The sequence below is a fragment of the Mobula birostris genome, chromosome 14, assembly GCF_030028105.1.
Source record: "Mobula birostris isolate sMobBir1 chromosome 14, sMobBir1.hap1, whole genome shotgun sequence".
NCBI lineage: Eukaryota > Metazoa > Chordata > Chondrichthyes > Myliobatiformes > Myliobatidae > Mobula > Mobula birostris.
In genome coordinates, this window is record NC_092383.1 from 54,594,798 (window position 1) to 54,883,155 (window position 288,358).

General features: G+C 42.5%; 1 protein-coding gene and 1 long non-coding RNA gene across 7 annotated transcripts; one reads left to right on the forward strand and one right to left on the reverse strand.

Annotated features, from left to right (window-relative positions):
• Window positions 1-5,535: 5,535 nt before the first annotated feature.
• LOC140209915 (alpha-1,3-mannosyl-glycoprotein 4-beta-N-acetylglucosaminyltransferase C-like) lies at window positions 5,536-169,091 on the reverse strand. 5 transcript variants are annotated; one of them, XM_072278581.1, is made up of 5 exons: window positions 81,237-81,458; window positions 48,004-48,109; window positions 24,953-25,108; window positions 22,403-22,553; window positions 5,536-12,478 (listed from the first exon to the last, which is right to left on the reverse strand). In XM_072278581.1, exons 3-5 carry the CDS (start codon window positions 25,052-25,054, stop codon window positions 11,322-11,324), a joined length of 1,410 nt encoding a protein of 469 aa, XP_072134682.1. In that variant the 5' UTR covers window positions 25,055-25,108; window positions 48,004-48,109; window positions 81,237-81,458; the 3' UTR covers window positions 5,536-11,321. The 5 variants fall into 5 exon arrangements, with proteins under 5 accessions (XP_072134682.1, XP_072134683.1, XP_072134684.1 ...); XM_072278582.1 differs by lacking the exon at window positions 48,004-48,109 and adding an exon at window positions 79,182-79,347; XM_072278583.1 differs by lacking the exons at window positions 48,004-48,109; window positions 81,237-81,458 and adding an exon at window positions 169,038-169,091.
• LOC140209917 (uncharacterized) lies at window positions 81,504-112,371 on the forward strand. 2 transcript variants are annotated; one of them, XR_011889100.1, is made up of 3 exons: window positions 81,504-81,810; window positions 90,732-90,887; window positions 108,306-112,371. It is a non-coding gene; the product is annotated as an uncharacterized lncRNA (long non-coding RNA). The 2 variants fall into 2 exon arrangements; XR_011889101.1 differs by lacking the exon at window positions 81,504-81,810 and adding an exon at window positions 81,856-82,241.
• Window positions 169,092-288,358: the final 119,267 nt, after the last annotated feature.

The window sequence follows — 288,358 nt, forward strand, 5'->3', positions numbered from 1 at the left end:
CTAGAAGATTATAAGTCTAGCATGAAGGAGCTCAAGAAAGAAATTAGAAGAGCCGGAAGGGGCCATGAGAAGACCTTGGCGGACAGTATTAAGGAAAACCCCAAAGCATTTTATAAGTATGTTAACAGCAAGAGGATAAGACGTGAGCGAATAGGACCAATCAAGTGTGACAGTGGAAAAGTGTGCATTCAACTGAAGGAGATAGCAGATGTACTTAATGACTACTTTGCTTCAGTATTCACTACGGAAAAGGATCTTGGCGATTGTAGGGATGACATACAGTGGACTGAAAAGCTTGAGCATGTAGATATTAAGAAAGAGGATGTGCAGGAGCTTTTGGAAAGCATCAAGTTTGATAAGTCACCGGGACCGGACGAGATGTACCAGTGGCTACTGTGGAAGGTGAGGGAGGAGATTGCTGAGTCTCTGGTGATGATCTTTGCATCATCAATGGGGACGGGAGAGGTTCTGGAGGATTGGAGGGTTGCAGTTGTTGTTCCATTATTCAAGAAAGGGAGTAGAGATAGCCCATAAAATTATAGACCAATGAGTCTTAATTCAATCGTTGATAAGTTGATGGAGAAGATCCTGAGAGGCAGGATTTATGAACATTTGGAGAGGCATAATATGATTAGGAATAGTTAGCATGGCTTTGTCAAAGGCAGGTCGTGCCTTATGAGCCTGACTGAATTTTTTGAGGATGTGACTAAACACATTGATGAAGGTACAGCAGTAGATGTAGTGTAGATGGATTTCAGCAAGGCACTTGATAAGGTACTCCATGCAAGGCTAATTGAGAAAGTTAAGAGACATGGGATCCAAGGGGACATTGCTTTGTGGATCCAGAACTGGCTTGCCCACAGAAGGCAAATAATGATTGTAGACGGGTCATATTCTGCATGGAGGTCAGTCACCAGTGGTGGCTAGCACGAGAGGACGCAGTTTTAAGGTGCTTGTTAGTAGGTATAGAGGAGATATCAGGGTTAAGTTTTTTACGCAGAGAGTGCATGGAATGGGCTGCCAGTGATGGTGGTGGAGGTAGGTACAATAGGGTCTTTTAGGAGACTCCTGGACAGGTATATGGAATTCAGAAAAATAGAGAGCTACGGGTAACCCTAGGTAATTTCTCAGCTAAGGACATGTTCGGCACAGCTTTGCGGGCCAAAGGGCATGTATTGTGCTGTAGCTTTTCTATGTTTCTATCTAAATGTGTGGTTAATGTCAGTGTGGAATCGATGCGCTGAAGTGCCTGTTTTCAATAAACTCTGTAATTATTTGACATTTGCACTTCAAGCAACTTTGGTCTACTAGAAGTTCAAAACTTTGATTATAGGACAGCCACAAATCTTAACTTGTTCAGGCTGATTCATGGTCTTGCCTCAAATAATCATCTGTAGTTACCATCTGCATTTATCATCTGCATCGAGCAATTCATATAGCAACCAGAGAGAATGACAGCAATTATGCTTCTTGAGTCATTAAACAATTGTGTATTCATACCGTTGCAGCAAAACCACTGATTTTTTTCAATCTAGGAATTGTCATTGTCGGAATTGCTACCTTGGGACTCAGGAGTACTGGCGGTTGTTTGAGATCTGCACCAAAGCACAGGGCTTACCCAACAAGAATAGTTGGAAGTTCTTCATATTGAATATAATTGCTAATGCTCATTGTACTTCTCAAGTGGCATGTGGTTACATTACATGGCTGATGTAAATTTAACAGATTGTTGTAAACTGTCATCGCAAATAATGAAGTGGTGAGTGAAGGTGAGGCGAATTAGAGGAATGAACTGTACTGCTTCCTTGCAAAATTGACGCAGATGGAGTTGGAGTGAGCGGTTCAGAGAGGAGTCATCGAGGCAGAGGAATTTCAATGTCCGTCCAACTAATACGGGTGCGAGGTTGGATCGCGCTAAGTGCCAAGCCGATTTGGATAGGTCAAGAATGGCTTTGGGCTGGGGGCCGTGATCTCGGGCCAGAGCATTTTGCTGTGGCACAATCCACTGTTTGGACAATGCAAAGCCTGGATAGACTGGAAAGGCAGTATGTCAGGGTTAGAGGCATGAGTCGGGCCAATTTTGCTCACTCTCCCGTGATGTTCACTCCACTCTCTGTGACGCTGAGGCTGAGACTGCCCCGGCTGCTGTGCTTCATGTCTCCAAGCTTCACGGTGATTCACCCTGCTAATATGATGAACTGAGATCGAGGCTTTGGGCCTACTCCACGGATTTGGATCTAAGGACTCATTTTAGTTCTTTGATAATAAATGTACTTGAATCTTAATGATGTCTCCACTCCAACCAGAAATATTGCTCGTGAGCTTAGGGTTCTCAATGCATTGTAGCAAATCATTGGAATTTATTTGATTTGTATTGGTTAGATGCTTTCTGTCGCACCTCAGTCTAATTCCATGAGTCAGAGCTATCGCTTGGCCAGTCCAGAACCACTCACTGTGAGGGGTGTAGCTCTGAAATATTCTTTAGATTCTAGAGTTTCAATAAGCTATCAGCTTTAACTTTACCATCTATCAATTGATGATCATTTTTATTCGGGCTGAATAGACAACTCCCACTGTTGAAGACTGGGTGTGTGGAATGCATTGCCAGGGTAGTGACAGAGGCTGATACATTAGGAACATTTAATGGATGATAGGAAAATGGAGGGCTGGGGGGATGGAACGGTCGGAGTGATTCTGAGTGGGTTAAAAGGTGGGCACAATATCACAGACCTGTAGTGTTCCGTGTAAACTCAGTGGATCAGGCAGTACCTACAGAGGCAAATGGAGAGTCGGCATTGAGATGAACATCACATGGACATTGAAATCTCCAATTTATGGTAGACTGCTGTCCTTCTGCCCCTTTTCACTCTCATCCTGACCTACTCCGTACTTTCTACACCCACTCCAGCTTCCAACGCCCTGCTTCTTTCCTTTGCTTCCCTTCTCCCGCACCAACTGCCCATCACCCATTCACTTCTCCTGCTGGTTCCTCTCCCCCACTGCTCCCATCTGCATTCCTCACCTCCTCCACATGATTTTATGTTCCTCTCTCATCAGATCCTATCACCTCCAGCCCTTTGTCACCTTCCAGCTTCTGACACTATTTCCACTCTCCCTTCTCCCACCTTCCCATCACCCCTCGTCACCTGTGTTAGTCTATCGCTCGTGAAATCTTGCTCCACCCCTTCTCTTCACTTCTTTATGCTGGCTGTCTCCCTTCTATCATTCAGTCCAGATGAAGGGATTTGACCCAAAATATCCATTGTCCATTGATGCTGTCTGACCCACCGAGGTCCTCTAACATAGTGTGTGCTGCTGCAGTGGAAAATAGTTAGTCAAATTAGCAAAAGCTTAGTGTCAGGTGGTGTATTAGGGACTCTGCATTCTTATGACAGGAAATTTTATTTCTCACGTGTAGTAGGAACACATTCTGTATACAGAGCACCACTGCCAAACTATGGTGTCTGAGAAGCTTCTACACAGGGCTTAACTCCTCAATGTCAAATGGCAGGACATTTGACTGCAGTCCTTCCCCACAAAGCCTTTATCTTACCTGCACCAAACTTCCAGTACATCCTTCAGCATGGGCTCCGGTAGCCTGGAATGTGCCGGTCTGTAACATTCCTCCACAGACATCGCATGGAACTGGAAGATCAACAAATTTTGGACATACAAAAGCACACCTTTCATTAACTTGATGATCTACCAGCTGCACTTTATCTCAGTGCTTTGCATGGGAACAACTAATGCCTTTTTAATCCTAAAAGTGAACTTGATTCAAACAGTGCAAAATATTATACATTCATGGCCAATACATTCAAGGGGCCTTAACATATTTTTAAACCATAGAACCACTGTCACTCATGAGGTCCCCAGGGGTGATATACTCCCTCACTGTTCAAGGGGCTTGCTCACCTGACTCAACCTCACCATGTGTAGGAGGAAGGAGCCTAGGCTGTTGTCCTTCCCCATTTTTTGTAAGCCACTTTATTCAGAGATTTTCAGTCAGCTTCCTTTTGACTCGAGCATCAACCCAACCTATTCCAGTGCATATGTACTTGTATTTGGTTTTGAAACCACTATTGCATTTGATACACATTTTCCATTATTTCTCTTTTAATGAAAAACAACAAAAATGAAAGCTAAGCAGCCAAATAATGTCCAGTCTTAAAGTTTTGTGCGTTGTATTTTCTTGACTGGGTAGATGGTCATTCCCAGTTTGGTTTTAATTGGTTGTACTTGTCCTGGGGCCTGTTACTTGTTCTGCAAGGTTAGGTTAGTGGTCATCCTTCATTACTGCTTCTGTCAAGCGGTCCTCTTCAGCGGTGGCCCTGGAATAACACCATTTGCCCAATTGTGGGATGTCCTCCTCTGAATGAACTAACATAATATGTACCAAATCACCAGTTACTTCTGTCCCATCTTGTGACATTCTGATGTGGGCTTCATCCTCACTGCACATCCAACTCTCGTAGGTTGCGTCCATTAATGGTCTTTATTTCAAAGCTCTTCCCATCCTTGATGCAAGTTTGTCTCTCAGGGGTCACTAGTCTTTAGAGCTCTCATTCTCAATGTTTGGTGGATTCAGTGGGTCTCAGCCTGAAATTTCAAATGTTTATTCCCCTCCATAGATGCTGCTGCCTTGCCGAGTTTCTCCAGCAAATTACAGAGAAAGGGATTGAGATACAGACTTAATTTGAAACCTACCCAATTGATGGATATAGAGGACATTGTATCTTGAAGTCCCAGATGTTACAAGTATCCCAGACAAAATTAGAAAGACATAATGCTTAAATATTGGGAAACCCTTGGTAAAAGCAGAAATTGTGACAAACACCCAGCAAGGCAGGTATCATATTTTGAGAGTATGTTTCAGTTTTGGATGTTAGATTCTTACTTAGCACTGACCACATTCATTCCTTATCACAAAAGAAACCAATGCAAATCCTTCTAAGTTATAGCAGGGTCACGTTCCTGTGAAATATTCGCAACCCCAAACTGTTCATAAGTTGGAAAGGTGGGCATGAATCAAGTTTACACACAGTAAAAGATGCCTGCAGTCACGTAACAGCTGGCAAACCCATCCCACCAGTTCCCCATGTGTTCTTCTGTATTTAACAGTTGTACATAATTCAGGTATTCATAATTTGGGAGGACTTGTAAATGAAACTAAGAGAATGAGAGTATGGACATAAAAATGGGTCAAAGTACAATAGGCTGCCAGTTCTACACCATTCTAGAAAAATATTTTGTTTGGCAAGTAAAATTAAAGATATTTTTCCTCCTTTTATGAAGCCCTGTCTTAGTGAAGGACAGTTATGGTGAAACCTACGACTCAGCTCACATATTCAACCGTACAATGTGATGTAATTGTTGTCAACAACAGAAAGAATCCAATGTAACATCTCAAACTGAGACTGAAGACAACTATTCAAGAATGTGTTTAACTTGTCTAACAATTTAGGAAAGGATTACATACGCAATACTAAGCAAATAAATTTATTCAAATACATTACTGACAATACAAATTTGCAGTCTTCTACATAAAAAGAAATTCTTTACAGGATAACTGAAATGAAAGCCCTAGTCCTAAAGTGCATTTGTAAAAATCTATTCAGAATAATGGAGACAATAAAATCAAAGTAAAACATGAACAAAAATTGATGAACAATCTTAGAGGATTTGAACAATTACATTTACTAATTGTGCTCATCTATGGAAGAACATAGCAACAGTGGCAGAATACATCTCCCAAGAACAGTGCATAATAACCTCAATAGAATAATTTCCCAATATCTCACAATAAAGGGTTTAGAATGAATCCAATGAAACAATACACTCTGTGCTTCAGTTGTATATCCTGTTTACAAAAGCCTAATTTGTATCATTCCGTTTTTATTTTACGGTGCAAACTGTGATGGCCACTTGAGGGTTAATGAAGAGCTGGAGTTGTGTTAGGAGTGACATATCAAACCATAGTTTAAAGAACACCTCCACTGTTGAAAATATACAGTGACTCTGCCAGGACGGTAAAATTCAAAAACTGGCAAACTTAGGAGGATTTTGAAAGGAGAAATCTGAAAATCATCTTTTCCCTGCTGATCCTGATAGATATTCTGGCTCCCTGTTTTCAAATTCAAAACCAGGTTTGCTGTATTAAACCCAACATACATTATTGGCCCTGTGAAAAGAAAATGTTCTATAAGAAAGTGAAATGATAATAATTTACATCAATTATGATTGTCACCACTGCATTTTAAAACAGTATTGAACACACGTAGGAAGCTAGTGTCATATTTTGTGTGACTTTCAGGAAGGTATCAACTGATTCACTAAACAAGGCAGTCCAGAGCTACATGGAACTTAACTCCATGCAGGTCCATTGAAGTAGATTTATTGTCATGAATTAGATTGTAATGCAGCAGTCACTGCTACCTGTTTACAGAAAGAAAAGCTCTGATAAGTCAACAGTTTATTTTGATATGAACGATGTGATTCTATGGTGCAGATTTGCCAGAATTAACCTGACCATAGCTGCTCAATCATGTTTGAAGAAATATTAACACAATGGTACTACAGAACGTGCATCAAGATTGATTTCTCAAAGCAACTTAATTTAAAATTCACTGTGCTCTTCACTATTAAACTTGAGAGATGTGTGACCAAACCAAAAAAAAAATCAATGTTCCTCTGGAGCTTATATTTATCTTGAGAACATGCAGGGCAAGCTACAAGAAACAACTTTCATGCTTAGTATCTCCACTGAGTATGATAAATGACAGAGCTTCAAAGCCCTAGACACCTGCCAACATGTTATCCAGTTCTTCAACTTAATTCTTACAAAATAACTCTAACCCTGTGGTTCGCGACCTTGTTATGACATGGAATTTTACCATTAACCGAGGGGCCTCTGGACGCCAGTAGGGAATCCTCATATACAATTTAATTTTGCATTTATTCTGACCACCCTGATTTTAACCATCTCCTAGCTGCCTGAAGTGGAAACCTTGGATTCCACATACTATAATCTGTTTTGTAGGTATTGTCATAGTAAGAGTTCACTTTGCTTTTCAAAAAATGTGAAATAATTGTTGATGACAACATTGAGTCTACTGCTGCTGGGTTCTAGCAGTGATTAAGGCTGTTGTGGTTTTTGGATTAAGGCTAGGCTTCATAAGACATCTGTAATGAACTTCACAGGATAAGACACAAACAATGGAATCAAATGGCAGTGTTAGTATGAAATTGCCACTCTAAAGCTACTTGACATAGGAAGTGATCATCTCCAAACATTAAAGGCTTAAGGCATTATTTTAACAAAAGCCATTTGTACACTTTCTTGATCTTTTGTCAATATTTATCTTTTATATGACTGGAAAGTGTCAAAAGCTGAGATGAAAAAGACTAATGGAACAATGTTCGAAGTGATTCCAAATGACCAGACCCATTATTAGCCAAAATAGAGAGGTGCAAGTCTTCCTGGTGGAGATGAACGATTAACCACAGGTGGTGACTAGTCTGTTGGTTGAAATACTGCAAACATACAGTACTTTGTGATGCATGTATATAGCTAGGGTGCCTAAAACTTATGCATAGCACTGTGGTAATTTTATGTATTGCACCGTATTGTTGTCAGAGGAAAAAATCATGGCATACGTGAGTGGTGATAAATCTGATTCTGATATGGTTCTTTTTTGCGGACCGAGAGTGGGAAGGATGCAGGGAGAGGCAAATCATGGTTGGGGAAAGCAGAAAGGAGAGGGAAGCATCAGAGAAACATTCTGTGATGAAATAAACCAATCGTTTGGAATCAAAAGACCTTGCCTGGTGCCTCAGGGCTGGGCATGTCCACCCCTGGCAATCCTTCTCTGCACCTCTCCACCCTCGCCATTCCCAACATTCTTCACTCCTGCCAGATTTACAAACTTGCTCTCCTCTCCACATTGAGGAATACAGTACTGTACAAAAGTCTTAGGCACCCCAGCTCTATTTTATTTATATATATGCTCACCAGTGAATGGAAAGAATCTGGGGCAGACTATAACAGTATTTACGACATTTAACACCACAAGTATTACTGAGGAAGGATGGATTCCTAGGCCAATCAATCCAATCTATAAATTTTATAAAGCATTTATTTTCTTCTCATCCTTCACCCACCTTCAAATATCAAAGCAGTATTTTCCAGCCAATTTTGTTTAAATAACTACCTGCCAATTACAGACCTTTAACAATGTGCCTGTCATTTGGGAATCAAGAATATGAGTTTATAAAGCAAATGAAGTGCAAACTTCAGGAGAGCAAAAATAACTCAGGGCCAAGGCCAAGGATTTACATGGAACTACTCATATGAATCAATTGAAAAATAAGATTGTCAAAATGGATGTAAAAGTCCCAAAATTTAAAATATGAATTTGCACTTAGTGATGTAAATCAACAGATCTTTTCATGACCTTTGAAAACACTATTGTCTAAGGTCAGTTAAGACTTCAACAATTCACAATCTATTGGAACACCAAATAAAGCAAAATTCACCCTGCAGGGGACCACATGAACCCTAGGAATTAGATTTCTTTACAAAATGGGTTTGAAACCTGGAGTGTAAACACCATCAATCCTCTGAGCATAATCCCTTTGTAAATCACTTGAGATCTTCACTAGCTCCCTATACATGGCTCCCTGGCAGTTTTTTCTAGAGCAGATAGACATCACTATTGGCATGGATGAAATGGGCTGAAAGGGGACCCCATTCCTGTGCTGGATGATCCTTTAAAAGTAACTTTGAAGATATTTGAAATCTGATATCATCACAGAACGGCTAAACAAGCTAATTTTTCTTCTTCTTTAGCCCTTAACTCCGTGTGGACTCATCGGGACGCCATCATGACGGCGTTTTTTTTCAGCAGGCTTTCTTATTTTTACGAGGCTGAGTTGCTAGCTCAACGCTCAACCCAGCAATGATGGAAAACGTGCAAGGGAGCCGGCTGGATTTGAACTCGGGAGCCTTTGCTCTAAAGTCCAGCGCTGATGCCATTACGCCACCAGCCTGCCAACACAAACTAATATCAGCCTAATTTGCCTTCAGTCTCTTAAGCCATTGAAAAGTATGGCGATCATGAAGGGTCAACTAATCATAGCAATGAGTTAGCTTATTTAGACTATAACATATATAATATATATATGATATGTGGAAATCCCATTCCCTGCAGTGGAGAGTTTAGAAAAGTGAGATAAAAGTGATCTAATTTAGTTTGGTAACATAGATCAATTGTTAAATAATCATTTGCATGGTTATAGTCTACTGCTGGATAATCTGATCTGAGAAATTGAACACCTGATAATGTTTGCATGAGCAGATGTAATCAAGTTTTTAATGGAATTAAATAACCATCACTTTGGTTACCACGATAATGAGCTAATCTTGGTACCTTCTTGTCGGGGTACAAACAAACAGGCCTCAACACTTCATACACAAAATGTTGAAGGAACTCAGCAGGCCAGGCAGCATTTTGTGTGTGTTGCTCAGGTTTCCAGCATCTGCATCTGCAGACGTTCTCTTGTGATATGATCGACACTTCCTAGTCACTTTCACTTACAGGATACTTCACATGTCTGAAGCACCTTTTGTATTTCTGACTAGCAGCAAAAATGAAAGCAAAATCTACTGTATATTTGATTGACAGATACAATGGTCTGAATGCATCCAATCTGAATCCATCTCCATGGAATAGTAAAAAATTAAACTAAGGAGATTCATCTTGAAAAAGTTAACTGTCATACAATGCAGCAATATCTAACATTCATGAACCATAGCTGCATTTAATATCCAAATATTTGAACCACACTTCTAACTAAAAAAGCACAAGTAAACAATTCCTTATTTACAGGATATCATGAATAAAGACCTTATTCATAAAGATAAAGATCAAAGTTATCTTGAAAACAGCAATGATCACATAATTTATGGAATATAACATCAAGGCATTCTTTGAATCATGGTGCAAATACTTATACAAGTATATATAATTTTTTCAGATATTTACACCTATTGTAAAGGCCATTTTTCCTCCTCTTCCTAAGGTAAGGCAAAGCACACCCACAACCATTTGAAGAGGAATTGTAAAATCATTCATAAAGAACAAAATAATTTCATTCTCCCTCAAATAGCCTCTAGCAATCATTTATACCTTAAGACTCAGATACTGAGTTGGGGACATTCCTAGCCATGGCTAGTCATATTAGGATAACATAAGTGACAAGACACTCAAACAGCCACTTTATTGTCCTTCCTTATATTGTGAACCTGTAGGAATGCCAATCTTGAGGCCATGCTACTCAGAGACTTGTGCTAATTTTGTTTTGTGAGTGTATGTGCTGTGTTTACCTTATACCCTGGCTCCAGGAAGAACAATGTTTAATTCAGCTACCAGGTTGAATAACAATAAACTTGAACTTGACTTGTTCAAACCTTCCCTTTTGGGGATGATTACAGAGAGTTTAACTCTTGATGGCTTATATCTGAAAAGATAGGCACAGTGATCTAACATTCATTTGATCAGAACATGGCAGTTACTGCTTTTGTTCAAAAACGATGTTTTGAATTTATTTATATGTCAGATTATCATTGTGCTTATTAATATTTGATTCAGAAGTGATCAGATGCTCACAGTATTTTGGGGAGAGCTTTGTAAAATTTTCACGTGAGCTTTGAAGTTGAATTGACATGCTTCCTGGCATTATCTACTTGACCCAGTCACTTCCCCTCACAACCCATCACATTATTCAGAGTAAAAGATGGAGAGCAGGAGGTATCCGTCCAATGAATACCATGACATTCTGATGTCCTGATTAACCTGATTTCATAAATCTGGGCTGATACATTAGCACAGAACACAAAATTTCACACTTTCTCAAACTAGCAATTGTGCTGCATAATAAACTGTGAAATGAGCAAACGGCCTGTTATAATGGTGAGCTTGCAGGTAGCCTGCCATTTGCAAGTGATTTTTGATGGTACATTGAAAGATCATATACAGCTGGAAAGTGCTTAATTACTTATTATATAGCTCTTTTCAGAACTACAGAACTGATGCTGTCTAACACGATATTCCCTGGACAAAGATGAGAGGAAGGTCTTCTGAATCTTCATGAGGTTTTCCCCTAATCACCAACTACTGAACACCTGGGGTTGGTTTAAGAGATCGCTGAGGATGGCTGTTGGACTACCCAGCCGGACAAACTCTGCAAATTCACTGATGAGATACTTGCAAAGAAAGACAACTCGATACAGGTCACTGAGGAGAGAATGATAGTGTACTTTGTCATAGAGAGGTGGCTTGCTTTGCCCAGATACCAATGCTGCGAATAATTAGCCAGTCTTTTTGGCTGTCTGTAATATATATTCGCACACATTCCACACTAAAGTTCACAATGGCACCTATGTCTTTTTGATCAAACAGTCCATTTTGAAATTCTTTTAACTTAACATATTCTGAACAATCCTTCCCCTTTTGTGTCTTTTTTGGATGCTTTCCAACTTCAACAATCCCAGAATGAAGAATATCGCCATGCCTTTCTTCCGAGCCAGTGGCTACATGGATTCTACTGATGTTCATTGGCTTTACAAACACAATAGTGAAGAAATCTCCAGTAGAGGGCGATTTTCCCCAGAAGTACTCTTCACTATTACTGTAGGCTTTGCTGGGGTCATAGTTTTCAAAAACTTTGAGGCTTGTGTAGATTGCCGCTGGTGGGTTGTCAGGGACATCAAAGAAATCTTCTTCAAAGTCATCATCCTTTAATCTATTCTCTGTCCCCCTAAAAGAAGAATAATAGCCAATGTGTTGAAACAGGGAAGGCTTAAAACGAATGACATCTTTTTGTGTGAGAAGGCCTCTGAAATGAGTTAATAACCAGTCACATGGCATCTCTTGGTAGAACATCAGTAGAAATTGGGCCAGTCTTGGAAGATCAGATGAGTGGTAAAGTTTTCCAATGTAACCCAGCTTAGAAAATTCCAGTGTTACCCAGTAGGAGCCCGCTTTTGAAGCGAGAACCTTCTTAATTGCAGTTAAGAAAGAGTGGGAACATTGAACATCATCTTCTAGCATTATGTAATAATCTGATAAATTTGCACAAAAGTTGAGCAAGAAAGCATAGTCTACATTTTGTTTCGACCTGAAAGTCACGCGATCAGCTGGATCATTATAATTCCTTTTCAAGCCTTTTAGGGGTGGGTAGTATACCTCTGGGGCATGAATAATGATCAAGTGGCCTGAGATTATATGGTGGGCAAATTTTGTGGCGATGTCCTGAACCACCTGCGCATTCCACTCCAGGTCAAAGTCTGCCAAATGGACGACCACCACCATCTCAGTGAGCTCTTCATTAGTCGATTGTTTGAATATGGACTTCAATGTCTCAAGAAGGTAATTTCCTCTCTTTCGCTTGACAGAAGACAATCCCACTGTAATGTATTCTGTAAATGAAACAGAAGCAAGGTTGTACGATTGTAGAAATATTCTGAGCAACATTCAAATACTTTTGAAGGAAATTATTCCAACTGTTTCTATTCTATATGGAAGCAAATTGATTTTATGTAATTAATAACTGGATTGCACAGCTTCCAAATTCTGATCTTGAATATTTTGTTTTGCTTGCTGCATGGCACACAATTTCAATTTGAACCATTTGCTTCCTTTGTTCATTGGATTTTTCTCTGACCATTTGTCTTAACATCAGCAACATACACATTCTGTTTTGGAATTACATGAAAAGTGGTCATGATAACATGATCTAAATCCCCAATTTTTTCTGGGCTTACTATCCATATGCTAAACATGTTAAAATATACACAAGGTCTCCCCAATTTCTGAATGACCTGACTTACAGAAGTCTGACTTGATGCAAATACTGCCATGCATTTTTAAAATGTTTTTCAAGCTATTAAATGCATTTCACTGTATTCAATAACTGAATACAGTACATATTCAATTAGTTTAATTATAGGTACTGTTAAGAGTGATTATTGAAATGAAAGAATTATAGCAATTGTATACAGAGTGATACAATATGGACTATAGGAAATAGACATTTGATCTGAGGTGAAATTGGCTATGGATAGTTCCCAGGACTTGAACCCTTAGGTAATCCAGGGACTGTCGTTATTCTGGAGCAAAGATTGATGATGCAGTCAACAGAAGTTTATTTTCCTTCTTTATTTGGGTCAAAATAACAACACTTGTTCTAATTGCAAAGGTTTGAAGTAAAAAAAGAGTTCAGACAACCCAGCTGTAATAAATGTCTCACTGGCTTGCACAATCAATGTGTCACACTTATATGGGGTAAAGGGAAAAATGTTCTCTTTCTGTCATTTAGTGTACAGCAAAAGGTACTTGATACTACCCTGGACCAATGTCATTGCTATCATCTGAATGATGATTATAATAATAATAATAATAACAGTAATAACAACCTTTACTTATAGAGTACTTTTCATGCAGATGACGTAAACTTAGAAAACCTACAGCACAATACAGACCCTTCGGCCCACAAAGCTGTGCTGTACATGTCCTTACCCTAGAACTACCTAGGCTTACCCATAGCCCTCTATTTTTCTAAACTCCATATACCTATTCAGGAGTCTCTTAAAAGACCTTATCGTATCTGCCTCCACCACTGCTGCCGGCAGCCCATTCCACGCACTCACCACTCTCTGCGTAAAAAACTTACCCCTGACATCTCCTCTGTACAAAGTGATCAAAGTACAAACATGAAAATAAAATAAAAAAATAAAAAGAAAGATGAAAATAAAATACAAAAAGATATTTTCAAAAATAAGGTTAAATAGATAGGCGTTGATCTGGTGCTTAAAAATGTCTACTGAGTATGTATCCTTATGGTTTTAGATACTGAGTTCCACAGTTTGGGAGGGTAGTTCAAAAAAAAAAGTTGACCAGCCAGTCATCTTTTGAAGGAGATTGTTTAAACTTAAGAGACTAATGGAAGGAGACCTGAGATCTCGAGGAGGATTATCAAACAAATACCATTTTGTCCCAGAACATTAAAAATTGTAAAAGCTAGTAGGAAAACATTTAAATCAATTCTAAAAATTCTACAGAAAGCCAACACAGATTAACTTGTATGGGAGTGATATGTTCCTTCAGCCTGGTTTTGTTTAAAAGCCTAGCAGCAGTGTTCTGAATGAGTTAATGATTGTCAATAGAATATTTGGGAAGGCCAGTAAAAAGTGCATTACAGTAGTTTAGTCTATTCGAAATAAAGGCGTGAACTAGGTTTTCAGCATCATCACATGACTGAAAAGGATGGAACTTTCCAATATTTCTTAAGTGTAGAAATGCTGCTCCAGTCACTTTCTTTCTGCACGATTTAAAATTCAAATCGGAACCAAGGATACCTCCCAGGCTTGCTACTTCTGATTTTTACAAGGGGAGCAAAGTTCAAAGGTTCATTGATTATTAAAGCGTACAATTCTGAAATTCTTCTCCTCCAGACAGCCATGAAATCAAGAAAGAAAAGAATGGCAACACGATTATCAAGCGCCAAATCTCTCCTCCCCACACAAAAATGGAACAGGCACGTCAACCCCCAAATCACCCTCCCCCATACACACAAAAAAATGCGACAGATCGGGCGAAAAAGACAGAACGTAAAAAGACTACAAGACAGAAACAAAGCCTATAGTCCAAGTCCATATCCAAAATGTAGAAAAGCCTGGGTAACATTATGCAGGCACACAGGCAGGCCTTTCCCTCTCCGGTAGCAGAGCGATCCCACCAGCGATCAAAAGGCAGTCTCTATTCTCCATAGCAGAGTGATCATCAGCGATCAAAAGGCAGTGTTTTCTGTCTGTAGCTGAGTGATCTCACCAGTGATCAAAAGGCAGTCTCCCCTCTCCAGTAGCAGCGCGATCCCACCAGCGATCAAAAGGCAGTCTCCACTCTCCATAGCAAAGTGATCATCAGCGATCAAAAGGCAGTGTTTTCTCTCTGTAGCTGAGCGATTCCACCATTGATCAAAAGGCAGTCTTCCCTCTCCAGAGTAGAGTGATCCCACCAGTGATCAAAAGGCAGTCTCTCCTCTCTAACAGCAGAGTGATCCCACCAGCGATCAAAAGGCAGTCGCCCCTCTCTGTAGCTGAGCGATCCCACCAGCGATCAAAAGGCAGTCTCCCCTTTCTAGCAGCAGAGTGATCCCACCAGCGATCAAAAGGCAGTCTCCTCTCTCTGTAGCTGAGTGATCTCACCAGTGATCAAAAGGCAGTCGCCCCTCTCTGTAGCCGAGTGATCCCACCAGTGATCAAAAGGCAGTCGCCCCTCTCTGTAGCTGAGTGATCCCACCAGTGATCAAAAGGCAGTTGCCCCTCTCTGTAGCTGAGTGATCTCACCAGTGATCAAAAGACAGTTGCCCCTCTCTGTAGCTGAGTGATCTCACCAGTGATCAAAAGGCAGTCTCCCCTCTCTGTAGCTGAGTGATCTCACCAGTGATCAAAAGGCAGTCGCCCCTCTCTGTAGCTGAGTGATCTCACCATTGATCAAAAGGCAGTCGCCCCTCTCTGTAGCTGAGTGATCCCACCAGTGATCAAAAGGCAGTCGCCCCTCTCTGTAGCTGAGTGATCCCACCAGTGATCAAAAGGCAGTCGCCTCTCTCTGTAGCTGAGTGATCCCACCAGTGATCAAAAGGCAGTCTCCTCTCTCTGTAGCTGAGTGATCTCACCAGTGATCAAAAGACAGTTGCCCCTCTCTGTAGCTGAGTGATCTCACCAGTGATCAAAAGGCAGTCGCCCCTCTCTGTAGCTGAGTGATCTCACCAGTGATCAAAAGGCAGTCGCCCCTCTCTGTAGCTGAGTGATCCCACCAGTGATCAAAAGACAGTCGCCCCTCTCTGTAGCTGAGTGATCCCACCAGCGATCAAAAGGCAGTCGCCCCTCTCTGTAGCTGAGTGATCCCACCAGTGATCAAAAGGCAGTCGCCTCTCTCTGTAGCTGAGTGATCCCACCAGTGATCAAAAGGCAGTCTCCTCTCTCTGTAGCTGAGTGATCTCACCAGTGATCAAAAGACAGTCGCCCCTCTCTGTAGCTGAGTGATCTCACCAGTGATCAAAAGGCAGTCTCCTCTCTCTGTAGCTGAGTGATCTCACCAGCGATCAAAAGGCAGGCAGCTGGCGCTCACCTTCCACATTCACCTCAAAGTTTCAATGTCCCTTGTTGCTTTAATCGATGAACAATGGAAGCTTTAACTAGCGAAATGGAGTCGAACATTGGCTTGTGGTAAATTGTGTCAAAGGAAGAACTTAGATCTAGAAGAATTAGAACCAAGACTATGTTGTAATTGTTGCTGAGCGTCAAGTCACTGACAATTTTGATAAAGGTCGCCTTTCCATTCAGGTTTTGGTGCTTTGCTCCAAAACCTGAATGGAAATTTCTAGAATATTGTTCTCATTCAGAAAGTTGTTGAGTTGGTTGAAAATAACTTTCTCAAAAACCCTGCCCAGGAAGAGAAGGTTTTGTTAAACCTAATGCCTCACTAGCAAGGTTTGGCTTTTTAAAGCAGGGGTTTGACAGCCGCATTTTTGACAGCATCTGCGAAAACATCAGTTTCAAGGGATGTGTTAATAATTTTCATAACAGATTTGAAAACAGTATTAAAGAGCCCTTAAAAAGTGCGGTAGGGATAGCAAATAGACAGTTCACTCCTTGTTATAATGTTATAGAGTTTTGAATTAGAAATTATTGTAAATTTTGGCATGGTTGCGTCTTTTTACAAAGTTGGCTGTAGATGTTACCAGTATACCTAGCCATACACTCCCTAATGGAAGTAAATTTGTTAATAAATTATTTTGCAAATTCCTCACATTTTGTAGCAGATGCTTCACTGAGGACACTATAGGTTGGGGAAATGTTCAACAGTTGCTTGATGGTTGAGAATATATTCTTGACTCGCTGATATTCTCGGTAGTAATCTTGGAAAAATGGACTCTCCTTGCAGGGCATATAGAGCATTAAAGGAGGCTAGTTTTTCTTTGAAAATATTACGATGGACGTCTAGCCCAGTCTTCCTCCATTTTTTCTCAACTATCCTGCATTACCTCTCGAGTTCATGGATAGAATTATTTAACCATTGTGATAATTAACTAAGTGATTTCTTGTTAACCCTAAGTGAAGCCACCATGTTTAATACATTAGTCAAGTTATTGTTCAAAGAATCAACTATCTCATTTACTGAGCAGTTTAGATCACATGGGTCAGATAAACCAGCCAGCTCAAAGAATTTAAGTTGTGTTGCAGATTCAAGAAACTATTATTTTAACTCTGATTTCTTTTGTGGTCTTGGTTCCAGGCAGGAAGGCATCAAAGTACACAAAAATGATCAGAGATACTGGTATTAGTCAAAGAGATATTAATAATATTTAACCACTTTGTCATTACTAAATCAAATGTATTTCCAAGTGGGCTCAGTGACATGCTGGGTATAATCTAGGCTGTCTAGTAAGAACATGAATTTAGCTGCCATAGAGTTTACATTTGAGAGATCATTAATATGATTATTGAAATCACCATCTCGTCATAGTTCAATATACAAGGGGTGATTGTTAAGTTTGTGGCCTAAGGTAGAAGAAGTCAATTTTAGAAAACCTAGCATATTTAATTTTCAACATAGTTCCCTCCTACATTTACACACTTAGTCCAGTGGTCATGGAGCATACAGATCCCTTCTTTGTAGAAGTGGTCCACAGTGGAGGTGATTGATAAGTTCGTGGCCTAAGGTTCAAGGAGATGAGTTATTAACTTCAAACTTTCTGCATTATCACTCAAAGGGTTGAATTGCATGTGCATCTAACGAGAGCTTCTTGGACCTCCAGGTGGTCCAAAGCAGAGGCGATTGATAAGTTTGTGGCCTAAGGTAGAAGGAGATAAGTTACACTGCTCTCGTTATGTGCACGTGCAGTTCAACTCTAAGTGAAAATGCAGTAAGTTTGAAGTTAATAACTCATCAATCACCCCTGCTGTGGACCACTTTCTGGAGGTCCAAGACACCGACTTCTACAAAGAAGGGATCTGTATGCTCCATGACCGCTAGACTAAGTGCGTAAATGTAGGAAAGATAAATGTGCTAGGTTTTCTGAAATTGACTCCTTCTACCTTAGGCCATGAACTTGTCAATCACACCTCGTAATAGAGGACAAGAAACTGAAAGGGAAAACAGGCATTGGTCTTAGGAGAACAGTAACTGGTAACACAGAGGACAGGATCTGTACCACAAATTTTAAACACGTGTACCTCAAAACTTGAAAAATTGTTGACTGTCAGTTGCACCCAAAATGTTCACAGTGGGGTAGTCAGTTAGCAGGCAATGAAGCTTGTACGTTACGTCAGAGACTTCAGCGCCAGGAAAACATACCGTCACACTTAGCTTTCACTTGATGTTCCTGATGATGGAGTCACCGATTGTCAGCATTGTTGGAGACTGGGGAGAAGATAGTGGAATCTGTGGTGGCGTGGCAGACCGGGAGGTAGCCTGAAAGCTACCCAACTTAACGTGCAGTGGAGGCAGAGAGGTATCTACTGGGAGTCTGGAGAAGCGTGTAGCTGCCGGCGGTAAGCATCTCACCACTTGCGACTAAGTCCCTGATGGCCCAGGACATGGAGGATGAGCCAAGTGGTCAGCAAGCGAAACTGTTGCTCATCCAGGGCATTGAATCTATTCAGTATTTGGATTTCTTGGTGGAGGACTGGAGCGGTTGGGCCTTCCTACAACCAAAGCACTGCTAAGCAGGCAGTTAGATTAGATTAGATTATGAGAACACTCAGTCCTCTTTTATTGTCATTTAGAAATGCATACATGCATTAAGAAATGATACAATGTTTCTCCGGTGTGATATCACAGAAAACAAGACAGACCAAAGACTAACACTGACAAAACCACATAACTATAACATATAGTTACAGCAGTGCAAAGCAACACCATAATTTGATGAAGAAAAGTCCATAGGCACAGTAAAAAAAATATTCTCAAAGTCCCGAGTCGATCGACTCCCGAGGCCCCGATAGCGGCGGCAAAAGGGAGAAACTCCCTGCCATAAACCTCCAGGCACCATCAACTTGCTGATACCTTGGATGCAGCCGACCACAGCCGACACTGAGTCCATCTGTCCGAAAACTCCGAGCTTCCGAGCAGCCTCTCCGATACAGCCTCCCAAGCGCCATCCTCTGCCGAGCACCTTCGACCTCTTCCTGGCTGCTGAAACACGCAAAGCCGAGGATTTCGAGGCCTTCAGCTCCAGAGATTCCGGTTAACACACAGTAGCAACGATAGCAAAGCAGACATTTCAGAAGTTTTCCAGATGTTCCGCTGTGCTCTCACGTCTGTCTCCATCAAATCAGGATTGTGCACAGTCCCCTACTTGACAGATAACAGATATTCATCACCGGAGAGGCTGTGCGCGCTGTCGTCGCGCTGCCATCTTCTCTCCTCATGAGCTAGATGATGTTTTGACCCTAGCTCCAAGCTGAACCCAGAGCTTGTTTGGCTTGGCTAGAGTGGCCTCTGAACAAGGAGTTGTGGAAATGGGCCTAATCCAGGAGACAGTCAACTTCACCTCCGGTGGTGGCAGTGGCACCCAAAGCAACTACAGAGTCAAGGAATTGCTCGTCACCCTTAACTTGATGAAGCTGGGATATTCTCCTGTCTAGTTCAGTGATGATTCTTCCAGACACGGTGAAGACAGCCCTCACAGATAGGCGGGGTGGTGTGAGGTGGCATGGCCCCAGTCTCACAATGTATATTAGACCATAAACCATATGACCTAAGATTAGAATTAGGTCTTTGTCCCATTGAGTCTTCTTTGCCATTCCATCATGGCTGATTTATCATCCCTCTCAACCCTATTCTCTGGCCTTCTCACCGTTAGCTTTGGTGCCCTGACTGATCAAGAACATATCGACCTCTGCCTTAAGTATAATCACTGATTTGGCCTGCAGAGCTGTCTGTGTCAAGGAATTCCACCAGTTCACCACCCTCTGGGTAAAGAAATTTTTCCTCATCTCTGTTCCAAATGGATGTTCCTCTCTCCTGAGTCTGTGCCCCCTGGCCCTAGACTACCCCCACCATTGTCTCCACACCCACTCTATCCAGATCTTTCAATACTTGATCATTTTCAATGAAACCTCCCCTTGCTCTTCTAAATTCCAGCAAGTTCAGGCTCAGAGACGTCAAACACTCCTCACAATGCTCCCTTTCATTCCTGGGATCATTCTCCTGAACCTCCTATAGAATCTCTCCGTTGTCAGCACATCCTTCCTTAGATAAGTGGCCCAAAAGTGCTCACAATACCCCAAGTGAGGCCTTATCAGCGCCTTATAACACCTCCATATTACATCTTTAAATTCTAGTCCTCTCGAAATAAATGCTAACCTTGCATTTACCTTCCTCATCATCAACTCAACCTGCAAGTTACCCTTCAGGGAATCCTGAATAAATCCATTTGCACCTCTGATTTTGAATTTTCTCCCCATTTACAAAATAGTCCATGCCGTCATTCCTTCTGCTAAAGTGCATAACAGTCCATCTACCACTTCTTTGCCCATTCCCCCAATCTGTCCAAGCCCTTCTGCAGACACCAAGTTTCCTCAACACTACTCACCCCTCCACCTACCTTTGTATCATCTGCAAACTTGGCCACAAGGCCACTTATCCAAATCATTGACATACAATGAGAAAGGAAGCAGTTCCAACACTGACCCCTGTGGCACACCACTAGTCACCAGGAGTCAACCAGAAAAGGCCCCTTTTATTCCCATTCTTTGCCTCCTGCCAGTCAGCCAATTTTCTATCCATTTTGGCGCCTTTCCCATAACACCACAGGCTCTTATTTTGTTTGGCAGCCTCATGTGTGACATCTCGTCAAAGGCCTTCTGAAAATCCAAATATAGAACCTCTACTGATTCTCCATTGTCTATCCTGCTTGTTATTTCCTCAGAGAATTCCAACAGTCAGGCAAGATTTCCCCTTTAGAAAACCATGTTTTTATCATGTGCCTCCAAGTACTTTGAAAGCTCATCCTTAATAATAGCCTCCACCACCTTTCCAACCACTGAAGTCAGGCTAGATGGCCTATAATTTTCTTTCTTCTACCTCACTCCCTTTTTAAAGAGTGAAGTGACATTTGCAATTTTCCAGTTCTCAGAAACTATTCCAGAATCTAGTGATTCTTGGAAGTTCATTACTAATGCCTCCACAATCTCTTCACCTACGTACCTCTTTCTGGTACTTAGTCCATCTGATTCAGGTGACTTACTGTATCGGTCTTCAGAGTTTTCAGCTTCCTAAGCATCCTCTCCTTAGTCCTAGCAATGACACTCACTTCTGCCCCTGACACTCCAGCATTTCTGGCATTCTGCTAGTGTCTTTCACAGTGAAGACTTATTCAGTTTGACCATTTATTTGTCCCCCATTACAACCTCTCCAGTGTCATTTTCCAATGGTCTGATATCCACTCTCGTCTCTCTTTAACTCTTTATATATCTGAAAGAAGTATTGTATGTATCCTCTTTAATATTATTGGCTAGCTTCCCTTCATATTTAATCTTTTCTCTCTATATGGATTCTTAGTTGCCTTGTGTTGATTTCTAAAAGCTTCCCAATATTCTACCTTCCCACTAATTTTTGCTGTATTATATGTCCTCTCTTTAGGTTTTATGCTGTCTTTGACTTCCCTTGTCAGCCATGGTTCCCTCATTCTTTCTTTGGGATGAAAGATAGGTTCTGGACTTTGAAATTTACACATTAAGTATCTGATTTCTTCTAGCAACTGTGTTCCCTTTGAAACTTAATAGCATGGTACAAGTAACTGTGGTATCACACAGTCCAAAATTTAGCCCAAGGTGCTTAACTATTACTGGCTCGAGAATCATTTCTTCAGCTAATTCAACACACAGAAAATGGAAGAACTCAGCAAGTCGGGCCCCATCCATAGAGGGAAATTAAAAAAAAGATGACATTTCAGGCCAAGACCCTTCATCTGTCCTCTTAAGGGGTCCTAGCCTGGAAATGTTGACTATTTGTTTCCTCCTATAGATGCTATAGCTGAGTTCCTAAGCATTTTGTGCGGGTTGCTCAAGATTCCAGGATCTGGAGAATCTCGTTTACTTTCAGCTAGTTATTGTGTCTCAAATTGAAATAAAAATTGTCAGATCTTCAGCTGCTTTCTAGAAACAATTGAATCATTTGTTTGGATAAAAGCAACTTTTTCCAAAATTCATGTTCATGTGCACATTAGACAATGGTTCCTGCTTGAGACTAGATACACATACATATCAGTTCATTGCAATCTTATCTCTTTATAGTTAACTCATGAGAAACTTTAAGAATAATATTTCTCTTACTCTTTTTTAATAAAGGGTACCCTGCCAAAAATTGATAGGTGATGTTAATGGGCGAAGAAAAATTTATCAGCTCCCTGAAGTTCTGCACATTTCTCTCAGAATATAGCTGCTGCACAGCTATTTCTTTGGCCAATCGCTTTTCTTCTTCTTCCTGAAAGACAATAGGAAATTGGACAATTATCAAAGATGCATACTTCAGTAATGCTCATTTTACGGGCCATCAGTAATCTTGGCATAAAAAGGAGACATCACATATGAAAAATCTCAACATGGCTACGTGAGCCATTTATATTTTTCCCCACAGAGGTAGCTATGGCCGTGGGAAATGTCTGTTTCTGGAGTTAGCAACATATGCTGAAAGGATATTTTAAAACATTTTTGCTGAGTTCTAATTTCCTGTTCAACTAAATACTTGAAGAACTTGCATTTCTATTAAATCTAGTTGTAAATGAATTAACTTCAAAGCAAAATTGAGTGATTAAGTTTTGGATTTAAGGGATTTTCTGAAACAGGGACATTGGAAATTAGGATTTTTTTAAAACAATCGTCAACATACACTGAAATAGAGGAAAATATTGGAAATACTCAGCAAGTCAGTCAGCATCCACGAAGAGAGAAACAGGGTTAGTGTTACAGGTCATCATTTTCTATTGCCTTTTGGATTTTCTTTATCTGAAGTACTTTATTCTCAGACTACTCTAAATTAGTTTAGCTTGATTGATGCAAACTCAGCGCGGGCTGTACCCTGAGTATTCTGCTGAGGTTCATGAACATGCTCAATGCTAATGCAACATCCTCACTGTCTCCTGGGTATCTCTGGTCCACGTCCTTTCAAAGAGGAGAAGCATTTGAGATTGTATTGAGAACCTTTGATCCATGTATTGGGAGCTGTGCATAAACAGTGCAAGGAGCACACCACCTCATAGACTAATTGGCAACTGGCCCTTCAAGGCACCTCTGCCCTGTCTGTGAAAGAATCTATGGATCCCACACTGGCCTCGGTCACAAAACAGAAGGGGAAGAACGTTAGGTTTGATTCTGAGGGGCTGCCCGAGAAGAAAAGACAGTATTCTCCATCAGGAAAAGCAAGTAACATATCTGTGTTGAATTCTTCTTTAATTTAGAACATAGAGCAGTACAGAACAATACACGTGCTCTGGACCATGATGTTATGCTGACTTTTTAAAACCTACTCCAAGATCAATCTAACACTTCCCTCTTGCATAGCCCTCAGTTTTTCTTTCGTTTATGTGCCCACGTAAGAGTCTCTTAAATAGCCCCAGTGAGTCTTCCTCTACTATCACCCTGGCAACATGCTCTACATACACACCACTCTGTAAAAACACCCATCTCCAACATTCCCCCCTACTCTTTCCTTCAGTCATCTTAAAATTATGCCCTCTTATGTTATCCATTTCTGCCCTGGGGAAAAGGCTTTGACTGTCCATTGTATCTATACTTCTTACCTCATACACAAATTTAGTTCTGTGCTTCCACAATAACACTACAACATGGAACAAATTTCTGAGGGCAGGCTTGTTTTTGGTTCTGCTATTATCTTTGTAAGAGTGACAAAATGTCAGGCCACACAGAAGCAGCAAGTAGAGCTGCTGCCTCCCATCGCTGGCAATCAAGAGTTAATCCTGATCTCAAGTGCTATCTGTGTGCAATTGATGGCTTTGGATATGCCTGCAGTTGTAAATGTAACTATTATGACTAGTAGCTAATCTTTGGTCAATCTTTCTGAAACCTCTTCAGGATAATATCTTACAAAGGGCAAGATATCAGCTGGCCTTCTTGTTCAAATGTCAGCAAAATGTTCAGGACGACTGAGATATTCCTTCAAGAGAGAGGTTTGGAACTTGGGTAAATCAATATAACAGGAGGGAGATTTGAGCCAGACATCAGTTTGGGTTTGGGTGAAATAACTATCCCTCTTACTACTGGGATAGCAATCTGACTGGGCTCGTCGTAATATTATTACAAATAAAGACCTCTACTTTGGTGCAGAATCTGGCAGGAAAGGTTCGAAGGTTTTATGTCAATGGAAATTAAAAGTTGTCATTTAAAGTTAAAGTTAAATTGGATAGATATATGGACAGGAAAGGAATGCAGGGTTATGGACTGAGTGCAGGTCAGTGGGACTAGGTGAGGGTAAGAGTTCAGCATGGACTAGAAGGGCCGAGATGGCCTGTTTCCGTGCTGTAATTGTTAAATGGTTATATGGAAATGTGCAGCCATCTGACACATGGTGCATTATAAGGAAACCATGTCAGAAGGTATGAATTACTGAAGTTAATTAACTCTGAGCATTACCAAAATTGAAACAGAAAATGGTGAAAATACTCGGCAACAGTGGAGAGAGAAACAAAACTGACAATCCAGGTCAATGCCAACCTTGGTTGTGAAGCGTTCAACAAAACTCCCATTCCCATATTAATTTGTTGAAAAACAGCGTTAGCTCAATCTATCTAGGAACACAAGTGTCAAGCCTTTCAAAGACAGGTGCATAATGAGAAGTACTCACATAGTGCTCTCTAAAATACTCACCAGTGCACTTCCCTCTTCCTCCTTTATATAAAGATACACAAGGAGGCAAAGAAGCAGGGAGAGGCCAAGAGTAGTGACAGATCGCTTCCAGTAGCATCTCATTGCAGCAGGAGCTTTCCAAGTTGATTATGAGACAGGGCTGCTTTTAGTCTTGCTCTGAAAAACACACAGATGCTTGAGTTGAAATTGGAATCTCCAGGTACACATCCGCCTCCAATTTCACAGATTATGAGCAGAGAAACGGAGGGCATTTCAGATCGTCGCTGTAGTGAGCACAGTAAAAATAACAAGGGGATATTTAAGTGCTTGTATTAAGAGTTCATGTTTTCAAGCTCAAGTTTCGATGTTTTGCCATCTGGCTGTACATGTATACAACCAAACGAAACAACCTTCCTCCAGACTACGGTGCGTCCACAAAACATTTATCACACACAGCACATAAAACAAGATATTACCACACATACGTTAATAAAACACAAAACAGTGACTTGAGAAACCACGGCGTCAGCATCCATGGAGCCTTCCTCATACTGGGGTCACTGCTTTTGAGGGATCAATACCCTAAGACATAGGAGCAGATGTAAGCCATTCAGCCCATCGAGTCTACTATGCCTTTTCAACATGGCTGATATATTAGCCCTCAATCCCATTCTCCTGCTTTCTCCCCGTAATCAAGAATCTATCAACCTCTGCTCTAATTATACCCAATAACTTGGCCTCCACAGCTGCCTTTAGCAATGAATTCCACAGATTCACCACCATCTGGCTAAAGAAATTCCTCCTTGATGAACCTTTGTCATGATGGCAGGGCATGTGAGTGCGGATTTAAGCAGATCTCGCAACACAGTCATCACTTTCCTACATGGATAGCAGCCATCGATGGTCCTTCCTCAATATGTTCATGAGCCTCACCTGAGCAGTTTTGAACAATACAATGGATCTGAGAGCAGAAGACGCCCCACACTGATAATAGCAGAAGGAAACAAATTAGAAAAAGCAGAATAACTTCCCATAGCACTTCAACACTTGAGGCCCATTTCTTCCAAAATGCCTGGAGAGCCAAATACTAACCAGGCTAGATGGTGCCATATTGCAATGTTACATTCCTCTGTACTGTCTGTATCCTCAGCAAAGAGCCAACCCCCATTTTGATCCCTAGGTATGTGCCTTTATTAATACCGGTCTTAAAGCATCCTCTCTTTAACTTTCAAAGTGCATTACTCTAAAGGCAATTGCACAAATTGGCCTTGTTTGTGGGTAAGAATCCAATACTCTAATTTTACTACAACAATCACTAATGATTTGCAAAAGGATCTGTCAGATTGATCCATTTCTGACCACATTGTAGACTCTAAACCAAAAACCTAGTAGATTGGAAACCTGTTTAATGCAAGTGTGTTTGACATAATTTCTGTCCTATTCCAGGACAGGTAATTGATAGCATGGAAGGACAATCCATATTTTTCTGCTGTGTACCTCCAGAGACTGATATCTCTTAAGGCACTTGTCACCAAATGAAAAAGAATAGCCAAGCAGCTAAATCACTCTATCTTCTCCACTCAGGAGATTGATAACAGGAGCACTGCATACCTTACAGTCTTGAAACAAGTGAACTGTATAAACCCCCACCCTACCAAAGTCATAGCTTTCCATGCAAAATGGTGTCCACAGAATATTCTTTGCAACATAATCAGCTCATGATTTGATTCTAATCTTGTGCTAGTCATTTTTCTTGTCCCAATTAATATGTCAGTATATGACTGTGTAACGATAACTCAGATATCTCCAGGTTTAATTGCAACAGAAACTTCATCAGATTCAGGACACATTTTGTTCACTTCCAAATTTTTAAACTTAATTTTTTTAATATAGCAAAACTTTTATAATGGTGGAGTTTATTTTAAACACAATAGAAATTAGAACTGTACAATTATTTAATCGAGAATGGTGAAGGATTGAGGCCACTAACTGCATCAACTGGGATTAAGTTGCTTTCCATTCCAACAGCTACACTTCCAGCAACTAAGGCTTTGCTTTATTACATTACTGATGAAAACATTTTACATTCTCCTGCCTCAGTCAATAATACAAAAAAAAAGTTTTGCTCTTTTTGATTGGACCAAACCTTTGGATTAGGAATGATTTGCCTTCCAAATTTGTGTCACGTCCTGAACGTGGTTACTAGTCTATGACAGATAAAATAAAGTACAAATACATAACCCTCAAGTCATTAGGAGAAAATTAATTGCCAAAGTGATTTTAAGGGTATTATTGGTTCAGTGGTAATACTGTTGCCCAGGATGGTACTTAATCAAGTGAAGTCTCTAGATATTAAAGCAGAGAATTTAGTTGCAATGATCAAAGAATGTTATACCGAATTGTAATTTACACATGCAGATTTTTTGGCAGGGCAACATATAATTTTCCTTTCTACTTTATGATGTCCTGCCTTACTTCCATTCCTCTAAGCCATGCATTTAACTCTCTGTCAAATTCTGCACACTAGCCGCTGCACTGAAGCCCTGTCTCTGCATCAAAAGTACAGAATTGTCTGTGAAAGGTTCCATTGATTCAATCAGCATTACATTGATCACACAAATCAGGTACAAGGGCAAAGCTGGATCAATATTTCTACAGTGTTTTTAGCAATCAGTGGGAAATAGGAGAAATGCAGGAACACAAGAAACTGGGAATAGGAGTAAACCACCTTTATTTATTAGGCCTGCCCTGCCTTTCAATTCGTTCATGGCTGACTTACGCTGACCTTAACTCCTCTTCCATGCCAGTCCCCCATTTTCCTCAGTAGCCCTATCTTTCAAAGTTTTATTTACCTTGCCTTAAATATTTCTAATCATCTGATCTTCACAGCTGAGGCGCTCCACCTTCTGAAAATAAATTTCTTTGTACCTATTTTAAATGGAAAAAACCCACCTCCTAATCTTGTAACTATATCCTTTCATTCAAGACTCTCCCACTAGTCTCAAAATTCTACCCTGTCAAACACCGTCCCGATAACGTATGGCTCAACAGGTCACCCTTCTGCTAAACTCTGAAGAATACAGACCAAAGCTGCAATGTCTCTTGATTATATCACCTCCTTCACTCTGGTGAATCATCTTTGCAAAACCTCCAAAGTTGCAAAATCATCTTTTGCCATATTCCATACGTGGCTTCAGCAACACTCTGTATCATTTGTGATTCCTCCCATCAACTTCCCCACGTTAACTTCCAATTGCCAAGATTCTGCCCAATGACTCAATCAGCAAGTTTACACCTGCTAGAAAGTGTACCCACATGGCATGGAAACTTGATATGGCTTGGAAAAGAAAGAATGCAAAACTAGTTTAACTAGAACAAAGCAATACTGAAGCCAGAGTAAACTTAGGTTCAAATGACATTCATCTGTATTCCTCATCCTTATCAGTGCTGATCAAAACTTGTTAGTGGATTTTACATGATTTCATGGGAACTTTTGTAAAACTTATCAGAATAAGTTGAAGGAACTTGGCCTTTACTTGTTGAAGCGAAGGAGGATGAGATGTGACCTGATAGAGGTGTATAAGATGATGAGAGGCATTGATCGTGTCCATAGCCAGAGGCTTTTTCCCACAGCTGAAATGGCTAACACGAGGGGGCATAATTTTAATGTGCTTGGAAGTAGGTACAAGAGAGATGTCAGAGGCAAGTTTTTTCACACAGAGAGTGGTGGGTGCATGGAATGCACTGCTGGTGATGGTGGTGGAGGCCGATACAATAAGTACTTTAAGAGAGTCTTAAATCGGTACATGAAGCTTAAAAAAATAGAGGGCTATGCGGTAAGGCAGCGGTCCCCAACCACCGGGTGCGGACTGGTGCCGGACCGCAAGGCATGCGCTACCGGGCCCCGAGGAAACGATATGATTTGGCGATATGAGTCAGCTACACCTTTCCTTATTCACTGTCACGCCCTGTTGAGCTTGAACGCACGCGAGGTTGTTACCCGCGCGTCATCCACGGGAAGGAGATCAACTCCTCAAGCTTGCAAATGACGGCAGGCTGAAAAGTATGTTTGACGTAACATCTCTGCCGGCATTCTGGATCAAAGTCAAGGCTAAATATCCTGAGATAGCCACGAAAGCACTGAAAACGTTGCTTCCATTTCCAACATATCTCTGCGATGAATGTAATGAAAACTAAATTGTGGAATAGACTGGACATAAGGAAATCCCCTCAAGTATTGCTGTCTCCCATCACCCCTCGATAGGACCGTGTTGTTGCAGGGAACAAGTATTCAGCCCAGGGCTCGCAATGATTCAGCGATATTGGTATGTTGCAATGATTTTATATTTTCATATGAGGAAAATATGCGCAGTGTGTGTAATATCCAAACGTTACTTAAAATGTTATGATGCTAATATAAGTGACTTATATAACCATATAACAATTACGGCATGGAAACAGGCCATCTCTGCCCTTCTAGTCCGTACCGAACGCTACTCTCACCTCGTCCCACCGTGCTGCACTCAGCCCATAACCCTCCATTCCTTTCCTGTCCATATACCCATCCAATTTTTCTTTAAATGATAATATCGAACCTGCCTCTACCATTTCTACTGGAAGTTCGTTCAACACTCATTTCAAGCTCCCCTGATAATTGACTTATCGCTATTTTCATGCGAGGAAAATATGTGCTGTTTTAATATTAAATTCGTTAGATAAACCCTATTAGAAACGAAATTGAGTGTATTAGCCACTTATCGCCGATATTCCGGTCGTGATTAACACCCCCCCCCCACCCCCACCGCCAACAGAATCGGCAAAAACGATTTTTAAGAAATCGGGACTGTTACGTACCCCGTAACTGGGTTGCCAAACCAGCAGAAATGGATCACTCAGTTGGAGTCTGGATTACTAGAACTAAGGAAGTTTTATTAAAGAAACAAGCAACACAGTACTCTAATCAAAAGGATAATGAATGCAACAGTTCAGCAATGATAAACATACATGTACACAGAATCAAGATAACAGGATCAATCAAGCTCTATCGTTGTCTAGGGGTAAATGTCCAGTTTCAAAGTGACGCAAAGTTCAGTTCAGTTCGCAGTAATCGCTGCCGTGGGAGATAGACAGTGTGGGGGAAGGAGAGAGAGAGCAAAACGAATTAATATTCAAAACGACTTCCACACAGACCTCCGCAGTCAGCTTTCGGGCGAGTCCTTTGTGATGTCATCTGAGGTCACCAACCGTGACCCCTCCGTTTCCAGATACGATCGTTTCTCTGCAGTGAACCCAGCACCCAGGCAAGGGTGGACACACATCAGGTTCCCGCCGATCGTGCCTTTCCACCCTGAGCGTCTATGGCTTGATCCCGCGATCAGCCGTCCAAAAGCTTCCCACCGACTTGTGAGAGGAGCACCGCTTCCAGGGTCTCGTTACCTCGGGTGTCGTGTGTGTCCTGCCTTAGCGAACCTGTCCCTTTTTATCCCCCTGCTGGGGTATTGTCTGTCCATCACTTCAAACAGTTCAGGGTTCAAAGGGGGAGCCGCTCTTGACAGCTCTCCTTCCTTCATTAACTTCTCCAAATGCTGCTCCATTGTTTTCCTTATCTCTCTCTCTCTCCTGAAGACAAGTGGCAGACCAACTGCTGATCCCACTGGTGCCAGCACAGGGCAGCTAACATCTTAATCTATGTGTATTCTTGTCACAGGACGTACACGCATACACAAGTTACGCATGTGCACTGGTGCCCGCACAAGGCTTCATGGTCATTGTAGTCTTTCTCGGGGTAAACACTACGTATTTGACTGCTACCCTTGTATGTTGGCAACCCTAACCACAACCCCCCACCCCAATCGGCCGGTCCGCAAGAATATTGTCAATATGAAACCGGTCCGCAGTGCGAAAAAGGTTGGGGACCCCTGCGGTAAGGTAATTCAACGCAGGTTCTAGAGTAGGTTGGCACAACATTTTGGGCCGAAGGGCCTGTAATATGCTGTAGATTTCAATGTTCTATATTCTAAAATGAGCAATAACCTAGTTTGATTCCCAATTCCCATTATGTTGTTGGGCCCATGGCCAAGTGGTTAAGGCGTTTGTCTAGTGATCTGAAGGTCGCTAGTTCGAGCCTCAGCTGTGGCAGCGTGTTCGTGTCCTTGAGCAAGGCAGTTAACCACACATTGCTCTAGTGTCTTGTGTGAGGAGTGGCGCCCCACACAGACTTCCAATCTGCATCTTGTAAGGCACGAAAATGCCCGACGCAGGCCTCTCATGGTCTGAGATGGCGTTCCCTCCCTCCCTCCCACTATAATCTCTGGAGTGATCCCATCCCCCACAACAATACGCCAGTTTCTGCTCCTAATCCCATCTCATTTGTAAATTGGTTCTGATACTTCCTCCCGACCTCCCAAACAAACCAAGCTTCACAAGGAGGATCAGCAGAATCGTACAGTTCAAATGAGGCCTTTGGTGGCAATTGTTCGTTTTTTTTGTAATGGATTAGAATTTTTACATCTTCCTATGGGGAAAAACAAACATCAGCATCTACCCATGAAACAGACAAAATATATATAGACTATATACAATCCTTAATGATAATAAAAATCTCTCCATAAATGAAGGCTTCTAATCAAGGGCATAGAGCAACAAACGAGTAGCAAATTAATTTGCTCAGAGTTAGAAAATAACTAAAGATCTGCATCTGTGAAACAGGTGAAACCACACACCCCATATACACTGTAAGACACAACCCTTTTAAATAAATTTTGCAATATTTTGTGAAGTTAACTGACCTGGTTATAGAGACAACATCTGTATTCCTGCTCATCCACTGCAGCCTAGGCTGCTCAATAGGGACATTACTGCTTTGAATGAGCTGCCAAAGGGTTCGTTTTGAATAAAAAATGTACCTGGCGGTAAATCAACTGTTGGAATAACTCTCAAATAACTTCTGCGTGCTTCCTTTAATTAACTTTCAACTCACAAACCTGTTCACTATAAAAGATTAACAGCTAACACATTGCAGCAGTAATAGGGACACATATTTACCAATTAAAAAACAGCTTTAATTGGGAGAACTTTCAGTACCGAGGGCCAACAGCTTTTGTTAATACAAAGGATCTCCTGTTTAGTATACTTGTAAGGATAGATGCAAAATTGTATAGAAGGGGAAGCAAGATAGTAAATTCCAAATATGGCTTCTAGTGATGTACAGATTTTTATGATAAGCTTCAATGATGCATGTATTAAGGAAGGAAGTACAGAGCAAAGGAGGGGAGAGTTCTTGCAGGAAAGTGTTAATCTCATTTCCAAGCAATCTCTGTTTGTGAGCAGTGACATAAAATCAACGGAAGCTGCCTATTCTTATCCAACCAATAACTAGAACAAAAATGGAAGTACAGAATTCATGTTTCAGCTCAAGAATGCTGAGCTAACTCCAAACCTACAAGCTCACTTTCAAGGGCTCTATAGCTCATTTTCTCAGTATTTATTTTAATTATTTGCACAAATTGTCTTCTTTTCCACATTTGAAGTTGGTCAGCCTTTATGTACAGTTTTTCATAAATCCTACTGTATTTCTTTGTATTTACTGTAAATGCCAACTAGAAAATGAATCTCAAGGTAGTATATGGTGACATATATGTACCTTGATAAGAAAGGTACTTTGAACTTTGACCCTTTATCAGAACTGAGAAAGCAGGTTAGTTTTAAGTTGCAGAGAGAGTGATAATGATTGGCCATCGCAAAGGGAAACTCTGATAAGGTGAGTCCAGGTTTATCATAATGATAAAGTCAATTGAAGTTATCTGCACTATTATAACAAGATACCATGGAAACTTGAAAAACAGTACCTAATTTTTTATCTAGATGGGCCGCAGACTTTTAGGCTCAATATTGAATTCAACAACTACAGGCAACTTGCCTTCCATCATCCTGAACATGCTCTCTTCTTGCTGCTGCCATCAAGGAGGAGGTACAGGAAACCTCAAGAACCTCAGTACAGGCTCAGGAACCGGTATTACCCCTCAACCATCAGGCTCTTGAACCACAGGGCATAACTTTACTCACTCTATCATTGAAATATTCCCACAACCCAAGGACTCTTCATCTCCTGTTCCTGATATCCATTGCTTACTTATTATTAATACTATTTCATTTTTTGTATTTGCATAGTTTTGTTTTCCTTTGCACATTGGTTGTTTGTCCATCCTGTTGTGTGCAGTCTTTCGTTAATTCCATTGCGTTTCTTTGTATTTACTGTGAATGCCCGCAAGAAAATGGATCTCAGGATAGCAGATGGTGACATATAAGTACTTGAATAATAAATTAACTTTGAACTGGCCAGTTTTCCTGCCCTTTGCATATTACCTCAATTTTATCTCTCTCCAATACAAATGTCCTCACCCTATCAGGTATTTTCTTTCATCATCCGTTTCTCTGCCAGCCTCACCGTACCTGGTGTATTGTGTACAGTTTTGGTTGCCTGCTTACAGGAAATGCAGCATCAAGTTGGAAAGAGTGCAAAGTAGAGCACCACACTAGTGTAGCAGTTGGTGTGACGCTATTACAGCTTGGGGCATTCTGGAGTGGAACTCGGAGTTCAATTCTGGCGCCCTCTGTAAGGAGTTTGCATGTTCTTCCAGTAAACTGTGAGAGTTTCTTCCCTAGTCTGAACACGTGGCAGTCAGTGGAATAAGTGGTCATTGTAAATTGTGCTGTGATTAGGCCAGGGCTAAATAGGTGGGTTGCTGGGTGGTGCAACTCATTTGGCTGCAAGGGTCTGTTATGTGCTGCATCTCTAAATAAATAAGGTGCATGAGAAAGTTGCCAGAACTAGAGGTCCTGAGTTATAGGGAGAGGTTGAATTGGCTGGGACTTCACACATTCCAAAGGAGAATAAGGAGAGTAAAATCATGAGGGGAATAGACTCTCTTCCTGGGGAAGGGAATCAAAAACCAGAGGGCATTGGCCAAAGATAATTGTCGTATACACAAATACATGTAGAATGAAAAGCTTACTTGCAGCAGCAGCGTAGTTTAAGGTGAGAGGGGAAAGATTCAGAAGGATCTGAGCAACAACAGCTTCACACAGAGAGTGCTGCATATATAAATCAAGCTTCCAGAGGACATTTAACAACAACAGGCATAACAACAACATTTAAAAGGCCCTTGCACAGGTACATTGATAGGGATGGGGGCCAAATGCAGGCAAATGAGACTAGTTTAGATGGCATTAAAAAAGTTGGTTGAAGCGCCTGTTTCTATTATGTATAGCTCTATAACTCAAAATTAACTTTGGCCTTTTTCTCGGTCCTGAGCAGGCACCTTCAGTTTGAACCAATGACCATTTCTCTTCTCCTACCCAGTGATTCCAGTATTCTGTTACTTGGTTTCCACCATCTAGAGTTTGTTTTTCAGTTACTTGTTTTTAATAACTTGTAGAGATAACCAAGAATGAAAGGAAAATAAGCCACGTGTTTCTAATGCGGATGTAATCAGCAAACCAGATGCAAATCATACTAGATTTCAGTAGTAACGTTTTACACTCATTTCTGTGCTAGCTAGTTTGTATATCACCAGAAGTAAAATCTGCTACAAACCAATCAATCACTGATTTAGATTATTTTGTAGTTTTTTTTTGCCTGGGGAAACACACCTTGATTCATGTACAGTAAAAGCCATCCAGCATAATTATACTACGATGGGTTTAATCACAAAGCAAGCAATTTTGTGTGAGCAATCTGATTTTAAAACTGACTCCTGTTCCCTTGTGCTGTCAAGCAGATGATGTCAGGATAAATTGATTAACAGGTTAAGTATCAAGACTGCCAAAACACCGTCGAGGGAAACCTTATTTGTGCATTTATGTGACATGATGACATTAAGCTGGTTTTCATGTCGGGTCAGAGACTCTGAGGAAGCCCAGCAGCTACAGGGGCCATATCTTGATCATTCTGCATGTGATATCCAGAGGCTCCTATGTTGCTGTTCACCAAGTAACAAGATAGAGACACAATCAAAACGTCATTTATAGAATCAATGTATTGATTATAGAGTCAATATAGAATTATAGAATCAATGTATTGAGTACAGAAGATGGAATGTTATGTTGATAACATTATGTTAAGACGTTGATAAAGCCTAATTTGGAGTACTGTGTGCAGTTTTGGTCACCTCCTCATAGGAAAGATGTAAACAAGGTTGAAAGAGTACAGAGAAAATTTACAAGGATGTTGCCGAGTCTAGGACAGTATTTTTTTTCAGAACATAGAAGATTGAGAGGAGATTTGATAGAGGTATACAAAATTATGAGGAGTATAGAGAGAGTAAATGCAAGCAGGTTTTTTCCACAGAGGTTGGGTGGGACTACAATCACAGGTCATGACTCAAGGGTGAAAGATAAGAAATTTAGTGGGAACATGAAGGGAATCTTCTTCACTCAGGCTATGTCCACGTTAGACCGGATAAATTTGTAACCAAAGCTTTTTCTCTTCGCTTTGACCCTCTGTCCACACTGAAACGTCATTTTCCTCCCCCAAAAACGGAGCTTTTCTAAAACACCCTCCAGAGTGTTTAAATCTGAAAATGCTGGTTGGGCGTTGTAGTGTGTATGGGGTAACCGGCTATTTTTAAAACCGCTGTCATGACGTGCCGGAACAAATGGTGGTGGCAGTGTGACATTTCATTGTTTTCTTGAACACAACCTCCAACATCACCACAACAATATCTGACAATAGATGTGTAACAGCCTCATGTAACATTGTATGGAAATACAAGATAACACTGATGCAGACATATTTTATACATTTAACAAGGTGCTTTATTAATGTATTGCTTGTGCAAACATTCAATAGATGCAATTGTCACTTTTGCCCAGTAACTCGTTTTATTGCACATGTTAAATACAGCAAAATAATACACAAAAACATGGCAAAAGTAAAGGCAAACAAATGAGATAACACCAAATTTCACTTTTGCCCAGTAACAAGCCTTATTGCATTTAGTTGTAGCTGTCATCCCTTTCATTGGTGAAGAAACTATGGCTGTAGGAAATATTTCTGGATAAACCTGCACCAAGTCTTTCGTTTGGCAATTTCCTTTTAAGTTTTTCTAGTCTGTAACTGGACAAACACGCACCAAGTATACCGTTTCCTCTTCACTTGTTTTCTGTGTGTCCTGCGCATGCCCAGTAGGAGGAGATTCGCTCAAATATCAATTTTAATGTGGACGGAGGTATTTTCAAAAACGCCTGGTTTTTACGTGAACAACAGGAATTCTGCAGATGCTGGAGATTCAAGCAACACACATCAAAGTTGCTGGTGAATATAGCGGGCCAGGCAGCATCTCTAGGAAGAGGTACAGTCGACGTTTCAGGCCGAGACCCTTCGTCAGGACTAACTGAAGGAAGAGTGAGTAAGGGATTTGAAAGTTGGAGGGGGAGGGGGAGATCCAAAATGATAGGAGAAGACAGGAGGGGGAGGGATAAAGCCAAGAGCTGGACAGGTGATAGGCAAAAGGGATACAAGAGGATCACGGGACAGGATGTCCGGGAAGAAAGACGGGGGGGGGGACCCAGAGGATGGGCAAGAGGTATATTCAGAGGAACAGAGGGAGAAAAAGGAGAGTGAGAGAAAGAATGTGTGTAAGCAGGATCTCCCAGTGGCCACACATTTTAATTCCACGTCCCATTCCCATTCTGACATGTCCATCCACGGCCTCCTCTACTGTCAAGATGAAGCCACACTCAGGTTGGAGGAACAACACCTTATATTCCGTCTGGGTAGCCTCCAACCTGATGGCATGAACATTGACTTCTCTAACTTCCGCTAAGCCCCACCTCCCCCTCGTACCCCATCCGTTATTTATTTTTATGCACACATTCTTTCTCTCACTCTCCTTTTTCTCCCTCTGTCCCTGTGAATATACCTTTTGCCCATCCTCTGGGTCCCCCCCCCCCCGTCTTTCTTCCCGGACCTCCTGTCCCATGATCCTCTCGTATCCCCTTTGCCAATCAACTGTCCAGCTCTTGGCTCCATCCCTCCCCCTCCTGTCTTCTCCTATCATTTTGGATCTCCCCCTCCCCCTCCAACTTTCAAATCCCTTACTCACTCTTCCTTCAGTTAGTCCTGACGAAGGGTCTCGGCCTGAAACGTCGACTGCACCTCTTCCTAGAGATTCTGCCTGGCCTGCTGCGTTCACCAGCAACTTTGATGTGTGTTTGTTTTTACGTGAAACCGGCGTTTCCAAAATTACCTGGTCTAGTGTGGATGTAGCCACAGAGGGTGGTGAGAGTGTGGAATGAGCTGCCAGTACAAGTGGTCAATACAAACTCGATTTCAATGTTTTAAAGAAGTTTTGCATAGGTACGTGGATAGTAAGGATATAGAGGACTATAGTCGCGGTGCAGGTTGTTGGGAGTAGGCAGATTAAATGGTTTTGGTATGCAGTAGATGGGCCAAAGGGCTTGTTTCTGTGCTGTACTTCTCTGTGACTCTATAAGAGTGTAGTCACTTTACAGTTGAAGTGGTTGATGCAATGTACATTTCTCATAGATACAGCTGTAAGCCCCTTACCGGGGCTTGTATGCAAACTCAGCTCGTTAGCCAGCTCTGCTAACAACCGCGTGATTCAGCGGTGAGCAGGCCACCTTCCATGAACAATATACATCTGGGGTCAGTATGATTTGGGGTTCAACCAAACAGAAACATCGTAATGTTCCGATTACAGAAACCTTGATTAGACGAGTGCTGTGTAACTACTGCCCATGCTCAATTACCGGTCATCAAGAAATAACATTGGTTATGATCAAAATCATAACGAAAGTATATTTACAAATTTCAACTTTATCGAAGTTATTTAGAGAAAGAAAAGAAAGAAAAAAAAAACAAAAGGGCCCATTACAGTGAAACCAGTCTAAATGTGCACATAACATTGGAGCTCATATCTTCCAAAGCCAGTGTAACTGGTACTCATGGTCCCAAACACAAGGCCTGCATGGAAGAACTAGCCATCATTCAAACTTCTCTTTAAATCCATCTCAAACAAACTAGCTCCCTCTCGGGAGTATTGGCCCTTCTCCTTGGAGCCATTCATCCACACAAAGCAATTCTTGCAAAGGGAACTCTCCTTCCCATGGCATTCTGCAGCATCTTCCCTCCTGTCCTCTCTGCAGTTCCCGCCAAAAAGACCTCGAACCACACTGCTGTCCATCACAAATCTCTCTCCACCCCGCACTCTCTAGCGCTTTCTCCAGATCCCACCATCCTGACTGGCTGACGCAACATTCCTAAGTTGAGCAGTGGGGCTGCGTATCTTAGCCAAAACAAAAACATTCTACCAGCAGGACACACTGCTTTTGCAGACAGCTGCTGAAATTAAATACCTACAGCATAGTAGTATAAACCGTAACCAGGGCATTACATTGCTTTAAATCTAAAAATATGAACTTGTTCACTGCTTTATCTACCCTATAAGTAAACTCTATATCTCAGCATTGTAGATGCTGATAATTCATGTGGATCACTTCACCAGTATAATATAATAATTATAAGGAACATCTCCTGAACAACTACAACACTAAACTTTGCAAATAACTTTAGCCACTACAGTAGTTCTAATTTTCAGTCAATTGCCACACACTATTAACTCAATCATTTTTTACTCTATTTACTCCCTTTGCCATTTGGCTTTCATTCACTCTTACTAACTGACTTTCCCTCCAGACACTGAACCCTTCTCTTTCAAGTCATGGCTCTTGAAATTCGTAAGTCACCTTCTCTGACATTTCTCTGGAGTTTGTAGTCCAATTTGAATTTGGTTTACTTCATTTGCTAAGTCTGGAGACATGAAGTGGTTCCCCAGTATTCATGCCATCTCATTCACTGCAACAGCATCACCTGACAAAATGAAAATGACCTCACTACAGCACACTGCATTGTCCTTCTTGCCCCGATGTTATTTGCAATGGTGCAGATGTCAGATACTGACACACGTTCAGCCAATTCTCTTGTCCAAATGGATCACAGGCTTTTCTTCCATATTTGCTTTCAGGAATTGAAATATTCCAATTGCTCAGAAGTTGCTAATTAGCCATTCAAGTTATACATTGAAGATCACCTTTTAAAAATTGACTCTCAGCTCTAGGGACATCTCAGTCTAATTTTCAATCTCATCTCAGCTTTGCTTTACAGTGGTGATCTTCAAAGTATTTCAGTACGACTGTAAAGCTATATTTTCCGAAGATACAAAAATAGGGGGAGGAGCGGGTAGTGTCAAGGGAACAAGAGAGCCTGCAGAGAGATTTAATTTAGGGGAATGAGCAAAGAAGTGGCAAATGAAGTACAATGTTGGAAAGTGTATGGTCATGCACTTAAAGTAGAGCTGTCGCTACTGTGCAGCATATTTAGTGCTACTGACCAAGGATGAACAAGTTAAATGTTTTTGAGAGTCTGGCAACCCAATATAAACTTGCATTGGATTTACACGCATTGGGCCATGAGGAATCATTGAATTAAATTTAAAATGATCTGCTTTGCAATGAGCTGAATGACAGAGGGTGAAAATTGGGAGCCACCCTAAAGACCAAACTAGACTTTTGCAAGTTTGAACATGAAAGCACTCAGGAGAGTTTAAATGAGAATGCAAGCTTGCTGACTAAGGGGATAACGAAGTTGGAGTCCAAATGGGCAAGGACTACAATGGAAGGGCTGAGGACGTAGGATCTATGAAGACAACTTCAATATAATTTGGATGGCTAGCATTTTCACAGCAATGGGAATATTTGCAATTCTTGATATTTCTCTGATTCGGCTTGCCTTACACTACATTCTAACCACAAAATTACTTATCTCTGCAAGTACGTATTGAGTTTGGCTACTTGGTGCAGTGGCCACCAGATAAGATGACTGTTAATCACCAGGATAGCAAAAGGCAAGAAATTTTGTGGCCATGTACCCACAGGTAACAGCTATGAAGCAGCAGCTATGTTTTCTGACTGAAGGCAATTTTTCCACTATAGGCAGTAGAAAAAGGTGAAATTGAATTGGCTGATGATGAATTGACTTGGTGAAGATGATTACATATCATCTTCCATCAACCCATTTCTCTTCTACTGCCTTCAACAGGAAGGATATATTGGTTGTAATGGGTGTCTAATTAATATCAGTCTTTCAACACAATCACCCAAAATTTAAGTTATGTCACATGCCATTCTTCTACAATTTTAACCCATCCTTTGGGATCATTTTTTTAATGGAATGTCTAAAAAGAACATTAAGGTGGAATAAAGAACTGATTGTGGTCTTCAGAAAGCATAGGACCTAGGAACACAAACCAATCCTCATAGAGGGATCAGAATTAGAGTGAGTGAGCAATTTCATGTTGCTGGGTGTCAAAACCTGAGAGAATCTAACCTGATCCCAACATATCGATGCAGCTATAAAGAAGGCAAGGGAACAACTATGTTTCATTAGGAGATTTGGTTTGTCACCTAAAACACTTGAAAACTTCTACAGATGTACCGTGGGGAGCATTCTGAGAGACTGCATTACTGTCTGGTATGGGGTGAGGGGGGTGGGCACCTGCACAGGATCAAAAGAAGCTACAGAAAGATGTAAAATTGGTCAGCTCCATCTTGCATTCTAGCCTCCATAGTATCCAAGACTTTTTTAAAGAGCAGTGCCTCAGAAAGGTGGCATCCATTATTTAGGACCCCCATCACCCAGGACATGCCCTCTTCCTTACCATCAGGAAGGAGGTACAGAAGCCTGAAGGCACACACTCAACGATTCAGGGACAACTTCTTCCCCTCTGCCATCTGATTCCTAAGTGGACATTGAACCCATCAACATGACCTCACTTTTATTATTTCTGTTTTTTGCACTATTTTAAATTTAACTATTTGGTGTGTGTGTGTCTGTGTGCGTTCGTTCGTGTTCTATTCAAAAGGTTCAAAGGTACATCTAAACAAGCTGGATACATTTTGGAAACAAGTCCTGTGGGCTAATGAAGTTAAAATAGAACTTCTTGGCCACAATGAGCAAAGGTATGTTTGGAGAAAAAAGGGTGCAGAATTTCATGAAAAGAACACCTCTCCAACTGTTAAGCACGGGGGTGGATCGATCATGCTTTGGGCTTGTGTTGCAGCCAACGGCACGGGGAACACTTCACTGGTAGAGGGAAGAATGAATTCAATTAAATACCAGTCAATTCTGGAAGCAGACTTCATACTGTCTATAAGAAAGCCAAAGATGAAAAGAGCATGGCTTCTGCAACAAGATAATGATCTTAAACACACCTCAAAATCCACAATGGACTACCTCAAGAGGTGCAAGCTGAAGGTTTTGCCATGGCCCTCACAATCCCCCGACCTAAACATCATCGAGAATCTGTGGATAGACCTCAAAAGAGCAGTGCATGCAAGACAGCCCAAGAATCTCACAGAACTAGAAGTTTTTTCCAAGGAAGAATGGGTGAAAATCTCCCAAACAAGAATTGAAAGACTCTTAGCTAGCTACAGGAAGCGTTTACAAGCTGTGATATTTGCCAAAAGGGGTGTTACCAAGTACTGACCATGCAGGGTGCCCAAACTTTTGCTTTGGGCCCTTTTCCTTTTCTGTTATTTTGAAACTGTAAAAGATGGAAATAAAAAAAGTTTCTTGTTTAAAATATTAAAGAAATGTGTCATCTTTATCTTTATGCCTTTTGGAAATCAGTTCCATCTTTTACTCGCTTAGCTATACACAGTAACAGAAATTTTGACCGGGGTGTCCAAACTTTTGCATGCCACTGTATATATATTAGATATTTGACTTACTGTAATAGATTTACTTATTTTTTCTGTATATTATCATGTATTACATTGTACTACGTTACCAAGTTTCATGACATATGCCAGTAATATTAAACTTTATTCTGATTCCTGTTCTCATGCAAGAAAAAAATAGAAACGGTATTTCAAGGCTACAGAGTACAAGCCCAGCTGCTCAATTAACTTAATCAAATTAGAAATTGAAAAAAATCTATATTATATAATAGTAGATAAATAATTGTACAGTGAAGCCTGCAATCATGAGTGGTTTTGTTTAATTTGGCTGTCCTTTCATGCTAGGCTGTGTAATTAAGAACTCAAGGTGATTCTAAACAATTATTACGAGTACTAGATCACAATCTGTCTCTGAAAGGAAGCTTGGTTCTAAGCTGACAATCATTAATGCTATGGACTAGATAGATAATGAATCAAAACCAACTAATCAATAACCTCACGGCCATCTATGCACTATTTTAGCAAGAAAAATAACTGATGGCCTTTCGATTATTAGGATCCATAGGAACAAATTACAAATAATTTTAATGCAAAACAGTTCTTGGCATATTATTGGATTGACATAATTGCACCTTGTGAATGTTGTTTGCCAATGCAGGAAAATGTTAAAAATTGGTTGTCAAATGCAAAAGAAAACTAAAATGCTGAAGAGATGAGCTGAATATTAATGGCCTAGCAATCCTGAAAGGACAGCAGCTTCAACTGAAAGGACAGTCATTCAATAACTACCAGAGAATCCTCAGCTCGTGGGCAACTGCAGAAAACTGGTTTCATAGGTCAAGACAACTTAACAAGAAACTCGATAATCTTAAAAAATTAAATGGAAACATTTATACATTTTAAAATAAAGAGCCTTATTGAAAATGCCTCTGTGGGAATATTAGAGGATCGAGTTTGCTTCACTGGGGAACTTCAGCCTTTTTATAAAAATTAGAATTCATTGATAGTAAGTGGATGCTCCTATCAAGACCAGCAACTATTGCATTTCTGTAAACACTCTTCGGAAAGCAGATGCTATGAGCAACACCATTTCACAAGTAGGGAATTCAAGAGTTTAACCAAGCCAAGGTGAAATGAGAACTAAATATTTCTGTAAGATGTTGTATGTCTTGGAGAACAGCTGGATATTTAAATTGCCATATGCCTGCTGTGGATGGATGAAGGGTTGGACAGGACAAATGGAATATAACTTTACAGGGGAGCAGAGTTTCACAGAGCTGTCTGTTTGTGAGATTAATGAGGAAAGCTTGAGAGAAAGCAAACAGAGGACTCTGTGAAAGCTGTAAAATTCAGGTCAGAGGTGTGCTGGGATCGGAACCCAAAGTGAGAAGACTGGAATTACCCAAGATAGACAGTATTTGTGGAGAGGAAAAACAAACTGGGTTACAGCAGGACTAGCCAGTTCTGATGCAAACAGAAGAAATAAGTCTTTTTTAAATCTGTGGCTTCCCATTTACCACAGATGACACAGCCCTCAATCATGCCTCTTATTTCCAACATCTCTGGTCACATGCTCTCTCCATGCAGCTGCAGCAAGGATAGAGCTCCCCTCATTCTACCTCCCCAGCTCCCAGCCTCTGCACACAAAACCTTCACAATTTCCACCACCTTTAGAGGGATTTTGTCACTGGACCTGTTTTCACCTCTCTTCACAGTGTTTCAAAGCGACTCTTCCCTGTTGCAGCTCCCTGGACCACTCTTCCATGTCCATCAAGACACTTCGCCAGAAGATAGAACATCTTCTCTTGCACAAAGTAACTGAGTTGCAAATATATGGGAAACCACTAATATGTACAGCACAATATTCACAAGCTGTCTCAGCTATACTCTAAATCGAGGCGGTTTAATAGTGTACTGGTGTAGAAATAGGGCTGTAGGAATTACACTGTGTAGAAAATGATTATGAATTATTGTTCAGTCTATAAACAGCTCATGACTTTGAACAGAGAAGTATATGCTTTGGTCACTTTATTAGGTACCTCCTATATCTATTAAAGTGGTCAATGAGTGTATGTTCATGGTCTTCTTCAGCTACTTCAGGATTAAACATGTTGTGCAGTCAGAGATGCGCCTCTGCACACCATTGTTACAACACGTGGTTATCTGAGTTAATCTCACCTTCCTGTCAGCTTGATCCAGTCTGGCCATTCTTCTCTGACCTCTTTTACTAACAAGCCATTTTCACCCACAGAGCTGCCACTCCCTGGGTGTTTTTTGTTTCTAGCCCTATTCCCTGCAAACTCTAGAAACTGTAGTGCGTGAAAATCCCACAACATTTAGATTTAATCAAGTCTGAAATTTTCTAGAGGCAACACCCCTGAGGCAGTTACACTCCAGTGTCCACGTGATTAGGTACAACTGCTTATTAATGCAATTATCTCATCAGACAGTCTTGCAGCAGCGATAAAAATAGCATACAGACATGGTCAAGAGGTTCAGTTTTTGTTCAGACCAAACATCAGAAAAGGGAAGAAATGTGAACTAAGTGACTGATTGTAGAATGATTGCCAGATGGAGTGGTTTGAGTATCTCAAAAATTGACCTCCTGGGATTTGAACGCACAACAGTCTCTAGAGTTGACAGAGAATGGTGCAAAAATCAAAAAAAACAACATCCAGTGTGCAAAAATACCTTGTTAATGAGACCCAAGAGGAGAATGGCCAGACTGGTTCAAGCTGACAGGAATGCAATAACTCAAATAACCACACGTTACAACAGTGGTGCAGAAGAGCATCTCTGAATGCACAACACATTGAAGCTTGAACAGGATGGGCTACAGCTGCAAATGACTACAAACTTACACTCAGTGGCCACTTTATTAGGTACAGGAGGTACTACAGTCAGGTTTTTTTTTAAATTAGGAAATAAAATGCTAAGAGCAGAGATTATTAGTCAATGGAGACTGATACACACGTATCCAGTTTACAAGGCAACACTCAGCTGGTCAGGCAGTATTGGTGATGAGAAACCAATGGGGCCAGGTCCTGTTGCAAGTTAGTGGTAGGTCCATGGAGCAGCAGGGGCTCATACATCCCGCTGTTGGAGGGCCCTGCAGAATGGAGTGCAGTAACAGGAAAGGCTGTGCTGATCAGTTCTGCCCTGTTGCTGCACACTCTGCATCTGGTCACCCATCCTTACAGCAGCCATGGCTGACAGATCTCAAATGGCAGCACTCATTCGAATGAAGTCACAAAACTTCACTAACATGACCTGTCTCAATGGATGTCTGCTAAGGTTTCAGCGAAACGTGGCACATCTGTTGGGAAACCCGACCCACCTGTAGGACTTACGACACAGTGGAATGCTGTTGAAATCGGTCCCTTGACTAGAAAAGCAACCAGACTTTTCTGTTACAACTGTGGAGAAGATGGATATTTCAAGCAAGACTGTGAGGGGCCAGAAAATCTTCTAAAAGTAAGCAATTAATGAAAAGGAAAAAAGAAAATAAAAGGGCCCATTAAAGTTAAACCAGTCCAATGTGCACATGACCATTGAAGGTCATATTGGAGTATTCAGGGGTATATCTCTTACACACTGGACCCACAGTCTGTGAGAAAGCACCACCACATTCTGAACTTCCCTCGAAGTCCAACTCGAACAAACTGGCTCTCTCTCAGGAGTACTGGCCCTTCCTCCTTGGAGCCATCCACCTGAACAAAGCACTTCTTGCAACAGGGACTCTTCTTTGAACTGCATTCTGCGGGATCTTCCCTTGTGCCCCATTCTGCACCTCCTGCCAATAGACCCCAAAGCAGAAATCTCTCTCCACTCCGCTCTCTCTAGAAGAGCCCACCATCCTGATCCCACCATCCTGATTGGTTGACGCAACACCCCTAAGTTGATCTACATGGCTTCTTATCTTTAGCCGAAACCAAAACATTCTACAGCAGGCCACACTGCTTTTGCAGAAAACTGCTAAAATGAAATACCCAAGTATAGCAGTCAAAAACTTAACCAGGGCATTACACTTATATCTACTATCTATTTTACATTAGTTGTGCTTTAGATGAATTTAGCTTAACTATTTTTGTTTTATACAGTCGCTTAGCAGTTAACATAATGTTAAGATAGTGCGAGTGACCTGGATTCAATTCTCCTGCTATCTGTAAGGTGTTTGTATGTCCTCCCATGACTGGTGGCGTTCCTGCAGACGTGCAGGTTTGTAGTTACATGGGCTTAATTAGTCAGCAGGGACTCATCGAGATGCAAGGGCCTGTTACCGTACTGTATCTCTAAATAAGGGCCTGTTACTGTACTGATGTCTAAATAAGGGCCTGTTACTGTACTGTATCACTAAATAAGGTTAATAAAATATATTTTTTTTCCCGGCTGGTGGCGCAATGACATCAGCGCCGGACCTGGGAGCGGAGGTTCCTGAGTTCAAAACCAGTTGGGTCCGCTCCCGAGTACGCTTTCCATCCGTGCCGGGTTGAGTGTCGAGATCACAACTCGACCTTGTAAAATAAAAGGGAAAAATACTGCGAAAATGTCTGTGTGAGGAGTGGTGCGCCACACAGTCTCTCCCTCGCTCTGTGCCTTGTAAAAAGTCATGAAAAAGACATCATCACGCACGCACATGCAGACACACAGACTTGCACGCACGCAGGCACATGCCAAAAAAAAATATTATCTCAATGTTTCCATATGTCCCTAATTAATGGAAACATGTTTTCTCACAGCACAGCACAAGCTTCTGCTCCCTATCACAGCAAAAGGTTATCTGGAACCGCATAGCTGCCAAAGATTAGGGCAACTGTGGGCCAAGCCTGGGAGGGCAGGGGAGAGTGCAAGCTATTTCCAAGATAAAGGCCAGATCCAGTTCAATATTTCTGAAAGGCAACCATTTTCAAAACAAAGCAGAATGACAACTTTCTCTGTACATCTTCTGTGCTTGTTGCCAGCATTTTCAGTGCAAGATTTAGATATCCGTATTTTTAAAAATGTTGTTGAGTAGTTAATCTTTAGCTCTATGTATAGAGTAGATGGAACTGAAAGTGTGTGTCACAACATTCTTCAGCAGCACTACCCCACTTGAGCAGTGAGCCAGGTTCACCCAGTTCACGCTACTGGTGAAGCCATCTGGCTGAGACAGAGATGGTGAAAGATTTCATGGGGCAGTTTTAAAACAAGCAAAAGAGACCAGCATTCTGAACAACAGTTTTCTCATCACCACCACCAGTAAAATGTACCTTATCACAATGCTGATTATCTCCTTGCTGCCTACTAATCTGTAACTAATTTATAGCTATTAGCTGGATTTTAGCATTCTTTGGAACATTATGAGGTCATAAATGGTACTTAAAAATGCAAATATTATTCACTTACATTTCCGGACACTTGGGGACCTCTACAGTTCAAAATGTGCTTGGTTGGTTTAAATAGTCAACATCTCCAAATTATTTCCCCATCAGGTTAAACACCTTTAAACCTAATCTGCTCTTCCTGAATTTCTGCAATTTCACTCTGCCCAGGAAAGCCACTAGACCAGCTGTCTTTGTATCATGGGCTGGGAAGCCACTGATCGTAATCCTCCATGGCAGTCTTCCACTATTAGTTTCCTTTGCTGCTTCCTACCACCAATTCAAAGGCTAAAGTCCTTTACAATGCCTCACACCTGATTATGTAACCCAGCATAGACCAACAAGCATACCTCAGATCTTGCTGCTGTGCATGACCAGTATTGTATCAGTAAACTCACTTCCCAAGCCATGGAAGAGCTCCTTCATAAAATGTTCTCATGCTTTTATGATATACTGACCACGTCAAATCTCGATGTTCATGACTAGTGTGCCAGTCAGAACACTACAAGACACAATCGGGTCTTGTAAGAGACTCTTAGACAAGTACATGGAGCTCAGAAAAATAGAGGGCTATGCGGTAGGAAAATTCTAGGCAGTTTACATGGTTGGCACAACATTGTGAGCCAAAGGGGTTGTAATATGCTGTAGATTTCAATATTTTTATAATACACAAAACCAGTCTTTGAGTATTGTGTGCAATTCTGGTTCAGCCATACGAAAGATGGATAGGCTGGGACTTTCACTCTGGAGTGAAGGAGGCTGAGAGGTGACATTATCAATGCATGTGGAATAGATAACATAAGGTGGATGGTCACTATTTTACACAAGGTAGGTGAATCTAAAACTAGGGGCATAGGTCTAAGAGGGTGTTGTGCTTGTGTGACCAATTGCCGGAGGAAACTGTAGCTGTGGGTAAAATTACAACATTTAAAACACATTTAGACAAAAAAAAACCTTATAGGCTTGTGGGTCAAATGCAAGCAAGTGGAACTAGCCTTCATAGACATCTTGGTCAGCATGGACAAGTTGGGCTGAAGGTTCACTTCTGGGCTGTGTAGCTCTAAGAGAATACAAAATAAAATTTAGAGAATAGACCAGACATGCGATAAATCTGCTACCACCTTCAGTAAGATCATAGCTGATCTGAACTAAGCGTCAGTTTCACATCGCTTAAGTTTTCAGCTCTCTAAAGTGGAGCACAACGCGAGACAAACATTCACCTTCTCTTGCACGTTCCGCCATTCAATTAGCTTATACTTATAAGGGTGTGTTACTAATGAGGATGATTGAGGGAGGGAAAATGTGATTTTGCATAAGTATACAAATTTTGAGACATGTCCTGAGATAGAGGATCTCTTGGTGATTTTGTTTCCTTGCTGGAACATTGTAATTCATTGCTCTCTGATCTCACTCAGCTCAGGCTGGGCCCACCAATTGAAAATGAGGCTGTTCATGATGTTGCTACTTTTAATTGTAATAATTAAGAAAGTAATGGCTCTAGTAATACTTAGTAGTTAAAGAGGGTTATAATTATTCAACCCACAAATGTATGTAATTTTCAAAGCATTGCTATAATATTTAATGGGGCCTTAAAACTGACAGATCTTTACACCAATTCAAGCCAGCAGTTAAGAACTTTGCACGAGACTGGTCAACTCCAGACTGCATGTCAAAAATCTTCCAATAAGTTGGCATGCTCGGTCGCAGCGGCCTCTGAGCCCAAACAGAGGTGTAATTGTTTGTCTTTTACGTCTTTCTTTCCTAAACAATCGCAAGACACTGCTGATACCAAGAACATCAAGTAGTACAGGTCTACCCCGTCAGTGAGCTGCTAAATAGTGATGGAGCAGGGCTTCTTGCGTATTGTGTTGCTGCCCACTACAGCAACCCCAGGAGGAAGGTGGTAGAGGTAATGCATGGAGGCAGTGTGCCGTCCAACAAGCTGTGCAGTCATTTTGTGATCACAAGACCCTGTTGGACATTGGTAATGTAGAATACTACAAGTCTAGTTCTCTGGTTGACTGGCACATTTATTTTTCAACATAGTCCCCTCCTACATTTACACACTTAGTCCAGAGGTCATAGAGCATACAGATCTTGGACCCAAGGTAGAAGGAGATGAGTTATTAACTTCAAACTTCCTGCATAATCACTCAAAGAGTTGAGCTGCATGTGCATGTAACGAGAGCTGTATAACTCATCTCCTTCTACCTTAGGTTATGAACTTATCACTCACCCCCTGCTGTGGGCACTTTCTGGAGGTCCAAGATCTGTATGCTCCATGACCGCTGGACTAGGTGTGTAAATGTAGGAGGGGACTATGCTGAAAAATAAATGTGCTAGGTTTTCTAAAATTGACTCCTTCCACCTTAGGCCACGAACTTATCAATCTCCCCTCGTATATACGGTATTCTGTACTGGAAATTCAGATATTTTATACTGATTAGCTTTACAATGCTGAATGCTTAAATGGTTAACAGAAAGCTGATCTTTATGGAGAGACTACAAAATGCTATGCCAGAATCAGAAAACCACAAACTATCTTACACTGCCATTTTGATGGGTGACCTAAGCAAATTGGAGCCGACAGTCATTGTTTTAACACAACAGCCATTTGGTGGGACATTTGCCAGTATATTAAATTTATTATAACATCATGCTCAGAAATTGAAGCGAGGAGAAAGGAGATGGAAGTGAAACAGGAAAATATAAACAAAAATTCCTAGAGATAAATGCTGAAGGATTAAGACCCCAACTTCTGGAAGTTATTACACCAGTATTTACCCTTTCATGTGATTGAATGCTGTCCTTTGGGATCGTACCTGCCTTGTGTCTCGGATAAATTCAACAACTTTCTGACCTACTGGGTCACTTGGGCAAGTGTGAACATCAAAAATAACAGTGACCTGTGATAGCTTTACCGTTATTCTTACGGCTAATCGTCCCTCATGTGTGTCTTCCAGACTTGTTGAAGTCAGGAAAATGGAAGCATTATTGCTTTAATAAAAGGTTCTTAATTGCCAACACTGAACATAAATGCAAATTCCACCCTCTATTAGACTGGTGAAGAATTGTGTGGTTCAAGAGCAACTGTTTATAACAAAAAAATTCACTTAGATTGTCTAATTATACAAGTTTTATAGTACTCACAATGAAGAAAATTATCACTGAACAGACACTTGTACAAAAGAGCAAATTGCATTCCCTGGTAAAATGCCAGAATACATTTTTCACAGTTGAGAGCGAATGTACATCTTACACTGTATACAATGGCAAAACCAACTCCTCCATCAAGTAAACTGCAGCTTTTAAAGAACCTGTGCTTACCTTTACTAAAATCTTGATACCATCCAGGACAAAACAGCTAGCTTAACCAACACGCTATCCCTACCTATAGCGTTTACTCACTCAACATTTCAATCGTGCAACTCCATCATCGGGCAGGGGGCAGACATGTGGGAACAGCAGTATCCACAAGTTCCCCTTAAAGTCATGTGCCAAACTGACTTGGACCTAAAGGCAACACACATAAAAGTTGCTGGTGAACGCAGCAGGCCAGGCAGCATCTCTAGGAAGAGGTACAGTCCACGTTTCAGGCCGAGACCCTTCGTCAGGACCTGTTGTTTGGACCTAAAGGGTCAGGTTAGGTGATGAGAAGATGGTGGATCACTAGTGTTACGTACCCCATAACTGGGTTGCCAAACCAGCAGAAATGGACCACTTAGTTGGAGTCTGGATTACTGGAACTAAGAAAGTTTTATTAAAGAAACAAGTAACACAGTACTCTAATCGTAAGGATATAAATACAACAGGTTAGCAATGATAAAACACACATGTACACAGAACTAGGGTAATAGGAATCAAACAAGCTCTATTGCAGTCTAGGGGTAAAATGATCAGTCTCAAATGACGCAGAGTTCAGTTCAGCTTAGTACAGTTTGCAGTAATCGCTGTTGTGCCGTTGGAGAGAGAGAGAGAGAGAGAGAGAGAGAGAGAGAATGCAAATCTGATTCAGACAGACCTATGTTCTTCGCAGTTAGCTTTCGGGCGAACCCTTTTATGTCTTCTGTGGTCACCGACTGTGACCCCTCCATTCCGGATACGACCGTTCTTCCGCAGTGAACCTGGCACCCAGGCAAGGGCGGACACACATCACCAGGTTCCCGCCGATCGTACCTTTTCACCCTGTGTGTCCATGGTCGGTCCCGCAACCAGAACTCCAGACTCCCACCAACTTGTGGGGGCACACTGCTCTTCCAGGGTCTCGTTATCTCGTGATCTCATGGTGTGTGTCGTGCCTTAGCAAACCTGTTCTTTTTATCCCCCTGCTGGGGTATCGCCTGTCCATCAAACTTCAAACAGTTCAGGTTCAAAGCAATCGGTCTGTCAATACTTGGACTAGTGTCTCTTTCCGTTATCTCTCTCTCCTTTCTCATTAACATTTTGAATGTTTCTCCATTGTCTCACTTATCTCTCTCATTAGCATCAATCTTCTGATAACTTGGTTTTTCGTCACACCTCTGTCCTTCAAAGGATTTTTACCGGGTTAAAAATTATAGGCATGAATACATTATTAGATACACACTAATATACAGGGTCATCAGCTATTCGGCTAATACAGAGAACTTTAAGTTGTCAACACCTTGACAGACCGTCAGCAATCACCTTTCCGTTCCTTTTATATGTGTTATTTTAATAATCCTCTAAGACCAGGCTCCAACTTAGCAAACTTCATAGTGGCCAAAAACACTAATGAGTTGTGATCAGTGTAAATTCTCAGTGGTTTCCATCCCGGACAAAGATAACAAGGGTTGTCCCACACAAACTTAGCATTCTTTGGCAAGAGCTCTGTTCGGGGGTTAAGTGAGAGAACTCATCAGCAAAGTTGGCCAAAACAATAGAGTTCTCCCATCTGGTCGGCACCATACTTATCTTTTCAAAATGGATTTTCCCCGTATCAGGTGGCACCCTAGCCTCATTAATTTTTGTGATAACGCCAACTAGGTCTGTTCGCCTATCGTGGCAAGCTGTTAGCATATCAAAAGCCTGTAACTGTGTTAGATCACGTCTACAAAAGTCAATAGCATCCTTCCTCCTGTGCCACCAGTAAAATCTTTCGTGATACTATCGACTGTTTTCCTTACCCTAAAATGTCCACCGAGGAGTATCTTGTGGGCCAGGTTAAAAATCTCACCCCCATAAATTTTCGGCAATATCACTCCCCATTCCTCATCTGCGGGCACGGTACTTGGTCTCCATTTCCTCCTTAGTACTCCCTCCTTCACATAATAGCCTACTAGCTCCTTTTTAAATTCTGCTTCGGAGAGAGCTGTCTCCGTCAAAACCTCAGCTCCTCGTCTCGCTCCTGTGCCTGCATAAATTCCTTCCTTAATGATAAGTCTACCTTAACTTCCGTTTCACTACGCTGCTTCTCACTTTCTAACCCCTCCTGGTACAAGGCTGGTAAAAACGTCTCAGCTAAATCTATATTCACTTCGGCAGCCTTTCTGGACATGCGCCGAGTCACTGCGCAAACGGGATAAGCCTGTGAGTCTCAATGCTGGCAGGCTGGCTTGTCAGTTTTACTGCTGAGAACACATTTCCATCGGTAGTTCGGGCCTCACCCCAATCGTGACCGGTCTGGAGACCAAGTCGCTTTTTAGGTGTATCTGGTGCAAAGGTACTGCTTCAGTCCCTTTCCCAATGCCTTTTATCACCCTGACCTCCCCAGTCTGGGTCTCTGAACTAAAGTCTAACACACTCTTTAATATCAATGACTGACAAGCTCCAGTGTCTCTCCAGATCCGTACTGGAACTGGGTTTAACCCCTCCTTCACTGACACCAATCCGGCCGAAATAAACTTGTCGCGCCCTTCCTGAACTCTATCAGACCTCTTCTCCCCTAGCGGTTTGTTTACCAACTCAATACAGCCAGTCGGAACCGTCGTTTTTCCTTTCCCTGTCTCCTTCTTCGGGGCAAAGCACCTGGATGCAAAGTGTTCGGCTTTCCCACAATTATAGCATATGACCCCAGGAGACTTCCTACCAAACTGCTCCCGGTCTACCTTATCCCTCTCACTAGTCCCCGGCTTATTTTCTGACTTTTCTGGCAGACTCTACCCACCCTCTTGAATACCCTTCTGGTAGCCTTTACTCGGGGTAAACTTCGCTTTGTGCATTAACGCGTATTCATCCGCTAACTTAGCAGTTGCGGCTAAGGTGTCTGCCTCTTTCTCATCTAGGTAGGGTCTCATACCTTCAGGGACACAACCTTTAAACTGCTCAATCAGTATTAGCTGTAGCAGTCTGTCATAATCCCCATTGACCCCTTTCGAGGCACACCAACGCTCACAATACATCTGCATCTCACAGACAAACTCTAAATACGTGCGGCCCCACTGCTTCCTCGCATTCCGGAACTTCTGCCAGTATGCCTCCGGGACCAACTCATAAATCCTGAGTATGGACTCTTTCACCACATCATACCTCTGGGCATCTTCTGCGGACAAGGCCGAGTAAGCTTGCTGGGCTTTTCCTTTAAGTACGCTCTGAAGCAAAACAGCCCACTTATCCCTCAGCCAGTCCTGAGTTGTAGCGACTTTTTCAAAATGGAGAAAGTACCGATCAACATCAGCCTCCTCAAATGGGGGAACCAGCTTAACCTCCTGGGTCGCCCTGAACTCTCCACCTTGATTCGGCATGGGCCCCTGCGCTAGCGTCATCCTTAATTTCTCCAGCTCAAATTCCCTTTCCTTCTCTCTCTCTTCCCGTTCTAACTGCCTCTCCCTCTCTTCTCGCTCCAGTTGTTTTATTCTCTCTTCGCGTTCTAACTGCCTGTCCCTCCCTTCTCGCTCCAGCTGTTTTACCCAGAACTTGTGCTCGAGCCTCAATTTTTCCATCTGCAGCTGTACTGCTTCTCCACCAGGTTTGCCCATAGATACCACTTCCAGCTCCCCTTGGGGAAACACACCTTTAGATACATAGTGCTCTATGATAGCTCTGTGCATCTCCGCTCTCCTCATTGTCGACTTCTCCTTAAAAAGATTCAACCGTTTGGCCACAGTTGCCAATTCTGATTTCCTGGCATCCTCTAATGCCTCCAAGGTTGGTGCCTTTAGAAATTCCTCCATCTCCATTTCTGCTGTTTGCCCTTTCTTTCTTTTGGGAATTTTAACCCAATCAATTTACCCAGTCCCAAATTTGGCATTCAAAATCCCGGATGAGCCCCTCACTTATGTTACGTACCCCGTAACTGGGTTGCCAAACCAGCAGAAATGGACCACTTAGTTGGAGTCTGGATTACTGGAACTAAGAAAGTTTTATTAAAGAAACAAGTAACACAGTACTCTAATCGTAAGGCTATAAATGCAACAGGTTAGCAATGATAAAACACACATGTACACAGAACTAGGGTAATAGGAATCAAACAAGCTCTATTGCAGTCTAGGGGTAAAATGATCAGTCTCAAATGACGCAGAGTTCAGTTCAGCTTAGTACAGTTCGCAGTAATCGCTGTTGTGCCGTTGGAGAGAGAGAGAGAGAGAGAGAGAATGCAAATCTGATTCAGACAGACCTATGTTCTTCGCAGTTAGCTTTCGGGCGAACCCTTTTATGTCTTCTGTGGTCACCGACTGTGACCCCTCCATTCCGGATACGACCGTTCTTCCGCAGTGAACCTGGCACCCAGGCAAGGGCGGACACACATCACCAGGTTCCCGCCGATCGTACCTTTTCACCCTGTGTGTCCATGGTCGGTCCCGCAACCAGAACTCCAGACTCCCACCAACTTGTGGGGGCACACTGCTCTTCCAGGGTCTCGTTATCTCGTGATCTCATGGTGTGTGTCGTGCCTTAGCAAACCTGTTCTTTTTATCCCCCTGCTGGGGTATCGCCTGTCCATCAAACTTCAAACAGTTCAGGTTCAAAGCAATCGGTCTGTCAATACTTGGACTAGTGTCTCTTTCCGTTATCTCTCTCTCCTTTCTCATTAACATTTTGAATGTTTCTCCATTGTCTCACTTATCTCTCTCATTAGCATCAATCTTCTGATAACTTGATTTTTCGTCACACTAGCAACAAGTAGACTGAAGCTCAGTGAGGGTGGCTGGTGAGGAAGATGGGAGCTGGAGAATGGTGGGTGACGTGAAGGACAGTTTATGGTTGAAGTTGGTGGAGGAAGATAAAGAGGCTGCAGGTGAGAGTGGAGGGTTGGCTATTGTAACTGGACAGCAGAAGTGGGGATGAAAGGAACTGCCAAGTCGATGGGTAAGTATCTTCCTTAAAGACCAGTCAGTGGGAGATTTCTAATGAGTCAGGTCTCAAGGCCAGACACACACCAACAAGAATGGCATGGTACCGTAGTGGTTAGCCAACGCTTTGCAGTACAGGCAATCCGGGTTCACTTCTGCCATTGTCTGCAAGGAGTTTGTACGTTTTCTCCATGACCACATAGGTTTCTTCCAGATGCTCTGGTCTCCATCCACAGTCCGAAGACATTCTGGTTGGTAGGTTAATAGGTGATTATAAATTGTCCCGTGATTAGGCTGGGGTTAAATCGGGAGATTGCTGCAAATGCGGCTTGAAGTGCCGGAAGAGGGCCTATTCCACGCTGTATCAGAATAAAAAATATAAAAAGGGTAGCTACATGGCAACATCATCATCTTCAGGCTCCTTTGTACGTCAGCTGCCGTTCTTATTTCAAATAGATCTCCTTCCTTTCATTGCAGCATCTTGTTCAACAATACTATACCTCTGGAGACAAAAGCCCTGACGCAGGGACTCAACCCAAAACGCTGACCATCCCTTTGTCTCCACTGATGCTGTTGGACCCACTGAGTACCTCCAGCAGGCTGCTTGTTTTCGCTCACTATTGTCCCTTTACTAGAAGCACAGCTCCATTTGAACGTTAACCAAAGACGAACAATTTATACTGACCTTGCCATCAACATCTACCAGGTAAAATGAAAATTTAGAAAAACAAAGTACAGCATTGCAGGAAAAACTGCACTGCAGATGGCGTTGGATGAGTATAACCATCACCAATGGAAACATTTTCTCCTCACACTCAAAATACATCTGCAGTTCAGTAAATCGCACCTCTGATTAAAATTCATACCAGGCTGTATTACTTCCCTCAATCACAGGGCTGTGCAGAGAGTGGTGCGGACAGCCCAGCGCATCTGTAGGTGTGAACTTCCCATTATTCAGGACACTTACAGCAACAGGTGCGTAAAAAGGGCCCAAGGAATCATTAGGGACCTGAGTCACCCCAACCACAAACTGTTCCAGCTACTACCATCCGGGAAACGGTACTGCAGCATTAAAGCCAGAACCAACAGGCTCCGGGACAGCTCCTTCCACCAGGCCATCAGGCTGATTAATTCATGCTGACACAATTGTATTTCTAAGCTATATTGACTGTCCTGTTGTTTATCTTACTGTACATACTATTTATTACAAATTACTATAATTTACACATTGCACTTTCAAAGAGAAATGCAACGTAAAGATTTTTACTCCTCATGTATGTGAAGGATGTAAGAAATAAAGTCAATTAAAATCAATTCAATTTCAGCTTCACTTCTGCCCATGATCTGCCACATAGCCCATAATGAGGGGTTCACTGATAATGAGAAATAGCAGTCAATATGCAAATCATCCCAACTTCCCCTTGCCTCAACTTAACGTGACATTTACAATATGGATGTGAACGAGTCGGTCCAGTGCTTAATGTATTCTTTCTCAAATTTAACAAATTTGACTCTGGAAGAAGTAATGACACTTTGTATCTTTAAATGGCTATTTGGATCACAGAGGAAAAGTGAATCACCAGCAGCTCTGCCCCGTTGAAAGCTCCAGTCTCAGTGCTTTCTCTTTGGACAAGCTGTGCATTAATAAGTCTGCGTGGAGAGGAGAGAAGTAAAGGTTTGAAATCTGTGAGGTCTGATTATCTAATGCCAGAAGGAACAAAGTGAGTCCTGCTGTCAGTGGAAGATCGAGCTGATAATTAGGTGCTGTGGCACTGAACAAAATCTACACTTTTATTGTGGCTTTGACTTAAGGCATCCCTCCAAAGTGGTTTCATGATGCTTTCTATTGATTCCCCTGTGTGGAATAGTACACGGCAATTTGTATTGACCTCTTAACAATTAACCCCTCTCAAACTTTTCAAAGTTTAAAACAAATCTTATTTATTCCTTTACTTTTTCCAGCCCCAATAATTTAAAAGTTCAAGTTTAATTGTTATTCAACCCTACACGTGTACAGTTAAATGAAACAGTATTCTTCCAGTGCCAAGGTGCAAAACACCGTCCAGTCACACACAACACATAATACAGCCAAAAAAATACGACCTGCAATAACTAGCACAAAATAACATAAGGAGGCCATTTAGCCCATCAAGTCTATACCGGATCAGGCCCATTAACTGGCTTCTCCCAGTAACATTTTCCTTCACATATCCCAAGAACTCCTACCTTAATTGCCTCCCACTTACTGGGAAATTAACCTATCCACTCAGGAAGTCATTGACCAGAAGGAGGAGTTATGGTTTAACTTGGGGTCAGCAGCAGGAATTATGACTTAATGTGGGAACACTGGTCTGCTATAAACCTCATGTGTCATGTTGGGGACAACTGGTTCAATATGAATACATATCCAAATAGGGTATTTAGTTTATTAGCATAATTATGTCCACCCCCCCCCCCCGAGTGTAGACAAGCTGCGTGGTCATTGTAGTTATCTGCCCCTATTCACTTCCATTCCAATTGAGTACTCTCCCAGCTATTATTATACCAAGTTACTACAAAATTATGATAATAGAAAAGTGACTTTTCATACTGCAAAAAGATACGTTACAGAGGATGGCAAAATTGTGAAATGAAAATTGAGTTTTAGATCTTCAGTTTTAGATAGTTGCCAGGGTCAAATTTGGACTTGATATCTGGGGACCAGAGTTTGCTACTGAAGATAATGGCTTCAGTCTTCACAATATTTAACTGGCAGAAATTCTCTCTCATCCAGGAGGAGATATTAGACACTCATCCTGGAAGGTTAGAGAAATTGGATAGGGCAAGGCAGATAACAATATGGTAAATGTGGGTGTAATAAACATTCCTGTGGAGATTAGCTTTGCATTTTTGGTTGAAATTGTTGAGGGGCAGCATGCAAATGAGTAATTGGAAGGGGCCAGATTAGACTCCTGATGAACCTCTGCGTAAGTAATACAGGCCTGACTATGAAATAAGACTGAACACAGTCCCATGTAACAGGATATTGCAAAACTATCAACAATGGAAAAGCACAGGGAAAGAGAATGCTACATCCAGAATGAGGAAGAGGTTTTAAACTGGGAAAGAAAACCACTTTTTACACAAACAGCATCATTGGAGGTGTCTGCACCCAAAAAGCGCGAGGACTGAAAATTCTGAAATGTAAGCTGTTACGATACATGAACAAATACCAGACACAAATCTACAAAACAGGATATCATTTATCGAAAGGATAAAGTACTTGTTAGGTACAACAATATACCATGAGTCATGCCACATGATAAAAATCGATTTATTTTTACATACCTCGTATACAGAGCTGCCTTATAGCCTACCCTGGCAAGCTCTATTCAGTGAACTTGTATATAACTGCATTACATTCTTTCCAAAAACGTCTGAATACTTCACTTTCTTTCTCAATTAAAATGAAGGCCAACAACTGACTCCCAACTGTTGCTTCTTTGCATTCTCTCTAATAAACAGAGACATTTTATCATGTTCCAGGTGCCTTTAACAGGATTCAACTGAAATAAGTTAAAGATTGTTTGTTGCACAGGGAAATTTGCAAGACTTTTAAATCTAAGGTGGGCATTGAGGTTTTTGACTGAAACCACAAAATAATTCTAAGATGTGCAAATGGCATGCCCTTTTCTTACTGTTACCATCAGGCAGGAGGTACAGAAGCCTAAAGCCACACACTCAGTGATTCAGGAACAGATTCTTCCTCTCTGCCATCTGATTCCTAAATGGACACTGAACCCTTGGACACTACCTCACTTTAAAAAAAATACAGTATTTCTATATTTTGCATGATTTTTAATCTATTCAATATACATATACTGTAATTGATTTACTTATTTTTTTTCTATATTATGTATTGCATTGAACTGCTGCTGCTGCAAAGTTAACAAATTTCACGTCAGATGCCGGTGATAATAAACCTGACTCTGGATTTTGCAGTGAAAGGCAGTGGTGCAGTTGTGAGTGTTTTGTCTGAGGAGAGGTTTGTTATAGGGCCAGAATGATACTGCATAGAAAAAGGCCCATTGATACTAATCAACCATCAATTATTTTAAACAGGAAAAAACCTGCAGACACAGGAACTTCAAGCAACACACACAAAAAGCTGGAGGAACTCAGCAGGCCAGGCAGCATCTATGGAAATGAGTACAGTCAACGTTTTGGGACGAGACCCTTTGGCAGGACTGGAGAAGACTGGAGTAGATTTTAAAGGTGAGCGGAGGGGAGAGAGAAAAACACAGGCTGATAAGTGAAATGGGGAGGGGAGAATTAAAGAGCTAGGAATTTGGTGAAAGAGATACAGGGCTGGAGAGAGGGAGTCTGATACAAGAGGACAGAAGGGCATGGAAGAAAGAGAAGGGGGGGAGGAGCACCAGAGAGAGGTGATGGGTGTCAAGGAGATAAGGTGAGAGAGGGGAAATGGCTTGGGAAATGGTGAGGGTGGAGGGGGCATTACCGGAAGTTTGAGAAATGATGTTCATGCCAGCAGGTTGGAGGCTACCCCGACGAAATACAAGGTGTTGTTCTTCCAACCCAAATGTGGCCGGATCACAACAGTAGAGGTGGCCATGGATAGACATATCGGAACTATTTTACACTAACCCCATTTATCATTCACCTCCTAGACTGTATCCTCTCACCTAATCATTGATACATTTTACAGTGGCCTATTTACCCAACAGCCTGCACATCACCGTGATGCAGGAGGGAACTGGAGCACGTGATCACAAAGGGAACAGGCAACTTCCATGCAGACAGCAGCAGAGGTTGGGACTGAACCAAACAGTGGCTGACTGAGTCAGTGTCTCTACTAGCTGTGCCTCTGAGCTGCAGTGACGGGGTTAAATAAATATTCAAGATGTTTCTAATTTCCTCTGACGACGGAATACATTCTTCAGTCATTTTAAAACAAACAATATTTATCTTGGAGTTTTATTACACCCAAAAGGGCAGACTGTAGAAGGAAAATGGTAAATGTAATGGCAATGAAACCACTGAAATGCAAACAATATTCTGATTAATTTTAGACCATGTGTAAAAAAATTTTCATAGGAAATCTGTTTTCAGGGAAAATTTCAACTTGGCCACAAGCAGTTAGCCTTTCTAATTTTTGCCTCATTTTTGGACATCGTGTTTCAAGTGTGCAAATACACTTAACAGGGACAGCTGATGAGTTAGCTGCTTCTGGACTTGGGGATGCACCATTTTAATCAAACCACATGATGTAATCACATTGGCTGCACATGGTAACAGCACAATTAAATCATTTAGACACTTGAAACAAACAAATGCATTTCCTAATAACCATAGGAATAGATTTTGTCAGGGTAACTACAAGTCACAGCCTGAAGCCTGACCTGATCTGTTCACTCCCCCGCCCCCACCATTTCACTGAGCAAGCTGAGCTCAGATACAAACTTGGCATTTCTTTGTTTTTAAATGAGGAATTTACATTATTTTTCCCTGACACATTGCCAATTTAGCAGTAAATCCTGCAAGTATCTGGCTGACCTTTGGAGATTTCCACAGTGTGTATAAATGAGATACATTGGCACCTTTACAATAGCTGAAGTGGTGATTCTTAAGAGACTTGTGTGCAGACAGGACAGTTCTTACTTAGTTTCGTCAGCTATAAATATCTGCAAACAGAGTAGCACTTTAATGTGGGAGCAGCAGGAACACTAGGTATTTGGCTGATCAAGTGCCCTCAGTGTATTTCAAGCTTCCATTTCATAACACCACATTCCTCAGTGACAGCACACATTCCCACCATTCGTCTTTTACCAGTATAAATAGAAGTTCAGGCCGATTTATCAGTCAATTCACATTTCATTTTGATAATCCTTAAATCAAGAGTCAAATCATAAATTGTGCAGTGGTACAAGTTACATTTACATTTTTACAGTATCTTTTTCAGGTCAAAGGTACTTTAAGACAGTCATGTGCCCTGAACTAACATGGTTAACTTCACTCAGCTCAATTCTGAACTGATTGATTCCCTAACCCATGGACTCACTGTCAAGGACTCTACAAATCACATTCTCAGTATTATATATTTACTATTCATTATTATTGCAATTGTTGAATTTCTTTGTTCCACTGTGAATGCCCTCAAGAAAATTAATCTCATGATGACATATACATACTTCGATAATAAATTAACTTTGAACTTCATATGAAGCAGCCAAGTTTCACACAGCAAACTCCCATTAGCACCAAGGTACTAATGATCAGATTGTATTTCAATGGTGACTTATATTGAAGGATATATTGAGGGATAAAATTCACTGAGGACAACTTTAAAAATAGTGCCCCAGGTTATCTTTTTCACTTGCAGCAGTCACAACTGCCCAGTACTCCTACATTTTGTGTTCAAAATCTCTTTTGTGGCATTAACCCAGAAATGACTGACTCAAAGGCAGAAGGTCTGCCAGCCGAGCAATGCTGACACTTAAAATACCAGTGAAAATAACCTCTGTGAACCTAATTCTCTTTAGAAAAATCTTGGTTTTGAAAAGTTGTTGGGATTCAATGGGAACAGGCCCTTTGGCTCATCCATTCCAAGCTGGTCATAATTGCCCACCTTTGGCCCATGACCCTCGGATCCATAGCTTTTAAACCACTATTTCAAGTTCAATTCTCATTCAACCATACACGAATACCCATGAATACAGCCAAATGAAACAGCTCCGGGACCAAGGAACTGCCTCAATGTCGTTTTTAAAACTTGCCTTTGATCCTGAACTTATACCCCTTGTTTTTAAGCAGCCCCACCCTGGGAGAAAGACTGCGCGCTTTCACCCCACCTGTGCCCATCGTGACCTTGCATAGCTCTATTACATCTTCTCTCAATCTCCTACATTCCAGAGAATAAGACCATAAGACAAAGGAGCAGAAGTCGGCCATTCAGCCCATCGAGTGACTATGCTCTGGAAGGTTGCAAAAATACGTCAGGATTCTTAGCAGAGTGGAGGGACAGAAGGATGGGTCCGTCAAAAGTTGCTGCACAAGTTGGTAGCATGGTTAAGGTGCTGTATGCTGTGCAGGCCTTTATTAGTCTGGGGGATTACATTCAAGAGCCACGAGGTAATATTACAGCACTATACAACTCTGGTTAGACCACACCGGAGTACGGTGGTCAGTTCTGGTCGTCTCATTATAGGAAGGATGTGGAAGCTTAAGAGGGTGGAAAGGAGATTTACCAGGATACTGGTAAATGTCTTACGAGGAGAACTTGGGCAAGCTTGGGCTTTTATCTTTGTAGCAAAAGATACTGACAGCTAACTTGATAGAGGTGTATAAAATTATATGAGGCATAGACAGGGTGGTCAGTCAGAACCTTTACCTCAGGACACCAACGGCTAATACGAGAAGATGCATTTTTAAGGTGATTGGTGGAAAATAAAGGAAGGTTGTCACAGGCAACACACATCAAAGTTGCTGGTGAACGCAGCAGGCCAGGCAGAATCTCTAGGAAGAGGTACAGTCGATGTTTCAGGACGAGACCCTTCGTCAGGACTAACTGAAGGAGGAGTGAGTAAGAGATTTGAAAGTTGGAGGGGGAGGGGGAGATCCAAAATGATAGGAGAAGACAGGAGGGGGAGGGATGGAGCCAAGAGCTGGACAGGTGATTGGCAAAAGGGATACGAGAGGATCATGGGACAGGAGGTCTAGGAAGAAAGACAAGGAGGGTTGGGGGGGGGGGGAACCCAGAGGATGGGCAAGGGGTATATTCAGAGGGACAGAGGGAGAAAAAGGAGAGTGAGAGAAAGAACGTGTGCATAAAAATAAGTAACAGATGGGGTACGAGGGGGAGGTGGGGCATTAGCGGAAGTTAGAGAAGTCGACGTTCATGCCATCAGGTTGGAGGCTACCCAGACGGAATATAAGGTGTTGTTCCTCCAACCTGAGTGTGGCTTCATCTTTACAGTAGAGGAGGCCGTGGATAGACATGTCAGAATGGGAATGGGATGTGGAATTAAAATGTGTGGCCACTGGGAGATCCTGCTTTCTCTGGCGGACAGAGCGTAGGTGTTCAGCAAAGCGGTCTCCCAGTCTGCGTCGGTCTCGCCAATATATAAGAGGCCACATCGGGAGCACCGGACGCAGTATATCACCCCAGCCGACTCACAGGTGAAGTGTTGCCTCACCTGGAAGGACTGTCTGGGGCTTCTGAATGGTGGTAAGGGAGGAAGTGTAAGGGCATGTGTAGCACTTGTTCCGCTTACACAGATAAGTGCCAGGAGGGAGATCAATGGGGAGGGATGGGGGGGACAAATGGACAAGGGAGTCGCGTAGGGAGCGATCCCTGCGGAAAGCAGAGAGGGGGGGGAGGGAAAGATGTGCTTAGTGGTGGGATCCCGTTGGAGGTGGCGGAAGTTACGGAAAATAATATGTTGGACCCGGAGGCTGGTGGGGTGGTAGGTGAGGACCAAGGGAACCCTATTCCTAGTGGGGTGGCGGGAGGATGGAGTGAGAGCAGATGTACGTGAAATGGGGGAGATGCGTTTAAGAGCAGAGTTGATAGTGGAGGAAGGGAAGCCCCTTTCTTTAAAAAAGGAGGACATCTCCCTCGTCCTAGAATGAAAAGCCTCATCCTGAGAGCAGATGCGGCGGAGATGGAGGAATTGCAAGAAGGGGATGGCATTTTAGCAAGAGACAGGGTGAGAAGGGGAATAGTCCAGATAGCTGTGAGAGTCAGTAGGCTTATAGTATACATCAGTGGATAAGCTGTCTCCAGAGACAGAGACAGAAAGATCTAGAAAGGGGAAGGAGGTGTCAGAAATGGACCAGGTAAACTTGAAGGCAGGGTGAAAGTTGGAGGCAAAGTTAATAAAGTCAACGAGCTCTGCATGCGTGCAGGAAGCAGCGCCAATGCAGTCGTCGATGTAGCGAAGGAAAAGTGGGGGACAGATACCAGAATAGGCACGGAACACAGATTGTTCCACAAAGCCAACAAAAAGGCAGGCATAGCTAGGACCCATACGGGTGCCCATAGCTACACCTTTAGTTTGGAGGAAGTGGGAGGAGCCAAAGGAGAAATTATTAAGAGTAAGGACTAATTCCGCTAGACGGAGCAGAGTGGTGGTAGAGGGGAACTGATTAGGTCTGGAATCCAAAAAGAAGCGTAGAGCTTTGAGACCTTGCTGATGGGGGATGGAAGTATATAGGGACTGAACATCCATGGTGAAAATAAAGCAGTGGGGGCCAGGGAACTTAAAATCATCGAAAAGTTTAAGAGCGTGAGAAGTGTCATGAACATAGGTAGGAAGGGATTAAACAAGGGGGGTAAAACCGTGTCAGGGTATGCAGAAATGAGTTCAGTGGGGCAGGAGCAAGCTGAGACAATAGGTCTGCCAGGACAGGCAGGTTTGTGGATCTTGGGTAGGAGGTAGAAACCGGAAGTGCGAGGTGTGGGATCTATAAGGTTGGTAGCAGTGGATGGGAGATCCCCTGAGCGGATAAAGTTGGTGATTGTGTGGGAGACAATGGCCTGGTGCTCCTTAGTGGGGTCACGATCGAGGGGTAAATGAGAGGAGGTATCCGCGAGTTGTCGCTGTGCCTCGGTAAGGTAGAGGTCAGTACGCCAGACTACAACAGCACCCCCCTTATCGGCGGGTTTAATAATAAAGTTAGGATTAGTGCGGAGGGAGTGGAGAGCAGAGCGTTCCGAAGGAGTGAGGTTGGAATGGGGACAAGGTGCGGTGAGGTCGAGACGGTTGATGGCAGTTAGCGATAAAGAGATCCAGAGCAGGCAGAAGACCAGAGCCGGGTGTCCATGAAGAAGAGGAGGGTTGAAGACGGGAGAAGGGGTCATCGGTGGGGGTGGAAGAGTCCTTGCCGAAGAAGTAGGCTCGGAGACGGAGACGGTGGAAGAAGAGTTCCGCATCATGGCGAATGCGGAACTCGCTGAGGTGGAGGATATCACAGGCATTTTTTTTTAAAAACAGATTGGTAAGTGCATGGAATGCATTGCTGAGTGTGTGGTAGCGGCAGATACATTCGGGATATTTAACAGAGGCACAAGGATGAAAGAAAAATAGTGGGCTATGTGGGAGGAAAGAATTAGTTGATCTCGGAGTGGGTTGTAAGGTTGGCACAACAGCATGGGCTTAAAGATGTGTACTGTGCTTTACTGTTCCATGTTCACTTCAATCACTCAAGCCCAAGTTCTGGGTAAGTAGTTTCTGTGCTCTTTCTAGTTTAAGAACATATTTGCAATAGTAAGGTTACTAAAACTGTACATGATACTTCAAGTGCAGCCTCACCAACATCTTATACAATTGCAGTATAGATTTAACTCCTGCATTCAATGCCCTGACTGTTAAGGCCAATGTGCCACAAACACCTCCTTCTCCACCCTACCTGCCTGTGAGTCCACCTTCAGTGAAACATGCACTTGCATTGCGAGGTTTCACTGTTCCATAACACTCCCCAGGATGACCCTCTTCACGACATAAATCCTACGCTCGTATGATCTCCCAAAATACAATACCCCTCACGTATCTGGATCAAAAGCCATTTGCCGATCTTTAGTCCACATATTCAGCTGGTCAAGATTCCATTAATTTTTCACAACCTTCTATGCTACCCTACTATTTTGGTATCATCTATAAACTTACTAACCATGCCTTGTACATTAATATCTGAATGGTTTATATAAATTACAATCAATCAAAGGTCCCGGTGGCCCACTAGACACAGGGTGCAGAGGAATGGGTGATAACAGTACACTATTTCCAATAGGGGAAACGGTTTATCATGATGGTAAAGTCACTCTCTACTTAAGAACCCCCGTAGATAGAAAGCAAAACATTGTTTGAATTGAATGAAACTTTATACATACTAAAGAGTACCTGGATATGATGAGGTTTCCATATCCTGAAGATATTAATAAATTGACTCTATTTGAATGGGTACAGCTGACATTTATAAATATCAAAATTCAGAAAGAAGCAGGGGTTCCCAACCCGGAGTCCATGGTTATGGACTCTGTTATTGGTCACGGTCCATGGGATAAAAAAGGTTGGGAACTTTTGAGAAAGAGGAAATGCGAGCTATTCAGGGCCAAAGTCTGTTCGGTCTAACTACCCTTCATTAGTCAAGATAAGATATGAAGTGATTAAGTAAACAAAGTTAAAAATTCTAAAGCTCAAGGACAAACTAACTTTTGCTCATAGGAACGCAGCCATGTATACATGCGTGCACACATGTGCACACACACACACACTGTGGTAAACCATGTATATATGTTGTAACTCGGTTACCTGTCTGGACGCACCCCTCTGCTGACTGCCCCTGTGGCTCCTCCCACAGAGTCCTGTATAAAGGTGTTCGCCTTGCCCCTTCCCCTCAGTCCGGGGGCAGACACTCACTGTGGAGGTCGTATTGTACAGCGAATAAAAGCCTTTCAGTATTTTACCAAACCTCAGTCTTTTGGAGTAATTGAAGGTGCTACAATTGTATTCGTTGTACGTTTTAAAACATGGAACAGGCCCTGAGACCAGAAAAATTAGACCTCCATCCGCAAATGCCTGACGCTGGAAACGCTTTTGAACTCTGGCTGGCCTGCTTCGAAGCGTATCTAGAGGAGATTAAAGCGACCGACCCCGTAGCGAAGCGTAGAGTTCTACTCTCCAGGGTCAGTCCACGGGTTTATTCGCTAATCAGAGACCAGCCGAACTACGACGGCACGATGAACGCACTCAAAAGACAATACCTGCGGCCAATAAACAGCGTCTATGCTCGGTACCGTCTAGCGACACGGCAACAACGCCCCGGGGAATCAAGTGCTGAGTTCGTCCAGGCCCTACAGACACTCGTGCGGGTCTGCAATTGTCAGGAGCTGACGGCGGCGCAGCATGCAGAACTCCTAGTGAGAGACACCTTCGTCACGGGGACCAGGTCAGTGTACGTGCGCCAGCAGCTGCTGGAAAAAGCCGATCTTACCCTAAGTTCGGCGATGGAGCTGGTTGATACGTTGGAGGCCGCTCTGCATAACTCTGAGGCTCTCCAGGCACGCGATCCCTCGATGGCCTCGTGGGTGCCGCAGACCCCGCAACCTGCCGGCGAATCGACTTCGGCTGCCGCCAGTCGTGAGTCCGCGAAGTGCTACTTCTGCGGACTGGAGAAGCACCCCCGGAAACGCTGCCTGGCCCGACAAGCTACCTGCTCCAGCTGCGGAAAGAAGGGCCACTTCGCCAAGGTCTGTAAGTCAAAACCCCAAGCGGGATCGAGCAGCGCCGCGTGCGAGACGTGGGGGTCGCCATCTTGCCTGCTGCCATCTTCCCTGCACGCCACCACCACGTGCGAGACATGGGGGCGGCCATCTTGGTCGGCGCCACCTCCAAAAATTTCTCCAAGCGGCCAAATCTTTCAATCTCACCTATAACAAGGACAAGTGTGTATTTGGGACCACCCGACTTGCTATCCTTGGGTGTGTCGTGGAGAATGGAGTCATTGGCCCTGACCCCGACCGTATGCGCCCCTTGTTGGAACTCCCTCTTCCCAATATCCTCAGAGCCCTCAAAAGGTGCCTGGGCTTCTTTTCATATTACGCCCAATGGGTCTCTAACTATGCAGACAAGGCCCACCCCCTGGTCAAGTCCACCACATTCCCCCTCTCAGCCGAGGCCCACGCGGCCTTCAACTGCATAAAAGGGGACATTGCCAAAGCAGCAATGCATGCAGTGGATGAGGCCATTCCCTTCCAAGTAGAGAGTGACGCCTCCGACTTCGTACTGGTTGCTACCCTCAACCAGGCAGGAAGACCAGTGGCGTTCTTCTCCCGTACCCTTCAAGGCCCTGAAATTCGGCACTCTGTGGTAGAGAAAGAGGCCCAGGCCATAGTGGAAGCTATAGTGCCTCCAGTGCCTTATCTTGCCGGCAAAAGGTTCACCCTGCTAACTGACCAGCGCTCAGTCACATTCATGTTTAATAATCAGCAGCGGAGCAAAATCAAAAATGATAAAATTCTGAGGCGGAGAATCGAACTCTCCACCTACAACTATGACATCATGTACAGGCCTGGGAAGCTCAACGAGCCCTCCGATGCCCTATCCCGGGGAATATGCACCAGCACGCAGATCGACCGGCTATACGCCCTACATGTAGACCTTTGCCACCCGGGAGTCACCCGGCTTTTCCACTTCGTGAAAGCCCGGAACCTGCCTTATTCCCTTGAGGAAATCAGGATGATGACCAGGGACTGCCAAATCTGCGCAGAGTGCAAACCGCACTTCTACCGACCCGAAAAGGCACCACTCATCAAGGCCACCCACCCCTTTGAGCGACTGAGTGTTGACTTTAAGGGCCCCCTTCCCTCCACTGACCGCAATGTGTACTTTCTTAACGTAATTGACGAGTACTCGCTGTTCCCCTTCGTCATCCCCTGCCCCGACACCACTACCACGTCAGTTATAAAAGCCCTGCGCAAGCTCTTCACTCTGTTCGGATACCCATGCTATATCCACAGTGACATAGGGTCCTCGTTTATGAGTGATGAGCTGCGCCAGTATCTACTGGCTAGGGGACTTGCAACTAGTAGGACCACGAGCTATAAACCCCGGGGGAATGGACAGGTAGAGAAGGAGAATGGCACAGTGTGGAAAGCCACACTCTTAGCCCTCAGGTCAAAGGGACTGCCGGTCTCCCGCTGGCAGGAGGTCCTTCCCAAGGCACTCCACTCCATCCGCTCCCTGTTATGCACGTCCACCAATGCCACCCCTCATGAGCGGCTCTTTTCTTTTCCCAGAAAATCGACCACTGGAACCACCCTACCATCTTGGCTGACGTCCCCGGGGCCAGTGCTGCTCCGGAAACATGCGAGGAGCAATAAATACTCCCCGATAGTCGAGAGGGTTCACTTACTTCATGCGAACCCCCAGTATGCCTACGTGGTTTTACCTGATGGGTGGGAGGACACGGTCTCCATCCGCGACCTGGCGCCCGCAGGAGCTCCGGGCCCCTACCCTGAACACTCTGTGGTGACCATTGACCCCGTACTCACCAATGTATGTACCTACGAGACACCGTGCACCCCAAACCCTATACAGACACCACACGACACTCCCATACCGGGCGCGACGCACACGCACGAGGGATTACCGACGCCTAACGTGCTGGCACCTGAAGTCAGGCCGGAGCCAGCACAACCGCCATCGCCGGTGCAATCACCGCCGGTGCTACGTAGATCACAGCGACGGACTCGACCGCCTGATAGACTTGACCTGTAAATATACTTCTTGTAAATATTGTCAGTCACTTCACCCCGCGGGACTCTTTTTTAAAAAAAAGAGGGGTGAATGTGGTAAACCATGTATATATGTTGTAACTCGGTTACCTGTCTGGACACACACCTCTGCTGACTGCCCCTGTGGCTCCTCCCACAGAGTCCTGTATAAAGGTGTTCGCCTTGCCCCTCCCCCTCAGTCCAGGGGCAGACACTCACTGTGGAGGTCGTATTGTACAGCGAATAAAAGCCTTTCAGTATTTTACCAAACCTCAGTCTTTTGGAGTAATTGAAGGTGCTTCACACACAAACACAGACTACTGCAGGAATTCAGGTAAGGCAGCATCTACAACCAGAAACAACCGTTAACATTTCAGGGGAAAGGGTGTGTGCATGTGTGCTCTTATGAGCAAAAATTAGCTTTGTTCTTGAGCTTTAGAATTTTCAGCTTTGGTTAATTAATCACTTCATATTTTATCTTGACTAATGAAAGCCTAATTTTTATGAAGGTATTTAGATTAAACCAACTTCCCCCATCCCGTCCCTTTCCTCCCCCCACCCTTCCCGCTGAAGACCACACACTGAGAGACACAAATAAATTGATCTTTAGACACAAGAAGCAACCACAAAAATGACAGCCAGGAGGTACCAACTAACCACAAACAAGAGAAATACAAGGCATAAGGCATCTAGATGCATCACTGAGCTAAACTCAGTATGATGATGATGTCATCTTCTAGATGCCTCCTTGGATCTGAGAGGTTCTCATCACACCATCTAGGGTCTCCAGAATTATCTTCTCCTGCATTGGACAAAACATCAGCCCAGAAGTCGCAGCATACAGGAGGAAGGGACTTCTCAATCCTGGTTGAGAAGTTGCAGAACCTGGGCCTCTGTACCTCCCTCTGCAATTGGATCCTTGACTTCCTAAACGGAAAACCACAGTCTGTGTGGATTGGTGATAACATATACTCCTCATTGACGATCAACACTGGCGCACCTCAAGGGTATGTGCTTAACCCACTGCTCTACTCTCTATATACACATGACTATGTGGCTAGGCATAGCTCTAATACCATCCATAAATTTGCTAATGATACAGCCATTGTTGATAGAATCTCAGGTGGTGACGAGAAGGTGTATAGGAGTGAGACATACCAACTAGTGGAGTGGTTTCACAGCAACAACCTGGCACTCAACGTCAGTAAGACGAAAGAGCTGATTGTGGACTTCAGGAAGGGTAAGATGAAGGAACACATACCAATCCTCATAGAGGGATCAGAAGTGGAGACAGTGAGCAGCTTCAAGTTCCTGGGTGGCAAGATCTCCGAGGATCTAACCTGGTCCCAACATATCGATGTAATTATAAAGAAGGCAAGATAGCGGCTATACTCTATTAGGAGTGTGAAGAGATTTGGCACATCAATAAATACACTCAAAAACTTCTGTAGTTGTACCGTGGAGAGCATTTTAACAGGCTGCATCACTGTCTGATATGGAGGGGCTACTGCACAGGACCGAAAGAAGCTGTAGAAGGTTGTAAATCTGGTCAGCTCCATCTTGGGCACTAGCCTACAAAGTACCCAGGACATCTTTTGGGAGCGGTGTCTCAGAAAGGCAGCGTCCATTATTAAAGACCTCCAGCACCCAGGGCATGCCCTTTTCTCACCATTACCATCAGGTAGGAGATACAGAAGCCTGAAGGCACACACTCAGCGATTCAGGAACAGCTTCTTCCCCTCTGCCTAAATGGACATTGAAGCTTTGGAAACTACCTCACTTTTTTTTAATATACAGTATTTCTGTTTTTGCACATTCTTTTAAATCTATTCAATATACATAAATTAAATAAAACATAATAATAAACAAGTAAATCAATTATTCTCTCTCTCTCTCTCTCTCTCTCTCTCTGCTAGATTATCTATTGCATTGAACTGCCGCTGCTAAGATAAGAAATTTCACGTCACATGCCGGTGATAATAAATCTGATTCTGATTCAAAGCTTTCCAAGGAAGGTGATGAGCTAATGCACCTGGGGCTTGATATTTCTAGAGATGCCAAGGCACCCTCAGTTTTTAATCATTTTGCCCATTTGGCACCCAGGTCCATCTACTTCCCCTAACAAAGCAGCTCTTGCAACAACTTCACAATTCACGGTCTTTCACTTCTCAGAAACAATTCACATCTGTCCTTGCCTCACAAAGAGCCAAGCCACTTGTCAGGCCAGTCAAAATCAGCAAAGGTAGGATTAAGTATTAATATAGCAGATCAGACAGAAACTTTATCTCACAAATCCATGTACACTGCCTTGAGTAACAAATTATTTTGTCCTCTTAGCACTGTTACGCAAGAAAAGCCTAGCTCAAGTACAGGAAGATTCCTACTTCCGCGACTGACATGCTCAAGTTTGTGAAGGCCCAAACATCTGGATTTGCGCAAGCAAATAGGAGGGAGGGAAATGTTGGCTGTAAAAAGTAGCAGACGCAAACATTTTGAACAAATCCCTCACCTCCCTGACCCCTGTCATCATTATTTCCCTCATGGCCCATTTGCCCTTCCATAACTTAATGAGCTGATAAACAAAGGTCAAATTTTACAGTTGTTAGGATAGTAAAACTAAATTGCTGTTAATATCATAACCACCATTATTACTGCTTAAACTCATTGATCCTAAAAATAGTAATGTTATATAAGTGGATTATACGTCTCTCACCAACTTCTAAAATGTATTATTTCACTTCATACAACATTTAATTTTCCACTTGGTGATTTCATGGCTGTCAGGTATCCTTTTGAGCCGCCCACCCACCTTCCCTCTCACCTGCCAGCTTGTACTTCTTCCCTCCCCCACCTTAATCTGCTTTCTAACCCCTTCCTTTCCAGTCTTGATGAAGGGTCTCAGCCCGAAACTTCAACTGTTTATTCCTCTCCATAGATGCTGCCTGGCCTGCTGAGTTCCTCCAGCAACTTGTGTGTGTTGCTCTAGATTTCTGAAAAAAATCTCTTGTTTATCCATTTGAACTAATGCCTGGAACTATCTTAGAAATACTGTGAAGGGTGTTAAATCTTTGAGTTCCTATGTTTGTCAGTAGCAAACACTATTGCTTCTTGAAGATAACAAAAAAAAGGTCAAACACTTCACGTAGGATTTCTCCTGTCACTGTTTCACATTTCAGTGAACAAATATTTTCTGCAGCATAGGAACAATCAAAAATACAACTGCTCTATGACACCACTCAACAGGTACTAAGTTCCCTTGTATACATGGTAGGTAATTGGAGTATAATCACAAGGGAATTAAATAAAGTACTGTAGACAAAAATCAAGACACAAATACCCAGCTCAAATATTATGGTATTTCTTTCCAGCTCAGACTAATATCAGATTACCTCATCCTAAAACCACATGCCTAGCAGTTAAAGACAGGATCACAGTGAGGTGAAATACAAGCAATTGGGGTCTTGATCCAAATTGCTTCCACAGATACTACCTGATTGCTGAGATCTTCTGCCAGTTTGCTTTTTGCTCCAGATTCCAGCAACTGCAATTCCTTGTATCAATCAGGAACCCTTTTAGGTTTGCATCTGTGGTTGCTCTTCCTAAATGAGATCCAAATTGATTTAATAACCTTCTTTTGCTAATTCCAGGTGTCATTCCATCTGTTAGCTTAGTTACTGTTAGGGAGTGGCGATCATAAAACCATTAGGAGCAGAATTGGACCTTTCAACATATTGTGTTTGCTCTGCTATTCAATTATAACTCATTTTTTCCCTCAACTTCAGTCTCCTGCCTTCTCCCTATAACTCTTAACTCCCTCCAATCAAGAAACTATCAACTTCTGCTTTAAATACACCAAATGACTTCATCTCCGTATCCCTCCATGGCAATGAATTCCACAGATTCATGATTCTCTGGCTGAAGAAATTCATCCTCATCTCAGTTCTAAAGGGGCCTCCCTTTATATTGATGGGTTCCATCATGGCCTGGTATGGAAACAACAATACCCCTGTATGGAAAAGCCTACAACAAGTAGTGAATATGGCCCTCCCCACCACTGAGCACGCCTCTATGGAGTGATGTTGCAGGAAAGCAGCATTCATCAAGGATCCCCACCATCCAGGCCATGCTGACTTCTCACTACTGCCATCCGGAAGGTGGCACCCACACCACCAGGTTCAGGAAGAGTTATTACCCCTCAACCATCTGGGCTCTTGAACTGGGGGGGGGGCGGTCTTCACTCAACTTCACCCACTCATCTCTGAACTGTTCTCATAACCTATGGGCTCACCTTCAAGGACACTTCATCTTATGTTTTCGATAGTTATTTCTTACCTGTTTATTATTATTTTTTTCTTCTCTTTCTTTTGCATTTGCACAATTTGTTGGTTTTTTGCACATTGGTTTGTTGGGTGCGGTCTTTCATTGATTCTATTGTGTTTCTTGTAGTTGCTGTGATTGCCCGCATATATGGTGATATACTATATGTACTTTGCTAATAAATTTATGTAGAACTTTATTCTGAGGCTGTAGTCTCAGACCCTAGACCCCTCTACTCATGGGAACATTCTCTGTGCATCCACTCTATCCAGGCTTTAGTTATTTGGTAGTTGTTAATGAGATCCCAGTCATCCTTCTGAACTTCACCATGTACAGGCTCAAGGCCATCAAATGCTCCTCATCTGTTAAGCCCTTCTTTCCTGGTATCGTTCTTGTGAACCTCCTCTAGACCATCTCCACAGCCAACACATCTTTCCTTAGATACAAGGTCCAAAAGTACTCAGAGCATTCCAAATGTCATCTGACCAATGCCTTAGAGCCTCAGCAGTACATCCTTTGATATTCTAGTCCTCTGAAAAGAATACCAAGATATACAAATCAATGGGATAAGCAAGAATCAATTACCTTTGCTGTATCATAGAAGCTCAGTCCAGTATTGAAAAGGTCAGGCAGGTGACCAGCTTTGAAATTCAGGCGTAGCTGTTTAAACAAAGATAATTCCCTCGTAGAACCAATGCAGATGGATTTAATAGCATGCAGTTACGTGATACAAAACGTTTGATTTGTTCGCGAGACATACTGTATATCACTCCTCTTTGCATCTGAAGACTACATAGGCAGATCTCACATTATGTTAGGGTAATGGGGGTTACATTCCTACTTTATTGGCACTCTTTAAATGACTAAGGCGTAACAGAAAATTAATCACTTTCTTATTACTGTTCAACAAGAGAAAGGAATATGTTAAAGTTGACCAAATATAGAAACTGACTTCTCATTTCTATCTTTCCCTTCTTAAAAATAGAGAGCAATGAATTTTTTGTTAAAGACAAAGAGCATAGAAAACATTTTAAAAGATAAAAAGTGAAGGATTTTTTTCAGTAAACACTTAAAATGCTAACAGATTTCAGCAAGGACCGAAAAATTACCCATTTATATTTATTTGGCATGGGAGATATCCATCAATTTAAAGTGATTAAATACATGTCAACACAAGATTGGGGGAAGAAATTATGCTTTCCAGTAATTTTTCTGAAAAAATACAAATAGAAACTGGCTTCTTGCACAATTTTTTTGACAGTAGAAATCTTATTTACAAGCTCTGCAATCAATATCTTCTTGCTGTCGGACTATGGCAGCTTTAAAAATGGCAGAAAATAAATATAACTTTGAATTTAGGAGCAGTCAGCCAACTATAAAGGGTCAATATTCCTGGGTTATGCACTGTAGAATGCCAGCAGGAAAGCAGAGGACAGCTGCAGAGTTACAAGCACCATACTGTATTCATCATCATCTGCCCTTTGCTATATGCCTCGTCCAACTTACTGCAGCATGCCACTTCTCAAAGAACATTATGTTGAAAGCATAACTATTATTCTCTTCTATAACAACTGAAAGTACTGGGCATGCTCAGCTAGTGAGCCTGCATCAGTGGAGCGGGAAACAGAAAGACCACTTCAGGTCAATGACCTCTCATTTGGAACTGTAAAGAAAAAGTGAGAAAAGTAACACTTCTTAGATGCAGAGGGGAAGAGGAGGAAAGAACAAAGGCAACTTCTGTGATGGGACCTGGCTTGTTCGGGTAACAATTCCTTTGGAGTTGTCCATTTCTATGGTGGCAGCTGGGGAAAGAAAAAATGACAAAAGAATACTGTATATTGAACTGTGAAGGGTGCTGAAGAGAGCTGATACTAGAAGTCTGAACAAAAGGGAACACTGAAAATACTCAAAACATTGGGAAGCATCTAAAGAAAGAGAAAGAGAGAGAGATGAAGTAATGGCAGATGATCCTACATCAGAATTGTCCTGGTGCAGACAGACAGGAATAGGTGGCTCTCTGAAATTAACATACTCTGGAGTGCACATTAATCCAACATGCAGAGACGAAAGGCAAGGTATTTTGCTTGGAACTTACAACTGAGAGCAGAAGAGAAGGAAAGAATGCTGGACCTGTGAGATCTGATCACATTCGTTGCTGGAAATCTGAAGTAAACGAGCTGATTCGAAATACACAAACAAGTTGATTTATGGAAAATAATTTTCAGTTAAACATACTTAGGGCAGAACAGGTCTTCAGATATAATCAGGAAAGACAGGTTATCTAAAATTGTTGAGAATCCACTTGAGGTGGAATTAGAAATATTAAGAAAGGAGGTAGACATGGAAGTTAAGGCAGGATGGATGGTGACATTTGAGTTCTGTGCAAGGATAGGAAGCAGTCATTAACGCATATAAGGGCCACTGTCCATGACAAGGCTCACGTCCTGCTCGTTGTGTCCACATTCTCCTTTTCGGAAGTGAAACCAGAGCAGCAAATAGCAGAAGACTCAAGAGTACAGTAGAACAGAGATCTAGGGGCCCTGACACAGATGGACAGAGTGGTGAAGGTGACAACTTCACTGGTTGGGAACTGGAGCACGTAAAATGGAAAGTTATGCTATAGCTGTACAAGATGTTGGTCAAACCACACTTGGAATATTGTGTGCTGTTCTGGTCACCATGCAAATAACCTACAGAGTGCCGAAAAGACTCACAACAGGTGTTGCTGGCAGTGGAGGGCTTGAGTGAAAAGGAGAGGGTGGGCAGGCGGGCACTGTTTTACCTGGACAAAAGGCAGAAGGGGTGACTACAGGTCTATAAAATCATGAAGGTGGCAGGAGTTGTGGGGGGGGGGGGGGGAAGGGAGGTCATAAACACAAGGAAGTCCGCAGATGCTGCAAACCCAGAGTAACACACCAAATGTTAAAGGAAGGTCAGGCAGCATCTATGAAAATAAATAGCCAATGTTTCGGCTGAGAGCCTTCTTCAGGACTGGAAATAGAGAGGGAAAACACCAGAATATAATGGTGGGAGGAGTGGAAGGGTGGGTGATCACAGTCTTCTTTCAAGGGCAGGGAAATTTAAAACTATAGAGCACAAGTTTATGGTTGAGGGGGGAAAACTTAGGAGGGCCTGAAAGTACTTCCCCCTGCCCACAGAGAGTAGTACATTTACTGTATGCAGCAAGTTGCCAGAAAGTGTACAATTACAATGTTTAAAGGACATTTGGACAGGTACACATACAGGGAAGGCTTCGAGTAAAATGGGCCAAAAACAGGCAAATTTAATTGGATTTATTTCTTATATCTTTCACATACAGGAGTAAAAATTTTTACATTACATCTCCATCTAAATGTGCAATCATAGTAATTTATAATAAATAGAACAGTCAATGTAATATAGAGTACACTCAAATCAGTCTGCTGGCCTGTTGGTCCTGGCTTTTATGCTGCGGTACCGCTTCCCAGATGGTGGCAGCTGGAATAGATTGTGTTTGGGGTGACATGGGTCCCCAATGATCCTACGGACCCTTTTTACACACCTGTCCTTGTAAATGTCCTGAATCGTAGGAAGTTCACAACTACAGATGTGCTGGGCTGTCCATACCACTCTCTGCAGAGTCCTGCGATTGAGGGAAGTACAGTTCCCATACCAGGCAGTGATGCAGCCAGTCAGGATGCTCCCAATTATGCCCCTGTACAAAATTCTTAGAATCTGGGGGCCCATATCAAACTTCCTCAACCGTCCAAGGTGAAAGAGGCGCTGTTGTGCCTTTTTCACCACAGATGGTGCATACAGACCACATGAGATCCTCAGTGACGTGGATGCTGAGGAACTTAAAGCTGTTCACCTTCTCAACCCCAGATCCATTGATGTCAATAGGGGTTAGCCCATCTCCATTCCTCCTGTAATCCACAACCAGCTCCTTTGTTTTCGGGACATTGAGGGAGAGGTTGTTTTCTTGACACCACTGTGTCAGAGAGATGACTTCTTCCCTGTGGGCCACCTCATTATCGTTTGAGATAAGGCCAATTAATGTAGCATCCTTGGCAAATTTAATTAGCAAATGGGACTAGCTCAGGTAGGGAACAAAGGGCCTGTTTCTATGCAGTATAACTACTCAAATGCAGATGGAGCAGGTGTTGTGTTTCCTCCATGGACTGAGCACCAGGAGGTCATGGGTCAGCAGAGCTTCCCTCCACCAGTACTTGAAGCACAGATCTGACCTACAGATAATGAATAAATCTATTGCACAGTAAGCAGGTGAGAGTGTGGGGAAATAAAACAGAGTTACATAAGATGCAAGATTTCCCTTGCCTTGCTCGACTTCTGTTATTGATTCTCAGCTGGCTGGCTCAGTTGTTCATTGATAGGAACCACTATAGGACTGAACAATCTGTATAGAATGGATAGTTGGCATCAGGAGTTTTTATTTCAGTGGGTTTGGCAGGGGGAGGAGATATGGGATGTAACTGTAACTTTGATAACTCAATGAGCTTTATAACTACAGTAGTTATATTAGTTATTATCTAATAAGCTATAAGAAGATTCCAAGTAGCAATGTTCGGCTGACCTTCCAACTCTGATGCATCTACATATGATGTGTGCTTCACGTTGCCAGCATCTGTTTGTGAATGATGTTGTTGCTCTATGTTAGCTAAACACTGTTTAAGCAGAAGTCCTGTTGTTCATGAATACTTCTGGTTAGTCCGGTACTGCAGAGACCACTAAGAATGGGCAGATAATGTAACACTGTATCAGGAAAGCCAAAGAAGGGACACACACTCAATTTGTCTAGCATCTTGTTTTCTGTGATCAGTCCAGGTGAGCACGGTGTTCTCCACAGGGGCTGTCTATTGGTGGTTCCACGTGGCTGTAGAAGCTGACCCAGGATCCACGTATTCTGGACTAGTGGCTTTGAGGCCTCTCAATCCTGCCCCCTTCACCACTTGCTGATCATCACAAGGCTTTATCCAGGATGTTAGGGTGGATTCTCTGAATGGAGTGCACCTGTATGTGACTGTTTAACATGGGGAGGCTGATGCGTGGGCAGCCACCACATGGTCCTTGATAGATCAGGGTCAGAGTCCAGTGGGACTGGACTGGCAGACCCTCTGAATGCTGTAGCCTTCCTCCACCTTCACTACCTTTATGATATGTCATCATCTTCTTCCAGTTCCACTGCTGAGGATCGCCCTTTGTCTAGACATCCCCTTTGACTGCACCCTATTAGGAACCAAATGCCAGACGGCTAAAGTCCAGGTGGCATCACTGTTTGGTTCTCAAGAACTTACCAGCCTCTCCACCACAACAAGGCAGCAATCCTCAGAGAAGTTAGCATCATTACCATAACCATGACCTGTAGCAAACTTCTTTTAGATGCAGTTCTTCTGGATGACTTCCTGCACTCTGGTTCTGCTGGTAGCTGACAAGACTTGGAGACATGAGAGATTGCAGATGCTGGAAGAAGAGCAAAACAAAACTCAACTGCTGGAGGGACTCAGTGGTTAAGCTGAATGGTCTCAATCCAAAACGTGGACTATCCAGTTTGCCTCCTGCCGATCAGCCACTTAGCTTACTTACTTTTGTGCAGCCAGTTGAGAGACTGTGAATACATATCTGCAGTGGTCTGGACAAATCTGAGGGTAATGGCCATTTCCACAGGCACAGATAACGTGCAGCTATGAGACATTCTTGCAAGTGACTACAGATTTCTGTCACTGTGTGATGAGATAACCTCAGCCTCTGGCAACTATCTTCTGAGAAATCGAGGAACAGGAAAAAAAAAATTCACGAATATTCTTTACCACTCAAATGACACGAAGAGACCAATTCTAACCAACTACTCATGGGTCTTACTCTCCAGCCCAATGACCAGAAACTTAACCCAACAAAGTGCATTTTGTATCGACAGAAATTAAACTTTGGGTATCCTATGAGGAGTGTTTCATCCATTTTCTAACATTTACAAGGCACATCAGGAATATGTGGCCTGGTGAGCCCAACTCAAACAGCACTCAGGAAGTTCTACACCATTGGGGTCAGAGCAACCCACCTCACTGTCACTCTATTCACCATCTTAAACATTCACTGCCCTACTATCAACATCCTGGGGGTTACCATTGACAGGAAACTGAACTGGTCTAGCCATATAAACACCGTGGCTACCAGAACAGGTCAAAGGCTAGGAATCCTGCAGTGTGTAACTCACCTTCTGACTCCCCAAAGCCTGTCCACCATCTACAAGACTCAGGTCAGGAGTGTAATGGAATACTCACCACTCGCCTGGATGAGTGCAGCTCCATCAACACTCAAGAAGCTCGACACCATCCAGTACACGGCAGCCCACTTGATTGGTACCCCTTCCACAAGCGACCAATCCCTCCACCATCGATGGACAATTGCAGCAGTGTGTACTATCTACAAGATGCACTGGAACAACACACCGAAGTTCCAAAGGCAGCACCTTCCAGACTCAGGACAACCACCTTCTAGAAGGATGAGATCAGCAGATGTCTGGGAAGAGCACCACTTGGAAATCCCCATCCAAGTCGCTCACCATCCTGACTTGAAAACATGTCGCCGTTCCTTCATTGCCGCTGGGTCAAAATCATGGAATTCCCTCCCTAACGGCACTGTGGGTGTACCTACACCTCAGGGACTGCAGGGGTTCAAGAAGGCAGCTCATCTCCACCTTTTCAAATGTAACTAGGGATGGGCAATAAACGCTGGCTTTGCTGGCAACGCCCATATCCCGTAAAAGAAAAATGCAACATGGATTGTGTGTTCACTGTCGCAGTTCAACAAGGTTTAACACAGCCCATAAAACAAACACGCAAACTCTGCTATCTGGAAAAACAAGGGTTGCAGGCACATGGGAGCCAAACACACTTCATTAACTTTAATCCAAATCTGTTGACAGGATCCCTTCCATAATCTATTTTAATCAGATGCCCTTTCTTTGAAGTCTTTGGTAAAGCAGTATCGAATCGTCCCGGTTTTTCGAGGATGGATTTCAATGGTTATTTCTACTGTTTCAAGGACAACTATTTCTTATAATGTCTTTACTACGGCTCGAAAATTGGGCTTATAGGTAAGTGCCATTCTGACTGTATTTACTGTAAATAGATTAATCCCTCTCACCAGCACGAGAAAGCCACAGCGTCCACACACAACACTCATAACAACTGGTGTTATCTGCCATATTCAGATGCGAGGCAAACCAAACTTTTAGCCTACCTGAGACCCCAGTTGCTACTTCGGCTCCTTCCTTCAAAACCATGCTGGCGGAAGAGTACATTATAAAACTTTCAAGAGCTGCGGAATCGCCTATCGGCTTTGGAGTTTACCTGAGATTACATTACAACCGGGTAGTCTGCCGCACCGGAACGTTGAAACAACTCGATTCTATCCACATGCGCTGCCAATCGTTGTAAAACTCCACCGTGGAGCGGAATGGTGACTTGTATTTCCTTCCTGGTTGCAAATTCCTGGTTACTCTCTCTAACCAAGGAAGTTGCAGTGTTCATGTGGCTGGTTATAATATTATGAGGCGGAGTCTGATTTACATTTCCAATAGCACGGTTGGTTGGTGAATCATTCACCAGGCGTCGGAAACAGTGGTACGCGTTGCCTCTCCTGAAGGGTTTGTGTCCGTATCTACACTATCCTTTGCTGCAAGGCAAAGCCATCACTCGACACGCGAAGCTCGGTTTATGAGTGTTAAAAGGCTGCTTTGTTTCTCTAATGCGGGACAACTACTTACTTAAAGCGTTGGTTTGCTGTTTATCGCCCAGGCAGAGCAGGCGGCGAAGACTGGCGAGCAGTGGTAGAAGCGACGGAGCAGGAAGTACAATCGTAGCGGCTACTAAACGGGCGGCCGCGCTAAAATCCACTGGCTGTCTCGGATATTAATTTAGACCAGTTGAGTTCCCTGTTACACTCGTTTATTCCCAGTCTGTAGGAAAATGCACTTTTAAAAACATGCTGGCGGAATTGGGTCGGATTTTGCAATCCTCATTCACTGGGTCGGATCCGGGCAGCCCGGATCCTGTTACCCCGAAATGTTCAGGACTTGGGTAAAGCAACTACGTGTCCAGTCACACCCTATCTTTCCCCCACCCCACATAGCTTTAGATCCTGCCTTCTTGTATTAATCAATAGATTTTTTAATGTTTCAAACTTCCAGAGGTAAAGAGCAAACAATAAAAGCCCTTTTTAAAAATATTGACGTAAGATTTAAACATGCGACACACACACACGGAACTCAGCAGGCCAGGTAGCATCTATGGAAAACAGTAAACAGTCGATGATTCGGGCCGCGACCCTTCTTCAGGCCACATCCGACATGACCAGTGAGTAAAGGGGAAGTGGCGGATATATTAACGGTTCCAGAATGCTTGTACATTTGTAAAAAGGTACCACATTTCAATATGAAAGCTGATGGTGCAGGATGAAGCATTAAAAACTGGCTAGCTATCAAAGTACAGAGAACAGACTAAAAGAAAGGGAGGGAATAAAGGAAGAAGGGTGAAATCACAAGGGGTCTTTACTTTCTTAGAAGGTTGAGGAGTTTCAGCATGTGGCCAAACACACTAACAAACTTATACAGAAGTACTGTTAAAAGTATCCTGATGGCTCCATCATGGTCTGGTTCAAATATTTTTACCAGTAGAAACATAAGTGGAGTAGTGAACCCAGCCCAATACATCACGTGCAAATTCTTCCCCACCACCAAAAGTACCTACATAAGGTGTTATGTCGAGAAGGCAACATCAAGACAACTTTATTGTCATTTAACTATAGACAGTGCCTATAAAAAGTATTCATCCCCCTCCCACCACTGAATCACGTGGATTTAATTTGGCTTTTTTTTGACACTAACAGAAAACTCTTCCATGTCAAAGTGAAGACAGATCTCCACAAAGTGATGTAAATTAATTACAAATATAAAACACAAAATAATTGATTGCATAAGTATTCACATCAAATCATGACTGGTGCAGCCAATGGGTTTTAGAATTTGCAAATTAGTTAAATGTTGATCACCTGTGTGCAGTCAAGGTGTTTCAATTGATTGTAGTAAAAACACACCTCTATCTGACAGGTCTAGCTACTGAGTGGTGAGTTGGCTCGACTGGAAGCTGGCTGTGTTTTGCTTGATGTGTGAATGTGGTTTGGAACCTGTTGAGAGAAAGAGAGTGGGGAAGGAATGGAAATTGCTGGGAGGGGGTTGTGTGGGTCTGGTAATGGCAGACAAGATAAGAGGTGGGGTTGAGGCAAAGAAAGTGGAGAAGGAGAGGGATAGAGACTTGGGACTAGAGGTAGGCAGCTGGGGAGAGGTGGATTATTGTGAAGGGAGAAATAAAGGGAATAAGGAGGTAGTGAGGGGTTGGATGAATAAAAACCAAGACAAAGGGAATAAAAGAATAAGAAGTGATAGTGGAGAAAGCTCTGAAAGTGAGGAAGATGAACAAGCTCAGAGAGGAGGTGTTGTCATAGTTAGGTTTAATGAGAAGGCTCAGGGACATATGAAGAAAATTAACCTGTTTGTGCTAACAACAACTCTGACAAATAAGGTAGGGGAAATAGTATTTGCAAAAGTCCTTAATGATGGCAACTTATTGGTAAGATATGCAAATGAGGAACAACTTGAGAAAGCACTCAAGCTAAAAGAGATAGGAAAATGCAAGGTGGAATACACTGGGAGGGTGGGAGCACAAAACAATGGTTGTAAAGGAGTGATCACAGGGATATCAATGAGTATAAATATGGAGGAGATAAAGAGGAATATCAAAGGGGGGAAAGTAATGAATGTTCAAAGACTGAAAATAACAAAGGAGGGAGTGAAAAAGGAAAGTGAATCAGTATTGATTGAATTTGAAGAAGAAAGAGTGCCAAGGAAGGTGTTCCTGGGTTTCATGAGTTATGCAGTAAGGGTGTATGTGCCAAAGCCATTGAGGTGCTATAATTGTCAAAGGTTTGGAATCGTGGCTAAATACTGTAAAAGGCAGAGTAGATGTGGGGGTGATCATGAATATGGAAAGCGTGGAACAAGAGTTCAACCAAAATGCTGCAATTGTGGAGGAGCTCATAATGTTGCATATAGTGGGTGTGAGGTTGTCAGACGGGAGACTAAAATTCAAGAAATAAGAGTGAAGAGAAAGATCACTTATGCAGAAGCTGTAAGAATGTCAAGAGAACAGAATAATGCTCCTAATGAACAGGGAGCAATAGGGATACGAGAGATGCAACAAAGAACAAATGACAGGATTTATGTAGATAAAAAGGCTCTAGTAACATTCATTGCAGGAGTGATTAATAGTATGGCTGAGGTAAAGTCAAAAAGTGACAAAATTCAGCTGGTGGTAAAAGCAGCAGTAAACCATTTAGGGTTAGTAGGACTGACATGGGAGGAAGTGAGGGAGAACCTCCGTAATCAGTCAAGCCAGGAAGTGTCATGTGTTGGTTAATACTAATTATGGTGATTCTTTTACAATAGAATGCAAGGAGCTTACTGGCCAATAGCCAGGAATTCAAGCACTTTAATGGTTGTAAAACTGGATGTAATGTATATTCAGGAAACTTGGTTAAAACCAATTTTAGACTTTGTGGTATATGGGTATACAATGATAAGGAAAGATAGAAATCTAGGGGGAGGAGGGGGTTGTGCTATGTTAATCAAGCAGGATATATCATATAGGGTACTGGAAAAAGGAGATGATCAGGAATACATAGTGGTGGAAGTGTGGGAGAGAGGAGAGGGGGTGGTTATAATTAACTACTACAATCCATGTAAAAGGTTGGATTTGGACAGCCTATTAAAGATACAAGGACAAAACAGACATAAAGTAGTGTGGTGTGCAGATTTCAATGCTCATAGCACAATATGGGGGGATCAGATTACAGATCCAAATGGAAAGGTAATTGAAGATTTGATGGAAGAAAGGGATTTGGTGTGTATGAATGATGGTAGTGGCACAAGGATAGATATAACAACAGGAACTGAGTCAGTGTTAGATATTACATTAGTGTCTAATACCTTGGCTGGCATTAGTAACTGGGGAGTTTGGACTGCTTCAACAGTAGGCAGTGATCACTACCCGGTTTTGTGTTCAGTGGGTGAAAGAGTTGAAGTAAGACCAGGTGGCAGAACCCCAAAGTGGGTGTTTGAAAAAGCTGATTGGGGTAAGTTCCAGAAGTTGAGTGAAGAAGGGTTGACAAAGATTGATATTTCTGGAAATGTAGATGAATTAAACAGTCAGGTGACTTCAGCAATTATCATGGCAGCAGAAGGATCTATACCTAGGAGTAAAAATAGGATGAATAGAAAACTGGTACCATGGTGGACAGAGGAATGTTGTCAGGCTGTAAAAAAACAGAAATAGAGCATTCAGGCTAGTTAAAAAAACCCATAATATGCAGCATTTGGTTCAATATATGAAAGCACAGGCAGTGGTGAGAAGAACTATACGTCAAGCTAAAAGGGCAAGTTGGAGGAGTTTTTGCGGCAAGGTAGGAAGAACAACACCTGTGGGAGAGATTTGGGGAATGATTAAGAGGATGGGAGGAGATAGAAGGGAATGGGAATATCCAGTAATGATATCTGAGGAGGAAACTGCAGTCTCCAGTAGGGATAAGGCTGAGGTCATGGCCAAGTCATTTGTACTGATACACAGTTCAGAAAATTTGTCTGAAGAAGGGAAAGAATAATGAGCCAACACCCAGGTGTGTTAAGCAGGAGGGAAGGAACAGATGATATAATTGATGAACCATTTACATTAGCAGAAATGGTGAGAGCAATAAAGAGATCGAGACCAACCTCCCCAGGGAAAGATCTGATATGCTCTGTGATGCTAAAAAATCTAGGAGAAGGAGCGCTCTTGAAGTTGCTGCATTTTTATAACAGAGTGTGGGAGGAGGGAAGATTACCAAGTGAATGGGAAGAAGCAGTAGTAATTCCAATAAGGAAGCCTGGCAAGGATCTGTCAAAACCCACTAGCTACAGACCAATTGCATTAACATCAAGATAATGGAAAGGATGATAACAGAAAGGTTATCATATGAGCTTGAGAAAAGGGGAATGCTGGCAAGTTATCAGAGTGGTTTTAGAAAGGGAAGGAATTCCATGGACTCAGTGATTATGTTAGAGACTGAAATAAGGAAGGCCCAGGCAAATAGAGAGTCAGTAGTGGCAGTGTTCTTTGACATTGAAAAAGCCTATGATATGATGTGGAAGGAAGGATTATTAATTAAACTGCACAAGATGGGGTTTGGTGGGAGAATTTTTAATTGGATTAAAGATTTTTTGTTTGGTAGAAAAATTCAAGTTTGGATTGGATCAGAATTATCAAAACAGTACATAGTGGAAAATGGCACACCTCAAGGTAGTGTGATTAGCGATTACTTTTCATCATTATGATCAATGATGTCTTCACAAAGGTACCAGTGGATATAGGTAGGTCACTGTTTGCGGATGATGGGGCCTTGTGGAAAAGAGGCAGGAACATGGACCATATAATCAGGAAACTACAAGAAGCAATTGATGAAGTGGTGGAGTGGGGTTATGATTGGGGATGTAGATTTTCAGTAGACAAAACTCAAACTGTATTTTTTTACCAGGAAAAGGGTTGAGGTAGGGAAGAAGTTAAGGATGTATGGGGTTGAATTAGAAAGGGTTGCATCATTTAAATTTCTGGGAGTTATATTTGATTCATGATTAACATGGGCAGACCATATCAGGAAAGTTGAGGAGAAATGTAAAAAAGTAATAAATGTGATGAGATGTTTGACTGGTAGGGAATGGGGAGCAAGTTGTTCAGCTTTGAAGAGAATGTATGTGGCTTTAGTAAGATCTGTATTGGATTATGGAAATATAGTATATGGATCAGCAGCTAGGTCTCTTATAAAGAAACTGGATGTGACTCAGGCTCAGGCCTTGAGAGTGTGCAGTGGGGCTTTTAAAATGTCACCAGTGTCAGCCCTACAGGTAGAAATGGGACTAATGCCTTTGGAACTAAGAAGGATGCAACTGATGGCAAACTACTGGGCTAACTTGCAGGGGCACAATGATTCTCACCCTACTAAAGGAGTGTTGCAGGAGTGCTGGGAAAATGGGAGGTTTCAGAGGGATACCCTTAGTCGGGTAGGGAGTGATATCGCGAAAGAATGTGGAGTATTTGATCTGAGGATAAGTCCTTCAGTAGTTTATCCGGTTGTAGCTCCATGGAAGCTTGTATGGCCTGACATAGACTGGCATTTGTTAGAGGTAAAAAGGAAAGAAAGATATAAAACAGATTTGGTAAATGCATTTAACTGTCATGTGATGGAAAAGTATAGTGATTATACTCACATTTATATGGATGGTGCAAAGGAACCTGAAACAGGAGTGACAGGGTTTGGGGTGGTAGTACCAGCAAAAGAAATTGGAATTAGCAGAAGAACATCTAATAAGTTAGGGGTGTCTACAGTGGAGATGTGGCAGTGTTGGTTGCGTTGCAATGGGTGCAGAAAGCCAGACAAGCCAAAGCATTGATATGTTCAGATTCATCCTCAGTTCTAGCAAGTTTAAGGTCTTTTCACACAAACAGTCGGCAAGATGTACTTTATGAAGTCCTTCAATTAGTTACAAGAATTGCAAATCAGGGAGGTCAGGTAAAATTTCTATGGGTTCCAGCACATGTAGGGGTGAAGGGGAATGAGAGGGTGGATGAGTTGGCAAAGAGGGCGTTAAAGAAAGAAAATGTGGAAATGCACATTAGTATCAGTAAAGCAGAGGTTAAGTGTGTAATCTGGGAAAAAGTCAACCGAATGTGGCAAGAAAGATGGGACAGGGAGGGGAAAGGGAGGCATTTATATCAAATACAAAAGAGTGTTGCAGTTACTAGGGTAGGTAATGGAAACAGAAGAGAGAAAATTGTGTGGACTAGGTTAAGGCTGGGGCATTGTGCATTAAACAAAACATTGAAAATGATAGGGAAACACCAGACAGGATTGTGTGAGGAATGTCAGGAAGAGGAGTCAGTAGAACATGTAGTTCTGAGTTGCAGGAAGTATGGGATACAGAGAGTGATGATGAGAAATAAATTAAGGGAGTTGGGGATGCAGGAATTCACATTAAAAGGGTTGCTGGGCATGGGTGAGAGAGCACAAGTCCGGGTATTTTTAGCGTTTTTAAGGGGTACAGCGGTTTTTTTTTATAGAATATGACGAATAAACAGGAATAAGATACTAGGATGGTCAAAGATGGGAGGGTGAAGTGTGTGCGTGATTGGGTGAAGGGATTTAGAATGTATGTCTGGTGCACATTCTGGAGCAGAGGGTGGTGGTGATGCACCATTAAGCTGGATGCCAACTGCTGTAAAACAAGATACAGAGAGGGGTCCAGCTACTGGTGAGTCAGTATCCTGGCAAAAGCTACACCACGAAGACGGAAGTTATTAAGGAGCCCAAGTCAGGAGATGGATGCAAGAAAATTTCCAAGTCACTGCATATCCCTTGGAGTACAGTTAAGTCAATCATCAACAAATGGAAAGAAATGACACAGCTGTAAATCTGCCTAGAGCAGGTCATCCTCAAAAACTGAGTGACTGTGCAAGAAGGGGATCTAGTGAGGGAGGCCAGAAGAGACCCATGACTGCTCTGGAGAAGTTACAAGCATCAGTTGCTGAGATGGGAGAGACTGCACATACAACAACTGCTCCTGGGTGCTTCACCAGTCACAGCTTTATGGGAGAGTGGCAAAGAGAAAGCCATTGTTGAAAAAAATTAACAGGAAATCTTGGCTAGAGTTTGCCAGAAGGCATGTGGGAGACTGAAGTTGCCTGGAAGAAGGTTCCATGGTCTGATGAAACCAAAGTTGAGTGTTTTTGGCCATCAGACTAACCACTATGTTTGGTGTAAACCAAAATGCCACACATAATCAAGAACATGCCATCTCTACCGTGAAGCATGGTGGGGCTGCATCAGGCTGTGGAGATGCTTCAATACAGCAGGCCCTGGAAGGTTTGTGAAGATAGAGGGTAAAATGAATGCAGCAAAATACTGGGAAATCCTGGAGAAAAACCTGATGCAGTCTGCAAGAGAAGTTTTGTTTACCATCAAGACAATGACCCAAATCATAAAGCCAAAGCTACACAGGAATAGCTTAAACAACAAAGTTAATGTCCTGGAGTAGCCATGTCAGAGTCCAGACCTCAATCCAATTGAGAATTTGTGCCTGGATTTGTAAAGGATTGTTCACTCACAATCCCTATGCAATCTGAGAGAGCTTGAGCAGTTGTGTAAAGAAGAATGGGAGAAAATTGCAGCATCCAGATGTGCAAAGCTGTTAAAGACCAATCCACACAAACTATAATTGCTGCCAAAGGTGCATCTACTAAATACTGACTTGCAAGGGGTAAGTACTTATGAAATCAATTATTTGGTGTTTTTCAGTTTGACACAAGAGCCTTTTTTTTCTGTTGATCAGTGTAAAAACAACAAATTAAATGCATTGTGATTCAATGTTGTAAAACAATAAAACATGAAAACTTCCAAGGGGGTGAATACTTATAGGTACTGTATATGCGTATAACATATATACCGTATATAGAAATCAGATGACGTTTCTTCAAACCTGGGATAAAATGGATAACACATGATAACTTATGAAGTTAAGGATAAAATCTACATATGAACCACACAAATAACAAATTACAATGCATTAATATTAAATATTGTAAGGTACGGAACAGTTAACTAGTGGCACTTTGAATACAATGAGGCTGGGAGTTCAGAAGCTTCATGGGCTCGTGGAAGAAACTCTTTCTCATCCTGACTGTTCTTGTTTTTGTCTCGTGCCTGATGGTAGAAGGTCAAAGAGAATGCTGGATGGATGGGTGGGCTCCTTAATAATACAAAGGGCTCTGCGTATGCAAAGCTCTCCATTTTCTTGCAGTTACCATCAGTCAGGAAGAACAGAAATCTGAAATACCACATAATCAGGTTTGAGAACAGTGATATCTTTTCAAGCAATTGGTTCTTGAACCAATTTGCACAAGCCGAATTACTACCTCAGTATAGCAATGCTATTGCCACTTTTTTTGATCTTATTGTGTTTTCTTGTATAGTTTTGTGTAATTTCTGTACAATTCATGTTTTTTTGTGACCGTTGTGTTTCTAATACTAAGTGCCCGTGATGCTGTTGCAGATAAGTTTTTTTTTGTACCTAGGAGAACATGTAATTGTGCGCATGATAACAAACTCAATTTTGACTTTGAACCCTTGAAATCTTGACCTCCTAATCTCTGCCTCTTGTACTTTATTTGTTCAGCTACATTGTACTTTCTTGGGAAATGCAACATCATATTTTGCATTCAGTTTTAATCGCCTCAGTTTAATTATGTATGGCATGATCTCAATGTCATACAAAACAAAAATACTTCACTGTATCTACAAAATAGTATATTATCAAAATAGCATTGTATCTAAAGAATTTGAGAGCTCTAAGGGTCTGGGCATTCTAGTTAATTTACAAAAGGCTAGCTTATAGATAAAGCATATGATTAGGAAAGGTAAAATCATGTTTATTGCAAAGGGAATTATGATTTACTGCTAGGGAGGTCATGCTTCAGTTATATAGAGCATTGAATTGAACACAGCACTCTGAATCTTTAAAATGTTCATTCATGGAAATTCTGAATTTGTTTTCAATAGTTCTAAACTTATGAGACAGATCCAACCGCTTGCTATGATGAAATTATACTTGCTGCCTTAGAATTGTACTTGGAAATTGAATCAGCATTTTTTCTATCAGATGACCTGAATAATAGTTAATTGTATATTGTTCCACATTTTATTTTCAGATGACCAGTGAAGTTCTGGAAAAAAAATCCTACAGAAATTTGCACATTCAAACTTGCAGTGAAGGGTTAACTGCTACGTCTGTGAAACCTGCCCAGTCTGTCTACTACTGGTTCAACTGCTTTGGAGAGGCACTCTGACTCAATCTCCAAAACATAGTAAGCATAAAGCGAAAATTTGATTCATGTAGCTAAGGCAAAATGATGTTCAGAAAGAAATCTAGATTTTAAAGAGAAAAATATGCTTTAGAAGTAATAATTATAATTCCACTTAAAATCTCCAACGCTAAGCACTGAAGGAATATGGCTCGTGTCACAGGTCCAGAGATTAGTACAAATGGCATCACAGTTCACAAGATTACTTGTACTTGGGAGGAAGAGCAGAAGGATCAATTAATACTAAAGCCTAATCCTAGCTCTGGTGGGAGTGTTGTTTGCTTTTCAACACAGTAGCATACTGGTTAGCACAATGTTTAACAGTACAGGCGACCTGGGTTCAATTCCCACCACAGCCTGTAAGGAGTTTGTGTGTTCTCCCCGTGACCGTGTAAGTTTCCTCCGGGTGAATCAGAATCAGGTTTATTATCATGGGCATATATCATGAAGTTTGTTAACTTAGCAGCAGCAGTTCAATGCAATACATAATAGAGAAGAAAATAATAATAAATGAATTACAGTGTATGTATATTGAATAGATTAAAAATGTGTAAAAACAGAAATACTATATATTTAAAAAGTGAGGTAGTGTTCAAGGGTTCAATGACCATTTAGAAATCTGATAGCAGAGGGGAAGAAGCTCCTCCTGAATCGCTGAGTGTGTGCCTTCTGTACCTCTTACCTGATGTTAGCAGTGAGAAAAGAGCATACCCTAGGTGCTGGAGGTCCTTAATAATGGACGCCGCCTTTCTGAGACACCGCTCCTTGAAGATGTCCTGGGTACTTTGTAGTCTAGTACCCAAGATGGAGCTGACTGGATTTACAACCCTCTGCAGCTTCTTTCAGTCCTGTGTAGTAGCACCCCTCCCTCCCGCCCCCCACCACACAGTGATGCAGCCTGTCAGAATGCTCTCCACGGTACATCTATAGAAGGTTTTGAGTGTACTTGTTGACATAACAAATCTCTTCAAACACCTAATGAAGTATAGCCGCTGCCGCCTTTATAACTACATCGATATGTTGGGACCAGGTTAGATCCTCAGAGCTTGACACCCAGGAACTTGAAACTTCTCACTCTCTCCACTTCTGATCCCTCTGAGAATTGGTATTTGTTCCTTCATCCTGCCCTTCCTGAAGTCCGCAATCAGCTCTTTTTGTTTTACTGACATTGAGTGCCAGGTTGTTGCTGCAGCACCATTCCACTAGTTGGCATATCTCGCTCCTGTACGCCCTCTCGTCACCACCTGAGATTCTACCAACAATGGTTGTATCGTCAGCAAATTTATGGATGGTATTTGAGCTATGCCTGGCCACACAGTCATGTGTATAGAGAGAGTAGAGCAGTGGGCTAAGCACACACCCCTGAGCACCAGTGTTGATCGTCAATGAGGAGGATATGTTATCACCAATCCGCACAGATTGTGGTCTTCCAGTTAGGAAGTCAAGGATCCAATTGCAGAGGGAGGTACAGAGGCCCTGGTTCTGTAACTTTTCAATCAGGATGGTGGGAATGATGGTGTAAAATGCTGAGCTATAGTCGATGAACAGCATCCTGACATGGGTGTTTGTGTTGTCCAGGTGGTCTAAAGCTCTGTGAAGACCCATTGAGATTGTGTCTGCTGTTGACCTATTGTGATGATTGACAAATTGTAATGGCTTCAGGTTCTTGCTGAGGCAGAAGTTCAGTCTGATCACGACCAACCTCTCAAAGCATTTCATCACTGTAGATATGAGTGCTACTGGACAATAGTCATTAAGGCAGCTCACATTATTCTTCTTAAGCACTGGTATGGTGTCAGTACCAGGGTGCTCAGACCCTGTGCCCCTTAGCTATGTGGAGTACTTTGCCATGTATTCAACATGAGCCTGAGGCTCTGGAGGGTTCCTGTACTGTGGAAGACGTCCTGCCTTGTCCCTGCGCCGAAGAAGCTGCGCCCCGGTGGCCTCAATGATTACAGACCAGTGGCATTGACCTCCCACATCATGAAGACCCTGGAGAGACTTGTTCTGGAGCTGCTCCGGCCTATGGTCAGGCCACATTTGGATCCCATCCAGTTCGCCTACCAGCCCTGACTAGCAGTTGAGGATGACATCATCTACCTGCTGAACCGTGTCTACGCCCACCTGGACAAGCCAGCGAGTACTGTGAGGGTCAAGCTTTTTGACTTCTCCAGTGCGTTCAACACCATCAGCCCTGCTCTGCTGGAGGAGAAGCTGACGGCGATGCAGGTGGATGCTTCCCTGGTGTCATGGATTCTTGATTACCTGACCGGCAGACCACAGTACATGTGCTTGCAACACTGTGTGTCCGACAGAGTGATCAGCAGCACTGGGGCTCCACAGGGGACTGTCTTGTCTCCCTTTCTCTTCACCATTTACACCTCAGACTTCAACTACTGCACAGAGTCTTGTCATCTTCAGAAGTTTTCTGATGACTCTGCCATAGTTGGATGCATCAGCAAGGGAGATGAGGCTGAGTACAGGGCTACGGTAGGAAACTTTGTCACATGGTGTGAGCAGAATTATCTGCAGCTTAATGTGAAAAAGACTAAGGAGCTGGTGGTAGACCTGAGGAGAGTTAAGGTACCGGAGACCCCTGTTTCCATCCAGGGGGTCAGTGTGGACACGGTGGAGGATTACAAATACCTGGGGATACGAATTGACAATAAACTGGACTAGTCTAAGAACACTGAGGCTGTCTACAAGAAGGGTCAGAGCTGTCTCTATTTCATGAGAACACTGAGGTCCTTTAACATCTGCCAGACGATGCTGAGGATGTTCTACGAGTCTGTGGTGGCCAGTGCTATCATGTTTGCTGTTGTATGCTGGGGCAGCAGGCTGAGGGTAGCAGACACCAACAGAATCAACAACCTCATTCTTAAGGCCAGTGATGTTGTAGGGATGGAACTGGACTCTTTGACAGTGGTGTCTGAAAAGAGGATGCTCTCTAAGTTGCATGCCATCTTGGTCAATGTCTCCCATCCACTACATAATGTACTGGGTGGGCACAGGAGTACATTCAGCCAGAGACTCATTCCTCCGAGATGCAGCACAGAGCGTCATAGAAAGTCATTCCTGCCTGTGGCCATCAAACTTTACAACTCCTCCCTTGGAAGGTCAGACACCCTGAGCCAATAGGCTGGTCCTGGACTTATTTCATAATTTCCTGGCATAATTTACATATTACTATTTAACTATTGTTCTATTACTATTTATTATTTATGGTGCAACTGTAACAAAAACCAATTTCCCCTGGGATCAATAAAGTATGACTATGACCAATTGTTGCCTTTTTGAAGCAAGTGGGAACTTCTGCCTGCATCAGTGAGAGATTCAAATGTCCTTGAATACTTCCCCCAGTTGGTTGTCACAGGTTTTCAGAGCCTTCCCAGGTACTCCATCACGACCTTCCGCCTTGCAATGGTTCACTCTCTTTAAAGACAGCCTAACATCAGCCTCTGAGATAGAGATCACAAGGTCATCAGGTGCATCAGGAATCTTCACAGCTGTAGTCATATTCTGCCTTTCAAAGTGGGTACAGAAGGAGTTGACTTCATCTGGTGGTGTCGAAATTGTCTCTTCACCCTTGAAATAGCCCTCTGCAAATCATGCCTGGTTTTCTGGTACAGGCCTGGGTCACCAGACTTGAATGCCACAGATCTAGCCTTCAGCAGACGATGTACCTCCTGGCTCATCCATGGCTTTTGGTTTGGGAATGTACAGTAAAACTTTGCAGGCACACACTCATCCACACAGGTTTTAATGAAGTTGGTAACAACTGCAGCATACTCATCCAGGTTTGAAGATGAATCCCTGAATACAGTCCAATCCACTGATTCAAAACAGTCCTGTAGATGCTCCTGTGCTTCCCTTGTCCAAACCTTCTAGGTTCTCACTGCTGGTGCTGCAGTCTTCAGTCCCTGCCTATACTCGGGGAGTAGAAATACGGCCAGGTGATCAGACTTCCCGAAGTAAGGGCATGGAATAGCACAGTAGGCTTTCTTGAAAGTAGTGTAGCAATTGTCCTGTGTGTTGTTTCCTCTAGTACTGCAAGTGATCTGTTGATGGTAATTGTTGCAAGTTTTTTTTTTCAGACTGGCCTGGTTAAAATCTCCTAAAATGATGAAGGCATTAAGGTGCTCTGATTTCCTCCCACAGTCCAAAGATGTTCCAGTTCGCAGGTTAATTAGTCATTGTAAATTGTCCCATGATTAGGCTAGGATTAAGTTGGGGGATTGCTGTGCACCGTGGTTCAAAGGGCAAAACAGCCTATTCAATCAATTGATCAATCAATAAATAGTAAAGCAATCAATAAGTAAATAAACAAAGTAACTAACAAATGAACACATAAATGAGTGACCACAATGGAGTTTACAGTTCACACTGGCATATCCACCCTCCCAACCCCATCATTAAAGTCCTGAGCTCACCAATAGTTGTCAACATCAATTTCCCACCATTAATTAGTCTTGAGCTCGTTAAGTAAAAATAATCCCACAATGCTGCAGGTTCAGAAGTCCCAGGACTTAGTCACAGTGCTGATGAAAGAATAGTGGTATATTTCCAAGTCTAAACAGTGTACCATGATAGGTGTTGGTGTGCCTAATTACCTCATGCTGTTCTTCTTTGTGGTGGTAGAAGTTGGGGATTGGGAGGGTGCTGTTGGAATAGTCTAGACAAGGAAGTATAGTGCAGTATGCCATCAACACAAATGATTCTGCAGGTGCTGGAAATAAATAGTTACGCACACAAAATGCTGGAGGAACTCAGCAGATCAGGCAGCATCTATGGAAAGGAATAAAGAGTCAATGTTTCAGACCAAGACCCTTCCAGTCCTGATAAAGGGTCTTAGCAGAAAACATCAACTCTTTATTCCTTTCAATAGATGCCGCCTGGCCTGCTGAGCTCCTCCAGCATTTTGTGTGTGTTACAGTGTAGAATGTAAATGGTGCCAAGTTGCACCAATGGATATTTGGGGAGTGGATGCAGTACAAAATAAGCTAATGATGGAGAACGTGGCAACCTTCTTGAATTATAATAAGATACACTCATCCAGGCAAGTGAAGGACACTTCTTTATACTCCTTATGTGGCTAATCTATGGTGGAAAGTCTTTGAACCCAATTATAAGTCGCTCAATAGAATATTCAGCCTCTGATAAGACCATTTAGTAACAGTATTTATGTAGTTGATCTAATTGAGCTTTTGGTCACTGGTGATCTCCAGACTTTGGTGGGGGACTTGGTGATGTGATTGTCAAGGGTTGTTCGGATGGGAAACAGGTTCTTCACCCAGGCTGTGAGACGACTGAACTCCCTGCCGCCCAGGTCTCATTCCCAGGCTGTGAGATTACTAACTCCCTGCCGCCCAGGTCTCATTCCCAGGCTGTGAGATTACTAACTCCCTGCCGCCCAGGTCTCATTCCCAGGCTGTGAGATTACTAACTCCCTGCCGCCCAGGTCTCATTCCCAGGCTGTGAGATTACTAACTCCCTGCCGCCCAGGTCTCATTCCCAGGCTGTGAGATTACTAACTCCCTGCCGCCCAGGTCTCATTCCCAGGCTGTGAGATTACTAACTCCCTGCCGCCCAGGTCTCATTCCCAGGCTGTGAGATTACTAACTCCCTGCCACCCAGGTCTCATTCCCAGGCTGTGAGATTACTAACTCCCTGCCACCCAGGTCTCATTCCCAGGCTGTGAGATTACTAACTCCCTGCCACCCAGGTCTCATTCCCAGGCTGTGAGATTACTAACTCCCTGCCACCCAGGTCTCATTCCCAGGCTGTGAGATTACTAACTCCCTGCCACCCAGGTCTCATTCCCAGGCTGTGAGATTACTAACTCCCTGCCACCCAGGTCTCATTCCCAGGCTGTGAGATTACTAACTCCCTGCCACCCAGGTCTCATTCCCAGGCTGTGAGATTACTAACTCCCTGCCACCCAGGTCTCATTCCCAGGCTGTGAGATTACTAACTCCCTGCCACCCAGGTCTCATTCCCAGGCTGTGAGATTACTAACTCCCTGCCACCCAGGTCTCATTCCCAGGCTGTGAGATTACTAACTCCCTGCCACCCAGGTCTCATTCCCAGGCTGTGAGATTACTAACTCCCTGCCACCCAGGTCTCATTCCCAGGCTGTGAGATTACTAACTCCCTGCCACCCAGGTCTCATTCCCAGGCTGTGAGATTACTAACTCCCTGCCACCCAGGTCTCATTCCCAGGCTGTGAGATTACTAACTCCCTGCCACCCAGGTCTCATTCCCAGGCTGTGAGATTACTAACTCCCTGCCACCCAGGTCTCATTCCCAGGCTGTGAGATTACTAACTCCCTGCCACCCAGGTCTCATTCCCAGGCTGTGAGATTACTAACTCCCTGCCACCCAGGTCTCATTCCCAGGCTGTGAGATTACTAACTCCCTGCCACCCAGGTCTCATTCCCAGGCTGTGAGATTACTAACTCCCTGCCACCCAGGTCTCATTCCCAGGCTGTGAGATTACTAACTCCCTGCCACCCAGGTCTCATTCCCAGGCTGTGAGATTACTAACTCCCTGCCACCCAGGTCTCATTCCCAGGCTGTGAGATTACTAACTCCCTGCCACCCAGGTCTCATTCCCAGGCTGTGAGATTACTAACTCCCTGCCACCCAGGTCTCATTCCCAGGCTGTGAGATTACTAACTCCCTGCCACCCAGGTCTCATTCCCAGGCTGTGAGATTACTAACTCCCTGCCACCCAGGTCTCATTCCCAGGCTGTGAGATTACTAACTCCCTGCCACCCAGGTCTCATTCCCAGGCTGTGAGATTACTAACTCCCTGCCACCCAGGTCTCATTCCCAGGCTGTGAGATTACTAACTCCCTGCCACCCAGGTCTCATTCCCAGGCTGTGAGATTACTAACTCCCTGCCACCCAGGTCTCATTCCCAGGCTGTGAGATTACTAACTCCCTGCCACCCAGGTCTCATTCCCAGGCTGTGAGATTACTAACTCCCTGCCACCCAGGTCTCATTCCCAGGCTGTGAGATTACTAACTCCCTGCCACCCAGGTCTCATTCCCAGGCTGTGAGATTACTAACTCCCTGCCACCCAGGTCTCATTCCCAGGCTGTGAGATTACTAACTCCCTGCCACCCAGGTCTCATTCCCAGGCTGTGAGATTACTAACTCCCTGCCACCCAGGTCTCATTCCCAGGCTGTGAGATTACTAACTCCCTGCCACCCAGGTCTCATTCCCAGGCTGTGAGATTACTAACTCCCTGCCACCCAGGTCTCATTCCCAGGCTGTGAGATTACTAACTCCCTGCCACCCAGGTCTCATTCCCAGGCTGTGAGATTACTAACTCCCTGCCACCCAGGTCTCATTCCCAGGCTGTGAGATTACTAACTCCCTGCCACCCAGGTCTCATTCCCAGGCTGTGAGATTACTAACTCCCTGCCACCCAGGTCTCATTCCCAGGCTGTGAGATTACTAACTCCCTGCCACCCAGGTCTCATTCCCAGGCTGTGAGATTACTAACTCCCTGCCACCCAGGTCTCATTCCCAGGCTGTGAGATTACTAACTCCCTGCCACCCAGGTCTCATTCCCAGGCTGTGAGATTACTAACTCCCTGCCACCCAGGTCTCATTCCCAGGCTGTGAGATTACTAACTCCCTGCCACCCAGGTCTCATCACTTATGAAGCACCAGTGGCATTACACTCAAAGTTGCTGGTGAACGCAGCAGACCAGGCAGCATCTCTAGGAAGAGGTGCAGTCGACGTTTCAGGCCGAGACCCTTTGTCAGGACGAAGGGTCTTGGCCTGAAACGTCGACTGCACCTCTTCCTAGAGATGCTGCCTGGCCTGCTGCATTCACCAGCAACTTTGATGTGTGTTGCTTGAATTTCCAGCATCTGCAGAATTCCTGTTGTTTCTAGTGGCGTTATGCCGTTTACTTTTTAACTTGTATTGCAAAGGCACCGTATTATTCATTTATTTGTGGTAATATTACTTTGTGTTGTGCGTGAGTTGTATGTACCTTGGTCCAGAGGAGTGTTGTTTCATTTGGTGGTATACATGCGCGTGGCTGAAATGACAATAAACTTGAACTTGGCTGATTCTGTCTCCATGTACTGACATTACTATATTGTGATCAATGTTTGTTGCAAATGTAAGACTGCACTTCCACCAAAGCTGGTCTGGTGGAATAGTGTCTTGTCAGGGTGTCCAATCACAAATGAGAGAAAATCTGCTGATGCTGGAAATCCAAGCAACGCACACAAAATGCTGGAGGAACTCAGCAGGCCAAGCAGCATCTATGGAAAAAGAGTACAGTCAACATTTCGGGCTGAGACCCTTCAGCAGGACTGGAAAAAAGATGAAGTATTGGAGCAAGAAGGTGAGGGGGAGAGGAGGAAGATGTACAAGGTGGTAGGTGATAGGTGAAACCAGGAGAGTGGGGGGGGGGGAGTAAAGAGCTGGGAAGGTGATTAGTGAAAGAGTTGGAGGGCTAGGAGCAGGGGGAATCTGATAGGAGAGGACTGAAGGCCATAGAAGAAAGAAAAGGGGGAGGAGCACCAGAGGGAGGTGCTGGGCAGGCAAGGAGACAAAGTGAGAGGGGGAAATGGTAAAGGGGGTGCATTACTTGAAGTTTGAGAAATTGATGTTCATGTCATCAGGTTGGAGGTTACCCAGACAGAATATAAGGTGTTGCTCTTCCAACCTGAAAGTTGGCTCATCGCGACAGTAGAGGAAGCCATGGATTGACATATCAGAATAGGAATGAGAAGTGGAATTAAAATGGATAGCCACAGATATCCCACTTTTTCTGGTGGATGGAGCATAGATGCTCGGTGAAGTGGTCTCCCAATCTATGTTGGGTCTCACCGATATACAGGAGGCCTCACCAGGAGCACTGGATTCAGTAGATGACCCTACCAGACTCACTGGTGAAGTGTCGCCTCACCCGGAAGGACTGTTTAGGGCCCTGAATAGTAGTGAGGGAGGAGGTGTAGGGGCAGGTGTAGCACTTGTTCCACTTGCAGAGATAAGTGCCAGGAGGGAGATCAGTGGGGATAGGGAGGGACAAATGGACAAGGGAGTCACATAGGGAATGATCCTGGGGAAAGCATAAAGTGGGGGGGGGGTGGTGAGGGAGGGAAAGATTTGCCTGGTGGTGGGATCCTGTTGGAGATGGCAGAAATTTCAGAGTATTATGTGTTGGACATGAAGGCTTGTCAGCGTGTGTGTGTGCTATTTGTGAGATTTCGATCACTGATGTAAAGTAACATTCATTCATTGAAAAGCAGCTTCAAATTTGGCTGTCAGAAGTATTTGTCATCACAGAAAATAATTGTCAAGCTCTTGGTTTGCACTGTGCAAAGTTCATATCATTAATCACTCAGCTGCTGGAATAAAATAACAGCTTCCTGCATAACTCACAGCTCAGAATGTGTGTATATATGAGTGTGTGGGTGTACAGTAGCTGGATTGGAGCAACTACTAACATCATACATCCAAAGGTATTCAGATCGGAATGCAGTAAATAAGTGATATTTCAACAGATGACAGTCAGTTTCTGGTGTTCTTTCTAGGGAATGAATAATCCATAATTCCCAGGGGCTGCATGCACCGTGTCTTCTGGCAGCTCCAGCTCCATAAGCACACTGAAATATGCCAGTGGTGCTCTGAGTCTATGCGCTGCTTTCTAAATAGTTGTGTGTCAGATTGCATCATTTTGGTTGGAGGATTCTGCACAGGTTACCCAATGAGGAAAAACAGGTTCTTCTGCATGAACTTGAATGTACTTCCAATCAGTCTCTTTCTTGTCCTGACAAAACCTTACTACATTAGAGAAAAATGGACAGATTTGAGCTATTCTCTCCTCATTTCATCCTTGGTATGCAGGAGAAATTCCCAAGAATTTCATCATAAGCTCAGTGTCAATTTTATCAACCCACCCAGAGTGGCAGGGGAGAAAGTTGGTGAAATAACAATTTAGGATTGAGTAATTTGCCCTTATTTCTATTGTGTTACAAAGCCAGACAGACAGGATCCTCACGCACAGTTGAAAAAGCCTGTCACCACAGAAGCCACAACTTAATTGTAGACTGGAGGACACCTGTCTGATAATGAACCTACATGCCTCACATGGGTGAGAATGAAAGGTCGGTAACTTTTTAGCTCTTTTTGGAGGTTAGCTATTCTCCCCAAGTGTCAGAAGGAAGCAGTCACTCAAACCATATACTTGTCACAAATCCAAGCTTTGAATTAGCTCCTGGCTTCTGCTTCTGCTTCTGTTTCTCCATCTCTAGGTCTCTTATTTTCTATAAGTTTTCTGGAATACCAAGTTGTTGCAATTGTGTGATTAATCCAGGTGGGTGTCATCCACAGAGAACTTGTGGCTGGTGTAGCAAGAAAATCAACAATGGGATTCTTCATCCAGTCAGGTTATACTCACCGAACCCATCAGAGTGTAAATCATAAGCATGGAATAAAAATACAGAAATTTGAATCAAATATGCTGAGAAGGCAAAATAATATTCAGAAAAATAGCTGGAATTAAAGAGAAAATATATTTTTAAAGTAATTCTGTTTTAAATCATCAACACTAATTAAGTTTGGAGGGAATGAAACCTCATGCATTAAATCTCAGGGTCAGAGACTGACAAGCCAGTTCAAAAAATTACTTGTACCTGAATGCATTAATTGGAAACTAAGGATAACTGCCAAAATTTTGCGTCACGTTGTCTTGGGTCACAGTTATTATCAGAATAGGATTTGGCATCAGGTAGCTTTTCCTAGGTTGGCTTGCCTCATTGATGTGTTTTGAACACCTAGCTAACTTGCCTTAAACTCTTTCGACTTCCACCTCTCTTAGATGTCAAGGGATTTCCAGAATAATAAGTGTGTTGATATTTTAATTGCTAAGCCAAGAATGAGGAATTTTTACTTGGAAGGCCATGTCCATGAAAACAGGACAAATGCACATTAACTCATTGCTGTCCAATGACTGAGTCTGTTCTCAGTCATAAGAAAAAAAATGCAAGGTGCAAGCATTACCTTCCCAGAAATAACCTGCTCGTCAATGCCCACCTAGATCACCACATTCTGGCATTGAATGGCTTGTCCTATGAAGAGCGTGCAATGGCTCAGGGCCTATATTCATTAGAATTCAGAAGAATGAGAAATGACCTCATAGAAACCTATCGAATAATGAAAGGCCTTGATAGAAGGGATGTGGAGAGGATGTTTCCTATGGTGGGGATGTGGGGAGGATGTTTCCTATGGTGGGAGAGTCTAAGATCAGAGGACACAGCTTCAGAATAGAGGTGTGTCCTTTTAGAACAGGGATGGGGAGGAATTTCTTTAGCCAGAGAGTGGTGAACCTGTAAAATTCTTTGCCACAGACAGCTGTGGAGTCCAAGTCTTTATGTAAATTTAAGTCAGAGGTTAGATTCTCGATTGGTCAGGGCATAAAGGGATTCGGGGAGAAGGAAGGAGATTGGAACGGAGAGGAAAATTGGAAATGGCAGAGCAGACTCTGGGCCAAATGGCCTAATTCTGTCCTGTATCTGATGGTCTTATCACATTTACAGCCATGGTTCAAACATGAAGCAAAGAATCAAAATCAGATGTATTACTACTGACTTAAATGATATGAAATGTGTTGTTTTGTAGCAGCAGTACTGTGCAAAGGCATACAATTACTACAGTGTGACACATCAGCATAGCTATCACAGTGCCAGCAGCCCAGGTTCAACTCTGCCACTATCTCTAAGGAGTTTGTACGTTGTCCCCAAAACTGCGTGTGTTTCCTCTGGGCACTCTGCCTCCTTCCCATCTTCCAAAGACGTACGGGTTAGTACATTGTGGGCATGCTCAGTTGGTGCTGGCTGCATGGCAACACTAGCGGGCTGCCCCTGGCTCTGTCAGTTGTTGAGGCAAACAACACATTTCACTGTATGTTTTGATGATCATGTGACAAAGAAAGCGAATCTCTTAATGTTTAAATTACAGAAGTAAATAACACTGTGAAAAAACATCAAGAACAAGGTAGAGTTCATGGTTTAGAAATCTGACGGCGGAGAAAGAAGTGGTAACAGAGCTGAATTTTGAAGGAGAGTTGAGAATGACTCCTCTTGATACCAAGGCAGTGGCTTTCTAAATGAACTCTTTTAGAACTGAAGTCAATGGAAACCAATGAATAAACACACAGTCGGGGTCATACGTGTACAAAGGTTCATGGTTGTAATAGGAAGTCAATCTCTATCACCCAGAGCAATACGGCTGCAGTCCCCCTGGGCATTGTCCCCAGCCCAGCCATTTTTAGCTCACTTGCTTGACATCTCATCCGCACTCTAAGTATTCATTCTACCACATTGTACAATGGCTGCAGTGCATTTCATATTGCAGACACTCTGCAGGACTGCCCTGGCATTACTTCCTAATCTTGTAACCCCAAGTGCCAAGGGAGACGAGGATAGCTGATTCATCGTATGCAGGCATCCCTGCAAGCTGCACACCATCCTGATTGAAAACAATATCGGCACTTGGTCTCAATTCTGGAACTATCTACCCAGCAGCACCAAAATACCAGAGCGGTTCAAGTAGATGGTTTATCAGCACAGTTCCAAGAACAGGTAGGAATTGTGAAAAACCCAGTCATGTAGAGATCCCATAAAGTGAATTGTAAAGATTAGAAACAATGGGAAAAGCAAAACAAATGCTACATTATTAAGATTTTAGTAATCTATCGAGTGATAGATCAAGTTTGTATAAAGAATATATTGTATGACTATACTCTTCCTTAAAATATATTGAAAGGTTGCTTTTGTTCAAGAACATTGAGAGTGGCTAGAAGACAACTAGGACAATGTAACACACAAATGACTTTATTCATCTTTATAAATGAAATATAGCCTGTACTGAATAAACAGGAGCCCAAGATGTGATGTCAATATTAAAATATACAATCTTGTTTGTGAGATATCCCTTTTACCTTCAAAAGTCAGAGCATTTCACAATTTTTTCCTGCTTTTGAAGACATGATGTATACAGTTTTCTAGTTATATCCAGAGCAGCCCAGAGATCAGTAAATATTAATATTACTTTTCATCACATGCTGGGAACTGATAATTCAATGTTTTATCTCCATTGTGTCAGCTTCTTATTCATTGTCATAGGGAAAAAAGTAATTAAACTTAATGCCTTTTCTCAGCAGTATCCCTGTGAAATTGCTAGTCGCTAGCTTCAAGAGCAGCATGGGGAAAAGCTGAGATATACAATAGTTAGATATGATATATTATGTTTTCTTCAGTATTCCTTTAGAACCTATACATTATAGAAGCCCATCATAAAGTCGAGATAAATCAGTTAATTTATGTCAACGTAGAGAAGGGCTGATGCAGCCACCTCTACATTCGTGAGACCCATCGTAAATTGGGGACTGCTTCATCGATCACTTCGCCAAAAGTGGAACTTCCCAGTGGCCAAACACTTCAATTCCAGTACCCATTCCCATTCTGATATGTCAGTCCATGGCCTCCTCTTGTGCCATGATGAGGCCATCCGCGAGGTGGAGGAGCAACACCTCATATTCTGTCTGGGTAGTCTCCAACGATGGCATGAATATCGATTTCTCCTGGTTTAAAAAAAAAAAAAAAAAATCCCTCCCCCCTTCCCTGTTCTTCTATTCCCTACTATGGCCTCTTAACTCTTCTCAGCTGCCTATCACCTACCCGCCCCAGGTCCCCTCTTCCTTCCCTTTCTCCCATGGTCCATTGTCCTGTCAGATTTCGCCCTCTTCTGCCCTTTATCTTTCCCACTCACCTGGCTTCACCTATCACCTGCCAGCTGTCCTCCTTTCCCTCCCCCACCTTTTTATTCTGGCATCTTTCCCCCCCATCCTTTCCAGTCCCAAAAAAAGGTCTGGCCCCATATGTCGACTGTTTATTCATTTCCATAGATGTTGCCTGACCTGCTGAGTTCCTCCAGTATTTTGTGAGTGTTAATTAATAATTCATTCAGGGAGGTACTGTAACCACAAATCTCTCAATCAAAGTATCTTTAATATTAAACTCAAGTGTTATTGCCTGTAAATAAACAGATCTTTCCATCACAATTGGGGGTGAGGGGACAAGAGGCTTTAACATTGCATCTAATTGGGGGAATTAGACAGGATCAATTGGATGAGCCAGTTTAAAATAAAAGGATTGGAAAGGCAGATGGGAGGCTTTGAAAAGTGATAGCAGGTGTCCAGGGGCAGCAGGTTCCTGTTAGGATGGATGGGAAACCTGGTACGTTCAGGGAACCTTAGCTGGCATAAGATATTGAGGCCGTGGTCCAGATAAGGAAGGAAACAGATTGGGTTTAGGAGGATGGAGGTGAGTGAATCTCTTCATGACTATGTAAGATTAAGAATATACTTGAGGGAAATTAGGAGGGAAGAAATAGGTCTGGCATGAGGTGGGTAGAGGAATGAGATAGTTCAGGCAGGTTAGGTTAGATTATGAGGACACGCAGTCCTCTTTTATTGTCATTTAGTGATGCATGCATTAAGAAATGATACAATGTTCCTCCAGTGTGCTATCACAGAAACACAAGACAGACCAAGACTGAAAAACTGACAAAAACCACATAATTATAACATATAGTTACAACAGTGCAAGCAATACCGTAATTTGATAGAAGAACAGACCATGGGCACGGTTTAAAAAAAAGTCTTAAAGTCTTTCGAAAGTCCCAACATCTCACGCAGATGGACGAAGGAAGAAAACTCTCACTGCCATGAGCTTCCAGCGCCGCAAACTTGTTGATGCAGCATCCTGGAAGCACCCGACCTCAGTCCGACTCTCAGTCTATCCGAAAACTTCAAGCGTTCGACTAGCCCTCCGACACTGAGCACCACCTCGGCTGAGCACTTTAACCCCAGCCCCAGCTGCCAGCAATAGGCAAAGCCGAGGATTTGGGGCCTTCCCCTCTGGAGATTCTCAATTGCACAGTAGCAGCGGCAGCGAACTGGGCATTTCAGAAGTTTCTCCAGATGTTCCTCCGTGCTTCTCATGTCTGTCTTCAACAAATCAGAATTGTGCACGGCATCCTACTTACAAATACGATATCATTTCACCGGAGAGGCCGCGCGCGCTGTGTCGCGTTGCCATCTTCTCCTCCATCATTACCTACCCAAGAGATTCTATAGCTATATTAAGAGTAAGAGAATGGCCAGGGTGAGAAAATGCACCCTTAAATATTAGTCATCTATGTCTTGAGCCATCAGAGATGGATGGGATTTTTAACAAATATACAATATCTCATGGATGCTTACTAAGAAGAAAGTCATGGTGCTCAAGAGGTAAGGAATACAAGTGGGGATGTTTTGGAGTACATTCATAATGCCAGGGAGGAGATATTACAACCTTAAGGCCTCAGGGCATTAAAGTGAATAAATCCCCAGGGCCTGACTGACTGCGTCCTCAGACTTTGTGGGAGGCTAGAGAGGAAACTGCAGAAGCCCTTGCGGTAAGATTTTCTTCATTGTTAACCACTTGTGACGCTCCTGAAGACTGGAAGGAAGCTAATGTTGTTCTATTGCTTAACAAAGGTAGCAAGAATAAGCCACGGAACTATAGTCTGATATCAGTAGTGGAGAAATTACTGGAAGGAATTCTGAGGGGCAGAATCGATCAGTGTTTAAACAGAGTCTGATTAGCAGGAGTCAGCATGATCTTGTTCATGGAAAGTCATGCATGATGAACCTTTTAGAGCTTTATGAAGAAGTAACCAAAACGGCAGATGACGATAGGGTAATGGAAGTTGTCTATGTGGACTTTAGTAAGACCTTGGACGAGGTCCCGCATGGTAGTCTGGTCTGGAAGGATAGGTTCCATGGAATCCAGGGACAATTACCTAGGGGATTCAAAACTTCCTTAGCAGTAGGACGCAGGGGTAGTGGTTGAAAATTGTTTCTCAGAATAGAAGCCAGTGACTAGTGGTGTGCCACAAAAGTTGGCATTGGGACTGTTATTCATTATTTATGTAACTGATTTGGATGCAAATGCACAAGGCTTGATCAGTAAATTTGCAGGTGATCTGAAATTAGGAGGTGTTGTTGATTATGAAGAAGATTATCATAGATTATCAAGGGGATCTTGGTCATTGAGAATTTGGACCAAGGAGTGGCAAATATATTTCAATGCAAACAAGTGTGAGGTGATGAAGTTTAAAAAGACAAACCAGTGTAGGATTTATATTGTGAGTGGTAGAGTAGTAGGAAGTGTAATGGAACAGAGTGAATTAGGCATGTAAATGCATTGTTCATTGAATGCAGCATCATAGTTAGAGATGGTAGTGAAAAAGGCATATAACATGCTGGCCTTGGACCTGGACCACAATCTGTGTGGATTGGTGATAACATATTCTCCTCGCTGACGATCAACACTGGTGCACCTCAGGGGTGTGTCCTTATCCCACTGCTCTACTCTCTATATACACATGACTATGTGGCTAGGCATTCAAATACCATCTATAAATTTGCTGACGATACAACCATTGTTGGTAGAATCTCAGACGGTGACAAGAGAGCGTACAGGAGTGAGATGTGCCAACTAGTGGAGTGGTGCCGCAGCAACAACCTAGCACTCAATGTATTATTATGTTTTATTTTATTTATTGTTATTTTTTCTCTCTACTAGATTATATATTGCATTGAACTGCTGCTGCTAAGTTAACAAATTTCATATCACATACTGATGATAATAAACCAGATTCTGATTCTGATATAACATGCTGGCTTTCATTAATCAGGGCACTGAGTACAAGAGATAAGAAATTAAGTTGCAGATATACAAATTGTTTGTGAGGCCGCACTTGAAGTAATGTGCAGAGCTTTGGTCACCCTGTTATAAGAAAGATGTAGTTAAACTGGGCAGAATGCAGAAAACATTTCTGAGAATGTTACCGGGACTGGAGGACCTGATTTGCAGGGAGAGATTGGCCAGCCTAGGTTCTTATTCCTTGGCAAGTAGGAGAATGATAAGTGACCTGATAGATAAGTTTATAGTTATGAAAGGAATAGATAAGGTGGATGCTAACAGTCTTTTTCCCAGTGTAGGGGAGTCCAAAACTAGTGGCAATAGATTTAGGGTTAGAGAGGAAAGATTTAAAAGGGACCCACTTCTACTCAAAGGGTGGTGAGTATATGGAGTGAGCTATCAGAAGATGTGGTTAAGGCAGGTATGGGCTGAATGCAAGAAATTGAGACTAGCTGGGTGGGTGGTGTGCTTGTAATGGACTCCATTTAAGTTTATTGTCAGTCAGCTACACACATGTATACAGCTAAATGAAACATCAGCTGGAACCTGAAGGTGGTGGCACATTCGATCCTAATAACTGCTACAGGGTCAACCAGAGGTGTTATTGGCTATTTAAATGTATTTTTTATTATCACAGGATACTGCTAGACATGAAGAAATTAAAGTACTGTGGGTCTACCCCATCAGCAAGTTGCTTGTTGGTGGAGAAAGCGAAGAAGCTGGACTTGCTGTCCTCGTCAGAGAGGAGTCAGACGAGTTGGTGCGCAAAGGCGATGTGCAGTCCAACAGCAATTGTCTTAGTTTGCTTTTCCTGCGATCACAAGACCCTGTTGCACATTGTTAATGTGGAATGCTGCAAGTCTGATTCACTGATTTGTTGCCGGATGGCAGGCATGGACCGTGGGGGAGCTCTGTGGTCTCGATCGTGGTGAGGACCAGGCCTTGGGCTGTGGTGTCACCGTTTTCAGCTGCCCAGAAAGGAGGTGTTGGTGTGCTCCACCGGAGGCCGTGTGGCATGGCATCCAAGCTGGAGTTGGTGCTGTCCCCAGTGTTTGCTCAGTCAAAGACCAGCTGTATTGTGTTTGTTTACAGACTGCCGCCACATTCATGGACTCAGAGTCTTGAACTATATTTTTTGTGTGACTGTATTTTACTGATATCTGTTCTTGCTGTCCTATATGTGACTTATGCCATGTGTGACTGTTGGTACTGTGTTTTGTACCTTGGCCTTGAAGTAGCGCTGTTCCGTTTGGCTGTATTCATGGGTATTCCGCGTGGCTGAATGACAATTAACTTGAACTTGATTGTCCTCTGGGGCCAAGGTGCAAGACAAAAGGACGCTGTTTTGTTTAGCTGTGTACATGTGTATAGTTGAATGGCAGTAAACTTGAACCTGAACTCTTTTTTCCCTGCAGTCCAGTCCCTTCCCACCTACATCCGTGACACCTCACACACTCTTGATCTTTGAGGATTTCAGGTTCTCTGGCCCCTATCTTATTTTCACTATGGACGTCCAGTCCCTATACAGCTCCATCCCCCACCAGGAAGGCCTCAAAGCTCTCCATTTCTTTCTGGACACCAGACCCAACCAGTTCCTCTACACCACCACTCTCTCCTGCCTAGCAGAACATGTCCTCACTAAATAATTTCTCCTTTGGCTCCTCCCACTGCCTTCATACAAAAGGGGTAGCCATGGGTACTCGCATGGGTCCCAGCTATGCCTGCCTATTTGTCGGCAATGTGAAACAGTCCATGTTGCAAACCTACACTGTCCGGCACTTTTCCTATGCTACATCGATGACTGCATTAGTGCTGCTTTCTGCATCCATGCTGAACTCGTTGACTTTATCCACTTTGCCTCCAAACTTCCACCCTGTCCTCAATTCATAGAAACGTAGGAAACCTATAGCACAATACAGGCCCTTCAGCCCATAGTGCTGTGCCAAATATGTACCTGTTTTAGAAATTACCTAGGGTTACCCATAGCCCTCTATTTTTCTAAGCTCCAGTACCTATCCAGGAGTCTCTTAAAAGGCCTTATCGTATCTGCCCCCACCACCGTCACCAGCAGCCCATTCCATGTACTCACCACACTCTGCATAAAAAAAACTTACCCCTGACATCTCCTCTGTTCCTGCTTCCAAGCACCTTAAAACTGTGCACACTCGTGTTAGCCATTTCAGCCCTGGGAAAAAGCCTCTGGCTATCCACATGATCAATGCCTCACCTGGTCCATTTCGGACACTTCCCTCCCCTTTCTCGATCTCACTGTCTCTATCTCCAGAGACAACTTATCCACTGGTCCATTATAAACCAATGGACTCTCACAGCTAACTAGACTACACCTCGTCCCACCCTGCTACTTGTAAAATGCCATCCCCTTCTCTCAATTCCTCCGTCTCTGCCGTATCTACTCTCAGGATGAGGCTTTTCATTCTAGAATGAAGGAGATGTCCGTCTTTTTCGAAGAAAGGGGTTTCTCTTCCTCACCATCAACACTGCCTCAACTGCATCTCGTCTACTTCATGCACATCTGCTCTTACCTCATCCTCCACCACCCTACCAGGGATAGGATTCTTCTCATCCCCATCTACCACCCCACCAGTCTCCACATCCAGCACATAATTCTCTGCAACTTCCTCCACCTCCAACTGGATCCCACCACTAAACACATCTTTCCCTCCCATCTACTTTCTGCAGGGATCGCTCTCTATGCGATTCCCTTGTCCATTTGTCTCTCCCCTCTGATCTCCCTCTTGGCACTTACCCTTACAAGCAGAACAAGGTGCTACACCTCTTCCTTCACTACTATTCAGGGCCCCAAACAGTCCTTCCAGGTGAGGCATCACTTCATCTGTGAGTCTGTTGGGGTCTTATATTACGTTTAGTGCTCCCACTGTGGTCTCCTGTATATCGGTGAGACCTGACGTAGGTTGGGATACCGCTTCGCTGACTGTCTATGCTCCACCTGCCAGAACAAGCGGGATCTCCCAATGCCCACCCATTTTAATTCCACTTCCTATTCCCATTCTGATATGTCACATGGCTTCCTCCACTGTCGGGATAAGCCCACACTTAGGTTGGAGGAACAACACCTTATATTCCATTTGGGTAGCCTCCAATCTGATGGCATAAACATCTATTTTTTTCAACATCCAGCAATGCCTCCTCCCCATCACCATTACCCATCCCTTGTCCCTCTCTCATGTTATTTCCTTGCCAACCCATTGCTTCCCTCTGGTGCCCCGCCCCCCACTTCTCCTTTCTTCAATCAATTTCCTAGTTCTTTGCTTCATCCCTCCCCCTCCAAGTTTCACCTATCGCCTGGCGTTTCTCTCTCCCCTCCGCCACCTTTCAAATCTACTCCTCAGCTTTTGTTTTCCTCCAGTCCTGCCGACAGGTTTCGGCCTGAAACGTCGACTGTACTTTATTCCACAGATGCTTCCTGGCCTGCTGAGCTCTCCAGCATTTTGTGTGTGTTGCTCAGATTTGCAGCAGCTGCAGATTTTCTCTTGTTTGTGATTTGAACTTGAACTTGAACTCGACTTAGGGGGCCAAAGGGCCTGTATCCATGTTGTGTTGGTTCATAACTCAAATGTCTGATGCACCTGACACTCGCTTGGCAATGCACAAGAGCACCTGCTTTAACCCTGTGCTTAAGTCCCTCAGTTAGGTTATGAATCCTCCACTTTGTGGTTAAGCCACAAGACCATTACCCCCAAAGTCATGACCAACGCTGTACAGAAATCAGCTGACTTAATACTACAGCTGTTCAAGATGACATTCTGGAAAATGCAACAGTTATGTAAGCATGCTTGCATTGCAGGCTGGTTAAGTACATTTATAGTCAAAGTTACTTGGCTGAAAGCTGGTTAACTGTAGTACTTCTCAATATTTCTGCAGACCTCTCACAGTTGCACTTCATTCATTTGACCTCCTCAATATGGGCACTCAGAGTTGTCTTGAATACCAAGCTCATCACGATCTAGCTTTATTACGTATTTGACATAATCTGGTTTATCTTGTGGGTAACAACTGATGCAATGATATATGACTATTTGAATTTCCGTCAAGACACCAAGATCAAATCTCTTGGATCATTTTCAATAGTTTTGTCTTTCAGCTAATGTTCTTTTTTCTCTAGGAAATAATTTACTAAAATGTTAAATTAATTTATATGTCCTGAGCTTGTCAAATGAGGGACTTATGGAGGTGAACTTTGTCATGAGTGGAAAGATGGCCAAAAGCTAATAGATCTGCCTAATTAAATTGTATCAGTGACATATAAGGGCAGCGTTCAGAATGGACTGGCAATTCTACTTCACCTGTTCTGTGCTACTGACTGGAAGAATTGTGTCTCTTAGTTCTCCATAGGAAATCCTTTGTCTCATGGTATGTGAGAGAGTGTTCTCGATGTTACTGAAAAGCATTGTAATGTCTCACGTATTTTCGAGGCAGATAAACTTTGTTTCTTTCTCTGAAACATGCAGGTCATTTGTCAGCAAGCACTTTTTGTTTGAAATGCTGAACATCTGCACAGCACACGAAGCAATATAACCAACATGCTTGAATGTTGGAAAATCTCTCTCCCTGGGATACTGATGACAGAACAATTCCTAGGGCTTGTCACTGAGACTTCAAAAATTGGTTTCAAAATCACACAAGAGCTGTATGAGAATTTGTTCATGGATGGTGTAGCTTACAAGAGTATATTTAATTGTACCTGTTTTTCAATTTTCTGCAAGTACTATTCCCTGGGTAATAAAAACTGCCTCTAAGAATCCCTGGCAATATTTTATTACAGTATGGAATATTCAGAAACATCTGAGATACATTTCTCAATTCAAACCAAGCAATAATGTTTCATTAATAAGATGAAATAAGGGACTTAGGACCACCAGTGCACCATTCAACACTTAAGGCCTATTTTGCCATTCACTTTAATCACAGTTGATTTCTGTACTTGAACATGTTTAAACTTCTGTGGAACCAAATCTCTTGATACACTTGCCAAAACAAAAATCTGATTCTACACTTGAAAGATTAAATTGACCCGGTGTAAGGAGATCCTGGCAAACAAGGCTCAACACTTTTATCTTTAACCATTACCCTGTGCCCCTTTCTCCTGCAACGTCACATTAAAAGAGCTAGTTCATTTCTTTGCTGTAAAGATCACAATTACATACGTTACTCCTTCCATCCATAGGTTCATAGGTTAATTGGCCGCGGTAAATTATCCGTAGCGTGTAGGGAAGTGGTAGAATTTGGGGAATGGATAGGAATATGGGGCAATAAAATGAGAGCAGAGTAGCGGAAGTGTAAGCAGATGTTTGGTTACTAGTGTACACTCAGTAGACTACAGGGCCTGCTTTCCTACTGGATGACACTGAGCATCTCCACTTTGCTTCTACTTCCTAAAAACAGTCCATTCATCTCTTCCACAGTTGCCTCTCAAATCCCCTCAGTCTAAGATTTTGCCATGCCCACAACACCAAGTTTATCCTGGTTACTCGGGCAAAGGTACAATGGAAAGGATGAGGAGGAATTTATTTTTCCAAAGGGTGGAATTCTCTGCCACAGCTGGCTGTGAAGGCCAAATCATTTGGTATATTTAAAGTGGTGGTTGATAGGTTTTTGATGAGTAAGGGCGTCAGTAAGGGGATGGGAGGCAGGAGAATGAGTTTGATAAGGATCATAAATCAGCCATGATGGATTGACGGAGAATGCCCAATGGATCAAATGGCCTAATTCTGCTCTTATATCTTATGGTCTTATGGAAAAATCCACCGCGGGTTCAAAACATTGACCCAACCTTCTCTAAAGCCATTCCCTTGGTTTGTCTCTGCTGCACTGTTAAATTAGGTTTCATTTTTGCCTCTTCCAGCTAAGCTACCTCCTCCCTCAGGTAGGTCATCCCAATTATGTTCTGAAATATCACTCTTTCACCTTGTGCTTTCAGGTTTGGAGGGGGAAGACTGACAGATCCACTTGGGTATGCAAAGTTGATGAGGATCAGCATGGATTTATAATATGAACGTCTTGTAGAAATAAGATACAAAGTAGGCTGAATAATCCACAGGACATTTAACAATGTTTCAGATACAGTAAGTGGAAGCCTGAAAGGAAAATACAAAGAAATTAGACTTTGATAGTGAATTGCTTGGGAGGCAGGATATAAACAGCAAGGTAATTTATATGCAGTGAATTTAACAGGTTGTGATTAGTGACGCCCTTCAAAAATTTCTACTGGGTTATTTGCTTTTCAACACCTTTCTTACAAACTCAAGATGTGAAATTACAGTGGATTCTGGTTAATTGAGCCGTCAGTAATTGGCACATCTGCTTATTTGAGATAACTCTTAAAGTACAAAAACTATTTGAGTGAACAGTCAAGATTCCCTTTGTTTATTGGGGACACTATGCTGCTTAATTCTGGTATGGAAGGGCCACTGCCCAGGATCGGAAACTCAGACAGCTGCATCATGGGCACTAGTCAACCCAGCATCCAGCAGGTCTTCAGAAGGTGCTGTGTCAAAAAGGTGGTATCCATCATTATGTACCCCTATCACCCAGAACATGCCCTGTTCTCCTTGCTACCATCAAGGAGGAGGTACAGAAGCCTAAAGACAAAGACTCAATTTTTCAGGAGCAGCTTTTTCCTCTGCCATTAGATTTCTGAATGGACAGTGAACCCATAAACACCACGTCAGTATTTTCCCCTTTCATTTTGCATTACTTATTTAATTTTCTTTTCTATATATTTGCATCATATTGCAATTTATCATTTTTATTATTATGTATTGCATTGTACTGCTGCCGCAAAACAAACTTCATGTCATATGCCGGTGATATTAAACTGGATTCTGATCAATCGGGACAGGAGACTGTTGCTTAACAGTTTCTAATTAGCATCAGTAGTATGCAGTTGTGTGGCTATTAGACACTACACCATGCTTAGAGAGAACAGTTTTCATATAGAGTCACTTCCATGTGTTTGTGTTGAAATGGCAGCCAATGGTGGGGAATAAGCAATAAGACAATTCCAAACTCTTTTACTCACTGTGGTTTCAAGCATTCAGGCTTGGAGATGCCAAAAATGGCCCAGAGTGAAAATGAAACAGTCTCACTAAAAGTTAGCAACTACAATTAATTTGAGGGTATCGACAATCATCTTGAATGCTACAATGAAAATGAAGGTATGGAGGATACAATAGGTGAAAGCATTTTTTGAAGGCAGTCTACCTACACTAGATGTCTGTACTGATTTTGTTCATTTACAGAATGCAGCAGCATATGGGCTGCACTTGAATCCGAGGGGGACCAGTATCCTGGCAGGGAGGTTTGCTAAGGCTATCGGGGAGAGTTTAAACTAGAATTGCTGAGGGGTGGGAACCAAACTGAAGAGACAGAGGAAGAGGCGGTTGGCTCACAAATAGAGAAAACATGGAGACAGTGTGAGAGGGAGGATAGGCAGGTGAAAGAGAAGGGACATGCTCAGACCAATGGTTTGAGATGTGCCTATTTTAATGCAAGGAGTATTATGAACAAGTGTGGGCACGTGGCCAAGTGGTTAAGGCATTGGATTAGCTACCTGAAGGTTCTGAGTTCAAGCCCCAGCCGAGGGAATGTGTTGTGTCCTTGAGCAAGGCACTTAATCACACATTGCTCTGTGATGACACTGGTGCCAAGCTGTATGGGTCCTAATGCCCTTCTCTTAGACAACATTGGTGTCATGGAGAGGGGAGACTTGCAGCATAGGCAACTGCTGGTCTTGCCCAGGCCTGTGCCCTGGAGAGTGAAGACTTTCCAGGGGCAGATCCATGGTCTCGCAAGACTAACGGATGCCTTTAAATTATGAACAAAGCGGATGAGCTTAAAGCGTGGATCAGTACTTGGAGCTATGATGTTGTGTCCATAGAATCGGATGGCTCAAGGTCAGGAATGGTTACTTAAGAGTGCCAGGCTTTAGATGTTTCAGAAAGGATAGGGAGGGAGGCAAAAGAGGTGGGGGTGTGGCACTGCAGATCAGAGATAATGCCACGGCTGCAAAAAAGGAGGAAGTCATGGAGAGATTGTCTACTGAGTCTCTGTGGGTGGAAGTTAGGAACAGGAAGGGGTCAATCACTCTACTGGGTGTTTTTTATAGACCACCCAATAGTAACAGGGATATCGAGGAGCACAGAGGGAGACAGATTCTGGAAAGGTATAATAATCACAGGGTCATCGTGGTTGGGAAATTTTAATTTCCTCCAATATTGATTGGCATCTTCCTAGAGCAAGGAGTTTAGATGGGGTGACACAATATATAGATAAGCCTACAAGAGGAGAGGTTGTACTTGACCTGGTACAGTATTGGGAAATGAACCTGGTCAGGTGTCAGCATAAATTGGGAACAGATTATCTCAGGGAAATGTATGGCAGAAAAGTGGCAAATGTTCAGGGGATATTTGCATGGCATTCTGCATAGGTACGTTCCAATGAGACAGGAAAAGGATGGTAGGGTGCAGGAACCATGGTGTACAAAGGCTGTTGAAAATCTAGTCTAAATGAAAAGAAGAGCGTACAAAAGGTTCAAAAAACTAGGTAATGATAAAGATCTAGAAAATTGTAAGGCTAGCAGGAAGGAGCTTAAAGAATGAAATGAGTAGAGCCAGAAGGCGCCATGAGAAGGTCTTGGCGGACAGGATTAAGGAAAATCCCAAGGCATTCTACAAGTATGTGAAGAGCAAGAGGATAAGACATGGGAGAATAGGACTAATCAAGTGTGACAGTAGAAAAGTGTGTATGGAACTGGAGGAGATAGCAGAGTTACTTAATGAATACTTTGCTTCAGTATTCACTACGGAAAAGGACCTTGGCAATTGTAGGAATAACTTACAGCCGACTGAAAAGCTTGGGCATATAGATATTAAGAAAGAGGATGTGCTGGAGCTTTTGGAAAGCATCAAGTTGGATGAGTCTCTGGGACCAGATGAGATATGTACTCCAGGCTACTGTGGGAGGCGAGGGAGGAGATTGCTGATCCTCTGGCAATGATCTTTGCATCAATGAGGACGGGAGAGGTTCCAGAGGATTGGAGGGTTGCAGATATTATTCCCTTATTTGAGAAAAGGAGTAGAGATAGCCCAGGAAATTATAGACCAGTGAGTCTTACTTCAGTGGTTGGTAAGTTGATGGAGAAGATCCTGAGAGGCAGGATTTATGAACATTTGGAGAGGCATAATATGATCAGGAATAGTCAGCATAGCTTTGTCAAAGGCAGGTCATGCCTTACAAGCCTGATTGAATTTTTTTGAGGATGTGAATAAACACATTGATGAAGGTAGTGCAGTAGATGTAGTGTATAAGGATTTCAGCACGGCATTTGATAAGGTACCCCATGCAAGGCTTATTGAGAAAATAAGGAGGCATGGGATCCAAGAGGATCTTCCTTTGTTGATCAAGAACTAGCTTGCCCACAGAAAGCAAAGAGTGGTTGTAGATGGGTCATATTCTGCATTGAAATCAGCGATCAGTGGTGTGCCTCAGGGATTTGTTCTGGGACCCTTTCTCTTCGTGATTTTTTATAAATGACATAGATGAGGAAGTGGAGGGATGGGTTTGTAAATTTGCTGATGACACAAAGGTTGGGGGTGTTGTGGATAGTGTGGAGGGCTGTCAGAGGTTACAGCAGGACATTGATAGGATGCAAAACTGGGCTGAGAAGTGGCAGATGGAGTTCAACCCAAACAAGTGTGAGGTGGTTCATTTTGGTCAATCAAATATGATGGCAAAATATAGTATTAATGGTAAGACTCTTGGTAGTGTGAAGGATCAGAGGGATCTTGGGGTCCGAGTCCATAGGACACTCAAAGCTGCTGCACAAATTGACTGTGTGGTTAAGAAGGCATACGGTGCATTGGCCTTCACCAACTGTGGGATTGAGTTCAGCCGTAATGTTACAACTTTATAGGATCCTGGTCAGACCACACTTGGAGTACTGTGTTCATTTCTGGTCACCTCACTATAGGAAAGGTGCGGAAACTATAGAAAGGGTGGAGAGGAGATTTACAAAGATGTTGCCTGGATTGGGAGCATGCCTTATGAGAATAGGTTGAGTGAACTTGGCCTTTTCTCTTGGAGTGAAGGAGGATGAGAGCTAACCTGATAGAGGTGTATAAGATGGTGAGAGGCATTGATTGTGTGGATAGTCAGAGGCTTTTTTCCCGGGGCTGAAATGGCTAACACGAGAGGGGACAGTTTTAAGGTGCTTGGAAGTAGGTACAGAGGGGATGTCAGGGGTGAATTGTTTTTTCAAAAAACATGAAGAGTGAGTGCGTGGAATGGGCTGCCGGCGATGGTCATGGAGGTGGATACAATAGGGTCTTTTAAGAACCTCCTGGATAGGTACAAGGAGCTTAGAAAAATAGAGGGCTATGGGTAACCCTGGGTAATTTCTAAAGTAAGTACATGTTCGGTACAGCATCATGGGCCAAAGAGCCTGTATTGTGCTGTAGATTTTCTTTGTTTCTATGTTTCGTACACCAGATAAATTCCTCAGTCAATAACTATTAGGAACTAATACAGTTTTATACTGTAATAGTATTGGTAGTGTTCTAATTTGTTACGATTTTGATTTAAGTATATAATTTGATATTCAGTTAAACAATACTTTGTCTTTCTTATGCCTATTTAACTATTTCCATGAAACTTAAGTTAATTGGTGCAACTACTTAGTTGTCTCCCAATTAACCAGAAACCATGCTACCTATTTACATTTATATCAAGTTTACCAGCACAATAGTGGCGATGGGAAAAGAAAAATGGTAATTAAGTGAGGGGCAAAAACTGTGGCAGATGGAGCTGAATGTAATAACTGTTAAATCATCTACATTGGGGTCAAGAAAGCCAGGTCAGAGCATTTTCTCGATAATGAATGGTTTGGTATTGCAGATCAGCAGTGAGTCTGAGGGCTCCAAATATGGAATTTTAGAAAAAATTGTGAGTAGTGCAGAATATAATAGAAAGCATATTGGACTTTATCTGTAGAGTGCTGGATTAAAAAGAAATGAAGCAGATGAAACTGGAACCGGGAGATAATATGATGGTTAGGCTCCACTGAGAACACTGCAAACATTTTGGATGGTGTCCTTCAGGAAGGAGGGGATGCATTGTAAATTTGTCAGCTTGAAAGCAGGAGGACTAAAAAGTAAAACTGATCTATGCTGATGACGTAAATCTGTACGTGGGTCATACCTGTTCTGTCAGTTCTAGCAACGTCAATTCCTCGTCATTGAAAGTGTAGTAGCAAATGTCTGTAAGGAGTTTGTTTGTTATCCCTTGACCATGTGGATTTCCTCCAGGTGCTCTGGTTTCTTCCTACATTTCAATGACATACAGGGTTAGTTAATTTAATTGGCCAGATGGGTGTGATAGGACGGCAGGGGCTCATTGGGCCAGAAGGGCCTGTTTGCATGCGGTATCTCTAAGTAAATAAATAATGTCTTCTTATTCTTCAACCATGGTAGCCCAGAAGTCCCTTTTTAGACCCAGTGATGATAAAAGATACTTTCACACATTTCCAATGTGTGGTGGAAATCTGATATTCCTTCCAGTAAAAGTATGTTGAGGCGTTTTGCACTGAAAACTTAGAATATGGCAATCATAGATTTGTTAGTCCAGAGTACAAGATCATACAATCAAAATGGGTATTTGGAATTAAAATGCACATCACCAATAATATAACTGGGTCTTCAGGCGACTCTCCTGTTTTTGTCTCTTCCACCTAGTTTCTGATCACAAAATGTAATCTTGAAATATAAGGAGGCCTTCTCTGTGACTTCCCAAAAACAAAGTCTTAGCCCTCAGTGAATCAGTGGAATGGACAGTTCAGTTTGGTTGACCAGCACCATGTTCAATGAAGTACACTATAAATTCCCAGTCACTGAGGTCACGGTCCATAAACTGTGAGTACTATTATCAAATGATTTGTTTCCCATCCCTTACTTCTTCATGAACTCCCTCCTTGTATTTTCATGATTATATTTGCTTTACAAAATACCTGCATCACACACTTAGCTGCACCACCATAGTACTACAAGATAAAATCTGATTCACCCTGCAGGTTGGGTGAGCTTTCAACTGTTCAGTCATGTGAGGGCCTATAAGGGAGTAGGCATTTCCTGAAGCTTACTTTCCATTTTTCTATTTTCTATTTATGATCTATAATTTAAATTTTTAATATTTACTAATTTTTACTATTATTAATATTTAATATTTGTAATCCAGGGAGCAGGAAGCGCAGAATCAAATATCACTGTGATGATTGTACGTTCTAGTATCAATTGTTTGGCAACAATAAAGTATAAAGTATAAAGCTTATGAAACTGCAAGCCACTTTGAAATCTTTACACTTTTACCAAGAGTTTTTATGTATAGTCATCAGTCACTACAAGGTTTAGTTATTCCTTTACTAAAGGTTTCTGCCATTTCCTTCCCTCACTTTCTGCAACTTTGTGCCTAATTCTAAGTATTTGACAATACTTTCAGCAGTGGATTGAACAATGAGACAAGCCTTGTTTGATTTAACTGGTGTCTTTGTAGTTGGGTTATCCCCAGTAATGGTTTCTAGTCCCCAGCATTGCCATATCATATACATATGACCAACTTCTTCTCGTTACCACTTACATATTACCTCATGGTGACATTGTCCACAGTCAGCAGCTGCGTTACAAATAAATGGTGATGATGCTCACGCCTATTTCTCCAATACAGCATTCAAACCTTTGGCTCAGATTGGTTGATCAATGTTCAATGGTTATGGGAATTAAGAATTATTGCAGGAAACGGGCAGAAGCATGGCCTTATTGGAAGGTGGAGCAGGCATGAGAACAATGGCCTACTCCTGCTTCTACTTCTTATGTTCTCATATCATAACATTTTCCAATTTATTACTGAAAAGACTGTCATTCATGGTCCTCCTGATCTTTGTGAAGGATATATTTTACAAAATTGTAGCCGTCCCTCGGTATTGTACTAGGAGAGTCGACCTGGATTTGGGGTCAATTCGTTCAAGAGGGATTTGAACCACTAAATTGTGTTACATACCCTGTAACTGGGTTGCCAAACCAGCAGAAATGGACCACTAGTTGGAGTCTGGATTACTGGAAGCTAATAAAGTTTTATTAAAGAAATAAGTAACACAGTACTCTAATCGTAAGGATATAAATGCAACAGGTTAGCAATGATAAAACACACATGTACACAGAACTAGGGTGATAGAAATCAACCAAGCTCTATCGCAGTCTAGGGGTAAAATGATCAGTCTCAAGTGACGCAGAATTCAGTTCAGCTTAGTACAGTTCGCAGTAATCACTGTTGTGCAGTTGGAGAGAGAGAGAGATGCAAATTTTGATTCAAGCAGGCCTTTGATGTTCTTCGCAGTTGGCTTTCTGGCGGACCCTTTTATGTCTTCTATCCCGCTGTGGTCACCGACTGTGACCCCTCCGTTCTGGATACGACCGTTCTTCCACAGTGAACCCGGCACCCAGGCAAGGATGGACACACACACCAGGTTCCCGCTGATCGTACCTTTTCACCCTGTGAGTCTATGGTTGGTTCCCTCGAACCAGAACTCCAAACTCCAACCAACTTGTGGGGGCACACCGCTCTTCCAGGGTCTCGTTATCTCATGATCTTGTGGTGTGTCGTGCCTTAGCAAACCTGTTCTTTTTATCCCCCTGCTGGGGTATTGCCTGTCCATCAAACTTCAAACAGTTCAGGTTCAAAGCAACCAGTCTGTCAATATTCTGAACTGTGTTTCTTTTCCATTATCTCTCTCTTCTCTCTCATTAACATTTTGAACGTTCCTCCATTGTCTCCCTTATCTCTTTCACATTAGCATCAATCTTCTGATAACTTGCATTGTTGTCACAATTGTTTAACTCAGAAAAGGTTACTACATTGGGCTATGGCTGCAGGATTCTGCAATTATTTATTATGTGAATGAAAAGCCCAACAATGAGAGTTTCACTGATGGACAAAGACAGGTCATCATACAGCCAACGTAATTCCCAACAGACTAAAAACATAGAACAAAATGGAGTCTACAATTCCAGCCAATATCAGGCAGACTAATAATGAGGTTCAAGTTGTTTTAGAAACTTGCCAATAGATGAAAATTTGACATTGCCAGCATCAAGGTTTGTTTTGTATTAGGTTTTGGAAATAACATTTGAGATCAGCTAACCTCCTATTATCATATTGAAAGCAGCCATACGGCCCATTGCGTGTATGCTATTAATTTCAATACTACCATTTCTCTCTTTACTATTTTTCCTCACCAGTGATCCACCTGCTATCCACTTACAGTAGGGCATTTTACAATGAGCTAATTAACCTCTCAATTAGACCACCTTGGGAATTGGGAAGGAGCAATAGGAGAAAGCCATGGAGTCATAGAGAACGAGGTAAGTCCACACAGACAGAGTATCAAAGTGAAATGTCACATTTATTGTCAGATGCTAAGTTCATGTATACAGTTATAATGAAAAACTTACTTACAGCAGTTTCAGGGGTATATAGCATCATATAAGCAGCAAGCTTCATAACACTCAGAGAAGAAATTCCCCTTTATCTCAATCACAAGAAGTTGACTCCATATCTGACTATGTCCCCCTAACTCAAAACACTCCTACCAATGAGAACATCCTAAGATCTATCCTTGCTCATTGCAGCATAGTGGTGATCTTCCATTAGGGAGTCATTGGTTTGACTGTGATGCGTGGTATGGACATTATGCAATATCCCAAAACTGGCCAGCAATGTGAATTATCAGAGGCAGCCAACGCAAAACTCAGTACTTCCCAGAATGGAAAACATTGCCATTAAAAAAAACACAAGAAGCATTGCATAAAAAGTGTAATGGAAAGTAAAAATTATGTTTACACAGACTTGAAAACCTCTGACAAAGTGGATATATTCAACAACAGCTGTTGTTACATAAAGGCGAGAACTCAAATGATTCAGTAGCTATTTATAAAATGAATTAATGATACAAACACAACCCCATCTATCAGTGATAAAGTGCTTTCAGCTGCAGGGCTCAATACTATACATTACCATTAAATCCTGGAGTAATAACAGCACTTTTATGCACTGATTAAGAGATAATGAACACAAGAGTGTTGCATGATCATCTGCTTTAGCATCAGTGGTTTATTCGCATGTGTGATGCAAGCTAATGAATAAATAACGATATTCACAAAATTAATTTTCTTTTGAATTCATGCTCTTTCTCACCACAGTGCCATGACTGTATGGAATGGGCAGTGATTATCTAGATAACTGTTGGTTCTATTTGATTTCTTTCCTGTGAAAAATGACATTGATCTCAGGTACTAAACCTAGCTGGCATCTCTAATTCCTTAACATTTTATAATCATTCCAACAATTCAAAGGTTGTACATGCCTTTTCTATAGGATGCCCTACATTGGCACAGTTTAATTGGTGACAGCAACATAAAAGCACAAGTGAAAGGAACAAGCCTTAAAAGAACTTGAGTCACTTCTATTGTTTAAAAAGACCATGGATTTCCACCACAATTTCCATAATCCTTGATTCCCTCATTGATAGAGGAAATTGGTGAATATCATCCATGTATGTAATTAATAGCTCAGCATCAACAGCTATCTTAACTCTAGACTTTCACACGATCATTTTACTTGGTTAATCTCTTCTCATTTGCCTTTACCTATTTTAAATTCCCATTGAAGAAAAAGTCCTCACAACATTTATCCTGTATATTCCCTTCAGAAACTCATGTTTCAATGACCTCTCCTCACTCTTCCAGAATCCATTATAGATGAATTCTGTTCAATCTTTCCCTCCCATCTCAGAAAACACACTTTCTGAAATGAGTGAAAGTGTATACTGTACTGCAGGTGTGAACTACTAGAGCCCCAAAAATGTTCTTACATCTCTACCACAGGATTTAATTTGATGTCTTCTAACTTGCTGTACCAGCACCCTACAAGGACCAGTAAATCTGAAAATACTAATATTTAGTCATCTAATGCCAATTAAAGTTATACTTTGCTTTTCTAGTCTTGAAAGTATAGACACAAACTCAACATTTCAGGAATAGTTTCCTCCCCTCTGCCATCAGATTTCTAAAAGGAGATGGAACTCACTATTTTATTCCTCGCTTACACACACAGTATCTTATTGCAATTTATAGTTTTTTATTATTATGTTTTGCATTGGATTATTACCACAAAACACCAAATTTCATGACATATGCCAGTGATATTAAACCTGATTCTGATTCTTTCTGTGGAAGTGAATAACTCACAATCATATTATTATACAGCAGCTGCCTATATTTCCATAAGACATAGGAACAGAATTAGGCCATTTGGCCCATTGAGTCTGCTCTGCCATCCCATCCTGGCTGATTTATTATCCCTCTTAACTTCATTCCCAGGCCATCTCCCCATAACCTTTGATGCTCTTACTAATCACGAACCTATGAACCTCCGCTTTAAATATTACCCATTTAGTTTGTCTATATCCTTTACAGCGTCCCTTTCAGAAACTATTTTCCCCAGAAACCTTGATTAGATTATTCTTGATTCAGTCGTTCAAGTCGTTAATATAGATTGCAACTTGCTGAGCGTCCAACACTGATCCTAGAAGCTCTGCACAGGTTACAGTTGCTAACTTGAAAAGATCGGTTTATTCCTACTCGTTTCTCTCTGTTAAACAATGGCAATCCATACCAATATTATAACCCTCAATCCTATCAGTCCTGATTGCATGTAATAATCTTTTGTGTGGCATCCCATCAAACCCTTTTGAAAATCTAAGTGCACCAGATCGACTGGTTCTCCTTTATCTAACCTTCCAATTGCAAAGGGTTCTAATAAATTCATTGAACATGGTTTCACTTTCCTAAAACTATACTAATTAATCAAGTTTTGTGTTTTTAAGTATTGTTGCTTTCTCAAATTAATTTAAAATATCTTACCATGAATAAACCATCAGGAAGTTATATCTACATAGATAGTTCAAAAATACTGTTTAGATATTTGTACACACTAGCTTGTAATGTAGAAAATGTACAAAAATGGTTGACAAGTTCCCAGATCTGTGTTTGGGATCTAAGGGAGGTGTGTTAGCTGATAGCTATTATGATCCACAAATTAAAGTGGTTCTCTACCTCCCAGGGATCTAGGCTTCAGAGAGTTCACCCACTTCTGGCAGGAAGTAGACTACAACTTTGAAGCAGTGTTGAAGCAACAGGTTTAAATTGATCAGCACTCATCCTCAAGTCTGTTTGTGCCAAACTGTCCCCATTAATTTGAGAGGCCGTTGAGACCAGCTTTGTTTGAGTGATCAAGGTCCTCAGCTACTTTTGGCCAGTGGATGAAGTAACTTTCAGAAGCATGAACTTTATTTCTTTCCCCACTTTCTTCCTGGAGTTCAGCTATCATCAGCATAGGCAGTAGGAAAGGTTCTAGGTTAGCATTGATCAAAGGATAAACCTTAGTAGCAATAATAATAATAATAATAAATAAGACACCCTCAAATATAGGACCTAGTTGTTACTTACTTGCTGCCATGAACCACGGAACCTGGAGGACCAGCAGACCACTCTTAGTCTGGCCTCTACCCTTTGACCTGTTTGGCATGGGAGACCCTACCAAGAGCCAAAGCATAAAGCCTTGACTCCAACCAGCATAGCTTTCTGGGTCATTGAGGCACACAAGCCTTCAAACCACAGCAAGGTTGTGGTCCTCTTGGAAAAGGACTTATATTGATAGGATCTTATTGTGTATGTTTCAACTCAAGGCATCAGATCTTTGCATAGCTTTGGATATGCATCCAATGGCACCGTCTGGTGTGACATAGCCTTTTCCACCTTAACTAGCGGAAATTAGTTGTCAGGCAAGTTTTTCCACTCATAATAATACAAGGAATAAACCCATCAGTAGATTGGTAAGGGAATGCGAACTAAATGCTGATAATAGCACCTCTATATTAACTTTCTTCCGGTCAAGATGGTGGCTGTGTACAATGCTCCTTCGGTAGACATCTTTTGGCCAGATTACGAAACCATATATTTCACTTCTTTTATATCTTTTATGTTTGTTTCTCATCTTGAATGTGATTCTGGAACTGTTGGAGCCTGTGATTTGCAGTTTGGAGATCGTTTGAGTGTCTCAGTGCTCTGCAATCTCCGACAGGATTCTGGGAGACAAAGGCAAAGTGCACAAACCTCGTGGTGAGTGGGCGGCAGGACGGGCCACAAGTTGATGTTCGATTCCATTTCGCAGATTAAAAATTCCATTGTTGACCGATTAAAGTGACAAGGGAGAATGAAACATTGGGGAGAGGCTACCACTAGGCCTGGACAATATTACCAGGTTTTCTGCTTTTTGGAGATGGACTAGGACTATAGACTTTTTCCCCCCAGTTTTATAGTTTCTCTAATTCTGTTTTTCACCCGATCTTCCTTGTTTTTTTTTGTGAGTAGGGGAGGGTATTTGGTGTTGATGTGCCTGTTCAGTTTTTGTTTTTTTTGTGTGGGGAGGAGGGATTTGAGGGGTTGATGATTGTGCTGCTGTTCTTTTCTTTCTTGGCTATCTGGAGAGGAAGAATTTCAGAATTGTATACTTTGATGATGAATGAATGTTTGAACCTTTTGAGATATCACTGGCCCTTTGATGAGCCCATATCTCGTGCTGAATAGCAGACACTGGCAACACAAGATTTGAATTAGGTCAGTTCAAAAGAGCATTAAGTCTCCCATTTTCCTTTTCCCTCATTCATCTTCATCTTCAAGGGAGCCTTTATTCTGTTGTTGCCTGCTCCTATGGAGAAGGTAGATTAGGAGGTGATCTGTTTCCCAGTCATAGGTATGGTGAGTGAGCTGTCAGGAAAACATCCTGTTGAAGTTTAGACATGTGCATCAGGGAAAAAAACCGACCTCATGATTTTGTGGATCATCTGATTAATGCCACCAATTGTTTAGTACACCAATAAAGATTAACTCCAAATTCCTGGATTTCATTTCAATGGGAATTCAGTATGGTGGAAGATGGATAAGGACCATCTGCATGGAAAAACTTTGCTCAGATCAGACTTGATGAACTGAAATGGTGCACAACATTTGGTTGACAAGATTTATAGCTGAACAAACTCTCCCCATAAAACCTAGCAGTGGAAGCACAAGTAAATCAAGTACAAACTACAAAATAATTACATTTGAAAACAGAACTATAAATGAATGCTTGTAAATAGGATTTTGTAGGGAAAAATAAATCACCCTATTTATTCATCTCAGTGACAAGTGTAATTAGACCTGGGTTTAGCTGACAAAATTTGCCCATGATTTGTGTTCATTTCAATGTGAAGGTGGAGATTGAGTGATATGTAGCATTAAACTACATGTGCCAATCTCATTTCCATTACATTTAGAAGGGGGCACTGATAGCATCCATTAAGTGTTTTCCTAAAAGAACTCAATATTTCAAATCTTAATCTAAATTGCTTACAATCTGAGCTCAGATGCAAACCTCAAAGTAAAAGCAATTGGTCAAGTTTGTTTTCAGAAATGCCCACTTATCATTGTTAATTGAATGAAATGGATATCAGAGTACTCAAGAATCCAGTACAAAATATTATTCTTTGTCTAGAGGTTAAGAACGGAGAGAGATAAAAGACAGGAAATTATAGGCCAGTTAGCCGGACTTCAGTCGTTGGAAAGATGTTGGAGTCCATCATTAAGAATGAGGTTTTGGGGTATGATAAAATAAGCTGAGTCAGCATGGTATCTCCAAGGGGAAATCTTGCCTGACAAAACTGTTAGAATTCTTTGAGAAAGTAATAGGCAGGTCAGTGGATGTTGTTTACTCGGATTTTCAAAAGGCCTTTGACAAGTTGCTGCACATGAGAGTGCTTAACAAGATAAGACCCCATGATATTACAGGAGAGATACTAGCATGGATAGAAGATTGGCTGACTGGCAGGAAGCAAAGACTGGGAATGAAGGTTTCCTTTTCCAGTTTACTACCAGTGACTACCAGGTTGTTCTACAGGGGTTGAGGTCGGGACCGCTTCTTTTCACATTATATGGCAATGATTTGGATGATGGAATTTAACTTTGAGGCCAGGATTGCAGACGATACTAAGGTAGTAGAAAGGACAGGTAGTGTTGAGGGAGCAGGGAGTCTGTACAAGGACTTAGATTAGGAGAATAGGCAAAGAAGTGGCAGAAGGAATACAGTGTAGGGAAGTCTATGGTCATGCACTTTGGTAGCATGAATAAAGATGTAGACTATTTTCCAAATGGGGAGGAATTTCAAAAACATTATGTGCAAATAGATTTTGGAGTCCTTGCGCAGGATTCCCTAAAGGTTAATTTGCAGATTGAGTTGGTCGTAGTAAGGAAGGCAAATACAATGTTAGCATTCAGTAGGAGAGGATTAGAATATAAAAGCAAGAATGTAATGCTGAGGATTTATAAGGTATTGGTCAGACCACACTTGGAGTACTGTGAGCAATTTTGGGCCCTTTATCTAAGAAAAATGTGCTGGCATTGGAGAGGGTTCAAAAGGAAGTTCACAACAATGATTTCAGGAATAAAAGGGCTAACATATGAGGAGCATTTGATGGCTCTGGGCCTGTGCTTGCTGGAGGGTAGAAGAATAAAGGAGAGATCTCGTTGTTGTTATGGCATCACTCAGCCAGATTTTCAATCTCCCTCCTATATGCTGATTCATCACCATCTTTGATTCAACCTACAACAGTGGGGTTGTCAGCAAACTTGAATATGGTATTGGAGTTGTGCTTAGCCACACAGTCATAAACTAAAGTGAGTAGAGCAGAGGCTAAGCATACAGTCTTGTGGTGCACCTGAGCTGATGGAGATCATGGAGGATATGTTTTTACCAATCCAACCTGACTGGGGTCTGCAACTGAGGAAATCAGATCCAATTGCACAAGGAAGTATTGGGGCCAAGGTCTTGAAGCTTATTGATTAGTTTTGAGGGGATGGCAGTATTGAATGCTAAGCTGTAGTCAATAAAGAGCATCTTTGCGATCCAGATGATTCAGGGTTCAGTGAAGACCAAAAGACTACAAGACATAGGAGCACAATTAGGCTGGAACAGTCCTTTACCCAGAATCTGCTCTGCTATTCCATCAAGGCAGATTTATTATCCCTCAAACCCACTATCCTTTCTTCACCCTATAGCCTTTGACATCCTTACTAATCAAGAACTTCTTCTTTAAATAAACCAATGACTTGGCCCCTTTAGCCGCCTGGGCCAATGGATTCCACAGATTCACCACTCTGTGGCTGTGGAAATTCCTTCTCATCTCTGTCCTAAATGGACATTCTTCTATTTTGAGGCCGTGCCCGCTAGTCCTACACTCACTCACTATAGGAAACATCCTCTCTCCACCCGCTCTTCTTAGGGTTTCAATGTTCAATGGGTTTCAGTGAGATTGCCCCACCCACTATTCTTCTCCAGAGCAAGTACAAGCAAAGATCCATCAAAAGCTCCCCATACATTAATCCGCTTTAAGCCTTCCTTTTCTCATTTTAAGTATACCCTATCTAGTATTTGACATTTCCACTATATACCATATCAGTGCCTCTCATAATATTATATTCTATCGATCGCTCTCAGCCTCCAACACCCCAGAGAAAACAATACAAGTTTTACCAGCCTCTCTTTATGGTGAATAGTTTTAATCCAGGCAAAATCCTGGTGAACTGTTTTCCACACTCCCCAAAACCTTTGTATTCTCCCTGACAACTAGAACAGGATACAATGCTCTGAATTTCTAGCATTCTTTGTTTTTATTTCATAGTTTCAGCATCTGCAGTGGTTTGCTTCTTCAGTTTATATCTTGTTGTTTCACCTGTGTCATTTCTTCTTCCTCTGTTTCCAATACTTTTCTCCTGTTTGTATCTCCACCAGACACATACCCTCTGCAAACCTTCACCTCTTACCTCAGCTGACGCTGCCACACCTGTCGTTGAGGCTCCTGCTCTCCCCTTTTGAACAGGCACTCCCTGTTCTAATCACATTCTCAGTTCTCTCCAACTTAAACTTGTTTGAAATCTAACTTTTCTGAATTATAATGAAAAGTTACCGACTTAATAATAATTGTTTCTGTCTTGGCTGACTTGCTGAGTGTTTTCAGAATTCTCTTTTTTATCTCAGGCTTCTTTCTCTTTAAGTAACAAAGATATTGTTAGCAGTTTTGTAAAAATGTGAATATTCTTGTAGGTCCTTGATAAAATCTATCATTCTAATGTTCCCCTTTTAAAAAGTCAAAACTAGTCAGGGGTGTCTTTGGTTCTGGATATCTCAATTGGATAGATCAGGTGTTGGGCAATGTGATGCACTGCATTAAACAATGAGCTGGAAGACAAACTGGCAACTAATTGCAAGGTATACCTGCAGTCCTCAGGACTCAACAGGGCTCTGTTCCTCAGAACTGCTTGTAATCTGAACTATCTGCAAGTCAGAAGTGAGCTACAACAGTGTGTAGGAAAGGATCACAGCTGTATGCTTCTATAGATACACAGCTCAGAGTAACTTGACTGACTGGTTGCATCACAATCTGATATGGAAACACCGACACCCTTGACTGACTGGTTGCTTCACAGTCTGAGATGGAAACACCAATGCCCATGAATGAAAAAGCCCATAAAAAGGTAGTGGATACAGACCATTCCATCACAAGAAATCCCTCCCCTCTATTAAGCTCATCTACGAGGAGAGCTGCCACAAGAAAGTAGCATCCATTATCAAGCGCCCCCATCACCCAGGCCATATCTTTTCTCACTGCTGCCATTGTGAAAGAGGTCCAGGAGCCTCAAGTCCCACACCGCCAGGTTCAGGAACAGGCTGAACCCTTCAAACATCAGGCTCCTGAACCAGCGTGGGTAACTTCATTCAACACTGAACTGATTGCACAACCAATGGACTCACTTTCAGGGACTTGCAAGAACATTAATCTCAGGGTACATGTACTTTGATAATAAATTTACTTTGTACTTTTTCAGAGAAGCACCGCCAGCCCTGCTGACTCAATGTTCAGTGCCCACCACCCGGCTAGGCTTGACCCAGTTCTTGATTGTTTTGGCTTGGGGGGGGGTGGGTGCAGGAGTCGTGTGAAGGGGTGTTGGGACAGAAGGTAGAAATGGCCTATTCCACCGTGAAGACACCTGCAGTCCCAATGCAGCCAGTAAATCCATCCTGTCTTTCCCACTGTTTTTCCAAATGCTCCTTCATGTACAGAGGCTGCCCACAAGTTGGGCTTTCATAGAGTCATAGAGCACTACAGGCTCTTCAGCCCACTTAGTCTATGCTGTCCTGGTCTTCTACCTAGTCCCTGGACAAAAGCACTCCATATTCCCTCATCCATGCAGTAACCCTTCGAGCTGGTGCGTGCTGTGATCTCTGTTGCATGATCTCAGATTTAGTTGTTTTTTTTTATTTGTTGTTTAGGTTTGTGGGGATTTGTTTTGGGGACAGAGGGGGTGTCGGAGGTCATGTTAGGGTTTAGGAATATGAGTTAGAGGTCAGGTCAGAGTCTAGGTCTCCGTCCCACATTCAAAGATCATCAACACATACGTAGGACCTGTCTGATCAGATGTTGGATGTCAGACAGGTAGAGAGTGGATGAAGGAAGCTCCTAGGTCACTGAGTTGTCGGCAAGTTCCTGAGTGAATTCTGTGCAGGCAGGAGGATCGCGCTCTGATGACTCACTGGGTTTATGAATTGGTGAGACCAGAGTTTGAGGCCTGGTGTTCAGGTTCCCACCGTCACTGATTCCAGGTTTCAAAGCCCAGTGATTGGTGTGTCCTGGGATTGATGTCGAGGATCAAGGCCCGAGAAGGTCTGGAGGTTGATGCCTGTAGGCCAGAGCTGAGTCTGCGAATCTCTGTGAGTCCACGTGGAGGTCATAGCCCCGTTGTGTTCCGGTCCAAGTTCATGATTGCTGGAGACTGGAGCCTGAGGCCTGTCATGGGGTTAAAGGGGTGTGTGTGTCTGTGTGGGAGGGACAGGGCTTGTTTAATGCTATTGTTGTTTGCTGTGATCTGTGTTGTTCTACTGAAAACTGTGGGCATGCTATTTTGGCGCTAAATGTGTGGCAATATTTATGGGCTGCCCTCAACACACTCTCAGGTGTTGGTTGTTAACGCAAAGAGACATTTCACTGTATGCTTTGATGTACATGTGACAATTAAACTTGAATCTTGAGTTTCCAATCCAAACTTCTCTTAAATGTTACAAATGAACTCACACCTACCACTTCCACTGGCTGCATGTTCCACACTTATAGCACCCTCTGAGTGAAAAGGCTTCCCACCAGATTCCCCTTAAATATTACAACTTTCACCTAAACCCAGTTCTAGTCTCACCCAACCTGAGGGGAAAAGGCTGGCCAGCATGCACTCTATCTATGCTCTCGTAATTGTGTACACCTTTATGAGATCCCCCCTTATTCTCCTGCACTTCAGGAAATAATGTCCTAACCTAAAAAGAGAAGTTCTGCAGATTCTGGAAATCAAAGCAACACACACACACACACACACACACACACACACACAATATGCTGGAGGAACTCAGCAGGCCAGGTAGCATCTCTGGAAAAGAGTAAACAGTTGACGTTTCAGGCAGGCACCCTTCATTCTAATCTACTCAGCCTTTCCCTCAGGTCCTCAAGACCCAGCAACGTTCTTGCAAATTTTGTCTGTACTCTTTCAGGCTAATTGACATCTTTCCTGTTGGTAGATGACCAGAACTGCACACAATACTCCAAGTTCAGCCCGTCCAATATCTTCAACAGCATAACATCATATAATAACTTCAACATCACCCCAACTCCTGTACTCAATGCACTGACGAGGGCATAAAACCACGAGGCATGGGAGCGGAATTTAGGCCATTTGGCCCATCGAGTCTGCTCTGCCATTCAGTAATGGCTGATCCTTTTCTCCCTCCACCCCCCCACCCCCAAGCATGAACTGTAGAAGAATTTGGCAAAGCGTATTATATCAAACCACCAGTTTACTCCATCGGCAGAGGTTGTTTAAGCTGGTAATATATTGTCTTTAAAATAAGACCAATCAATCATGAGGGCACCGCAGTCAGTGCAAGGTAGTATATTCTCTCAGAGACAGTTGACAGTGAGTGCAGCACCTTGACAGAAGTTGCTGTTTGAGAAGGATGACTGGTCACTCATCGGGAAATAAGGCATGTTGACTGATTGACTCCTGTTATGAGTACATGGGATTCATCTTGTTGTATCGAGGACTAGAAAGGAAGTGAAGAGTCTCTTTTTACCCCCCAAAAGCTTACATGAGCAGCACTGTAATTGTGATTGTTTGTAACAGTATATCACCACATAATAAATTAAATTCTGGTCTTGCGTAACTTATTCATCCCCAGTTCAGTTTGGAGGCAGTTGGGGTATTCTTAAGAAACCACCTTCCATTAGAATCTTATGCTTTCAGCCAGAGAAATGGCTGAGAGGCAAATACAAGTGGAAAACCCCAAGCATTTTATCAGCTGCTGCTCTGGGAATGTTCCAATTGGTAGTTAATACCCTAATAGGAGAGCAAGGTCAGAAATGGTCAGACCCACCAGAGCACCTCCAACTGAGCAATAGGTTTGCAACTTTACTAAAGTGCAAAACAACTTTCAATCAATAAGTTAAGCCCTTAGATAAAAGGACACACAACCAGATATACCATTCTAAGGTTCTGTTGTTTCCTTCATGCATTTTACATCTGTGAACATTACCTTATACTTATTCAAATTAGACACACTTCACAAAGAATTAGCCAGCTGCAAAGCAGTTCCAAATCAATGGAATGATTTACTTTTTGCTAACTTACATAATTTTGTGTTCTCAACAAATTTAGAAATGCCTTTTTTAATACTTTCATCTAGGTCAGTAGTGAAAACCTTAAAAAGTTGGAGATCGAGAAAGTAGAATTCCACAAATCAGCACTTTGCAACTCGCAGTTTTCTTTTCACCAAGCCAATGTTTCACATAATTATTTGCTTCATCAGAGATCTAAGTCTTGGAACAGAATATTCTTTCAAGGTCAAAGCACAACCTATTGGATTACCTTCTCCACTACCTTGATCTGTGGGATTAGAGAGTGATTTGGTGTGGGTACGTTGGAATTCTCTTCAATTGGCAATTAAATGTGTCTGGTTCATTGGAATTCAATTTTATTGGAATGATTTTTTCCAATGTTAATTGAGCAGCATGGGAGAGAAAGGAGGGCAATTTGGTGTGAGCATCAGGAATTCTATAAAACTGATTGTGATTTAATTTAATCTAAACTAAATATTAAGTCCAGCAATTTTAACATGAACTTGAATTTTGTCTGAATTAAGTGTAAATGCTATTGCCATTTTAGTCGGTCATTTGTAAAAACTGGTTGCAAGTAAGAAAAACAGCTTTTCACGTCAACACACTTCATGTGGCAGTGCTGATGACGTGTGTTGGGAATCATGTTGATTCTAGCTGGTCTGTTATCAAATATGTCGCTAGCTGGGAGGATACATATAATATTATACACTGTTAGTATCTGACAGGTGTTTGGACAGTCCACGTAACTTCAGGTGTTCTTTTTCTGAATCAGTTGTGTTGAGAGTTAAACCTAACTAAAATTTTGTCTGTCAGACATTATGCACTTGGAAGATATTTGTTTGTACTTAGATGTCTTTCTTCATTCTGCTGTGTTTTAGTTTAGAGTGAGCACATTTCTCTTCAGTTGTAGCTGTGCTGCTCCTGCATTGATTCAGTGAACATCGTGTTAGCTAGGTGAGGGTGTAGATCTCCAAAGGATGGCTATCATGGATAATCAACATTAAGGGATGGAAATTTATATCAGAGACACTTTTTAATTCCCAAGGTCTCTTTATATCCAATTAAGCAATGAATCTGGAAATCCATTAGATAGTTACTACATCATTCCCCACTGGCTTTGACTCTGTGGATAAGTATTCTATATTTCTTTTATTATTAACCAGGGTCTTCAACGATTCAGATTATGCAAGTACTGTATAGGATAAGTTGAATATCCTTAAACTCTCTTCCTCACGTTTTCTTTCCTGCTTCTTAAATCCAAATCAGTACAGAGCTGGGAACCATGTTGGCTCTGACAACTGATATGGATTGCATTTTGCTGTAGCATAGACCCTTTCAGTTAGGCACTACCAAATTCTGATTAGCTTTCAAATTGTTATACAAAGGCTTTTGACAAGGTCCCACACAGGAGATTAGTGTGCAAACTTAAAGCACATGGTATTGATGTGGATAGAGAATTGGTTGGCAGACAGGAAGCAAAGAGTGGGAATAAACGGGACCTTTTCAGAATGGCAGGCGGTGACTAGTGGGGTACCGCAAGGCTCAGTGCTGGGACCCCAGTTATTTACAATATATGTTAATAACTTAGATGAGGGAATTAAATGCAGCATCTCCAAGTTTGCGGATGACACGAAGCTGGGCGGCAGTGTTAGCTGTGAGGAGGATGCTAAGAGGATGCAGGGTGACTTGGATAGGTTAGGTGAGTGGGCAAATTCATGGCAGATGCAATTTAATGTGGATAAATGTGAGGTTTTCCACTTTGGTGGCAAGAACAGGAAAACAGATTATTATCTGAATGGTGGCCGATTAGGAAAAGGGGAGGTGCAACAAGACCTGGGTGTCATTGTACACCAGGCATTGAAAGTGGTCATGCAGGTACAGCAGGCGATGAAAAAGGCGAATGGTATGCTGGCATTCATAGCAAGAGGATTCGAGTACAGGAGCAGGGAGGTACTACTGCAGTTGTACAAAGCCTTGGTGAGACCACACCTAGCATATTGTGTGCAGTTTTGGTCCCCTAATCTGAGGAAAGACATCCTTGCCATAGAGGGAGTACAAAGAAGGTTCACCAGATTGATTCCTGGGATGGCAGGACTTTCATATGTTGAAAGACTGGATCGGCTAGGCTTATACTCTCTGGAATTTAGAAGATTGAGGGGGGATCTTATTAAAATGTATAAAATTCTAAAGGGATTGGACAGGCTAGATGTAGGAAGATTGTTCCTGATGTTGGGGAAGTCCAGAACGAGGGGTCACAGTTTGAGGATAAAGGGGAAGCCTTTTAGGACTGAGATGAGGAAAAACTTCTTCACACAGAGAGTGGTGAATCTGTGGAATTCTCTGCCACAGGAAACAGTTGAGGCCAGTTCATTGGCTATATTTAAGAGGGAGTTAGATATGGCCCTTGTGGCTAAAGGGATCAGGGGGTATGGAGAGAAGGCAGGTACAGGGTTCTGAGTTGGATGATCAGCCATGATCATACTGAATGGCAGTGCAGGCTCGAAGGTCTGAAGGGCCTACTCCTGCACCTATTTTCTATGTCTATGCCTACTCATTTGTAGGATGAGTAAAAAAGGGGCAGTTTATCTGAATGATATAACCTGCCAAAAATGATCTGCTAGAGTAGGCCAATTATTACATCAATCAATGTGAAACACTAATGTCAACATTGTCGAATTGGAATGTCATGATGCCGTTAGCAGCTTGCTTTTAACACTTGTGGAGGTTTAAGCTTTCAGCTGCAGGAGGGAGTCTTTCTCTGTGCCAATTAGATATGTCATCAAGTGCTTACAATTTAGCTATTGATCTCATTTCTACTATGTATGGCTTTAAGCGAACTAGCATTTGGTGTTTCTATAAACATGAGAAATTCTGTAGATGCTGGAAATCCAAAGCAACACATGCAAAATGTTGGAGAAACTCAGCAGGTCAGGCACATCCACGGAAATGAATAAACAGTCGACCACCGTTTTGGGCCAAGTCCCTTCTTCAGGACAGGAAAGGAAGGGAGAAGATGCCAGAATAAAAGGTTGGGGGGCAGGGAAGAAGTATAGTTAGAAATTGATAAGTGAATCTGGGTCAGTTGGAAAGATAAAGAGCTGGAGAGGAAGGAATCTAATAGGAGAGGAGAGTGGACCAAAGGAGAAAGGGAAGGAGGAAGGGACCCAGGGGGAGGTGATAGGCAGGTGAACAGAGGTAAGAGGCCAGAGTGGGGAATAGAAGATGAGAGAGGGGGAAAGATTTTTATTTAATCCAGAATTCAGGCCATCAGGTTGGAGGCTATCAAATAGAATCCAAGGTGCTGCTCCTCCACCCTGCAGGTGGCCACATAGTAGTACAAGAGGAGGCCATGGACTGATATGTCAGAACAGAAATGTTTGGCCACTAGAAAGTCCCTCCAAACACCATCACTGATCTCATCAATTCTGGAGAACTCCCATCCACTGCCACCAAACGCATTCCTTTACCTGGCACTGCTTGCTTCTACCTCCTATCCAAGATCCACAAACCCGGCTGTTCAGTAGGCGCTTTGTCTTGGCCTACTCCTGCCCCACTTAACTCATCTCCTCATGCCTCCACCTCATTCTTTCCCCCGTGGTTCATGTCCCTTCACATCTACATCCGTGACACTTGTCCCGTTCTCGATCTCCTCACTAACTTTCAATTCCCTGGTCCTGACTGCCTCACTTGTACTGGGATATCCAGTTTCTTTACACTTCTACCCCCTATTAAGAAAGCCATATAACTTCTTTTCCTGTAAAAGAATCAACCAGTTCCCCTCCACCACCACACTGCTCTGCCGAGCAGAACGGTTCCTCACCCTCAACAATTTTTCCTTCAGCTCCTCCCACTTTCTCCAAACTTGAGGGGTTGCCATGGGCAACAGCATGGGCCCCAGGTATGCCTGCCTGCCCTCTCAGTTAGTCCACGTTCCAAGCTTTCCCCAGTAATGCTGTTTCTCCACTACATAGAACTGCATTGGCACTGCTTTATGCACCTATGTTGAGCTCATCAATTTCATCAAATTTACCTCTAACTTTACCCTGCCCTTAAATGCACTTGGTCCATCTCTGACACCTCCCTCCTCTCTGTCAATCTCTGTCTCTGGAGACAAGCTGTCGACCAACACCTCTTCCCATCCTGTCTCTTGTAAAACTGTTATTCCCTTTTCTCTGTTTCCTGGTGTCCACTGTATCTGTTCCCAGGACGCTGCTTTCCTTTCCAGGACATCAGAGACGTCCTCCTTCATCAACGAACGGAGTTTCCCTTTCCCCCACCATAGACGCTGCCCTCACCTGCATCTCCTCCATTCCCTGAACATCCACGCTCACTCCGTCTTCTGCCACCTTAACAGGGACAGAGTTTCTCTTGTCAGGGATAGAATTCCTCTTGCCTCTACCTACCATTCCATGAGCCTGCGCATCCAACATACCCTTTTCCAAAACTTCCACTATCTCCAAAGGGATCCTACCATCAACCATATTTATGCCTCACCCCTCACTTTCTGCAGGGATCACTCCCTCCGTGATTCCCTTGACCAGACGTCCCTCCTGACTAATCTCCCTCCCAGCACTTAGCCCTGCAGGTGGCCAAAGTGTATACACATGCCTGTTTGCTTCCTCCCTCACCTCCATTCAGTGCCTCAAACAGGCCTTCCAGGTGAGGCAACACTTCACCTGTGAATCTACTGGGCTCGTTTATTGTGTCTGGTGCCCCCAATGCAAATTGGTGTGAGGGTGCATTGACCACCTCTGCTCCATTCACCAATACCAGAGCTTCCAGGCAGCCAAACATTTTAATTCTGGTTCCCATTCCCGCTGACAGATTAGTCCATGGCCTCCGCTTGTGCCATGATGAGGCCACCCTCGGGGTGCAGGAGCAACACCTTATATTCCATTTGGGAAGTCTCCAACCTGGTGATGTAAATATCGATTTCTCCTTCCAGTACAGTATAAAAAAATTTCCCTCCCCTTTTCTTTTATTCCCCACTCTGGACTCTTACAACTTCTCACCTGGCTATCACACCCTCCACCCCTGTCCCTTCTTCCTTCCCTCTCTCCTGTGGTCCACTCTCTTCTCCTGTAAGATTCCTTCCTCTCCAACCCTTGACCTTTCCCACCCACCTGGCTTCACCTATTACCTTCTAGCTATCCTTGTTCTCCTCCCCCCCCCACCGCTACCTTTTTACTCTGGTATCTTCCCTCTTCCTTTCCAGTCCTGAAGAAGGGTCTCAGCCCAAAACATCAGCTCTTCATTCATTTCCATAGAGGTTGCCTGACTTCCTGAGTTCCTCTAGCATTGTGTATGTTGCACTGCTACTTCTAGATTTCTTTTGCGTTGCTAATGCTGAAAGGGAATGGAATACTGAGAGCTTGTAGAGTTTACCTTGAATTATATAATACTGTATGTCATATCCAATTTTTCCTTACGTGGTTGGCTGCTGACTTTCGTCTTGCCCTGTAGCATCTTGCACGTCGAGGCAGCAGGCCATTAGAAGGTGGAGGATTGCTGCGCCTTCAGTCGGACTTAATGGAGCTTCCACATCTGTCTCCAAGGTCGATGCTGTTCTCCTCCAGCTGTTTGACTTGGAGCCAAGCTTTCCAGTGCAACAAATATTCCATCAGTCTTTCTCTGATCTGCCCTGTCAAAGTTAACAGCTGAGAATTCGTAGTTGATTCCATAGACACAGTCATCCTTTGGGGAATTGGCACCTTTCCTCTCAATCAATGTGGCACATCTGTGGCACCTCCAGACTGACAACTGCTAGACAGCTTTAAGCAGTGTGCTCTCCCTTGAACCTTCTCTCCCTCTGATGGATTTAGACAAACAACAATACACTCAATACCGACTGGGCACTGAAATCAATAGAATTATAAATTAGGAAGATTCATTGCTGGATCTAATATGTGCGGGCTAAACCCCCCCCCCCAATTATCACCCCCACACCATCACCCCATCAAATATCTACATTAGTTATAATCACATAAAATTTTAATCATAATCTACAGTTCAACTATTACTACAGCTAATGTGCGTAACATGGCTGCTCTCCTTTCAGATTAGTGCTCCCACCCTCCCTTGGGCTCTACTTTCATCTTACGTTTAGTAATTATCCTTAACCCACTGCGATAATTTGTTGGCCTAATTAACAATCTGAAATCTGATTTTATTTCTCTCAACTGCAGCGAGATGACGAACTTATTGAATAACTGTTCTAACCTTAGCAACTACGGTAACAGCTGTGCTTTTGGTCTCATGTTAACAAAATAACTTTGGCCCCATGCGCTATACAATGCAATGTTACAGAAGTGTGAACAACAATATTAAATATAATACTATACATCAGCAAAATCAGATCCATTAAATCTTTATTCTGTTGAATAATTAGAAAGTATAAAATAATTGCCTGGAGATTCAATCACATTTTCTTCTTTTTTTCCTTTAATTGTGTGATTAAATCTTGACTTTCTTCACAGTAAAACACAGCAATGACCATTCCTCAAATATTTTGCGTCACTTAGGAAAATCAGCTGTACCAGAGAAATTTACTGTTGTGTAAGTTCACATCCAATTCTTTCCCCATGAAATGCTCCTTTGGGAGCACCATGGAGGAAATTAGTCTACTGGGTTGTCCAACCAGCAACTACTGACACATTCCTGAGACAATTAGGTGTTAAAACTGCAGCATTAGATTGGGACCCTGTGAGGTATTGTCTCTGATCTTTTAGCTCTCCACTTTCCAGTCATAGCCTCTCTTCCTAGCCCTGAATATTCTGCTATACTGACCCCTTACCAGCTAATCCCCCAGGATCAAGTCCTTGGCAACCCTGTCCCTTCCCAAATTGTTATTTATTTAGGGATATAGCACAGTAACAGGTCCTTCCAGTCCAACAAGCACGCCGCCCTATTGTACCCTTGTGACCAATTAACCTACTTTAGCATACATCTTTGGAATGTGGAAGGAAACCAAAGCACTCGGAGGAAGCCCACATGGTCGTTGGGAGGACATACAAACTCTTTATAGACGGCAGTGAATTGAACCTGGGTTTCTGGTGCTGTAATAATGCCATCAATTAAATGACCTCCCATTCAAATTATTCTGTTTTTCAGGAAAGTCTCTACACTATAGGAAATAGAGACTGGTCAAGCACTCATTCTGGGCAGTAGATTGTAACCAATGTGCAAAATATTTTCAGTTGGCCTCTGCTGTACTGACATGGCTACTGTGCCTCATCAGTACACCTGTTTGGATCGATCTGAAGTTCTGGACAAATATATATGATCAGAGTTTAATAGTTAAATTGCAACAGCAGCCATTTTCTATTGGTGGGAATGTTAACGATACAACTGAAGATTCTCTGGGTATGGTTTTCAGAAGATCGTATTGGGTTTTCATGTGTAACACTGTACTATTAGTCTCAATTTGTTCTACTTTATTGAATTATTATGAGTGATGCTTGTTAAAATAATCAATGTTGCAATGAAATGGGGATGGGGTGGGGGGGGGGGAAGAATGATATCCAAGAAGTCAGAGGAAACTGAGCACACCAAAGATAAATGGCTCCTGAAGATGTTACAATATTTGTGCAATGACACTGAGTCACTTTAGGGTTACAAGCTGATATTCTGGCGGGTAGTTGGCAGGGAGGTGGCCTGGTCACCACAACGACTCGGCGGGTAGTACTCATAACTCACATTTCCAGTTATCCCAGTACTGTTCATGTGGGATTTTTATGTTCTCCCCATGATCATGTGAGCTTCCTGCAGATCATTCAATTCCCTCTCAATTCCAACAACGAGATAGTTAGGAGGTTATCTGGCTGCTGTAGTTAACCCACATGTTAGTGGGGGAGGGAGTAATCCCTCCTTCTCCCAGTGTAGAGTGCCCTCCTGCTTCAAAATATCCACCATTGTCCCTGTACCTAAAAAGACTAAGGTAACATATCTGAACAACTGGTGTCCTGTCACACTCACCTCAATAATGAGCAAATGCTTTGAGAGGCTGGTCAAAGACTACATCTGCAGCACGCTACCACCCACACTGGACCCCCTACAATTCGCCTACTGACACAACCGATTGACAGATGACACAATAGCCTCAGCTCTAGACACTGTCCTTACACATCTGGGGAAGAGGGATGCTTGCATGAGAATGCTGTTCTTGGACTATCTTTCAGCATTCAACACCATAATTCCCCCCAGGCTCGACAAGAAGCTTAGAGACCTTGGCCTTTACCCTGCCTTGTGTAGCTGGATCCTGGACTTCCTGTCAGATTGCTGGCAGGTGGTAAGAGTGGGTTCACTCACCTCCACCCCTCTGACTCTCAATACAGGAACCCCTCAGGGCTGTGTACTCCCTCCTTTACCCTCTGTTTTCCCATGACTGTGTCGCCACCCACAGCCTCAATCTGCTAATTAAATTTGCTGACGACACTACACTGACCTCATCTCAAATAATAATGAGGCAACCTTCAGAGAGGAGGTCGTGACCCTGACATAGTGGTGTCGAGAAAACAACCTCTCCCTCCACCTTGCAAAAACGAAAGAGCTGGTTGTGGACTACAGGAGGAATGGAGACAGGCTAACCCCTATAAACATCAATGGATCTGGGGTTGAGAGGATGAACAGCTTTAAATTCCTTGGCGTAAACATCACTGAGGATCTCATGTGGTCTGTACATTCCAGCTATGTGGTGAAAAAATTTGGTATGACCTCGAAGAACTTTCTGCAGGGGCACGACTGAGAGCATCCTGACTGGCTGCATCACTGCCTGGTATGAGAACTGTACTTCCCTCAATCACGAGATTCTGCAGAGAGTAGTGCAGACAGCCCAGCACATCTGTAGATGTGAATTTCCCACTATTCAGGACATTTACAAAGACAGGTGTATAAAAACGGCCCGAAGGGTCATTGGGGACCCAAGTCACCTCAACCGCAAACTGTTCTAGTTGCTACCCTCCGGGAAACGGTACCACAGCATGAAAGCCTGGACCAACAGGCTCTGGGACAGCTTCTTCCACCAAGACATCAGACTGATTAATTCATGCTGACACAACTGTATTTCTATGTTATATCGACTATCCTGTTGTATGTAATATTTATTATAAATTACAATATTGCACATTTGAACAGCGATGTAACTTTTCACTCATGTATATGAAGGATGCAAGTCATAAAGTCAAATCAATTGAATCATGGAGTTGATGGGCTTGTGAGAGAAACAGGTCCCAGGGAAATAAGTGGGGGAGGGGCATTGATGGGTTTTGAGATCCAGCATAGACCTGGTGGACTGAATAACCTCCTTCTCCATCATGTGAAAATCAGCTGAGACACACAGGTGAGCTCAGCTGAGGTTGCAAGAAACCACAGATCTCAGTAACAACAAAGAATACAGATTGAGAGCTGGGTTTATATGTAAGTATAGTTTGGATGAAGCATGTTAAATAAAAGCTGGCTCTTGTGTGAACAAATAAGAACTGTCTGATTTCAGATCAGTGAAGTAGAAAATCAATGCTGGAGTTGACTACTGAACATTGTACTGCTGCTCAGATCATCTGGCAGAGATTTACACTGGGATAAATATGCTACAGCAATCAAAATTCCCACTGAAAAGGCAGCAGTTGAATTTGTGAAAAGGTGTTAAGACAGGCAGAAATGTAGGCAATATTGCACCTCTCCTGTTTAAACTAGCTTTCAACTGCAGGAGCTTTTGTTTTTGGAATTGACCAAAGCAATTTCTAGGCCAATCTATTTTGGAAGGCAGGAGGATGAAGTGGGTGGGGAGCCCATACTAACATCTTGCAATTGCTAAAGAAAGACCTCTCCTGAGAGGGAGCTTCTCATGTCCCTCCACCAGCACCACCTCCACCATGATCCGTACTCTCAATGCAGATGCTAAACATAATGCTCATACAAATACATCCAGTGGTCACTTTATTAGGTACACAGGCTTGCTAATGCAAATATCTAATCAGCCAATCTCGAGGGAGCAACTCAATGCATAAAAACATGCAGGCATGGTAAAAAGGTTTGTTTGTTGTTCAGACCAAACATCCAAATGGGGAAGAAATGTGATATAAGTGGCTTTGAATGTGCAATGATTGTTGGTGCCAGATGGGGTGGTTTGAGTATCTCAGAAACTGCTGATCTGGGATTTTTCAGGCACAACAGTCTCTAGAGTTTACAGAAAATGGTGTGAAAATCATAAAACATCCTGTGAGTGACAGTACTGTGGGCAAAGACACCTGATTAATGAGAGGGAGCAAAAGAGAATGGCCAGACTATTTCAAACTGACAGGGAGGTAGCCATAACTCGAATAACCACATATCACAACAGTGGTGTGCAGAAGAGCACAAGCACACACTCAGTGGCTGCTTTATTAGGTACGGGAGGTACCGAATAAAGTGGCCACTGTGTGTAATTCTCCACCAACTTCCTGAACAGAATCTCAGTTTTCATTTTGTACACAGCTTGGCTTCTGCCCAATGCAATGTGGAGATGTAATGCCTGGTTCTGTAACCAGAGATCAGGTGATTTAAAATGAATCGTGATGTCCATAATTATAGGTATTATTAAAAAAGGAATGTTTCAACTCAGTTAAAAAGTCTGTGTTATACTGCTGTAAAAAAAGACTGACTGACATTTAAGATTATGAGCTTGGTTCTGCAGTAAGGTTGCAAACAATCCCTTAGGTCAGAAGTTCAAATAGTACCTTCCCTCTCTTCAATATTTAATTTGGGGAACACTCTATACAGGCCTGGAGCATTGGAAACAATATTAGGCAGATCAGATTGCTCCTGTGAAAAAATTAAATACTATTGCCAACAAGCAAGAGAAAAGCTGCAGGTGCTGGAATCCAAGCAACACACATAAAATGCTGGAGGAACTCAGCAGGTCAGGCAGGAACTAGGGAAAAGAGTAAATAGTCAACGTTTCGGGCTAAAGCCCTTCTTCCGGACTGGAGAAAAAAAGACGAGAAGTCAGAGTAAGAAGGTGGGGGGAGGGGAAGAAGGAGTACAAGGTAGCAGGTGATAGGTGAAACCGGGAGGAGGAAAGGGCTGGGAAGTCAATTAGTGTAAGACCTAAAGTGCGGGAGAAGGGGGAATCTGATAAGAGAGGACAGAAGGTCATGGAAGAAAGGGAAGTTGGAGGTGCCGAGAAATTGATGTTCATGCCATCAGGTTGGAGGCTACCCAGACGGAATACAAGGTGTTACTCCTCCAACCCGAGTGTGGGCTCATCGCAGTAGTAGAGGAGGCCGTGGACCGACATGTTGGAAGGGGAATGGGAATCGGAAGTGGAGTTAAAATGGGTGGCCACTGGAAAAAAATGTTTTTTTTTTGGCTATTACTAGTTCAGGTTGGAGTCCCTTCCAAAAAGTAAAAGAAAACAAGTTATTTATTAGTTCCAGATAATAGGCAAAGGGATAAACACAAGAGATTCTGCAAATGCTGGAAATTCAGGACAACACATACAAATTGCTTGAGGAATTCAACAGGTCAGGCAGCATTTATGGAGAGGAATAAACAGTCAAAGTTTCAGGCTGAGACCCTTCATCAGGACTGGAAAGGGAGGGGGAAGATGCCAGAAAAAGAAGGTGGGGAATGGGGAGGAAAGGAGGACAAATTAGGTGATAGGTGAAGCCAGATTGGTGGTGGAGGATTGGGGGGATGAAGTAGGATGCTGGAAGGTGATGGATAGAAAAGGTGTAGGGCTGGAACAAAGGAATCTAATGGGAGAGCAATGGACCATGGGATAAAGGAGGAGGGGCACCAGCAGGCGGTGATAGGCAGATAAAGAGAAGATTTGCCTCTGCTACCCTGAGGCAAATCCCCAGTGCCTGACAAGGTGTTCCCTCATACCCAGTGCAGAAATTACCGGGGCCCTAGCAGAGATATTTAAAACATCCTTATCAACAGGAGAGGTACCAGAGGACTGGAGGATAGCCAACGTTGTTCCGCTCTTTAAAAAAGACTCTAAGCAGAGACCAGGAAATTACATTCCAGTGAGTCTGACATCAGTATTGGGAAAGTTATTGGAAAGTATTCTAAGGGACCAGATGTATAAGTATTTGGATAGACATGGACTCATTGAGGATAGTCAGCATGGCTTTGTGTGTGGTAGGTCATTTCAAACACATCTTATTGATTTTTTTGAGAAAGTTACCAGCAAAGTGGATGAAGGCAAAGCAATGGATGTTATCTACATGGACTTTAGAAAGGCATTTTGACAAGGTCCTGCATGGTCGTTCGGCATTCAGGATGAGGTAGTAAATTGGATTAGACATTGGCTCTGTGGGAGAAGCCAGAGAGCAGAAGTAGGGGGTTGTCTCCCTGACTGGAGGCCTGTGACTAGCGGAGTGCTACAGGGATCGGTGCTGGGTCCTTTATTGTTTGTCATCTATATCAGTAATCTGGATGATAATGTGATTAACTGGATCAGCAAATTTGTGGATTACACCAAGATTGGGGGTGTACTGGACAGTGAGGAAGGCTATCATGGCTTGCAGAGGGATCTGCATCAGCTGGAAAAATGAGCTGAAAAGTGGCAGGTGGTATTTAATGTACACAAATGTGTGGTTTTGCACTTTGGTAGAACCAACCAAGATAGGCCTTACAGTGAATGGTCAGGCACTGAGGTGGTAGAACAAAGGGATCTGGGAGTACAGGTACATAATTCATTGAAAGTGGCTGCACAGGTAGATAGGGTTGCAAAGAAAGCTTTTGGCATATTGGCCTTCATAAATCAATGTACTGAGTTCAGGAGATGGGATGTCATGTTGAAGCTGTACAAGATGCTGGTGAGGCCTATTTTGGAGTATTGTATGCAGTTTTGGTCACCTCCCTACAGGAAAGATGTAAATAAGGTTGAAAGAGTACAGAGAAAATTTACAAGGATGTTGCCGGGTCTGGAGGACCCAAGTTATAAGGGAAGATTGAACAAGACTGTATTCTTTAGAATGTAGAAGATTGAGAGGAGATTTGATAGAAATATGCAAAATTATGAGGGGTATAGATAGGGAAAATCTAAGCAGGCTTATTCCACTGAGTTGGCTTAAGGGTGAAAGATGAAAAGTTTAAGGGGAACATGAGGGGAAACTTCTTCGCTTGGAGGGCAGTGAGAGTGTGGAAGAGCTTCCAGCAAGTGGTGCATGCAATTTCAATGTTTATGAGAAGTTTAGATAGGTACATGGATGGTAGGAGTGTGGAGGGCAATGGTCCAAGTGCAGGTCATTGGGAGTAGGTTTCAGCATGGACTAGATGGGCGAAAGGGCGTTTCTGTGCTGTACTTCTCTATGACTCTGACTCTTTAGGAGCTGAGAGGCCAAAGTGGGGAACTGAAGAGTGGGGGAGGGGGAATTACCGACCAGGAGTTTAAGAGACTCCTGGACAGGTACATGGAGCTCAGAAAAATAGAGGGCCATGGATTTCTAAGGTAAAGTCATGTTCGGCCCAGCTTTATGGGCTAAAGGGCCTGTATTGTGCTGTAGGTTTTCTATGTTTCTAAGTTGGAGAAATCAATTTTCATGCCATCAGGTTGGAGGCTACCAAGACAGAATACAAGGTAACACACACAAAATGCTGGAGGAACTCAGTAGACCAGGCAGCGTCTATGGAAAGGAGTACAGTCAATGCTTAGGGCTGAGGCCCATCATCAGGATTTCAGCACCTGCAGATTTTCTTGTGTTTACGGAATATAAGGTATTACTCCTCCAACCCGAGAGTGGCCACATCATGGCAGAAAAGGAGGCCGTAGACCAATACGTCAGAATGGGAATGGTAGGAGGATTCTGCAGGATAACTGTGGCAGAATTGGGTAGTTCTGACACAAAGAGGGAACATGAGTTACCTAAAATTGTTGATTTCATTACTGAATCCTGAAAACTGAAATATGTCCAGATGGAAATGAGATGCTGTTCCTCAACTTTACATGAGTCCTTGTTGGAGCAATGCAGGAGACCACAGAGAAACAGGAAATGGAACAAATAATTAAAGCACCTAAGGGAGTTTGAAGAGAGTGAATCTGCCCCGAAAGCTGCAGGTAAACCTTCACCAATATGTAAATGAGAGCATACTAATCTACTGTATGACAGTATGGTGTACTAGCTGCAACAAGATCAATCAAAAAAGGAACTTCAGCAAGTGATCGGGACTGCACAGAACATCACTAGGACACAACTACCAGACATGGAAACCATCCACAACTTGCGACGTCTACGGCGTGCTCACAAAATGGTGATGGGCTCATCCCACCCCAGTAATCACCTGTTCAATATCCAACCATCCGGCAGGAGACGCAGAAGCATCTCTGCATGAACATCCAGACTTAAACCAACCTTTTCCCCCAGGTCGACATGCAACTGAACAATGCCCACTTTTAAAGGTGTTTGTTTTTAACTCAGTTATAACTTCGATGTCACTCTAAATAACTCAAGATATTATTTTAAATGTAGTCATTGTGTCTTTAGTAATTGAATTGCTGTTTTGCACTGAATGGAGTTACACTACAATCTCATCCTCAGCAATGACAATAAAGTTCTAAGTAACTAAGTGATAGGCAGCTGGAAGCTCGGAGTCACCCTAGGACTTGAGTGAGGTGTTCTGCAAGTGGCATTGTAATCTACACTTTCATTGTAGAGGAAGGCACATCTTGGACTTCAAATTGAGTGCACCAAATTGGCAAGGTGCAAGGATGGTTTGGGTCACTGGATGTTGGGAAGAAAGGAGATGCAGAAGTACGTGTTGTATATCCCGCATGTGCAGTGATAGGCGAATTAACTTGTGGAGATGAGGGTTGGTCAGGCATAACCCCTACAGAATGCTGAAAGAGGGGAGGAGAAAGTGTGTCGAGTGGAGAAATCTCATTGAAAGTACAGAAGTTAATCTGGTGAATGTGAAGACTGATGCTGTGAAAGGCGACCAAAGGGAAAACCCACTTCTTGCTCTGTCTGGAAGGCGAGGGGGTGAGAGTAAAGGGGCACGAGATAAATACAAAACACCTGAGAGTTCATCAAGAGAAGAGGGGAAGCCATAGTTAACAAAAAAAACTTCAGAAGTACCTTAGTAAATGAAGGATCTTCAAAGCTGAAATGTGATCTGTTTTCTATTCACTAACTTGCTGAGCGTTTCCACCGTTTTCTCTTTCAATTTGTTATCCAGCATCAGCAGCTTTTTGAGTAGTCGTCATCTTCTGAAAACATCCATACAGAATTCCATTCAAAACTGTTAATCTCCCCAACAGAACTTGAGGGATATGCTGGTGCAGTAAATGGAAATGTCATATTGTAGACTTCTACACTCGTACTTTGGCTCTAGTGAAGTACAGCCTGCATCAAAACTCCTGACACTAGTATTGGTTTGCTATTGTTACGTGTCCGGTGATAAATCTTATATTTGTGTGCCATCCAGACAGATCATACAATGCTTAAGTACATCAAGCTCTACACAAGTACATCAGGTCATGCACTAGGGACTACTGACTATTAATTTGGACAGAATTTTAGAATGCTGACAAATACAGGTAACGTATTACCTTTGAATCTGTGCCACAAGCCTAGAAACAATCCTAAAACACAATTTTGAAAGACAATGATCATAAAATTAGCATCTTCACAACATGACCTTGAACAAAATACTAGGACGGCACAAGGTTCACTAATTCTAGGTCCCAAATGGCATTTCTCCACTACTCCTGGTTTCCCATTTCATCAGGGACTTTATATGACAACAGGCTGTTTGATTGTTAAACTTCTGCTGTCTGGAACTACCTCCTGAAATCTCTGACCCTTGAAGAAAATCCTTCTATAAAGCTTTCTTCCGTTGTGTTTTCAACCCAGTCTTTCAGTTTAATTTTTCCTTTGCTGTAGTACCAAATGAAGATGCAAAAAGATTTGAGCCCTGCCCATTTGTTGTGAAACCAGTACACAAAATTATTATCAGGCTATTTGCCTCACTACTGTTGGTGGAACCTTGCTGTGCAATTAATTGGTTGCTCTAATTAACTATATAACAGCTATAATTTTTTTTAGGAGTGATATTGAAGCTGTAGAATTTGCTTTCAGAATACAAATGTTTTTTTACATGAAATTTATTCCATTTTCTATGATAAATTTGATCTCACTGGAGAGTGTTGTTGGACTATTAATTATGTGTGTTGGGTAAATCATTGATTTTTCTCCACCCACTACCCCCAGTCATTAAAAGCAACTCACTGTCAGCTACAACAACATTGTTTTCTAAATCAGTTTCTAAATCACTGTCAGTTTATTCAGATCAAGTCATATAGAATTGCCCATTCATTACTTCATCCATGATTTAATGAATGTAGCACAATCCTAAAGATAACTGACCACTCAATCATAGTGCCTAGTGAGAACATGGCAAGCTTCACGTTCAGACCACTTCCTTTGCTAAACTTCCTTCTTATCTGCGTCATTCCTTTCTTTTTCCCAGGGGATTCTGGGTGGTTATTCCCTCACCGTCATTCTACGTATTTCCTTTGAGGCCTTAAATTTTGTAGCTTTTAAATCTACTTCTTTTTGTAGGTTTTCATAACTAGTTTATGTTATTAATCTCATTTCTTTTTTTGTTTACTCATAGGGTCTGAGGTTTGTTGCGGTTTTTTTTATAGTTTCTGGCTTTTTCTTTGTTATATTAAGTGTTTGTTTTAATTGATTTACCTTTGTTTTATTTTTTTACTGTTTTATAATTAGCTGATCTTTTTTATATTTACACTTTTTTTAGGGAGCGTATACCAGAAGTCATGGGGGTGCTTGCTTCTTTCTGGCTGGTCTGTGTTAGATTTAGCCTTGGGCTCAAGGGGTGGGGGGTGGTGGGAGGGGCTTCACGTTTTAGTTTCTTTCTTCTTGGGCTATGTACACTATTGAAGTATTGGTTGCGTTCTCCTTCCCGGTATCTCGTATTTGTTCTGTTCCCTTTCCGGGTTCGTGGGTCGAGCCTATCGTCAATCCTCCTTGTTGCGGGTTGACTTTAGGGTTTATGGAGTCTATTATTAATTTTGTCTCCTGGAATACTAATCGTTTTAATCATCCTATTAAAAGGAAAAAAGTTTTTAAAGTGTTCCGGAGACTTAAAGCACAAATTTTATTTTTACAAGAGACCCATGTGCGGAGGGGGGACAGACTACGTTTTTTTAAATTCTGGAAGGAACAACAGTTTCATTCGAACTCCAATGCTTAGATTCGAGGCGTCTCTATTTTTATAGACTCCTCAGTTACTTTTATACAACATGATATTATTTCTGATCCGAATGGTAGATTTCTACTGGTTAGTGATTTACTATTTAATAAAAAGGTAGTTTTGGTTAATGTTTATGCTCCTAATATGGACTGTCCGGAATTTTATAAATCATTATTTAATCAGTTCCTGAATTTGAATGAGTTTTCATTGATCTGGGGCGGAGATCTTAATACCTGTTTATCTCTAGCTTTGGACCGTTCGGCTCCTCTACGGACCTTACCTAATAAATCTGCAACTTTGATTAATTCATTCCTCTCTGATTCTGAGGCGACGGATATTTGGTGTTTTTTGCATCCTCAGGAAAAAGATTTTTCTTTTTTTTGATATGTTCACCATTCCTATTCAAGAATTGATTATTTCTTTATTGACTCTCATCTTATTTCTTCAGTGATTAAATGTGATTATGACTCTATAACCATTTCGGATCATGCTCCACTTAAGCTTTCTATTAAAATTCAGGCCAATATACAAAATAATAGACAATGGTGTTTTAATTCGCTGTTGCTTCAGGACTCGGACTTTGTTAACTTTATGAATGAACAGATTGATCTTTTTTTTACAATCAACTATACAGAGGATATTTCTGTGAACATTCATTGGGATACTTTTAAAGCTTATATTCGTGGTCAGATTATCTCGTATTCTGCTGCTTTGAGGAAGAAGCTGAAGCAGGAGGAGTTGGTAATTGTGGACAAGATTGAGGAAATTGATAAGAAATATGTTATAGCTCCCTCTGAGGAGTTATATAAACAAAGAACTGAACTTCAAATGGAACACAGTTTATTACTTTCGTCCTCGATTGTAAATCAATTAAAGAAAACAAGAAGTGAATTTTATGTACACAGTGATAAAATTGGCAAACTGCTGGCTAATCAATTGAAGTCTAACTATGCTAAATCTCAAATTAATCAGATTTATAACCAAAATGACCGACTGATACTTGATCATGTGGGGATTGATCAAACCTTCTGTGATTTTTATTCTTCCTTATGTTAATCAGAGTCTCCTCGAGACTCTAAATATATGAATGATTTTTTAGATAACCTAGATTTCCCTGAGATTTCACAGGATATGTCTTCTATGCTAGATACTCCCATTATCACTGATGAGATTAAAAATGTTATTTCCTCTATGAATTTGGGGAAAGCTCCTGGCCCTGATGGGTTTACCGTAGAATTTTATAAATGTTTTGCACCTTCATTAATCCCTTGGTTCTGTAGGGTTTTTGAGGCTTCATTAAAACTTGGTAAGCTTCCCGAATCTTTCAATTTCTCTAATATTAAAGAAGGATAAAGATCCTGCTCAATGTGCATCTTATAGACCAATATCTTTATTAAATGTTGATTCTAAAGTGTTTTCTAAGTTATTAGCAAACAGATTAGAAAAAAGTACTTCCTTTTATTATTTCGGAAGACCAAACGGGTTTTATTAAAGGTCGTTACTCTTTTTATAATATTCGCACACTGTTAAATATTGTTTATACCCCCTCACAAAATGTTCCTGAATGTGTTATCTCTTTAGATGCTGAGAAAGCTTTTGATAGAGTAGAATGGCCTTATTTATTTAAGGTGCTTGAAATGTTTAATTTTAGCCCAAAATTTATATCCTGGATCAAACTGTTATATCATTCTCCTGTGGCCTCGGTCCGTACTAACTCTTTAAGCTCACCTTTTTATCCTCTTTTTCGAGGTACTCGACAAGGTTGTCCTCTTAGTCCTTTATTATTTGATATTGCATTAGAACCTCTTGCAATTGCCATTCGAGGATCTCCAAATATTACTGGGATAACTCGGGGCTTAAAGTCCCATAAAATATCACTCTATGCTGATGACTTACTTTTATATATTTCTAATCCTCAAAAATCCATCCCCGCTGTTTTAGAGTTATTAGCACAATTTAGTCTCTTTTCAGGTTATAAATTAAATCTTAGTAAGAGTGAACTTTTCCCGATTAATAAACAACTTCCCTTATATCATAACTTTCCATTTAAATTGATTAATAATTATTTTTCATATCTTGGGATTAAAATTACTTGTAAATACAAAGATTTATTTAAGACTAACTTTTTACCCTTAATTGACCATATTATTCAACTTTCATCTAAATGGTTTCCTTTATATTTAACTTTGATTGGTCGTATTAATGCAGTTAAGATGTTTTTTTTTGCCAAAATTCCTATATATATTTCAGGCATTACCAATCTTTGTCCCAAAATCTTTTTTTGATAAAGTTGACTCAAAAATTTCTTCATTTATTTGGCAAAATAAAAACCTGAGGCTGGGTAAAATACATTTACAGAAAGCTAAGAGAGATGGAGGTTTAGCATTACCTAACTTTAGATTCTATTATTGGGCAATTAATATTCGACATATGAAATTTTGGTTACTTGACCAGGATATACTATCTATTCCTAAATGGGTAGCATTGGAATTACAATCTGTTCAGGGTTATACACTTGGTTCTATTTTAGGTTCCTCTCTTCCTTTTGATTTGAAACGCCTCAAACAGGTATCTAACCCGATAGTTAGATATACCTTACGTATTTGGTTTCAATTCAGAAAATTTTTTGATCTTAACCAATTTGGGCTAGCAATTCCTATTTTAGGTAATATATTTTTTCCTCCCTCTTTTACGGATCGTGCTTTTCAAATTTGGAAGACTAAGGGTATTTCACGGTTTTTGGATTTATTTTTAGATGGTTCCTTTATGTCTTTTGAACAATTATCTAATAAATATAATTTATCAAGAATACATTTTTTTAGATATCTACAAGTTAGAAATTTCCTAAGTACTATACTTTCTTCTTTTCCTATGCTTCCTCCTACATATATTTCAGATACTATAATTAACCTTAATCCATGTCAGAAAGGTGCATCGGCTATGATTTATAATATTATTATGAAACTTAGGAAAGCTCCATTTGATAAGATTAGGGTAGATTGGGAACAGGAATTGGGGTCTATCATTTCCGTGGATGACTGGGGGCAGATTTTACAATTAGTCAATACTTCCTCTATTTGTGCTAAACATTCCCTAATTCAATTTAAAGTTGTTCATAGAGCACATATGTCCAAAGATAAATTAGCTCGCTTTTATTCTCATATTAATCCTTTTTGTGATAGATGTCTGGGGCAGATAGCCTCTTTAACTCATATGTTTTGGTCTTGTCCTACTCTGGAAACTTTTTGGAGAGACATTTTTAATATTATTTCCAAGGTATTAAATATAGATAACTCTCCTCACCCTATTACTGCTATCTTTGGACTACCTAAAATTTCCAGTAATCTTTCTCCTTCAGCCCGTAGAATGATTGCATTTCTCACTTTAATGGCGAAAAGATGTATCTTACAACATTGGAAAGAGCTTAATGCTCCAACTACCTTTTTTTGGTTTTCTCAGACGATATTATGCTTAAATTTGGAGAAAATTAGAAGCAATCTTTATGATTCCTCACTTAAATTTGAACAGACCTGGAGATCTTTTATTCAATATTTTCATTTAATGTAATTTTTTTTCTCCTCTTTTTTTGCTCCATATTTATATACCCTTCTTGTTTCTTTTTACTGTTTTTAATGGAGGTCGGGATTGAGGACGTGATTTTAAGTTTTTTAACTCTACTTGGTTCCAAGTTAGCCCATTGCTTTGCTTTGCTTTTAGTTAGTTGCACGGTGGGTTTTTTTTTGGAGGTTTTTTTTTTCTTTTTCTCTATTGATATATATATATATAAAAATTAGTATACTATTATGTTACCTTAGTAGGTTATGTTTAAATTACATTGTTTGTATTAATATCTCCTGTAATTTTATTATATTCTAACAGTGTATTAGTGCTTATATGGCTTACCTTTTTGTATACTTATTCAATAAAAAGATTTAAAAAGAAAGAAAGACCACTTCCTTCCTTACGAACTGTAGTGCTGGCATCATAAGCACACAGGATAGCAAAAGGCACCAGGCCGACCTGATGCATACCGCCATCCTCCGAGAATTACAAATCTCGACTGAAATCATATGAGCAGCCATTTTCAAAGATTATATATTAGCAATGAACTTATTTAGAAAGCAGTATTCTCATGATGTACATAGGTCATCTGTGCATTTGTTACCCCGAGGAAGCAAACTGCAGCAGTCTTTGTATTACAGAACTCAAAGAATAGTTGGTAAAGCTTGAAGGTGGTCCAGCCTCAGTTTTCCAGGGCTGGAGGAGCTGGACAAATGCCACTGTCTTGACAATGCTGGAACCACTGCACCAGGCAAGCAGCTGCCCCAGTACACCAATCTTACCAGTTGTCAAGAGGATTCCAGGGGGTTTAACCCAAAAGCAGAGCAGCAGAAAATAATTTAACAGTAAATGGTATTTTACTAATAAACTGCAAAACAACAATTGGGAAGGGGCCAGAAAACAAGAGAACACAGATACTTAACATGCTGAGGCTAGGAGCAGCTGGTTTGTGTGAGTGAACAAGGATTGTCTGTCTGTCTGTATCTTGTTCTACGGCGGTTGGCATCCAGCTTAATAGTGCATTACCATCACCCTCTGTTCCAGAATGTGCACTAGACATACATTCTAAATCCCAAACAAGGATTGTGGATGTCAGCTGTGTTGAAACAGCCACAGGTGCTGATTTGGAAACAAGCGGCAGGTGATTCCTGTCAGCTGGGTGGAGACAAGGAAGTGCCTGCTTCTGCAGGCCTGACAGAAGTGACTATTGCTGATCCTTTAATCTGTTGTTTATTTTTCAACTATTTAGTCAAAGCAGGCACTAAAATGCACCAAGGATGTCATGTGAAAGTCACATTTAAATACAAGAGTATGGATGTCATGAAAATTAGCTTTTTACAGCTGAACCACAGTATGTTACAAAGAAAGGATAATCAATTACATAAACTTAAATTTATCAGTTTAACTCAATGGCAATATTTAGAGTTGGAAACGTAATCGATCAGCAACAAAAAAACAATATTGGGAAATATAGTTGGTCAGCAGAAAACCACAATGTGCACCATTTAACAGAATCCTTGGCCTGCTACACGACTGGTCCTGCTTTCCACAGATCACCCCTGCCTGACCCTATTTACCAGATGTAGAGGGCCAAGCAGGTACATGCTGAGGCAGAGCAGGATCCAAGAGGCAACTAGACCAAGCCACTGCATTCTGAGAGCCCACAATGTCTTAAACAACTTGCCAGCCATTAAAGATTTAAGAACAATATTTAAATAAAGGTTTAATTAAAGGATGCTAAAATGTCAAAGGTTATGAACATCAAAGTGAAGCAACGTAAGCCAAGCACTCACCTGTATCCACTTTTGTCCACATGGCGAGCAGCTCATTCATTCCCTCCACCAACCCAACTCAACTCCCCCTAGAGAAACATTGGGGGCCAGATGCTGTGTGCATTAAACCCTTCTCTTCAGTGTGACAATGATCCACAAAGGAGTCAGCTGCCTGACAGCCTGTTCTCCAGTTCCACTTCAACTTTTGCCTTTAAGAGTGCAAGTGCAGTGTGGAATATCAAGTTGTACGTAGACATGAGGAGGAGTTAGCAGACTGTTCCCTTTGGCTATTGGGCAATACAGTGTTGGCCAAAAGCATTCTTTGTAGCTTCAAAACATAATAACACAGCAGTGTAGTAATGTTGTGGTTATATTACTGGTACAGTATAATAATCCAGCGATCTTAATTCACAAAACAGTGATTTCTGTGTACCCTTAATAATTTCAATTCAGTTTTAAAATGTATAACATAAATGTATAACTTTTAAAGCATTAAATATTTAAAAATGCAAACATGAGGAAACCTGCAGATGCTAGAATTTCAAGCAACACACATAAAAGTTACTGGTGAATGCAGCAGGCCAGGCAGCATCTATAGGAAGAGGTACAGATAACATTTCGGGCCGAGACCCTTCGTCAGGACTAACTAAAATATTTAAAAATGAGTCTTTTGAAAATAAACTTGCAACCTTTACTGAGTTATGTTAAGTTATTCTCATTATTATTAAGACATCCGTTAGTCTTGCGAGACCATGATTCTGTGCCTGGAAAGTCTTCACTCTCCAGGGCGCGGGCCTGGGCAAGGTTGTATGGAAGACCGGCAGTTGCCCATGCTGCAATTCTCCCCTCTCCACGACACCAGTGTTATCCAAGGGAAGGACAAGCGCCGATGCAGCTTGGCACCGGTGTTGTCACAGAGCAATGTGTGGTTATGTGCCTTGCTCGAGGACACAACACACTGCCTCGGCTGGGGCTCGAACTCACGACCTTCAGGTTGCTAGTCAAATGCCTTAACCATTTGGCCACATGCCCACACAAGGTTAAGTTACACCATTGCCAAATTTATATTTTCTCAGCTTATTTTGCTGCCTTAAATGTAGGGTAACATCATTGGGAGAAATGAACATAATTCACAACAACCGACATTGAGTTGGGGTTTTGCTTTATGAAGCTGCCCTGACGTGATGACAATATTATGTAAAAGTTTTTAATGTGCTTTTGTTGTGTAGGTTTAGGAATTCAATAAAATGTGTTACGGTAAACATAAAACACTTCATTTTGTTTTATTTGCGGACACCCACATTGGTGACCCTGATGCTCCAGGACGATTCCAGAGTTATTGAACAGGTCGGCCAACGTAGTCACTTTGAAACTGCTGAAGTTTCGGGAGCAAAAATGTTGTCATTTGGTTTGTACAAGCTGAAGCCAAGTTCACCCTGTGAGAAATCTCTGCTGACAACACTAAAGTCTACTACGTGGTAGGGTCGCTCAGTAATTCCATGACTGCGAGAGTGGCGAGTCTGCTTGAACACCCACCTGAACATGATAAATAAACTCACCTTTTACAAGCTTTTGGACTATCAGAGTCTAAGTCCTATTCTTCCTCCTTTCTCTATCTCAAGAAGTCCCGTCAGCAAGGCCCCAAACACAAGGACGCCGGCGGCTATGAAACAGATGACGCCGGGCCTGTGCTTTTACTACACTCACTTTGGAGCGAACGCTAGGAAGTGCCGACCGCCTTTCAGCTTCAACAGTGCGTGCACAGACTTCCCAATGCCTGATGGACTCTGTATTAAAAGACTTAGATTTTCTTTTTGTTTACCTGGATGACATGTTTGTCGCCAGTGCGTCCAAATCTGAACATGTATCTCGTCTCTGCACACTTTCTCAGCACTTAAACCAACTCAGGTTGATTATTAACTCTGCTAAATGCCAGTATGGTTTGTGAACCATTGGCCATCGCATCTCTTCAGAAGGTGTGAAACCCCTCCCATCAAAAATAGCCACTATTATGGATTTCCCGCCGCCCTACACTACAAAAAAAAACTGCAGGAGTTTTTAGGCATGGCGAATTTCAACCACCGCTTCATTCTGCGAGCTGCTGAACTTACGCTTCCCCCTGTATAGCGCAATTAAATACAATTGGCCTAATCAAGTGTTGGACTGGTTAGCAGACATGACCAGGGCATTTGATGATACAAACGAGCTCTTTCTGACGTGTCCCTACTGGTGCACCCGCTCTCCCACACACCGGTAGCCATTACTACTGACACCTCAGACTATGCTGTGGGTGCTGTGCATGAACGGTTGTTTGGAGGCTTAAGGCAGCCACTTGCCTTCTTCAGCTGGAGGCTTGGTTCCCCCCAAAAGGAAGTACAGCACGTTTGACCGTGATCTTCTCAATCTCTATCTAGTTATCCACCATTTTTGTTTTCTTCTCGATGGTCACCTTTTCACAGCATTTGTGCAGACGATGGCAAAGTATCAGACCCTTGGTCTGCATGCAGCAATGCCACCTGGCCTATATATCAGAGTCACAACTGATATACAAATACCAAGGGGAAAAATACTGCCGTGACCGATTGCCTCTCACAGCCAGCCACTGAGGCCGTGCATATAGGAGTTGACTCTGCCAGCATGGCAGCTGACCGAGTTACTGACCCAGAAGTCCAGGCTTGCTGAACAGCAATCATGGGCCTGCGGCTGGCTGGCATTAAGTTCGGGGAAGCTGGGGTTTCCCTCCTGTGCAATGTCTGAAACGGTCGCCCTCGCCCCTCACGAACTGGAGACGGACTGTTTCCGACTCCATATATGCTCTCTCACATCCAGGCTGGAAGGTCGCACAGAAACTGTTTGCACTAAAGTTTGTTCGGCCGTGTGTGATTGGACGGCAGCCTGTGTGGAGGGCCGTCATGTTCAGGTGCTATTGCACCTTTTGAGGTCCCTGAGCGATGTCAATGTGGACTTTTTTCAACCTCTTCTCCCCCTACTGTGGTTTTATGCTCCTTCTTACCATGGTGGACTGTACCACCAGGTGGCCAGAGGTCGTCCCTCTAGCAACAACGATGGCCGCAGATGTGGCTCGGGCGTTCATCAGCACCTGGGTTGCTCGGTTTGGCATTACGTCTGATAATTCCTCTGACTAAGTCCCCAATTCATATCAAACCTCTGGGCTGTGATGGCCTAGAACCTCAGCGATAAGCTACATCACTCACAGCATATCATCCGCAGTCCAATGTCCTTAATGAGTGGTTTCACTGCTCCTTAAAGGCTGCTCTGAGGGCTTCCCTGACCAATGAGTGTTGGCATGATCATCTCCCTTGGGTTCAGCTGGGGCTCAGAACTGCTCCAAAGGAGGTCCTACAGTCATCCTTGGCTGACTTGGCATACGGACAACTGTTACAAGTGCCAGGTGATTTCATTCCTGACACCACGACTGCCTGGTTGGCCTCTCAATAGCATTCCACGCTCCTCAGTAAATTCAATTCCTTTGCACCTATTCCTGTCTCCCATCATGGCGTACAGCACACTTGGGTTCCTGTTGGCCTACATTCTGCCTTGTTTGTTTTCGTCTGCCATGAATTACACCAACATCCCCTTAGGCCCTCTTATGATGGCCCAGTCTACGTTTTAGAAGGGGGGAAAAGCCTTTTATCATAGATAAGAGGGGTAAACCTGAAAGTATTTCGGTAGATCACCTTAAAGGGGCCCACCAAGATCTGGAGGATTCTGTTAGCATGCCCCTGCTATCACGACATGACCATGAGCATGTCAACACACCCCTGGATGAGCCACAGGCAGCTGCTGTTCCTGAACCCATGGGACACAGGACCTGAGCCGGGTGGCTCGTCTGAACGCCAGACAGGCTCAGAATGCCAATTTTAGTGAATTCTGGGGGCAGGGGTAGGGTCCTGTGTGAGGTAACATATTTGGGAGAAAGGTACATAATTCACAACCACCAACATTGAATTAGGGTTTCATTTTAAGAGGCTGGTTAGAAGTGACGAACGTTGTCACATAAGGTTTTCTAGAAACATAGAAAACCTATAGCACAATACAGGCCCTTCGCATGCTTTTGTGTTTTAGGTTTTGGAGTTCAATAAAATGTACTACAGGTTTCATTAAACATAGAACACCTCACTTTGTTTTATTTGCAGAAACCTACAGGAGATTCTAAAGAATTAAGGCAACTAGTTGGTTTGCAACTGAATATTCAGTGTCTGAGAATGGATTGGTAAAATGATAAAAAGTTTACTTGAAATTGTTGATAATTTCAAAAATAAAAGCGACCCTTTGTCCCTCAAGAAATTGTGTGCTTTACTTGGCATTTATAATAACCACTTCAAGAATTTTCATGCCACCACAATGATGAGGTCTCACACAAACATGTCTAAAAATAATAGGTTATCAATAATTCTGTTGGCAGGAAAGGTTATCTAACAGGAGGACATGAATTATTTTGTTCTACCTACTCGCTTGCCTTGCCATCCTAAATTAAAGTCATCAACATAAGCAGAAAATCAGGAGGGTGCACTTGAACCAGAGCGGGGGCCTGTCTCATGCCAGAGTACTTTGTGGGTCATCGCAATACGGGTACATTTAATCAGAGATGAGCAATGTCCTAACCCACAGTGCAAGAATATGTCAAACTTCTTATTACTGAGCAGCAGGCGCACCACTCTGGTTTTCAGTTTGGCTCCCTGACACCACATGAAAAAGGAAGCTGCTGAGTTCACTTTCAATGCTAATGAATGCATTTAAGACCACTTACTCAGAAGTGCATCATTTGTACTCCCAGAGAGAGTGCAGGAACTGACCATTATTTCTATTGAAATACTGAATAAAAATTAACTATTTTTGTATCAGGTTAGCTTTACTGTAATTTGTTTCCTTCTGTGAAACACTATCAAAAAAATTTGCAAATATCGTATAATGTTTACTTAATGTCAAAGGACAGCTAAGAATGAAAAAATCGTATTTACCCACACTGCCTATAAATGTTTCCTGTGGTTACCTGTCTCCCTAAGTAAATGAGGCAGCAGGAGCCCACATCATTGCAAATTGTCATGTCTCGTCCTAAAGCATGGGGGTGAGTCATCTATCACACAGACTTTCAGCAAAGAAATAGGACACCTGACTAATTCATGCTGATTTTGTTGCTGCACCCAAATGTCTTCATCTAACTCCATCTATTCCGCGCAATATCGTTTTATTTAAGTTTATCTTAAGCACGTTTCTGCTATTCACATCAGTTTTATGTGATAGCGAGCTCCTCATTCCAACCTCACCTGAGAAGAATGTTGACTTGTACTTACAAATCAGAGCGGTGGGTGCCTGGGATGCTCTGACACGAGAGGCAGATAGGACAGAGGCAATGAAAAGGCTCATGAATGTGCAGAGATATGGACACAGTGTCGGGAGAAGGGATCGGTTTACTTAGGTGATCAATTACTAATTCAGAATCAGAATCAGGTTTAGTATCACTGGCATATGATGTGATATTTGTTGTAGTGCAATTATGTACATTGTAATACATAATAATAAACTAAAATTACAATAATAATATACAGTATATAAAAGTTAAATACGTAGTGATAAAGAGAGGAAGATAGTTTAATTAGTTAGTTTGATTAGTTTGGCACAATATCTTAGGCTGAAGGGCCAGTCCCTGTGCTGTGCTGTTCCGTGATCTGTGTTGAGAAGCTACCACCAACTCAAAGAATCCAGTAACATAGCCCAGCGGAGGTTTGGTGGGCTCAGGCTGTGCAGCTACCCGTGAAACTGTGTTGGTGAATGCGACAGACGGTTGTGAACTTGTCTACTGGAGGTCAGAGTGGTACTTTCAGCTTCATTTTCCTCCCCCTGACCCCCCACCCTCTAATTGCAGGATATCTATTTCATTTCATACATGGAGCAAGAGAAGTAGTGGGTGAAGCAGCCAGGGCCACACTCAGACAAAATGAACCAAAGCAAATCAGGATACGCAAGTGAACCTGTGCCGTTGGAGATATCACAGTATCTTTATTACCTGAAAAGTATCTTCATGGTGAGGTCATAAACACAAAAGATTTTGCAGATTCTGGAGACTCAGCTGTCGGGCAGAATAAACCGCTGACGTTTCAGGTCGAGACCATTCTTCAGATGTCCTGATCAAGGGTCTCAGCCAGAAACATCAATTCTTTATTATTTTCCATGACTTGCTGAGTTCCTCCAGCATTCTGTATGTGTTGCTCATGGCAAGGTTGAGTGGGTGACACAGGATAAAAAGGATTCCATGTTTCATCTTGACTTATTATTAAGAACAAAGATATTACCGTCAAATCATTCTTCAACACACATGGAAATGTTATCACAGAGTTTAATTTCTTATACTTCATTGTGACGTAGAAAGAAGGTGTTCAACACATAGAGTAAGCATTCCCATAAGTCTCATTTCCTTGCATATTTTCTGGTCTCATCTATTCTCACATTGCCCCAAATCTCTCGCTGGTTTTTAATTAACCAACCAGCATGTGTTTAGGATGTGTGAAGTGACTCATGCAATCATAGGAGAACATGCAAACTCCACATAGACAGCACCTAAGGTTGGCATCAGTAAAAGGATTCTTAAATAAAGATTAAAAAAGAGAAATATGTCAATTGTTGTCATGTCTATTACGAAGGTGACATGTTTCTTTTCCCCTTTTCTCATATTCTGAAAACATGATTTACACTGACATAGTTCATGGGATAGGATTATCCTTTGGCCCTTAATCAAATACTGTCATTGAGTCATAGAAAAGTACAGTACAGAAATAGGCCCTTTTGCCCATCTAGTCCATGATGAAACCATTTGAATTGCCTACTCCCATTGGCCTGCACTGGGACCATATTCCTCCATACCCCTACTATCCATGTATTGTACATCGAATTAACATGAACCACTTGTACTGGCAGCTCATTCCGCACTCTCGCGACCCTCTGGGTGAAGACGTTTCTCCTTAAACTTTTCACCTTTGAGAACTTGTTTTGTTACAGTTGACAGAATATTTAGTCTAGGCAGAAGCATAAAAGAGTAGAAATAAACATTCAGAAGGTGCATAATGAACGGAGAAGCAGACTTGATGGGCTCAATTGCCTAAGTCATTTGACCTTATCTGTCTTACATCTCAGCCATTTGACCCTGCATAGGAACATGTCTAGTTTACCACAGATGGTTAGGGTATGTAAGGGTATGTAAAGTAATGACTCCTAATGGACCAAACCATGTCAATCCAGATCTGTTTTCAAAAGTCAAAATATATCCTCAAGCAGGAAAATAAAGAGCAATCAATCCAGGTCAGAATCCTGGGATGCAAAGCTCGGATTTAGCATTCACATCAACAACTGGCTATTTCATGAAACAGTCGTATTAAAGAGGTTTAAAAACAAAAATCAATTGTGTTAGCTGTTAACAACCTGCCATTGACCGTCTGTTCATTTCACTGCTTAAGTACTCATTGCTCTCTGCCAAAGACACTTGACTGTGATTGATTATACTGCTTCTATTACTCACTGAGTGTTGAGGAGAGAGAACCATGTGGCCCAACACCTCCACAGAAGTGGGAATGTTTCTCCACTCGAGAGTTGCTGGAAAACTCTTACCTTGTTGGTCCGGACACTTTTTATTTGCTGCTTGTGCATTGCCGTCAAATAAAGTCAGTCTTCTTTAAGTTCTTTCGTATTGAACACATTCTTGGCTCTTCAAAAAATAATTTAGAACTTTTTTTTTCTTCTCAGTCAATTTAAATCACACTCGTGATCTGAATGCCTAAAAATGTAAATTAAATTTGTCCAGATTTAGCCTGAACCATGATTGGCTACAGCAGGCTAAAGGATTGCTTGCTGGTGTGTCACAGCAATGCATTACAAGATATAGGGCAGAGGTACCAAGAGATTATGTGCGATAGACTACATGTATTTATAGATACCTTGTCAACAAAGAGTAGCATCTGTGTCTCTGTTGCAAGTAGATGCACCCAGCCCAGGGAACTGCAGAATATCCCTGGTTCACGGCACACCAGGGTCTGTCATGTAGTTATACTTGCACTGTAAAGTCCAACAAGTACACTATTTAATCTTCCCAGCTGCATCTTGGCCTTTGCTATGTTTAAACGAATCAGACCCCTTCCAAGTGGTGGGGTCACCCTCAGCTTCCTTTGAGCTAACTCCATCTCATCAGCCCCTCCATTGGAGCCGAGTACAAAACACAGACAGAGCTCCTTAGACTTAATCTCAACCCCAAACAATGTGCAACGTTTGAATGCAAGAGGATTTGCAGACATCATGAATAATTGAACTTACTTTAATCAACCCTCAAAATGAACAGGTCGTGCTTGCAATTATTAAATTCTTTCTCACTGAGCTTGTGTTTTATAAGATACAACAGACCTATTGTGACACTGCAGATCATATTAAGAACCAAGTATGATTAAAGAAGCATAATAATTAGTTCCTGTGACATTATTCAAAAAGCTCAAGCTATATGCAATATTTTACAATATTATATTCAAAAATAACTCAGTTTCAAAGTTAAAATTGCATCATAGAATCATGGGGGTAGGAATTCCTCTGCCCTTAACTAGGCTGGTTCAAACTAGGGTGGTGTTGGTAACCAGTACCTGTCAACACCTACAGTATGCTTCTGAGGCTTGGTTTTCAATTGAGATATTTATAAAAATAGAAACATAGAAACATAGAAAATAGGTGCAGGAGTAGACCATTCGGCCCTTCGAGCCTGCACCTCCATTCAGTACGATCATGGCTGATCATCCAACTCAGAACCCTGTACCTCCCTTCTCTCCATACCTCCTGATCCCTTTAGTCACAAGGACCATATCTAACTCCCTCTTAAATATAGCCAATGAACTGGCCTCAAATGTTTCCTGTGGCAGAGAATTCCACAGATTCACCACTCTCTGTGTGAAGAAGTTTTTCCTCACCTTGGTCCTAAAAGACTTCCCCTTTATCCTCAAACTGTGACCCCTCATTCTGGACTTCCCCAACATCGGGAACAATCTTCCTACATCTAGCCTGTCCAATGCCTTTAGAATTTTATACGTTTCAATAAGATCCCTCCTCAGTCTCCTAAATTCCAGAGAGTATAAGCCTAGCCGATCCAGTCTTTCATCATATGAAAGTCCTGCCATTCCAGGAATCAATCTGGTGAACCTTCTTTGTACTCCCTCTATGGCAAGGATGTCTTTCCTCAGATTAGGGGACCAAAACTGCACACAATACTCCAGGTGTGGTCTCACCAAGGCCTTGTACAACTGCAGTAGTACCTCCCTGCTCCTGTACTCGAATCCTCTTGCTATGAATGCCAGCATACCATTTGCCTTTTTCACCACCTGCTGTACCTGCATGCCCACTTTCAATGACTGGTGTACAATGACATCCAGGTCTTGTTGCACCTCCCCCTTTCCTAATCGGCCACCATTCAGATAATACTTATTTTCCTGTTCTTGCCACCAAAGTGGATAACCTCACATTTATCCACATTAATTTGCATCTGCCATGAATTTGCCCACTCACCTAATCTATCCAAGTCACCCTGCATCCTCTTAGCATTCTCTTCACAGCTAACGCTGCCGCCCAGCTTTGTGTCATCCGCAAACTTGGAGATGCTGCATTTAATTCCCTCATCCAAGTCATTAATATATATTGTAAACAACTGGGGTCCCAGCACTGAGCCTTGCGGTACCCCACTAGTCACCGCCTGCCATTCTGAAAAGGTCCCGTTTATTCCCACTCTTTGCTTCCTGTCTGCCAACCAATTCTCTATCCACATCACTACCTTACCCCCAATACCGTGTGCTTTAAGTTTGCACACTAATCTCCTGTGTGGGACCTTGTCAAAAGCCTTTTGAAAATCCAAATATACCACATCCGCTGGTTCTCCCCTATCCACTCTACTAGTTACATCCTCAAAAAATTCTGTGTGATTCGTCAGACATGATTTTCCTTTCACAAATCCATGCTGACTTCCTCTGATGATTTCACCGCTTTCCAAATGTGCTGTTATCACATCTTTGATAACTGACTCTAGCATTTGTATTTTCAACAGGCAGAGCTTTCTTTTTTGTTAACTACTTATGAGCTTTTGAAGTACTGTGCAGTTATGCATCTCATCCTCTGCCAACCGAAGTCAGAGGCCTGCCTCTTAGACAGTACCTTCCCACTGAAGCAGCTCATCGATGGATGTAGCTCTGTCTCTGTCTGCAGCATGAGCTGCAAAGGAGTCTGACCTGAGCGGAGGATTGTCCCCCAGGTTTACAGATAGTAACCTCAGTATCTTGGTGGATGAGTTTGAGAGGGAACTCGAAGGAATGCCGGGAGAGTTCCAGGAGCTGAGCTGAAGTGGTAAGAAGCTAGGCGGAGGACAGCTGGGAAATAAGTGCCAGAGGCTAGTCTCCACTGATCTGGAAGGATTGCTGCAAAAGATTCCATGATCTTTCTCATGTAGACACAATTAGTTGTGTAACTTAACAAAACCAAACTGGCAGATGCAGCCTTGTCCTGAACTTGTCTTCACTGTTAAATCCTAAGCACATATGTATGTGCATACATATACGTATGTGCACACGCACAGCAGACATAGAGATGATATGATGGGTGAGGTAACAATGAAGAAAGAAGCGAAGTATGGGCACTGACTATTTGAGCAATCTGTGAGAGATGTCAAGACATTTGGAAGTGACGAGCTCCTCAAAGGCCCTTCAACAGAGCCAGGGACACATTACTGCCAGAATGGATTTGGTGCCCAGACTAATGCCAGTGACTTGTACAGATCAACAGTGCAATGGCCAGTGGGGCAAGTTTCAGCATCCACTGAGGCACCAGTCAAAATCTGCATTTCTAGGAAGACACACAGGAGCAGAGAGCGACTACCCAGGAGGAGATAGCTGAATGCAGAGAGGAGATAACTGTCAGAGAGTGAATCTTGTGAGTTGGGGAGCTCTGGCGATGGAGCTGGTAGTGGTGCAGTCCGATTCATGGCAGACTACAACACCAATGAATTCCTGATGCTGGAAGAGTGTCAATGGGCTTTTGGAACAAGGAAGTCACCAAAGGTGGTAAATCTGTGGAATACTTTGCCCCAGACAGCTGTGGAGGCCAAGCCTTTATGTCTGTTGAAGGCAGAGGTCGATAGAATTTTGACTGGTTAGGGCATGAAGGGATACAGGGAGAAGGCAGGAGATTTGGGCTGAGAAGAAAATTGGATCAGCCATGATGGAATGGCGGAGCAGACTTGATAGGGCCGAATGGCCCTATTCTGCTCCCATATCTTATGGTCTTAAGATGTCAGCACCTGTAACATGCTGGCAAGTGCTCCACATCCAACCACACTCAACCTGCACAAGCTGAGACACTGTTGCTCCAGTGGAGATCTGGATCCAGGTGAAGTGACACTTCACCTGGAGTCTGTTGGGCTAATCTACTGGATCTGGTGCTCCCGGTGTGTCCTCCTACGTATCGGTGAGACCCGATGTAGATTGGGAGACCGCTTCACTGAGCACCTACACTCTGTCCACCAGAAAAAGTGGGGTATCCTGGTGGTCACCCACTTCAATTTGACTTCCCATTCCCATTCCGACATGCCAGTCCATGGCCTCCTCTACTGTTGTGATGAGGCCACCCTCAGGTCGGAGGAGCAACACCTTATATTCCACCTGGGTAGCCTCCAACCTGATGGCATGAACACCGATTTCTCGAACTTCTGGTAATTGCCCACTCCTTCACCATTCACCATTCCTGTTCCCCTCTCTCATCTTATCTTCTTAACCTGCCCATCACCTTCCTCTGGTGCTCTTCCCCCTTCCCTTTCTTCCATGGTCTTTTTCCCTCTCCTATCAGATTCCCCCTTCTCCAGTCCTTTATCTCTACAACCAATTGACTTCCCAGCTCTTACTTCACTTTTCCCCCTCCCCCGGTTTCACCTATCAACTACTACCTTGTATTTCTTCCTCTCCTCCCTCCACCTCTTTCTCTTTCTCTAATCTCTTTTTTCCAGTCCTGATGAATAGTTTTGTCCCAGAACATCAACTGTTTACTCTTTTCCACAGTTGCTGCGTGGCCTGCTGAGTTCCACCAGCATTCTGTGGCTGTTGCTTTGATTTCTGGCATCTGCAGATTTCTCTTGTTTATGGACTGCTTGCTTTTATTAGTTGAGGCATTGAATTCAAAAGTCAGGAGGTTATGTTGCAACTTTATAGGTCACATGTGGAGTATGGCACACAGTTCTGGTCGCCCCGCTATAGGAAGGATGTAGAAGCTTTGGGGAGGGTGCAGACGAGGTTTACTAGGATGCTATTTAGTTTAGTGGGCATGTGTTATCATGAGAGAATGGACAAACTTGGGTTGTTTTCTCTGGAGTGGCAGAAGCTGAGGGGATCTGATAAAGGTTTCTAAGATTATGAGAGGCATAGATAAAGTAGACAGGGAGTATCTTTTTCCCAGGGTTGGAATGTCTAACACCAGAGGGCATGCATTGAAGGTGAGAGGAGGTAGGTTCAAGGGGGATGTGAGGGGCAAGTTTTTTACTCAGAGTGCTGGATGCCTTGAATGTGCTGCCTGGTCTGGTGGTAGAGGCAAATACATTAGAGGCTCTTAAGAGACCTTTGGATAAACACATGGAACTGAGGAAGATGAAGGGATATGGACATTGTGTAGGCAGGAGGGATTAGTTTTTTGAGGTTTTTGATTTTTTTAGCTGCTTTGCACAACATTGAGGGCTGAAGGGCCTGTTCCTGTGCTGTAGTCGTTTATGTTCAATATCCTAGACACTGCCATTGACTAGAAGTTTAAATGGACCAGCCTCCAATTCTAGATTAGAGGTGATGTATTCTGCACTGATCTAGGTCCTGATTCCCCAAAGCTTAGTTAACATTTATGCAGCATGTCTAATGTGCAGTGGAATAATACTCACGTGCCAGAAGAGTAGTCCAGGGTGAATCGTCTGCTTGTTTGGGATGCCATCCACAAGTATAAATGTTTACTTCCTGCACCACCATACCACCATTCATCATGGCTTCACTGTGTATCATCTACAAGATGTAACCTAGTGACTTTCCAGAACTAATGTCCTCTATTATATATAAAAATAAAAACACTACAACCTTCAAGTCATGCACCATCATAACTAGCACATGAACTAGAACATGATTGTGAACACAATACTCCAAATGTCGCACCAACATCTTGTGGAACTGCAAAATAACACCCCACCTTCACCACCTTGTTCAACTGTAATGCTACTTTCTGGGACAAGATTAATAGGATCTGGTGGATCGACTCCAGGAGTCACCAGGGTTACATCAACAGCATTTTCTTCTCTGATATTATGTACCACATACTCAATTTCCTTGCCTCCAAGATGGTTGATGTCTAGGCTTTGGGAGTTGTGGGCAACCTTAGAGAATTATTGCAGAACGTCCTGTGGAGTGGTACACAGAGCAGCCACATAGTGTTAGTTAAATGGTCAATGTTTTTAAGGCATCCGTTAGTCTTGCGAGACCATGGATCTTCACTCTCCAGGGCGTAGGCCTGGGCAAGGTTGTATGGAAGACCAACAGTTGCCCATACTGCAAGTCTCCCCTCTCCACGACACCGATGTTATCCAAGGGAAGGGCAAGGGCCGATACAGCTTGGCACCGGTGTCGTCGCAGAGCAATGTGTGGTTATGTGCCTTGCTCAAGAACACAACACGCTGCCTCAGCTGGGGCTCGAACTCACGACCTTCAGGTCACTAGTCGAATGCCTTAACCACTTGGCCACGTGCCCACACAATGTTTAGACACGAATAATCAGTCAGCATGTACTTTATGGTGTTGAACTGGAATATTGATGTGTGGTTTGAGAGTATTACGTCAGGAATGAAGTCAGGAGGTGAGCCTCTTAATGTAGAATACTCAGCCTCTGATCTTCTTTGGGAGCCACAGTGTTTATTTGGTATTTCTGTCATGGTGAGTGCTGGCAGTGACTGAACCCTAGTGTGGAGGGAAACCAGACTCCCATGTAGAGATAGCAACAAGAGTTTATACATAGGAATTCCAATAGAATATTGATGGCTTGACCAAGCGACACCAGAAGACAAGACATTCTCAAAACTAAGACCCCGTGATAAGCGAAAATCAGATGTCCACTTAAATAATACCAGAACGCAGAATCCCTGAGCCAAACAAGATGAACTTGACAAGATTAAACAGAAAGCAGCAGGGATTAATGACACTCATTGAACAACCATTAACCAATTCAGGTGCTCTAGAATACTTGGAGCCAAATGTTCACAGGCCAAAAGGCTCCTTACTATTTCCTTGTGCTTTTTTGTCAAAAATAGTTGGAATGCAGTACAGGTAATGTCATTGGATGTCAAATGGAGGTGGTCAGGCTGTTTTGTTGGAAATATACATTGTGACACCACTGTGCAATTAATGTGACCGAGTAGACCTGCAAGTAATCCAGGTCTGCTCCAGTTATCTGGAAATATGCAAAATTCTTTAGTGACAATAGAGTAGATTTGGAGTTATGTTTCTTCTTGCTGGGTGACTGAAACAGAAGCTCCTTCCTTGGTTTTTGTCTTAAATTGAATCACTTTTTGCAAACTCTGTGTCTTATCTGGTCCTAAACTCAGCTTTTGAATCTTTGTTGTCTCCATTGTGCTCACAACATTGCCTTTCATTTATCCCTCCCTCAATCTGTCAGCTGCTAAAATCCACTTCCATGTTCTTGTGACCCTGATCTATTTGTCTTGATTGTTAGATTCAACTGTTCCAGAGCTCCAAGAGAGTAGGTTTATTTGTCACATGTGCATAGAAACATCGGAACATATGGTGATTTTCATCACTTGCGTTAACAACCAACACTGTCCAAGTATAAGCTAGGAGTAGTCTGAAAGCGTCATGATGCTTCCAGTGTCAAGGTAGCATGCCCACAACTTACTAATACCAACCATATATCTTTGGAATGTGGGAGGAAACATGAGCACCAGGAAACCCATTGGAGAATGTACAAATTTCTGACAGACAGAAGTGAAAATTGAACCCGGATCACTGGTGCTGTAAAGAGTTACACTAACCCCAATGCCACCGTGCTGCTGAAACCACTAGCTAGCTTCAAAAACATGAGCGACACAAGAGAATATGTAGTGATGAGAAACCCGGGTGAGGAACACAGCGAGCTGAGCAGCATCTGTGGGGTAAAGAGTTTGCTTGCATTTCAGGTGGGACCCTAGTCCTGAAGCAGGATTTTGACCCTAAACATCAGCAACTTTTTCCCCCCAACAGATGCCACTCAATCTGCCGAATCCTTCAACAGATTGTTTGTGTTTCAAAAACATAAGGCTATCTAAAATTCTGTTGTCAGTATCTTTACTGGCACAGTCATCCAGTCACTGTCCTAATCTGACCTTCATTTGTCCCGCCCTATCACCCTTTCAGTTTTTAATCTCCATTGCTTTACTTTCAATTTCAGAGCTTGTATTTACTGCTTTCCTTTTGGAGTCTTAAAATTGTTATAGCATTGTCACAAAACATCAACTCTGTTTCTTCACAGGTGCTGCTGAACCCACTGAGTATTTCCAATCCATTCTGTTTTGCTTACGTTTTTGGCACTGCGACTAGTTTAGTCTTTACTTTGTTCTTATTAACTATTAATGAAGCCAGCCTAACTATTAAGAGCCATTCCAATATTTTTTGATACAAAATTCATAACTGTAATGAATTCACTCTTTTCCTAAGTTAGGTGTTAGACTAAAATTTAGAACAACCACACTGAAAATAGTGAAAGAAAATTAACTGTGCATCATTTATTACTTCCAATATTATTAATTTCTGTCAGAATCTCATTAACAACAGCATGATTCTCTGGACTCTGGGCAGGTCCCGGCAGATTGGAAGAAAGCAAATGTCATGTCACTGTTCAAAAAAGGATGTAGGCAAAAGGCAAGTTACTATAGGCCATTTAGTTTAACAACTGTAGTTGGAAAAATGCTTGAAGCTATCATTAAAGAAGAAATAGCGAGACATCTGAAAGAAATGGATCCATCAGGCAGACGCAGCAAAGATTCAGCAAAGGCAGGTCCTGTTTGACAAACTTACTGGAGTTCTTTGACGATATAACAAGCGCAGTGGATAGAGGGGAACAGATGGATGTTATTTATTTGAATTTCCAGAAGACATTCGATAAGGTGCCACATAAAAGACTTATTCATAAGATAAGGAAGCACAGAGCTGGGAGTGATATATTAGCATGGATAGAGGATTGGTTAAGTAATAGAAAGCAGAGAGTTGGTATACATGGGTGTTACTCTGGTTGGCAATCAGTGGTGAGTGGTGTGCCACAGGGGTCAGTGCTGGGCCCACAACTGTTCACAATATACATTAATGATCGAGAAGAGGGGACCGAGTGTATTGTATTTAAGTTTGCTGATGACAATAAACTGAGTGGAAAAGTAATTTGTGCAGAGGGTACAGAGAGTCTACAGAGAGATATAGATAGGTTAAGTGAGTGGGCAAGGGCTTGGCAGATAGAGTACAATGTTGGTAAACACGAGGTCATCCACTTTAGAAGGAAAAATGGAAGATCAGATTATTACTTAAATGGTAAAAGATTGCGGCATGCTGCTGAACAAAAGGACTTGGGATTGCTTGTGCATGAATCACAAAAGATTGGCTTGCAGGTGCAGCAGGCTATCAAGGCGGCAAATGGAATGCTGGCTTTCATTGCTAGAGGGATTGAATTTAAGAGCGGGGAGGCTATACTGCAACTGTACAGGGTACTGGTGAGGCCGCACCTGGAGTGCTGTGTGCAGTTCTGGTCTCCTTTATGTGGAAGGATATACTGGCTTTGGAGGCAGTGCAGAGGAGGCTCACCACGTTGATTCCAGACATGAGGAGGTTGGACTATAAGGAGAGATTGAGTGGCCTGGGACTGTACTTGATGGAATTCAGAATGAGGGGAGATCCTATGGAAACATATAAAATTATGGAAGGGATAGATAAGATAGAGGCAGGAAAGTTGTTTCCACTGGTAGGTGAAGCTAGAACTAGGGGACATTGCCTCAAGATTCAAGGGAGCAAATTTTGGACGGAGATGAGGAGGAACTGTGTTTCCCAGAGAGTGGTGAATCTATGGAATTCTCTGCCCAATGAAGCAATGGAGGCTACCTAAGTAAATATATTTAAGACAAGGTTGGATAGACTTTTGCACAGTAGGGGAATTAAGGGTTATGGAGAAAAGGCAGGAAGGTGGAGATGAGTCCATGGCCGGATCAGCTATGATCTTATTAAATGGTGGGCCAGATGGCCTACTCCTGCTCCTATTTCTTATGTTCTTATGCTGAAAATCAAAAACAAATATTAAAATATTTTCTGCATGTACTATTATATGCATGGTTATATTCTAGTGTTTTCATCAATAAGCTTACAGGTTTTAGAAGGCTGGTATTCCTGAATAAGCACACATCTATTAGAAAATTCTCCAATGACCTGGACAAAATCATAACTCAGAACCACAGCTTATAATAAACTTGCCTTTAGCTTGGAAATGTCAGTACACACCTGTATCACAATATATAAAAAAGGCACTATTCTCCTCCAACATGTCAAAATCCCCTCTGAGAGTAAGGAAACAAATGAAATTCATGACTTTATACATAAAGGTAGTTTGTCTCCTCTTAGGTTGTGGGGGAATATGTTAATTTTCAGACCCATTTGATTTTGTTTAGTTGTAATAATTTCAGTTAACGTTCCAAATAAATCTTTTGAGAATTGGAGTTAAAGCCTTTCATTCTACACAGGAAGCTAGATATGGCAATGTTTTTTGCTACTGTGCTATAAATAATATATTTCAATTCTCTGATGACTCACTTTCTGAAGAAGAATGTAGCTGAGCAATTTGGACCAGAAAGTCCAATTCTCAAAACTGTGACTCTATTAGTTGTATTGCATTTGGAAAACTGGGGGATTGAGGAATGGGACAGAGGGTAAGAAGAGGAGGACAAAAGGGTCAGACAGCTAAGGACGGCCAGAACACTTAGCTTTGAACTGACCCTCAAATTTCTCTCCCTTCTGGTAGCATTTAGCTAGCAAGGATCAAATGTTGCATGGTCATTCATTTGAAGTGCAGGGGACACTTCCCCCACCCACCACCCATTAGTATTCTTCTCCTTCAGCAGCATGATGCCTTTGGGAGAAGGAAAAATGTGGCAGAGAACAAAAATGCTTTAGTGCAGTGGAGTTTCTTCTGTATTTCAAAGAAATTCCATTTCAAAGTACATCTCTACTGGTTGACATGGATTAATGTTGAGACTCAGGATATCCCCAACTTCCAAAGTCTTAACATTTTGAAGGCTGAAAATTGTTTTTATCTGAAAAGCAAATGTCACTAATGAAATGAATAATTTTTTTCTGAAGTTGTATTTTGTTAAAGAGATCATTGCATGGAGTTCAACATCATCAGTGACAAAGGTACTTCTGGATCTTCTTCAGTTCAATAGCTTTACTTAACAGGTCCTTTGTTCACTTCAGAAAGTCTTGATTATGTGAAAAGTTTGAAATGTTTCCATTAATGAAGATTGAAGCTTTTCTTTACAGCGCCAGAAGTTAATTACCATTACTTAGTTCTTGTATCATATTATTTATTTGACAACAACTGACAATTCATTATTCCATAAACCTTGATCCTTAAACAATTATTTCACATTTCTGTCAGTTTTCTAACTAGATAAAAGCATGAGAAAATGGTAACTTTCGATCCTGCTGTGCTTAAGGGATAAACAAAACAGAGACCCTCTCGTTTCGATATCGTTAACATCAAGAACGGCAGCAAGATTGCAGGACTAAACTGCAAACCTTAAGTTTTCCTTTTGTTATACATTCTGATGTGTTAAGGGTCTAACAGTTGTCTGAAGTCTCCCGCTTTCCTCTCCAAAACTGAATCAGTACTGATTATTTCTGAGCAAAATATATTTCTTAAAGTGTATCATCTCATCTTGATATTCTTTGATGCTTATCCCGTCGCTTAGCACAAATAGAAATGTCAGTTGGCAAGCAGCCAGCTCTTCACAGAGGCATTGAACTACAGAGTGGTTCCACTATAGAACAAGGTTATTTAACCCATCAAATCCATTCTGACTCCATGTAGGAGCAATCCAACCAGTCGTACCCCTTGCTCTTTTCCTTTGATCTTGCAAGTTAATTCCTTTCAGATGTTGTAACCATTGCAGAGACTTGGTTGGAAGAGGGCAGGAATGAGTGCTTAATGTTCCAGGGTTTTGATGTTATAGAAAAGTTAGAGAGGGTGAATGCAAGCAGGCTTTTCCCACTGAGGCAAGGGGAGAGAAAAACCAGAGGACATGGGTTAAGGGTGAGGAGGGAAAAGTTTAAAGGGAACATTAGAGGGGGCTTCTTCACACAGAGAGTGGTGGGAGTATGGAATGAGCTGCCAGACGAGGTAGTAAATGTGGGTTCTTTTTTAACATTTAAGAATAAATTGGACAGATACATGGATGGGAGGTGTATGGAGGGATATGGTCCGTGTGCAGGTCAGTGGGACTAGGCAGAAAATGGTTCGGCACAGCCAAGAAGGGCCAAAAGGCCTGTTTCTGTGCTGTAGTTTCTATGGTTTTCTATGGGAGCAAAAAAAAGGATTGGGGGAAAGTTGCACTTCTAATCAGGGACAATATCACAGCTGCAGTCAGAGGGGACATAATGGGGGCATGTCCACTGAATCTATGTGGCTGGAACACAAAATGAGGAAGGGTGCAATCACTCTAGACTATAGAATCCCCAATGGGACGTTGAGGAATAGATATACAGTCAGATTAAGGAAATGAGTAAAAACAACAGTGTTGTTGTCATGGGGAACTTCAGCTTCCTCAGTATAAACGAGTGTTGTTGTCATGGGGAACTTCAGCTTACACAACATAAACTGAGACCTTCTAAGAGCAAGTGGATTAGATGGGCAGAATTTGTTAGGTGCATCCAGAAGGTTTTCTTAAATCAATATGTAGATAGTCCAAAAAGAGAAGGGGCTGTACTGGATCTGGTGTTGGGTAATGAGCTTGGCCAGCTGATCGGTTTTTCAGTGAGCAGTTAAGGAATAGTGACTACAACTCCTTAAGTTTTAAGATAGCTATAGATAAGAATAAGTATGGACCCTGTGGGAAAGTATTCAACTGGAGTAGAGCAAATTACAAGACCATTAGGCAGGAACTAGGGAGAGTTAACTGGAAACAGAAATGAACTCAAGAAGGGAATTAGGAAGGCCAGGAGGGGCAAGAAAAGTCATTGGCAAATAGAATTAAAGAAAATCCCAAGGCATTAGGAGCAAGAGGATAAGCAGGGAGAGGGTGGGACCAATTAAGGTTAAAGATGGGAATATTTGTTTGGATGTGAAGGATCTGGATGAGGTCTTTAATAAGTACTTTCCATCAGTATTTACAAAGATAAGGATACGGAGGATAACGAGATTAGTGCTGAGAGTATTGATAATCAAGAACGTTTTGAAGTAAAGGAGGAGGTAGTGTTGGGTCTCTTAAAGAGCATTAAGGTCGATAAGTCCCAGGGCCTGATGGGATATAGTGCAGGTTACTGAGAGAAGCAAGTGAAAAGATTGCTGGGGCTTTGACCAATACCTTTACGTCCCCTCTAGCCACAAGCAAGGTTCCTAAGGACTGGCAAGTAGCTAATGTTTTTCCATTGGACAATAAAGGATGCAGAGATAATCCTGGAATCTATAGACCAGTGAATCTCACATCAGTGATAGGGAAGTTACTGGAGAGAATTCTTAGGAATAGGATTTATGAGTATTTGGAAAACCATGGCCTAATTAGGGAAAGCCAGTATGGTTTTGTGCGAGGCAAGTTGTGTCTCACTAACTTGACTGAGCCTTTTGATGAGGTGACAAGGGTGATTGATGAAAGTAGAACTGGGGATAGTCATAGTCATAGTCATACTTTATTGATCCCGGGGGAAATTGGTTTTCGTTACAGTTGCACCATAAATAATAAATAGTAATAAAACCATAAATAGGTAAATAGTATTATGTAATTTATGCCAGGAAATAAGTCCAGAACCAGCCTATTGGCTCAGGGTGTCTGACCCTCCAAGGGAGGAGTTCTAAAGTTTGATGGCCACAGGCAGGAATTGCCTCCTATGACGCTCTGTGCTGCATCTCGGTGGAATGAGTCTCTGGCTGAATGTACTCCTGTGCCCAACCAGTACATTATGTAGTGGATGGGAGACATTGTCCAAGATGACATGCAACTTGGACGGCATCCTCTTTTCAGACACGATGGTCAGAGAGCCCAGTTCCACCCCCACAACGTCACTGGCCTTACGAATGAGTTTGTTGATTCTGTTGGTGTCTGCTACCCTCAGCCTGCTGCCCCAGCACACAACAGCAAACATGATCGCACTGGCCACCACAGACTTGTAGAACATCCTCAGCATCGTTGTCTACATAGATTTTAGCAAGGCATTTGACAACATCCATCATTGGACGCTCATCCTGGAAACTTAAGATGCATGGGATCAAAGGTGAATTGTCCCTTTGGATTCAGAACTGGCCTACCTACAGAAGACGGAGTGAGTGGCTGAAGGGACCTATTCTAGCTGGAGGTCTGTGTTTGGTGGTTCCACAGGGATATGTGCTAAGACTTCTGTTGCTTGTGATATATGTAAATGACCTGGATGAAAATGTAGATAGGTGTTCCTGTGCTGCACTGTTCAATGTTCTATGCTTTACTTCTCCAGCACTTTTCTCCCTCCACTAATCCTCTGGCAATTTCCTCCTCTCACTGTGTAAAAAACCTCTTCATGTTACATTTGGCTCTTTTGCCAATCCTCTCTATTCCATGCGCTTGAACCTTCCAGTGGAAACAGTTCCTTTCTATTTACCTTGTCTATACACTTCATGATTTTAACTGCCACAGATCAATTCCCACTTTCATCGAGATAACAGCTATGGTTTCTTCTCTTTATCCACTAAAGTCCCACATTCCTGGAATCATTTTAATAAACCTTTCCTACAGCCACCCTAAAACCCATCTGTCTTTCCAGAAGTGAAGAACTCAGAACAGATCGGAATGTTCCCAATGTGGCTCACCCACTGTTTTATGAGTGTTTATTATGATTTTCTTGCTCTTGAATAGAGCCCAGGATCCTGTATTTTCATATTCTGATTCAGCTGCACATGGAAACTCCACTTTTAGATACAATGAGAGTCTGTCTGAGTTCAGATCAGGCTTTATTTTATTGTTTACATGCGTGGCACAAGTTCCTTAAATTCAAATCTGTGAGAATGTGCTAAACAGCAAAGAGCCAGGAAGTAATTGTCTCTTTTGTAGATGGACATTATAAGAGAAAATCCACTTTTACTGTGCAAGTTAAACAGTGAACATCAGTAGCTAGAGAGTTAAACTTGTTAAAACATAATCTTCTTACCTTTGTGATATACCACATTTCAAATCTCTTCTCTGCGGCTTTCAGATGAGGTTTGTAAATCCTTATCGGGCAATTGGAGAAAGCATAGTGCTGTTGCTGCTCCCACATCATCTAATGGACAGGCTGATTTTTTATATATGTGTCTCTGTGCTTGTGTGTGTGTGCGTGAGAGAGAGAGAGAGAGAGAGAGAGTATGTACGTCTGTGTGTGGGCAAGGCTACGTCCTTACACATGCCAAAGAACATTAATGTTGATGGGGGAGAAAAAAGTCACAGGTCCTGCAGGAACAGCAGTCCCAGGGAAAAAATAATTGTTGACAACTGCTCGGCAGCTTGAGAGGGAGGATCTCCCGAGAGCCCAGAGAGGAATCTCACCATCTGCATCTGTTTGCAGCATGGGTTACCTGCATTTTCTCTGCACCTTTCACGCTGGAATGTAAATTGGAAAGCCCTGAGCAGCTTGTTAGTGCTGTCCATCTGTTAACTTAGTCATTTATCTGCTGATCTCTTAAACCGTGGAAACTGTAGTATTGTTACCAGCTAAGCAGCTGGTTCTGTTCAACCTGGACTTGTAATGCAATTCTTCATCCTGCAGGATTATGTGATATAAGAAGGAACGGCTATTTACATTTATGGTAATAACACACTCCGAGCAGGCATTTCTGATTCTCCTAAAAAAAATCATAATTCAGATTTTCAGTGGAGTCTTCCACAGACAGAAGTGAGTTATAAATCAGTTAATTAAATCTGATTTAATCCTTATAAAGGTTACAGTTCTTTTGTGAGAGACCAGCTAATACAAAAATTAGATAAATCTGTATTTATCAAGCAATTAAATATCGTTTACATGGAATGTTGTTACTGTACAGTGCTTGGTGTCTATTTGTCAATTTATATTAAAAGTCCTACGATTAGCACACTGCCACCGATTCCACAGTTACCTTCTGCTGTCACACTTTTATGTTCACATTGAATTACTTCTCTCAAAATAAAGCAGTAACTGAAAACTCAAGAGAAAGGAGATCAAAAAGGCTGAGAAAGCCTCTGTGAGAAACTGCTTAGGAGTTACAAATAAATACATTAAAATTGAATTGACTTTATTTCTTACACCCTTCACATACATGAGGAGTAAAAATCTTTACGATACGCCTCCGTCTATATGTGCAGTGTGCAATCATAGTAAATTATAATAAATAGAATATTCAATGTAATGTAGAAATACACTCAAATCAGCATGAGTTAATCAGTGATGGCTTGGTGGAAGAAGCCTGATGGTCCTGGCTTTTATGCTGTGGTACTGTTTCCTGGATGGTAGCAGCTGGAATAGATTGTGCTTAGAAAGAGTATTACATCTGAAAACACACCTTGAAACATATTTCTTTTTTGCTGCAAAATAATCAAGAAATTCCGCAAATTTTAATAGTGCCATTAAATGTGCTCACTGAATTGACTTGTGATTTTCAGCAGCTCTATTGAAGGGCATTAGATGAAAACCTTGGACTTTACAAGCTTGAGCTTTGACTACTGACATATGGTGGCCACATTGGTAAAGGCAAAGTGAATTAATGTCTCACAAAGGAGAACTTTTGAAATGCCGTCATCAAACATCAGCCTGGTTTCTCACGTAAAAGATAAACCTATCACTGCAGCATTTACTTCGCGTGCCAGCCTAGGTTTTCGTGTTCAAACTTCTGGACCACCAGTCTTCATCATGGGATCATCTTGGAAAGGGTGAGCAGCTTCAAGTTCCTGGGATCTGAAGATCTATTCTGGGGCCAACATATAGATGCAATTATGATGAAGGCTTATAAGCAGCTATATTTCATTGGGAGCTTGGGGAGATTTGGTATGTCATCAATGACTGAGCAATTTTTACAGATGTACTGTGGAGAGCATTCTGACCGGTTGCATCACCGTCTGTTATGGAGTGGCCAATGCAGAAGGTCAGGAAAAATCTGCAAAAGGTTGTAAACACAGTCATCTCCATCATGGGCACTACCCTTCCCACTGTCGGGAACATATTCAAAAGGTAATGCCTTAAGAAGGTGGTATCAATCATTAGTGACCCTCACTATCCAAGACAGGCTCTCTTCTCTTTGCTACCATGAGGAAGGATCCTGAAGACACATTCTCAATCTTTTAGAAGCGGCTTCTTCTCCTCTGCCATTACATTTCTGAACGGTCCATAAACTCATGAACACTATTTAATTATTTTATTCTCTTTTTGCACTAGATTATTTTTTCATATTTCTTATTGTAACATATAATCATTTTTATGTATTGCACTGTAATGCTGCTGCAAAACAATACATTTCATGACATATAAACTTGATTCTGATTCTGATTGGGACTTAATCCCAGACCTTACTTAGTCAGAAGTGAGAGTGCTCTTTACTGGTGCCGCATATTGTAGTGAATTGCATTTGTTTCTATATCTGTAAGGAAGGGAAAAGGCCATTGCAAAATGTATTTGTCCGTAGGCTATTTGGTGAACCTTGTGCAGGGATCAGCTGTGGAAATGAGACCATGGCTGTATGCGTCAGTGACACTTGCCTGTACTTCTGACTTTTGGCATTAGTGTTTATTGACTGCTATGTACATACAGAAAGATACAGAAAGTACTGAGACCTGAAGATTGTAATGCTGGAGCAGGAGTGGGGAGTAGTTGAGGGAGCAGGCAAAATCCTATATGTCATCAGTTGACAGTATAAGCACAAAGGAAACTCATAAATCTGCTGCAATTAAATTTCAAAATGACCAGGATAACTAAGAAACGTACCTTCTGAATTTTTAATCTAGATTTTACTATTGAAGTAATATTTTGCACTGTCTCAAACTTAACCAGCATAAAACTATCTCCTTTAGGTGGTTTCACAGTGCTTTGTCCAGGACAATCTAACCTTGGTTTTACCATTTATGCAGTTTCTTAGCAACAATATAAACATGGCCTCTTAGAAAGATGGAATGAGGTTCACTTTGACCTAAAATTCTGATTTAAGAAGCTAAGGTGATAATATAAGCTGCCATAAAAAAAAAACGACATGACAAAGTACCTCACATTTTTGGTCATTACTCATTTGGCAATATTCTCACTCTAAGATTGGAAAGTTATAGATTCTACCCCTATTTCAGAACATGGCCACTAAAATCTAAGCCAAAAACATGGGGCAGTATTGAGTGGTGCACTGCTGGAGATATTGTTCTCTAAGGAAACATTAAACCCAGCTTCTAGCTGCTCTTTCTAGTGGATTTCCAGTTTGAAGTGGACTTGGGGAATTATAGCTTCATTAATATTTATCCTTTAAACAACATCACACAAAGAAACAGGTGATCTCATGATCTGACTGTAAAAGTGAGTGCAATTTACAAGTACTTCATTAGGTGAAAATGCTCTAGGACTTTCTGTGGTTGTGAAAGACACTGCATTTATGAACTTCCAAAGGATTTTGAAATGTGAGTATACATTATTTGAAGTAAGGTTATGCTCAATGTCAAAATGGTCTTCCAGTATCTTTTCCTATTCATAAACTTCTTTCTATAAATTGTATTCATTGACAATTTGGAAAAGATTCTTTTACAATATATTTAATAAAAAATGACTCTTCCCACCCCTGTCCATTTGTATTTAACCCATCTTCTGGGTTGAATATGTCATAACATCTTCCACACTTCGGCAAGTGATTCCGTCTCACATTTGAAAAGCTCCCTTGATCATGAGGTTTTATTGCTTTTGCATGGTCACTTGTACTTTGACAAGCTAGCTTTCGATTAAAGGGTAGGACATTCGATGTAATAGACAAAGCTAGTGCATCTCACCAGTAACGAATCAGATCGAAGTTCAGAAGACCTGCCGTATCTAGTTGTGAATGATGGTGGAGACACCAGAAGATGTTGGTGAGCTCCAGCACGTCAGTTCTGAAGATAAGACTGAGGCATTCATAAAGTCAGATCAATCTTGCTTCCTTCTCAGAGCCACATGAGTACAGGAGACATGTTCAGTCAACTTCGTTCCATACATATGTTGAGAGCACTGAATATAATAAAGATTATAGTGTTAGACAATTTCCCAGTTGTTCCTAGCATGACAGAGCTGAACTGCAGTGGTGAGATGACAGTGACTCCCCTTAGACAAGAATAAAGTGTTGAAGGACTGAGCAAAACAACAGCAGCGAATCACTGATCAGAGAGAGCCAGAGGGACAGGAGATAGTCCTTCCACAGCCCGGTGACCAAGTCATGGTGAGGGTGCTGCCAGAAAGGCTGGGGTTTGCCCCCAAGTGGATAGGACCACAGACGGTACTCTTAACCAATGATACGTGTGTCTGTGTGCAAACTCAGCGAGGCAGCCAGTGGAAACACTGGATGCAGGTTAATGCATACGACTCACCCTCTTGTTGCTCCCACAGACGGAGTGGGGAACCAAGTGTACCCAGTAACCATGAAATTACAGAGAACCTAAGAGAGGAACACCAGCCGGCCATGCCAGACCTACCACAGCTGATGAAAACATACCTGGAAGAAACTCGATGGCAGAAAATGCCGAGAGCGTGGCAGAAGACACAGAGCGTGTTGGAAAACCATGAATAGCCTGCTAAAGTGTGATGATGATGGTACTCTGTAAAGAAGGCTGGTTGCTAAAGGTAGATGATTAATTTTATGGCATAGTATAGGAAATTATCGGGAAATAGACGGGGAGGGATTTTTAAGTTAAAGCAGAGATGGCAAGTTCCACCATTTTGATGGCATTTCAGACTGTACACAGCATCTGGAAGCAGTCACCCCCAGTATGAGGAGCTGGGCCCTTTTCAGCAGTTGAGCCAGTGATCGACTGGACAGTTTGGAAGGGGGTGCCACCAGGGAGAAGGCCTTGCAAACATTTACGTAGAGGCCACCCCAACCTCTTCCTGTACATCGATGAGAGAGCCTGTGAGTGCTCCTGGAAGGAGAGTTTCAGTGACCAGAGGATGAAGAATTGAAGACAAAGGAATGTGATTAAGATGCAGTCAGCCTGCAGGGAAAGAGCCAACAAGCACATGAAAGGAGCTGCATTCCCTAAACACTTGGAACAGCCTCTCTGCTTAACATTTGGTAGGTAGCGATTGGAGAATGCTAGGATAGATATTGAGGCACACAAAACTAGGGGGGAATTTTGAGACAGGGCGTTTTTGCTGCCCTATTTGAGCAGGTTGGCCTTTCCTGGTACAAATTTAGTTTTTGTCCAGGAAGGCATAGAGGAGGGACTGTTAGAGTGAGTTTTTGGGTAGGTGATTCATTTACACTTAAATGACTCTGGCCACCAGTCTTCTGTTTGACAAGGTACTGTGGATTGAGTTCATAACAATGCACTTCCTAAAAGCTGTGAATACCAGACGCTGCTGATGCCGTAGTTCGACCAGATGCTGTAGTTTCGAAGACAATATTATCTATACCTTATAAATATGAATTGTCCTCTATGTTAGCACGTAAAATACCAAATAAATGTATTGTGGTACAACTTGCATTCCTAAAGGCTGTGAGTACCAACCCAGAGATGTTGGTGTTGGGAGGAAAGGATGAAGTCAGAAGGTGTGATGTTTTGTATGTAGCTTCAAAATAAAGCATTGTCTATGTATTGTCTATACTTTGTAAACAGGAATTCCCCTTTGTGTTTAGCAAATAAATAATGAGCCCCCATTGGGCTAGCAGACCTTTCTACCAAAAGTGTCTCAGTCCATATGATGCCTGCTCTACCTTGCTGTGTCAAATAAAGAAGCTGCTTTGTATCTACCGGTAACTCTGTCCCTCCAGTGATTTCATCAGGGAATATCAAAGAGAAAAAAAAAAGTAGTTGAAGACACATCTTGCACAAAGAGAAATGGTTGTGGTTGTAAGGCAGCCCCAATACGTCAGTGCAGAAGGTTCTTTAGAGAGGTGTTTCGGGCCCAGCCAATTTCAGCTGCTTCTTTCATAAAGTAAAGGATGGGGACTTTTACAATCAATGCCTGCAGTTAGCAAGGATTGGGCAAAATTCAGGAATGGTGTGAGAGACTCTGCCTGCTCTTGACATTCACTGGCAGTGCCCAAGCATGGATACCCTGAAGGTCACCATTGTCCAGAATCTCAACTGAACCAGCCACATAATCTCATCGACAGCTGGAGCAGGTCAGAGGCAAGGTACTCTGTGGTAAGTGACTCTTTTCCTGGCACTCAGAGCCATTCCACTATTTACACTATCATTTGCCTGGAAGAGTGCCTCACCAACAGCTCTCGAAGTTTGACACCGTGCAGGAAAATGCAACCCGTCAACTGTCTGAAACATTTATTCCCCCCATTATTAGGGCACAGTGGTTGCAGTGGTCATCATCTTTGAACTGCCCTGTGGTTTCAATAGCATCTCCTAACTCTGCAACACTGGCGACCATGAAAGGCAAGTGTAGCAGGTGCAAGGGAACACCAGAACCAGCTAGCTCCCCTGATGCAGTAAGCAAACCATCCTGGTTTGGACATATATCACTAGTAGGTCGCCATTGGGTTTAATTCCTGTCTTTCTCTACCCAAAGCACAGTCGAGGTATTTTTATATTTGGTCCCCGCGGTAGCGTAAGTGGTTAGCACAGTGCTATTACAGCTTGGGGCGCTGGAGCTCAATTCCAAAGTCATCTGTAAGGAGACTGTACACCCTCCCTGTGAAATACGTGGGTCTTCTCCAGCTGCTTTGGTTTCCTCCCACAGTCCAAAGGTGTACTGGTCAGTTGGTTAATTGTCATTGTAAATTGTCCTGTGATTTTTTAAAATGGGGGGGTTTGCTGGGTGGCATGGCTTGAAGGGTCAGAAGAGCCTATTCTGCACTGTATCTCAAAAAAATAACTTACCAGGAAGACTGCAATGTTGAGGAAGGTAGATCAAGATCAAAGAAGGATGGGCAATAAATGCTTTCAAAAATAATGCTTGTCTTCAGGAGCATCCCTCACTAGGCAAACGAGAGAAACAGATATCAAAGGATTAGTTGCTAAAGTGCAACTTATAATACATTAGCTATGCTACTTAGTCTGGTCATTTCCTACCCTGCAGTTATGCACTGAAAAAAAATTCTGCTGATTTCCACCTTATCATGGCCCATATATCTTATTTGTCTACCTGCAGTACATTGCACTTTTCATTGTATCTTGGGCCATATGACAATAATAAATCAATGCATCAGTCCAAATAACTTTTAACTGTTGTAAATGTACCTACCTCTACCACATCCTCTGGCAGCTCATTCCATATACCCACCACCCTTGGTGTGAAAAGTTGTCCCTCAAAAGCATTTTAAAAATTTCCCCTTTCAATTTAAACCTAATGTCCTCCATATTTAGGTTCTCCTACCCCGGGAGAAAGACTGTGACCTTCTCCCTCATGATTACATTCTGTTAAAGTAAATAACTTCTTGGATTTTTTAGTCTTCATTTTACTTTTTTTGGTTTTATTGTTAACTACACAGAATATGTAAGCGGACTGCTGGTGTAGTGGTATCCGCACCTGACCAAGGTGGTCCTGGCTTTGAATCTGGCCGGCTCCTTACATGTTTTCCATCCGTGCTGGATTGAGCATCGAGCTAGCAACCAGCCTCATAAAAAACAGACAAATGATAAAGAAAGAGCACTGTTGCTGCCTGATGTGCCAAAAGGCACAGAAAGGAGCAAGAAAAAACAAAAAATATAGGGTATGTAAATCATGATTCTATCATCATGTTTGGCCAGAAAATCATGTTAACATTAATATTTGGTAAGAAACAATTTAGAAACACAGCTGTGTTGTTTCTGAATCATTTTGCATTACTCAAAACTTCAGCTGGCATGTGCCTTGCCAAGCATCAAGTGGCTTCATTCCCCATCACTGGACAATCCCAGGATAACTATGTATTTTTATCTCTAATCCCAGCAGGAGCATCACCAAAATAAATGTGACCACCTACTTTCTACCCTTCTGTCATTCGGTATCTACTTTTTCTCTTCACTCATATGGCCACCCTTCCTGATGGTTCCTGACCTCCTCACCCTGTTAATCTCAGCCTCCAAGTCCACAAATTCCCTGATCCCATGCTCACTGATCACCAACACGTTAACCCATGACTGCCTAGGATAGTAACAGTTATTAACTTGCAATGTAATCGCCATGTACCGTGTGCCTTCTATTCAAATTCAGATTCAAGGGCAGCAGGTATTAGCAGTACAGCAGCTACTATAACTGGTGGCATTGTCTTGATAAGCAGATTAACCCACTTTAAGAAACCCTAGAAAAACTACAGCACAGAAACAGGCCTTTTGGCCCTTCTTGGCTGTGCCGAACCATTTTCTGCCTAGTCCCACTGACCTGCACAAGGACCATATCCCTCCATACACCTCCCATCCATGTATCTGTCCAATTTATTCTTAAATGTTAAAAAAGAACCCGCATTTACCACCTCGTCTGGCAGCTCATTCCACACTCCCACCACTTTCTGTGTGAAGAAGCCCCCCCCCTAATGTTCCCTTTAAACTTTTCCCCCTTCACCCTTAACCCATGTCCTCTGGCTTTTTTCTCCCCTTGCCTCAGTGGAAAATGCCTGCTTGCATTCATTCTATCTATACCCATCATAATTTTATATACCTCTATCAAATCTCCCCTCATTCTTCTACGCTCCAGGGAATAAAGTCCTAACCTATTCAACCTTTCTCTGTAACTGAGTTTCTCAAGTCCCGGCAACATCCTTGTAAACCTTCTCTGCACTCTTTCAACCTTATTAATATCCTTCCTGTAATTTGGTGACCAAAACTGAACACAATACTCGAGATTCGGCCTCACCAATGCCTTATACAACCTCATCATAACATTCCAGTTCTTATACTCAATACTTTGATTAATAAAGGCCAATGTACCAAAAGCTCTCTTTACGACCCTAGCTACCTGTGACGCCACTTTTAGGGAATCTTGTATCTATATTCCCAGATCCCTCTGTTCTACTGCACTCCTCAGTGCCTTACCATTTACCCTGTATGTTCTACCTTGGTTTGTCCTTCCAAAGTGCAATACCTCACACTTGTCTGTATTAAACTCCATCTGCCATTTTTCAGCTCATTTTTTCAGCTGGTCCAAGTCCCTCTGCAGGCTCTGAAAACCTTCCTCACTGTCTACTACACCTCCAATCTTTGTATCATCAGCAAACTTGCTGATCCAATTTACCACATTATCATCCAGATCATTGATATAGATGACAAATAACGATGGATCCAGCACTGATACCTGTGGCACACCACTAGTCACAGGCTTCCTCTCTGAGAAGCAATTCTCTACAACCACTCTTTGGCTTCTTCCATTGAGCCAATGTCTAATCCAATTTACCACCTCTCCATGTATACCTAGCGACTGAATTTTCCTAACTACCTCCTATGCAGGACCTTGTCAAAGGCCTTACTGCAGTCCATGTAGACAACATCCACTGCCTTCCCTTCATCCACTTTCCTGGTAACCTCCTCAAAAAATTCCAATAGTTTGGTCAAACATGACCTACCACGCACAAAGCCATGTTGACTCTCCCTAATAAGCCCCTGTCTATCCAAATGCTTGTAGGTTCTGTCTCTTAGTACCCCCTCCAATAACTTACCCGCTACCGACGTCAAACTTACCGGCCTATAATATCCCAGATTACTTTTCGATCCTTTTTTAAACAACAGAACAACATGAGCCATTCTCCAATCTTCTGGCACCTCACCCGTAGACACCAACGTTTTAAATATATCTGCCAGGGCCCTTGCAATTTCAACACTAGTCTCCTTCAAGGTCGGAGGGAATACCCTGTCAGGTCCTGGGGATTTATCCACTTTAATTTTCTTCAAGACAGCAAGGACCTCTTCCTTTTCAATCTGTACAGTTTCCATGATCTACTTGTTTCCCTTAATTCCATAGACTTCATGCCAGTTTCCTTAGTAAATACAGACGCAAAAAACCCATTTAAGATCTCCCCCATTTCTTTTGGTTCCGCACATAGCCGACCCACTCTGATCTTCAAGAGGACCAATTTTATCCCTTACAATCCTTTTGCTCTTAATATACCTGTAAAACCTCTTTGGATTATCCTTCACTTTGACTGCCAAGGCAACCTCATGTCTTCTTTTAGCCCTCCTGATTTCCTTCTTAAGTATTTTCTTGCACTTTTTATATTCCTGAAGCACCTTATTTACTTCCTGTTTCTTATACATGTCATACAACTCTCTCTTCTTCTTTATCAGAGTTGCAATATCCCTTGAGAACCAAGGTTCCTTATTCCTATTCACTTTGCCTTTAATCCTGACAGGAACATACAAGCTCAGCACTCTCAAAATTTCTCCTTTGAAGGCTTCCCACTTACCGATCACATCCTTGCCAGAGAACAACCTGTCCCAATCCATGCTTTTTAGATCCTTTCTCATTTCTTCAAGTTTGAAGAAAGCTCTCCAGTAGACTGTTTTGTACAATAGTCTAAGACTAATTGCATTGCAAATAAAATTATTCCTGGAAATGTCAAGATATTTACCAAGTTAATATTGACCTTTTCACTGTTTTGATGCAGCCACCTTAACATTTGAATGCAAGTAGAAAGTTTTCTCAGTTTGCAAAGTGTTATAAAAACTCCCTCTATAAAAATCAGAACCATTCCATGCTACTACTACTACCTACACATCAAGAAAATAATTATTAAGAAGAGGAAAGTATAAACAGTGATTAGAGAATCACACAGAAAAAAAATATAGCACTTGAAATAAAAAAGGTATGGAGAGAACCAGTACGTAAGTTTTACCGCAAACTCCAATAAAGTGGAATTACCATTTCCAGGGGAAATCTCTTAGATTGGGTCAATTGAACTTGAAAAGTATGATGGATTAAGAAACCACAAAGGAGGGAAAAAGCTGGATCTATGAAAATCAAATGGACGTAGTAAATTATCTTACAATCAACCTGTGTCAATCAGTGAAGGTTTATTTTAATGAGTACAACATGAAATAAACTGTGTGCAGTCCTGTTATCTCAGGAACAAAGGGAAATTTTGCCACAAAAATTATTTAAAGTAAATTCATTGTTTTATAAGGAGGAGAAGATGACGGTGTGACGCAGCTTGCGCGGCCACTCCGGTGAATGATTTCTGTAATCTGTCAAGTAGGGTGCCGTGCACAATCCTGATTTGATGGAGACAGAGAGAACGGAGGAACATCTGGAGAAACTTCTGAAATGCCTTTCTCGCTGCCGCTTTTACTGTGTGATCCTGAATCTCTGGAGGGGAAGGCCCCGAATCCTTGGCTTTGCTTGTTGCTTGGCGGCTGGGACGGGGTCCAAGCACTCGGCAGAGATGGTGCTCAGTACTCGGTGTCGAAGGGCTGGTTGGAGGCTCGAAGTTTTCAGACGGACTCAGAGTCAGCTGGGATCGGGTGCTTCCAATGCATCGACAGTTGTCGGTGCCTGAAGGTTTATGGCAGAGAGAGTTTCTCCCTTCTGCCGCCTGCTATCAGGAGTCAATCAGAGCTTTGAGACTTGTTTTTACCATTCCCATGGTCTGTTCTTTATCAAATTATGGTATTGCTTTGCACTGCTGTAACTATATGTTATAAATATGTGGTTTTGTCAGTGTTAATCTTTGGTTTGTCCTGTTTTTCTTGTGATATCACTCTGAAGGAATATTGTATCATTTCTTGATGCATGCATGCATTTCTAAATGACAATAAATGAGGACTGAGTGTCCTCATAATGTATATAGTTTATTTAAAGAATAACTGATAGAGTGTTTGGCTGTTATAAGAGCAAGAGCAACCAGAATACATGAATGAATGGCCTGGTCACTGATCGATTGGTCAATTTTTCATCTTTTATTGCTGCTGTTTCACATTTTTATCGTGCCAGTAACATTATATGGTCTTATATAAACATGCACCTGGCACTTTATGCCAACCTGACAATCCTCAGGCCAGTCCAGTCAGGACTTGTGTTAATATTATTTTGTGGCTGTATGTGCTGGATCCTAACTAAATATGTTGTGTGTGACCATACAGCACCTTGGCTCCAGAGGAACAATGTTTCGCTTATCTGTACACATGTGTATGGCTGAATGACAATAAACCTGAACTTGAACTCACACTATTACAGTTCAGCAAAAAAGAATTGAGGGCTATAGGGAAACAGGAACATATCCTCTCAGATATCAGAAAGAAGAAGTGTATAATGTGAGGTAATGGATGTACATACACATATGGTCATGGATCCTGCGCCGTAGGGGCATTGTACAGATGAGTACTGTACCAGTTGCCTCCATCTCTCACGGTTGTGGGTGAGTGCCTGGGTTGGAGACAAAGCTCTCTCCGGTCCACTCTGCAATGCTGTCTGTCCATTTCTTCCTCTATCTGCCCTGTTTCTTTTCCCCTGCATTGTTCCCTGAAGACTGGTCTTTGAGAGTCCACTTGATCTTGCTCTGTGGCTATACCATCTCAGTTTCCTCTTCTTTATTGTGGATAGTAGATCTTTGTAATGTCTTGTGCTGGGTGATGGTTCTTTGTCGTTTGAGACATGGTCTCTGTGGGAGATGCTGAGGAGCCTTCTGAAGCTTGTCATTTCTACTGCCTGGATATTCTTTTGCAGTTCTGCTGTCCGTGATTTGCATGTATACAAGAAGATGGAGAACACAAGTGCATGCAGGAGTTTCAACTTGGATCTGAGAGCAATGTTATTGTCTCTCTAGATTGGTCTTAATTTAGCCAGCATTGCCGTTGTTTGGGCTGTCCTTGTAAGAGCTTCAGCCTTTGATCCTTCTTGGTTGATGATAGAGCCAAGACACTTGAACCATTTGGCAGTCTCTAGTCCTTGTCCACTGACCTCAGCACATACATATATATCTCTGAAAACATTAAGGATATTCATACATGGACCCTAAGGCAGTCAAATCTAAAATCCTGCACAAGCCCTTATTCAGGGATACTTCTCAGAGTCTGGAGTTAAGGCACAGAAAGGTAGAAAAAATTACAACTGGAACAATCTGTCCCAGAGTTCAATGCTTAAGCTATTGAGGGAAATGTAGGACAGTGGTCACTATGATTTGAACCTTTTATGGAACATTATTTTGACCAAGGAGAAAAACTTACAAAGGTCACAGTATGAATAATGAGTGATGAGTGAATCATGGCCAGATATGCCAGCTTGCCCTGTCTGTCAGAGGGTGTCTGCTAGTAGTCTGGTTTGGGCTTTGGGTGCACACCACATCCATTGCTGAGAACAGAAAGCCTTGAATCTAAATTTCTGACAACACATTTCTTTGTAAGCTGTCCAAATGGAAGACTTAAACTCCAGAAAGAAATTCTTTCATGCACTGAATGGGCAAAAGGATTCCATTCAATTTGGAGTTGAATATGATAAAAAGAGTACTTTCAACATAGTTAAAAGGTCAAAATATGCCCAGTGGCCACTTTATTAGGTACACATGTACACCTGCTCATTAATGCAATTATCTGATCACTCAATCATGAGGCAGCAACTCAATGCTTAAAAGCATGCAGACATGGTCAAGAGGTTCAGTTATTGTTCAGACCAAACATCAGAATGGGGAAGGAAAATGACTTTGATGGTGGATTGATTGTTGGTGCCAGGCGGGGCTATTTGAGTCTCTCAGAAACTGCTGATCTCCTGGGTTTTTCACACTCAACAGTCTCTAGAATTTACAGAGAATGGTGCAAAACAATGGGCTTCAGTTCTTTGGAAAAAACTCCTTGTTAATGAGAGAGGTCAGAGGACAATGGCCAGACTGGTTCAAACAGACAGGAGAGTGACAGTAACTCTAATAACCAACAGTGGTGTGCAGAAGAGCATTTCTGAATGCACAACACATTGAACCTTAAAGCTGATGAGCTACCACAGCAGAACTCCACTCAGTGGTGACTTTATTCGGTACAGGAGGTGTAGAACGAAGTGGCCACTGCATGCTTGTTTTCTGAAGAAACCTATTCACTTTGCATGACCCAGAGAAAGGATAGGTTAGCCTTGGAAGGCTGTGCTTCTGAGATTTACAGTCATCATATACAATCAGCAAGGTATAAGTTACAGAGATTATATACCCCTGGAGTTTAGAAAATTAAGTAATAGTTGAATTGAATGTTCATACTATTAAGAATATCTTATCTTCTAAGTAAAGAAAAGGTAGTTTTACTTGTTCTGGATTCCAACAGTCTGAAAAGTAGACTCTTCAGGAGTGAAATTAAGAAACAGTTCTCCAGACAGAGGGTGGTAGAAATTTACAATTCACCCACAACTTACAAATGGTGCTGGGAAAATTATTAACGAGATTTCTTTTTAACTTATACTATTAAGGGGTATAGGGACCTCAATGGTGGAACATGCTGATGATGTTACTTCGAACTCAACGGATGTGAAGGCAGATGAAGGCTGCAACAAATCCATCAGCTCCAATTGTCATGGTTTCCATGCCATTGGAATCAGTTGGTTGATTTGTGAAGAATTGTGTGCTTCTTGGAGTGCAACATCAAGTACATGTTAAACAAATACATGCACAGGTGTCTTCACTCTGTGGGCCACTTCAGAATGAAGACCATCATCCTCGACCTCGAGGGATAGCCACGACGACAATGATAGGGAAAAGGAGGATTTGGGCTTTAGGTCACAAATTAGCTATGATCTTATTGAACACGTCTGGTATGCGCCACTGTTCCTATCAGAAGGTAAATTTAATTCTATGGATGGCCTGTTAACGCTGCTTTCACCATGATCATTTGACAATATTCCACTTCCAAGCATTCCACTTCCCCCCAGCACCTCGATGATATTTTTGCTCTAATCACTTTTAGACTGAGGGTTGCATGTTCCACTACTGTTGTGTAAAGCTTATGACAGAGTGTTTCAGCAGGATTCAGAGCAGGAAGGCTGCGAGTGAATGGCTGATTTTTTGGAACGAAGGGAGTTTTTTACTACTCGGGGTAAAAGAGAGGCGAGACTATGCAGGCGCGTGACATCAGCCAGTAGAGCGCAAAAGGTTTAAAAAGAAGACCACCATATCCAGTGGGTGGCGGAGTGAGAGGCGGCAGAGTGATAGGGCTTTGGCTCAACGGCTTGGAGGTAACGGGAAGAGACGAGGTTGGTTTACCTGTGTTATTTGCGGAAAGGAGGAAGTATGTATGTGAGGCCAGTTTTCTGTGCTCGGCGTTTGATGTGGGAGGTCCTGGAGTCTCCCAGCTTCCTGGACGGCTATTTCTGATCCAGGTGTGTCAAGCTGCAGCTCCTAAGGGACCGAGTTAGGGAACTGGAGATGCAGCTCGATGACCTTCACTTGGTCAGGGAGAGCGAGGAGGTGATAGAAAGGAGTTATAGGCAGCTGGTCACACCGGGGCCACGGGAGACAGACAAGTAGGTCACAGTCAGGAGAGGGAAAGGGAAGAGTCAGGTACTAGAAAGTACCCCTGTGGCTGTCCCCTTAACAATAAATACTCCTGTTTGAGTACTGTTGGGGGGCACAGCCTACCTGGAGGAAGCGACAGTGGCCGTGACTCTGGCACAGAGTCTGGCCCTGTGGCTCAGAAGGGTAGGGAAAGGAAGACGAAGGCAGTAGTGATAGGGGTCTCGATAGTTAGGGAGTCAGACAGGTGATTCTGTGGACACAGGAAAGAAACTCAGATGGTAGTTTGCCTCCCAGGTGCCAGGGTCTGGGATGTTTCAAATCGCGTCCAAGATATCCTGCAGTGGGAGGGAGAACAGCTAGAGGTCGTGGTACATATTGGTACCAATGACATCGGTAGGAAAAGGGAAGAGGTCCTGAAAACAGACTACAGGGAGTTAGGAAGGAAATTGAACAACAGGACCGCAAAGGTAGTAATCTCGGGATTACTGCCTGTGCCATGCGATAGTGAGAATAGGAATAGAATGAGGTGGAGGATAAATACATGGCTGAGGGATTGGAGCAGGGGGCAGGGATTCAGATTTCTGGATCACTGGGACCTCTTTTGGGGCAGGTGTGACCTGTACAAAAAGGACGGGTTGCACTTGAATCCCAGGGGGACCAATATCGTGGCGGGGAGGTTTGCTAAGGCTATTGGGGAGAGTTTGAACTAGAATTGCTGGAGGGTGGGAGCCGAACTGAAGAGACTGGGGAAGAGGAGGTTGGCTCACAAATTGAGAAAGCTTGCAGACAGTGCGAGAGGGAGGATAGGCAGGTGTTAGAGAAGGGACACGCTCAGACCGAAGGTTTGAGATGTGTCTATCTTAAAGCAAGGAATGTTGTGAACAAAGCAGATGAGCTTAGAGCGTGGATCAGTACTTGAAGATATGATGTGGTGGCCATTACAGAGACTTGGATAGCTCAGGGACAGGAATGGTTACTTCAAGGGCTGGGTTTTAGATGTTTCAGAAAGGACAGGGAGGGAGGCAAAAGAGGTGGGGATGTGGCACTGTTGATCAGAGATAGTGTCACGGCTGCAGAAAAGGTGGACACCATGGAGGGATTGTCTACAGAGTCTCTGTGGGTGGAGGTTAGGAACAAGAAGGGGTCAATAACTCCACTGGGTGTTTTTATAGGCCGCCCAATATTAACAGGGATATCAAGGAGCAGATAGGGAAACAGATCCTGGAAAGGTGTAATAATTATAGAGTTGTCGTGATGGGAGATTTTAATTTCCCAAATATCAATTTTAATCTCCCTAGAGCAAGGGGTTTAGATGGGGTGGAGTTTGTTAGGTGTGTTCAGGAAGGACTCTTGACACAATATGTAGATAAGCCTACAAGAGGAGAGGCTGTACTTGATTTGGTATTGGGAAATAAACCTGGTCAGGTGTCAGGTCTCTCAGTGGGAGAACATTTTGAAGATAGTGATCATAATTCTATCTCCTTTACAACAGCATTGGAGAGAGATAGGAACAGACAAGTTAGAAAAACGTTTAATTGGAGTAAGGGGAATTATGAGGCTATCAGGCAGGAAATTGGAGGCTTAAATTGGAAACAGATGTTCTCAAGGAAAAGTACAGAAGAAATGTGGCAAATATTCAGGGGATACTTGTGTGGAGTTCTGCGTAGGTACGTTCCAATGAGACAGGGAGGTTATGGTAGGGTACAGGAACCGTGGTGTTCAAAGGCTGTAATAAATCTAGTCAAGAAGAAAAGAAGAGCTTACAAATGGTTCAAAGAGCTAGGTAATGTTAGAGATCTAGAAGATTATAAGGCTAATAGGAAGCAGTTTAAGAAGGAAATTAGGAGAGCCAGAAGGGGCCATGAGAAGGCCTTAGCGGGCAGGATTAATGAAAATCACAAGGCATTCTACAAGTATGTGAAGAGCAAGAGATTAAGACATGAAAGAATGGGACCTATCAAGTGTGACAGTGGGAAAGTGTGTACGGAACCGGAGGAAATAGCAGAGATACTTAATGAATACTTTATTTCAGTATTCACTATCGAAAAGGATCTTGGTGACTGTAGTGATGACTTGCAGCAGACTAAAAAGCTTGAGCATGTAGATATTAAGAAAAAGGATGTGCTGGAGCTTTTAAAAAGTATCAAGTTGGGTAAGTCGCCGGGATCGGATGAGATGTACCCAAGGCTACTGTGGGAGGCGAAGAAGGAGACTGCTGAGCCTCTGGTGATGATCTTTGCATCATCAGTGGGGACAAGAGAGGTTCCGGAGGATTGGAGGGTCGCAGATGTCGTTCCTTTATTCAAGAAAGGGGGTAAAGATAGCCCAGGAAATTATAGACCAGTGAGTCTTACTTCAGTGGTTGGTAAGTTGTTGGAAAAGATCCTGAGAGGCAGGATTTATGAACATTTGGAGAGGTATAATATGATTAGGAGTAGTTAGCATGGCTTAGTCAAGGGCAGGTCATGCCTTACGAGCCTGATGGAATTTTTTGAGGATGTGTCTAAACACCTTGATGAAGGAAGTACAGTAGACATAGTGTATATGGATTTCAGCAAGGCATTTGATAAGGTACCCCATGCAAGGGTTATTGAGAAAATAAGGAGACATGGGATCCAAGGGGACATTGCTTTGTGGATCCAGAACTGGCTTGCCCACAGAAGGCAAAGAGTGGTTGTAGACGGGTCATATTATGCATGGAGGTCTGTCACCAGTGGAGTGCCTCAGGGATCTGTTCTGGGACCCTTACGCTTCGTGATTTTTAATAAATGACCTGAAGAGGAAGTGGAGAGATGGGTTAGTAAGTTTGCTGCTGACACAAAGGTTGGAGGTGTTGTGGATAGTGTGGAGGGCTGTCAGAGGTTACAGCGGGACATTGCAAAACTGGGCTGAGAAGTGGCAGATGGAGTTCAACCCAGTTAAGTGTGAAGTGGTTCATTTTTGTAGGTCAAACATGATGGCAGAATATTGTATTAATGTTAAGACTCTTGGCAGTGTGGAGGATCAGAGAGATCTGTGGGTCCGAGTCCATGGGACGCTCAAAGCAGCTGCGCAGGTTGACTCTGTGGTTAAGAAGGTATACGGTGTATTGGCTTTCATCAATCGTGCAATTGAATTTAGGAGCCGAGAGGTAATGTTGCAGCTATATGGGACCCAGGTCAGACCCCACTTGGAGTACTGTGCTCAGTTCTGGTTGCTTCACTACAGGAAGGATGTGGAAGCCATAGAAAGGGTGCAGAGGAGATTTACAAGGGTGTTGCCTGTATTGGGGAGCATTGCTTATGAGAATAGGTTGAGTGAACTCAGCCTTTTCTCCTTGGAGCGACGGAGGATGAGAGGTGACCTGATAGAGGTGTATAAGATGATGAGAGGCATTGATTATGTGGATAGTCAGAGGCTTTTTCCCAGGGCTGAAATGGTTGCCACAAGAGGACACAGGTTTAAGGTGCTGGGGAGTAGGTACAGAGGAGATGTTGGGGTAAGTTTTTTACTCAGAGAGCGTTGAATGCGTGGGATGGGCTGCCGGTACCGGTGGTGGAGGTGGATACGATAGGATCTTTTAAGAGACTTTTAGTTTGGTTCATGGAGCTTAGTAAAACAGAGGGCTATAGGTAAGCCTAGTAATTTCTAAGGTAGGGACATGTTTGGCACAACTCTGTGGGCCGAAGGGCCTGTATCGTGCTGTAGGTTTTCTATGTTTCTGTGTTTGGAATCTGCCCAGTCTCCTTTCCTAACCTGTCATCGAGCCAGCAGGGCATCTGTTGGAAAACAACTTCCTCACCCTACTCCACCCCAATTCCGACAAAATAAAGAGAATGTACTGCTCTGTCGAATGTTAAAAAAACACCGCGTTTCAAATCGCTCCATGGTGTTACTCCTGTTTCTTTCTCTAAGTTCCTGAAGACCTATAAGGTTAATGGAACTTCACAAATCTTTAGTATAAAAGGCTCCTGAAGATTCCCACTTTCAGTCACTCTCAGACTGGCAGCCATATCTTCCACCAGCTGGGCCTCAGGGTTTGTAGTTTCCTCCTGATCCTTTCTGTCCTTCCACCTGTCCCTCTTCCTTTGAACCGCTCTTTAAAATAAGACCATAAGAGCATAAGATAATGGAGCAGAATTAGGCCATTTGGGCCATCGAGTCTGTTCTGCTATTTCTTCATGGCTGATCCAATTTTCCTCTCAGCCCCAATCTCCTGCCTTCTCCGCATATCCCTTCATGCCCTGACTGATCAAGAATCAATCAACTTCTGCCTTAAATATACATAAGGACTTGGCCTCCACAGTTGCCTGTGGCAAAGAATTCCACAGATTCACCTCTCTCTGTCTAAATAATTCCTCCTCATCTCTGTTCTAAAAGGACATCCCTCTATTCTGAGGCTGTGTCCTCTGGTCTTAGGCTGTCCCACCATAGGAAACATCCTCTCCACATCCACTCTATCAAGGCCTTTCAGTATTTGCTAGGTTTCAATGAGGTCACCCCTTATTCTTCTGAATTCTAGTGAATGTAGGCCCAGAGCTATCACATGCTCTTCATATGATAAGCCATTCATACACCCCTTTGACCAATCATTTGGTGATCTACTCTTATAATTTGGAATTAAGATAAAATTTTGTTTAATAGGACTCATATGGAAAAATTTGGAACTCTTGATTGCTCTAACAGCACTATATACAGTAAATATTGCAATGGTTATTTGCTGAGCATTACACACATAAAAATATCTTATATCTGTATTAGTAAGAAAACCTAAGCAGTATTATAATTGGGAAATGCTAGGATAGAAATTTGTTCTCCTCCATATCTTGCATAAAACATGCAGACATATTAATAGCTCCATGTTGTAATCTATTACTAAGACTTTGTTTCACAGACATCGAAAGACCTCAGACCAACTGGAATATTACCTCACCAAATAATAATTCTAATGGCTAAAGAAAAAGATTGTTGCCCCTTTTTTCATTAAGATTCTTCTTCCAGTCATCTCAGACAACCCATTTGGCATTCCCTTTTGTCCTGAACCACTGGTCTCCTGTGCACTGTTACGAACATCTCAGGAAGTTCTGAAGTAAAGTGGAGCTTATTTATTCTGCAGCCTTGCTCAATGAAGCACAAGCTTCAACTCAGCAAATATGTCAGAATTATTGAGCTTTACCATCATTTTTATTGTCCAGGAATTATTATTTTCTCATTAATAATTCCATACAAATGTACCGTGACTCAAAAATTACACTGAAGTACTAGTGAATGATACATCCTATGGCAAGTTCAGAGACAAGATAGATGTTGGTAAAATGAAACTTTAATCAATCAGCCTCAGTTGTAGAGATATGTTTCCTGCACTTTTGCTCAGTTAAAATTATCTGAATAAATCAAATATTTCTGTGAAAATATAAGATCAATAATTTTCTGCGGACAGTAGCGAGCAAAAATCAGAAATTTAAGCTCACACTACAAACTACATTCCGGCCATAAATTTAAGCTGGTGAAAATCATGCACGTCATTATATAGAGTCATTATATAGAGTATAAATATAGCAATATAAAACCATAAAAAATTAAATAATAATATGTAAATTATGCCAGGAAATAAGTCCAGGACCAGCCTACATGACCTACAGCCAATGACAGTGGAATGCAATATTCAAATTAGTAAGAAATAAATATGAAAGCAGACACTTCAAGTGTGCTAGCAGCCATAACCCTGTAGGAGACAGTCATTGCGGATGAGGAGGACCCCACGGATGTGTGGAGATACGAAATGGGGCTATGAGGAACACGTGGCCCCAGGAGGAACTACTATTTTAACTGGTATTATGTTTTCTGTTCTTTGACTGATCATGGAAGGTCAGGAAAACTTAGTGGGTCTGTGCTTAGGTATTCAGTTGTGTAAGTTCACGTGTTTTTCCATTGAGACAATAAAGGTACTTAACGGTAATTACAGATTCTCTCTGTGCCTCCCCAACCCTGATCATTATTATAAGGGGTGATTCTTGTAGCAACCTGCTGAGTTCCTCGAGCAGCATGACTTTTGATCCAGATTCCAGAATCCGTGCTTTCTTGTGCCTTTACGATAGACTACAGGTGTCCCCCACTTTTCGAACGTTCGTTTTATGAAACCTCACTGTTATGAAAGACCTACATTAGTAACCTGTTTTCGCTAACAGAAGGTATTTTCACTGTTACGAAAAAAGGCAGCATGCGAAAAAAGTAGTGCGCGAAAAAAGGCAGCGCGCGCCCCGAGCAGCCGCTCTCCCCTGGATTCAGAACTACATTCTCGCCGGCATTGCTTAAACACGTGCCTGTGAGCAGCCATTAGCAAGATGAGTTCTAAGGTATTGGAAAAGCCTGAAAGAGCTCATAAGGGTGTTAGCGTAAAACTAGACATAATTAAGCGTTTCGATCGTGGTGAATGAAGTAAGGACAACGTGAGTTTAGCTTGTGGAAGTTGACGAAGATGATGTTGAAGAGGTTTTGGCATCCCGTGACCAAGAACTGATAGATGAAGAGCTGATGCAATTGGAAGAGGAAAGGATAACAATCGAAACCGAATACAGTAGCAAATGGATTGAAAGTGAAGTCATCCAGGGACTGAATGTGAAGCAACTATGTGAGAATTTCACTGCAATGATAAAGTATGACTTTAATTTTGAAAGGGTACATCGGTTTAGGGCATATTTGCAGGATGGTTTGAGTCCTTACAAAGCACTGTATGATAGAAAAATGCGTGAGGCTAAGCAGTCAAGCAAGCCTTCCACATCAGCCACAGCAGATGACGAACCTCGACCTTCGACATCAAGGCAGGCAGACATTGAAGAAGATGACCTGCCTGCCCTGATGGAAACAGAGGACGAGATGACACCCCAGTGTCCCACCACCCCAACCCCCGTGCCGAGGACAGATACTGATCTGCGAAGCATGCAGGGGTAGCCGGGACGCATCCAGCACATCTTTAAGAAAAAAAGCCGAAATAAACAAGCTAATTAATTAGGTGCCGCCTGGAACGTAAATGTCAGCCCAGATCAGAGGCGATTGCCGATAGCGTCGCCTCTTATCTGGGCCGACATTTGTGTGCCAGGCGGCACCTAATTAATTAGCTTGTTTATTTCAGCTTTTTTCTTAAAGATGTGCTGGGTGCGTCCCGGCCACCGCTGTACCACTGCATTCTTCGCGGATCAGTATTGGTTCGCTGCCCGGAGGGTGGGGACCACTACACCACCCCAACCTCTGAACACTCAGCCTAACACACCATCATCAGTGTGCTCAATGTCTTCCCGATTCCCATAAGTGATACTACACTGTACATACATTATTTCTACTTTATATCGGCTGTGTATTTTTACATGTTATTTGGTATGATTTGGCAGCTTCATAGCTTAAAGGTTACTAGAGAGAGTGTTTCTGCCGAGAGCGCTTGCGCCGTGTTTTTGCCGACGGTGCTTGCTTCGCTACAGAGAACAGTGCAGGTAGTGATTGTAGAAAAGTATTTCTACTTTATATAGGCTGTGTATTCATCATATCATTCCTGCTCCTGCTTTTACTATATGTTACTGTTATTTTAGGTTTTATGTGTTATTTGGCATGATTTGGTAGGTTATTTTTGGGTCTGCGAACGCTCACAAATTTTTCCCATATAAATTAATGGTAATTGCTTATTCGCTTTACAACATTCCGGCTTACGAACTGTTTCATAGGAACGCTCTACCTTTGGATGGTGGGAGAAACCTGTACATTACATTGTCTTTATTTAGTTATACAGCAATATTGTTTTCAATTAAGAGTTATAAATGTTTAGATAATTTTTAGATTGTTTCTAAGTGCTTAAAATAGCAATTGCACATTTAGTTCTAGTGATATTTGAGTGTGTTTAAATAACAGGAATGTTCAGAAACACAGACAGAAACGATTTCCTCAGCCAGTTTGAGGGTGAGGCTTGTTTTGACCCAACCATGTGACTTGTGTGAATGCATATGTGAGTAAGGTCCTGGCACAGCGCAGGACTATGCCAGATGGGGTCAGAACTCAGTCAGCCAAAACTTCATCAAGGATCCAACTGCATATCACAATGGTACTTGCATTCAGAGAGATCGGGGCCAAGGAGGGCAAGAGTCCAAGATGGGAGTGTAATCCAAACAAAACATCGCCTTGCAAACAACAGTATGTGTTCCAAATCTTTTTGGTTTCATTTTAACTAGTAACCGTCTTTTTGGAGAACTGGTTTTCCGATTGAGAGTTAAGAACCCCCATGTTTGTGAGCCCTCCTGAATCAGCAGTGCGTAGTGCAGACTTTGCTTGATTTTGCTGATGTTTGACGAGCAACTCAGATTCTATAGGCTAATTACAAGAAAATGCTGAAGAATGTACCGGGCAGAGACCAGCATGGGGAAAGTATTGGCTTCTTCACAATGCAGCTCCTTGGGGTGCAGTAAAGAAGCAGTTACCATTTTTCAGTCTGAGACTTTGTCCTCAGAAGTCTTACTTCTGTGCTGACTCATACAAAACAGTTTGCTGCATCCTAATTTGCACCATGCCCCACCCAACCACTACTGCACATGTGTGCTTATTCACATTCAAAAACGAAATGTCACAGTTGTGTAATAAATATGAAAATTCCACATCCCATGGTGATGACCAAATTAGTTATTTTCATTGTGAGTGAGACATTATTTATGGGCATATGGTTCTGGGAGGTCTTACAGAGAGCTCTTAACTGTTTTCTGACATGTATTCCTTGCTGTGTTTGACATGTCGTTGATTGCAGAAGGCAGTATGTTGAAGAAAGTTTTGCTTTATCTTCTGAATTCTCACGGAGCCCACTGGATAACATTTTAGGATTCAGAGTATTTTCTGAGAGGATAATATAATATATAATGGCTCCGTCTGTCTAAGTAGACAATGGATGCGCCCAGTTTAGGACTCAATTGGGTGTGGAACAGCGTCGGCTGTGGCTGAATAAGCTGATTCTTGAGCAACGGCCCTTGACACAGCTGCTGCTCACGAAGCCTGATGGCTGCAGCTGGGTAGTCACTGCCGCAGCTCTCCTTCTCTCTCTCCTGTCCGACCACAGTTGAGTCTGCATTGGTGATGCCTGTACGTACAGCCTGTCACCAGGTGCAGCGATTTGCAGCTGTCTCGTCCCAAGTGTCCACCCTGATATCAGCAGACTTCAGGTCACGTTTACAAATGTCCCTGTAACGCAACAGTGGGCGCCCTAAGGGCCGGGATCTTGCAGCGAGTTCTCCATGTAGGATGTCCTTGGGGATGTGGCCATCCTGCCTGTGGCGGACATGGCCAAGCCAGCGCAGTCGTCGCAGTGTGAGAAGGACATACATGCTTGGCACGCTGGCCTGGTCCAGGACGTCCTTGTTTGGCATGCGGTCTTTCCAGGAAATGCCCAGAATCCGACGCAAGCACCGTAGGTGGAAGCTGTTGAGGCGGTGCTCTGGGCGCGCATAATACGCAGGCTCTGTACACTGCAATCTTGGTGGCTGTGGTGAGCTTGTTTTTCCACACTCTCTTTGACAGCTTGGCCATAGCAGCGGCGGCTTTCCCTATTCGCCTGTTGAGCTCTGGGTTGAGGGACAGGTTGCTGGAGACTGTCGATCCTTGGTAGGTGAATTCATCTACCGCTTGCAGGGTTTGGTTGCTGATACTGATGCTGGGGGCTTCGCTGATGTCCTGGCCCATGATCTCTGTCTTCTTCAGACTGATGGTGAGACCAAACTCTTGGCAAGCATGTGCCAGGAAACTGACTAGCCTCTGGAGACCAAACTGTGTGTGTGAGACGTCAGGGCAGCATCATCAGCGAGGAGTATCTCCCGGATCAGGACCTGACAACTACTTTAGATTGCCTCAGTATATGAGGCCTCTTCTGCTAACCAGGTCGAAAGCCTTGGTCAGATCGATAAAGGCAACGTACAAAGGCTGTCTCTGTTCCCGGCTCTTCTCCTGTAGCTGCCTGAGTGAGAAGATCATGTCAATGATGGATCTCTCTGCTCTGAAGCCACAATGGGACTCAGAGTAGATGCGTTCTGCCAATGTCTGCAGTCGCTTCAGAACCACTCGGGCAAACGCTTTGCCAATGGTGTTGAGCAGGAATATGCCTCTGTAATTGTTACAGTCATTGTGGTCTCCCTTATTCTTGAACAATGTGATGATGTTTGGGTCTCGCATGTCTTGGGGAACTGATTCCTCCTCCCAGCACTGGCAGAGCAGCTCATGAAGATGGCTCAGGAGCACTGGATCACTTCTGCGGGGATGCCGTCTTTGCCTGGTGCCCTGCTGTGAGCAAGCGAGTCTATGGCCTTGCTGAGTTCTTCCTCTGTTGGGGGTAGGTTCAGCTCTTTCATGACAGGTAGGGCAGGGATACTGGCAAGGGCTGACTCAGTGACCATGTTCTCAGTGGTAGTGCTCAGCCCACCTCTTCATCTGCTTAGCACGGTCTTTGATGACTCCACCGTCCTTGGACTTCTACAGAGAGATCTTGCTAGCTGTGGGTCCGAAGTTTTGCTTTATCTTCTGAATTCTAATGGAGCCCACTGGATAATTTTTTAAGATTCACAGAGTATTTTCTGAGAGGATAAAATCCCTCATATACTGAGGCAATCTAAAGTAGTTGAAATATTCGTCACCAAGCAAAGCAAATTGCTACAAGGAGAATGTATTTTTATGAATGAGCACCTCACCTTTCTTCCACCGAATAAACACGATTAACAAAATTGACCACTTTTCTGTGCAGTGGAGGGTATTTGGGGGGGGGGGGGCGGGGTTGATGATCATGTTGCTTTTCTTTTCTTTCTTGATTTCATGGCTATCCAGAGAAGAAGAATTTCAGAGTTGTATACTTTGATAATAAATGAACCTTTGAACCTTTGATGCAACTGGATAGGACTGGATGATGAATGTGATGCAGAATTAATCCCCATCACCTGTCTACACACTACTCTCTAATTTCATGCTGTCCACTCATTTCATTCATACTGCCATCTTGGAGTAGGTATTTTGCGATGGGAGCATACATTCGGATATATGTAGGAAGTGAACCCCATCTGTGAAAGAACGAGGTTGCAGCACAAAATAGGAAAGAGCTAGCTCCAAATGTTCGATAGTTTTACATAGGAGGTCTTAGCAGAGTGGGAACTAAATTCTAACCACCTTGGGACTTAAAGTTGCTCTACACTGAAGAAGCAATAGGAGCAGGGAGACATGGAGATTGCAGCCCGGAGTTAAGTCACAGTAACCTGATGGCAGTGATGCCAGAAGTGCAATAACTTACACAAGCATTTTCAAATACCACATCCTAGTATTGCCACTGCAGGACCCACACTGCACAGTTTCATTCACAGCCACGTGACTAACCTAATAACAATTGCTAGAAATTAAAACTCATTTTCATCATTCATATGCTCCACCAGACCCTCACAAGTTATATGTTGGCAATTACTAACCCATGGAGTCTAACATATGTCCTGTCACTCAAATGGGTTGCATATCACTCAGTGAAACATTTCTGTTCCCTTGCAAACGAAGGCTTCAGGGATCAGATATTGGGAAACACTAGAGGTTGCATATCCTAGACCCCATGGAAGAGAAGCTTCGGAGCCTATCCTTTCTCAGCATGGGAGAGCTGGCCACTTGATTCGATTCAATTCAAGTTTCATTGTCATTCAACCACACATGAATACAGCCAAACGAGACAGCGTTACTCTAGGGTCAAGGTGCAAAACACAATACCAAAAGTCACACACAGCACAAAGCACACATACGATCTGTAAGACAGAAAGATACAGCCACACAACAAACTCAAGCCTTCCAGCACTGCTGAAATCTGCATTTGACTACAACAGAGCTTGCCTTCTACCGAATGAACTCGTTGGGGGGGTGGGGAGGCACTACCAGCTCCAGCCTGGACACTGCGCCACACTGCCCCTGGTGCAGCAGCTCTGACGTCTCTCCCTGGCAGCCGTTAACATCCAATACCACAGCTTGAGGCCTAGGCCTTGCACATTCAAGATAGCAAGCACACATAGGACATCGGTAAAATACAATCATGCAAAGCATATGCAGTATGTATATAATCCAGACCCTGAGTCATTGTTTTGCTGAGTGAACAGTTGAGTGAGGGTGGGGGTGGGGGCAGCACTAACTCCAGCCCGAATGCTGTGACACCCAGTGGAGTGAACTGGCTCCGGAGGCTCTTTCTCTGTGGCTGTCCACTGAATGCCACCGAAATCGGCAGTCTTCCACTGATCGAAAACTTGGGGGGCGGCACTGACTCCAGCCTGGATGCTGCACCACACTGCCCCCGGTGGAGAACACTGGCTATGACACCTCTCTGCTGATAGCTGTAGGTAGATGACACCATTGCTTGAGGCCTAGTTTTCTCTATGACCTAGGCCAGACAGCTCCCCCGCCATCCGGTCTTGATCACCAATAAATCAGTAAATTGAAATTGCAGCATTCCACATTAACAGTTTCCAAAAGGATCTTGTGATCACAAGAAATGCAACCAAGATGCTGATTCGCTAATAGACTGTACGCATCCTTCGACTCAGGCAGCAGTCCACTGCTCAGCTCCTTCATTTTCTCCACCAGTGAGCAAATCGCTGATGGGGTAGACCTGCAGTCCTTTAAGTTCTTAATATTTAGCAAAATTTGCAATCTTTAAATATGACAGTAGTACCTGTTGTTGACCCTGTGGAAGCCATTGCAACCAAACACACCGCCATCTTACTAGAACTTCCTGCACATTTGAGGTGTTGCATCTGCTGGATGAAGTTGCAGCTTCCTTCACGTTCATTCTCCCCCTCTTGCCAATGCCAGGGGATTGTTGCTGCCAAGGCTGCTGTCATCCAAGCTAGGAAGACTGACTCCAAAATCACAACTTCTAACCCCAAAGTGTTTAAAGTTTTGCTCTTCCACTTACTATTCTTCCACAGGATGTGGCCATCACTGATAAGGCCAGTATTAATTGGCCGTCCCTAATAGCTCCTTGAGCTGAATAGATTGACATGCCATGTCAAAGACAGATAAGAGTCAACCGCAAGGGTAAGGACAACAGACTTCCTACTCCAAAGGAGATTAAGAAACTTGGTGGGCTTTTATAGTAATCCCCTAGTTTTGTAGACATCTTTGTTGATACTGGCTTCTTTTAACATTTTCTGACTTTCTTCATCTCTGCATGTGAATTCTCCAGTTGCTTTGATGGAATTCGAAGATATAGCTGTTGTGTTATCTGACCAGTAAAAATAATCAACAGTCACTGTGTTCCTCTCTACATCTAGGCTATTAGCAATCTGCAGTACTGATCTTCTTCAGCAGCTGGGCTGCAGCAACTGTGGAGCAGGATCTAAAGGCACTGGGAAGCCATCCGCTAATTGGCTAATGTTTTAATGGTTTGATTTATATCATTGGTTTTAAATGTTTTGATTTTAACTTTGTGCTGGCTTTTAATTTCATATTTTGTACAAGCAGATGTAGTAATTGTCAATGTCAGAAGGAGGGTTAAATGAGGAATTGTCAATGCAAGAGAAATATGTTGTAGTTTCCAGTATTACCCTCTATTGATTTGGCACTCTGGTCCTCTTCCTTTACCTCCTCATCTCTTCCCCCATTTCCTCACCTTCTTCATATTACTCCACCTCAGTTAATTGCCATAGAGTTGGTGGCCAGGGATGTGTTTTCATGATGGTAATCCTCCAGGGCTCATTCAGACTGGCTCAGGCAGCAGGGGCAATTTTTTCATCACACAATGTCTGCTCTGACACGTTTAAAATAGTAGCACAAACACGACAGTCCTGACAAAGGGTCTCGGCCCGAAACGTCGACTGTACCTCTTCCTAGAGATGCTGCCTGGCCTGCTGCGTTCACCAGCAACTTTTATGTGTGTTGTTTAAAGTGGTAGCATGGTTCCCATTGTATGCCTGCTGCATGGTGTATGTAATGAGATATTCAGCTCTGCTGCAAAGCGGGCAGAGCTAAGATGGCAACAGCAGGTGACTTCTTTGAGTTCATCTGTGAAACAGCTTAAATTCATCTCTTTAGTGTCATTTTTTTTTTCCCTTTTCAAGGTGGATGGAATTCTGTTGGAGCCCATGATCTACAGTTGCATTCAAACTCCGGTTCTTCGTGGCAGACGAGTTCCTGGTCCTGGAGCTCGCCGACAGGCCACTTTTAACATCTCCAGGAGTGGCCTTGGGTGGCCTTGTGGATGAACCAATTCGGTGCCTGTGATGCCGACTGAGGTGTCACCTGAGAACGGAACATCGTGACACTGGATACGGCCGTCATAGGCCTCTGTACTTGGGCAACCGCTCTCTCTCCCTCTTTCTCTCGATGGTGGGAGAGAGTTTGCTACCGATTCTCGAGTTGGAGTAATTCAGAATAAAAGCAAGCTCAGACTGTAACGCCGTAACAGTGAGCAGTTTGTTGGTCTCCCTTCTCGCTGTGGAAGAGAGCGACACCTCCCTGTCCCTTGTTAGTGAGAGAGCCTGTGGCATGTCAATTGTCAGGTGAACAGTAGTTTCTGTTGGACTGCAGGTCATTGTCTCTCTTTGGGTGCTTTGTTATGCCACTGATGCTTCCTGCTGGAACAAGTGGGAGGGGTGGAGGGAGGGCTAATGCTTTGCTGCTGCTTGTACATTGTGGGGGGAAGGGGGTCTTTGGGGTTCAAACATTTTTCTGTCATTCATTCTCTGCGTTTCTCTTCCGATTCATAGATGTCTGTGAAGAGTAACAATTTCAGGTTGTATACTGGATACATTCTCTGATATCAAATGGAAGCTTTGAACCATTGAAACTTTAATTATCACTCAGTAATTATCCATTCTTTGCATGGTTTTGCAAACACAGCTGGTACACCAGGCTTCTAGATTACCTGCCATGATATATCATCTGGATAGTGAGGAAACTGAATCCCTTTGTTCTCCAGTGCAAAGCAGAGCCTACATACCTGTGGAGGGTAATGCTAGCTTGCTTTATGGGCAAGCCTATTATCACAATGAAGCTATGTACTTACTCCCCGGCTACCCATAGCATGGTAGAATGAACTGAAGTTAATTCTCTCTGAAAATTGATATCTTTCACAGAACTTTCTTCAGTACAATGTAAGTTCCCTAGCTCCTTGTTGGAAGGAATCAATGGGTTAAAACTTCTGGCAATATGCCCCTTATTCTGCTCTGAGGTTGGAAACATGGGGCAGTAGAACCTTGCAGAACTTTTGACTGAAGTGTACCCAGAGACTATGGTTTGAGAGGAAGCACAGGTCTGATTGCTTGCCAACTTTTAACAATAGGCAGAGTTATATGTGGAGGAAAGATCTATAACAGCTGCATTTGTTTTTAACTTGTTTTGACATCCAGCCAGAGTGTAACCAGTTAGTGTTATTTTGTTGTTTTTGATTGATCACAGAAATTGCCTTGTTCTTTGGCTGTCGTGACATCCAGACTGGATTCCTCTTGAACCATGGCCAGAGAGGACGTTGCCCTACAGCTGATCAGGTACAACAGCAGGACTCCCAGCTTTCTGAATGTGGTGATCACCCTGTGGAGCATCCTAAGACAGATATTGTGAAAATACCCACAAACTGAAAGCTCATATTCCTAGATTGCTAAGAAACTTCTGTAAAACTCCATCAAGGACTACTCATTGTCCCTGACATTGTAGTTGTAAATCCATTGATTAGTTACTCCATTATGAAAGTGCTCGAGAGAAAAGAGTGATGATCTTGGGTTTAATTAATCTGGGCTGCTACATACAGGCGCGTTGCCTAAATGTTTTGATCATCAGTGTCTTTGATTTGGCTGCAAGGTCAGAGATGATAGTGACCTCATCATTTGGGCTGACAGGCAAGTTGACTGGGTTACAGCACCAGACCTGCCTGGTGCTTTGGCTTTATAAAATAAAGGTTCTGCACTATTTTGTGTTACGTGGATTTTCAGAAGGCCTTTAACAAGGTGCTGCACAAGAGGCTGGTCAACAAGATGGTATTACAGCAAAGATACTAGCATGGATAGCAGATTGACTGACTGGCAGGAGGCAAGGAGTGGAAATAAAGGGGATCTTTTCTGATTGGTGCCAGAGACTAGTGGTATTCCACACAGGCCAGCGTTAGGACCACTTTTTTCACATTATATGTCAATGATTTAGTGACGAGATTGATAGATTTGTGGCCAAGTTTGTGGATAATACAAAAAATAGTATTGGGCAGTGATAGGTCAGTAGTGCGGATGAAGCAGGTAGTGCGGATAAAGAAGGACTTAGACAGATTGGGAGAATGGGCAAAGAAATGACAGATGGAATGCAATGAAGGGAAGTGGGGGTCAGGCATTTTGGTGTTACGTTTGTGGTACTGGGAAGCCGGGTGGCCATAAATAACGCACATGAGAGACGGAAAGGCGAGGAACGAATGTGCTGCTGTTTATTTTGCTTGTAAGTCTGTCCAGGATGCCCTCTCACATTACGTCCAGTACATAATAGACAGGGAAGCCTTGACAGCAACCCGTAGGGTTCAAAGTATACATTCATAGATAACATCCCCCCCTTATTCCCTTATTTTAAAGATCTCTCCCCCTTCCCAAACACAGACCAGCCATTGAACTATTAACATTCAATGGTATAATCATCAAATTCAAACAGCAGCAATTTTTTTCAAAACCAGGGAAAGAGGATGCTGCCTCTCTTCACAGACATAGCCCTGGGGATTATTCTGCCCTGCATGCTAAGGGTCAGTCACTAAACAGTCTAAGCAGATCAGGCCTGGCATGAAGCTACCTTTTCATCAGTGCAGTGGCTGGAGCCATTTTGATGGTGACATGAGGTGTGTTACTATATGTGAGCGAGCAAGTGCTGAGATACTGGTGAGGGATCTACTTCCCACTGAAGTCCTGAAAGCTTGTTTCATTGTTTGTTTGAATCATTCAGCAAGGCCATTAGTGGCTGGATGAAATGGTGCTGACTTAACGTGCTGAATACTGCTTGCTTCTATAAATGCCTTGATCTCTCCAGACAGGAGTTGTGGGCTGCTGTCAGTTACAAGCTGCTGAAGAAGCCCAAAATTATGAAAGGTGGAACGTAGCTCTTCAATTCATCTTTCAGATGTAGTTCTCTTCATGCTGACTACCGCGGGCCATTTGTTGTATGCATCCTCGACGACCAAGAACATGCGCCCTTCTGCAGGTCATGCAAAATCGATGTGAATCCTCTGCCATGGTTCTTCAGGCCATTCCCGTGGATGCAAAGGAGCAAGTTGAGGAATATTTCTCACTTGTTGACAATGTGGTCGTGCTTTGTCCTTCTCTTCAATGGTTACACCCCGGCCCGGCCACCAGCAGTAGCTGTGTGTAGTTTAGTTCATGTGCACTATGCTACTGTGTCCTGCATGTAGCTCATCAAGCACCCGCGTCGTTAATGACAACGCAGTAGCCCCGTAGCAAACATTGTGATTGCACTGTGAGCTCCTTCCATCCAGCAGGGTCAGGCTTCAGTTCTATGGTCACCGTGTCTGCCACTTCAGATAGAACAAGGTGGGTATGCCTGTGCTTCTGCACGTGCCACAGTTAACGGAGCTGCCGGTACTTCCTTGAAGCAAAGGAACTCTTTTGGGGAGGCTCTGGAGCTGTAAGGGAAGACTGGATAGTCCATCAGCACTGGTGCTTGGATCTCCTGTATTTCATATTGTACTGATGTACAGATAGAAACAGAGCCCAACGCTGCACTTGACTAGCAGCCTGCAAGTGGACAAAATTGACATCAAGGGACATTGATCTGTCCGTAGTGTAAACCATCGACCAAAGAGGAACTGATGGAATGTCTTAACTCTGAAGGCAATTGCGAGTGCTTTCTGCTCAACCTGCCACAGGTGGAAGTTCCCACTTGCTTCAAAAAGGCAACAATTATACCAGTGCCTAAGAATAATGTGATCTGCCTTAATGACGGTCGCCCAGTAGTTCTCACACCTACAGTGATGAAATGCTTTGAGAGGTTGGTCGTGACTAGACTGAACTCCAGCCTCAGCAAGAAACTGGACCCACTGCATATCACCACAATAGGTCAACAGCAGACATAATCTCAATAGCTCTTCACATGGCCTTAGACCACCTGGACAACACAAACACCTATGTCAGGATGCTGTTCATCGACTATAGCTCAGCATTTTACACCATAATTCCCACAATCCTGATTGAGAAGTTACAGAACCTGGGCCTCTGTACCTCCCTCTACAATTGGATCCTAAACTTCATTTCTGGAAGACCACAATCTGTGCGGATTGATGATAATATCTCCTCCTCACTGAAGATCAACACTGGTGCACCTCAGGGGTGTGTGCATAGCCCACTGCTCTACTGTCTATATACCCATGACTGTGTGGCTAGGCATAGCTCAAACTTGCTGATGATACAACCATTGTTGGTAGAATCATAGGTAGAGACAAGAGGGTGTACAGAAGCAAGATATGCCAAAGAGTGATGTCACAGCAACAACCTGGCACTCAACGGCAGTAAGACGAAAGAGCTGATGGTGAACTTCAGAAAGGGTAAGACAAAGGAACACATACCAATCCTCATAGAGGGATCAGAAGTGGACAGAGTGAGTAGTTTCAGGTTCCTGGGTGTCAAGATCTCTGAGGACCTAACCTGGACCCAACATATTGATGCAGTTATAAAGAAGACAAGATAGCGATTGTACTTCATTCAAAGTTTGAAGAGATTTGGTATATCGACAAAAACACTCAAAACTTCTAGAGATGTATGGTGGAGAGCATTCTGACAGGCTGCATTACTGTCTGGTATGGAGGGGCTACTGCACAGGATCAAAAGAAGCTGCAGAAGGTTGTAAATCTGGTCAGCTCCATCTTGAGTATTAGCCTACAAAGTACCCAGGACACCTTCAAGGAGCAGTGTCTCAGGAAGGCAGCATCCATTATTAAGGACCCCCAGCACCCAGGGCATTCCCTTTTCTCATTGTTACCATCAGGTAGGAGGTACAGAAGCCTGAAGGCACACACTCATCGATTCAGGAACAACTTCTTCCCCTCTGCCATCTGATTCCTAAATGGACATTGAACCCATGAACACTACCTCACTTTTTAAATATATATTATTTCTGTTTTTGCACAATTTTTAATCTATTTGATAGACATATACGGTATTTGATTGATTGATTGATTGATTATTTTTTCTTCTTCTATTGAACTGCTGCTGCTAAGTTAACAAATGTCATGACAAATGCCGGAATAAACCAAATTCTGATTCTGATTCTGCCTGGGCATAGTGGTTTTTGCCATGGTTAATGACCTTGATGCGAAAGCAGTTGGATGTTCTTCACAGGATGGCATATGTGTGAGATAACTGCCCCCACACTCTGTTGTAGGCCAACTGTGTGGGCAATGATGGGTTGAAGTGTGTGAGTGCTTCAGATTGTGACAAAATTCTTTTGGCCTTTTTAAAAGCCTCTTCTCAGTGATCCATTCACTGCGAGTGCGTTGATTTATTTAAAAGCTCATGAAGTGCTAGCTAAGTTATAAACAAACTTTGCATAGTATGTTAGTAGTCCTAAGAAAGATCTGAATTGACTTATATTCTGTGATGATGGAGCCTCCACGATTGTCTTCACCTTTGGTGGTGCCTTGTGAAGCCCAGAGTTGTCGATCACATGGCTTGAATATTCAATTGAAGGTTGAAAGAACGCAGACTTGTCCTTCCAGACTCTCAGCCCATATCCCTTGAGCCTTTGTAGTATAGCATCCAAGTTTTCTTACACCCCTATCAACCCGCTCAGGATCTGGGCTATTGCTTGCTGGAAAAGTGCGGGAGCCAAGGTGATGGCCGAACAGAAGCCTTAGGTACCCGAGCATTCCTTTGTGAGTCACAATGGTCAGCAGCTCCTGTGACTCTGGCTCCACATTCATCTGCAAATATGCTTGACACAAGTCATTGCTAAATGTCTGTCCTCCAACCAATCCTGCAGAAAGGTCATCAATGAGGGGAAGAGGCTAATGTTCAGCAGTAAGAACTGAGTTAATGGTTATCTTGAAGTCTCCACAAAGCCTTAAAGACCCATCCCTTTTAAGGACAGAAGCCATTGGAGTTGCTGATTTTCTTACGCATACTGGTTTCAGTACCTTGCTCTGGACCAGTCTTTCCAAATCAGCCTCTACCTTTGGTTTGAGAGCATATGGAACAGGTTTTACTTTCAGGCATTTGGGTGTAGTGTCAGGCTTAACAGTGATTCCTTTTATACTGCCCAGTTCTCTGTTGAATACCTCTGCTTGTTTCTTCAATACCTCTTGTTGACCAGTGCTCCCACCAATCCAGTGCACTTCCTGTCCAGTTGACTTTGAGTTGCTCCAATCACAAGTGGCCCAGGAGTGCTGGATAACCACCCGTGACAATGTACAGTGGAAGTTTCTTTCTCTGTTTGTTAATCTCCACTGTAACATGTACAACTCCCCTCAATGAAACAACCTCACCAGTGTAAGTTTTTAATGTCAACTTGCCCCTTCTGGGGTGAGATGCTGGCTGCAATTTCTCCTTGTAAACTGCTTTTAACACCAGCAATTCTGCAGCACCCACGTCCACCTGCATCATCACTGTGGCCCTTTCCAACCGTGGGATCACCCAAGAGCCGTCTTTGTATCCTGAAACAGATAAACATGCAAATAGCGAGGCATTTGGAAAGAAAAGGCAGATGCAGCATGGATTCAGCAAAGGCAGGTCCTGCTTGACAAACTTACTGAAGCTCTTTGAGGATATAACAAGCTCAGTGGCAGAGGGATATTATTTACTTGGATTTCCAGAAGTTCTTTGATAAGGTGCCACATAAAAGACGTATCTATAAGATAAGGATGCATAGAGTTGGGCGATGTATTAGCATGGATAGAGGATTGGTTAACCAATGGAAAGCATAGAGTTGGGATACATGTGCGTTTCTCTGGTTGGCAATCAGTGGTGAGCGATGTGCTGCAGGGGTTAGTGCTGGGCCCACAACTGTTCATGATATACGTTAATGATCTGGAAGAGGGGACCAAGGGCAGTACATCTAAGTTTGCTGATAACATTAAACTGAGGGGAAAAGCAAATTGTGCACAGTATATAGAGAGTCTGCAGAGAGATATAGATAGGTTAAGTGAGTGGGCAAGGGTCTGGCAGGTGGAGCACAATGTTGGTAAATGCGAGCTCATTCACTTTGGATGGAAAATAGAAGTGCAGATTATTACTTAAATGGTAAAAGATTGCAGCATGCTGTTGTGCAGAGGGACTTGGGATTGCTTGTGCATGAATCACAAAAAGTTTGGTTTGCAAGTGCAGCAGGCTATCAAGAAGGCAAATGGAATGTTGGCCTTCATTGCTAGAGGGATTGAATTTAAGAGTGGGGAGGTTATGCTATAACTGTGCAGGGTACTGGTGAGGCTACACCTGGAGTACTGCATGCAGTTCTGGTCTCCTTACTTGTGGAAGCAGTGGCTTTGGAGGCATTGCAGAGGAGATTCACCAGGTTGATTCCAGAGATGAGGGGGTTAGACTATGAGGAGAGATTGAGTCACCTGAGACCATACTTGCTGGAATTCAGAAGGATGAGAGGAGATCTTGTAGAATCATATAAACTTATGAAAGGGATAGATAAGATAGAGGCAGGAAAGTTGTTTCCACTGGTAGGTGAGACTAGAACTAGGGGACATAGCCTCAAGATTCAAGGGAGTAAATTTAGCATGGAGATGAGGAGAAACTGCTTTTCCCAAAGAGTGGCGAATCTGTGGAATTCTCTGCCAATGAAGTAGTGGATACTACCTCAGTAAATATATTTAAGACAAGGTTGGATAGACTTTTGCATAGTAGGGGAATTAAGGGTTATGGGGAAAAGGCAAGTAGGTGGGGATGAGTCCATGGTCAGATCAGCCATGATTTTACCGAATGGCGGAGCAGGCTCGACGGGCCAGATGACCTACTCCTGCTCCTATTTCTTAAGTTCTTATGATCTTAAGTTTTCTTCATCCACAGAGTGAGAGTCACTCAGTCCGCCCTCAGTATGCTCTATCCTGATCACGTTTCTTTTTGTTTTTCCAAAAGTTATTTTTCTTTATTACAGTATTTTTGGTTGATAGTCTCTTTTTACTTTTACATGAACATTCAATATGTCCCTTTTTGCCATAGATTCAGCAATCTAAATTCTTATACTAGCGTTCTTTTGCTGAATGCCCAGTTTTTTCACAACGGTAACATTGATTGCCAATAAATGTTTTATTCTTAAAGTCAGCAGAAACTTTATGAATTTGGGAAGATGTACTTAATACCTGTGCATCTTTAGCTGCCACCTCCATCGATGTATTAATCTCAATTACCTTCTGTAATGTTGATCTGTCTTCTGTAAGCAAATGTTTCTCAATTGCCTCACTACGCAGACCACAAACGAGTCTATCCTGTACCGTGTCATTCAGCGACTGCTCAAAATACCGTGTCATTCAGTCAATTCAGTCACATTTCAGTCAATTGCTTCTGCAGTGCTACAAACTGTGAAATAGACCCCTTACAAAATCCAAACCTCTCAGCAATAATTAAAGCTATAGGTGAGTAGTGGTCCCTTAAGACATTAACTATGTCCTCATAAGGCTTATCACCAGGCTTAGCAGGTTGCATTAGACTGTATCTTAAATTAAATGTTTTTACACCCATTACAGTCAGAAAAGTTGGAACACAAATATCATCTGAAGTTTGATTTGCCAGTGTGAAATGTTCAAATCCTTCAGTATATGAACTCCATTGCTCTGTCGTTTCGTCATAAGGCCCCATATTTTCAAACATTGTCACCATTTTCAAACACAATCACGTTCCGAAAAGGTTATCTAGTCTTATCCGTCTCGCTCCCCCTCTCTTTTTGTTTTATTTAACTGTTCTGTTCTTGTTCTCTTCCCTCGGATTCTTCGCTCACCCCTCTTCCTGTGCCCGTTGTCTTTTCACTCACCCACGTTACACAGCGGTACACTGCCAGTCTCCACATAAGCTTTGTTTGCCAAACGGAGCAAAGCAATAAATATCGCGTGAGGACTTGTCTCCTCGTCACCAGTTTTCATGTTTGTGCTACTGAGAAGCCGGGTGGCTGAGAATAACACACACCAGAGACGGAGAGGTGAAGAACAAGCATGCAGCTGTTTATTTTATCATGAGCCATCTACCCAGACTGCCCTGTCATATTGTGTTCAGTATGTAAAACACAGGGAAACTTGACAGCAACCCGTAAGGGTCAAAAATGTTCGAGGACATAACAGAAGGAGAGAGGGCTCAGAGGCACAGAGGGAACTGAGCGTCCATGTATAGGGTTTCTTAAAGGTTAACTTGAAGGTTGAGTAGATGGTAAGGAAAGCAAATGCAATGTTAGCATTCAAGAGGATTAAAATACAAAAGCAAGGGTATAATGCTGATGCTCTATAAGGCTTTGGTCAGACCACATCTGGAGTATTGTGAGCAGTTCTGGGCCCTGTATCTAAGAAAGGATGTGCTGACATTGGAGAGGGCCCAGAGGCAGTTCACAAGAATGATTCCAGGAATGGAAAGGTTGATGCACGAGAAGCATTTGATGGCTCTGAGTCTGTATTTGCTGGCGTTTAGAAGAATGAGGGAGTGTTTTCATTGAAAAATATTGAATATGGGAAGGCTGAGAGAGAGAGAGTGGATATGATGTTTCCTATAGTGGGGGAGTATAGGACCAGAGGGCACAGCCTCCAAATAGAAGGATACCCCTTTAGAACAGAGATAAGGAGGAATTTCTTTAGCCAGAGAGTAGTGAATCTGTGAAGGCCAAGTCTGTGGAGGCTGTTAAGTTTTTGATTCGTTAGGGCATCAAAGGTTTCGGAGAGAAGACAGAAGAATGGGATTGAGAGGCATAAAAAAATAGCCTGTGACTCAATGGGCCAAATAGCCTGATTCTGTTCCTATGTCTTTTATGTTATTGCTGCAACCTGAGAATTTCAGTATTTTATTCATAATTGGGCAGTTTGAGGAGACTTTCAACATGAGGCATTTGTTCCATAGAATCTGTCATTGTGACTTTCCAAGTTCCAGGGTTTTTCAACTATTGGCAACTGCTAAATGACTTTCTCCCCTGAAGGTCTTTTATTTCTCTGATACTTTCCAACAAGTGTACATGTTTCATTTCATTGACATCTGTTTGTTTACATTGATATTATTTGCTATAGGAGAATGGGGTTGAGAGGGATAATAAATCAGCCATGGTTGAATGCCGGAGCAAACTCGAGGGGCCAAATAGCCAAATTCTGCTCTTATGTCTTACAGTCTACAGTTTATAGCAATACAAGACTAGAAAGTGTTCTTTGCAAACCATTCAGGCATGTAAATATAATGCAATTAAGATGAACATTCCCTTGTACCATTCAGACAATTAAAACAGTTTTCAGTATCAGAATATAGGTGTTCATCCATCATTGACGTTGATGAGGACCTCAACACCATGATGATGGTGTCGAGACTAGTGTTTGATTTGGGTTTAAGTGAGGGAGAGTTGCGCAGCGTCAGCCTCACTCTCTCTTCCCAATTCCCATCTGGTTCCAGTGGCAAGACAGAGTCTAGACGGCTGGAGATGGGACTAGGCGCAGTGGATGACCAGGACGTCTTCTGTGTCTTGTCCTGCTCTATACATTCCACGACGCTTGCAGAGACCGCCTTCTTGACCGTTGGACCTTCCATTGGTCTCGTCCGCTCAATCCGCCAGAGTCTGTCTTCACATGCTGGGATAGACAACTCCCTGTCTCACCAAGGGTTTGAGATCCGTCAGCTACCCTCAGCTGGTTTAGCTGGCTTGTCGAAGCCGTTGCCCAGGGTGTGGCTGCTGTCGCATGCAAACAGCTACGGGGAGCCGCAGGTGAGAGCTGAGTGCCAGGTGGGGGCCAAACGTGGACTAACCGCCTTGAAAAGGACGCGACATGTTCCCCCACCAGAGGTGCTACCCCTCCCTGACACCCCATGCACCCCGTCACTATATTCTGATGTAGTTCATTATCAGAATATAATGAACTACAAATAGCCATTGATACATTCTAGATTGTCTTTGCACTTGAAATTGCTGGCAATAGGACAATTGTGAGGGCAAATGTGGTAAGCGTTATAGACTATCCCTTGAATATTCAGGGGAAGCACTCTTCCTAACTTAAAAACTTCCTGTAAGTTCCTGTGCCATTCCCATCCTTGTTTGGCTAGCTGTGTGAAAGGAAAGGAATGAAGTATAGACAATTTAGTTGGTAGCTGTCAGGATAGACAATATTTGGTGTTAAGAACTATCCTCCACACTATCCACCCTCCCCCCAACACCCATCAGCCCACATTCCTCCCTTCCACACCCACCAAGCTCCATTTTCTTCAAGGAGTTTGCCTCTGATCTTTCACTAAATTATTCCATTTTTAAAAGGAAAGCTTAATAATATGCATCTGAGAGACTAATTTGTTCAGAAGCTTTGGTGCCAATGACATTTCTTTCATCTCCTGTCAATCCTCTCCAGAGTTCTTTGTTGTTTGAAACAAAGGTGGAAAGAATGAAATACCTGCTGAACTGTAGCAACAACTAGATTCAAACAATCAACAATCCATTAAAAAAAGATGGGAATTTTTTACCCGCTGCTAAATGCCTATTCAGGCTAGTGAGGATCAAAGAAGGTGCCGAGCTCCAGAAGGTCAGCAGAACTATTAAAGCTGAGTTCCATCTCGATGGATGTCTCTATCTCCTGGCTCTATTTGCATCCTAGCAGTCTATGATGAAAACCAACTTCTTCGTTTGATAGACTGAAAATTCTGGAGGAACTCAGCAGATCAAGTAGCATCTATGTGTAGCCCACCCCCCGGTAAGCCTCAGGCTCGCTCAGCTCGCATTCGTCTAGGGAGAGCAGCCTTCGGCCTCACCAAACTGAGTAATCAGGTTTGTGTGGATGCTGTGTGATGTACACCATCCCGCCAAATAACAGACTGTACACCATATGCAATTAAATGATTACACTTTATAGATCTTACTGGAAGTATGTAATTAATAGAGATAAAATATAAAAGGAAAATAAAAGGCGCCAAACTTATCAAAGTTCAACCACTTCATGCACAACAGTTGGAGCTCAAGTAACGGAGTCTTCTTTCCACCATTCAATCCCCTCCGACCTCTTCGACCCGCCGCCTGGGACCAACCACGGTGGTTGACCAGACGCTTCACACGAGTCTATCAACACACATCAAAGTTGCTGGTGAACGCAGCAGGCCAGGCAGCATCTCTAGGAAGAGGTACAGTCAATGTTTCGGGCCGAGACCCTTCGTCAGGACTAACTGAAGGAAGAGCTAGTAAGAGATTTGAAAGTGAGAGAGGGAGGGGGAGATTCAAAATGATTTTCAAATCTCTTACTAGCTCTTCCTTCAGTTAGTCCTGACGAAGGGTCTTGGCCTGAAACGTCGACTGTACCTCTTCCTAGAGATGCTGCCTGGCCTGCTGCGTTCACCAACAACTTTGATGTGTGTTGCTTGAATTTCCAGCATCTGCAGAATGCCTCATGTCCACACAAGTCTATCTTCATCTCCTCTCCTCGCCGAAGACCCTGGGCCTCAGACTCCCGCTCGCGGTCCGTTCCGCCACCCAGCTTACAGCATCGCGTCTCCTCTCTCTGTCCCCATCACGCCTTCTGCCCCAAAGCCCGCGAAACAATAGCTTACAGACACACAAGAAAGAATAACATCTATCCCAATTGGTTAGCAAATGAATACAATACTCTTATCAGTAATTAACCCAAACAAGCTGCTAGAGGGAGAACTTTCTCAGCAGTTAACATAATAAAGAAGCCATTGTTATTAGCCTTAGCAGTAACATAAAAGAAGAAACCCCTTACATATGGAAATGAACAAACAGGTCTTGAAGGATCTTGACCTGAAATGTTGATAGCTTATTAATTTTCATAGATGCTGCCTGACCTTCTGAGTTCCTCCAGCATTTTGACGTGTTGTTCTAGATATTCACCAACATCTGCAGAATCTCTTGTACAGTATTTATGATTTGCTTCTTGCATTGAACCTGTCGACACTTTCTGCTATTTTGGGAGAATAGCCAGCGTAATCAAGGGACCTTCTCCCATGCCCTACCCCCAGGTTATTCTCACTTTCCCCACTTCCCGCATGCAGAAGATACAAATGTTTGAGAAAACATTCTGGCTCCAGGTATCTTGCTGCTTGTTATAAGACTCCTGAGCAGACATCTATTACAATAAAGGTGAACTCTTGATCTCTCAATCTACCTTATCATGGCACTTGCCACTTATTAGACTACCTGCACTGCACTTTCTTTGTAAATGTAATACTAACTGCATTAAAGTCATAGAATTATACAATACAAAACAACCCTTCAGCCCATCTACTCCATGCCAGACTGTTACTCTGGCTAGTCCATTTGACCTGCACCTGGACTATAGCCCTCCATACCCTTCCCGTCTATGTACTAATCCAAAGTTCTCTTAAATGTTGCAATTGAACATGCATCCACCACTTCCACTGGCAGCTCATTCCACACTCTCACCACCCTCAGGTTCCCCTTAGATATTTCACTGTTCACTCTTAACTCATGACATATAGTTCTAGTCTCACCCAGCCTTGAGGTGATATCATGTGTCACGTGACAGAGTTCGGAGCATGCGCAGAACTGACGGAATGATCGAGAAGCTTATATGTTAGATGTGGTTGCTGTTTGCTGATAAATAAAAGTTCTAGTTATGTTCTTCCAGAATCTGTGTCTTTATGAATAACCCACAGTACGTATAAAGAACACAACATGGTGTCAGAAGTCAGACTGGAAGAATAATTCATTTCGCTAACACGGGAGAAGCGAAGGTAATTGGGAAAAAAAAAGCGCAAACTTTTCTGTTGTTTGCTAACAGCTTTAAGAATAGAAGTTTTGCAACCCCCATCGACGCTTCAGCTGACTGTAAATGTAGCTGAAAACGAAAAGATTTAAACAGCTTTTTGAAATTTATTTATCAGCGATCAGAGGAGATAATAAAATGGAGAAAACGAAAGCTGCAATTCTACTCCACGTGATTGGGGATGACGCAGTTGAGGTATAAAACCACTTTACTTTTGAAGATGGAGATAATTTGAATCTAAAAGCGATAATCGACAAGTTTGAGTCATCTAACCGGAAGACCACAGTCTGTGTGGATTGGTGATAACATATCCTCCTCGCTGATGATCAACATTGGCGCACCTCGGGAGTGTGTGCTTAGCCCACTGCTGTACTCTCTCTATACACATGACTGTGTGGCTAGGCATAGCTCAAATGCCATCAATAAATTTGCTGATGATACAACCATTATTGGTAGAATGTTAGGTGGTGACGAGAGGGCGTACAGGAGTGAGATAAGCCAACTAGTGGAGTGGTGCTGCAGCAACAACCTGGCACTCAACGTCAGTAAGACGAATTAGCTGATTGTGGACTTCAGGAAGGGTAAGACGAAGGAACACATACCAATCCTCATAGAAGGATCAGAAGTGGAAGGAGAGAGCAGCTCCAAGTTCCTGGGTGTCAAGATCTCTGAAGATCTAACTTGGTCCCAGCGTATCAATGTAATTATAAAGAAGGCAAGACAGCGGCTGTACTTTATTAGGAGTTTGAAGAGATGAGGCATGTCAACAAACACACTCAAAAACTTTTATAGTTGTACTGTGGAGAGCATTCTGACAGGCCACATCACTGTCTGGTATGGAGGGGCTACTGCACAGGACCGAAAGAAGCTGCAGAGGGTTGTAAATTTAGTCGGCTCCATCTTGGGTACTAACCTACAAAGTACCCAGGGCATCCTCAGGGAGCGGTGTCTCAGAAAGGCAATGTCCATTATGAAGGACCTCCAGCACCCAGGGCATGCTCTTTTCTCACTGTTACCATCAGGTAGGAGGTACAGAAGCCTGAAGGCACACACTCAGCGATTCAGGAACAGATTCTTCACCTCTGCCATCCGATTCCTAAATGGACATTGAATCCTTGGACACTTTTTTTAATATACAGTATTTCTGTTTTTTGCGTTTTTTAAATCTATTCAATTTACATATACTGTAATTGATTTACTTAGTTGTTTATTACTATTTTATTTGTTTATTTTCTCATCTATATTATGTATTGCATTGAACTGCTAAGTTAACAAATTTCTGCTTAACATGCCGGTGATAATACACCTGATTCTGACATGCGTATTTATAGAACAATCCCTCCAGAGAGCATGCAAGCAAAAGTATTTCACTGCATTCTTGTTTCTGAAATGATAACAAATTAATTACCAATTCCCCTCTACACTCACTGCTTACTTGTTAACCCCAGTGTTCCACTGGCACCATTCAACTCAGAGATGAAAGTACACACAGGAGACACCATTCTCTGAGCTCTTATGGTTCTCTTAGCTTCCAGAAGAATAGGCTCCAATTACTTTGGTTTCTTGTCAAAAATAGTTTCTCACATTTTCCGCAAGACTGCCTTGATGAGGCAAGTAGCTTAGCCATAGAACCATAGAAACTACAGCACAGAAACAGGCCCTTTGGCCCTTCTTGGCTGTGCCGAACCATTTTCTGCCTAGTCCCACTGACCTGCACACGGACCATATCCCTCCATACACCTCCCATCCATGTATCTGTCCAATTTATTCTTAAATGTTAAAAAAGAACCCGCATTTACCACCTCGTCTGGCAGCTCATTCCATACTCCCACCACTCTCTGTGTGAAGAAGCCCCCCCTAATGTTCCCTTTAAACTTTTCCCCCCTCACCCTTAACCCATGTCCTCTGGTTTTTTTCTCCCCTTGCCTAGTGGAAAAAGCCTGCTTGCATTCATTCTATCTATACCCATCATAATTTTATATACCTCTATCAAATCTCCCCTCATTCTTCTACGCTCCAGGGAATAAAGTCCTAACCTATTCAACCTTTCTCTATAACTGAGTTTCTTGAGTCCCGGCAACATCCTTGTAAACCTTCTCTGCACTCTTTCAACCTTATTTATATCCTTCCTGTAATTTGGTGACCAAAACTGAACACAATACTCCAGATTCGGCCTCACCAATGCCTTATACAACCTCATCATAACATTCCAGCTCTTATACTCAATACTTCGATTAATAAAGGCCAATGTACCAAAAGCTCTCTTTATGACCCTATCTACCTGTGACGACACTTTTAGGGAATTTTGTATCTGTATTCCCAGATCCCTCTGTTCCACTGCGCTCCTCAGTGCCTTACCATTAACCCTGTAAGTTCTACGTTGGTTTGTCCTTCCAACGTGCAATACCTCACACTTGTCAGTATTAAACTCCATCTGCCATTTTTCAGCCCATTTTTCCAGCTGGTCCAAGTCCCTCTGCAGGCTCTGAAAACCTTCCTCACTGTCTACTACACCTCCAATCTTTGTATCATCAGCAAACTTGCTGATCCAATTTACCACATTATCATCCAGATCATTGATATAGATGACAAATAACAATGGACCCAGCACTGATCCCTGTGGCACACCACTAGTCACAGGCCTCCACTCAGAGAAGCAATTCTCTACCACCACTCTCTGGCTTCTTCCATCGAGCCAATGTCTAATCCAATTTACCACCTCTCCATGTATACCTAGCGACTGAATTTTCCTAACTAACCTCCCATGCGGCCTTACTGAAGTCCATGTAGACAATATCCACTGCCTTCCCTTCATCCACTTTCCTGGTAACCTCCTCGAAAAACTCCAACAGATTGGTCAAACATGACCTACCACACACAAAGCCATGTTGACTCTCCCTAATAAGCCCCTGTCTATCCAAATGCTTGTAGATTCTGTCTCTTAGTACTCCCTCCAATAATTTACCTACTACTGACGTTAAACTCACCGGCCTATAATTTCCCGGATTACTTTTCGATCCTTTTTTAAATAACGGAACAACATGAGCCACTCTCCAATCCTCCGGCACTTCACCCGCAGACAGCAACATTTTAAATATTTCTGTCAGGGTCCCCGCAATTTCAACACTAGTCTCCTTCAAGGTCCGAGGGAACACTCTGTCAGCTTATTATCACCTGGCCAATTCACATTCAATCTCACTGATGTCTCTTCTACTACTGTTGTTCATCAAATTTAGTAGTGTCATTTATGTCACATATTGTGTATTTCGAAGAAATCGGAATTTGTTTAATATTGATACGGTGAAATGCTTGTCTTGCATACTGTTCATACAGATTCAATCATTATGTGGTGTATTCAGGTAGAACAATAACAGAGTACAGAATAAAATGTATCAGCTCTAGAGGAAGTGCCGTGCAGGTAAACAAAAATGCAGGATCATAACAAGGCAGATTCTGAAGTCAAGGTTCCATCTTTTGTACTAGGGGACCATTCAATAGACTTATAACAGTGGGATAGAAGCTGTCCCTGAGCCTGGTGGTATGTGCTTTTAGGCTTTTGTATCTTCTGTCTGATGGGAGAGGACAGAAGAGAGAATATCCAGGGTTGCTGAGATTTTTGATTATGCCACAAACAAGAGAAAATCTACAGATGCTGGAAATCCGAGCAACACACACAAAATGCTGGAGGAACTCAGCAGGCCAGGCAGCATCTATGGAAAACGTACAGTTGACATTTTGGGCCAAGAGCCTTCGGCAGGACTCTGGTCTCAGCCCAAAATGTCGACTGTACTTTTTTCCCTTAGATGCTGGCTGGCCTGCTGAGTTTCTCCAGCATTCTGTGTGTGTTTCTTTGATTATGCCTTCTGCTTTACTGAGGCAGTGAAATGATAAACCAAGTCCATGGAAGTGAGGCTAGTTTCCTTGATGTGCTCAGCTGTGTCTACAACTCACTGATGTCTCTGGAGGTCACATGCAATGTGGCTGCCATAACAAGCTGTGAAGTATCTAGATGGGATGCTTTTACGGCGCACCAGTAAAAATTGGTAAGGGTTGCATGAATGAAGTCACCAGAGAAAAGTACTGGTAGATACAAAGCAGCTTCTTTATTCGACAAAACAGGGTATGGCAGGCATCATATGGAGATGCTTCAGTCGAAAGGTCTGCTGGCCCAATGTGGGGCGCGATATTTTATTTGTTAAGCATCAAAAGACACTTCCATATTTACAATATATGGACGATGCTTTCTTTGAAACTACACACAAACTTCACACCTCCTGATTTGCATCCACATCACAGATATCCAAATGAATTTTAATCAGCATTGGTTGCTGTGGGACTCACTGCTCATAGGAACCCATTGTTCAGAGCTGCTCTCCAAGTTCAAATCCTCAATACATATTCAGATCTGAAGACTGGTAGCCAAAGACATTTGCTAAATGTAAAAGTGCTAAACCCAAAAATCACTCTAGCAGGAACATAGCCTCCTGAGAAGTAGAAATATTAGTGAGTTTTCTTGGCTGTGCTGTCTATGTGGTGGAACCAGGACAGGGTTTTGGGGATGTTCACTCCTAGAAACTTTAAGTTGCAAAGAGATTTCCAGGGCATTGATTCCCAGGCATTGATTTCCAGGGCCTGGTATTTGGCTATGAGTTTGCTTGGAATGGTAGTAATGAAGGCAGAGCTATAGTCAACAAACCTTTGATACCTTTGATATAGAAAATTAATGTGGAAAGTAAGGTAGACTGGGCATTCATACTGTGCTGTTGAATTAAACAATGTCTTTTTATTGACTTTTTTGGGAGTATAATCTGCTTCTGAATTTCATTGTCTGTATTCTAGTCACATGCATTTTTAACAATTAATTATTTATAATTCTGCCATGGAATGACCAAATTTCTTGCGATCATTTCAAGGCTCAATAAAAAAATTCTATTTAATTATAGATATGTTTATTTACACAAACTGACCAGATAAAAACAGTATACAGAATACTTTCTATATCATGAAAAGCTAGACCCAGAGAAGCTTCAAAGAAACTGGAAACTTGTGTAGGTAAGTCTTTAAAATGTTATGGACGGGAAAAAAATAACCAGAATCAGAATCAGGTTTATTATCACTGGTATGTGTCATGAAATTTGTTAACTTAGTGGCAACAGTCCAATGCAATAATATAGAAAGGAAAAAAGAAATAAATAAAAAATATATAAGTATATATATATATCTAGATACAGTAAGTATTGCATAGATTAAAATTGTGCAAAAACAGAAATAAATTATATTCTTTAAAAAGTGAGGTAGTGTCAAAGGGTTCAGTGTCCATTTAGGAATCGGATGGCAGAGGGGAAGAAGCTGTTCCTGAATCATTGAGAGTGTGCCTTCAGGCTTCTGTACCTCCTTCCTGATGGTAACAGTGAGAAGAGGGCATGCCCTGGCTGGCCGGAGTCCTTAATAATGGACGTTACCTTCCTGAGGCACAGTTCCATGAAGTTGTCTTGGGTACTACGGAGGCTAGTACCCAAAATGGAGCTGACTAATTTTATGACTTACTGCAGCTAATTTCGGTCCTGTGTAGTAACCCCCCTCCGCTATACCAGACAGTGATACAAGCCTGTCAGAATGCTCTCTACAGTACACCTATATAAGGTTTTAAATGTTTTATTTGCAAAACCAAATCTTTTCAAACTGCTGATGAAATACAGCCACTGTTTTGCCTTCTTGATAGCTGCATCGATATGTTGGGACCAGGTTAGATCCTCAGAGATCTTGACACCCAGGAACTTGAAATTCCTCACCCTCTCCACTTCTGATCGCTCTATGAGGGTTGGTTCATGTTCCCTTGTCTTACCCTTCCTGAAGTCCACAATCAGCTCTTTCATTTTACAGACATTGAGTGCAAGGTTAATGTTGTGCCTGTACACCCTCTCATCTCCATCTGAGATTCTACCAACATCAGCAAATTTATAGATGGTATGTGAGCTATACCTAGCCACACAGTCATGGGTATAGAGAGAGTAGGGCAGTTGGCTAAGCACACACCCCTGAGGTACACCAACGTTGATCTTCTGCGAGGAGGAGATATTCTCACCAATCCGCATAGGTTGTGGTCTTCTGGTTAGGATGTCGAGGATCCAATTGCAGAGGGAGGCACAGAGGCCCAGGTTCTGTAACTTATCAGTCAGGATTGTGGGAATGATGGTGTTAAACACTGAGCTATAGTCAATGAACAGCATCCTGACATAGGTGTTTGTATTGTCCAGGTGATCTAAGGTGTGAAGAGCCATTGGGATTGCATTTACAGAAGACCTATTGTGGTGACAAGCAAATTGCAGTGTGTCCAGGTCCTTGCTGAGGCAGGAGTTCATTCTAGCAATCAGCAACTTCTGAGAGCATTTCATCACAGTAGATGTGAATGGTACTGGGTGATAGTCATTAAGGCAGATCACACTACTCTTCTTAGGCACTGGTATAATTGCTGCCTTTTTGAAGCAGGTGGGAACATCTGATTGTAGCAATGAGAGATTGAAAATGTTCTTGAATACACACGTCAGTTGGTTTGCACAAGTTTTCAGGGCCTTACCAGGTACTCCACTGGGGCCTGCCGTCTTGTGAGGGTTCACTTTCCTTAACGACAGGCTAACATTGGCTTCTGAGACAGAGATCACAGGGTCAGCGGGTACAGCAGGGATCCTCACAGATGTAGTTATATTCTCCCTTTTGAAGTGGGCACAGAAGGTGTAGAGCTCATCTGGTAGTGAAGCATCGCTGCCATTCATGCTATTGGGCTTCGCTTTGTAGGAAGTAATGTCCTGCAAACCCTGCCAAAGTTGTCGTGCATCCGATGTCACCTCCAACCTCACTCGGAATTGTCTTTTCACTCTTGAAATAGCCCTCAGCAACTCATACCTGGTTTTCAAGTACAGACCTGGGTCACCAGACTTAAATGCCACAGATCTAACCTTCAGCAGACAACGAATCTCCTGATTCATCCATAGCTTTTGGTTTGGGAATGTACAACAAGTTTTTGTAGGCTCACACTCACACTCACAACACAGGTTTTAATGAAGTCAGTAACGACTACACCCTACTCATCCAGATTCAAAGATGAATCCCTGAATACAGTCCAGTCCAGTCCACTGATTCAAAGCAGTCCTGTAGATGCTCCTGTGCTTCCCTCGTCTAAACCTTCTTGGTCCTCACTACTGGTGCTGCAGTCTTCAGTCTCTGCCTATACTCAGGGAGTAGAAGTAGAGTCGGGTGATCAAACATCCTGAAGTGAGGGCATAGAATAGCATGGTAGGCATTCTTGATGGTGTAACAGTGGTCCAGTGTGTTGTTTCCTCTGATGCTACGGGTGATTTGTTGACAATAGTTATTCAGTGACTTTTTTAATCTGGCCTGGTTAAAATCCCGCAAAATGATGGTGAAGGCATCAGTGTGTGCTGTTTCCTGCATGTTGATCCCATTGCTCAGATCATCTGAATTCTGTTTGACATTGGCCTGAGATGGAACGTGTACCACAATGATCACAGAAATCTCCCACGGCAGGTAAAATGGATTGCACTTAATTGCGAGATATTGCAGGTCTGGTGAGCACACTGATTCATTTGTGCACCAAGTAGGTTGACCATGAGGCCTACACCTCTACCTTGGCTTTTGAGAGACTCAATAGTCCTATCCCCACAGTGTGAAGTCAACCTGTCCATCTGAAAGGAATGTTTAATTGTATCCATTGATCTACCGATGCTCACCACTAAAATTGAGGTGAGAAGACTGCAACTAGCGGGGCACTGTCCATGCCACCCCAAGCTACCTGCCAGCTTAGTCATCATATGGGAGCCCAAGCATGGGAGGATGAACCCTGGGCGCCCTCCCAAGACTATGGTCAGCACGCTCCTAGAAGACAGCGGCGTAGCTAATGTAGATGAACTGAACACACTGATGAGGGAGAGGGAGAAGTGGAGAATCCATCATCGTGCCTGACGCCGGCCCCCTAGGCCTGAGTCGACGAAGTAGTAGTAGTAGTAGTATTGAACTCTGCTGTTGAAGATTGCTGGAAGGCTGTTGGAATGCTCATCTTTACATCCAGAAGACTAGAATGCCTACAAAAAGTAGTGTATAAGCCCAGTTCATCGCAGGTAAAGCCATCCCCACCACTGAGTACATCTACATGGAGCACTGTCACAGGAAAGCAAAAACTCTCTTCTCACTGCTGCTATCAGGAAGAAGGTACAGAGAGCCTCAGGACTCACACCACCAGGCTCCAGAACAGTTTTTTTTAAATAGGCATCCGTTAGTCTCGTGAGACCATGGATTTGAGTCTTGGAAGGTTTCCAGGGCGCAGACCTGGGCAAGGTTGTATGGAAGACCGGCAGTAGCCCATGCTGCAAGTCTCCTCTCTCCACACCACTGATGTTATCCAAGGGAAGGGCATTAGGGCCGATACAGCTTGGCACCGGTGTCATCGCAGAGCAATGTGTGGTTAAGTGCCTTGCTCAAGGACACAACACGCTGCCTCAGCTGAGACTCGATCTAGCAAACTTCAGATCACTAGACTGACGCCTTAACCACTTGGCCACGTGCCACACAGTTATTACCATTCAACCATCAGGCTCTTAAACCAGAGGGGAATAACTTCATTCAACTTCACTTCCCCATCACGGAACTGTTCTAACAACCTATGGACTGACTTTTAAGGACTCTTCATCGTAGGATCTTGATATTTATCGCTTATTCATTTTTTCCTCATATTTGCAGTTAATTATCTTCTGTACATGGTTGTTTGACAATCTAGTTGGGTGGAGAGAGAGAGAGACCTTCTCAGCCCAACACACTACATTTTATGTGTTAAAGATCAAAGGACAATTCCATATTTACAGTTATTCCACAATCCTTCCTTTGAACTACACAGAAACTTCACACCTCCTGCTTCACACTCACACGACAGACAGCCAAATAATGAATTTAAATCAGCATCGCCTGATCTTCCAATTAACTGTGGCATCTTCCAATTAACTTGGTTCACGGTTCTTAGGAACCCATTGTTCAGAGTTGCATTTTAGACTTCATTCACGGTTCATATTTGAATCTGACGACTAGTGGCTGAAGTCACAGTTGCTGAAATTATTTGCTGTGTTTGCCAAAAGAAACATACTAATAATTCTGTAGATTTATAGAACCTGACTAGACTGATTCTGGAGTACTGTGAGCAGTTTAAGACAGTGCACCAGAAGTAGGATATATTAGGCATGGGGGAAGTGTAGTGCAAATAACCAGAACAATATTTAGCCTCTTGGGTTAAAATTACAAAGGGAAATAAAACATTGTTTTGTTCATTGGAATATATATGGTTAAGGGACTATTTAATTTATTTAAAGATATGAACAATTATTAACAGGAACTGATGAATTAGAAAACATTTCCAATCGTTGTGGAGTGAAGCCAGCAATGCCCATATACTCTTTCATAAGTTATAAACAAGTTATCTATCACAAACAAAAATTGATTTATCAGTTATTATTTTTGATGTTGAAATTGATTTTTACCAACCAAAGAAATTAAGAAATACGGGGAAAAGGAAGTAGAGTTAGATTAAAGTTCACTCGCAATTCTCATTGAACAGGTTCGAGGGGCTGAATGGTCTACTCACATTTCAATGGATACGGTTCATAAAAACTTGTGTGTCTAGGGACAAAACATCCTAAACGATAAAGCCAGAAGGGACTCAAAATGATCACTGGAATGTGCCCAAATAGGGTTAATGATGGAGATCATCTGACAATCAGGTTAAGAATTAAATGTTTAATCTGCTTCGAACAGGAACTGGAGAATAGGAATCTAAAAAAGCTCAGGGAGCCCGAGATTTTATTACAGTCTGAGAGATAGTCTCTACAGGAATTGAGAAACATGTCACTGATGTAGCAAGGGAGCATGTTTACTAAATGAACTGCTAACATGTTGGCTTGCAGTTGCTATTTCCCAGGAACTCCCGTTGTCATTATTACATTTTCTCCTACCATTTAGGGAAATTGTTGCTGACAGATGGACTAGATAAGAATAATTAAGGTTTGCTACTGTTATTAGATAGCTTCTGCTCAATCTCAATTGCAGGTTTTTGAATGTAGCTGGAAATACCTTTGCCTGATTCGGAACTTCTAGATGCACTTCTCTTTTCAAGAGTATGAAACACTTTTACGGATGATTCTTCTTTTTTGAATTCAATGTAAAACATGCACAAGAAAGCAATGGGAATTGTGCTGGATAAAAGACAATGTTTTTATAATCAGATCTAATCAACTTTTACAAAATATTGAGCTATTTTAGCTGATCTAGCTGCTCCTGATTGCCATGCAATATCTTTAATTTTAATCTTTTGTTATTCTATTATTCCTGAATTAGGAATGAGAGTGGTCATTAAGTAATTTCATTGTCAACAATGTCAGGCCAGTCAAGGACACTGGGAAAATGGATATGCCTTGTCAGGCAATCAAGGCCCAACAATCCAATCAGTTGGCATCTTTTGGAGCAGCAGGTCCCCATTTGTGCACAATTTCCATTGTGACTCTGGAAGGTAAAGGCTGAGGTACAGTCATTCCTTGAAGTGTTTAATTGCCTACTCTGTCTCATTATGTCAGGCAAATGCAGTCAAAACAGAGTGTCACCTATGCAGGTTTAAACCAGGTCGGAAAAAAATACAGCCCCTCCCCTCAAGTTATGTAAATCCCTAATAACTTACCCGTTTGAGGTGGGTGAGAATTCCTTGGAGATTGTTTCTTTGAACTAACATATTAAAAAAGGCTGTCAAAATATGGCTGGTTGAAGTCCTGATGCAGGGTCTTCAGATTCCTTCATTTATCACATTTACATGTGAATGTTGAAATGCCTCATTTGCATTAACTTCCTATACAACTTAAGGATGTGCTGGGAGCAGCCCACAAGTTTTGACTCGAAATGTCATCCCTCTGCTTCCACAGATGCTGCCTGACCTACTGAGTTCCTCCTGCAGCTTGTCTATTGCGTTAGTGGTGGCCACACTGCATTTCCTGTTGACCAAGAGCAGGTGAGGAAAGAAAGGCTTTGACCAGGCTAGCCTGTGCACTGAGATTCTACTGGCCATCACATTACTATCTCCACATGTCAGAGGAGTTGTGTTGCCTGAGAAATGGATTTGCGGAACAAATGGTGATTCCAATTAATCAACTGCTTTGACCACTCTTCCTGTGGAAGTGACATTCACGGTATCTCAGATTTCTTACCTTCAGATCACTTTGGTCAGTTAAAGTATGCCACATGCCACAGATTGCAGCCACTTAAGGGTTTTCATCTCCTTCTCCACAAATACACAGCAGCAGGCCCTCTGGGTTCGCAGCTGGCCCAGGTAGCCAGTTTCCTGAATTTTCAGACACGGGCTACAAACATTCATCAGTCATAGAAATATACCTGACACCTTACTGAACGTATTTCACAATTGTCTTCAACTGCTTTCTGTGCTGGAGATTGCATCACTCTTTGGGTGAAGAAATTTCTCTTTATCTCAGTTATACATAACATACTTCATTTCCTTAGCTTGTAACCCTGGAATATCTTTCTGACATCCAGTCTGTCGAGGACCTTTAGAATTTTGTGTGTTTCTGTGAGAATCCTTCTCACTCTTTCAAACTCTGGTGAACATGAACTTAATTAAACCAAACTCCTTTCTTAAGAACTAAGGAAAGTTAAAAGTCTGACATGTTTTAAAATTGCAGAGAAAGGATAAGAGTGAAGAGAATGGCTGTGCTCAGACCTTCCCCTGCACTGTCACACCCAGAGGCTGGGCGACTTGTCCTTTGCTCCATGAAAAGTTGCGACCTAAGGCAATAGATTTTGCACTGTGCTTTGTTGACAAGTATTGGGATGAAGGGGCAGAATTGATCAGCAGAAATACAAAGGAAGAGGTTAACTTTTTCAGGTGCATTTTCACCAGGTTCCAGCTTGACCACCTTTCAGTGCTAGACTCACCCCCATTGATTCAGTACATTTGAAATGTTTTCTATTTTTAAAACCTTGAAGCATAAGATTGGAAATTACAGTTGCTGACAGTGGTATGGAAAATTTATGAATGCATTAACTGTATAGTTGGCATGCTAAGATCAGAAATTAAAAGGGGAGAATGTATATAATATTAGGCCTATGTTAACACAAATGCAATTTTCAGTCAATTCTCCTCTGATGACTTGCAGAAAATGTAATCAAACCCATTGCTCATTGCTATTGTTAAAAAGGGAGATAAAGTGCATGTTGCAGTGTGTTTCTGGAATAGAGGGATCCAAAGTGCATTTCTCAGAAAATTTTCAGCCCAAGATCTGCAATCAATTGTACTAATTAATTATTAATGGAGCTCATCATGTTTCTTTAAATCGACTGGTGTAATGTGGCTGGTTGCTGCATTATAACAAAGTGGCTTCCACTATGAGTTTAAAAGCAAACTGCATCCCAAATTCAAAGTACAAAGTGTAACTGGGAGCCCCATTGCCAACTGAGAAAGTCATTGCCATGCTTCATTATAATATAGTGAAATAAAATTTTGAAAATATGAATCATTGACATTTTACAAATTAAATAAAGCCTATCACCATAGCAACCAGGTCTGCTTCATTTCGAAACACAAACATTCTGTTCAGATATTGACAGAATTGCTGAAATAAACTCACTTGTGTCTTTGAACCAAAGAACATCATCCTTACCTAAAAATACAGTTTCAACCAGTCTTGAGGCAAATTAACCTTGTACAAAATCTGGAACATTATTTTCAGGAACACATGGTATTAGAAGCTGGATTTAGCAATTTGTTATGCATAGTTCTTCTTTGAACAAGCACGGTGGATTCTTATTAATGTAATGCTTAAAAACTAGTAACGAAACCAAGACCTCAACAGTGGAGCTGGCAGGAGATGATGACACATCAGAATGGCAGTGAAGGTGGAGGAAGATGCAGCAGTGAAAGGTCCCCAGTCGTTTTTCATTCCATGCCACTGGACCCTGATCCCAATCTGTCAAGGACCATGTGGGGGCTGTGCATCAGCCTCCCATTAAACAAAGTTTTGCACGGGCATATTCCAGATCAGCCTCTACATCCACCTGAGGACCCATCAATTGACAGCCCCTTTCAAAAGCAGCATACTTGACCCCCATTACAACTATTCTTAACTCAATTTACAGTTACCGCCTCAGATTCACATGCAACTAATGAGTGGGTCAAACTTTCCTTGGTTGATTGGTTGACTTGTTCTGGGGCCCCCGCGAATACTTCCCAGTGGCTATGCTTGCCATGATAATGGCAAATTCCAATCTAAACGCAAACACTTAACTTATGAACAGGGCTTATCATTTCTCACCAGCTTTAAAATGGAACAATCCCATTGGTTAGGGTTGCCAGAAACTTTTCCTTCATTATAACCATGACTATTGCTGCAGCTTTCTTTCATCATGCGATTAACTTATCCATAAACTTTTCCTTCCAAGATTAATAGTGAATGTATTCATGGAGTTGACAGGGCTGTCAGAAATCGGCACCAGGTTAGGAGCCAGTGTACCTGAGACACGTTGTAAAAGGCCTTATCTTTAAAGATGATTGTCAAAGGCTTCATAGCTTTCTTCAGAGGCAGACTCCCCAGTGGGTGTTTGGATAAGGGCAGAAGCTTTAGGTAATACAGAAGCAGCTTTTTGCCCTTCTGGGCTTAAGATCATGCTACTGCTTCAGCACATATGTCACTGTATTGCAGCTGCAGTGATCTCATATGTGAGATGCATGTCAATTTACATCTTCAGTGCTAATGACCCTTGTATGTAAGCACCACACACTCACAGGATTAGCCTAATGTGTTTTATATTGCAGAGAGGTGTCGATTATCTTTACCAGTCAAGTGTATACTTCAAAACTATCAGCCAGCACATTAAAACCACGTCCAATGTAATAGAATTTCTCTATTTTTCTTTCTCCTCTTGAGTAGAACAAAGACGTATGTTGTGAACTAGAGACTGGAGTGTAAGTCACTTATCTGCTTTGTTCCCCCAAGGGAGTGGCCGTTATACCTATGGCAGAAGATTGAAACTTCTCATATTTTTATTGCAAGATTACTTTGAATGATGGTGGTTCCTTGAAAATAACAATCCCAATCTATTAAAGATCATGCCAAGTCAAAGGGTGGCATTAATATTGAACATCCAGTCACTTTTACCAAAGCAACACACGCAAAATGCTGGAGGAACTTCACAGGTCAGGCAGCATCTATGGAAATGAGCTGATGTTTCAGGCCGAGACCTTCAGCAGGACTGAGGAGGAAGGGGGAAGATGCCAGAGTGAAAAGGAAGCCGCAGGGAAAGAAGGATAGTTAGAAGGTGACAGGGGAAGCCAAGTGGGTGGGAAAGGTCAAGGCCTGGAGAAGAAGGAGTCTGATAGGACAGGAGAGTGGACCAGAGGAGGAGGGAACCCGGGGAAAGTAACAGGCAGGTAGGAAGAGGTAAAAGGTCAGAGTGGGAAATAGAGGAATGCTGGGGGGAGAAGGGAATTTGTTTTCTGGAAGAAAGAATCGATATACATGCCATCGGGTTGACCCAGATTGAATGCAAGGTGTTGCTCCTGCTCCCTAAGCTACGGACTGTCATGTCGGAATGGGGATGGGAATCGGAAATAAAATGTTTGGCCACCGGGAAGTTCCGCTTGTGGCTGATGAAGCAGAGGTCCTTGACGAAGTGGTTCCCAATTTATGAGGGTTCTCACCAATGAAGAGAAGGCTGCATCCAGAGCATTGCATACGATAGATAACCCCAGTAGATTCACAGCCCAGAGCACTGCATACAATACAACCCAGGCAGATTCACAGCACTGCATACAATAGACAACCCCAGCAGATTCACAGCCCAGAGCACTGCATACAATACAACCCCAGCAGATTCACAGCACTGCATACAATAGACAACCCCAGCAGATTCACAGCACTGCATACAATACAGCCCCAGCAGATTCACAGCCCAGAGCACTGCATACAATACAACGCCAGCAGATTCACAGCCCAGAGCACTGCATACAATACAACCCTACCAGATTCACAGCACTGCATACAAAAGCCAAGTATTATGGTCTCATGTTCAACTCGATTCCTGATCAGGCACATCGTGAGCAGATGTCAGAAGTAGTGAGGTATGTGGAAGTTAATTTTGAGAGGAAAACAGTCTGTGTTAGAGAGTCCTTCCTTGGTTTTATCCAGATAGCCAGAAGGACGCTGGCAACTTGGTTGAAGACATCTTGAAACAGCTAGAGAAGGATGAAATGGAGCTACAAGATGGTCGGTCACAGTGCAATGACAATGCTGCTGTGATGGCTGGACACAGAAGTGGTGTTGATCAAAGAATAAGTGAGAAAAACAACCTGACAGTGTTTGTGAATTGCGACAATCACTCACTCAACTTGGTGGGTGTACATGCAGCCAAGCAGGATACAATGATGGACATGTTTTTTGGAACCATCAAAGCTCTCTACATGTTTTTCTCTCGTTCAACACAGCGCTGGGAAAACTCAAAAACACCGTGCCTGTGGTTGTTAAGTCAGAATCCGAAACCAGGTGAAGTGCAAGGACAGAAGCAGTGAAGCCTGTCAACAAGTACCTTGAGGAGATACTTCAAGTTCTCCAGGACATGATAGACAATGAAAACGAGACCAGTAAAACAAGAAGTGATGCAAGGCAGCTGTACAACCACATGTTGAGTTACGATTTTCTGGTTTTGTTAGGATTTTGGAACAAAGTACTCATTCGCATTGACCGTATTCAAAAGAGGCTGCAGAATCCTAGCATGAACTTCCACGGTGCTGCCCTGGATTTGAAAGCCCTCCAAGATTATTTTTGTGATGAAAGAGAAGTGTTTGTATGCGAGTCACTGGAGGAAGGTGCCAGTCTCTGTCAAGAATGGAATAGTAAAGCTGAAAGATGTCAGAGACAGAAGAAAGGAATGGCTGATGAGAACTCGAGAGATGCTGGGTTAACAGCTAAGGAGGAAATGGAAAGGGTCATGAAGGGAACACACGACTGTCTTCACAGAGAAATGGATGAAGGGTTCACTCATGTGCATGACACTGATGCCAAGTTTGGGTTCCTCCTCGATGTCGAGGGACTGTGTTACAGCGCCGACAGTAACGACCTAAAGAAGAAGTGCGAAAATTCAGGCGAATTGTACAGCAGCTATATGAAGAAACTGTGGATTGCAGAATGTTGCTATCAAGGTGGGTTAACATGAAAATATCAAGACCTGAAGAACTTCTTGAATTTATTGTTCAGTATGGAGATGAGAGCGTCTTCCCCAATCTTCACATTGCTATTCAGGTAATGTTAACCATCGCAGGTTCCATCGCAGTTTCCATCGCCAGCTATGAGAGATCATTCAGCAAGTTAAAACTAATGCTTTCATATTTGAAAGCCTCCATGGGTCAAGGCAGACTCTGTGATCTTGCTCTGCTGAGTGTAGAAAGTGAAGAAACTGAAAAAACTGACTGAACACATCATAGACCAATTTGCATCAGTGAAAGCAAGGAAGATGCAGTTATAATTTTCATCTAGTGCCATAATTTGTTAATTAAAAGATTAACGAGCTTGACTTGTATTTTTGAGCTGTTATTATTGTAAAGTTATCTAAAAAATGGGTGTCAGATGATTGGACAGAGGCGCAATTCCAGTGCTTGCCATAGGCACTATTTTCCGTAGATACACCCCTGGTTGGAGTTTAGAAGAATGAAGGGGGATTTCATTGAAACCTATGGAGAGGATACTTCTTATGGTGGGGAAGTCTCGGGTCACCTTCAGAACAGAAGGATGTCCATTTAGAACAGAAATGAGGAAAACTTTCTTTCTCCAGAGGATGGTGAATCTGTGGAATTCATTGCCACAGACGGCTGTGCAAGCCAAGTCATTGAGGATATTTAAGGTGAAGGTTGATAGGTTCTTGATTAATCAGGGCATCAAAGGTTACAGGAGGAAGGCAAGAGAATGAGGTTGAGAGGGATAATAAAATCAGCCATAATGGAATTGCAGAGCAGACTTAATGGGGCAAATAGTCTAATTTTGTTCCTATGTCTTATAATAATAGGCCTCAATTATATTACATAGATCAGTAATATCTTATGGAATTTTATCTAATATTGAGTAAACTTGATCTACTCTGCCTTCATAGGTAAGAAGAAAATTGATGTGGATCTGGTGCTACCTCAGAAGATTCATGGTAACTCTAACTTTACTGTAAATAAAACTTAAAACAATTGAATTCTTTGTATTTCCAAGATTAACCGAAGTCAGGAAAGGTATTTGACTGCTGTCAGCTGCCGTTGTGCTAGGGAACATGTATAGCTTTCAACCAAATTGAGTTTCGCCCATTATATCAGACTACTTGGGTTCATGCACAGCCAGAGCCTTAATTCCATTGATCCCCAGCAGTGTCAATGAGAACCTCACCCAGCTCCTCCTGGGCTGTGTGGTTGCCAAGAATATCTGGAAAGGAATGTAGTGACTTTTGCTGAAGTTTATCTGGAGCAGCTGTGTTAGTTAGTGAGCAAACATCAACAGATGATGAGAGATCATTACAGTCCCAGCCCGAAACTACGGACTGGCATTTGCCATTCAGCTCAGCAGTTCCATGTCTGCTCTCAGCTCAACTATCCCATAAGTCTCCGTATTTCACTGCAGTTCTATAACTTATTGTCATAAGGCCACCTGCTCGCCTCTCATTCTTCCGGCACTTGCTTCACAGAAGTGGTTTAACCTGTCAGCACATCTTGGAGGAGGAAATGAGTATTAACCACAAGCTCACTTGTGGAGACAGTGTGGAAACTCTTTACAAGCAGTATTCAGAGACGGTATTGAACCCACGTTCCTAGGTCTGTAACTGCTACAGCCCTGTGCTTTCCTACTGCATTACCATCAGTCATTGTAGATGTCTTGCACATTGGAATTGGAATGGATTTATTCCTGTCACATGGCATGGCAGCGTGGCAGTAAGCACAACACTTTATAGTGCCAATGACCTGGGTTCAATTCCCACTGCTGCCTGTAAGGAGTTTGTACGTTCTCCCCGTGACCATGTGGGTTTCCTCCAGGTGCTCCGGTTTCCTCTCACAGTCCAAAGGCAAACCCGTTGGTAGGTTAATGGGTGATTGTAACTTGTCCTGTGATCAGGCTAGGATTAAAACGGGATTACTGGGCACGGTGTGGCTTGAAGGGCCAGACGGGCTTATTTGTGCTGTATCTTAATAAATAAATAAATCTACAGTGAAAAGCTTGTCTTAGATACTGTTCATATAGATCAATTCATTGCCACCGTCCATTGAGATTGTACAAGGAAAAACGATAATAGAATGCAGAATAAAGCGTAACAGCTACAGATAAAGTGCAGTGCAGGTCGGCAATGAGGTGCAAGATCATCATGAGGTAGATTGTGAGGTCAAGGGTTCATTAATTGTACTAGGGAACCATTCAGTCATTTTAAAGCGGTGGGATAGAAGCTGTCCTTGAGCCTAGTATTATATTCTTTCAAACTTTAGTATCGTCAGCCCAGTGGGAGAGGGGAGGAGAAAGAAAGTCGGGAGTGGGTGGGGCCTTTGAGTCTGCTGGTTGTTTTACTGAGGCTGGGAGAAGTCTCGACTGAGTCCATGGGGGGAGGCTGCTTTCCGTGAAGTGCGGAGCTATGTCCACAACTCTCTGCACTTTCTTACAGTTATCGTACCAGAATGGGGTGTTTCTATGGTACGGCAATAAAAATTGGACATTCCAAGTGCTGAGGAAAATACTGATGTTGGTGATATGTGGGAAAGGTCCCTTGCTGCTTGACGTTGAGGTGCTGGGCCTTCACAAAAACCTATTGTTGATGAAATATTTGGGACTAAAAACCGGATGGAATGTTGACATAGTGTAAATATTCATACAATGAATGAAGACAAGATAATTTACTGCATGGAATAACAGTATAGTTTATGAATAAAATATGCAAAAAATTAGTATTAGTAATTGGCAGCCTGCGCTGAGAGGGAAGATCGATGGGGTGGGAATGAGATTCAGTTTACTCTGGCACGGTGCTTGGCACAGATGCTGTGGGTTGAAGATCCTGTTCTCGTTGCTGTACTGTTGTATGTTCAAGGGGCTCAAACTGGGGTTTCTCTGCTGGTGTCACACCGAGGAAATGCATAAATAAGATTGAGTACAGCTAGCACCAAGCTGCCCTGATGCAGAGTTTTGACCCAAAACGTCAACAATCCTTTTCCCTCGCACTGATGCTGCTCGACCTGCTGAGATCCTCCAGCAGGCTGTCAATGGCGGTTAGCACATTTACACTTCCTATGTACCAACATTACATTCTCAGAATGGTCTGTTTAGAATTCAATTTCAGTTTATTTGGACCAGTCTTAAATTTCTGGCAGAATACTTCAGGCACTAGACGTGGCCTTTTTGTAATACTTTTTATTTTGCAGTCTAAGGTGCAAAATGTACAATTTCTGTACTGTAAGCTGGATTGAATAGCCAGCACAGAGTGAGATTCGTTATGTACATGCTTTATCAAGCTAAAGCAGCTTTTGCAACTTAAGTGCTGTAATTATGATTATTGATTTTTTTTCAAAAACACCAAAAATAGAATTAAAGCCCACACGCATAATGCTGGAGGAACTCAGCAGGTCAGGCAGCATCTATGGAAATGATTCAGGCCGAGACTCTTCTTCGGGACTGGAAAGGAAGAGGGAACCCAGCAGAACAAAAAGGTGGTGGGAAGGGAAGGAGGCCAGCTGGAAGGGGTGGTGGGTGAAGCCAAGTGGATGGGAAAGGTCGACTGCTGAAGAGGAGGGAGTCTGATAGAGGAGGAGAGTGTTCCAGAGAGAAAAGGAAGGAGGAGGGTTACCATGGGGAAGTGATAGGCAGGAGAGAAGAGATAAGAGGCTAGAATGGGGAATAGAAGAAGAGGGAGGGAGAGTGAATAATTTTTTTACAGAAAGGAGAAATTGATATCCTTGCCATCAGGCTGGAGGCTAGCCAGATGGAATAGAAGGTGTTGCTCCTCCACCCTGAGGGTGGCCTCAACTTGCATAAGTGGAGGCTATTGGCCAATATGTTGGAACAGGATCGGAAATCGGAATTAATTTACCCACTGGGATATTTTGCTTTGGGAGGGTGGAGCAGAGGTGCCCAATGAAGCGGTCCTCCAATTTACGATGGGTCTCACCAGTGTGGAGGGGGTCACATTGGGAGCACCGGACACAATAGGTGACCCCAGCAGATTCACAGGTGAATTGTTGGCTCTTCTGGAAGGACTGTTTGGAGCCCTGAATGGAGGTGAGGGAGGGAGGTGAATGGGCAGGTGTAGCAGTTCGGCCGTTTGCAGAGTTAAGTGCTTGGAATGAGATTACTGCAGAGGGACGAATGTACAAGGGAATCATGGAGGGAGCAATCCTTGAGAAAGCGGATGAGGGGAGGATGGTAAAGATATGTTTAGTGATGGGATCCCTTTGGAGATTGCAGGAGTTGCAGAGGATAATGTGTTGAATGCAGAGGCCCATGGGGTGATAAGTAAGACAAGAGAAACTTTATCAGTTACATTGGCGGGAAGAAGGGATGAATGCAGATGTTTGGGAAATGGATGAGATGCAGATAAGGGCAGCATCAATTGTGGAGGAAGGGAAACCCTGTTCTGTGAAGAAGGAGATGTCCTGGAAAGGAAAGCCACATCCTGGGAACAGGTGCAGCAGAGACCAAGGAACTGAGAAAATGGAATAGTATTTTTACAGTCGATAGAGTGGGAAGAGGTATAGCCAAGACAGCCACAGGAATCGGTAGGTTTATAGGAGATGTCAGTTGACAGTTTATCTCCAGAGTTGGAGACAGAGAGATCGAGAAAGGGGAGGGAGGTGTCAGAAATGGACCAGGTGAATTTAAGGGCAGGGTGGAAGTTCAAAGTTGACGAAATCAACAAGCTCAGCGTGGCTGCATGAATTAAAGCCAATCTTCTATACAGAATTCTCCCCGCAGTAAATATTGTAGAAATTAATTTCTACAGTGAATAAAAATGTAGACATGACAATCTTCTCAAGTATAAATGAGCAGAAGGTCATTGTTTAGCTGTGATAATAGGACAATGGGTGGGAAGAACAGGCATTTATTTGCACAAGTGCGTGAGGGAATGCAGCTGTATTGAAACCCATTGCCAGACAGCAGCAATAAAGTGCTATGTGTTCATGGTGTGGAGAACAGACAGGGAAGATCCAAGAGGAGCACGCTGCAACCCTGTATTTCCTCCTAATAAACATGAAGTCCATTAACAACACCAACATATAAACTTGCACTTATAATATTAGTTTGCTTAGCGTGTCCCTTCCAAAGCAATAAAACCTAGATTACTCTATACTCCCTTGAATGTGACTATTTCAAGAATTCAATCCCGTTGAAATCCATGGAAAGAACATTTTGGAAGGACATTCAACAGGAAGAGTTTCAACAAAGGTTCACCATGTTGATTTCTGATGTGTGAGGTAAGAGGATCTGAGTTATACAATCATAGAGCACAGAAACAGTGCCTTCAGTCTAATAGATCATGATCAACCCACCCTCCCCCCACTCCCATTCTCCTACACGTCAATGAAAAAAAGTCCCAATCTGCTCAGCCTCTCTCCAGAAACAAGTCCTCAAGTTCTGGCAACACTCTCGTATATTTCCTTTGCACTCATTACAGCTTACTGGCATCCTTTCTATAGCAGGCTGATCAAAACTGAACACAGTATTCCAAATGTAGACTCACCAATGTCTGGAACAATTGCAACATAACAGCTGAACTTCTATACTCCATGCCCAAACTGATATCAGAATCAAGTTTAGTACAAGTCGGGAAATTCGTTGTCTTTTCAGCAGCAGTACCATGCAATGCATAATAGGGAAAACTGTGAATTCTAGTAAGTATCTTTATATTAAAGAGTTAAATTAAATACGTAGTACAAAAATAGAAATTAAAAAGTCGTGAGGTATGTCCTTTCAGAAATCGGATGGCAGAGGGGAAGAAGATGTTTCGGAGTTGTTGCGTGTGTGCCTTCAGGCTTTTGTACCTCTTTCCTGATGGTAGCATTGAGAAGACACCACCTTTTCTGAGGCATCGCTCCTTGAAGATGTCCTGGATGCTGCAGAGGCTAGTGCTCACAATGGAGTTCACTAAGTTCACAACTCCCCAAGTACACTTGTAGAAATTTGCCAGTGTCTTTGGTGTCTGCAAATCTCCTCAAACTCTTAATGAAATATAGCTGCTGCCATGCATTGACATGTTGGGTCCAGGTTAAGTCCTCTGAGATATTTACACCCAGGAACTTGAAATTGCTCACTCTTTCCACTTCTGATTACTCTGAGGACTTGTGTGTGTTCCCTTGCCTTACCCTTCCTGAAGTCCACAATCAGTTCTTTGGTCTTACTGACATTGAGTGAAAGGTTGTTGCTGTAACACCACTCTACTAACTGATATATCTCGCTTTTGTACGCCTCCTCGTCACCATCTGAGATTCCACCAACAATAGTTGTATTGTAGGCAAATTTATAAATGGCATTTGAGTTGTGCCTAGCTGCACAGTCATGAGTATAGAGAGAGTAGAGCAGTGGGCTAAGCGCACACCCTGAGGTGTGCCAGTATTGATTGTCAGTGAGGCGGAGAAGTTATTTCTGATCCTCACCGTTTGCAGTCTTCCAGTTAGGAAGATGAGGATCCAGTTGCAGAGGGAGATACAGAGGCCCAGGTTCTGGAACTTTTTGATCTGAACTGTAGGAAAGATTGTTTTAAACACTGACCTGTTGTCAGTAAACAGCATCCCGATGTAGGTATTTGTATTGTCTAGGTGATTCAAGGCAGTGTGACAAGCCAATGAGCTCACATCTGCCGTTGACCTAATGTGGTGATAGGCAAACTGCAGTGGGTCCAGGTCTTTGCCGAGGCAGGGATTAATTCCAGCCATAACCAACCTCTCAACGTAGATGGGAGCGCTACTAGACGATAGTCGTTAAGGCAACTCACACTGCTCTTCTTGGGCCCTTTTGAAGCAGGTGAGAGCTTCTGACTGTGGCAATGAGAGACTGAAAATTGATTGATAACCATCTTCATTACCAACAACACCATGTTTTAGTATCATCAACAAACTTGCTAATGAGAAACAAGTATCTTACATAGAGAATAGTTGATATCAGGAACATGTTTCTGAAGGAAATTATTGAGCCAGATACAACTATTACAATTAAGAGACATTTAGGTACACATAGAATGATATACTGTAGTTCTGATGCAGACAATTGGGATTAGAGCGGATTGGCAAAAAGTTTGCCATGGATATAATGAGCCAAAGTTCCATCCCGGTACTTTATAAGTCCACGACTCTTTGACTCAGCATCTTATTGGGTGTAAATTCAATATGCAGCATACAACTGACGACTTGTTACAATCTGTCAAGCGTATCAAGTTAGTGTGACGTTACCTTTTTGGAAAGGTTAATTATGGTGGTCAGTAGGACAAGCTTTCATTTTCTGTATTTTCAGGTGTTCAGTTTCAGTAATCTCAGCAGTGGTCTTCCGTTTATACTGCAACTACTACGTACGTCATCAATACGTTGCCATTTTGCTGCCTGTACCCATTTTATTCAGTGCTCACTTTCACGGCCCCTTGATTTTCACAGCAGGCACAGTAAGCATCATACCTACATTACCTCTTGAAACAGAATTGGATTTTCAAACACATAAGCATTTTGAACGAGCAAAACACAGAAAACATCCTAAAATAAACAAAATATTGCAAGTCATAGCTATAATCAGTTTTAAATTTAAAGATCCTTAAGAGGCCTCACTAATCTGGATTCAATGTGGTTTACTGCATTGATAGCTTGATGGTCTGTTAGATTTGACTACTGCTTTACCTTTGAAGTTCTGATTTTGTATTTGTGTGAATCGTCTCTCAGTATCAGCAAACAGGGAAGAAGACTTCTACCCCACTCTGACTCCAGAAAGGCAGGCACTCTCCATCCTCAACAGAGCAAAACAGCAAATGCCAAATAGGTTAGAACTGATCAGACCCATATGAACACGTGAGGAATCAATAATTGCCTTGAATAAAATCAATTTATGTGAAGTAGTACTGAGAATAATAGACAATGCTTTCATGTCTATTATCAAAAAGAGTACTTAAATTCAAACTGAGAAAAACACCGATGCATTGATAAAATATTTTGTTCAAGATGCTTATGCATCACGTCGTGACACATTGTGCATTTTGTATGAACTGTAAGCTCGTTTGTGAAATGATGGTCATTTATAATTGCCCTTTTTATATATTTGAAACTAGAGCCTGGCCTGCTGAGTTCTTCCAGCATTCTGTGTGTGCTGCTGTGGTCATTAAGGGGATCTTTACAGCTCAGGAAAGGTGTCTATATGATAATTTGATGATAGAGGAATATTAGTTTAAGACAATAATGGATCCTTATTAAGGTTAATGAAATGCTGTCAGATGAAGCTTTCAAACTCTATCATTGCCAAGCATATTAACATATTAAGATACTACATAGTAAGTAGTGAGAGTTAACGGAGGACCTAAATGCATGTAAAAGACTAGGAATAAAGGGCAAATACCAATACTCAGGCTATAGGCAACATTACTCATTCTCAGATTTCTTTTGCTTTCCAAATGGAAATAAATCTACTCTGTTTATTCTTTCAATTTATATCTCGATGTCATTCTTGCCATGAAAAAGCCAGGAAAATAATGATAGGTGCTCAAGGAGAAAGCATGCAATGGCTAGTGCATGCATCATGGTTAATAGAACTTCATATCCCTAGGCATAACATTTGTTGGGTACTGGATACCTCGTGATAGAAAATGATAGGGTAATAGTCAGATAATCTCCTTTGAAAGTGGTAATGGAGCATGATCTGGTTCAAAAATACATTAGAGTAGAAGATGAAGGAAGCTAATGAACTTTTATTGGCTAATAAACTTCACATACATGAGTGCATAAGAGCAGCTTAACATCTGAGCCTGCAGAAACAAAACTAAACTTCAGAACTTTGTATAACCTTTGGGCCATAATTTAAAATGGGCGAAAAATTTGCGCAAGGCATATTTTTGATAAATCATCCTCCCCATCTAATCTGTTTTAAAAATAATGCTATAGATTTCCTTGTATCCATTCTATATTCCTGTTGGGGCTGGAAGCATTGGTTGCACTCATGTCTAGTAATTTGCTCTGCCAGAATCCAATGGGTACAATGGTCAGCAGGTCACTATTCAGCTGTCTGCTTGAGTCAAAACATGTTTTGTGTAATGCCCTGGTTCACATGGTTCATATTCTTTTCTCTGTTATGCTTTTCTGTTCTCTGTGTAAGCTGCTTGTTTGGGTTATTGTTGAAGATAAGAGATAAGACAATTGTGTGCCATCCAATTGGGATGAACGGATTCAGGGGAGGTTTCTCTGGTGAGGGACGCTAAGGTTGGGATTGGGGCTTTTGAGAGGGAAGGGAGAAGAGGCTGGAGGAGTCAACTCGGAGTGACGCTGTGATTTGATGAAGCCCGGGGAGATTGAAGGAGGATCGGTGAAGGGGAAACCGTGAGCTCCAACTTTGCACATTAGGTTGTTTCACTTAAAACGGGCCCTTTTCTTTTTTTGCTTTTTCTTTACTAACCCTTTAGTCAAATTAAGAATTATAAAACTAAATCTTTTAATTGTACGCAGTGTACTGTGTAATTTTGTGGTACTGATTTGTAACAGGGTAACAAATCACACAGCATCCACACAAACAAGGAGATTTGGGGGACTTGCGCTTCAATCTCCCACGTTTGGCGGGGCCGGAAGTTGTCTTCCCTAGACTTACACAGCCAACAGAACCGGAGTGTTACATTTGCAAGGACTAACATCTTGCCCCAAACTTCTTGCTACAAGAGTGTAAATTCTTTTTTGCATCTCACGTCCTGATTACTTTGTCCTGAGGAAATGTTGCTCAGAATTCCTCCAGAATCTTTTCATGACTGACAACCAGCCAATGTTTCATGTTGCCATGGTGATAATACATCATCTCTCATACACATACTGAAGTGATGCATTGTTATCAAAGCATGGCCAATAATTAAGTGTATTCTAAGGCAAGTTATTAACTTAAAATTGTTGTGTAGCAGCTACCAATTCTAGATTATACAAGGCAGACGTTGGCTTATCATGATGTGCTAGACAGGCATTAGTAAATGTACACTTTATTTTATATCTCTCCTGATTTTTACTTCTGCTGACCTCAATAACGTACAATTGAACATCAATCATTGAACACCATTGCACCATGTCAAAATCAACCCCAATATGTTGTTAAAGGCAATTCTTCAAGATGACAGATAAGATAAAACATCTCTGATGTTCAGTGCAACATTCATATTAATCAATAGTTAGGCTGCAGCAAGCTAGCAGCGATTGTAGCTCATTCTGGAAGAGAGTTACAAATACAGCTTACAAACAAGCTCAGAGCATGGTGTCAAATAGTCAGTGATACCCAATACGAATGCAGTGCTTCCTTTGCGGTAAAAGGTAATTTCTCTCAACTGTTTAGACAGTTAATAGGCAGTAGAATTTGGGGAAGAAACTTACCTTCAGAAAGGCACTAAAATAGTGCAGAGTCCATTGAAATTACAGAACAAGAATAGTGGAGTTAGAGGACAAGCCACAGTCAAAGTCTCCACTCCGTGTTTGAAGGTCGGCGACGTGGAGCTGGGACAGTCAAGCTGGATGTCGAGTCCACACACTAGTGTGGACAAAGGCTGGTGGCTTTCCCAGGGTCAGTGAATTGTCGGCGGTTCTGAAATTGGAGTTCCACGCGGGTGGGAGGAATGAGGTTTGAGAATTGGTAAAACTGAAGTTCAAGGCCTAGTTTTCGGTAACCCATCAAGAGCGAGTCTGGAGTTCGAGGCCGGGTGTTTGGTGATTGGCGGGTCCTGTGGTAGATGCCGAGGACTGACACTCTAGGGAATAATTGGAAGTCTGAAAGGCAAAGCCTCTTGGCGGCAACCCAAGGTAAGTGTGTATGCTGAGGTAGTCAAAGGTTCAGTGTCTGCGTGTCCATGTCCAAATCTGAGTCCGAGTCCAGGTCCATGGGAGGTAGGAGGCCGAAGAATATGGACTGTCTTTGGGATAGAGGACTCTGTATTTTCATGGGTAGGAGGAGGAATGGACTTGTTTTGCTATTCGCAAACACAAGAAAGCCTACAGATGCTGGAAATCCAAAGCAACACACACAAAATGCTGGAGGAACTCAGTAAGTCAGGCAGCATCTGTGGAAATGAATAAATAGTCAATGTTTTGGGCTGAGACCCTTCGTCAGGACACTCATGTAAAACCTCCGACTACAGCAGTGGGAGTTTGAAGATGTCCTTGAATACTCCCGCCATTTGGTTGGCACAGGTTTTCAGTGCGCTACTGGGAACACCATCAGGGCCTGATGACTTGTGATGGTCATAGATTCAATGAGATCCTCCCCTCCTATTTCTCTAAACTCCAGCATGTACAGGCCCAGAGCCATCAAACACTTCTCATATGTTAACCCTTTTATTCCTGGAACATTCTTGTGAAGTATTATCAAGTTTTATTATCATTCATGATGATGATGATGATGATGACGTCGACTCAGGCCTGAGAGGCCAGCGTCGGCATTTTCATTCCTTACAAGACGCGGAACGAAAGACCGTGTGGGGCGCCACTCCTCACAGACATCTCGCAGTATTTTTCTTAATTTTATGAGGTCGAGTTGTGAGCTCAACACTCAACCTGGCATGGATGGAAAGCATACACGGGAATGGCCCGACCTCTGTTTTGGAGTCTGGCGCTGATGTCACTGCGCCACCAGCCGACCACTTCAATCAAGTGAAGTAATTCAACCAAACACAAATTCCCATGAATACAGCCAAGTGAAACAGCATTCCACCAGTGCCAAGGTGCAAATCAGAGTACCGTCAGTCATACACAGCACGTATAAGATAGCAATGAACATGCAGTAACACAAAAAAGTCTACAGCCCAGTCCGAGTGACATCCCCCATAGACTGATGGAGCATGAATGTTGTCGCCAAGAACAAGTCCTCAACTGTCCACAGATAAATGCATGCGTACGCATATGCACACACGTAATCCAGCTCGCCTTTCCACTGAGCGAATGCTGAAAGGCAGCACCGACAGGAGGGGTTTGCTCCCAATCCAGCATGGATGCCATGTTGCACAGCCTCCGGCATCTCCCCTCCTGGTGCTGCAACAGGCAAGCCTACGGCATGAGGTCCAGCCCTCACTACAAGTGAGTCCATGCAGTGAACCCCCCCCCACTACCATCAGCCTCAGCAATAAATCAGTGAAACGGACTTCCAGTATTCTACATCACCAATGTCCAACAGGGTCTTGCGATCACAAGAAAGTCACTCGCTGTGAGACTGTCCACCACCTTTGTGCACCCATTCCAACACCTTTCTGTAACAGGCAGCAACATGCTCTGCACCGTCCAGCTCCTCTGCTAGTGGGTAACTTGCTGATGGGTGAGACCTGCAGTGCTTATTGTCCAGCAGTGTCTTGTGATTGTAAAAAAGGCATTTAAAAAAGACTATGAAAAGCAAAAAAAAGATCTGTCAGTTCTGAAATTGATCTCTAGTACCAGAGATGTACGGACTACACAATGGTCAAAATCTATGCTGGGCGCAGAGAAAATGTGATGCTGGCCAGCTAAAAAGTCATTTAGATAAAATAAACATTGGTTTACCAAGATAATCCAGGGAGAAGCTGTGGCTTATAACAAAAAAAACTTGTATTAGCATTCCAACACAGTAAAACATCTCCACAATGTTCACAACAACACTCTCAACTTGGGTAGAAGCAACAGAACTAATAAATTATTGACTTTTCTCTCATAGGCAGTGGAGTATTGTGTGCAGTTTTGGGCCCCTTATCTAAGAAAGGACTTGCTGGCGTTGGAGAAGGTCCAGAGGAGGTCAAAAGAATGATCCCAGAAACGAAGGTTTAAGACCATAAGGCCATGAGACCATAAAACATAAGAGCAGAAGTAGGTCATTCAAAGTTCAAAATAAATTTTATTATCAAGGTACTTATATGTCAACTCTGAGATCCACTTTCCTGCAGGCATACTCAGCAAATCTATAGAATAGTAACCATAACAGGATCAGTGAAAGATCAACCAGATTGCAGAAGATAACGAACTGTGCAAATGCAAATGTAAATAAATAGCAATAAATAACGAGAACATGAGATAATGAGATAAAGAGTCCTTAAAGTGAGATCATTGGTTGTGGGAACATTTCAATGATGGGGCAAGTGAGTGTAGTTATCTATCCACTTTTATCCAAGAGCCTGATGGTTGAGGGGCAGTAACTGTTCTTGAACCTGGTGGTGTGAGTCCTGAGGCTTTTAACCCTTCTTCCTGATGGCAGCAGTGAGAAGAGAGCATGAGCTGGGTTGTGGGGATCTCAGATGATGGATGCTACTTTCCTACAAAAGCGTTTCATGTAGATGCGCTCAGTGGTTGGAAGGGCTTTACCTGTGATGTGCTGGGCCAAATATACTAACTTTTGTAGGATTTTCCATTCAAAGGCATTGGTGTTTCCATACCAGGCTGTGATGCAGCCAGTCAATATACTCTCCACTACACATGTGCAGTTTTTGATGACATGCTGAATCTCCACAGACACCTAAGGAAGAGGAGGCACTGCCATGCTTTCTTTGCAATTGATCCTATCTGCTGGGTCTAGGACAGGTTCTCTGACATGGTAATGCCCAGGAATTTAAAGTTGCTGACCCTTTCCACCTCTGTTTCTCTAATGGGTACTGGCTGATGGAACTCTGGATTCCTCTCCTGAAGTTTATAATCACGCCTTGCTGACATTGAATGAGAGGTTGTTGTTATTACAACACTTGCTCCTGTATGCTGATTCATCACCACCTTCGATTCAGCTCACAATGTGGTGTCATCAGCAAACTTGTATATGGCACTGGTCTTGTGATGAGTCACACGGTCAAAGGTGTAAAGTGAGTAGAGCAGGGGCTAAAACACACAGCCTTGTGGTGCACCTGTGCTGATGGAGATCATGGAGGAGATGTTATTGCCAATCTGAACTGATTGGGATCTACAAGTGAGGAAATCCAGGATCCAATTGCACAAGGGGGTATTGAGGCCAAGGTCTTGCAGCTTATGGGATTAGTTTTGAGGGGATGATGGTGCTGAGCTGCAGTTGATAAATTGCATCTTGATGAGCATGTTTGCTGTCCAGATGTTCCACAGTTGAGTGAAGAGCCAGTAAGAGGGCATCTGCTGTGGACCTGTTGCTCCAGTAGGCAAATTGGATTGATCCAAATCACCTCTCAGACAACAGCTGATATGTTTCATCACCAACCTCCCAAAACACTCGATCACTGTGGATGTTAGTGCTACTGAACAGTAGTCTTTGAGGTAGGTCACTATGCTCTTCTTGGCCACCGATATAACTGAAGCCTGCTTGAAGCATGTGGGTACCGCATGTTGCAGAAGTGAGAGGTTAAAGATCTCAGAGTTCCCTTATTCAAGAAAGGGAGTAGGGATAGCCCAGAAAATTATAGACCAGTGAGACTTACTTCAGTGGTTGGTAAGTTGATGGAAAAGATCCTGAGAGGCGGGATTTATGAACATTTGGAGAGTCATATGTGATTAGGAGTAGTCAGCATGGCTTTGTCAAAGGCAGGTCATGTCATACGAGCCTGATTAGTTTTTTGAGGATGTGACTAAACACATAAATGAAGGTAGAGCAGTAGATGTAGTGTAGTGTATATGGATTTCAGCAAGACATTTGATAAGGTACCCCATGCAAGGCTTATTGAGAAAGTAAGGAGGCATGGGATTCAAGGGGACATTGCTTTGTGAATCCAGAACTGGCTTGCCCACAGAAGGTAAAGAGTGGTTGTAGACGGGTCATATTCTGCATGGAGGTCGGTGACCAGTGGTGTGCCTCAGGGATCTGTTCTGGGACCCCTTCTCTTTGTGTTTTTTATAAATAACCTGCATGAGGAAGTAGAGAGATGGGTTAGTAAATTTGCTGATGACACAAAGGTTGGGGGTGTTGTGGATAGTGTGGAGGGCTGTCAGGGGTTACAACAGGACATTGATAGGATGCAAAACTGGGCTGAGAAGTGGCAGATGGAGTTCAACCCAGATAAGAGTGAGGTGGTTCATTTTGGTAGGTCAAATATGATGGCAGAATGTAGTATTAATGGTAAGACTCTTGGCAGTGTGGAAGATCACAGAGATCTTGGGGTCGGAGCCCATAGGACACTCAAAGCTGCTGCGCAAGTTGACTCTATGGTTAAGAAGGCATACGGTGCATTGGCCTTCATCAACCACGAAATTGAGTTTAAGAGCCGAGAGGTAATGTTACAACTATATAGGACCCTGGTCAGACCCCACTTGAAGTACCATGCTCAGTTCTGGTCGCCTCATTACAGGAAGGATGTGGAAACTATAGAAAGTGTGCAGAGGCAATTTACAAGGATGTTGCATTGATTGGGGGAACATGCCTTACGAGAATAGGTTGAGTGAACTCAGCCTTTTCTCTTTGGAATGACAGAGGATGAGGGGTGACCTGATAGAGGTGTATAAGATGCTGAGAGGCATTGATTGTGTGGATAGTCAGAGGCTTTTCCCCAGGGCTGAAGTGGCTAACATGAGAGGACGCAGTTTTAAGGTGCTGGGGAGTAGGTACAGAGAAGATGTCAGGGGTAAGTTTTTTTACGCAGAGAGTGGTGAGTACGTGGAACGGGCTGCCGGTAACGGTGGTGGAGGCGGATACGATAGGGTCTTTTAAGAGACTCCTGGATAGGTACATTGAGCTCAGAGGGCTATGGGTAACCCTACGTAATTTCTAAAGTAAGTACATGTTGAGCACAACATTGTGGGCCGAAGGGCCTGTATTGTGCAGTAGGTTTTCTATGTGTCTATGAACACGACAGCCAGTTGGTCAGCACAGGTCTTTAGTAGGTGGCCGGGTACTTCGTCTGGTCCGGTGCTTTCTGTGGGTTCACCATCCGGAAGGTAGCTTACACATCAGCTTCAGAGACTGAGATCATAGGATCATCAGGGGATGTGGGCTTTTGCAATGGTTCCTCCAGGTTCTGACAGTCCAAGTGAGCATAGAAAGCATTTAACTGATCTGGAAGCAAAGACCTGCTGTTTCCCATGTTGTCTGATTTAATTTTGTAGAGGATATTAGTAGTATCCAAGCCCTGCCACAGCTGTCGAACATGCCTCGTTGATTCAAGTCTGGTCCAGAATTTCCACCTCACCCGTGAGATGCCTCTCCTGCACCCGAGCTTCCCTCTGCAAATGGATCCTTGAATTCCTAACCAAAAGACCACAATCTGTGCGGATTGGAAATCACATCTCCACCTCACTTACGATCAACGCTGGTGCAACTCAGACATGTGTTCTTAGCCCAATGCTCTACTCCCAACACCCATGACTGTGTGGCTAGGCACAGCTCAAATGCCATCTATAATTTTGCTGATGGTACAACCATTAATGGCAGAATCTCAGGTAATGACGAGAGAGCATACAGGAGCGAGATATACCAGATAGTTGAGAGGCGTCGCAGCAACAACCTTGCACTCAACGTCAGTAAGACTAAAAACCTGATTGTGGTCTTCAGAGAGGGTAAAACAAGGAAACACACACTAATTCTTATAAAGGGAGCAGAAGTGGAGAGAGTGAGCAATTTCAAGTTCTTAAGTGTTAATAGCTCTCCGACCTAACCTGATCCCACCATATGAATGCAGCTATGAAGAAGGCAAAACAGTAGCTGTACTTCATTTGGAGTTTGAGGAGATTTGGTGTGTCACGTAAAACGCACACAAATTTCTAATATGTACTGTGGAGAGCATTCTGACTGGCTGCATCGTTGTCTGGTATCGGTGAGGACTACTACACAGGATTGAAGTAAGCTGCAGAGAGTTTTAAAATTAGCCAGCTCCATCATGGGTGCTAGCCTCCGTAGTATCCAGGTCATCATCAAGGAGCTGTGCCTCGAAAAGGTGGCGTCCGTCATTAAGGACTCACATCACCCAGGATGTGCCCTCTTCTCATTGTAACCACCAGGAAGGAGGTACAGAAGCCTGAAGGCACACACTCAGTGATTCAGGAACAGCCTCTTCCCCTCTGCCATCTGGTTTCTGAATAAACATTGAACCCATGAACACTAACTCACTAATTTTTATGTTCCTTTTTTTGCATTACTTATTTAACTAAGTATATATTTTTTTTACTGTAATTCACAGTTTTTTTCTATATTATTATGTACTGCATTGTACTTCTGCTGCAAAGTTAACAAATTTCACGACATATGCTGGTGATAGTAAACCTGATTTGGACTCTGATTCTGACCTCTTGTAGCTTTCTTGGTCACTAGACCTGAATGCCTCTGATCTGGTCCTCAGCAGACTTCAGATCTCATGGTTCATCCAGGGCTTCTGGTTGGAGGAGACTCTGAATGATTTTGTGGGGACACACTCCTCGACAGCTGTTTTAATAATGTCTGTTACAACCATGGTGTATTCATTCCGATCTCTGAATGAATACTTGAACACGGCCCAGTCCACCGACTCAAAGCAATCCCATCAGTCCACCGAATCTTCTCTGCCATTCCATTAGATTTATTATCCCTCTCAACCCCATTCTCCTGCCTTTTACCTGTAATCTTTGATGCCCTAACTTTTTTATGAGGAGTGTTTGATGGCTCTGGGCCTTTACTAGCTGGAGTTTAAAAGAATAAGGAATATTCTTTGAGACCTATTAAAAGGCTTAGACAGAGTGGATGTGGAGAGGGTGTTTTCTATAGTTGGGTAGTCTAGGATCCGAGGACACAGCCTCAGAATAGAAGACCGTCCCCTTAGAACAGAAATGAGGAGTAATTTCTTTACCAGAGGGTGGTGAATCTGTGGAATTCATTGGCACAGATGGCTGTAGAGGCCAATTCATCAGGTATAATTAAGGCCGAGGTTGACAGGTTCTTGAATAGTAAGGGTGTCAAAGATTATGAGGAGAAGGCAGGAGAATGTGGTTGAGAGATATAATAAATAATAAATCAGGCATAATTGAAAGTCAGAGCAGACTTGATGGCCTAATTCTGCTCCTATGTCTTATGGCCTAATGACTTTATGGTTTTAAGGAGCTGGCTCATTAATATCCTTCAGGGAAAGTAATCTGCCTTCCTTCTTTGGTTTAACTTCTGTGACCCCAAAATGTAGCTGAATGGCTGCCTTTTAGCGGCACTCAGTAAAGGCCAACCTCAGTCAGTTGTACCTGACCATGTCACTGGTTATACATAACAGGGTGGAGTGCGGAGTAATGGCACTGAATAGTACTGCTGCCATTTAACCATCTCAGATGGAGAGAGAGAAGTGAGGAGCCACACTCACAACACACTGGAGGAACTCAGCAGATCGGGCAGCATTGTGGAAACAATCAGTCAACGTTTCGGGCTGGAACCCTTCGTCAGGAATGAAGAGGGAAGGGGCAGACGCCCTATAAAGAAGGTAGGGGGAGGATGGGAAGGAGAAGGCTGGTAGGTTCCAGATGAAAAACCAGACCCGAAATGTTGACTGATCGTTTCCACGGATGCTGCCCAACCTGCTGAGTTCCTCCAGCGTGTTGTGAGTGTTGCTTTGACCCCAGCATCTGCAGAGTATTTTGTGTTTGAGAGAAGTGAGGAGGTTTGTAAAGGCAATCAGAGGTGGCAAATAGCCAGAGTCAGAAGACCACAGAGATTGTGGAAGACCAGAGAAAGTCACAGAGAAATTGTGGAACAATGTCATGGAGGAACAGAAAATCAAAAGTGAGAATGCTTCAAACATGGCTTAGCTAGCTTGAAGTGAATAAAAAGGGTCATTTAACATTGAAATAAGGGGCAAACACAGATCAGGGTGTGGACTGCAAAGTTATGGAGGGCTATTGATGATAAGGCGTCCAGGAAAGCTTCAGAATGATTTTTCAAAGGTTTCAGCAGGGGTGGTTCAAGCATGGAAACAGGGTTGGATAATGGTACTGAGGTGTAAGATTTACACTTCAATCTATAAATGATTTATCTGGATTGAGCCAGGGTGACAATAGACAACAGGCATCAGTCTTTCTGGAATGGGAAAGAAAAACCCTTGGTCAGGGTCCCAATACATAGTTACTGGTATTATGAGAACCTCGCTGAACAATGTAGCCTCAGACCCTGGAAAAACCCACATAAGAAGAACAACCAGTTGGCTGAGGTACTATGTACAGGAAATTACTCCCAGAGCTGTACTGCAGCAAGGACTCAGTTCCAAAGCATGAGAAAAGGGGAGGGAGGCAAGGGAGGATGGAAAAATGTGAAGGAAAAGAATTGCAAATATGGTAATTTTCAAAACAGCATTTCCTCCCCACAACAGCTCAGTTTTTAAGCATGGTTGGTGCAGAGGTAAAGAATGTCACACTGGTGCAGTAAATAAGGCAGGTGTTAAAGCACTGTGAGGAGCTGCTTCCTCCCTCTCTACTTGCAGAGAGGAAAAGGAACATATTTATGATCTTGCAGTACAAAGAAGCCAGCCAGGTTGAAATGAATTTTGTAAGGTAATTTTCATGTCTGAGACTGCATGGCATTACAGGGAGAGCTGAAGAATTGGATACTGAAATCACCAGAGCCACTGACAGCATCTGAAAAATCTGGCTGTTGATTTTGCAAATGAAAATAATTAGATGCCGTGGGATTGAACAGTACACCTGATTGTCTGACCAGACTTCCTGTTGCCAAAGTGTGATTTTCCACTGACTACTTACGAGGAAGCAGATGAATTGCTTTCAGTATTTGTAATTTTGTGATATTTATTAACAGAATTGTTGCATCCTGGTGACTGAAATGAGAAGCTTGAGAACACCCCATTGTAACACGGCACACATTGCTAACGGAAACTCTCACACAAAACAACATCTTTTTTGTGTATTTCCCAGAGGCAATCTTCCAGAGAGAATCCGCTTTATAATTGCATACATTACTTGGCCCATTTCAATTTTTCAGTAATTAAATTAGTAATAAAGTGAATATACATCTGCTCATGGAAAAAAGCCTTTCGGCAAATTTACTTTCACTGGGAAACAAACCACAAGAGATTAAACAATAGAGCTGATTCAATTTTCTGGTTGTATTGTTGATTTAGACAAGGGTATTTTTGATCCTGTCTCAGGTTGTTATGACAAAAATAATTTTGCAAGTAGAAGGTGACCTTGTTTACTCAGGCCATTGGCACTTTTGATGAAACAACTCCATACAGTCACTTCATTTAGAAACTATATCAATGTAAAATACAGCTGTTTCATGTCTTACTGTAAGAGACGAGCCAGGATCTTGCTGCTGTAATATTGGATAAGAATAAAAAGAAAATGCATGTTTCCTTGATGGATTCAGATTAGCTTTGCATTTTGTAATTATATTCACTGAAATTGAATGAACAACAAACAAGATTATATTTCCTCTTGCAATTCCGTTTACCTCATTTCAAACCAAGTTCAGTGTATTCAGGCTGATGTATATTTTTACGCATTAATGACAATCAGCTGATGTACCAGGGCCCAGCAATACACTGTGTGACCATGGAATGAGAGGGCGGGGGAAAATTATGTGTTAATTCTCTTACCTCTTACCACACAAATGTTGAAAAGACTTGGCACTGGATGCTGTGCATTTCTCTTCTCGAGAGTATAGACTCATAGCTGCCATAAGGAGCTAAAAAAAAATAAAAGGAAGATTGAGATAAGTGGAGAAAAACAAATTGTATCCATTTTCAAATAATCTAGTCAAATTTAATTTGATTTCATTTGCAGTGCTTGCAAGCTTTCCTGAAGCAAATAAAACAATCTTTTCAAAATGTAGTTACTGCTCTAATGTTGGAAATGTAGAAGCTAATTTGTGCACTAAGAAGGTTCTACAAGTACTGTGATAAATTGTCACATAATGTTCTGAATAATGTTTTTTATGAATAAAAGATATTCCAAGATATTGGGTTCACTGTTCTTGTATCAGAAAAGGCTTCACTTTAACATTTCATCCAAAATGTAGCTTGAAATTGAAGTGTTTCTTGAGCCCATAATACTCTGTCTCAGAATTAGAAAACCACAGAATCATGACTGACGCCTTATTATCAATCATTTTGTGATGGATAAAGGTGTTGATTGTTGGATTTTAATGATAAATGAGATGACAGACATGCAACTGTACATCCAAAATATTGCATCGTTCTGTTCTAGGCAAACAATATCTCGATAATTAAGAGTGCCCTCAAATGAAATTGACTGGAAAAAGTATTTTAAGTTGGTGTCGTCTGGAAACTTTGCTGACTGTTAATTCACTACAACTGCTGGATACTGAAAGCTTTTGTTATTTGATGGACTGAGAAGAAAGTGCAGTCTTTTCTCCCTGTGCCTATACAGTCCCAGCTCATATGGACAAGTAGACATTTCTTTTAAGCAGTGAAGACACGTGCCTAGAATCCATTTTTTTTTTCCCTAGTACCAATATCACTTTATTGAGGTAACCACCTTTGTTACAGTTGTCTTTGCATGCATCTGGTTATGCTACATGGTTAACTATTTTTACTATTACTGCTGTTAGGTTGAAAATACATTATGAACTCAGCTAAATATTAAGTTAGGTTCTATCACTATTACAACAGACAGTTTGTGGATCTGCAAAACAACGGATCCGAACCAATACCAACCAAGATAAAGACAAAACTCAAGTTCAGCAAAGTAATGTAGTATGGGGGTTACAGCAGTACGAAGGTATAGTACCAAAATGGTTAATTTGTCATTCCGCAATCTCAGACACGAGACCAATAACCCAGAGCTGAGCTTTCTAATTCCATGAAAGCAAGTGAGGAATCCTATTCCAATTAATGGAATATATCACATATCAAAATAAGATGGAATCAGTGGTAGCGATCGTGAAACTATTGGACTATTGGACTGTTCCCATTAGGGCTGTAGATGACTCAAGACCTGCTATAATATGGTTGACTTTTAACTGCACTCTGATTTGACACACTAGACCAATAAATATTGGCCATGCCAATAATCTCCACATCACAGGAAAGGATAAAAATAAAACTTGCGCAGTATAAGTAGATCTTAGTATAATACAATGCACAGCATACATTTCCTTCAACCTTTCTTTTGTCAAAATAATATGCCTTTCCATCTTGCTGACTATTACAGATTTGTTACATATTACATGAAAATATGTGCCTCATACTTCTTCAGTTCATGAACCATTTAATGCATTAGGCCTTTTTTCTAAATCACTAGCTTCCATTCTGCTCTTTTGAAGATCAAATGCTGAAATTATTTGTTTCTTTAATGGAAGAACTGAGCAAATATGTTTTTCTGCTCTGTCCTACTACTTGGTGTGCACATGAAAGGCTGACCCCATCTTCATGCAAGTGGGGATTTAAAATATAATAATTTCCTGCCCATCTCCTATAAATGGTGGTTCTTCACCTGACTAAACTTGACAATGTGAAAAGGTGCAGAAATGACAGAAGACAGAACTGCCCCTTGTGTACACTGGTTTCTTGCTCACCATCGAGCATCTGTTTACTATTGCAATTCTACTTGGTCTCCCCCACGTTCCCACCACCCCTCCTTAGATTGCCCCTAGAGTGTGAATGGTGTAATTCACAGCAGCCAATGAACTGATTAGCGTGCGTTCCTCTGGGATGTGGGAGGAGACTGGATCATATGTATGGAACACACTCTGTCAGAGGGAGAATGTGCAAACTCCACGCAGATGGACCAGGAATTGGGATTGAACCCATCTTGTTGTACTGAATTTCCTTTTTAATTTTAGTTTGCATTATTCATCCTCCAATTCTGCCTTCTAAAACTTCCCCACATTCCATCTTCAGCTGCCTGAGCATTTATTTCTCTGTAGTCCTCTCTAGCTCTCCTCCTTTAAGATAATCCATAAATCTCACCATAAGTTTACTGTCACAACGCTCCTCTTCATTGGCTCTATGACAAATTTTGTTCAATGACATCCCTATGAAGTGCCTTTGGCACATTATTACAGCAGAGGCATTATTTACACGCAAGTTGTTTGCAACCTAAAAAGGTTGTGCTCCAGTTTGAGAAGAACACTGAAATAATTCAGAACACACTGGGCCTGCCAAAAGCTATTCTTGGAACAAGTTAGATCCCTCAGCTAACAGAGGTCGCTTTTTTTTGCATTAGGATTTATCTTGTGGCATAATACCAGTAAAACATCAAATGTAAATGAAGGTAGAACTTTACCTTATTTGGAAGTACAAAGCATGCATTTTGATCAGCTTCCATTTGTATCCATTGACTAATATATAGTTTCATTATGTATGGATTCACTTTAGTTAGAATTGTCACTCTTTTTATTATTAATTCTTTTCTTTTGACAGTTTATTTTTGTCTGAATACATATTCAAATCTGAAACTATTATTTCAGATTCTTCACAAGAAAAGCTCTACCAAAATCTGAGATGGCTAGCGTTTTGAAATTTGGTTTGCATAATATTAGCAGCATCAGTGCAAAACAAGAACTATTGAGTGCCTACAAGAAATTCCTTGAACGTTAATTTTGATTGTGCTTCTCTCAGCTTTTCGCTCAGCTCAGCTCCAATCATTAACAAAAGACAGAGTGAAAAAAATTCTACTCCTATTTCCTTAAGTTGTCTTTCCAACTAACTTAACTTGTATCACGTTTTGCATCAATTCTACAGTGTGAACCATTGCAACTTCTTAAATCTATCAAAAGCACATTCAGATTTTGATCACTGCCATGCAATTCTCCTCAACCATTTCTAATCCAAGGAGAACAGGCACGGTTTCATTCCAAAGAAATGAATTTCCTGGCCTTCATCATCTGGAAGTGCTTCACGTCAATTTTTCCAAATGCTGTCCTCTGGGCCATCTTAAGTAAGGAAGTATGTAAAATAAAATCTGTGTTTGAAGCTGAGAGTCCTTGTTGTTATCACACACAGAATATAGGACGTTGCCGTGAATGAACGGCCAATGATTAGAAAAGCAAATTGAATTCTGCCTTTATTTGCAAAGGAAATGGAACATAAAATTAGGGAAGTGTTGCTACAGATATGCAGTTATCTAGTGAAAATGCATACAGTTTTGGTCTCATTTAAGAATGGACAGATCAGGTTTTGGAGGCAGTGCTGAGAGGGTTAATATGGTTAAGTTCAGGAATGAAAGGGTTATTTTATACAGGGAAAAAAATTAAGCAGTTTGAATCTATTTTATTTGCAGTTTAAATGAATGAGGTGTGATCTTATTGAACCAGAAAGTTGCTGAAAGGATTTGACCAGGGGATGATAAGAGGATGTTTAATCTTATAGGGGAATTGAGAACTCAAGGGGATAATTTCAGAATAAGGAGTTTCCTACTTAAGACTGACAGTGAATCAGCAGCAGAATCAGATTTATTATTGTTGTTTGTTGTTATGTCGCAGCGGTACAGTGCAAAGACAATAAATACTATAAATAACGGAAGAATAAATTGTGCACACAGTAAGAATAACAAAGTAATGTTCATGGGTTTATGGATCAGAGAGAAATGTGATGGTGGAGGGGAAGAAGCTGTTTCTGTCTCACTGCCTGTGTGTCTTCAGGCTCCTGGACCTCCACCCATGATAGTAACGAGACGAGGACATGTCCCGGATGGTGATTGCTGTGCTTTCGAAGCAGGAACCTCTAATTGCAGCAGCAAGAGATTAAAGATGTCCTCGAGCACACCAGCCAGCTGACTGGCACAGGTTGTCAGTGCCTGGCCAGGTGCACCATCAAGACCCGACACCTCGCGAAGGTTCACCCTTTTAAAAGATTTGCTGACATCAGCCTCCAAGACAAAGATCACAGGGCCGCTGGATGCTGCAGGGATTCACATAGCTGTAATTTTTTTCTCCCTTTCAAAGCATGCATAAGTGTTGGGGGGGGGATCTTTTCCTTCAGTAGGTTTGAATTTTCTACCCGAAGAACTGTTGAGATTGGACCATTAAATCTGTCAAGACCGAATAGATCTTTTTGATTTTAGGAGAACCAAGAGCTACAGAGATCAGGCAGCAAAGTAGAGTTGAGGGCGAATGAGCTATGACTATGCTGAATGATAACAGCAGGCTCACTGAACTAAAAGATCTACTCTTGCTTCAGTTTCTTACAGTCTTACATCTTTGTGTGTGTTACAACTGTTATCTGAATTAGTTATTGTCAAAAGTGGCACTAAAACTAAGTGGACGCGAGGTTGATTGTATCACAAAAACTGAGAAGTATTTGTTAATTATGCACCCAAAACGATGTGAAAAACATTTACAGTGAATATTCCCTAGTTAGGTTTAAGTTTCAGAGAGATGGGGAATCAATTTTCCATCAGGAAAACCAGCAATAACCGAAGAGAATTTAGCTTATTCCTGAACTAAAATGGTGTTAATGATTAGGAATGACAACTGAGTGGGCCTGAGCTCTTTCTCCTCATTTCTGGCAAAGCAGCATTTTGTTCCATTTGCTGTACCAGCTGTTTTGTTATTGGCCTTGAGCTGAAGTGTCTACTGGAGATGCAATAGCAAATCTGACCTTCCAAAAGTTATGGATATGATCATAGCCATTTCCTCACCATCAAAATCCTTTGTGAGTTGATAGGTTATCACAATGACTTGCCTGCTGTAAACGGTGAATGGAAGAGTAGAAAATCAAAGCTTACCATTGAGAACATCCTGACGAGTTGCATCTCCATCTGGTATGGCAGCAGCCAAACATCGGACCTGACGTCCCTACAAAGAACTGTGAGAGCAGCTGAGAGGATCATAGTGGTCTCCCTGCCATCCATCGGGGACATTTATCACGAGCACTGCATATACGAGACCCTTAGTATTATTAAGGATCCCACCCATCCATTCAGCATCCTCTTTGACTTTCTACCATCAGGCAGGAGACTGCGATGCATAAAGACAAGAATTGTCAGGATAGGAAAATCAGTTTCTTTCCCCCAGGCCATTTGTAATTCAAGTGTCACTGGTTAATTTGTTCCATTCCTTATAATCTTTAAATTATGCACTTTAGTTTGCTATCTATGCATGATTCATCTGTAGATTTTATCCGTACCTTTCTAAGTTATTGTTTGTTATGTGTGTTATGTGCATTACCGTGCATTACACCCTGGTTTGGAGAAATGCTGCCTCATTTCTATATACATTATATGATTATATATGTTATATACATTTATATAGTTAAATGACAATAAACTTGACTTGACTTGCCTTAACTAGTATAATCTTAAAAACAAGAAATCTCGTTAGCAATACCTGCCTCTACGTGTTAACGGCTGCATCTGGAATCTCATTAAGGAAGTAACTGCTCTCCCACAGCTGAACGAAACTGCTTTAAAAAGGAAATGACAGAACTTTGTAAATGAGCTTATGCCTCAAGACTGGATTTTGTGGTACTAAGTTTCTGTACAGTGAATGATTCAAGTGCAATGAAAAAAGAACGTAGAGGGAAAACTGGAACCCACTGCAGTTTGCGTTCCCTGTAATTTCCATTCTGGTTTCTCGCTCCAGCTGCCTTGCCAATATACGGAAGTGCCCAGGTGTAGAGAGGTATTCTCTGGCATACAATCCCTGTCTGCGCACTGCTTTCATTATTTTTGTTCATCCCTGTGTGACTCCTGCGAGACACTTGAGCAGCAATAGTCATTTACAATGCTGTGTGACCTGCTTAGAAGACAAAAGGTCTCAGTCCAAAACACCCTCTTCATAGATGCTGTCTGAACCTGTTGAGTTCCTCCAGCATTTTGTACATGTTGCTCTGGATTTCCAGCATCTGCAGAACCTCTTGTGTTTTTGCTTAGAAGAGATCTACCTGAGCAGCTCCCGTCCATTTCAGGTAATCAACTTTAAGTAACATATTGACCAGGTTCTTCTTCAGAGCCTCAACCCCAAAGCAAACCCATCCACCCATTGCTTCTGCCAATCCACCAATCTGCCAAACCACCCCACCCTCTCAAATACTGATCCCCGTTTAAGTTATCAAAACCTATATTCAAATATTGACCTCACACTTAAGTGATCATGACTTGACCCCTCTACCATCCCTTGCACCAACTCTTTTGATAAACCAGCCTCCCAGTCCAATTCCTTTAGAAAGTCCAACACTGACTCCCTCTACCTTCCCATTAGAATCAAATCCATTTCTCGTTCACTCTGCCCCTCTCCCCTCGGATCTTCTGGACTGAGCCCTAAACTTACCAGAGTTTCTTTGCAATCTCGGCCAAGGCAAACCATTTGGCTTTCCAAGTGTTAGAGCATTCCCCCAAGTACTCTGGGTCTTTGGCCTTGAAAACCTTCTTCTGTTGGGCCCACAAGTGAAATGCTCCCTCCAAGAATGAACTCTCAATAGACATCAGTGATTTATTGGAGCACGTCCGACTGGCCAGTTTTCAACTGCTGGATCTTCGGTAAGTGTCAGGCCTGTGAATACTTGCTGTGGAATGCGTAAGTCAGAGACATACTGACTGACAGATTTTTTTTTCTTTAGTCATTCACAGGTCGTAGATATCACTGACAGCACCAGCACCATGGAGAGGCATTTCAAAGTAAAGTACATTGATGCATCTGGAATTCATACAGGCTAAACTGAGAAAGAACTGCAAATTCTGCCACCGAAGTGAATCAGATATGTTTTATATGACAAACCAATCAGTTTGTGCTCACATATACTGAGAGCCGATACGTGAGACTACTTTTTAACAAATCTCCTCTCTTCATTGTTTACTTGAATTTAAATTCCCTATCTGTTATGGTGACACCCCATCTGTCCAGCTGTTAGAACAGTAACACAGTAGTACATCTCCCTTTCTTCTCCACTATGGGATCCCATAGGAAGTTCAATGGTGGAACCCAGATTTCTTGTGTTTGGTTCACATTATCTCTCCAGTCCTGCACTAGGCCATAACTGACGCAGGCAGGATATGTGAATTCCAATGAGGATTTTTGGCTTGCTGATTAAGATGCAAAAGTGAAGGGAAGTAACTTTTTAAAATTATACTTTTACTTTGGTTTATTGTTATTTCCAATTTTTTTTAATTAGAGCTATATTTAATCACACCTAGTGAGGGTGATTAAGTGAATGGTTTGCATATTCTCTCTGATACAGCATGAGATTTCCTCCCACAACCCAAAGACATGCTGGTAAGTTAAATGGCAACTTGTACCTACGGTACAAGAAAGTGACAAAAGAATCAGAAAAGAGTTGATGGCAGTCTAGTAAATGACACTGATGGAATGCTTTGCAAGGGTCTAGTACAGTCTAGATGGTCTCTGCTGAAGTAAATAGGTCAACTGAATACATTATTAACATGTTTAAGCCAGTATTTTTCCCAAACTTTTTTTGGATTACCGCCCCCTTGTCTCCCAGATCATATCCCAGCTACTCCATTCACTTTTCTGGGCATTACATAAAGGCAATGAAGAATGTTAAATTACGATGCACGGTGAAAGAAAATAGGAACTGCAAATTCAAAGCAGTGACAAATTATTGCAAAAACTATTCAAATTGCTTTAAAGCTATAAACAAAATTATTTATTTAATTACAGTAAAAACAATTTTCATCAACGACTTTAGAGTGTACATTAATAATCCAACTGTTCACTGCTTCATTACTTTTCAGTGAGATGGACAGGGTTGGTACAGTGATATCAGCTTCTCAACATCAGGCTGACTGTCATTGGGAGAGAGTCTCAGATCCCCACATTCAGTTATTTGCAGTCTGTTTTTCTGCTTTGAAGGAAGTTTGGTGTCTGCACAGAAACCGTGCTCCCACTAAATGTAATGTTGGAAAGGCGATAAAGAACATTTTGACCTTTTCTCACAGTGCAAGAGAAGAGTTCAGAGATTTTTTTTCCTGCAGACAAAAGACTTGATATGATTTTTTGAACCTCAGCTTCAGTTCAAAGTTATTATGTAGTGAGTTCAGTTCTTCCTCCATTCTTCCTGTTAATTCCTCATTACCAGCATTCAGGAATGGATTTATTACCTAATCTGGAATTTGGATCGAAAGAAGATCCTGAAATCTCTCTGACATGTCCTTATGCAGCTCACTCAGGTGGGCACATTATACTTGAAGATCATCATCTGGTATTCTTTCTTTCTCTTTTAGCTCAGAAAGGCTATGAAATTGGAAAGGTCACAACAGCTAATGTTCCGCTTAAGTAGGGTTAACTTGGACAAAAACGTGGAGATGACTGACGACTGATAAGATTCACATCATCTCCTTGCAATTGAAGATTAATTTCATTAAACTTTGTGAATAATTCTGACAAGTAAGCAATGTCATGCCTAATATGCTTGAGTTGGTTACTGAATGTAGCATTTGAGTCTTCAAAGAATTTTATCACAGTTTGAAAAAGTGCATAAAAGCTTCACAGGCAGTTTCCTTTTGAGAGCTGTCTGACTTCTGTGTGCAACAGGAAGTGTTGAAGCTAGTCATCATTCTCAATACAAATCTCTCAAAACAGTCAAGAATTGAAAGCATGGCACATAATTTTATTTACTGCTCTGATAATAGTATTTAATGATTTGTGCAGTCAATCATTTGGATTTTTTGTGACAAGATGTTGTCTGTGAATTACACGGTGATTGGTAAATATGTTAGGTACAGCTTCTTTCAACAAAGTAATAAGCTCCATGGTGGAGTCTTGTCATTGATGATGCCTCATATGTTGTACAAGCAAGTATGTCTCTCTCTTTGAAAAAATGTTCAGCAACTCAAAGTACTTACTCCACCTTCATATCTGTTTCTAGACCCTTGCAGGTAACGAACCATGCTTTCATCGTTTATGAAGCGAACATAACCCAGAAGCAAAGATTCATTGCCTGTCAAAATTGACTCATCCAACTGTACAGCAAATTCTGTTGTCCTAAGTTGCACAATGTGCCTTCCACATTCTGAGACATTTCATCTATTCATCTTTGAATAGTGTTGTACTGAGCAGAATCACTTTAATTATTTGGTCTGGTGACTTATGCAAAATTGTACTCAGAATCTTCTCTACTGCTGGCAGAATTGATCCTTCTACAATTGTTTGTGGCTTTCCAGATTTAGCAATGAACAATGAAATCTTGTATGAAGCTTGCATACCATTAATGTTTTGTTGTGAATTGCTGGCAGATATGTTTTGAAGTATGTTCCATTTCTGAAGACTTTTGTGAAATGACTTAAAATAAGTCAAGTTCTTCTTTGCTTTATAAGAGTGTATTCTCTTCAAATGTTGAAGGAGCCTGGATGGATTCATGTTCTTATTTGAAAAAAACTTTCTCCCCACAGCAGACACGTTGGCTGCTGTTGGTCGCTTGGTGCTGGTAAAAATCCATATTTCAGATACTCCACACCATACTGTCGAGACTTCTTTTTTGTTTAGTCTGCTTCTGCCATTTTCATTAGGGATAATGACCATGGCCTATCTTTCGTCCAACCTCAAATGCTGTGATCAGTAAAGGGTAAAGGTATGACATCAGCAAAACCTGATTCTCTACTCAGAGGTACATAAAGTGGGGCAGTGATATCTCAGCTGGGCTGTGGGTTAGAGAAATCCAGTCAGAAAACCATTTAAAAGGGGAGACTGTGAGATTTACCCATTGAATGCAAACCCTAATTCTCAGTAATCATGTCACTTCATGATCGGAGTATGGGAATCATATTAGCTAACAGTGAACCACTGATCTAACCCTAAAACCAGGTAAAAATGGATCTTCCAAAGGAATAATTAGTTTCATAAGTTTCTTTGGTCTATGGTTGTCCTGGTACATTGCTATGACAATAAATCTGTCAGCACTCAGGGCTGCACATCAGAATTGCCCTCTCCCTCAGCACTGCCTCTATGACGGTAAACCTAACCACCCATTCTGCCAGCCTACAGCCTGTTTGATCCCCAGCTTTGGTCCTGCTGCAATCTGAACTGCGAGCTATCAGGAACAACTGAGAAGGCAGAGTAGGAATTTGGCGGTGGAGGAAGTAGAAAGTGAGGTGGGAAGGGAAGGGCATAGAGTTAGGTCAGAGAAAGAGAGGAGTGAACTTTGGCATTGATACAAATAGGCAATTCACAACCACTCTCCTATCCATCTCTCTCCAGCTCTATTGCTCTTTCCTTCATCTCTATTTCCACTCTCTCCCCTCAGAGTCAAACCCTAAAGATAGAAACATAGAAACATAGAAAGCCTACAGCACAATACAGGCCCTTTGGCCCATAAAGCTGTGCTGAACATGTTCTTACCTTAGAACTATCCAGGCTTACCCGTAACCCTCTATTTTTCTAAGCCCCATGTACCTATCCAGGAGTCTCTGAAAAGACCCTATCGCTTCTGCCTCCACCACCATTGCCGGCAGCCCATTCCACGACCTCACCATGCTCTGTATAAAAAACTTACCCCTGACATCTCCTCTGTACCTACTTCCAAGCACCTTAAAACTATGTCCTCTCATGCTAGACATTTCAGCACTGGGGAAAAAGCCTCTGACTATCCACACGATCAATACCTCTCATTATCTTGTACACCTCTATCAGGTCACCTCTCATCCTCCGTCGCTCCAAGGAGAAAAGGCCGAGCTCACTCAACCTATTCTCATAAGGCATGCTCCCCAATCCAGGCAACTTCCTTGTAAATCTCCTCTGAACCCTTTCTAACGTTTCCACATCCTTCCTGTAGTGAGGCAACCAGAACTGAACGCAGTACTCCAGTGGGGTCGGACCAGGGTCCTATACAGCTGCAACATTACCTCTTGGCTCTTAAACTCAATCCCATGGTTGATGAAGGCCAATGCACCGTATGCCTTCTTAATCACAGAGTCAACCTGTGTAGCAACTTTGAGTGTCCTATGGACTCGGATCCCAAGATCCCTCTGATCCTCCACACCGCCAAGAGTCTTGTCATTAATGCTATATTCTGTCATCATGTTTGACCTACTAAAATGAACCACCTCACGCATCTGGGTTGAACCCCATCTACTACTTCTCAGCCCAGTTTTGCATCCTATCAATGTCCTGCTGTAACCTCTGACAGCCCTCCACACTAACCACAACACACCCAACCTTTGTGTCATCAGCAAATTTTACTAACACATCCCTCCGCTTCCTCATCCAGGTCATTTATAAAAATCACCAAGAGTAGGAGTCCCAGAACAGATCCCTGAGGCACACCACTGGTTACCGACCTCGTGCAGAATATGACCCGTCTACAACTACCCTTTGCCTTCTGTGGGCAAGCCAGTTCTGGATCCACAAAGCAATGTCCCCTTGGATCCCATGCCTCCTTACTTTCTCAATAAGCCTTGCATGGGGTACCTTATCAAATGCCTTGCTGAAATCCATATGCACTACATCTACTGCTGTACCTTCATCAATGTGTTTAGTCACATCCTCAAAAAACTAATCAGGCTTGTAAGGCACAACCTGCCTTTGACTACTCCTAATCATGTTATGCCTCTCCAAATGTTCATAAATCCTGCCTCTCAGGATCTACTCCATCAACTTATCAACCACTGACATAAGACTCACTGGTCTATAATTTCCTGGGCTATCTCTACTCCCTTTCTTGAATAAGGAACAACATCTGCAACCCTCCAATCCCCTGGAACCTCTCCCGTCCTCATTGATGATGCAAAGATCATTGCCAGAAGCTCAGCAATCTCCTCCCTCACTTCCCACAGTAGCCTGGGGTACTTCCCGTCCGGTCCCAGTGACTTAGCCAATGTGATGCTTTCCAAAAGCTCCAACACATTCTCTTCCTTAATATCTACATGCTCAAGCTTTTCAGTCTGCTACAAGTCATCCCTACAATTGCCAAGATCCTTTTCTGTAGTGAATACTGAAGCAAAGTATTCATTCAGTACCTCTGCTATCTCCTCCGGTTCCATACACAATTCTCCACTGTCACACTTGATTGGTCCTATTCTCTCACATCTTGTCCTCTTGCTCTTCACATACTTGTAGAACGCCTTGGGGTTTTCCTTAATCCTGTCTGCCAAGGCCTTCTCATGGCCCCTTCTCGCTCTCCTAATTTCATTCTTAAGCTCCTTCCTGCTAGCCTTATAATCTTCTAGATCTCTATCATTACCTAGTTTTTTAAACCTTTCGTAAGCTCTTGTTTTCTTCTCGACTAGATTTACAAGAGCCTTTGTACACCACGGTCCCTGTACCCTACCGCCCTTTCCTTGTCTCATTGGAACGTACCTATGCAGAACCCCGTGCAAGTATCCCCTGAACATTTGCCACATTTCTTCCGTACGTTTCCCTGAGAACATCTGTTTCCAATTTATGTTTCCAAGTTCCTGCCTGATATCCTCATATTTCCCCTTACTCCAATTAAATGCTTTCCTAACTTGTCTGTTCCTATCCCTCTCCAATGCTATGGTAAAGGAGATAGAATTGTGATCACTATCTCCAAAAAGCTCTCCCACTGAGAGACCTGACACCTGGCCAGGTTCATTTCCCAATATCAAGTCAAGTACAGCCTCTCCTCTTGTAGGCTTATCTACATATTGTGTCAAGAAACCTTCCTGAACACACCTAACAAACTCCACCCCATTTAAACCCCTCACTCTAGGAAGAGACCAATCAACAATTGGGAAATTAAAATCTCCCACCACAGCAACGGTGTTATTATTACACCTTTCCAAAATCTGTCTCCCTATTTGCTCCTCAATGTCCCTGTTACTATTGGATGTTCTATAAAAAACACCCAGTAGAGTTATTGATCCCTTCCTATTCCTCACCTCCCCCCACAGAGACAACCCCTCCATGACTTTCTTTTTTTCTGCAGCCGTGATACTATCCCTGATCAACAGTGCAATGCCCTCGCCTCTTTTGCCTCCCTCCCTGTCCTTTCTGAAACATCTAAAGCCTGGCAATTGAAGTAGCCATTCCTGCCCCTGCACCATCCAAGTCTCTGTAATGGCCACAACATCATAGCTCCACACAGCAGGTTCCTTACTTCTCTCTCCGTGTATTTTTCCATCATTCTCCACAGCTATCATACATTTTAATCCAAAATAATTGTTCCTTATTGGCAGGAGTGTGATCGGGGCATCTAATAATTGATCTAATAATGGTGGGTCAGTGGAAATCGGAGTGAAGCAAAAGGATAGAATAAAAAGAAATACCGATGTCTCAGTATTATATGATTAAAGGAAGTCTTCTTCAGTTGCAAGTATTTCTTTTCACTTCCTCGGTCTCAAGAGAAACGTTAGTGAAATCCAGGAAGTGACAGGATTGCTCAAGTTTGTATAACATCCTGTAGTAAAAGCACCAGTAGATGAGCATCCTACAGCATGCTGATTGGCTTAATATACCAGCACGGCCAAGTAGTTATCAATCCTTGTCATTTCCAGATGTGATTTTGGAATGAGGAGGATATTGCGAGAATGTCCTTGCCAGCTAGACATCCAGGCCAGAGCTTTATGATTCTTAAAGCACTGCTTTGAAGATGCTAACCAATAACAGTCCAGAAGCAATGTATAGAAATGGCGGAACAGTGATATTATCGATCAGAATAGGATGCTATGCACTGCATAATGCAGATATCGTGCAGGAATTCCTACCACTGCCTCTAACTGCCTTTGTCAAGAAACTTAAAACTCTGAAACGCAATAAACGTCTAGTGTTTTGTTTCTCATAGCAAATTTTAGGAACCTGTGATAGTTAATATAAATTTCCTTTTTCATTGTTTCTGTTACATGGAACGTGCTTGGCAAATGGAAGTAAAGAAAGTCATTATGAGAGTGTAATAACCATAATTTAATAAAAATGTGCAGAAAATGACTTAAGAAATGGGGAGCCTTACTCCTCTTGTTATACATTGGGAGCTATGTAGCCAGCAGTCCCAAGGGATTCATTAGTTAATTAGTACAGCTGCTCAACCAGTTTATTAACATTTTTACTGGTTCTTCAATGTGATTCCATAAAGAGTAGGTGATTAAATTGTTAACTCTCCTTTACCTCGTGCTGACAGAGTTGTGGTTTTACACTCTGAACTATGCAAAACTGACAATAATTTCCCAGACACTTGGAGGAATATTTGAGTATAACATGTTAGGGAGGCTAGATACTGTGATGTCATGTGCTTGGAGAGTAGAAATAGGAGGATAAGACAGGTGAATACGTGGCTAAAGAGTTGGTGTGGGGCTGTGGGATATGTATGATCCATGTACTTAGATTATTGGTATTTCTTCTGGGATACAAAGGAATGTTGCTGTACTTAAATATTTAGTCCATAGTTTGCTGAATGTGGTGAGACAGGTTGATAGGGTTGTGAAGACATAGGGCATGCTTGCTTTCATAGGTCAGGAATAACATTGACTTTGTAAGTTACATTTCAGAATAGACTTCACAGGCTGAAACATACCTCGTTCTATAGCACAGAAACATGGCACTTGGACACCTGACTTCTAAAGGCCCCTTATCCCCTCAACTGTTGTTTAAAATGCTTTTGCATCGTAGGTTACAGATTGTACTCCAATTAAAAGTCCAGTTTCACTGCCTTTCTTCAGATAAACTTTACCAGTTTATCAAATAAATCATCTCTAGACTATATGGTTGCAAGAAATGTACTTTGAGGCTTGTCATTATATAGTCTGTTGAGATTATTCATTTAAAATACATAGTGAATTGTACAGTTTCATCTAGTCCTAGACAAACTTGGAAAGGTTTTGTAACTCCAAAACATAAAACTAATCAAAAGGAAAACACAGGGAGTCTGGGAGTTTCGGTTTTACTTTTAACAAGCTGTGCACATATAGCTTGGTGGCATAATGATGCATGCTGTTCACATACTCTTACATATAACCCGTAAAGAATTATGTAAAAAGCAGAGAATGCTAAATCAAACAATATATATATACAATATTACTCAAATATTACTGAATATTAAACTCGCTATAGCTTAGCTATAAACTCCAACTCAATAGAGAATGCACCCAAAATTATATACATATATACACAGTATATTGCTAACAATTCGGAAGGTGCAGGATGTATACATCCCAAAGAAGTATTTTAAAGACAGGATGACATAACCATGGCTGACAAGGGAAGCCAAAACCAACATAAAAGCAAAAGAGAGAGCATAAAATAGTGCAAAAATTATGAGAAGTTAAAAAATTGGGAAGATTTTAAAAATCAACAGGGGGCAACTAGAAAGCTATAATGAGGAAAAAAGATGAAATATGAAGGTATGCTAGCCAATAATATGAAAGAGCATACCAAATATTCTTTCAGATATATAAAGAGTAAAAGAGAGGCGAGAGTAGATATTGGGCCACTGGAAAATAAAGAATGTACGTGGGAAGCTGAAAGGTCTGAAGATAGAAAGTCAACTGGACCAGATGGATACTGAAAGATTTAGTGGAAGAGATCGTGCAGGTGTTAGTAATGGACTTCCAAGAATCACTAGATTTTGGCATGGTTCCGGAGGACTGGAAAATTGCAAATGTCACTCCGCTCTTCAGGACTCCCTAAAGGTTAACATACAGGTTGAGACAGTGGTGTGGAACGCAAACGCAATGTTAGCATTCATTTCGAGAGTGTCCGTATTCCGGTTCACGGTCATGTCCATTGACCCTTGCTCCAGGTTTTCCTGTCTACCCTGTTTCTGTTCTTGTTGAGCTCTAATTGAGCCAGCTGATGCTCGTTGGGGTTGGCTGCATACGTTCCTTCAGAGACCAGGGCGTGGCTGCTGGATTGTTCTTGTCCTTACTCCTTGTATCCCTTCCTCTGCCTTCTGTTTCCTCACCTGAAGCCCTGCCTTGTCTTGCTGGTAACTCTCGCCTCGCCTGAAGTTCTCGTCTCACCTTGCTTTGTCTGAAACCTTGCCTTGTCGTGCTGGTAACTCTTGCCTCGTCTGAAGTTCTCGTCTCACCTTGCTTTGTCTGAAACCTTGCCTTGTCGTGCTAGTAACTCTCGCCTCGTCTCGCCTGCAGTCTTGTCCTGGAGCCACCCTGTACCTACCTTCATCAATGTGTTTAGTCACATCCTCAAAAAACTAATCAGGCTTGTAAGGCACAACCTGCCTTTGACTACTCCTAATCATGTTATGCCTCTCCAAATGTTCATAAATCCTGCCTCTCAGGATCTACTCCATCAACTTATCAACCACTGACATAAGACTCACTGGTCTATAATTTCCTGGGCTATCTCTACTCCCTTTCTTGAATAAGGAACAACATCTGCAACCCTCCAATCCCCTGGAACCTCTCCCGTCCTCATTGATGATGCAAAGATCATTGCCAGAAGCTCAGCAATCTCCTCCCTCACTTCCCACAGTAGCCTGGGGTACTTCCCGTCCGGTCCCAGTGACTTAGCCAATGTGATGCTTTCCAAAAGCTCCAACACATTCTCTTCCTTAATATCTACATGCTCAAGCTTTTCAGTCTGCTACAAGTCATCCCTACAATTGCCAAGATCCTTTTCTGTAGTGAATACTGAAGCAAAGTATTCATTCAGTACCTCTGCTATCTCCTCCGGTTCCATACACAATTCTCCACTGTCACACTTGATTGGTCCTATTCTCTCACATCTTGTCCTCTTGCTCTTCACATACTTGTAGAACGCCTTGGGGTTTTCCTTAATCCTGTCTGCCAAGGCCTTCTCATGGCCCCTTCTCGCTCTCCTAATTTCATTCTTAAGCTCCTTCCTGCTAGCCTTATAATCTTCTAGATCTCTATCATTACCTAGTTTTTTAAACCTTTCGTAAGCTCTTGTTTTCTTCTCGACTAGATTTACAAGAGCCTTTGTACACCACGGTCCCTGTACCCTACCGCCCTTTCCTTGTCTCATTGGAACGTACCTATGCAGAACCCCGTGCAAGTATCCCCTGAACATTTGCCACATTTCTTCCGTACGTTTCCCTGAGAACATCTGTTTCCAATTTATGTTTCCAAGTTCCTGCCTGATATCCTCATATTTCCCCTTACTCCAATTAAATGCTTTCCTAACTTGTCTGTTCCTATCCCTCTCCAATGCTATGGTAAAGGAGATAGAATTGTGATCACTATCTCCAAAAAGCTCTCCCACTGAGAGACCTGACACCTGGCCAGGTTCATTTCCCAATATCAAGTCAAGTACAGCCTCTCCTCTTGTAGGCTTATCTACATATTGTGTCAAGAAACCTTCCTGAACACACCTAACAAACTCCACCCCATTTAAACCCCTCACTCTAGGAAGAGACCAATCAACAATTGGGAAATTAAAATCTCCCACCACAGCAACGGTGTTATTATTACACCTTTCCAAAATCTGTCTCCCTATTTGCTCCTCAATGTCCCTGTTACTATTGGATGTTCTATAAAAAACACCCAGTAGAGTTATTGATCCCTTCCTATTCCTCACCTCCCCCCACAGAGACAACCCCTCCATGACTTTCTTTTTTTCTGCAGCCGTGATACTATCCCTGATCAACAGTGCAATGCCCTCGCCTCTTTTGCCTCCCTCCCTGTCCTTTCTGAAACATCTAAAGCCTGGCAATTGAAGTAGCCATTCCTGCCCCTGCACCATCCAAGTCTCTGTAATGGCCACAACATCATAGCTCCACACAGCAGGTTCCTTACTTCTCTCTCCGTGTATTTTTCCATCATTCTCCACAGCTATCATACATTTTAATCCAAAATAATTGTTCCTTATTGGCAGGAGTGTGATCGGGGCATCTAATAATTGATCTAATAATGGTGGGTCAGTGGAAATCGGAGTGAAGCAAAAGGATAGAATAAAAAGAAATACCGATGTCTCAGTATTATATGATTAAAGGAAGTCTTCTTCAGTTGCAAGTATTTCTTTTCACTTCCTCGGTCTCAAGAGAAACGTTAGTGAAATCCAGGAAGTGACAGGATTGCTCAAGTTTGTATAACATCCTGTAGTAAAAGCACCAGTAGATGAGCATCCTACAGCATGCTGATTGGCTTAATATACCAGCACGGCCAAGTAGTTATCAATCCTTGTCATTTCCAGATGTGATTTTGGAATGAGGAGGATATTGCGAGAATGTCCTTGCCAGCTAGACATCCAGGCCAGAGCTTTATGATTCTTAAAGCACTGCTTTGAAGATGCTAACCAATAACAGTCCAGAAGCAATGTATAGAAATGGCGGAACAGTGATATTATCGATCAGAATAGGATGCTATGCACTGCATAATGCAGATATCGTGCAGGAATTCCTACCACTGCCTCTAACTGCCTTTGTCAAGAAACTTAAAACTCTGAAACGCAATAAACGTCTAGTGTTTTGTTTCTCATAGCAAATTTTAGGAACCTGTGATAGTTAATATAAATTTCCTTTTTCATTGTTTCTGTTACATGGAACGTGCTTGGCAAATGGAAGTAAAGAAAGTCATTATGAGAGTGTAATAACCATAATTTAATAAAAATGTGCAGAAAATGACTTAAGAAATGGGGAGCCTTACTCCTCTTGTTATACATTGGGAGCTATGTAGCCAGCAGTCCCAAGGGATTCATTAGTTAATTAGTACAGCTGCTCAACCAGTTTATTAACATTTTTACTGGTTCTTCAATGTGATTCCATAAAGAGTAGGTGATTAAATTGTTAACTCTCCTTTACCTCGTGCTGACAGAGTTGTGGTTTTACACTCTGAACTATGCAAAACTGACAATAATTTCCCAGACACTTGGAGGAATATTTGAGTATAACATGTTAGGGAGGCTAGATACTGTGATGTCATGTGCTTGGAGAGTAGAAATAGGAGGATAAGACAGGTGAATACGTGGCTAAAGAGTTGGTGTGGGGCTGTGGGATATGTATGATCCATGTACTTAGATTATTGGTATTTCTTCTGGGATACAAAGGAATGTTGCTGTACTTAAATATTTAGTCCATAGTTTGCTGAATGTGGTGAGACAGGTTGATAGGGTTGTGAAGACATAGGGCATGCTTGCTTTCATAGGTCAGGAATAACATTGACTTTGTAAGTTACATTTCAGAATAGACTTCACAGGCTGAAACATACCTCGTTCTATAGCACAGAAACATGGCACTTGGACACCTGACTTCTAAAGGCCCCTTATCCCCTCAACTGTTGTTTAAAATGCTTTTGCATCGTAGGTTACAGATTGTACTCCAATTAAAAGTCCAGTTTCACTGCCTTTCTTCAGATAAACTTTACCAGTTTATCAAATAAATCATCTCTAGACTATATGGTTGCAAGAAATGTACTTTGAGGCTTGTCATTATATAGTCTGTTGAGATTATTCATTTAAAATACATAGTGAATTGTACAGTTTCATCTAGTCCTAGACAAACTTGGAAAGGTTTTGTAACTCCAAAACATAAAACTAATCAAAAGGAAAACACAGGGAGTCTGGGAGTTTCGGTTTTACTTTTAACAAGCTGTGCACATATAGCTTGGTGGCATAATGATGCATGCTGTTCACATACTCTTACATATAACCCGTAAAGAATTATGTAAAAAGCAGAGAATGCTAAATCAAACAATATATATATACAATATTACTCAAATATTACTGAATATTAAACTCGCTATAGCTTAGCTATAAACTCCAACTCAATAGAGAATGCACCCAAAATTATATACATATATACACAGTATATTGCTAACAATTCGGAAGGTGCAGGATGTATACATCCCAAAGAAGTATTTTAAAGACAGGATGACATAACCATGGCTGACAAGGGAAGCCAAAACCAACATAAAAGCAAAAGAGAGAGCATAAAATAGTGCAAAAATTATGAGAAGTTAAAAAATTGGGAAGATTTTAAAAATCAACAGGGGGCAACTAGAAAGCTATAATGAGGAAAAAAGATGAAATATGAAGGTATGCTAGCCAATAATATGAAAGAGCATACCAAATATTCTTTCAGATATATAAAGAGTAAAAGAGAGGCGAGAGTAGATATTGGGCCACTGGAAAATAAAGAATGTACGTGGGAAGCTGAAAGGTCTGAAGATAGAAAGTCAACTGGACCAGATGGATACTGAAAGATTTAGTGGAAGAGATCGTGCAGGTGTTAGTAATGGACTTCCAAGAATCACTAGATTTTGGCATGGTTCCGGAGGACTGGAAAATTGCAAATGTCACTCCGCTCTTCAGGACTCCCTAAAGGTTAACATACAGGTTGAGACAGTGGTGTGGAACGCAAACGCAATGTTAGCATTCATTTCGAGAGTGTCCGTATTCCGGTTCACGGTCATGTCCATTGACCCTTGCTCCAGGTTTTCCTGTCTACCCTGTTTCTGTTCTTGTTGAGCTCTAATTGAGCCAGGCCGTCTTGTCATTACCTGCGGTTGGTTCTGTCCCTTCCTGTTCCTTGCCTCTGTTGGGTAAGCCAGGCCATCTTGTCGTTACCTGCGGTTGGTTCTGTCCATTCCTGTCCCTTGACTCCGTTGGGTGGTGATCCGCACCCTGCCCAGGAGTACAGCACCCTGCCCAGGTGAACCGCACCCTGCCCAAGAGTACCGCGCCCTGCCCAGGTGAACCGCGCCCTGCCCAGGAGGAGCCTGCCTAGCCTCAAGCCTGAAGACTACAGCCTCCTGCCTAGCCACAAGCCTGAAGACTCCTGCCTCCTGCCAAGCCTCATCTCTAGCCTCTAGCCTCAAGCCTGAAGACTCCAGCCTCCTGCCTCCTGCCAAGATTTGCCTCTAGCCTCAAGCCTGAAGAGACTCCAGCCTCCTGCCTAGCCTCAAGCCTGAAGACTCCTGCCTCCTGCCAAGCCTCGTCTCTAGCCTCTAGCCTCAAGCCTGAAGACTCCAGCCTCCTGCCTCCTGCCAAGATTTGCCTCTAGCCTCAAGCCTGAAGACTCCAGCCTCCTGCCTAGCCTCAAGCCTGAAGACTCCAGCCTCCTGCCTCCTGCCAAGCCTCGCCTCTAGCCTCAAGCCTGAAGACTTCAGTCTCTTCCTGCCTGCCTGCCAAGCCTTGTCCTTGCCTAGTTCTGGGGTCCAAGCCAGAGGCAAGACCCAGGTACTGGGCCCTTGTCCAGTCTCTGGCTCAGAGTCCAAGCCCGGGCTCCTAGCTCTCTTGTCCAGTCCTGTTCCGGGTTCCAGGTTTTCATGTCCATGTCCTTGCCCTCAGCCTGTATCCTAGTCCTGTCCCTAGTACTTCAGTGTCTGTGTCTTGCACTTGGCTCCATTCCCAGCCACACCCGTATGACAGAACGATCCAGCCAACCCTGGACCCAGCGACACAGACACTGTCGTTTTCCTCTTGCCACCTGGGGTTCCTTTCTGTTAAATACCCTCCCACCACCCGGGTCATCCATAGTCTGGATACCCTGTTTGGTCGCCAGGAGGCTCCCGTGGGGGTGGGGGGGGGGGTGCGGATACTGTCATGGTCCAGTCCATCGACCCTTGCCCCAGGTTTTCCTGTCTACCCTGTTTCTGTTCTTGTTGAGCTCTAATTGAGCCAGCTGATGCTCGTTGGGGCTGGCTGCATAAAAACCTTCAGACACCAGGGTGTGGCTGCTGGGTTGTTTTTGTCCTTACTCCTTGTATCCCTTCCTCTGCCTTCTGCTTCCTCGCCTGAAGTCCTGCATTGTCTTGCCGGTAACTCTCGCCTCGCCTGAAGCTCTCGTCTCGCCTTGCTTTGCCTGAAGCCTTGCCTTGTCTTGCTGGTAACTCTCGCCTCGTCTCACCTGCAGTCTTGTCCTGGGGCCACCCTGTACCTAGCTCCCTTCCTGTCCCTTGCCTCTGCCCAGGTAAGCCAGGCTGTCTTGCCGTTACCTACGGTTGGTTCTGTCCCTTCCTGTCCCTTGCCTCCGTCGGGTGGTGATCCACGCCCTGCCCAGGAGTACCGCACCCTGCCCAGGTGAACCACACCCTGCCCAGGAGGAGCCTGCCTAGTCTCAAACCTGAAGACTTCAGCCTCCTGCCTAGCCTCAAGCCTGAAGACTCCAGCCTCCTGCCAAGCCTCGCCTCAAGTCTCTAAGACTCCAGCCTCATCCTGCCTGCCTGCCAAGCCTCGCCCTTGCCTGGTTCTGGGGTCTGAGCCAGAGGCAAGACCCAGGTACTGGGTCCTTGTCCAGTCTCTGGCTCGGAGTTCAAGCCCGGGCTCCTAGCTTTCTTGTCCAGTCCTGTTCCAGGTTCCCAGTTTTCGTGTCCATGTCCTTGCCCTCAGCCTGTATCCTAGTCCTGTCCCTAGTCCTTCAGTGTCTGTGTCTTGCACTTGGCTCCGTTCCCAGCCATCACCCGTATGACAGAGAGGACTAGAACATAAATCAAGAATGTCTTGCTGAGGCTTTATAAAGCACTAGTGAGGCCTTATTTAGTGTATTGTGAGCAGTTTTCAAAGTTTAAAGTTCAAAGTAAATTTATTATCACAGTGCATATATGTCACCATATACAACCCTGAGATTCATTTTCTTGAGGGCATACTCCATAAATCCAAAATAGAACAAGAGCCATAATGGAATCAACTTGGGCATTCAACCAGTGCGCTAAATACAACAAACTGTGCAAATAAAAAAAGTAAATAGATAAATAGATAAGCAATAAATATTGAGAACGTGAGATGAAGAGTCCTTGAAAGTGAGTCGATTGCTTGAGGGAGCATTTCAGTGATGGGGCAAGTGAATTGAGTGAGGTTAAACCCTTTTGATGGTTGAGGGGTAATAACTGTTTCTGAATCTGGTGAGGTGAGTTTTGAGGCCCCTGCACCTTCTTTCTGATGGCTGCATTGAGAAGAGAGCATGTCCTGCCTGTTGAGGGTCCATGATGATGGATGCTGCTTTCTTGCAACAACAGTCCATGTAGATGTGCTCACTGGTGGGTGGAGCTTTACCTGTGATGGATTGGGCCATATCCGCTACTTTTTGTAGGATTTTCTGTTCCATACCAGGATGTAATGCAATATACTCTCCAACACACATCCATAGAAATTTGTCAAAGTTTCAGATGTCATGATGAATCTTTGCAAACACCTAAAGAAGTAAAGGTGCTGCATGCTTTCTTCATAATTTCATTTACATGCTAGGTCCAGGACAAGTACTCCGAAATGATAACACCGAGGAATTTAAAATTGCTGACGCTCTCTACCTCTGATCCTCCAATGAGGACTAGCTCATGGACCTCTGGTTTCCTCCTCCAGAAGTCAGAAATCAGCTCCTTGGTCTTGCTGACATTGAGTAGGAGGTTGTTGTTATGATATTACTCAGTCAGATTTTCAATCTCCCTCCTATTTGCTGAATCATCACCACAGTGGTGTCATCAGCAAACTTGAACATGGCGTTGGACTGTACTTAACGACACAGACACAAGTGTCAGAACAGCACACAGCCTTCTGGTACACCTGTGCTGATGGCATTTGCGGAGGAGATGCTGTTGCCAATCAAAATTGACTAGGGTCTGCAAGTGAGGAAATCAAAGATTCAAAGGCACAAGGAGGTATTGAGGCCTAGATCTTGACGTTTATTGATTAGTTTTTAGAGGATGATGGTATTGAGTGCCGAGCTGCAGTCAATAAAGAGCACCCTGACTTACATATGTACTTTACTGTCCAGATGTTCCAGGGTTGGGTGAAGAGTCGATGAGATGACATCTGCTGTGGACCCATTGTGCCAGTAGGCAAACTGGAGCGGATTCAAGTCACTTCTCAGGCAGGAGTTGATACGTTTTATGACTGTGGATAAAAGTGCTACTGGACAATAGTTACTGAGGCAGCTTACCACATTCTTCTTAGGCACCAGTATAATTGAAGCCTGCTTGAAGCTTGGATGCCTCAGACTGCCCAAGCAAGAGGTTAAAGATATCAGCCAACACACCAGCCAGTTGATCAGCACAAGTCTTAACTACTTGGCCAGGTATCCTGTCCAGGCGGGATGCTTTTCTTGTGTTCACCCTCCTGAAAACTGCTCACACATCAACTACAGAGATTGAAATCGTAGGATCATCGGGGCCTTTGGGAGTTCATGATGGCTCCTCCATGTTTTGATGGTCAAAGCAAGCATAGAAGGCGTCGAGCCCATCTGGAAGCAAAGCCCTGTTATTGCCTATGTTGCTTGATTTTACTTTATAAGAGGTGAAAGCTTTCAAGTCCTGCCACAAGGGTCGAGCATCCTTCGTTGTTTCAAATTTAGTATGGAATTGCCACTTCACTGGCTTGTAGCTGCTCCAACACTTTAGCTCTCAGCTTGGATGGTACAATAACAGTCAATCTCCACATATGACAGCCCTTGTCAAGAGAAAGTTCATCCTGGCACTGGTAAAAATGGGGGAACTGGATTTCCTGCTGCACATGTCTTCCTTTTTGGATGTCCGTGTAGACCTGAGACAGTGTGGGTCTTTTCTGGTTTGCCTTTGGATCATCTCTGTCATAACAGGGAGATATTTGATTTGCATTAGGGAGAATATATCAAGAGGAGAGTCCTCCTTTGCAAGTTTGTCAGGTATTTCCTTTTCCAAAGGTAAACAGGACAATCCATTAGTATTTCCATGATTAGTTGTCATCTTGAATTTGATCTCGTAATTGTGCTCTCCAAGAAACAAAGGCTACCTCTGCACTCGTACTGCTGTGGTTAGTTAAACACCCTTCTGAGGATTGAAAATGGACACTAGTGGTTGATGAACAGTAGTGAGGGTAAGGGTACTGATTGAAACATTTTAGACCCCAAACCAGGCTCAAGGCCTCCCTTTCAATCTGTGCATAGTTTTTCTCAGTAGTGGTAAGGGAACATGCTGCAAGGGCTATGGGGCATTCACTTCCATCACTCATATCATGGGACATGACTGTACCTACACCATAAGGTGAGGCGTCACAGGCAAGCTTCACTGGAAGGTGTGGATTATAATTTGTGAGTACAGTGTCCAACATCACCATTTCCTTTACCCTTTGGAAAGCCACCTCACACTGCCTTGTCCATTGTCATTTCTTCCCAATCTGTAGTACTGAGTTAAAGGGATAGAGCAGAGTAATAGCTGCTATGGTAATTGACAAATCTTAAAAAGGACCACAATTGTGACAAGTTCTTTGGCCTTGGGGCAGGCACCACTTCTTGAATTTTTGCAGCACATCTGTGTAATCCTTGAGTGTCAATAGTGTGACCACAGTAAGTGATGCATGGTTTAAAGAATTCACAATTATTGGTGATGCTCTGAGCCCCTTATTTTCTCATCTTTTTAACTCTGTCTTGAGATTTTGGGGGCGTTTCTTCTTATACTTACCAGTAACAATTACATCATCCAGGTAACACTGAGTACCGGGCAGCCTTGTGGCACCTGGTCCATAGCTTTCTGTCAGAGTGCTACTCCAACAATAAGCCTATTATAGTGATAAAGCCTCTTGTGAGTGTCTATAGTGAGAAACACTTTGGGCTGTTCTCCCATCTCCATCTGCGGGTAGACCTCAGCAAGGTCCTCTTTGTTGAAATGTTCCCCTCCAGAAAGGTTTGCAAAAATATCCTTTATCTGGGGCAGAGGGTATTAATTTATTTTCACCACTGGGTTGATGGCCACCTTAAAATCACTACAGATCCTGACAGACCCATTCTTCTTGGGACCACTGGTGTTGTTCATGGGCTCCATTCAGGCTTGGAAAGAATTCCTTCAGCCTCCATGCGATCTAGCTCACTGGCCACTGTATCATGGATGGAACGATCACCAGAGGGGTTTTGCAAAACTAGCCTGTGGCATTTTCATTTAGAAATATTTTACCCTTCGTAAGTTTGAGTTTTCCAATGCTATCCTTGAACACTGCTGTGGCATCATCCAGTACCTTTCTTAATTCACTTTCAGTTGACTCTATTGCAGGGGATGTGGCATGTAAATGGTGGATGGATCTTCCATCAATTGTAGTTGTCTTAGCCAATCATGACCTCACAATGCTGGTGCTCCTTTCTCTACCTCATACAGGCCCAATGTGGCTTGTAGGTTGTTGTATTTCACTGTCACTCCCACAGAAGTTACCTTTTCTCCATTGTAGGTTCTTAGTTGGATATCCGCAGCCTCCAGTTCAGTATCTTTGAAATGTCATTCAAGCTCATCTTGTAAGATGACCGAAACAGCCAAGCCAGTGTCTTATTCTATTTTAATTAATTTGCTGTTCACTTCTGGTATGAGCCATATTACCAGTCTATTATTAGCTTTCACATTGTAAATCTCAAGGCTACCGAGCCCTGTGTCATTCTCAACATTATCAGATTTTTCATCAACAGCATGTAGATTAGTTCTCTTTTTAAAACTGCAACTTTTTATCTTTATCTCTTCCCTGTGCCATCTATTTTTGTCTGTCTGACATGCTCCTTGTATGTGTCCTTCTTTGTTTCATTTTTGCAAGTTTCACCTTTAAACTTGCATTGGTCTGGTGTATGTGAGCCCCTGGCACAATTGTAACACAATTTGTTTGGCCAGGTTTCTGTTTAGATTTTGCAATTTTGTTCACATGCACTTTCATTCCTGACCGCAACTCAATTGGGTCTCCCTCTACTGTTTCCATTGATACAGCAATTTCAACTGCTTTTTTTTAAATGTGAGTTGTACTTCAGTTAGGAGCCATTTTTGAATGCTCTCTTGTAAGGTTCCACAAACTAATTCAACTGTCAGTGCATCATTAAGCTCATCGTTGAACTGATAATGCATAGACAATTTCTTCAATTCAGCCATGTAAGCTGAAGTGGACTCCTCTTTGTTTTGATTCTGCTTATGAAGCCTGAAGTGCTCTGCAATCAACAATGGTTTTGGTTCTAAATGTTCCTGCATTACTTCACCATTTCAGCAAAGCTCATTCTGGCTAGTTTGCTTGGAGCAGTCAAACTTCTGAGCAAACCATGAACTCTTCCACCCAATGTTCCCAGCAAAACTGACACTCGCTTCTCATTGGATATTTCATTTACTTTAATATACTGCTTAATTCACTCAGTATACAATATCAAGTTATCTCTTGTCCAATCGAATGTGTCTATCTTTCTAATGTAGGCAGCCATTTCTGCTCTTCTTTTATTTTATTTATGAGTATTATCACCTAGTACTCACTGTTTATGAAGTCATGAATTTGCTGTTTTCTGCTTTTTTTTTAAACTCAAACATCTCACTGTGCTTCAACAGGTAAGTAGTCATCTTGGGTTTCTTTAAAACTTCCTTGTTGCCACTGTTATGTATTGTAACTCCAAAACATAAAACTAATTGAAAGCAAAAACACAGAGAGACCAGAGGAACATGTGAGCTTCATTTTTACTTATAGTGAGGCACGCACTTATGACATGGTGGGGTAATGATGTATGCCATTCATATACTTTCACATATAACCCAAGACGAATTATGTAAACAACAAGGAATGTTTAATCGAACAATATATTTACAATATTACTGTAACACCCCTGGAAAGGTTTCACTGCTAACGTAATGGTCTTTCTGTAGAAGCAGTGCTTGGGTTATGGTTAGAGGTAATGTGTGCTTTGGAATGTGAGCCGTCCCATGAAGGGAGTGTGTTTTTTGTGTTGTCTGCCTGATACCAGTGTGAGCTGGGTTTTTGGTTTGGTGGGAGATGAAGGGAGAAGACGCTGAGAGAAGAGGTTGGACCAGGGCAATGATTCGATGAAGTCCAGGGAGATCAAAGGAGGATCGGCGAAGGGGAAGCCAGGAGCTCCAACTTGTGCACATTAAACTGTTTCATTAAAATGGGCCCTTTACTTTTTTTGCTTTTTCTTTACTAACCCCTTAGTCAAATTAAGAACTATAAAGCTAAATTGTTTAATTGTATGTGGTGAACTATCTGTTACGCCGTGGTACTGATTTGTAACAGGGTAATGAATCATGCAGCATCCACACAGACAGGGGGATTTGGGGGGCTGGCACTTCAATCTCCCATGATTGGCGAGGTTGGAGATTGTCTTCCCAAGACTTACACAGCCAACGGAACCGGAGTGTTCCATTGCTCAAATGCTACCGAAATATTAAACATAAAGTTATGGCACATCTGTTTGAGGTTTACAGCTGCAGTAACCTTTTGGATGCATGACTATAAAGCGATTTTTCAAAGTTCAGAGTACATATATGTCACCACATACAACCCTGAAATTCATTGATTTTCTATTTCAGTAAACATTCAAAGATTTGAGAAGCTCAGTATAAAGTTACAGGAGCTTCAGGTTATTGTCACTCCCCACATTGTTTTTGCCGCCATTACAACAAACAAACCTCAGTCTGTCTCTCAAATGTTGAAGCCATTTATGGAGGTCTGGCCACTTACCAGAATGCCATACCCTGCTCTTATCTTTGAAGACTCCCACCACCTCCCAGCTCCTCTCAAGCTTAATCTGTCTTGAAGACACAACTCCCTTTGATCCCAATCTTTGACTATCTTCCCCCTGGTAGCCATTTACCAACCTTAGTGATTTGAACTTGCCTGCTACCATATTCTCCATAAAAACTTTTCTCCTCCAAAACTCCCAGACCCAGCCTTAGTCACCTGCAACCAATCCTCCATTTTAGGAAAATGCCTCTGACACCATTGAAATTTGCAGTAAGACCTTACTTATGTGCAGAACAAACCCTGGACATGTACACTACAGAAACAATGAAGTCATCTGGCTGCTAAACTTTTCATTTGTAGGACTGAGAGAACTTTCTTCACTTGACAGCTGGTGAATGTCTGCAATTCTCTGTCCCAGAGGGTTGTGGGCAGTCACTGAGGGGCTGCGTTCAAAATCGTGATGATCGTTTATTAAATATTAGACGAATCATGGGATTTAGTGGTAGGGCAGGAAGACGCCATTAAGGTAAAACTGATCAAATGACGCAGCAGACTTGAAGGGCCAAATGGCCTTTTCCTGCTCCTATTTCTTATTGCCATGTGCAAGAAATACGCCGTACTGGATTCAATGAAGAGTACCAAACCGACTCACTTAACAATTTGACAGTAAGAAAACAAAAACTGAATGGTGATATAATATTGATGCTGGATTTCAAAGATAGTGAGAAGGCTCATAAACCATGATTGTTAATCTGATTATAGTTAACTTGGAAGACATGAGATATTAAACAGCTACAGTGTATTTCACTCAAAATGCCTCAATAAATTGTATTGAAAGCTATGATGAGCTCAGAAAAGTAATGGATTTGATATAAAATCAGTATGCATCCATGAAAGTGATGATAGTTAAGCCAAGAAAAACAACAAACATCATCAAAAACAGGGAATATCAGCACCAGGAGATACAATAAAGAGGCACTACGTGTACGAGTAAGCACTGCTGGATGTGATATACACATTCTTGCAGAGGTTCAAATGCAGAAGTGTTGAATAAGTTATAGTATGGCAGAATACAATGTAATTGAATGTCCATGTGATAATAATGAAATGGCAGACAGAATCAAAAGCCTCGAAATAAGAACCGCTATTTTATTAATATCCCTTTTGTGCAAGTGTAACCTACCTCCATTGACTTCATCAATGTGGCGACATTCAAGTCTGCCTTACAGACAGGAAATGTGAGAAAGTGCAAGC

Excerpts from the sequence above, each read along its gene's own strand:
- LOC140209915 (XM_072278583.1), bottom strand. The coding sequence starts at position 25,054 with ATGAGATGCTACTGGAAGCGATCTGTCACTACTCTTGGCCTCTCCCTG. Across the intron at positions 22,554-24,952 it reads AGGAAGAGGGAAGTGCACTG|GAAGAAGAAGAAAAGCGATT; the intron begins GTGAGTATTTTA and ends ATTGTCTTTCAG. Across the intron at positions 12,479-22,402 it reads GTACCCTTTATTAAAAAAGA|AATACATTACAGTGGGATTG; the intron begins GTAAGAGAAATA and ends TTTCATTTACAG.